This window comes from Capricornis sumatraensis, chromosome 1, assembly GCF_032405125.1.
Source record: "Capricornis sumatraensis isolate serow.1 chromosome 1, serow.2, whole genome shotgun sequence".
NCBI lineage: Eukaryota > Metazoa > Chordata > Mammalia > Artiodactyla > Bovidae > Capricornis > Capricornis sumatraensis.
Window position 1 is genome coordinate 37,625,493 of NC_091069.1, and position 261,953 is coordinate 37,887,445.

The 261,953-nt window shown below is 48.3% G+C and overlaps 1 protein-coding gene across 1 annotated transcript; it reads right to left on the minus strand.

Moving 5' to 3' along the window:
• Positions 1-15,014: 15,014 nt before the first annotated feature.
• GALNT14 (polypeptide N-acetylgalactosaminyltransferase 14) lies at positions 15,015-233,375 on the minus strand. Its single transcript, XM_068974553.1, has 15 exons — positions 233,247-233,375; positions 90,086-90,255; positions 67,817-67,915; positions 59,188-59,255; positions 56,768-56,833; positions 56,520-56,641; positions 48,873-48,960; positions 48,065-48,149; positions 44,823-44,926; positions 34,042-34,168; positions 31,850-31,942; positions 26,938-27,021; positions 26,316-26,460; positions 16,367-16,486; positions 15,015-15,173 (listed from the first exon to the last, which is right to left on the minus strand). Exons 1-15 carry the CDS (start codon positions 233,373-233,375, stop codon positions 15,015-15,017), a joined length of 1,659 nt encoding a protein of 552 aa, XP_068830654.1.
• Between the last annotated feature and the right edge of the window lie 28,578 nt (positions 233,376-261,953).

Genomic DNA, 261,953 nt, shown 5'->3' on the forward strand with positions numbered 1-261,953 from the left:
CTTCAAAATTCGGAAGGAAAATAATTTTCATCTTAGGTTTGCATACAAAACCAAAGTAGAAAACAACTGTGAAGTAGAATAAAGACTTTTTACAACTAAAAAGTATGCCTGTACAAATTCAAAATTAAAAAATACAATGCATCCATTCTTATGAATGTACTCTATGATGCTGTTCAGTAAAAAAAAATGGAGAAAATTAAGAAATTAGAAGATATATGAGTCAGAAAAGAGGGGATGCAAAATTAGAGGCTGGAGAAAAAGGTTCTGCTAAGCAGCATGCAATGAAATCAATGTTGGAACATTTGAACAGAGGGCTTCTAAGCGAAGACTCTTAAGGAAAACAAAGCAAAAGAAAACAAAAAAGCAAACAAGGAAATGAGGATTTGTTTGAAATTATGGAAAGTATTATGACATATAGAAAAAATTGAGGAAAGGGTGAAAAATTCACAGAAAACCAGGTAAACTGACAACAAATGAAGCAATTATTAATTGTAGGCAAACAAGAGATTGTATGAGAAATGAGTTTGGTTGCATTTCACCATTTGGCTCAGTGTGTCAGGGCTGATTATTGATCTTTGCCAAAAATTATTTTATAAAATATGTCACAGGGATAAAAGGAGAGAAATGTAGGCAGCGGTGTGGAAAAATGAAATCCTTATCTACCATGGCCCAATCAATCAGTTCAGTTCAGTTCAGTTCAGTAGCTCAGTGCAACTCCATGAATCGCAGCATGCCAGGCCTTCCTGTCCATCACCATCTCCTGGAGTTCACTCAGACTCACGTCCATTGAGTCGGTGATGCCATCCAGCCATCTCATCCTCCGTCATCCCCTTTTCCTCCTGCCCTCTATCTCTCCCAGCATCAGAGTCTTTTCCAATGAGTCAACTCTTTGCATGAGGTGGCCAAAGTATTGGAGTTTCAGCTTTAGCATCATTCCTTCCAAAGAACACCCAGGACTGATCTCCTTCAGAATGGACTGGTTGGATCTCCTTGCAGTCCAAGGGACTCTCAAGAGTCTTCTCCAACACCACAGTTCAAAAGCATCAATTCTTCGGCGCTCAGCCTTCTTCACAGTCCAACTCTCACATCCATACATGACCACAGGAAAAACCATAGTCTTGACTAGATGGACCTTTGTTGGCAAAGTAACGTCTCTGCTTTTGAATATGCTATCTAGGTTGGTCATAACTTTTCTTCCAAGGAGTAAGTGTCTTTTAATTTCATGGCTGCAGTCACCATCTGCAGTGATTTTAGAGCCCAAAAAAATAAAGTCTGCCACTGTTTCCCCATCTATTTCCCATGAAGTGATGGGACCAGATGCCATGATCTTAGTTTTCTGAATGTTGAGATTTAAGCCAACTTTTTCACTCGCCTCTTTCACTTTCATCAAGAGGCTTTTTAGTTCCTCTTCACTTTCTGCCATATCTGAGGTTATTATCTGCACATATCTGCATATCTGAGGTTATTGGTATTTCTTCTGGCAATCTTGATTCCAGCTTGTGCTTCTTCCAGACCAGCATTTCTCATGATGTACTCTGCATAGGAGTCAAATAAGCAGGGTGACAACACACAGCCTTGACGTACTCCTTTTCCTATTTGGAACCAGTCTGTTGTTCCATGTCCAGTTCTAACTGTTGCTTCCTGACCTGCATATAGGTTTCTCAAGAGGCAGGCCAGGTGGTCTGGTATTCCCATCTCTCTCAGAATTTTCCACAGTTTATTGTGATCCACACAGTCAAAGGCTTTGGCGTAGTCAATAAAGCAGAAATAGATGTTCTTCTGGAACTCTCTTGCTTTTTCCATGATCCAGCGGATGCTGGCAATTTGATCTCTGGTTCCTCTGCCTTTTTTAAAACCAGCTTGAACATCAGGAAGTTCACGGTTCACATATTGCTGAAGCCTGGCTTGGAGAATTTTGAGCATTACTTTACTAGCGTGTGAGATGAGTGCAATTGTGTGGTAGTTTGAGCATTCTTTGGCAGTGCTTTTCTTTGGGATTGGAATGAAAACTGACCTTTTCCAGTCCTGTGGTCACTGCTGAGTTTTCCAAATTTGCTAGCATATTGAGTGCAGCACTTTCACAGCATCATCTTTTAGGATTTGAAATAGCTCAACTGGAATTCCATCTCCTCCACTAGCTTTGTTCATAGTGATGCTTTCTAAGGCCCACTTGACTTCATGTTCCAGGATGTCTGGCTCTGGGTGAGTGATCACACCATCGTGATTATCTTGGTCTTGAAGATCTTTTTTGTACAGTTCTTCTGTGTATTCTTGCCACCTCTTCTTAATACCTTCTGCTTCTGTTAGGTCCATAACATCTCTGTCCTTTATCGAGCCCATCTTTGCATGAAATGTTCGCTTGGTATCTCTAATTTTCTTGAAGAGATCTCTCGTCTTTCCCATTCTGTTGTTTTCCTCTATTTCTTTGCATTGATTGCTGAGGAAGGCTTTCTTATCTCTTCTTGCTATTCTCTGGAACTCTGCATTCAGATGCTTATATCTTTCCTTTTCTCATTTGCTTTTCGCTTCTCTTCTTTTCACAGCTATTTGTAAGGCCTCCCCAGACAGCCATTTTACTTTTCTTTTCCATGGGGATGGTCTTGATCCCTGTCTCCTGTACAATGTCATGAACCTCCAAACCTCCATCCATAGTTCATCAGGCAATAGATAATGTCTAAAACTGGTATTTCAAGAAGTAGCAGGATGATTTCAAATGACAGAGGTAAATGCCAGGGGGAACCGCTGGAAATGTGAGGGATGGTTTCTCTGAGGGGAGGAAGTGTGTATAGAATGGGGAGTTTCTTTATGTAAACATTACTTAAAGTATTACTTTGATAAAAATTAAATTTGAGTTTTACAAAATGACATAGACAGCTGGCCCAGCCTTTCAGTGGGCTGGATCTTTTTTCAGCCCAACTAGTCATCACATCTCAGCTTTCTTCATCATGAACAAAAATGACAATTTTTAAAATGTGCTATATTTTGAACTCCTTAGTTATACTATATACAATATCATGTTGTGTCCAACTCTTTGAGACCTCATGGACTGTACAGTGCATGGAATTCTCCAGGGCAGAATACTTTCCCTTCTCCAGGGGATCTTCCCAACCCAGGGATCGAACCCAGGTCTCCTGCATTGTAAGCAGATTCTTTACCAGCTGAGCCTCAAGGGAAGCCCATATACAATATCAGTTTCATGTTTTTCTTGATTAGATTTTAAAGTCAGACTTTCTTGGAAAAAAAAAGGAAAGCGAACAGGGGCCTGGGATCTGGAGTTGAAAGATCCAGCCTTGCCTGTCCACCCCACCCTCCTTACTTGCTGTGTGTCCTTGGGGAAGGTACTGCACTGCTCTGAAACATATTTTCCTGCTCTGCAAACAGAGGCAAACATCGCCCTCCTCACAAGGTGGTTACAGGCGTGCCTAGGTAAGTACTAAGTCGCTTCAGTTGTGTCCGACTCTGTGCAACACTACGGACCATAGCCCCCTAGGCTACCATGTCCATGGGGATTCTCCAGGCAAGAATACTGCAGTGGGTTGCCATGCTCTCCTCCAGGGGATCTTCCCAACCCAGGGATCGAACCCGCGTCTCATGTCTTCTGCACTGGCAGGTGGGTTCTTTACCACTAGCGCCACCTGGGAAGCCTGGTTACAGGTGGGGAAGAACATTTCACTTCACCCTAGCCTCAGCAAACCCTGACTTCTTGCACAAAGTTGGCACCACTGAGTATTGATTTGATTTGAGCAAATTAAGAGTGGTTTCTGAAGGCATTTAAAAATAGAAGCAAATGGCTGCGATGATTTGGGGACAGGCCTGCCAAGAAGCTGGAGTTGGATTAGAAATGCTCTTTCAAAGTTCTTTTGTGCTCACTATGCTAGAATTTTCTTTCCTTCTGCCACGAGAATACACAATGCAAGGCAATGCAGTTGCAATTAGATTGGGTAGAGAAGAGGCACCAGTAATTGTACCTATTTCCCCACGAGTGACTTGGTTTCATACTGGAGAATTCAGGTTCGGCCTCACCAATTCCCAGCCGATGCTTCCACATGGGAGTTTCTGGTTCTAGAATCTGAACTATGTCCTGTGGTTGGAACATGACTGCTGGTGCCCACCTTGGTGTTCCTACAGGTTCCCCTTCTCAGGCATCACTTCACAGTCAGCCATTACCCTGAAGCTGAGTCAGTCTGGATGTCCCAAAGCCACCTGCATGGGGGAGGGAGGTCAGTAGTCACCCCTCTAGGCTCTTGGCCGACTGCCCTGCCATTCTAGAAGGGCCAGTCCTGCTCAAGGCTGAATAGTCCTCGAAGACCTCGGAGCTCCTCGAGACAGTTCTGAGTGTTCCAAAGCCCCTGCTGAGTCTGTATTGTCAGTCCACAGGGCCTCAGTGCAGAGGCCCCCGACTATCCCTCAGAGGTTTCCATTTGCCTTATGATCCAGCTAGGGCCTGTCAGTGCTGCTGATGTTGCAAGGGCCTGTTCTGGATAGAAAGATGTCTGTGATGCTGGCCTGACTGGTGGGATATGGGACTAACCCAGGGAGCAGCTTCACCTGGAAGGTCTAGTTTGGTCCATGCAGGTGGTTCAATTCAACACATACCCTGGGAGGAACATCTGAACAAATGGGAGTGAGGGGCCAGGTACCCGTGCAGGCCATGGAGTAAGTGTTGCATCAGCTGTGCAGAGGGTGCTGTTCCCACAGGAGGACCTGGAGACAAAGCCTTCCATGGGGACAAAAGGTATCATGGGGATGCAGAGGGGATATCTAGTCTCCCCGAGTTCTTCCTGCTGGATGCCCCAGAAAGGGGTTCCTAGGAGATGCCTCAGCCTTCCTGCCATCCCATGTTGTCTTCCAACTTCTCAATGACGTTCATAAGGGTAATGCCCTGCCTTCCATGACTGCTGGGGCTGAGCCAGGGGCTCCGAGACAGTGTGGAGATGCAAACTTGGGTTCCTGGGTCTGCAATCCCGCTTCTCTTCCTCTAGTCCCATTGGCCTCACAGCTCAGCCATCCCAGCCTCTGAAGCCTTCCCATCCCTTCCTCTGTGCCCCTTGCCTTCAAGGGATCTCTTACAGCCATAGTCACACTGAGCTGTACACCCTTCCCGACCCTCCCCCCACTCTCTACCCCTGCATCCTTCACTCTCTCTGAACTAAAGCTCTGTTCTATCCTTCACTTGTTGTCCTTGAGGGCAAGGTCAGTGGCCAGCTCTTGGCATAGCACCTGTCTTATGACAGGTGCCCAGTAAATATTTATTGCTTAGTGATTATCACAGGCATTTGGGGGCTGAATTGCTGTGCTTTGAAGGCAGCATGGTCACTGAGAAGAGGCAGACAGCTTTGCCACGTAACAGTTGGGCAACCTTCACTTGTTATTTCATTTCTGAGACTCAAGTTCCCCATCTGTAAAATCGAAGAATAACCTACTTCATGGGATGCCGTCAGCATTCCACAAAATAGTGACTACAGAGCCCATAAGCATATAGTTGGCACATAACTATAGCTTCTTAAGGACTTCCCTGGTAGTCAGTAGCTAAGACTCTGTGCTTTCAGTTCAGGGGGCCTGGGTTTGATCCTTGGTCAGGGAGCTAGCTCCCACATGCCACAGCTAAAAAAAGATCACCCGTGCCACAACAAAGATAAAAAATCCTGCATGCTGTAACTACGACCCGGGGTAGCCAAATAAATAAATAAAAATAATTATAACTCCCTTAACACTAATTCCCTTCACCCATCCGACCTCACGGAGGATGACTGATGGCTGCATGAATCCGAGGGTCAACATGGCTCACCAGGTGTTAAAGATGCAGAACTACTTAGTTTGAAAACAAGTGAGCCCACTAGGGAGTCGCGCACGAGGGACTTCCCTGCATCTGTAGCCCGTTCTTTCTGGTAAGGAAAGGAACGTCTGCTATTCTGTCCCTTTAGTGAGAAGCAGCATAGTCCTGTGGTTGGAAACCCCAAACCCTGGAGTGGATTTCTTGGACTTGAATCTCACTTCCCCTGCTTATTAACCTTCTTGGCTCTCAAGTCACTCACTTGTAAGATGGAGATAGTAATAGCTGTTATTATATTATGTCACTGCTATTAGGAGGATTAACTAAGTTAAATTCTTTAAAGCTCTTAGAACAATGCCAAGCACAGAGGAAATCGCTATGTAAGCAGTTGCTATGCTACCAGGCTTTTGTATCTGCAATGTTTTATAATTAAATAATTAAGCCTGGTTATCAGATACTCAATTAAACGTGGGCCCACGAAGGCACTTGCTCAGCAGGCAGGGCAGAATCGATCTGACATGAAGGCCCTTCTCCCGCCTTGCTCCGTCTCCTCTTCCTCCTTCTCCTCCCCTCCCACGCCCACTGCTAGCATCTCCCATAACCGTTGTCTGCTTTCCTCTCTGACCGAGAGTGACATAGCTCAGGCCTCATACTCTCTAGAGGCTACTTCTGGAATCTCCATCAGGCTCCTCTTCACAGAATCTCATCCCCAAACCATCTTACCCCAGCTCTGCCATCCGGCTTCCTCCTCCTCTTCCACCCTGGCCAATGTTACCTCCTTGCTCCAACACCTTCAGTAGCTCACAAGTACTTACCCAGTTAAGTTTAGCATCTTCTGCCTGGCACTGGAAGCCCCCTCTCTGGCCTTAACTGACGCCCCCCTCCCCTGGCTCTCTGCTCTTTTCCGTGTCTTCTATACCAGCAGCTAGCTGACCTGCCCCATACTCTCTGAAAAAAGCCCCATCCTTTCCTGCTCCTGCGCTTCGTTCAGGCTGTTACCACCCCCTGAGTCCACCAGTTTGAAGTCTCAGGTATGTTTCAAGTTCTTATCACATGGGCTCTTCTCTTCCTTTGAACCTCATGGCTCTTTACTGGAACCTTTTTTCAGATGCGGCATTCTGTCTGAACTGCTTTGGGCCCTTGACATCCTGCCCCTTGCTCAGAACTGAGTGTCCCACGAAGCCGGTGTGGTGAGATAGATCAGACCCCACTGCTGGAGCAGGGGACCCCACCGGAAGGCAGGTGGAAGCCTGGGGGAGTGAGCACCGGCAGCCACTCTGGACACAGCGTCCAACAGCGTCTGGGGTAACACTAAAACCGAAGGTCACTCCAGGGCCACGCAGACAAGGGAACAGGGGCAGAGTTCAGGCATGACAGCTGAACTCTTAGGGTAGAATGAAGATTCAAACAGAGGCTTGGAAGCCAAGCTGGAGACATTCCTGGGTGTTGGGGGTGTGGCATGACCACCCCGCGGGGGTGGAGGGGGCTTCAGGGGGTGTGGGCCAGGCTGTGCTTCTTCTACCACGCCTGACTCACATGCCTGTCCCCTGTCCTTGTCTGTGACACTACGGGTACTCTGCACAGCCTGGCCTCCCGCAGAAGCCATGGCACACGTGGGGCCTAGCACACGGGTGACAGAGTCATCAGTGTGCACGTGTGAACAGTGAACACACAGGCTGAGGCAGCACCGGGAAAGGCAAATGGTGAACTGCAGGCAACGAACGGCCAAGACCAGCGAGGGTGGGGGAAGCGGGGCGGGGACTGGCCGCTCCTCTCGGCTTCCTCCCCTCCTGGCCCATCACCAATTCGGCACCAAAGAGCAAGGTTGTCAAAGGGTTCTCCTGACAACCCCATAGCGGGTCTCAGACCCCAGTTTGACTTCTAAGTGACCTCTCGAGGACTGAGAGTCAGCCCTCCCCACTCCCAGGCTCTGCTCTGGAAGCTAGCTCTCACAATTAGACCTATGACGACGACCGACACTTTTCGATATAACATGTGCCTGACACCATGCTGAGAGCATCCCACGAGTGACTTCATCTAACCTCACAATAAACATGTACGATAGACCCAACTATTAGCCCGATGTAGAGAGGGGAAAATTGAGTTCAGAGAAGTTAAGTCATTTGCCTCTAGTCACATAGCTGGGAACTGGAAGAACCAGGATCTGAACCCAAGTCCATGGAACCAGCTACCGTGTTTTAGAGGAGCATGTTGGACAAAGAAAAAGGGGAGACCAGGGTCAAGGGAAGGCTTTTTTCTTTACATCAGGGTAGGAGAAACCAGGACACTATTCAGTGAATGGGGAGCGGGTGGCAGAGGTGAAGTCTTAATTGTAGGAGCGAGAAGAGAGGAGGGTCAAGGCACAATGAGGGGTCGACAAAGACGAGGGGGAGGAGAAGCAAGGGGAGGCGGTGAGCCCTGGGGGAAAGAGGGGGACCTCAAACCCCTCCACTAGCTGAGGAGAAAGTTATGGAAAGTAACTGAAAAGTGCAAGGCAGGGCAGGAACTCGGCCCTGGATGGATGGATTCAGTCTCTTGGCTGTGGGGCCAGGCACTGCCTCAAGCCCGGGCCAGGTCTGCAGGATGGAATAAAAGGCCCAGAGGAGCCAGCTGCCTCCCCTGCTCTTACACCTCAAGTGTGGTAAACGAGCACAGCTTTGGCAAGAGCTTGGTCTCTCCAGTGATGCCTGTTTAGCCCCTGGCTTTCGGCTCATACAGGGAAGGGAGGGGCCTATTCTTTCCTCCATACTGGAGACGAATGAAGCCCCCCGTTGGTGCTGCCACTTTCTCTTCCAGAAGGAAGGGAGGTACAGGGCATGCCAACGCCTCAACACCTTGCCTGGCCATCACCAGCAGCAGCCCTTCACCCCAGCACTGTGGCTGGCCTGGGAGGGCTGTGCTCTTGGAGGCTGGAATTTCTCAGGCCATCAAGCGAGCCTTTTGCAGGGGTACTCCAGGCTCCTCGCTGAGCTGGGCAGTGACTTATTGCAGCCTGTTATCTTCAGCAGCAGGTGGAACATCCTGGGCTGTGCTCCTTCCTGCGAGCGAAGCCAGGTAATATCTACTGCTGCCAATGAATAAGGTAACCAGCCCTTTCATAGCACAAAGGGTGCAGCTCTCACCCAAGGTTTTTTTCCTTTTTCTTTCTCCTTTCTTTCTTCATTATGTTTGTAATTTTGTTTTATTATTTCCCATTGGAAAGCTGTGAAATGAAAATGATGCAATCTACCGCTGTGAAATAATGTCGTGCTCGAGTCCTTTTCCAATAAGCCCTGAGGTTTGCTCTGTGACGGCTTCATTAAATTAGTCAGCTCCATGGCAAATGGAAAAGCGCTCGGAGCTGGGGATTTTGCTAATCTGAGCCGGGCTGCCTGAGACCTTAGACCACCGGGGAGCTCAGGAGGTTGGCTCTGTGTGCTCGGGGGTGGAGGCTCCTGCCCACTGCGGGGGGTGTCCCAGAGGCCGCCACGTGTGCGCGGCTGCCAGACCTCTCCTGCAGCACTTCTCTGTACTCCTCTGTGTGCCAGGCACTGCCCAGGTGCCATCACGTGCCAAGGGAACGGATAAGTCATGGCCCTGTCTCCAGGAGCAATGTAGGGGGTGGGGAAAGGGAGGAGGCTTATCTCCCATGCAGGTAGGCTAGGGTGGAGCGCAGGTAAAAGCTGAGCCTCTCCTTGAAGGCCAGAGGGACCCAGGTTACCAGATGCCAGGTGAATATACCTGAGATGCTTGCAGGGGAGATGTGAGTGCACCCCGCTTACCCTCCCACCACCATCCCCCAGAGTTTATGAGAACAGTGTCTCTCATGCCAGGCTCTACCGCAGTATTAAAGATTTCCATTACTGATAGTTCTTTCCAGTTAGGACTTTCAGTATTAAACTCTGTCATTATGAAGTAAAATATGCACGATCCCTAAATCTATGTGTATTATAACGAGATTTCATTGTTATAAATTTGTCTTCGCAGTCCTCGGTCTCTGCCTTTGCTGTCTTTTTAAAACTCTAATGTCTGGTAGCTATAGCCAGGAGGTAATTGGGAAGTGGTACTAAAGAATCACTGGCTTATTCTTTCACTCACTCACAGAAATTTATGGAGTGTCTACACTAAGATATGGTCCCAGAGCCAGTGGGAAAGACAGTGTTGACGGCTAATTACAGCACTAAGGAATTTTGGTCTGAGCTGACACAGGAAGCTCCCTGCCACAAACACACATAAATATTGGATAAAATACAATAAAACAATTTGAAATCACAGCTGCATTTGAGAGGAAGAAAGGAGAAATTCCAGACTCTGAAAATGAGTGGGAATTCAAAGTCAGCATGTTGAATGAGAGCTAAAAGGGAATTGAAGCCAGATATCTGTTATAACCAGGGCTCGGGTTTCAACACCCAAGTGCAGGCACATAGGAAGCTTCATGAGTGGCTGGGGCCAGAGACAAGACTTAGGTACCTGCTTTAGAAAGTAAAAGTGTTAGTCACTTAGTCATGTCTGACTCTTTGTGACCCTATGGACTGTAGCCTGCCAGGCTCCTGGGTCCATGGGATTTCCCAGGCAAGAATGCTGGAGTGGGTTGCCATTTCCTTCTGCAAGGGATCTTCCCGACCCAGGGATTAAAGCCAGGTCTCCTGCATTGCAGGCAGATTCTTTACCATCTGAGCCACCAGGGAAGCTTTAGAAGAGCTAAACAAACCCCACCTACCTACTAGTTGGCAGGGAAGCAAGACAACAATCTGGGTAAAGAAAAGATAATCTGCAAAGAATCAAAATCCAAGCCTGTGACAAGCTTAGATTTGGGGTTCCACATCTTTCAGTGGAAACCACAACAGGAAAAATAAGTGTACAAACTGGTTTGAATTCAATGGAAACCAACAGAGGCAAACTTGACCCTTCCCCGAGGCGTACTTCCACAGCCCAGAGGAAACGACGCCCGCTGAGATGAGCTTACACAGAGCAGTCACACAGCACATAAGAAAAGAAATTGCTAAGAGAGTGAGCCTCAGATTCAATATGGCACCCAGCTTGGCCACCTATGCTGACCCCAGAACTACTGAAAAACTTCCATTTCTGCCCATCTACTCAACACCGTCATCCCTCCAACTCTAAACCAGGTACTAGAGAGTTCCTGAAGCCCCTGCCTCTCTCAGGTTCATAAATGTATAAAATGCATGCATGAATTTCCTTTCATTCAATTCACACACCACATCATTTACTTAGCAGCCCATATTGCTCACATCTGTCTGCATTAGCCAGATGTGATCCCTGGTGAGGGGTTTCTGCCACACCCAGTCACCTCCTCACCTGGCAGCATAATGAGACTGTTCCAGAACAGTGACTCTTCAAGCTCAGTTTCAGGTCTCAATCTTGCAAGCCTGGAAAATGTGAAGAGTAGGGGTCTCTTCTGTTTTCATACACTTGTATCATTAACGAATATTCACCCACAACCACCAGTGACCCACAAAGTGAACTCTCCAGGTTCCTGAAATCTGACATTCAAGCTCAATAATCGGGTTGACCGAGGCCTCTAACTCAGCACCTACCTAAAGACCTGGTCTCTGGGTAAAGCTTGGCCACACATGCTCTGCCGTATAATTGCAGGATGCAGGCATCTCAGACTGGGGCAGGTTGCTGTCCTATCTGGGTTTCATCAGCTTTGCCTTGAATTGGTGGAGCTTTGGAACTGCTGCTATTCTTGCTTTTAAATCACAAATTACTCTTACTTTGGCTTCATCAGTATCAACCTAGTGAAGAGAGGCTGTTTGGTTAACCCTACACAGTCACAGTGATATAGCTATTTATAAGCAGCTATTTGCATCAGTTTTTAAATTCTGCTTTCCACTAAGGAGGCCTTATGATGCGCACCCTGCAGCTCAAATGTGAATCTTTGGTATCTCCATTAGCATAAACTGCCCAGCTCCTTCACAGTCTTTGTTATCATCCTGGAGTCTTTCACTAGAAAGAGGAAGGTAACCCAGAGACTAAGCTTTTCTGCTACATCAAAGCAGCTGCGATTTGAAAAAAATGTTTGCTCCTCTGGGATTCAGTTCAGTTCAGTTCAGCCACTCAGTCATGTCCGACTCTTTGCAATCCCATGGACTGCAGCACACCAGGTTTCCCTGTCCATCACCAATTCCCGGAGCTTACTCAAACTCATGTCCATTGAATCAGTGATGCCATCCAACCATCTCAGCCTCTGTCATCCCTGTCTCCTTCCGCCTTCAGTCTTTTCCAGCATAAGGATCTTTTCCAATGAGTCAGCTCTTCGCATCAGGTGGCCAAAGTATTGGAGCTGCAGCCAGGACTGTTTTTCCTTAGGACGGACTGGCTGGATCTCCTTGCAGTCCAAGGGACTCTCAAGAGTCTTCTCCAACACCACAGTTCAAAAGCATCAATTCTTCAGTGCCCAGCCTTCTTTATAGTCCAACTCTCACATCCATACATGACCACTGGAAAAACCATAGCTTTGACTAGATGGACCTTTGTTGACAAAGTAATGTCTCTGCTTTTTAACATGCTGTCTAGGTTGGTCAAAACTTTTCTTCCAAGAAGCAAGTGTCTTTTAATTTCATGGCTGCAGTCACCATCTGCAGTGATTTTGGAGCCCCCCAAAATAAAATCTGTCCCTGTTTCCACTGTTTCCCCATCTATTTGCCATGAAGTGATGGGACCAGATGCCATGATCTTCGTTTACTGAATGTTGAGTTTTAAGTCAACTTTTTCACTCTCCTCTTTCACTTTCATCAAGTAGCTCTTTAGTTCTTCGTTTTCTGCCATAAGTGTGGTGTCATCTGCATATCTGAGGTTATTGATATTTCTGACAATCTTGATTCCAGCTTGTGCTTCATCCAGCCCAGCATTTCTCATGATGTACTCTGCATATAAGTTCAATAAGCAGGGTGACAATATACAGCCTTAATGTACTCCTTTCCTGATTTGGAACCAGTCTGTTGTTCCATGTCCAGTTCTAACTGTTGCTTCTTGACCCTTATACAGATTTCTCAGGAGGCAGGTCAGGTGGTCTGATATTCCCACCTCTTGAAGAATTTTCCACAGGTTTTCGTGATCTACACAGTCAAAGGCTTTGGCATAGTCAATAAAGCAGATGTTTTTCTGGAACTCTCTTGCTTTTCGATGATCCAATGGATGTTGGCAATCCTCTGGGATAGAGGCCTCCATTTCTGTTTCCCTACATCCTTGGGTGTTTGAGAAAGACCTATGGTCACCTACACTGTGACTTCACAGGGCGAGTAAAAAAGTAATGCCACTTTATCTTGGACAAGAAATAATGTTTCCAGTCACCATTTAGGAAGACCTTCACAGAGAGTGTCATGTGTCAGGCCCAGTGCTGGAGCTGAAGCAAGGCACGGGTCAGCTTTCCTGGCACCAGGGAAGTCCCAGATAGGTACAGGTATGGAGGGAGACAAGGACTCAGATGAGGACAGCAGCAGCTCCCTTAGCTATCCTAGTGTAGAATCTGCTCCCCTGACTTAGGGGAGAGGGCACTGGTGAAACTATCTGTTCTTCTCTGCAAGCCTGGTTTAAACCCCATGGACACGTAGCTTAAGGAGCCAAGAGAACACGTCTGCTATAGGTGTCTTTACTGTGGGCTTGTCTCCTTTCCACAGTGGGAAGTGACACAGCCCCATAAAACAGCCAAATTGTAACTAAACATGGCAACAGGCGACAAAGCGTAAACAAATCCGGTCACCAGCGGAGATGCTGGGTATGCAGTTTCAGCCCTTTACTTTCCACAGTAACAGATTTTATAATGAGCAGCTTGAACAGCATCGCCGAAGGCTTTCTGGATGAAGGGGAGACAGACACCTGTTCAGTGTATAAGATGGGAGATGGATTCTAGAACAGATCCCAGTGACCCCCACCTCCTGGCACCAGCTCTCTTGTGAAATCCTCTCCCCTTGACTGTGGCTGGGCCTATGACTTGCTTCTCTCAAACAGAATGTGGCACAAGTGATGGAAGGTAACTTGTGAAATGAGGCTGGAAAGGGTAGTCACTTCCGTCTTGCCGGCACCCTTGCCTTCCTGGCTTGCTTGCCTCCGTTGCTGGGCTGGAGAGGCCTATATGGCAGGGAACTGAGGGCAGCTTTGGGCCAACAGTGAGGAACCAACAACCACTGCAACACCTTGATTGCAACCTTTGAAGTCAGCCTGAAGCAGGAGACCCAGTGAGGCCGCACCTCATAGAAACTGTCTGATCAGAGATGCGCTTTGCTTTAAGCTGCTAAGTTTCGCGGTCATTTGTTACTTGGTGATAGACAGCTAAGACCATTACAAATTGACATGCAGTGAAGTTATCTTGACTGAGTTTCTTTTCTTAAACCCTAGTTACTAAGAATGGACAACCACAGAACCAATTCCCAGACCACACTGGGGGTTTGTTAGCGGAAGAAACTCCTGAACCAATGGCCACAGACCATAAAGTCATCAGGGCCCACAGAGATGCCTAGGGCAGTGATTCCAGCCAGGGAGGAGCCTGGATCCTGCCCTGGATCCACTGCAGCAGGGTCTCCCCAGGCAGAGCCTGGGGTCCCTAAATAGTTGCAGCACCCCTGGGTGAGAGAGACTGTGCCTGCCCTGGGAGGAAACACTGCAACTCCCCTACTTGACATCATAGGAAATGAAGGGCCAGAGAAGTTCTATCTCTTTTCAAGGTTGCACAGGCTGTCGGTGGTGCAGGGTTCCATCTCCCTGTCCTCCTCTTCAGCCACGAGTCCCCATCAGCCCCACGCCCCAATTCAAAGGAGAACTTAACCTAGCTCCGAGCTAACGTAAGTGGAAACAAAATAAGAGACACACAGACAAAACTTCAAAAAGGTTCTTTATTTGTTTTGAAAACAACCTCCACTCTTGATCTTTCACTGGAATCCTGGCCTAGTGACAAGGAAAGCTGTTCTTCTCTGGCCTCTTTTGTTAAGACAGGGGATAAACATCAACACTTGCCATCAGATCTCTGTCTCCAGACACCATTCCGGGGCACACCTGGCCAGGACTGGAACTTAATGGCATTGAGAACACGGGGATCTGTCTGAGTTCCTCTTGGCTTGCATCTTTGCTTGCATCCTCCCTGAGACAACCGCTCCCGTCCTGGGGGGTGGGGGGGAGCTCTGCGTCCGTCTCCCCATTCAGGGCTTCTGCTAAGCATACGGCCACGTGCAGCCTGGTCTCCAGTCTGTGTCTCACCCAGGGAAGCACCGCCCCATGGCCCCTGCTCGTTCCGAACGCTTCCTCAAGAGCTCACCAGGTCCCAGTGCTGGCTCATGAGTGAGGACTCACACGGATTGATGACGACTTCCCTGCTAGTTTCAGTGCCGTCGCCAAACATGTCTGTGTCCAGGCAGAGGTGGGACGCCATGTGCTCAATGCGGGAGCCAGTCTTGGTCCATTGCTGGAGAGTTGGAGAGGGGAGAGGATTAAGTGGGATTCTCCGACTAAGGCCCTAGGTCCTAGCAACAGTATCACGAGTTCCAGTGTTATCAAAAATGTTGACACCACAGGGCTAGTGTCATCCGGAGACTTGACTTCATGGTCTCAAGGAGGAAGAAAGCTGCAACTAATTGCCTTACCAGGTATTGTTGCTGGCTTTTTAAAAAAATGAATTAGAAAAAGTAAAAGCAAAATCAATATGTTTGCTAGGAAAACTCATTAGAAGGCAATAACTTTCCAAGCACTAGGCCAGAAAATGTGAAGCAAATTAGTCACAGAAGCAATGAAAGAAATGATCCACACTCGCTATCCACACTGTCATGAAGGAGTGGGAGAGAGTGACTGAGGGGAGGGGGGCAGCTGGTGAAGCAGGAGGGATGGAAGGGCAGCTCCCTGTGCCTGAATCTCTGCTCCTCCAAAGAGCTTCAGCACACGACGGCCCAAGCAGAGAGAAGGTCTTGTGTGGCTGCATCCCACACCTCACCACACACGACAAGGAGGGAGGGGATGGCCAGGTATGGGGGAACCACCGCTGACCGGGTGTCATGGATGGATGACTTGGTGAACTGCTTTAAATGGCAGCCCTGTATGATGTACATCACCAGCCTCATTGCACAGAGGAGGAAACTGAGGCTCAGAGATGTCCACGAAGCTGCCAAGGCTCACAAAGCTGGTGAGCCATAAAAATGGGCATTCCCACCTAACAAGACCCAGTTGGTGGGAACTGGGTGATGCCAACAACTTTGCCCCCACAGGAACCAAGCACGCCATGCACCCAGAGTGCTATGAACTTTGTGGGAAGTTCTGCCAGAGCCCTAGCAAGGCCCCTGAAGGCAGAGGTTCGAGTCTTGCTCATCCTAGTGGCCCTGCAGCCTCTGTCCCAGCATGCTCTGGGATCCTGGTGGGCGTTTGAGCAGGACTGGGCAGTACAGGACACACGTGCAAGCAGAGGTCCAACGCGATCAACAGGCTTTCACATGGCAGCTGATGGCTGCCTGGGCACCACAGATGGGACCAGAGTTCCCCTCCTTTCTCCTAGCCAGAAGAATGTCTTCTTTATCAACTCTCCCTCCTCTCTAGCTTCTTTCTTTCCTGCACACAGAGTCAGACCTACACAGGCGGCCACCTTCCAGGGCGGACGCACTGAGCACTTACCTGTCTTTTATCTCCATTCTTGCAAAGGACAAGAACCACTGGGGCACCAGGGAACAAGGTGATAACTGACAGGCACAGCTCCTCCTGCAGGATCTGCTGGGTGTAGGTGAAGGCCCAGATCTGGAGAGAAGAGGCCAGGCAGGGTCAGCTCAAGGTGCTTGGAAGCCACCCTGGTGGGACACTACTGTGCCCACGTGTGACAATTAGCACAGCTTGGTACAAAGCACGGGGGTGGGGGTCCTAGGAGGACCCCACTGTCAACAGATCACCTGGGAAAATGCCACTCAAGAGTCAGAGACTCTCAGGTCACACCTCCAGGGAAGTCCTCGCCCCTACTCCAATGAAGGGCACCAGCCTGGGGCAGGCAGGTCACCTCTGGGAGGCAAGGGACAATTCTGGGCTTGGGCAGGAAACTGAGCAACACCCCAGCTAAGCGTCACAGCCTCCAGTTTCTCTGATTCGACGCTGTCCCTTCCCTACACTTGACATTTAAAGCAGCCACCTGGCAGGTGACCAGGGATCCCCCCACCCCCTGCAGTTGTGTTTAGAACACCTCTTCTTTGAAAAGATGTCCAAATCGGTGCCCTGAGAACATGAGATCTCTGACAACAGGAAGACAGAGGGACAAAGGGAACGAGGAGGTGTTCCGACGGAGGGGTGGGAGAAGAGCAGGATGGAAAGAAGGAAGTCACAAGAAATAAAACTGTTCCAAGAGGGCGCACGCACACCAGTGCTCCAGGGGAGCCCAGCACTCAGCCCTGGGGCTCCTGCAGCTGGAGGAGCTAAGGAACTGGAAGGACGAGCAGAGATCTGGCGGCTCATTATGAGAAAAGAGTTCCAGGTGCCACAGACCAGACAGCAACCAGCAGCTCAGGCCACTACCTAGCTCTTAAATCAGGGGCAGGAATGCTAGCATAATAGTTGTCAAACTCGAACCTTCAAGAGGTTTTTCCCCAGGTTGTAAAACAGGGATAGCATCTGTCCTTTGCCTTCATCACGGGATAGAGATTTGTGAATTGGATGCCCCGAGGGGAGCTGCAGAGAGGACCCCAGTAAGCGCTGTACCCTTCCTCTTCCATGACACCCCCACTGTCCAGCTGATGCTCTGTTGCCATAGCAGGCCACCGGTGCCAGGAAAAGACCTAGCCCAGAAAGTCCTCCTGGGGAGTAGGATGGACATAGAGACGGATGAAGACTGGCTGTGAACTGAAAATTCCTGAAGGCTGGCATGGGTCCACGGGGGTTCTTCATACTCCTCCAAACGAGTCCTATATCTATTCAAAACTGTTTTATACTAAAAACATTAGGAAATGCATAATACTCCTCTGGCCTTGTGAACATCACCATCTTATGCGTACCATTTGCCTTCCTCCACATGCACGGAGGTGACCAGAACCATGACGATACGGCTAATACCAGCTCGCATTTCTTGAGCACTTACTGTGTACCAGGAGCTGTTCTGGGAGCTTTACACATGTTAACTTAATCTGCGACTCCAGTTAGGTAGGTACTGTTATCATCCCCCTTTTATAGACGAGGAAGGTAAAGTCAGAGAGGTCACCCTAAGTCAGTTACAGGAAGTGGCCCTGCATCCACTCTCCCCAACCTCTCTGCTGTTGTTGCTGCTGCTGCTGGAATCATGTCTGGTTCCAGGGCTCTTTTATTCAACTTAATCTCTGGAGAAGATGTCTGTCTCTGAGAGTCCCTCCTCCAGGTTGTAAATATTGAAACTAGAGATCAGTTCCTCCTTGAAAGGAGACAGCTGGTTCTTCCTCTTGGCCAGCTTCCAACAGTGGCCCCTATGAGAAGGGAAACCAAGGTCACACCCCATGTTGGGGGCTGGGGAGGAGGGAGACCTGACATTGATGGGAATTGAGCAAGAATATGAGTGGAGGCCTCCTCTCCGCAGACCCAACAACAGACCAGGGAACCTACGCAGCTCTGGCTCCCAGCCTGGGCTGCCCACTTTTACTTCCTACCTTGCCTCTGTCCCCACCATGAACTCACAGCCTGCACCTCTTCACATGGTCACTCCCCTCTAAGGGGTCCCCTCGGGCCTGGATGTGGGTACTAAGGACACAGTCCATCCTCTGCAAAGGACCCAGGGAGAGAGATCCACATGGGTCCTGAATCAGGCTCAGCGGGGGGCTCTAGGGTCCGAAACATTTGGGGAGAGTAATGAAGAAAGTGGACAACAGGTCCTGGGTGTGAGCCCAGACAGTCCCCTGGCCAGTGGAGAGGGGAGAGAAGGGCCGTTGTTTATGGGCAGGGCTGCCCAGGGGCCATTTGCCTAGGTCCACGGTACAACTGGCCTCAGTGTTAGACTTCCGCATTGTCGGGAAATGAGGCTAAACACACAGTTAGCGATGCAGAAAGATGAAGCTCATCGCTCTGTCCTGTTACCCGACCACACAGCTTGCAGTGAACCATGAATTAGCATTTTAAAAATAAACCCTGTAATTATCTTATGATTACTATAATACACCGGCTTTGTGTTTTTTTATATTAAAAAAGTTAACTGATTAAACACAAAAACTTAACATATACCACAATTTCTGGAAACCCATTTTGGCATTTCTTTTTAAGTATCTTAGGGGCTTCAAAACCCAGAAATGCTGGGGATGGCAGGTGGGAGGGTGGGGAGAGGTGGCCCTTGTGCCCCGAGACACCTCCCATCCACAAATGCCTTTTGGGAAGGAACACACATGGTACACTGTGGTGCTGGGGGCTGAGCCGACCAACCCCCAGGGAGGTCAGACAAGGATCGAAGCCCTCACACCACGTGGACTTTCCATTAGCTGGTGCTTTACTGGCATCAGAATAATCCATTCTTGCATTTCCCCAGAGGAGCGCAGAGGAGAGGAGAGAGCTTAACGGGAAGCACAACACAGGAGCAGGCAGGGCAGGAAGTGAGGAGAGGGTTTCCAATTCCCATTCTGCAGCCTGTCTAGCTTCCCAGAATGGCCGGTGATGAATGGGCTTATTAAATGAATCTCAGAGTCAGAAATGAATTCAAGAAGGCAGCACTGGTGGCTCAGGCTGGCCTGGCCTTGATCGCCAAGCACTGACAGCGCCTTCTGGGGGACTGGAGAAGTCCCAGCCCCTAACCCAGTGCACACAGACAGCCATATCCATGGGAAGACCCCAGAGGCCATCCTGGAGGCGGTGTGGGCCGCCTTGCCCCACTCCAGGACAGACTGATGAGGAGCTGGAGGAGGACATCTCCTCCTGGCCGTTGACCTGCTTTGCTCCTGCCCTGAAAGATGGGGACTGATGATGGTAAGGGTATGGTCCAGGTTGGACCACCTGCCAGCCTTCCATGCTCAGAGGACATCGCTGGAGCTGCCAGTGTGAGTGGAGATGGTAGTGCCAATCAGTGGGGAGCAGACCTCTCTCTAGTAAATGCCCATCTGGCCACAGCGCTCAGCCTGGGGCTCACCATCCTGCATTGGATGGAGAAGCAGAGAGGAAAGAAGTTCTCATGAGGAGATACCTGAAGGAGCAAAGTTCTGAAGGAAGCAGGCAAGAAGCTAAGTCAGGGGCTCAGCGCAGGGTTTGACTCTAGAATGGTCCAGAGTCACCTCTAGCAGGTAAGAAGCAATAAGTCTAGGGTAGTATTTCTCAGCTCAGGTGCTTTTGCCCCCAGCCACCTACCCAGGAAACATTGGGCGGTGTCTCAAGGCATTTTTTTACTACTATGACTAGGTTGGGGATATTACTGGCTAGTAGGTGGGGCCAGGAATGCTGTTAAACATTCTACGATGCACAGATAGTCCCTACAATGAAGAATCATCTAATACCAATGCCAATAGTGCTGTGGTTGAGAAACCCTAGCCTGGTCTAAGAGCTTGGTCTCTGGAGGCAGGTGGCCCATGTCCTGCTTTAGCAAGACTCTCATATGACCTGGGTAGCCTTGGTCAGTCTATCTAAGCCTTGCTTACACCATCTGTGAAATGGGGGTACTGACATGGTTCAGACGGTTGTTGTGCAGGTGACGTAAGAAGATGCACGTGGAACACCGAGCTACGGGCCTGGCCCCTGGAGCAGAATCTCTGTGAACAATATTTTCCCGACACGTGGGAAGGAGGAGTGGTTGGGTGAGGACAGAAAAAGATTGCCAAGTTGACAGAAGTTAGGGGGCTGTGTTTTCCTTTAGGCAGAAGTGCACCTCATTTTCTGCTGGTGGTAAGTTTCCATTTCAAAAATTCCCCCATGTAGGGAAGAATAAACAATGGAGAAGAAACAGAGGATGGGAGCCAGCCTTGCTGGCCGTTCTGTGATTCGGCAGCCACAATTACGTAATGCCGAGGGGTGCTCCTGTCCTAGCTCTTCCACTTTCATTGTCTACAAGACCCTCACGGCCACTCTGGGAGGCAGGTACGATTTGATGGGAGGGGGACTGAGGTCAACGGTTGCCCTGGGCAATGCCAGGGGACCCCCTCAGTGAGATGGGATCCAAACCCAGCACACTCGGGGCCATAGGCTGGCCTTGAACCTCTTAGGCCACACCGGGCATCATACTGGTCCATCAAACATGCCCTGGAAGCCCACTTCAGACAAGATGTTGGGCATGAACAGGTGGATTCAAGTGAACATTCAGTTTAGCTGACCTCTTGATACACCTGTATAGCTGCGGGATCCCCCAAATGCACTGATCAGCTGTGCTGGGACTCTTCACCACCCGCAAGGACAGAGCTCAGCCACACCCAGGTTGGGGCCCTCTGACCAGGGGATGCTCTGGGACACACTCCCCTCCTTTAGTGAAGTTGGGATCTTCACTAGACTCACTCTGGAGTCTTCGTTTCCGATCCATCCTGTCCTTTCCTCCCTCGCTGTGAGAATACACCCAGTACATACTGTGTTGGGTCCTGGAGTGACTGCCGGGGCAGGGATCCTGGCTCACCTGTTTATGAACCCCCAAATCTGGATGAGCTACTTCACTCTGCGCCTTAGTCTCATCTGTGAAATGAAGGTAACAGCAGCCCCTTACATGGAGGGTGATGCGCAGACATGTCCAGACGGTGCTGGCCATGGACCAAGAGCTCAGTTACTGCCTGTTGGTTGTGCTGGTGCAGGATGCCAACGGGAGAGACGGCCCTGGAGGTCTCCCTTTGGAAAACTGCCTTTGCTTTACCTCCCAGGAGTGACATTTGAGAGGCAGTCATGCTGGGGCAAGCACAAGGGTGTGCTGAGAAAGCTGGGGAGGAAGGGTGGTGTCAGGTGGGGAAGTGACTGCTGGCAGCCTGTCCCATGTGTAGACTGATGGAGAGGTGCCAGTGCAAGTGTGGGTTTGGGGGGAAGGGCTCTGATCTTCATCTCCAGGCCACCCAGCTACCTGCCTGAATCCTTCACAAGCCGGTAGCTTGAACTATTGGGCTTCCAGGTAGAAGGACACACTGCAAAGTTTTATGTTTTTCCCATTTCTTTAAATTGAGATATGACTAGATTGGTACATCTGTCTTTTCCTATCCTTCACAAATGTTTTTCTAGGGAATCCAATAAAATTGACACGAAACTTATTACCCAGGAGGCTCCTGGGGCTTCACATATTTACAAACTGATGGTGTATTTCTCTCACTCTCTACCCAAGGTACCAGGCTGCCACCATCTTGAAAACACACTCAGGTTAGCTATTTTGTTCCCAAGGTTGACAAACAAGCGAAGAAAGGAAGGTAAGGCCGGGTGAGGGATGGATGGGGCTGGGGGTAGAGCAGGGTGGTAAGCCGGTGTTGGAGCCAGAAAACAGCCATGGTCATATGGACTTCTCTCAACATCACGGACACCCACGTGCCCGGGGACACGCCACCTGTGGAGTGAGTGGCCAACTGGAAGCAGAGTTCAAGGCCCCAGACCCCCATGCTCTGCTCACAAGTCAAGGACCCCAGAACCCACCACCCAAATGACGCGAGCCCAATTCAGGACCTGCATGGATCTCTCTCCCTGGGTCCATTCCAGAGGATTGACTGAGTTCCTAGTACCCACACCCAGGCCCTAAGGGGACTGTTTGGAGGAGAGTGACCACATGGTGAGATGCAGGCTGGGAGTTCACAGTGGGGACAGAGGTGAGGTGGGAAGAAAAGGGGCCAGCCGAGGCTGGAAGGCAGAGCCGTGTGCGTCCCCTGGGCTAGCGTGGAGTCTGAGGAGAGCGGGCCTCCATTCACATTCTTGCTCAGTTCCCGTTGATATCGGGTCTGCCCGCTCCCAGGTCCCTGACGTGGGGTGTGACCTTGGTTTCCTTCTCATAGGGGCTGCCACTGGAAACCAGCCAAGAGGAAGAACCTCATGCTGGCTATCTCCTGTCAAGGAGGAGCTGATCTCTAGTTTTAATATTTACAACCGGGAGGAGGGGCCTCAGAGACGGACAACTTCTCCAGAGATTCAGTGGAATAAAAGGGCCCTGGAACCAGTTATGACTCGAGCCGCAGCAGCAGCAACAGCTGATGTAGTATGGCGGCCAGATTTTCAAATCCTGCCTTCCTCACTTCCTAGCGTCTGACCTGGGATCATCTCTCCAGACCTCAGTCTCATTATCCGTAAAATGAGGATAACATCTACTTAACTGGGTTTTTATATCGCTTCCTTGACGTGGTCTCTCAGAGACAGAGAGGTGGGGGCAGGAGGGAAGGTGAGAGAGTCCGGGTCTGAGGGGCAGTGCGACATCTCTGAACGGCCAAGGGATAGGAGAAGCCAGAGATGTGGGAAGGGAGAGGAGGAAAGGAGGGCGAGTGCATTAGCAGGAGGGGTCGGGAAACGGGAGGACAGCTCAGGGAGTCTACGCAGGAAGGAGCAGCAGACACTGAAAGGAAGAGAAAGGTAACCTAAGTCAATCCCACAAGGGTGTACCCTCCATGCACACTCGGGCTTGAACACGCACACACCCAGAAACACATGCATGCACCCCCAGGCACACGCCTGGGGGACCCGTCTGGCTGAAATAACTATGTGGATTTCTCTTCATGGGTTCAACACCTTCAGAATACTTGGACAGGCACCCCAGGCCTGCTGTTGGCTGTGGGCCCTACTAGGAGAGAGCTGTGTCTAACCTGCGCTTAGTCCCACCCTGTACCCCAGCATGCAGCCTGGTGCCCAGGGCACCACACACACTCAGTAGGTGTTATCAGTTGATGAAAACTGAACATCTTCCTAACTCGTGTATTCTTTCCATATCCTGAATTCGAACTGCTGCCACACACACCCAACTGTTCTCTCTGAAGCAGAGAGGAGTGACAGCTTGGCAAGATCCTCTAGAAAAGAACTCTTTGCTCACTTGAAGACGGTTTCCGTGATAAGCCGTAGTTTCCAACAATGACAGCTCTTTCCTCTCCCCTTCCTCACTCCACCATAATGTCAGCCAGAAGAGGGACCTTTCCTTTCCAGTTAAATGAAGGCCTGGCAGCATCTTCCTTAGCCAGGTTACAGGGGTTGCGGGGACTCCTTCCTGAGACCCAGAGAGCCAGTGGCTACCCGCTGCCATTTCTTATGCAACCAAAGACAGAAGAACCCCTACTCTGCTACAAACAGACAAGACAAACTTCTGTTCCAGGGAAAGGGGGGCAATGACATTCTGGCTGTTTGCAATCCCCCACAAGCAGGGCCCACACACAGAAGAGAGCGATGTGTGTTATCTCCTCACACATTTTATAAAACGGCACTGACAAGCGGTATCATTCTCAGCCATGCTGCCACACTTCAAGCACAGTTGACACCTCTGTCTCCTTCCCCCTTTCCTGTCTGACTCAGGCAGCCCCCTCCCATGTCCTGCTGGAGCAGAGATGATTTTTGGAAAAATCTTGGCAATCTGGAGGCTGGGGGTGGGGGTGTGATGCCTGAAGTGCCAGGCCAAGGCAGACACTGGGGAGCCACTGAAGGCTGCATGGGGATGGGGAACTATGGTGTGGTGACCACAGGTTACTTGAGGCAGTGGCCATAATCTAACACAGTGGTTCCCAAGCAGAGTGGTCTTGTCTCCCAGGGGCCTTTGGTAAAGCCTGGAGACAGCTTTGATTGGCATGACTGGTGTGTGTGTGTGGGGGGGATGCTACTGACATCCAGTGCGCAGGGACCAGGGGAGCCGCTAGACAGCCTACAGCACACAGGATGGTCCCCACCACAGACTGACCCAGCCCCAGCTGTCAATAGTGCCTGAGGGCTGCTGATCTGGCATGAAGAAGTGAATGCCTGGGCCAAGAACAGCTATTCTGAGGGGAGGAGGGCTTGCAGGAATGGGGGGTGCAGGAAAAACAGGAGCCACAGGAGATGATGCACAGGACTGGGAGCTCAGCGCCTGGGAAAGGTGACCACTCAGAGAGAATCAGGGGATGGTGCATTGGCTGGGGAGCCTGATAGGTGCTTGGAGCCATCTGTTGGCTTGAGTTTCAGAGGGGTTTGTCATGGCCGTGGACTGACTCGATCGCCCAGTGTTTGAGAGGGAGAGTCTGGGAGGGTCAACTAAGTGTAAACCCGCCAGCCTCTACCCATCTCCTAGGCTTGCACAGCTCCTACTCCTGAGGATAAAACTCAACCTCTTCAGCTGGGAAAAGAGGCTGTGATGTGCCTCTTCCTCTCCGGCCTCACCTTCGTAGCTCCCTCACATTCCACCCCTCTGACTATGTCTTGAAAGGCACCCTGCCTCCCAGGCCTAGGGCGTGGTACACACTGGACTTCCCCACCTGCCCTTTCTCCCCTTCCTGACTCGTGTGTTTCTACTCATCTCTGAGGACACCACTCCTGCTCAGGTCCTCTGGGAAGACTTCCCAACCCTCATGCAGAGCTTGGACGCCCTCGCTCTGCACTTCTACAGCATCACGGACCAATCTCTCTCCAGGGCAGAGATTAGATCACAGTGGCTGCTGACTTGTTCCTTTCTGTGTTAGATCCCTCGAGGGGCCACTGATGCCCACAACATGGCCTTTTGTCTGTCCATCTCCACAATCAGCAGAGAATGTACATGTTTGTTGAGTGAATGAATGAATGAGTAAATTCACGGATGGGTGAAGACACTGAATTTGTGAATCAGTAAGACAGAGGAGGTTACTAAAGCTGAAAGCATGAATAAAATTTCCAAGAAACCACTCACAGAGAAAAGAACAGTGAATTGAGAACCTTGGTGAATATTCACCGTAAGGGTCTGAGAGCTGGGGAGAGGAGCCAGCAGTAAAGACAAGTGGTGGAAAGAATAGAAATTCAGGACAATCGGGATCATGCAGTGTCCCCAGAGCCAGGAGGGAAGTTAAGAGATGGACAAGCTCTAATGCATCCAGCAGGCCAAGTGTTACAGAGGTTGAGACAGGCTGTGAATGTGCCAGTGACTTTTAAAAGAGCTCGATCCTCAGAGGGCAGAACACTCACAGAGTGTTGATGAATCAGCTAAGGCACAAGGAAACCTTTCTGAGAAGGGGCGACCGAGGTCCCCCTGGACCTGGGGGACACAGGAGAGAGCAGAGGTGGAGCCACAGGCCTGCAGAGGGCAGAAGAGCGATGATCAAGGGACCTGCCCAGAGACGGGAATGGTGGACGATGGGGAAGGCCGTACCGCCACTGATGTGACTGCCTGGAAGACAGGGTGAGATCAGCAGGGAGACTCATAGAGCAGGTATTCCATCCTGGAGGCAGTGGCTTTTCTGGTGGCTGTGCTGCCCACCCTGCCTGATCCAGCCCAGGTTTACCAGCAGCAGCTTGGACATTTTCATTCAACTCCTGCTAATTTAATGGTTAATTCCTAGAGGTGCTAAGTTGTCCGGGGAGGCATCGTTAAGAGAAAGCCCATGCATTTGGAAACCTAGCGGAGTGAACCCAGTCCCAGAGTGAGGGGCACTGTGCTTCTCCCGTTCTGATGCAGAGCTCCAGGTATAGCTAGACACCTGGGTCGTGCAAAAGCAGGAAGCAGAGGCCAAGCACATTCATATGTTCAAGTATCCCCAGCCATTCAAGTAGTCCCAGCTTACTTTACCTGGGACTTGGCATCCTTGCCTTCGGTCTTGACACAGGGGCTTAACTTGAGGCTGGAGATCTCTTGGTCTTTCTGCTTCTGAGCCTCCAGGCACTTCTGCCTCTGTCGGATACTGCCCTTATGGATGGAAGAGTCCTTGGGCACCCTAAAGGAAGGCCATGGAGGGATGAGAATCCGCGGTTCTTAGGATTAACAGTAACACTAGCTGTCGGAGAGGTCGGGCAGTGTCTGGAAAATGGCAGGGGCATGTCGCCCTGGCTGTGTTACAATGACTTGTAACAGGGCCTGAGGATGGGAGAGGTGCCACTAGGAATGAGGCAGCAAGGAATGACTCAGGAGTCTGGAGCCTGGAATCAGTGAGTCCACGCCCTGAGGTCACACTCCAGAGCTCAAATCCCAGCAGCTGAGAAATACTACCAGAAGCCAACCTTAATCCCTCATGCCACCAATGAATAAAATTCTCTCTCTGGTTTCTGGGATAAGCAGAGCCAACTGGTCTTTTCAGAACTCCACCTAGTTAAAACCCCTCATACAGATGGCCACGGGCAGTCCCTTCTCCAAACCAAGTTAGCAGAGTGTCTCTCTCTGCAGGCAGCAAAGGCTCAAAGCACTGGGCGGATACCTGAGTTCTGGGTAGACATTCTCCAGGTACCACTTGAAGCTCTGGCATTGCAGGTTCTTCCTCAGGCTCAGTCTGCTCTCGATGCTGGGGCGGCAGAGGCGGGGAGACACGGAGACAAAACACAGCTGGTTGGAGACAGGCACCAGCCACATGGCCCAGGGGCACCCACCCTCCAGGCTGGGAGGTGCCCCGTGCAGCCCGCGCCCACTCTCTGCACCCACGAATCTCTGGAGGGTGCTGGAGCAATTAACTAAGAGAGATGTTGGGAGCCCCAGAGAGAGCTATGGAAACACTTGGCAATACCTCACAGTGGAGCGGTGAAGACACCAAAGATTTGTGCTTTTACTTGGAAATAGAATTTGGGGCTATTTTTACTTTTCATTAAAAACAAAGCTATAAGAATATTTGGCGTGTTGTTAATAATTCACTGTCAGGGCTCTGGGTCTACTTACTCACAAATCCCTCTTTGGATTCTGCTCTTAAAATACCACCCGTATTCCCCCACCTGCTAACCCCCATCCCGGCCAAGCCAGCCTCAAAGAATTCTCTTTAGCTGGTTCTGGGTTTTGGCCATCACATATTTCATTTTAGTTCAGTTCAGTTGCTCAATTGTGTCTGACTCTGCGACCCCATGAATTGCAGCACGCCAGGCCTCCCTGTTCATCACCAACTCCCAGAGTTCACTCAAACTCACGTCCATCAAGTTGGTGATGCCATCCAGCCATCTCATCCTCTGTCATTTACTGAGTACCTAGTATGTGCCAGGCATTGTGCCCAAGAGGGACCTGATGGTGAGCTTTCAAGCAAGAGAGACAGGTAATGAACCAGGTGCTCACAGCCTAGGGTGGATGTGGGGTGGGTGTGCAGGGGCTGTGGGAGCACCTCAGGGGTGGCCCCTTGCTTATCAGGTTGGTGGTGGTTGGGTGGTGATGTGGAAGCTGGAAGGCAAGTGGACATTTTCTAGACAAACCACTTTGTCTAGACAATGAGGGTAAAGCGGGGGCACCTGGCAGTGGCAGGGGAACAGCAGAGAGAGATTAGTGCATGTGAAGAGGGAAGGGGTCTATTGGCAGTAGCAGTGGTGCAGGTTAGAGTGTGTGTGTGTGTTGGGGGAGGTGGGAGAGGGGAGGTGAGCGAGAAGAGAGGTGAACGTGCAGTCATAAAGGTCCTGTGAAATACCGAGGAGGAGCTTGGCCTTTATTTTCAGGGCAATGGGCTGCCACAGATGCGTTTGAAACAGAGTACAATGTGGTAGTATTATTCCTCTAAGAGCATCTACTGATGGTGCCAAAGAATTGATGTTTTCAAACTGTAGTGCTGAAAAAGACCCTTGAGAGTCCCTTGGACTGCAAGGAGATCAAACCAGCCAATCCTAAAGGAAATCAGCCCTGCATGTTCATTGGAAGGACTGATGCTGAAGCTCCAATACTTTGGTCACCTGATGCGAAGAAATGACTCACTGAAGACCCTGGTGCTGGGAAAGATTGAGGGCAGGAGGAGAAGGGGACGACAGGATGAGATGGTTGGATGGTATCACCAACTCAACAGACATGAGTTTGAGTGAACTCTGGGAGATAGTGAAGGACAGGGAATCTGGGTCTGTGGGGTCTCAAAGAGTTGGACACGACTGAGCGACTGAACAAAATAGCAACTGAAGGTAAATGAGTTTGGTGCCCAAAGCTGGGAGAGCAGTTAGGAGATCACTGTCGAAACCCAGAGCTGACCATGCTTTCTGGCAGGGGAGTAGGGTGGCGATGGGAGAGAAGGGACAGGTTTCATTCTCTCTACTCTTCCACCAGTACACCTGATTTCCACATACACCCTGTTCTTCCTCGGCAGCCACACAGAACCAGCCCTGGTTTCTCAAGCCTCACCTCCTTCCACCCCAAAGACTGGACTGGGCGCCCTCATGATACTGGAACTTCTTATACAGCATTAACCGCATCTCCTCACCAGACGCTAAGCAACATGAGAACAGGAATGACATCATTTGAAAAAGGCTAAATGTTCAGTATTTGCAAGAATCCAGACGATCAGTTTACGAGTGAGGCAGGATCTCTGGGACTTGGTAATTGTTGAGGTGTGGGAAGACGGGGAGGGAGAAGTCAAGGTTGACACTCAAGATTTCTGGTTTGACAACAGGATTCATGGAAGAGCTAAGGTGGGGAATATGGGGAAAGGAGCGAGTTTAGGAGCAAACAGGAAGAGTTCAGTTAGAACTTGTTGAGTCAGAGGAGCCTGGGGGGCATCCAGGCAGAGATGTCCAGTTGCTATTTGGACATAAGGACTGGAGCTCAGGAGAGGTGCAGGATGTGTTTAATCGCTCTGTTGCGTCCAACTCTGCAGTCTCATGGACTGTAGCCCACCAGGCTCCTCTGTCCACGGGACATTTTTAGGCAAGAATACTGGTTGGATTGCCATTTCCTTCTCTAAGGGCTGGAGCTCAGAGGAGAGGCACAGGAGAGGGATAGAAACGTGCTTATCAGCAGCACAGAGGTGGCTGATGGCAGGGAAAACCTGGAGTAAAACAAGGGTTTATGACAGGTTCTCAGAGAAGACCAACACACAAGGGTGGGCAGAGAGGGTGCAGCTTGCATCTCAGGATGAGAGCCAAGACTTCAGTTCTAGAAACCAAGATCAGAGGGGTGCCTGAAGGGGTTTGGGTGGGAGAAGACTCATATCAATGGAGTAATCGAGGAAGGTAAGGGTCCCAGGGGGCCATGGGTGGGCCAGGTGGGAGTGATTGTAGGGGATGGAGGCCATGGGCTCAGCTCACAGTCAGAAGCAGGGAAATGGGAGCCACAGACAGCAATGTGGCAGCTCTTTCATGAAGCTTGGCTCTGAAGGAGCAGAAGACAAGGTAGGTGATGAGCAGCGCTGGATTGAGGGAGAGTTCTTATAGTTTGTTTTCTTTCCTTCTCTGTCTTATTTTTTAAAACATATGTAAGATACAGAATAAATTTAAATACTAATGGGAGCCATGCAATAGAGATGAGAGTGGGGTGATCAGGGAGCGTGAAGGCACAGGGTGGGCAAAGTCCCCTGGAACAGGGGCTCCCACACTGTCTGCAGGTTAGAGTCACCTAGTTGGGGGGGGGGCGCGCATCTTTTACAAATTCTACAGCCCAGGACACAGTCTACTCTCTGAGGCTGAAACAGAGGCAGCAGCAGTTTTTGAAGCTCCCCGGGTGACTGAGACATGCAGAGAGTCTGGAAACCATCACCCTGGGATTCTGCTCCTTGAGTTGAGGTCCTCAGACCAGCAGCACAGCACCACCTGGGGCTCGCAGAAATGCACGCCTACTGAACCAACATCCACACTGTAACAAGATCCCCGGGACATCTGTGTGCACATGAAAGTTTGAGAAGCTGAGAGGCAGGGGGAGATGAATCCAGGCAGTGGGAACTTGATCAGTGCTGATTTATGAATGAATGCAGGAGAGAAGGGTGCATCTGGGGAACAGGTAGAGGGCTGGCCTGCCACAGCGGGAGGCACCCCTTATTCTTCCAGATAAAAGAGACAGGAGGATAGCACAGGCACAGGGTGGTCAGGCTCAGGAAGCTGGTGCTGTCTATTTCATCTATAAAACAGAGGTGTCACGTGCTGAGAGGAAGCAGGGTGGACTCCGCAGCTGGGGAAAATGGAAAAGGTACAAATGGAGGTTGAGGGAGAATGTCGGCCGGCAAGGGGGCAGGATTAAGGAGCCCCACGGAGGGAGGGCCTCCCTGAGCCGGATGGCCACAGAGGTTTAGCAGCACCAGCCAATACTCCTAGAGCTGTTCAGCAGCCTGCCCACAGGGGGAAACGGCACAAAGTCAGGTTCACCCAAGGTCAGGAGGGAGGCCTGGGAGGGCGGGTAGATGCCCAACATGGCAAGAGATTCAAGGACAACGTCTTTTAAGCACTCTGCTTATGCAAGAAAGTAGAACCCAAGCTGGAGAGGGAAGGCAGTGAAGAAAGGAGGGGTGGATGGACACGGCCAATGAACCGGAGGTAAGCTGAGGACTCAGAATAAACACTGTGGGAGGCTCTGAGGAGAAGCGGAGACCAGCGTGGGTTTTCAGTTTCAGAAATGCAAACACTTTGGCAGGCTCGTGATTTAATCTACCTGGGAGTGATGGGCTCGATCGATGGCATGTAGGCTGCAAACATGCCATCTGCTCCACAGCCTTAGTACAACTGAGGGACATCAGATGACAAAAGCCACCAGTTGCCCCCTCTCAAAAAAGATGAATATAACATCAATCAAGTTGCCATTTTTCTCTACTCAAACCAGCCCTGAGTTGGGGGATGAAACATCATAAAGTCTGGGGATCAGACAGGTGTGATTTGGGCTCCTCCTCCTATAATGGTGAGATCCATGGCAAGCACCTGAAGCTGTAGAAGCCTCAGGCTCCTCATCTGTCAGACAGGGGCTATCACACCCATTTCTCAGTTTGCAGACGACTAATGAGGCGTCTCAGGAAATGGCATCTGGCCCTTAACTCCCCTCCCTGTCCTCTTCCGCCCCCGTGAAGCTGGAGCCCTGCTCTAGAGGAGACTACACAGTACTGCTCCTCCTAAAAAGAGGAGGGTTAAGGACCCAGTAGCTGAGGAGGAGGAGGAGGGAACTCTAATCTAGAGGGAGCAGGGCTGCTTAGCCCAGCATCCCACCTTTCTGTGAAACCTGGAAACACCAGTCCACTGCGCAGGGCATGGCTCTACCCACTGAGTGGATGGTCCAGGCTGCCAGGGTCTCCCACAGGCGTGGCCCGGGGCCCTGTGCCCAGCAGGAGCAAGAAGACATAGGAGGGGAGATCAGGCCCAGCCCCGGCCCTGGAGGGGCTTGGCGGCCTGGGAGACCCTCTCGCCTTGGGCCAGTGAGCTGGGGCTCCGGGCTGTCTGCACAAACCAACTAGGGGAGACACTTACTTGCCAAAGGGCCTCTCCAGGGCAAATGGCCGGGAAGCATAATAGTACTGCTTGTATTCATCCATCCACACTTCAGCTGTCCGCTTGGTGTTCCTGGGGAGACAAAGAGTGTCAGGGACAGGCTATTTGAGAGGACCGGGGACATATCTAGGTAAAATACACACATGTGACAAGTGGGCAGTGTCACCCCTATGGGAGCCACCACAGTCCAGTAACTTTATTCTCCCCAGGGTGCTGAGCCCACCAGTCTCCAAAGGGGCCTCTCCCCCAAGACACAGGATTTTAGTAGTCATGACATACCCTCCTCCCAAAAGGCACAGACCAGAGAAATTATACCAGAAATTGAACTTCCCATGGCTCTCAGAAAAAGAGAAAAAAAGCCAGGAGGAATCTCATGTGCTCCTTTGGTGCCAATACAAGAGGGGCGAGTGTTGACCATCTCATCTCCGGTCATCTGTGGGCTCCTGTTCTAGAACTCTCCCTATCAGCAAAGGGCGCAGCTCTCCAAGGGGGAAGCCAGTCACGCATGAGATTTGCACAGGCATGTGATTAGCTTGGCACAGGTGTAAAGAATGAAGTAACCAAGCCATCTTGGTCAAATGTTTGCCAGGACTCTGAAGTTGTTTTTTTTTTTTTTAAATTAGCTATCTGCAGTGAGTCTGACCCCAAAGGTCACAGAAAAAGAGACAGACATGGAGGATGTTGTCACTCAGCTATCCACGACACCAGGGTACCCGGAAGAGAAGACATGGGAACACAATCAGAAGCCTGAGCAGCACCTCCCAAGGCTTGAGTGCATGGACTTGGGGGTGTCACCAAGAGGGCATGGCCTGTCCTTCAAGCCCGTGGACCTGAAGGAGTTTTGCACACACAGTCCAGCTCTTGGTGCACTGAAGACAGCTCCTTGCCAGCTCCCTCCACTGGCCTAACCATCAGCACACTGGACGCTGCTGAGACCACACTGCCCCAAGTTTCCCCTCAACTCCACTGGTGGCAGGCAGGGCCCAGTCTCAAATGCAAAGAACTTTCTAGAGCTCGAGGCTCTGCCCCGCACTCCCCGGCTGGCCCCCACTCCACATCATAGCCCCTTGACTTTCCTGCACCAGGCATCCCAGCTCATCTTTCCCTGTCAAGACCCCAGGCAGCCCTGCCTTTGTTCCAGTCCCTGTTAAGGGGGTTCTCATGACCCTAACCTGCCCAGCATGAGGTCAGCTTTCTCACTGGTCAAGCCTACAGCTCCCCTACAACTGTCCACACCCACACGTGTCCACACGTGCAAGTAACTGAGGAGGAGAGAACCCAGAAGAAAACACTGCAGGGGAAGAAAAACCCTCAAAGAGGCGCTCTGCTCCCCCTCCCCAAAATGGACCAAATGAGGGGGCAAAGGAGGAATAAATGGGGAGTGAGGGGGTCAAGTGACAAGAGGACTGGAGAGGAGAGGAGAAGAAGCTGGAGGAGAAGACGAGCAGCAGGAGAAAAGGAGGCGCAGAGGCATTTCTAAAGAAGAGGAAAAAAGCTGAAGAAATCATGAAAAGGAGACGGGTGTATGGAGGGAGCGAGGAAGCAAGAATAGGCAAGTGGGCATCACTGGGTCACTGAGACCCTATGACCTTCGTCCTGTCCCTGGGCAGCAAGTGGCGAGCCCCAGGAAAGGAGCCCAGGGCCTCAGGGACTACGCCAGCCTGGCCGTTTCTGTGCCCCCGCGAGGCCCTGGAGCGGTCATCTGGGCTGTATCTACTCGTGCTTCCCCATTCCCGAATCTTCCCCAAGCGCCTTTCCCCTGGTGACCCAGCCTGAAGGTGATCCCTGCAGGGGATCTTCTAGAACTCAGGGGCAAAAATGGCTGCCCTCCCCTGCCCCAAAGAACACAAAATACCCAGAGCCCTGAGCTCTGCAGGAGGGTGCTGCCCAGTGACTCGAAGCCCCCAAGGCCACAGGCAGGACCTTGCCAAGCCTGGGAGAAGTCAAGGGTGGAGAAAGGCCTCAAAGCCTCCAGCCTGGACCTGGATGGGCAGGCCTGACCTCTCTCGCCCAGACTGTGGCCCAGCAAGCATAACACGCAACCCCTGTCCATTCTCGACACCCGGGCAGCCGAACCTACCAGAGAACCTGGGAGAGCAACAGCCTATCACCAGAAAAGCCCATGGCCATGCCACCCCCGGGGAACCCGAACCCCCGCAACACACACTCACTTTATATACGTGTTGGCGTTGCCATCTGGGAAAACATACGGATGCTTCTTCCGGAAGACATGGCCCACTCGGCTGCAGGGGATGATCTCCAGGCTGCCCCCGCACATCCACACCCTGAAGGAGATTTCTGCAAGACAGTGACGCCCCCTTCACTGCTCTGCCTCCTAGACTGAGCAGCACAGGCCGGCAGCACCGAGACACCAGGTGCCGGGGCATCCCAGGTCCCAGGGCGAGGGCAGGGCTGCCAGCAGCCTGCCTGGGGCGCCGACTCCATAGCCAGACTGTGTGCTCCACGGGCCTGCTACCTCGGTTTCCCTGCCCACCACGAGGATGCTAATAACTCACACCTGGGAGGGTGGTTTGCCTTAACAAGGAAACTGGCAGACACAGGGGAACACATGGAGGGCTGTGCTTGCGCCTTTGGAACACTCTCAGGGGCCAGCAGGGTAGGGGCCTCTGTGTGATGCTTTGGCCTGGAACAGAGGAGCCCAGGGACTATGAGAGAACTGCTTTTGAGTATATGGAAGGTTTCAGGGTGGAAGATGGATTAGACTAGCTCCTATGACCCTAGAAGGTCAGAACCAGGACCAAGGAGAAAGACTTTTCCATTAGAGACTCTGGGAGAATTTTCTGCTGGTCAAGGTGCAGATAGAAGGGGTTGTCATGGAGTTAGTGCATTTCCCACTCTGACAGGCTGGCAAGCCACATGGCCAGGATGGGACAGACAAAACCAGTTCCCAGGAGGCACCTGGACAAGGTGTCAATGCTGAGAGGCCATTCTATCTCCTGCAAGGACATCTGAATCATAGCCCGGAGAAGGAAGTCTGAGCCATAGCCAAGAGCTGTGAACAACCATAGAAAGTGCTGGAAGCCTTGAAGCTGTTGCTGGGGTGCTTGCCTGGGTAGGGCTTTGCACACAAACCCATTTTCCCGGTTGGCTGCTGAGGCAGGGACCTCGGGGAGGGGGTGAGGCAGAGTCAGCAGAGGTGGGTGGGCTGAGACCACGCTGGCCGGTGCCCTTCTCCCTCCAAGCTGCTTCCCGCAGGCTTAGGGCAGCGGTCCTGCCCGAGAAGGAGGCGGTGCTATACCAGGGTGGTGGGGGCGGACCCCCTCACTGCCATTGTTCGAATGCTGTGAGGGCGTTCCATTACTGCTTGTAACTTTTCTACAGATGGGGGCACCCCTTTACTGACTGCAGCCAGTGCAGCTGCCCCCTGCACCCCGCTGGATATGCCACGAGTGGGAAGAGCCAGTTTCACATCTGGAATGCCTGCCTGGGCCATGCTTCTATAGTCAAGCTGAAGAAAGAGGAGTTTGCTTCAGGAAGCACTCAGGCTGGTGGGCGACTGCCTCCGGAAACAGACTGGTGTCCACGAGCAGGGACCAAGGATGTGGGTATTCTACCACTGCCCACCACATCTGATGGGCCCTGCCCCTCCGCACCTTGGGCCCCACCTTCCTGGGTTTCCTTACCACGGGGTCCTCTCCCTCAGCCTCTGTCCCTCCCACATCCTGCTGTCTTTCTCCCTTCTTTTCAACCCTGCAAGCAAGGGCTTGGACACAAACTCTTCATCCTGGTCCTCACCTGCTCTCTCACCCTCTCCCTGTCCCCTCCTGACTCCGGCCTTGTGTCCCTGGGAAAGTTGCAGGCCACGCTTCCTTGATAGCTGTCTCTACCTGCCCAGCAGGATAGAGCTCATTCCCAGCTTGCTCAGATTTCCCTCAGAGCGGGGGCAACGTGGACACGAGGGTGAGGAAGGGACTTCTCAAGACTGCTGACAAATGATGGCAAGAACATATGGTGGGGAGAGACAGGAATAACTTGGCCCTGAGTCTGCAGAAATCCACTAGCCCCGTCCCTGGGGAAACCTACCTGACCTAGTTGAGGCTGGGCTTCTTCACCTGTCAAATGAAGATCATCAAAGTACACCACAGGATTGCTGTTGGTATCACTGAAGTAGAACTTCGAGAGTAAATGTGAAAACTCTTAAGTGCGATGGAAAGCTCAGTGACACAAAACACTCCTCTAAAGCCAGTCTCTTTAAGACATGGATGCCAATGACATCACCTGCCTGTGTCCACTTTCAACTTCCTAGACAGTTTACAGCTTCCTGCTTCTGCCACAGGAGATGCTTGAAATCTGTGGACCTAACACTGGAGATTTTGACTCCCCACAAAAGTCAATGATATATGGTAACCTGGCGTTTGGCTGGGGCACTGGTGGAATCGTGGGCCCCAACCTAGTGTTTGCGGGAGATGATGAGTGAGCTTAGCTGATGGCCAACATCCAGCTCTCCACCTTGTAGTGATGCTCGGAGGGGCGGGAGGGCTCAGTGCAGCGAACTATGATGGTATGTGTGTGAATTTAGTCCCCAGGGCTAAGATCTACTGGACTCCAATCAACTCCTCTCCAGGATCTCAAAACAGGGTTCGCTCTAGCTCCCAGAAAGGAAAACCCTCACACCCCTCAGAAGTTGCGATAGAGGCCTTGCTTATGGATATAACCTGTGAATTTTGTGCAAGCTTTCTTCCAAAAATATGCATACGTTTCTGTGGTTGCTTCCTTACTTGCATTCAAATGAAACATATGTCCCTCCTCATTTGCAAAATGAATCCCTCCAACCTATGCAGTCTCCACACCCTCAGCTCCCACTAAACCTGTTTCCCTGTGCTTCCTTCACCCACCATTTTGCTTTGCTCTGAATCTATTGCCCCACCCCCCTTCTCCTCTGCCACCATCATGCAGATGTCCCCATCTCAGAAAGTACTGACCCCTGACCCTGGTCCTTCTCTACCTTCCATCTGGGCTCCTGGCATTCTCCACCCCAAGGCTCTGGGTCTGAGTGCCTTGCTGTCCCTGCTTCCTCATCTGGCCCAACCTTCCCTTGATGCTGAGGACTCATTCCCATTCTGCCAGCCCAGCTCTCCTCCGCCCTCCAGGACCAACTCCCATGGCTGCCTGTGGCTCTCTCCAGATGCACTGGATGCCCTGAGATGCAGTACATCTTCTACCCATCAGCTTCCTCTCATAGCCCCCTGCAGCCTGCCTCCTCTCCTCCACCTCTAAAACCATCATCCCTGCTTGTTTTCCTGTGTCTGTGCTTGAAAACATCTCAGTTCTGCAGACACAAGCCACGGGAGGAAAGGACCCCTTCATTTACTCCTGGGCTGGGCTTTGCTGGGTCCTCTTCCAGGTAGTAACTTATGAGCTGTCCCAACAAGCCCACTCGTGGTTGTGGATGTTATTTTTCAAAGCAGAAGCAGTCCTGATGGGCAGCTAGCATTCAAAGCGCATCTCCCCAGGTTCAAAACTCCTGCCCCTGCCCTCATCCCACCTCCCTCAGTGTGAACACCCACCATCAGCCAATATTGCTGTAGGCACAAAGATACTGACTTCAGGGCACTCACAGATGAACGAGAGAGGCCAATCTATAACCAGCTGTCCCATTTCTACCTCATCTACTCCTTCATCCACTCCTGACAGTTGCCTGTCTCAACTCTCCTTCTGGTTAACTGATGTCCCCAGAGCCTGCAGCCTGAGATGCAGTAAGATCGTTTCTGCTCTGGAGTCCAGAATGTCGTAACCAAGATGACCTGAGCAGCGTGCCTTGCTGTACTGCGGCCAGAGTCAAGGCAGTCTGAGTGAGGAAGCTTGAAGTGTTCAGAGAGGTGTGAGGATGCTTGGGTACCACAATGTGAAGTGTTTAAGACCTAGGACATCCCTCTAGTTATCCTACGAATATCTACACCACAACTGCAGGATAACGCTGTGCATCCTCCCAGGACTGGGAGCCAGGCCCAGTGACTCACAGGTTTATGCCGAAGCCTCTGGGAAAGCCTTGTAATTCCAAAGCCCCAGGCAGTGGGGGCCATAGACCGAGGCATAAAGCAGCGGGCTCCCCAGGTACAGCCCTGATCCTCCACTTGTCAGCAGCTCCTGCAAAGTCATCACTTTCTCATGTGAAGGAGCAAAAAGACAATGTAGGGAGTTTGGGGGAGGAGGTGGTTCTTGCTGAGTCAGCACCCGCATACCCCAATGACAAATGTCATGCAGACCTAAATCCGCTCCGAATTCCAGGCGGGGAGGTGTGTAGTTATTCCATCCACACTGGGGGTGCAGTTACCTTATTTTCTTTAAACTTCAGATTAATACTTGGGAAGAAACTGCCCTCCTCACCCTCTCTCTGTTCTCAGCTCTTCCCTTCTATCTCCACATCGACCGATCAGTAGCTTTATCAGTACTCATAGAACCCCAACCCTTGGCCAGAACCAACGTCCACCTGACAAGCCGTGATGGTGGACAGGAGTTCAGGCGAGAGGAGACAGCTCCCTCCCCCAGAATCACACCAAATCCTCTGCCACTTGTCAGCCATACAGGTCAAGGCTGGAATTTCCTCTGATAGCCTGGTTTCTGGACAAAAGCAAAGGGAGCATTAGACCCGGCTCTCTATATTGAGTGGAGCCTCACGGACTGTACACAGATATCTTTTAATCTAACAGCATCAGCCACTTAGCACTGGACAAGGTGAAATCTTGTGAGGACAAAGGGATTGGGGTGGATAGTGATGAGCAGAAGGAGACAGTCGCTCATAAGTCCACAGAGACAAATGCGATGACAAAGATTTTCCTTTCAAAAAATCTTTACGTTCTTTGGGCCACTTGGCCAGAAACCTCTGTTTTAATTTTTAATGAGTCCACAGACTTGAGTAGAAGCAATCTTATTGAGCCACAAAGGATAGGCTTGAACCTGAGAGCAAAACTGTGCTTCACGTCACCGGGGACAGCCAGGGCTGCAGCCAGGCTCCCAGCTTCTGAGGTGTAAGCACAGGCTCACCACGGTCACCACGGGCCGTCCAGCGAATGTCACGGCACACACCCTTTACGTCTCCACCATGCCTCTGGAAATGGGTGGTCTTAAGGGACCGCACCTGGGCCTGGGGCTTGGCAAGCAGCCCCACCTGGGGGGGAAGATGACTTTTCATCAGACCTGGATGCTCGTCTCAGGTGAGGCCACTTCTCTTCTCTTGAGCCCCTGAACCTGGAAAGGGTGAGGCTGAAGAGAAAGCGGGAGGGATCCGCTGTCGCTGCGGGTCTGACAGGGCGCTCCTTTGACAAGCCTGCTCACTCAGCCCAGAGAGGAGGCGGGCGGCCCTGGGAGCTTAACGGTTTCCACTGCTGCCCTAACAAATTACCATACTAGCCTGGGGGGGCGGGGAGGGCAGGGGTTGGGCGGGCCCTCTGCTGAGGGTCTCTCAAGGCCAAAATCAGCAGGATCGGGCTCCTGTCTGGGGGCTCTGAGGTTTTTCAGTTCACTCAGCTTGTTTGCAGAACCCAGCTGCTCACAGTTGTAGGACTGAGGTCCTCTCTTCCTCCCTGGCTGTAGGTCAGGAGCCCCCTTCTTCCTTCCACGTGGTCCCTTCCTCGTCATACCTGGACAATCCTTCCCAGGCTGTGAATCTCTCAACTGCTTCTGCTCCATCTCCTCTCTCTCCAGGCAAAGAAAGTTCTCTGCATTAAATGGCCCACCTGATTAGACTGGGTGCCCCCTGGATAATCCGGGCTGCTGTCCTAGCTTAGGACGCAGTAGACATCTGCAGACTCAGTGAGGGAAAGTAACTTTCCCAGGGATACGCAGCCAGAGATGACCACAGGATTCACAAGTAGGCCTGTCTGACTGCACAGCCCATGTTGACACACACGTGACCCTCCAAGCCTGACACAGCCTAACGTCCCTGAGTACATTCTGGGGATGGGGGAGGTGGTGGCAGCGGCTCCTCTCTGGGACCCAGCTCATCTCTCTTTCCTCGGTATTGTCTGTTGTATCTGCTACGCTTTGGAAGCCACCCACTTCCATTTCAAATCCAGAAATCCCATATTCTCCCCTCATATATGTACCAAGGCCTCCACTTTGTAAATGTACACCTTTTCCCACCATGCACGCGCACACACACACACACACATATACACAGAGACACACACATATACACACATGCATGTGCATACACACACACACACACACACACACATATTTCTACTGGGCAATAGGTTCCTTTCATCTCTAAAGACCAAAAGCTAAAGTGGGTAGATGTATTAGATATTTTTCATGCATCCTGTGTTACGCAAATTAGAGTTTAAACATCCAATATTAATGCAAAACAACTTCTGGGGGAAAAAAAGGCTAAAAGCCACATTTCCCTAAAGCCTGCTTCTATGTTGAACTGCAGATGTAATTATCAACACTCTTCAGTTCCTCTTAGACACGCTTTGTGGGAATAATGGCACCAGGGTCACGCTGCTTGAGTGCATAGCAGGGTTGGCATTCAAGTGGCTGCTGAGGTCGCTCCCAAACGATGAAAGTGAGATGGGCGGGTGAGGCAGCACGCCACTGAGGATGGTCCCAGTCACCGTGGCCGGAGCCTTGTCCAGTGATCTCATGGGCCTTTGTGCTGTGAAATCAAATCAATGCAACAAAAGCAACCACACCTGGAACACACAGAAATTTCATGTCTTGGGAAAGAAGAGATATCTCTTCCTGCTATTATTCCCCACAAAACGAGATATATGGATCAAAGGAACAGAATGGAGAGCCCAGAAATAAACCCACACACCTATGGTCAATTAATCCTCAACAAAGGAGGCAAGAATATACAATGGAGAAAAGATAGTTTCTTCAGTAAGTGGTGTTGGGAAAGCTTCACAGCTGCATGCAGATCAATGAAGTTTGAACACATCATACACAAAAATAAACTCAAAATGGCTTAAGGACTTAAGTATAACATATAGCACCATAAAACTCCTAGAAGAGAACACAGGCAAAACATTCTCTGCTATAAATAGTACCAATGTTTTCTTAGGTCAGTCTCCCAAGGCAAAAGAAATAAAAGCAAATATAAACAAATGGAACCTAAGCAAACTTATAAGCTTTTGCACAGCAAAGGAAATCACAAACAAAATGAAAATACAACCTGTGAACTGAAAGTATTTGCAAACAATGTAACCAACAAGGGCTTAATTTCCAAAATATACAAAAAGCTCATATAACTTGATATATTAAAAAAAAAACTCAATCAAAAAAGGGGCAGAAGACCTAAACAGACATTTCTCCAAAGAAGGCATACAGATGGCCAACAGGCACATGAAAAGATGCTCAATATCACTAATAATTAGAGAAATGCAAATCAGAACTACAGTGAGGTACCACCTCACACTGGTCAGAAAGGTTATCATCAAAAAGTCTATAAATAAAAATGCTGAAGAAGGTGTGGGGAAAAGGGAACCCTCCTACACTGCTGGTAGGATTGCAAGTAGGTGTAGCCACTATGGAAAACAGTACGGAGACTTCTTAAAAAACTAATAATAGAGCTACTATATGATCTAGCAATCCCACTTCTGGACATATATCCAGAAAAGATGGAAGACTCTAATTTGAAAAGACCCATGCACTCCATGTTCACAGCAGCACTATTCACAACATTCAAGACATGAAAACAACGTAAATGCCATCAATAGACAAATGGATAAAGAAGACGTGGCGCATATATGTACATACATCTATACATAGATAGAGAGATATGTATGTATATATATATATATATATATATATATATACATAATGGAATATTACTAAGCCATAAAAATAGAATGAAATAATGCCATTTTTGCAGCATGGATGGATCTACCGATTAACATACTAAATGAAATGTCAGACAGCAAAAGACAAATATCATATGACCACATATCATAGATGTGGAATCTAAGAAAATTATACAAATGAACTTATTTACAAAACAGAAACTGATTCACAAACATAGAAAACAAACTTATGGTTAACAAAGGGGAAAGTGGAGGGTGGGGGAAGGATAAATTAGGAATTTGAGATTAATATCTATACATGACCATATATGAAATAAATAGCCAAAAAGGACCTACCATATAACACAGGGAACTATATTCAATATCTTACAGTAAGCTATAATGGAAAAGAATCTGAAAAAGAATCTATAGGTATACATATAACTGAACCACTTTGCTGTATACCTAAAACTAACACAGTATTGTAAATGAACTATACTTCAATTTTTCTTAAAAAAAAAAAAAAGCATTGCTTTTTCTGGCATGTAAAATGCTATAAAAAAAAAATGTCCAGAAATGACTTTTAAAGTGCTAGGAGCTGGCTCTAACAAATGGAATGTTGGAATTGGAGAAAACAGTATTTCCTGTGATAGCTGTCTGCAGGGTTCTTTTTTTGTGTGTGTGGTTTAAAACATTTTGTGATGATTATAAAATGTCTCTCCCACATCTCCCCTGAAGTCTCTCTCTACTTTCCTGTTCCAATCAACACTTGTTAATGCCAGGCCACTGGGAAGCCAACTAGAGGGGATCACCCTGGATGTGAGTAGATGTGTGCCAACATTGCTATGAAGAGATGGTACTGGTGGCTGGGGCTTCCCAGGTGGCACTAGTAGTAAAGAATCTGTCTGCGAGGGCAGGAGACATAAGGGATGCGGGTTCCATCCCTGGGTTGAGAAGATCCCCTGGAGGAGGGCATGGCAATCCACTCCAGAATTCTTGCCTGGAGATTCCCATGGACAGAAGAGTCTGGTGGGCTACAGTCCATAGCGTCACACAGAGTCAAACATGGCTGAAGCGACTTAGCGCAGACACACTGGTAGGTTGGACCAGAATGTGACATCATTGAAAATAACATGCCGCCTGCATCTACACGTGGCTGCCGTGGTAAGGAAGGACCACACACACTTTGTGAGGGTCCACAGGGCAGAACAAGGCCCAACAGATGGAAGCGGGGCTTTGGTTTGACCTAGAAGATTTACTAATAATTCAACACAAACATTCTCAATGACAGAACTTGCCAGATTATGAAGCAGCAAACACATCATCATAAATAGCATTCAAGCGGACACTGGATGACTGCTATCTATCAAAAGAGCTGTAGAAAGGATTCCATGAATGGGAAGAAAGGCTAGAGCACACCACGAAGAATCATGAGAGGTACTGTGAACATCAGGACATTTGATGGGCTCTGTTCAGAGAGAGAGAGATCTCGTCCCCTTTGAGAACACCAAGGGTGTACCTGGCTCCAAGTTCTCCCGGGCTGATGCAGGGAGATCCCACCTCAAACTCTACTCCAAAGACCCTCATGGGACCTCAGGACTGAGTCCCAGCCAGTATATTTGGTTTGTAGGAGCTGGGGTTTTCTTCTTTGTTTGCGGAGTTTCCAATCTGGCCCCCATATGGCAGAAGACGGATTTTTCTGATGGATTTCTCTACACGGCCCGGTTTGGGAGAACAGATGCCATTGGTCAGGCCAACAGCCATAAATTTCCGGGAAATAACTCTTGGTGACTGAGGAAGAAAGCCATAAAGCAGCCTGGAGGCAGGGACGGGAGAAAACAATGGCAGAGGACAATGCCTGGCATTACCACTGAATGCCAGGACGAGCCCCATGGATCATCCTCCTGGCTCGCACCACTGGCCGGGGGGTGACTGTGCCAAACATGCTCCCCGGTGTCCAGAGAGGGGGAAGCAGCCCTGATATCCCAGACTCTTCCTCTTCCTCTCCTCTGGTTTATTCATCAAATAGTTACTGAAACCTCCTTCGCAGAAGGCACCGTACGGAGCTTGCCAAGAACAAACAGACCAAGTCCCTGCCTTGTACAGCTTACATACTGGTCATCTCTTAGATCCCACCTGCTGGAGGGAAGGAACAGTAACTAACACGGACAGTGTCCATATGGTGCCCAGAGCTTTTACAGACGTACCTGCATGGATTTCCACAACAACCCCCACGCACCCGTGTGTTACACTTCTAACACATGAGGAAACTGGAGGGTCAGTCAGTGTCATCAGCAAGACGGAATGGGCCTCTGACTACTTTCTCCTGTATCTGTATATGGCAGCCCTATGCCACTGTGGCCACAGCTGGCCATCAGTTTGCACAGTTCTAGAGCCTGGAACCCCGCTCCTCCATCCCCTTCACTTTGCATCACTTTGCAAGAAAAGGTAAGGGCAAGTCGCCTCCAGAGTTTCTGTAGCAGTCACCCAGTTCTTATTGTTCAGTCGCTCAGTCCTGTCCGATGCTTTGTGACCCCATGGACTGCAGCACGTCAGGCTTCCCTGTCCTTCACTATCCCCTGGAACTTGCTCAAACTCATGTCCATTGAATAAGTGATGCCAACCATCTCATCCTCTGTTGCCTTCTCACCCTCAATCTTTCCCAGCATCTGGGTCTTTTCCAATGTGTTGGCTCTTCGCATCAGATGGCCAAAGTATTGGAGCTTTAGCTTCTGCATCAGTCCGTCTAATGACTATTCAGGCCCTCCTCATTAACCCAGGCTATACCCCTAGAGCAGCCAACAGATGTGATCCAGATGTTAGTGGCAGTGCTTTCAATCTTCCTCATACTTTTATCCCCAGTCTCCTTCCAACTCTAAATTTCCAAAGTTCAGCACTCCTAGCTCAGGTCTGCCCTCAGCCCACCCTCGGACTTGGCGCTCTTCCTTGGTCCTTCTGGCGTTTGCATCTCAACTTCTCCCTAAGGGTCCCCTGGGCATGTTTCCCTGGTCCTCAGCATCCATGTGGCCCCATGGAAAAACAATCTCCTTTCCTCCCCACTTCCAGCAACCACTCCTCTGATGCCCCACCTGGTCTTCCCCCAAAGGAGTGACCTGCTGTCCCTCTCCCTGGCCCTCATCACAGGCCCAGGTGATCCAAGGACACGGAGACCCCTGGCCAGGCCCCAAGATGCAGAACCAGAGACTCACCAAAGTTCTCCCCGCCCCAGATGTCCATGTCTGTGTCGTATTTCCCCAGGTAGTAGAACCAGGATTTGTCCATCACAAAGAGCCCTCCAGCTATGATGGGAGTCCTATGCAGTTGGAAGGAAAAGAGAGAGGGTCAGTCAAGGGAGGGGGACCACGGTCATGTTCTTCTGCCCTTTCTGTCCTGACGCTGAGGCCATATTCTTCCTGTTTCTGCTCCTCTTCAGAAAGACCCACACATGGTCCACTTACCCCAAACAAGAACACGCTCTGGGACTTTTCCCATTGACTATAAATCTATTGATCCTGCAGACAGGCTAATTCGCTCATCTGCACACCTCCTGTGGGGGGTTTCCGATTTGCTCAGTCCAGCCTTCCCTGCCTCTCTCACAGGCCCTGCCCAGCGGGGATCTCCTGAGAGCCCCACAACAGAGGGCAGGGACTGTGGGCCACTGACTGGGCACAGAAGACGGGCTGGAGCAACAGTGTGAACGGCACATCTGTTTCTTGAGACTGGTCTCTCTCCCCTCCCACCTCTTTCCCCTTCTGCTACAGGTTGAATTATGTGCCCTGAAAAATGTGTTGGGATCTTAACCCCCAGTGGGCTTCCCACTTAGCGAAAGTGGTAAAGAACTCGCCTGCCAATGCAGGAGATGCAGGTTCAATCCCTGGGTCAGGAAGATCCCCCTGGACCCCAGGAGGAAAGCATGGCAACCCACTCCAGTATTCTTGCCTGGAGAATCCCATGGACAGAGGAACCTGGTGGGCTATACAGTCCACAGGGTCGCAAAGAGTCAGACACGCCTGGAGCGACTTGGCGTGGACGCAACCCCTAATACCTCAGAATGTGACCTTATTTGGAGAAAAGGTCTTCACAGAAGTGATAAAGCTAAAATGAGGTCATGGGGCTGGTCCCAATCCAATAGGACTGGTGTCCTTAAAACAGGAGATACTCAGCTGCAGAGACAGACATGCACAGAAAGAAGATGAGGTGAGGAGACACAGAGAGAAAGTGGCCCTCTGCAAGGCCAGGATGGGGTCTGGCACGGCCCTCAGGAGAACGTCACCCTGCTGACACCTCAAACTTGGACTTCTGGTCTCCAGAACTCAAGACAGCACATTTCTATGGTTTAAGCCACGCAGCCTGTGGCGCCCTGCTGCAGCAGCCTTCATCTTCATTCTCTTTCCTTGGGGGGCCCTCCCCACCTCCGCTTTCCTTGACTGCTGAGAGAGATTCCAAAGAAGCTACTTGGAAAGGAAAGGGCTGCAGAATCCAGTCAAACAACCCAATGAGCACAAGGACGGGTATCTGGGCTGGGGGTGGAGGGCGAGCCCCTGGGACTAGGCCCCTCATTCAGCGGGCCCAGACAGAGAAGGGAGCTTCATGTCAAACAGTCAGTTGATATGGAGCAGGTCAGAAGCTCGGTCTCCCGATGCCATGACATCCTACTGTCCTCTGACGACTGGAAACACTTGTCCTCTGATGAGCAGAGGCATTCCCACGGGAAGAGAACCGGCCCCAAGAACCCCACCCCGGGGACAGAGAAGGGAAACCAGGGCCACCCTGTCCTTGCCTCAGCCTACTGCTACATCAGGTGACTCTGGGAGTGTGGCGAGTCCCCGGGGCACTGCTGCGCTGCATGGCCCTCAGGATGATCAGAAGGCTCTGCTCTTCCTCGAGGAACAAAGGCTCTACCTGCTGTGCCACGTAGCTCCCATCTCCCTCTCAGCATCACTCCAGATCGTGAAGGCTGGAGGAGGGAGTAGGGGCCGGCTGGTGCTTGCGACAGAGGTTCCACTGCAGGGTTCTCCCAATCTCCACTGTCCATCTGTCACCACTCAGTTCTTCATAGCCCTTTAGGTCTCTATTTGACTTTAGTTAGTTCATTGAGAGGGCTTCCCTGGTGGCTCAGATGGTAAATAATCCGCCTGCAATGCGGATGACCCAGGTTCGATCCTTGGGTTGGAAAGATCCCCTGGAGAAGGGAATGACAACCCACTCCAGTATTTTTGCCTGGAGAATTCCTTGGACAGAAAAGTCTAGCAGGCTACAGTCCATGGGGTGGCATAGAGTCGGACACGACTGAGCAACTTACACACACACAGTTCAATGAGAATGATCAGACATTTATTCAATGCAGGCCCCGAGATGCAGAGGTGTCCCCGAGGAGCCCAGGGCATCTCTGCATTTCTCCAGAAGGAGCAATTCTAGTTCCCTGGTCTTCTCACCACATCCTCAAGCACTTGCTGGCCTCCTGAGGCCCCACTGGAGACAGATAAGTTTGGGCTTGGAGGTTCCCAACAGGCCTGGGACACGCGTACCCTCCAGTCTTAGGAATATCAAGGCCACACACATGATGCTGAGACCATTACATGGACGGCCAAGCCCTCAGATGAGCCCGAACCCCAGGCAGCCATCCGGCCACTGTGCTGTGTGTCACAGTGGGGGCTGGAGGTTAGAATGTAGATCAGGACAGGGCCATCTACAGCACCACACAAGCAGCCCAGAGCTGACACCCCTGTGGTGTTCTCACACGGGACACAGCAGTCATGTGTGTGAGCACGCAGCAGTGGCCACGCCGTGACAGCAGCCCCTACCCACAGCAATGGCTGATGACCAACTCATCGACCCTCCTGGGCTGAATCCTGACATCCAGGACCTGGAGGCTGAGGAACCTTCTTTCCCCTTGCCAGAGGCTCAAATGCGACCACGTGGAACGCTCCAACATTTAGCAGCAAGTGTAAGTACATCAAGGCTTGCCAGGTGGCGCCAGTGGTAAAGAGCCCACCTTAGGAGTTCATAAGAGACTTAAGAAACACGGGTTTGATCCCTGGATTGGAAAGATCCCCTGGAGGAGGGCATGGTAACCCACTCCAGTATTCTTGCCTGGAGAATCCGATGGACAGAGGAGTCTGACGGGTTATGGTCCATAGTGTGGCAAAGAGTCAGACACGACTGAAGCAACTTAGCGCACATGCACGTAAGCACACCATGGCAGATGTGAACGATGCTGAGTCAGTCCTCAGCACAGGTCTCCACCAGCCCCCATCCCTCCAGCAGAAATCTCCACGAGGACAGAAACCTCCCAAAATAAAGGCAAAAGTGGTGCTAGCCTGGCAAAAGGTCCTCTTGGTTTCCGGCCAATCTTATGAGCCTCTCTTGTGGACAGCTTCCCTAGAGCACGTGACAGAGGGAAGGGCCAAGTGGTAATGAATCTTCCCACCCCACCCTTGCCCTGACTCACCTAATGGGCTCAGTGGGGTCCAGGCGTCGAGCCTTCTGCTCTGGTGTGAGCTGCTCCCACTGGAAGTGCAGGCTCCAGTCGAACCCTGAAACACAGCATCCACGTGGTTGACTCAGTCTCTCTGATGCACCTGCAAAGCTTGTTCATTCGGGCTCATGAACATATCCAGTTTCCGAGGTGGTCCTGGGATAAGAGGTCTCACCCAGGTTGGTTGGCAACAGAGCTGCCTGATTTCTCTTCCATGGCTTCTTCTCTTTCTCCAGCCCCTCCTGCCTCTCTGAGCCTTCTCTGCTGGGTGGACTTAGGGAAGAAGGGCAGAGGATACAGAGTGGGAGTTGAGAGACCCCAACAGTGGTACCCACGGGGGACATGATAGACAGTTCCAGAGTGCGGCCCTTGGCCATGAGTCTTGGGAGAGGGAGGTGTAAGCAGGAGGTCTGTGAGGGGTTGAATCACCCCCAATCGGTCTTTGGGAGCCAGCTGTCAGCCTTGGGCACAACTGTGTTGGGCCTGAAGGAGAGAGAGGCACCCAGCGCTGAGGTGTCAGAACAATGCAGGCCCTACAAGGCGGGGCAGAGGGGGGCCCTGTTTCCCTCCCATCCTCAGGCCCTGGGGTGACCTGCCCCTTCTCCGATCCTTCCATGCACAGTCCCCATGGTCAGGGCCACCCTGCAGCTACTGACATTACAGGATGCAGGACTGGCGGCTCCAGAAAAACCACTAGGAGACCTTTCCTCTCTCTCCCTTGGCAGCAATGACTAGCAGAAAAAAGTCCCTCTGGGCGAGGGCATTGGCTGGCCCCACTCACCCCCTCTGAGCTCTGAGGCCGACTCAATGTAGTTGAAGGTGTCCAGGTGAATAATGTCAATCACGGGGCACACCACCCGCGTGTAGTCCTGGAAAACAGAAGGCCCTCACTCAGATGGTGGCATCAGGGAGGCAGGCCTGGGATGGGGGGGTGGGTAGGGTTGGGGAGGGCCGGAGACTGGTTTAAGGGCCTTGACCAAGCACTTCCCTCTCTGCATTTCAACATTTCTCATGTATAAAGTGGGCCATCAGACACTTTCCTTTACTCCTGAGCACCTTCTCGTGGCCATATAGGCATGGTGGGGACACGGGGAGGCTGGCTGGAGTGTGCTGCTCACTGAGGGAAGGGACATCAGGAAGAAGGGGGCCCTTCGGTGTCACGGGGCTCTCGGGAGGCAGTGGACACAGTCAGCTGGAAAGGTGACCTCAACAGCTCCCCTCACAGTGGGAATTTCCCAGTACTTAACTTTCTATGCCTATGGTTCATGGGCAAGTTGAGAATAGCGTCTCCAGAGATTCTTAACTTCACTTGTCACCTGTGATACTCGAATCTGTAACTTCAGCCCCGATATTGCTCCTCATTTCCCGACTCAGCACATCTAGTACTCCAGCCGCCCCTCCGTGCAGATTCACAAAGCACCGCAGGGGCGCCTTCACCAGCCTCCCCGCACACGTTCCCTCCCTTGGTTCCCTACTTCTGTCAACACGTCCCCCTTCCTCTCCAGCACTAACTTAAGAAGCCCCACCTCTGCCCATCAACTGGATCAACCTTGCTGACTGTAATTCTAAAACTGCTCTTCTGAATGGAACCTCTCTCTTTATCCCCTCACCCCTGGAGTATAGGCAATGGCAATGAACTCCTGGCCCTCCCCCACCCCCTTCTCACCCCTTCCCCTGTCATTCTACAGGTGGCTGACACACTTGACTTTCAAATCTCACTCTGCAGCTCAACAGCTAAAAACCTGAACTGCCTTGAAAATAAGGTTCAAACTCCTTAGCCCAGCATCCAAGACCATCAATAATAGGCCGAATCTAGTTTCTGCTGGGTTACCCAGGTGGCTCAGTGGTAAAGAATTCACCTGCCACACTGTAGGAGATGCGGGTTCAATCTCTGGGTCTCGAAGATCCCCTGGAGAAGGAAATGGCAACGCACTCCAGTATTCTTGCCTGGGAAATCCCATGGACAGAGGAGCTTGGCGGGCTACAGTCCATGGGGTTACAAAAGAGTCTACCACAATTTAGCAACTAAACAACAGTCTAGCTTTCCAGCCTCAGCACTTGCTCTTTCCCCCAGGCTACCCTGCTGATAAGCATCAAAGTCATCAAGGGGATAGTTTCAAAATCTGCAAGACAAATCTATTGGTTCTCAGGGGCCATCAAGGCATTACATGTAGTTTTAAAAGGCTCCTTACTGCTGGGTGAACACTCCAGTACTGATGTGGAGGAGGGGAAACTGGGCCCCAAGGGCAGGATGAATGAGAGTCCAGGAGCTGGGAGGAGCCGGGCCTGGACCAGTCAGGCAGTACCACTTTTCCAGTCCTCTGCCCCTCCCTGTCCTGGTCAGCATGGGCAGGCACTTCTGTTTCTCTTGCAGCGATTTAATTTCCTGGTTCAATCTCTCCCCTAAATGAGGCTGTCTTCTTATTTTAAGCTCAGAATCACTGAGTACCTGCCTTGATGTTCACGGACTTAATCTAGCCTCGGTCTCCATACAGGACTCATTCTGACGGTGACAAGGTGCCTTTGAAGCCAACTGGCTCCCGTGGAAGGAAATGCTCATTTTCAGCGCATCGCATCCCCGTCTGCGCACAGATGCTTCCAGCACAGTCAATGCCGTATCTGACTGGCTGCCACACTGCTCTGGGGCCACTGCCATCGTGTGTCCAGGTGTGTATACACACTGCATGCACACACAGCCACCCCCACTCACACCACTCTCTACACAGAGACACAACCCACTCCTGACTTGAAATCTGAAATGTTCTCAGAAGTTCAGAGACTGACTTTCTTCTGTGGGTCTGACAAAGTCCTCTTTTTGCCTTTGTCTGCTGAGTTTGGCCTCTGCAGCTTCACCAAATCCTTAGGTAGGCCCTGGTGCAGCAATGGACTGACCTAGAGATATGCTTAGCCCTTGCCTTAGGCCTTACCCAACCCCTGAGAGGCATCTTCTAAGCCCTTGACTTGTTCTGCTTAAAAGAGTCTCTCTTTACCTGGGAGCCCTGGGCTATATCAGACTCTGCTGACAAGGAGATGTGCGGTGAGAGCCTTGGGCCATGTGGTACCAACTCAATTTAACCTCTGCAGGGGTATGGAGACCGTGGCAGTGATCAGTCACGTCTACACGGCTGACCGCCAGTAAAAACCCTGGACAACAAGGCTGAGGTGGGCTTCGCTGTGTGGCAGTTCTCCATGCGTGCTGACACACGTGCTGGCGGCAGGAAGCAAGTGCTGCCCACACACCAGCTCTAGGATGATCACGCCTGGAACTGCCCCTATGCGCCTTTTCCTGCTGCTGATTTTAATCCATACCCTCCTGTGGCAACACAGAGCAACCATGCGTGCCTAGTGGATTATCGAACGTGAGGGCGGTCTTAGAAACCCCAAACTGAAATCCTGTTTTGTTTTTTTAAAACTTTCTCCTCAATATCTGGAAAGTGAAATGCAAAATAAAATGCTGGTTTTATATGCTCTGGCCACAGACTTCCCCAGAAGCCACCCACGGGCACAGCCTCTGGGGCTACGAGAGGCTCTTGGGTACTCTCCTTTGAGTTCTAAGGGTTTCTGCTTGCGTGCGTGCCAAGTCGCTTCAGTCATGTCCGACTCTTTGTGACCCTATGAACTGTAACCTGTTAGGTTCCTCTGTCCACGGGGTTCTCCAGGCAAGAAGACTGGAGTAAGCCGCCAGGCCCACCTTCAGGGAATCTTCCAACCCAGGGACCAAACTTGCGTCTCTTACATCTCCTGCACTGGCAGGCAGGTTCTTTACCACTAGCGCCACCTGGGAAGCTCTCTCAGAGCATTTCTATCCATTATCCCCATCACAACTTAGCTGGGGCAACTTCTTGGTTCAGACACAATGGAGGGCCAGTTAGGCAGAGAGGGATGTTTGGGGCTAAGTGATGTGTGGAGCCAAGACCTTAAGAGGGGGCTGCAGGGCATGTTAGACATGACCTCTTAAAGCCAGGACACAAGCTTCTTGAATGACCTCGGGGGTCTCATCTGCTCCATTTTTGCATTCCTCAGCAGCCCCTGCCCACCCCCCAGTCCAGAGCCTGCTGGGCAGCAGGTGTTCAGTTGGCACTGGGTGAAAGAGGGCAGCTATGAACTCCCTCTGAGGACACTGTCAGTGGCTGGAGACAGAGCAGGTGGGCCAATTATGGCTGAGCAACATGGCCTTGCCTTCTGTAGGCTCAGAGATGGATGCTGCTGCTGCTGCCAAGTCACTTCAGTGTGGGGTCCCACACTGTGCGACCCCATAGACAGCAGCCCATCAGGCTCCCCCGTCCCTGAGATTCTCCAGGTAAGAACACTGGAGTGGGTTGCCATTTCCTTCTCCAATGCATGAAAGTGAAAAGTGAAAGTAAAGTCGCTCAGTCGTGTCCGACTCTTCACGACCCCATGGACCACAGCCTACCAGGCTCCTCTGTCCATGGGATATTCCAGGCAAGAGTACTGGAGTGGGGTGCCATTGCCTTCTCCAGAGATGGATGTACTCTCCATAAAGATGCCCAGATCCCCACAGGCTCCCGCCTCTGTGCCTAGGTGGCTGTATCTTCAAGGCTAGGTCCGCAGGTAAGCTCCAGCAGCATCTGGTGGAATGCCTGACAGATCCAGAACAGGGCCCTGCCCTCTCCCCGACACAAATCCAAGCCCACCTCCCACCCCCACTGAGAGCCGATGGCCATCAATCACCCCTATAGTTATGTCTCCTCTTTCTCCACCATAATTAAAACCACATTGTGAATGGGCAGTCAAGAGACTTCCAGAGATGACCGTTCACTCATTGCATCCACCAGCATTACTAGAGCACCTATGGGTTAGGGACTGTGGTTGGCACAAAGATGATTAAGTCTCTGCTGTCTGGGGAAGGTGGTGCACAGGAGAGCAGAGGATGACAGTGTGGGGTCTCTGTTAGCCTGGAGGGAGGGATGGGGGAGCAGGAGCAGGGCCAGAGACCTGGGTTCCTATTCTGGTTCTGCCATGCAGAATACATTTGACCTTAAAGCAAAGCAGCAACTCTGAGGAGCTCTGCTTCTTCATCTATGAAGCAAAAACAATCTATAATTTGCAAAACTATCCTGCCATCCTCACAGGGCTTTTGGAAGAAAACAAGAGAGGAAAGCATGGGAAAGGGCTTTGAAGCTTATGTAAGCCATTATTTATATCAACTTGCCAAATGCTATTGGGATGGAAATTTCTTAAAAGCTTTTTTTTCCTACTAAAGGAATATGTAGATAAGGAGAAGAGGGAAGAAGACTCTGTTTAAAGAAACCCAACAACGTGGTGCTTGCTTCAAGTATCATCAAGTAATTGAAGAGAAGGAAGGGAAATCAAGGAGATTTTCCATGTGGAAAACACCAGCTGAGGACAGCTTCTGACAGCTCAAGCCCAGCCTCTCTCTTATCTCTATTTTCGAAAATCCCAAACTCCAATTACAGCTGAAAATTTCCACTTGCACTCACAAGATCAAATCATGTCTTACTCTGAGACGAGACACATCCAAAGACATGGAAACAGAGGCTGACACACACCCACACTCCCCATCCAGAAAGGGGTGTCTCAGCAGAATCGTTTCATCATCAAAAGTCGGGGTCTGCAGGGGCAGGGCGGGACCACAGTCAGGGTTTGTCTGAGCAGTCCTCCACTATGGAAGCGTTAGGTCAGACAGCGATGGGGACTGGGAGCTCGGCCCTGGGAGCTGAGCTCACTCTTGGGCTGTATGACTTCTACAGGAGGACAGCTGTGCAGGTGAAGCTGGCCAGGGATGCACAAGAGGACATTTTTCAAAGAGGGCTTCTGAGGTGGACTCAGAGCCACAGGGAAGGGAAGGGCCTCCAGGTTCATTAAGGCTGCCTGAGGATGGCATCCGGCAGGGACACATCAGCTTGGAGGTCCCTACAGATCCCACGCTGAATCACCACCAACCCAGGAATTCCACTCCTTGGTATGTCCCCTAAAGAACTGAAAGCAGGTGCTCAGGGGAAACCTTGCACATGAATGTTTGCAGCAGCGTTATTCACAATAGTGAGAAGGCAGAAACAACCCAAATGTCCATTAGTAGATAAGTGGATAAATAAAATGCAATATACACTGTGCTGTGATATAATAAGAAATATATTTGGCCTTTGTTCCTCTTAAAACTCTTGGAAGTTCTTAACTAATTGGGGTGACAGGAGGGACTTCCCTGGTGACTCAGAAGTTAAAGAATCTGCCTGCAGGAGACCTGGATTTGATCCTTGGGTTGGGAATATCCCCTGGAGAAGGGAATGGCAACCCCCTCAGTATTCTTGCCTGAGGAATTTCAGCAAGCTACAGAAATCCAGACAGAAGCTACAGTTCATGGGGTCGCAAACAGTCGGACTGAGCAGCTAACACTTTCACTTTCACTTGGGGTGACAGGAACATCTTTTCTTCTCATAATGAGCCTCTTTCATTATATCTAAGTTTATACTAATGAGGTGACTCTCTGAAGACGGAGGCTGGTTTCTAGAGGAACCAGCCCTGTGATTAAAGGGCTGGAAACTTCAGCCCCACCCCCAGCCCTCTCACATTTCTTTTCCCATTGACCTCCCTTCTTTCCACCCCCAAGGAGAGGAGAGACTGAGCTCAACTACATAAAGAAGTCTCCATAACAACCCTAAACAACATGGTTTGAAGAGCTTCTGGATTGGGGAACTTAAGCAGGATGTGGATTCCTTTTAAGTGCTCCACCCCCAATTCTTCCTCAAAACCCTGCCCAAAACAAGTGTTCAATAAATACCCGTTCATTAATTTACAGTCAGGAACCAAGCACATTTTCCTCCTGTTCCAAGTGTATCACTTCCCACTGCATGTAGTTTCTTGTTATCATTCCAAACACTGAGCACCTTACTCTAGGACCACCAGGAGGTGACTGGTGCCCTCTTTGGGTTTGCAATCTGTTAGAAGAGACAGAGAGCTAAACCCAGAAAAGGAAATTGTGGGGCCAAATGGACAATTCTTTCTGGGAGTGATCCTAGCTGGCCACACAGTCAGAAAAGGCTTCCTGGAGGAGAGGAGACATGGATGAGGCCCTGGAGAGCAAGGGGGGGTGAAAAGGAAGGGAAGGGCATCCGGGACAGGAAGGACTTGGTGGGAGATGAAGCACTGGAAATGTCGGGGCACAGTCAGCGGGAGAGAACAGCCCAACTTTGGAAGAGTATTAGACCCGGGAGGCTGGCTGCATTTACACATGGAGCACAAGGGAGGGAGAGCTCGGAAGGGCCTCCAGTGCCTGGTGAGGCCCCTCGACAGACTGGTCTGCTCATAACCTACCGTGTCTCCATCCAGACCTCTTCACCATCACACACGTATATGAGCCCTCCCAACTTTAAGGAAAGTGGCCATGGGATGGGTTGTAACATCCAGGCTCATGTGTAAGAACTCTGTACATCCAGCTAGGTTCTCTCATCGGATGAACAAAGTTGGAAGGGATTTCTTAGCAGTTCACGTGTCTCAGTTCTTCCATTGCCTGACACTGTCACTTTGCAGGTAGGAGTCAATGGGTCACCTCGAAGAGCGAGAAGGGAAATAACCACAGCACAAAGCACAAAGGAGATGCTGTTGAGGCGACACTGAAGGTCTCAGGGCTGGTGGTACCAGCTAGGGAATATCAGTCCAAGTTATATCATTGTCCCTGAAGCCGTACCCTCATCTGTGAAATGTATATGTTAAAAAATACCTGGCTTCCCACTTCACAGAGCAGCTGCAGAGTCAGTAACTCAGGGGGAAAATGAGCAGCATGAATGCCAGTCACAGACACTGGCATCTAAAAATGCAGGGCCTTCTGTAGATAGGGGTGGAGGGTGGATAGATTTCGGGGGATATAAAATATTGATGGGAGAATTAAAAAAAATTTTTTTTCACTTTCAAGAGGAATAAGAGACACACAGAGAGGAAGCAGACAGAATTCTAGAATAACATAACAGCAGGCAGAGGCAAGGAATTCAGGTCTCTTGGCATCTAGCCCTCTGTGTCTTGGTCTTTGGGTGAAAGTGACATGGCTGGAGGTACAATGGGGGCCTCAGGAACTGGGTAACAAGGCCCTGTTAATTCTTCTGCCTCCTTTTCACAAATGGCACGCATCAGGGCTCCCTTCCTGGAACCTTCTAACATCTGGGAAAAATTGATTCGGGCCATTCTCTTGCCCAGGAAGCTGTGTGCGTCATTTTCCAGCTGTTGGTGCCCCACCTGCAGGCCTGCGGTAGGTGACACTGTGAGGTAAAGAAGACATCCTGGGCTTTGTTCCATCACTGTCTGCTGCGTGACCCCAGGCAGGCCGCTCTCCCTCAATCTCTTCATCTATAAAATGGGCACTGCAATCTGCTCCCCGCTCCACTTCCCAAGGGACTGTGGGTACATATGAAGTGCTGAGCTGGAGAAAGGGGGACACGGAGCACGCCTCTCTCACCTCTTTGACCCTGTGCAGCAGGGGCTGGAGCCAGTCCCTGTTCACTTCACAGTGACTGTCGAGGAAAGTCAGGGTGGTGCCCTGGGCGATGTCAGCACCTCGGATCCGGGACCGCACCAAACCTGCAGGAGGGACAGTCAGCCAAGGAAGTGCCCCCGTCGCTCCATCATCCAAGGAGACCACCCTGAACACATACCCAAACATGTCCCCACTCCCTGCCCCGGGCCCACTCAACAGTGCAGACCTACCTTGCCGCTCATTATTGCGTAAGCACTTCACCTTGGGCAGTTTGATGAGCTGTTTGCAGTCCTCGGCTACAAAGACAAGAGGTCATGTGACTGAGCGCCCGGGGCTAGGGGTGAACCAGCGGAGTAGGTGAGGCACCCTGCCTCTCGTCCTTACCCCTAACCACACTGCCCTGTCCTGACTCCAGGGTGCTGTGGGCTTTGGAAGGTGCTGACTGACCACGGCTAACCACATACAGTATGGCCCGGTCTCTGCAAAGTGGCTGTAAGGGACCTCTGGAGAAGGTAGTCACACATTGGCACTTGCGTACTTGCTAGAACACTGCCAGATGGTCACCTGGGGACAGTTCTCCTTTTCTATAGCTTATCTGAAGCATGAGGTGGGAGTCTTGTTCACTTTGGTAGGGTTTAGGAAAAAGATGCTGAGCTGCCAGAGAATGGATGAGACAAACTATGGCGTTTCCTTTCAGCTCACGGACTCAATACAGGAGACCCTATTTATCAGAGTATCTCTCCAGTATATCCGTCATGCAGAGCTGGTTCAACTCTCCACGTGGGGGAAGTGTGTGGGGCTGAGCAAGAGACCCATCCTGGGCACTCAGCCTGGGTTGTCCTGGCTTGCCTGCCTGCCCCAGCACACTTTTGCCTTACCAATTCTTGGCTCTGAACTCCGTTATCATAAGTTGTGGTTTTGCGTCACTGGTTTTACCAACCTTTAGCGTCTCTGCTTGGTTCTGGACTCTACAGAGTGACCACAAAGACTTACAGGGGCTTCCTCAGAGTCAGGTACTGCTCTAAGCACGTACATGTATCAACACATTTATATCCTCATATAAACCATACACATGTTATTATTATCTCCATTTTATATGGAAGCCAATGCACGTAGAAGCCAATAAGTTGCCCAAGGAACATAGCTAGTAAGTGAGCCAGTGACAGGTCTAGAATTTGAAGCCAGGCAGCTGGCTCCAGAGGTGATGCTCTAACCACTGAAGCTGTTCTGCTTCTAAGCAAATTCAGCAGTGTTTCCAATCTCCAGCCTGAGTACCAGCTACCTCCAGACACGGTGAGTGGTTCCCTGCCTCCAACCCCTTCCACACTGGGGAAGGGAGATCAGATCACCAAGTTTCAGAACTCAAGTCCGATATGATCGCCCTGAATCAGGTGCATGAGCCACTTGTGCAGAACTCCCAAGCTCCTAAGGCTATGTTAGGTGCGTGGCTTTCCAGCCTTCTGACAGTAGACCCCTGTGTGGTAGTGGCTCCTACTCAAACTTTCAGCCTCAGGGCTGGTGTGGAAAGACTCCACTCCCTTGGGACTCAGAGCTGTCCCCAGAGGCCATCACCTGCTTCCCCTGGTTCATCACTAAGAGGCAGTTCTGCCTGGATGTGGCTGACTGCCTGCAGTGGCACCCAGGCTGTGACGCCAGCTCTTGGGCAGGAATCAGCACTGCTTGATTCCTACACACCTAAGCACTACATACCTGAAGGGTCACAACACTTCTGCAATGATTGTACCTGTCAAACTGAACACACAGGCATCTGAAAACTCCCGCACGCTTTTCTCGGGGAAAGTGGACTTGGACTGTGAATTTGGGTGGGACCCAGGTGCTTGGGCAGGATAGCTAGGAGGTGGGTAATGACCAGCGGTTGGAAAGTTGGAAGGCAGCTGCTCACTGTGTCATGGCCAAGTGATGGGATGTCCCAAAAACAGAGCCCCCTCTACCCCACAAGTCCTGCTATGAGAATGAGAGGAAGAGGGTAGGTGACCTTGCTCATGCTGGTGGATTATCAGAGCACAGGAGTTGGGAACCTCTATTCACGGGTATTGCTTTAGGGCTTGGGGGCTCTTTGAAGGTGCAGTGTCTCTTCAAATCCAGGAATGCATCAACAGGTTGGGGGCAGCGAGACACATGCATACACATACCAATCCCTTATACACAACCAAGTGTGTATAAGTTGCTTCCATCGTGTCTGACTCTTTGTGACAGTATGAACTGTAGCCCACCAATCTCCTTTGTCCATGGGATTCTCCAAGAAAGAATGTTGGAGTGGATTGCCGTACCTTCCTCCAGGGGATCTTCCCAACCCAGGGATAGAACACACATCTTTTATGTCTCCTGCATTGGCAGGCGGGTTCTTTATCACTAGTGCCACCTGGGAACCCCACCAACCCCATTAAGAACATACAATTCAGATCCGGTTAGGTCCTCAAAGACTCATAGCAGAGGACCTGAGACACTGTTTCCCAAATGTAAGGTTCATGGACTCCTTGACCCGCAGGGATGCTCAATGTCCTCCACACCTACTACAAACCCAGGCTTTCCTCCATCCCCAGGGAACCTGCAGGTTCACCTTCGCCCACGACGCAGAGCCTGGAAACAGACACTTGTGTCCATAGTCCAGGACAACAGTAGTACTTACGGTCATTGCTGAAGTCATCCACTAATATGATTTCCTGGATGAGATTCATAGGGGTGCGGTTTAATATGCTGTGAGATGGAAAGAGGAAAGATCACTGTGACTTCTAGAGTCAAATCTACGTATCAACCTGAGCTTTAAGTAGATGCCATTGTATCTGAAGAATAAAGGCTTCAAGCAACCCAAAAACTTGTCTAGTCACATGCTCACCTTTGAGCCACTGGGATATAACTGCGTTGTCTTGGTGAATATCACCAGCACCCACCTAGCACCCAGAGCTCCAGAGCCACCCTCAATAACCCTCCCTCTCCCCGAAATCCTGAATCACACCAATGACCAAGAATGTGCTGGTTCTCCTTGAAAATATCACTCAGATCACCTTCACCTCTTATGCCTCCATTCTGGCCCAGCCTCTTTTGCCTGTTTTTTTTAAACACATATTTTAAAAAAAAAATTATTTCTTGATTTTTGGCTGTGCTGGGTCTCCTTTGCTGCAGGCAGGCATTCTCTAGTTGTGAGGATCAGGGACTACTTTTCCTTGTGGTGCACAGCCTCACGTTACGCTGGCTCCTCTTGTGGAACACGAGCTCTAGAGTGCAGCAGGCTCAGTAGTTGCAGCGCGTGGGCTTAGTTGCTCAGTAGAATGTGGGATTCTCCTGGACCAGGAATTCGAACCCGCGTCCTCTGCACTGGCAGCCAGATTCTTAACAAGTGGACCACCAGGGAACAGACCACTGCCTGTTTATTCTGCAGTAGCCTGACCTGCTGCCAGGCCATCCTCCTGTGACCTTCAGAGTGAGCTGTCTGAAGCACAGATCTGTTCTTCAATCGTGTGACTTCCCTCACTAACGCAAATAGAGAAGTTGGCAAAAAGGCTCCCCACGAACTACACCCCAAATCCTCAGCACGCTCTTCAAGGCCTTTCCCAGTCTGGATCCAGCCCCACTTCCAGCCTCCTTACGCCCAGTGCCTTTGTCTGGAGACATCCTGCGTCTTACAACTGAGGCCCGTTCCCCTACTGCTGTCACAGCATGAGATGCCCCTCGTATGTCACAAGGACCCATTCAAATGTCACTTCCTCTCTAACAGCTTTCCAGTCCACTTAGTGAGAATGAATTGCTTCCTCCTCCAGGATCCCTCAGCCGTTTGTATCTGAAGCTTCCTGCATCTCTCACGGCAGCCTGACTCTGAGGGCTGGTTTCCTGGCCCCTCCAGATGGTTACCTCCCAGGGGCAGTGGCCTCGTCAAGCTACTCTCTGTATTGCCAGAGTGCAGCTGCACCTTAGCCCATGACCGTTCCCTCCAAGGATGTTTAGTGCACACCTACTTTGTGCTAGGCACTGCGTACGTGATGCGGATCGAGGGAGACGTGAACCCGGCCCTCAGCAGCTGTGGTCTAGGAGCTACTTACTACAAGCTGTGTGAACTTGGCTAGGTTACTTTCCTGCTCTGTGCAGTAAAGTGTTCCTATCCGTGAAACGGGGATAATAAGAGTAGTATCCATCATTCATAGGGCTGTAGGAAGAATTAAAGGGAACGTTTCTAAAGCATTCAGCACAGGATATGCTGATAACAGTGATAAAAAGCTGTAACAGTTATTACTGTTTTCTGGATCAGCGGTGATTTTTGAACTGACTTCATCTCCCTTCCTGAGCTGGGAATCTGTTGCCTCCAGGCAAGACTAGGTTTCCGTGTTTATTCTGAGTCTCAGTCCTGACTGAGATGGCTGCATCCTGCTTCTCTAAACACACCAAACCGTGCGGTTCCTCAGAAACACTCCTGGGCCATGCCACCTACCACAGGGCACCCAGAGCCCCATGTGTAGTGGGGAGGGGTTCAGATAGGCCTGGCAGAAGCACTCACCAAGCCCTGTTTCTGGTGAGCCCTCCTTTCAAAGCAAGATGCAGAGACTTCCCAGGAGGAGAACTTCCCCTGGAGCTACCTTTATTTATGGAGCCTTAATTCTCACCATGGCAACTAGAGTGAGGTGGAGAGAGGAACCCCAGCCCCAGCCCCTGAGCCCACTGTTGCTGGGAGGTGAACACCCGGAGAGCAGGAGGTGGTGCGAGGGGAACCTCACCACCATCATCGAAAGCAAACATGCCAAACTCAACAACCAGCCCTCCAATCAGAGGGTAAGGGGAGAGGGAGGCAGAGAGAGAAGGAAAACTTGCCGGAAGAATACCCTCTAATGAGGTTTGATTACGGCTGTAGCTTCTCATGCGATTTGCGTCCCCCTCCCCCTGAATCCCTGCCCACTCTTTGAAATTCAAGAGTTCTCTTCTGTGAACATCAAAAGGTAAATCGCGTGTAGCTCTGCGCTGGTTGAACTGAGAGATGATTAGCAAATAAAAAATGTCCAGAGTGTAAAAAAGGAAAAAAAAAAAAAAAAGAACGAAATCGTCAGCAGTAAGTGCTAATTAGACTATTTCCTGGTAACACCTGGCTGGTTTTTGCTCCTCTAAACAGAGCAATTGGAGTGATGGTGGGGTGGGGGGGGGGGGGGGCGGGGTGGGTATTGAAAAAGTGGCTCCGGGCTGGGAGGAACTGAGATGGGCAGGGGCTTTGGGCGCCTGGGGTGGCTGGAGAAGGAGAAAGGTCAAATCCAGCCCCGGGGACCTGACTCAGGTCCCCAGATGGTCCCCCTGGGTCCTCTCTTCTGCACACCCTACCCTCATCCCTGCCACCCAGACCCTGGGGGCTTACACCTCCCTCCCTCCTTTGGTCTTACCAGTTCTCTGCCAGGACACCTCACCAGCCCCTCTGCAGCCAAGCCAGCCCTCCCTTCTCTCCAGGGCCCAGTTTTTCCCTTGCTTCAACCCCACTCTCTGGCTGTTCTGTGCCTCTTCCTTTCACAATCTCTCAGGGAAGTGGGTGCTCGTCTCACAGGCACATCCCGGTCACGCTGGAGCCTGGGAATTATCCAGGAAATGAGTTTCCTATCCACAGCTCACTCTCTGCCAGAAGGTAGCTGCCTGCAGGGTCTATACCTCTGCCCACTGCACCCTAACCACAGCTTCCCCCGCCCTAGACCCCCGAGAGGTGGCTGGTTACGGCAGTGTGGGAGGCCATGAGGCCTCCACTATCTACGACTGTGTGATCCTGAGTGGGACGCCAGGCAGCTCCCAGCCTTCATTTCCATCTGTAATTACATTTTCCTTGTAAAGGCAGGCGATATTAATACTTGACCTACTTCACAGGCTTTTGTGTGTATGAAATGAGGAAATGTATTTGAAATTGCTTTCTGAACTGCACGGGGCTCTATTGCAGGCAGCGTTTATCAGACGCTCCATAAATGCCAGCTGAATGAAGACCTGAGGCTGGTTGACAGTTGAGTTTAGTCATTCTGGAGTCAGGCCATCTTGGGTTCAAGTGCTATGTCTGGGTTCAAGTGCAGTGTCTGTGTATCTGCCATTCACTAGCTGGAGACCTTCAGGAAGTATGGAACCACCAGCATAAGTGCCTCAGCCGCAGGAAACACAGGAAACGAGCTTAGCACACTGCCTGGCACGCAGCAGCCGCTCTTGGAATCTGGGGCTTGATAATTGTGACGATACTGTCTCCCTGGTGGCTCAGATGGTAAAGAATCTCCCTGCAGTGCAGGAGATCCAAGTCCAATCCCTGGGTCAGGAAGATCCTCTGGAGTAGGAAATAGTAACCCACCCCAGTATTCTTACCTGGAGAATCCCAATGGACAGAGGAGCCTGGCGGGATACAGTTCGTGGGGTCGCAAAGAGTCAAATGCACCTGAGCAACCAAAACTTCACACTTCACTTCTGGTTCTCAGCGTGTGATCCTGGAGCTAGCACAGCCCCAGTGTCACCTGGGGACTTGTTAGAAATGCAAATTCCTACTCTAGATGTATTCAGTTGTAATGTCTGGGGGTGGGGCCCAGGAAACTGCGTTTTGACAAGCCCTCCAGGGGATTCTGATGTCCACTCAAGCTTGGGAGCCGTGGCATTGGAACCCTACTGTCTCCCTGGGCTGGAGGTGCCTCATGGCACACGCTGTCGCCTGAGGCTCACTCTGTGCCAGGCATTGTTCCAAGGCCTTTAACCACCTGCACTCCTTCACTCCTCACCACAATCCTCTGAGGCTGTTATTAACAGTATTCCTGTTGTGCAGAAAAGGAAACTGAGGCAGAGAGGTGAAGAGGTGCCCAGATGTCACACAGCTGGTAAGGACAGAGTGGGAATATCTGACCCCAGCATCCAATTTCTTCACCACTTTAATCTGAGAGACTGCTCCTCTAAATCTAGATTATTACGAAAAGCCACAGCGAGGAGAATCAAGATATAAACTGGCCATGTTCCAGAGCTCCCATGGGAGGCAGGGGGCAGGAGGATGCTCCAAAAGGAAAGAGGAGGCCCTAAGTCTCAAATATACACAAGGACTCGTGGCAGCAGCAGTCAAGAGAAACTGCTGTTCAGGGCTTTTCTCTGTCCTTAAGTGAGAAAAGTGCCCTAACTCATCAAGACCGTGACTCTCTCCCTCCCCCCATCGCCCACCCCAACGTGCCTCTGCCTGGCTCTGAGTGCCCCCGTGTGCACCTTCCCAGCCCCCTCCCCTGGCTAATGCAGGAACTTGGGCAGGGATGGGCAGAGGGACCAAGGCCTGGCCAGGTGCTGGGTGGGAGGAACCAGAGGGCAGCTCAGTCCTTCCCCACCCAGTTCCTCAAGCATCTTTCCCTTGCCAGAGCCTGGCAGCAAAGCCATCCACATTCTAGAGAACTAAAGATGAAAAATGGTCTTCCCTGGTGGCTCAGATGGTAAAGAATCTGCCTGCAATGCGGGAGACCCAGGTTCGATCCCTGGGATTTGGAAGATCTCCTGGAGAAGGGAATGCCTACCTACACCAGGTTCTTGCCTGGAGAATTCCAGGGACAGAGGAACCTGGTGGGCTACAGTCCACGGGGTTGCATGACTGAGCAAATCACTCACTCGAAGATGAAAAACACCTTAGAAAAGATTCTTCCATCAATGACAGAAGTCAGACAAGAAGTGCTCTTCATTCAGTTCCCTCCCAGTGGCTAGTGATTTATCTGTGCGACAGAACAGGGAATACAAGGGAAGTTTGGGTTCCCAAGGCAAGTGACACCTGGCCGTGGAAGTTCCCAGAAGTAATCTTCCTCGCCTCTACCCCTAAAAGTCACTTCCACTCTGCCCACTGATGATAAGACCATCTGTTCACACCTGGCTCTTGGGTCCCCATTCTGCAGTTTTCATGGACCACAGGGTCTGAGCGGGGAGACTGGCTCACACTGAAGTTCCGGAGAGGCAGAAAAGAGGTCCTGGGCTCAGCCAGCAAGGCACCCAGCAGAGTGTGGGGTAGCGTCTGGCAGGTCATGGGGCCTTCTGAAAAGTATGCCCTCCCCATCCAGAGTGCAGGGCACCAGGGCCTCTGGAGAGGCTCTCCTTCAAGCTGGTGGACAGAGACACTGGGGCAGATCCCTACTCCCCGGATTCCCCCCAGGAAGCCAGAAACCTGAGTCCTGGCTCTTTCACTTCCCAGCTCTGTGGCCTTGGCCTCCATTCACTATGTGCACCCTGACTTCACAGACCCTGATGGGGCTCCAAATGAAGTGCGAGATGGAATGTGTTCTGTGGACCATAAAACTCAGCATTAATATTAATATTAACATATTAATATTGTTATCATAAAGTATCATTATTACTATTATAAAGAGCTGGAGGAACAGCGGGAAGAAAAAGAGAAATATGTCTTAGAGCTAAAAGAGATGAGTCTGGGGGCAGTGCCTGAAGTGCCCCCGAGAACTTAAACACAGTGTAAGGAAACATAGGGGGTCGGGGTCCTCACATTATAACAGCCTCCAAATGTTCCAGGGTAATGTCTTCTTGTGGGAAATGTGACAGAACTTGAAACATGAACAGTATTTTTATCATCATCAATACCAGTGTAGCTAACAACATGCCCAAGGTCACAAAGCTAGGAAATGGTAGGGTAGGGACTGGACACAGGTCTTCAGATCCCAGGTGGTGTGCCCCTTTAAAAGCACTCCAGAGCCATACAGACCCAGGAATGGCTGCTCTCGGCCAGCACAGTTCTCAGTCTTTTATCCCAATTAATCAGGGCAGCTCTAAGCTGTAGGATCGATCCAGATGCAACAGGGAGGGTAGGTAAGACATGAATAGGATACAGGCCTTCAGCAACAGTTCACTGAGGATTACGTCTGGGAAAATGCATTAAGTGTAAGAGTTGAGATATGCAGAGAAGGAGCCCAGAAGAGATCCCTGAGGGAGTGTGTGTGTGTGTGTGTGTGTGTGTGTGTACTTAGCGGGATGGGGGTGCGTGGCCAGCCTAGAAGGTAGGGAGCCTCTCTCGGATGTTCTGGTGTCCTCATGGAAACATCCAGCAGACATGCCCAGATGCGACCTTGCATGGTGGGGCAGGGTGTGGTCTGGCACTGTGGAATCACTTCCCTCTGCTCCCCATGGACCTGTTTTTTCTGCAAGGTTCAGAAACTCCATTCTCCCTTCAGCAGAAGCTGCTGCTAAGTTGCTTCAGTTGTGTCCGACTCTGTGCGACCCCATAGACGGTAGCCCACCAGGCTCCCGCGTCCCTGGGATTCTCCAGGCAAGAACACTGGAGTGGGTTACCATTTCCTTCTCCAATGCATGAAAGTGAAAAGTGAAAGTGAAGTCGCTCAGTCGTGTCCAACTCTTTGAGACCCCATGGACTGCAGCCTACCAGGCTCCTCCATCCATGGGATTTTCCAGGCAAGAGTACTGGAGTGGGGTGCCATCACCTTCTCCCTTCAGCAGAAGAGACTACGTAAATCATCAATTGAACCACCACTGAGCCCTGTGCCCCCACACAACTGCACCAGCTCACAGATCACAAAGGCAGTTTATTAATCTACGTCCAGACTCACGGTGACACCTGACAGTGACTTGGGACATTTTCTTGTCAAGAGCTGAAGCCTTGCTGGGAAATCAAACTTGAATCAGGCAGTGGCTTGTGGGGTGAATGCAGAACCAGGGCAGATGGGACAAGCAGCTGGCAGGAGGAACCAGTCAGTCTGTGGCCAAGGATAGCTGGGCACGGACAGCTGCCCCCAGAGATGTGGGACGCGCCAGGTTGAAGACAGCACATTTGGGCTGTGCGCTCTTGAGTTTCCAAGGGACACCGTGGCCCTGCATGGTGGACATGCATCATGAGTGACAGGTGGCGCTGAAGACACTGCCCACCATCAGAGTCAGCCTGTTACTGACACCCTCCCAACACCCGGACCGCCCTGCCTGCCCACAGCCATGCCCGTACAGGAAGGAGAGCAGAAGGTGTGGCTTGGTGATGAAAATGGCAACAGTTTGGCTGTGCTTGATTGTACTCTTGGCTCACATTTAATCTCACCTCCTTCTCTCTGGGATCAGCTGACCATGTGATGGGCTAGCAGATCAGGACGGGCTGCAAGGGGCTGTGTCCCAGGGACGTGGGGCACTTTACCCCAGGGCCAGCCCCCTGCTCTGCTGGAAGTGTGACTGGGGGCATCCCGGGGCCAACTCCTCCCCCAGAGAAGCTGAACGCCACCTCTGGGACTAGCCTTGTCCTGTCAGGCTGCTGAGAACTCTGAGGTCAGAGTGCAAGGGTCGAAACTCTGCCTCACTGTCGTCAGCTGAGCAGCAGTAGGCCTTAATTTAGTGTCTCTGAGTCTCAGTGTCCTTCGCTGTGAAGTGGGCACAGCAGTGGCCAGTCCCTGAGAGCATGAGCTCAGGCGCGTCTGTCCTCCAGGGGACTCAGTGACAGTGGTGCTACCTAAGGGGCCAGTGGTGCTGAGGACCTGAGTGAGGGGGGCGGGCCAGGTGATGCTGGAGGGAGGGCGGCCATGGGAGGGGCTCCAGAGGAGAGGACGGGGTGCAGCATGGGGAAGGGGAGCTGACACAACCCGGGTCTTCTGAGAGGCAGAGAGGCGAGGCTTTCCCGGCCAAGTCTCCAGGGCCCCACTGAGTTCTAAGGGGAGTTCTCCTGAGAGCGGGTGCTACATACTGAAAATCCATGGGGGCCACACACAGCGAGAAAAACCGATCAGAGCAAGGGCCTGGCCCTGATGAGGAGCCGAGGGTGGACGGAGAGGCCTGAGGGGGACCGGGGCTGGAATACAAGGTGACGGGCAAGAAAGCGGACATCAGCTGTTCCCTTCGGGCTGATCTGACCTGCACCACGGTCCCTGGTGGGGGTGCGGGAGGCAGTGGAGGGGCAGGGGCTGGGCTGGGCACACCTCGCAGACCAGAGTTCTAACCCCAGCTGAATGCTGGGGGCGGAGGATGTACTCAGCCTCTCGGGGCCCCAGCTTCCTCGCTGGCTGTGAAAATGTGAACTTCTGTCCTAGAGGCAACCTGTGCAGTGGTTAAGGGCAAGTGCCCTGGGGTCAAGTCCTCTGACTGTCAGTGACCTTCCATAAGTAGCCTAATGCCTCGGCCTCTGTCTTTCCTCCCATATAACAGGATAAAGGCCACCCTCATAGGAGTGTGAGGAGTGACCACCCTAGTGGACACACGTGGAGTGCGCTGAGCAGCACCTGGCGGGTGCTTGGAAACACTTGGACCAGTCCCCAGTAAGCAGACACACCTTACCGAGGGCCGACCCGGAGGCCGACAGACAGGAAGGGTCTTACCTGCGGATGGTTCTGAGCAGAGTGGAGCGGGCCTCGTTGTGGAAGGCGATGATGATGCTGGTGGGAGGGAGGTCTGTGCAGTACACCAGCAGGGTGCATCTGGAGAAGGAAAGACAGCAGGGCAGGAAGGACCTTAGAGACAGAGCAGACATAAAGGGCTGGAACCGTGGGCATCAATGGAGTGGACAGATGCCTGGTGTCTGGTGGGGCCACCGCAGCTGCACAGCACCATGTAAGACCCCAGAGCCTCACCTGGTCCTACTGCATGGAAAGGAAGCTCTGAGAATGATTACAGCAGGATCTCCTACCAACCTTGGGGAACTTGGATCGAATTAAGTGGATATACAGGCCATTTTGGGGCTTCCCTGGTGGCTCATATGGTAAAGAATCCGACTGCAATGCAGGAAATCTGGGTTCGATCCTTGAGCTGGGAAGATCCTCTGGAGAAGGGAATGGCTACCCATTCCAGTATCCTTGCCTGAAGAATTCCATGGATCGAGGAGCCTGGCGGGCTATATTCAATGGGAATGCAAAGAGTCAGAGACGACTGGGCGACTAACACACAGACCCTAAAGAGGGCTGAGCCCCGAAGAATGGATGCTTTCCAACTGCGGTGCTAGAGAAGACTCTTGAGAGTTCCTGGGACAGCAAGGAGATCAAACCAGTCAATCCTAAAGGAAATCAGTTCTGAATATTCACTGGGAGGACTGATGCTGCAGCTGAAGTTCCAATACTTTGGCCACCTGATGCAAACAGCTGACTCAGTAGAAAAAACCTGATGTGGGGAAAGATGGAGGGCAGGAGGAGAAGGGGGTGACAGAGGATGAGATGGTTGGATGGCCGACTCAATGGACATGAGTTTGAGCAAACTCCAGGAGATACTGAAGGACAGGGGAGTCTGGCACGCTGCAGCCCCCGGGGTCGCAAACAGTCAGATATGACTGAGCAACTGAACAACAACAGGACATCAGTGTGGGACTTCCCGCTTCCCTGAGGCATTGCACAGTGGTTTCTGGCAGCCGCACAAGCCCACGCTCAAACTCAGGCTCCGCAGCCCAGTCTGTGCCGATCAAGATCTCACCATGTTCTGGGCAAGCAGCTCCAGCCCACCACACCGTGCTGATTCCCGACCTACTGCTGCCCCAGTACCTACACCAAAATCTGGCATGTTTAAAGAGGCTGAGCCCTAAAACTCGGCATATGCAATAAACCTGTGTCTTGAAAAGACATTCATTTCCCCGTGTCCAGGATGGTTTTGTATGACAATTATATCTAGGATAATTTCAATTTAATACCTCACTGCAAGTGAAAATTGTAGCCCGCAGCCTGAAAATTACTATAATAATGGAAATAAACCCACATAGTGAGGCCGGAGCCACCAGGGGCAATCTCTGGGTAATGCCGCCTCTCTTTTCTCACTGTTCCAGGGGTAGTAAATGAGGATGTAAATAAGAGATGTTTGGCGAGTCAAACATGTCCTTTGCCTGTTTTTCCATTTCTTTCCAAGTGTGGGGCTTTTGGGGTCCAGAGACCCAAGAATGGACTTCAAGGGGACTGTGAGCCCTCTGAAATAATCTGCAAACTTGTATATGAATATGTGTTTGTTTTTTCCCTGGGAAGATGGTCCATAGCATTCTGCAGGTTCTCAAAGAAGCCTGTGCACTGAAACACTGAACCTCAATCCTAGGACAATGGGCCTGACACCCATTTGGCCTCCCTGATAATTCTGAACATTTTTTCCTGTAAGAGCAAACCTTGAATACAGAGGCTCTAAGCAAGGCTAGACTGGCCCCTTTTCCTGCCTTGAAGGCACCCAGCTGGGAGAGAATGTGGCCCCACAGGTGCTGGGGGAGCAGAGGGAGGCAGGCCCCCAAATGGGGAGTAAAGAAGGCTTCATAGAGGAGGAGGTGCTGTGTCTCAGGGCGACATAGGGATGGATGGAGAGATATGGGGTACAGCATCCCCATCACAGCACAGTTTTTGGACCTGCATGCCAGATGCCCAGGGAAGCAGCTCACAGAATACTGGCCCCAGGGGTCTGGATACCACTGAGCCGCTGTGAGATGGTGGGTCAACCACTCACCTCTCCAGGCTGCTGTCTGCTCATCTGTAAAACAGGGCTTGGGCCCACAGCTCTTCTGCTCAAGTTTCTCCAAGCATCAGTAATCAGAAGCTTTGATTGTAGCTGACATTCAATAAGTGTGGTTGATTCGAATGAAATGCAGCAAAAATCATTCGGCAGCTGAGGCTCCACTGTGTGGCTGGACGTTCACATTTTTTAATACTTTTCTAAGACTCATCTGGAATTTGGAAATAATTTTTAAGTTGTAGATTTTCCCCCCTAGATTGTGACAATGTTAGGTACTTAGCTCGACAAATAATAACTATCATGATGATGAACATCACACTGAAGCCTGCAGTCTCCTCCTCCTGTCGGGTGGAGCCAAGTCTTGCATTGGCTGGAAAGGCACCTTCGGTGAGTGGCTCTGCCCTGTCCCGCAGTGGGTGGGGGCACTGGGAGGCAAGAGGCAGAGAAGAGAGCAAAGAACGTAGCATCTGTGTTAGAGAAAGAAACCTGGGCTGTGACACTGATGCAAAGCCTGGATCTGCTGAAAAACTGGCTATGTGCCCTTGGACACATCCTTTCTCTTCTCTGACCTTCAATGTTATCACCTGTGAGAAGAGGTGAAGACTGCAGAGAATGCAGGCAAAACGTGGTATTTCACAGCTGCTGAATAAATGGTGGTGAGAACTATTACTGTTATGACTACACAGTGGCTGAACTGTCCCTCCAGGCTACGTTCAATGCTTATGGGCTAGAACTGCAAACTCAAGAGTTCAGCCAAGGAAGGGGCTTGGAGACAACCTAGTCCAGCCTCCTAAGCTGGGCTGAACTTGGTAGCGTAACAGGCCTCCGTGGGCACCTGTGCCACTGTGCTTCCGGGCCTCAGCCCCCTCCAGCCTCCTGCGTCTCCAGGATAAAGGACAGAGGCTCTTTCTGGAGGCAGGGCAGAAGCCCCATGCGCGCCTCCTGTGTGCACAGGCCCAGGGAAGGTGAGCTCTAGGAGGGAGGTGCCTTACAGCTCCTGGCACAGGGTAGTATCTTCCTCCCACCCCTGCTCACAGCTCAAGTGCCTGGACTCATCCTTCGTCTCTGACCCTCACAACAGCCTCTGAGAACCTCCACTCCACAGAGGACAACCGAGGCTCGGGATCTCGCTCAAAGTCCCACATCTGGTGAGTGGCTGAGATGGGCTGCACCCAGGTTCCAAGACTTCTAACGTGATATGTGTCCCTAGCATCCCTCTGTGACCTCACCCAGGTAAAGGCGCAGGAGCCCGAGGAGCTGATGCTGGGCAGGGCCCCCCTTCCCAAGCCCTGTGCACAAGCCACCTGCCTGCCCTCCAAGGTCCAGGAGGAGCTGCAGAACCACTTAGGGATGGGCCCCGGGCACTGGCAGCAACAAGGCTGAGGTGCCTGGAAAAGTCCTTAAAACTGGTTGCTGTGAGGAGAGTCAGATGGTGCCTGGGCTTTCTGTGAGAGGATCTGAAAGATTAATCAAACAGCGAGATCTATTAGGGGCACCAGGGGAATGGAGACAGCTGCCAACACTGAGATCTGGCGCCGACAGACGGACGAGAAAGCATGTTTATAATTTATTAAAGATTCAGGGGTTTTGCTCGAGAGAAGAGCTGTGAGCAAAAAAGATTGGGGGTGGGGTGGAATCGGGAGAGGAAGGGCGGCACCACTGCTGTGTGTGCAGACAGATGCCAGCCCAGAGCTGCCGTCCTGACTGCCACAGCAGCTCCTGAATAATGCACACTCCTCTGAGCTGATTTTCCATGGGGTAGTTTCTTTTTTTTTTTTTTTTAAAGAGTCAACTGACTTCATTTCTGCAAGCTCAGGTGGGTCTCCCAGTGCATCCTAACCATCCATTCCTTGAGTGTTCACCATCAGTTATCCACTGAGGATGCTTCCAGAGAGGTGCTCTGAGATGCTAACCCCTGGCATGGGGTCAGAGCTTCTTCTTCCAACTCTTCCCACCTCTCCACCAGCCAATCACTGCTCTGATGCCTACCCCGCCTCGTCTCTGCACCTGAACAGGTACCAAAGCGGGGATGTTAGAAACACACCAAGCGAGGATGGCTGTCAGTTAACCCAGAAATATAATGTGTGCACATGCCTTTTATTTTATTGCACAAGCTCATTAAACTGACAGTGGCCCGTAAACAGAGTGTTCTGATGATCTTCATCCCCATTTTATCATCAGGCAGGAGGGCTCCTGCCGGGCCTGCCCATGGTGTGCCTGCCGGGGCTACAACCATGGTCCTCTGCTTCTTGGACACACAGTCTTCCCCTGCAGGATGCCACCCTTATGGAAGAAAAGAAGTGGTCATCAATTATAAACATTCAGGATTTTATTCTCGAGTGTAAAAGCAGGAGGGACTGACGGAGAGGCAAACTCAGTAACTCTGAAGCAGAGAGGACAGCATAATTACTGTTACTGATATGTCCAGAACTGACAATCCTCTGTGTCCAGAAGGCAAAATCTAGTGTCCCAGAGGGGAGGCTGAGAGCAGTTAGAGAAAGGGGAAAGGTCACGCAAGGACACAGTGTAACACAGTGGAAATCAAACAGGCCTAGGGTGGGACACACTGGGCCAAGCCCTCATCACTTGGGAGCTGGAAAGCCACTGCTGTGATGAAATGATCCGCCTCAGGGAAGGTCTTTAAATGACCATTTAGTGATCCCTGCTCAGGTGCTGTCCTGAGCACCTGCATGTTTAATGCTCACAACAGCCCTACAAGGGTAGGGGTGGAGGGTGGAGCGGCACTGTATGGATTCGCTCAGGAGGAGACTGAGACGCAGAGAGATCAGGTAACTCACTGCAGCTGGTGAGCCCAGGCCTGCCGCACGTCCATGTCGCCAAGCCACCACCTCTCTGTGCCGCTGGCCGCCAGCTCTCCCTGCAGTGTACTCTGTGCCCTGTACACTGTGTGGACTGCTGGGCCCACATGCCATCATCACCCCAAGGCGCACTTTCGACCGAGCTCTAGAACCCCGCAGGGAGGGCCAGGTTGCCTGCCATTTCTGGGTAGCCACAGGAAGACCGGGAACTGAGACCTGCCAACTGAGCCGCCATAGGAACATCCTAACAGAGGCTCCCTAACACCAAGATGGAGCCTGAAAAGGCAGGGGCAGGGAGACTTCAACGAGGCCCTGGGAGGCATGTGAACCTGAAACTCATGTACACCCGTGGAGGATTCACGTCAATGTATGGCAAAACCAATACAGCATTGTAAAGTTAAAAAAAATAAAATAAAATAAAATAAAATAAATAAATGAATAAAAATAAAAATTACTAAAAAAAAAAAATAAACAGAAAGCTATGGTTTGTCCCTCCAGTTTCCGAAGGCCCAGTACTCACACCACAGACCAGATCAGGCATGTAAAACAACTAGGTTCTCATCTCCACATTGGCCACTTGCCTGAACTCTAAGGTCACAAAGGCCAAGGGAACCAGGCATAAGATGGAAAGCAGGGGTGGGGCTAGTTTCCGGTCCCCAAGGGAGTGATGATCTAGATTCCCATGCAGCTGGTTGCAGCACAGCCTTCCCTTGCTCCCCACTTTCATCTCTGTCCCCCGTGTCCTCCACATGAGCCCAGAAGAGGCCCCACGGGGACCACATCTCCTCCCCATTCCCCTGCCTCCAACACTTCCCCAAAACTGATGTGTGTGACAAAGCAAGGACAAAAGGGGAAGAGCTTTTGGCCCAATGACTGTTCCAGAAAGTCAGCTTCCTCTGCACCGAGACCAAGAACACCTACTCCATCCCCAGCTCAGTTCTATGCAAGAAAGTCCACTCTCAGCTAGGAGGAAAAGGAAGATGACCTAAACCTATGAAATGCCAAATCTGTGACTGGCCTCTAGGTTCCAACTTGACTCTTCGGAAGAGAAAAACACAAGCAGTCTAAAAAGTACGACAGCTGTAAAACCAGAAATTCCTTTTAATCTCATTTCATGGGCAACACTGATACACTGTAAGGCATGAAATTTTTATTTCATGTCAATTTCACTGGGATTTCACATGCAGATTAATTTGTTCATCCACATAAACATATACTGCTCTGACTCCTTGCCGCCACAGCCACTCTCACTTAGTGTTACAGAAATCCTGCATCTCATAAAAGACACTTAAGACAACAGTAAGATCTGCAATTCCCTGACCCTGCCATGTTTTGAATTGCTGAGCACATAATTAAATTCTAGTGTCCTAGGAGGAGCAGGCAATGGCAACCCACTCCAGTACTCTTGCCTGGAAAATCCCATGGACGGAGGAGCCTGGTAGGCTGCAGTCCATGGGGTTGCTAAGAGTCAGATGCAACTGAGCGACTTCACTTTCACTTTTCACTTTCATGCATTGGAAAAGGAAATGGCAACCCACTCCAGTGTTCTTGCCTGGAGAATCCCAGGGATGGGGGAGCCTGGTGGGTTGCTGTCTATGGGGTTGCACAGAGTCAGACACGACTGAAGCGACTTAGAAGCAGCAGCAGCAGTGTCCTGGGAAGGAGGTAAATGGGCCAGGGCAGGAAGTGAACTGCTTAGGAACTGGGCTGGGCTCTGGGCTGGGCAGCTGAAGGCCCCCAGCCCCTACCTCCTTGTGGATGGAACCTGGTGTCTTGCTTTTAAGGGACAGACTACAGTTAAAGTGATGGGATGTCACTTTTGTGATTAGGTTTCAAAAGATGGTGACTTCCCTTTTTGGGCTAGTATGCTTTGCTGAAGCACGCTGCCATGATGAGGAGCCTCAAGCGGCAAGGAACTGAGAGTGGGCTTCTGGTCCATAGCCTGTGATGAAACGAATTCTGCCAACAACCATGTCAGTGAACTTGGAAAAGGGCCCTGCAACCCGAAACGTGCCCTGAGATGTGCTTTGAGATACCTGCAGCCCCAGATGACACCTTGAACACTGCCTATTGAGAGACCCACCTTGGCCATGCCTGAATTCCTGAGCCACAGAAACTCTGAAATGATAAGCATTATTATTACTGTTTTTTTTTTGGCTGCACCTTATTTTTTTGGTGGCATGTGGGATCTTAGTTCCCTGACCAGGGATCAAACCTACGTCCCCTGCAGTGGAAGTGCAGAGTCTTAACCATTGGATCACCAGGGAAATCCCAATAAACATTATTTTAAGGCACTAAATTGTGTGGTAATTTGTTATGTAGCAACAGACAATTAATATGGGTACCCTTGGCTCCTGAAAAACCAACTTCACCAGGGTTTCTCACTCCCTGAGGAGTCAAAGGTAAATCCCCTGGGGTACTTAGTGGAAGAGCTATGCAAAGGCATCACAATTCTCCCAGCATGGAACTCCAGAACCTCCACTGGACCCTTCATTCATGCTCTGCTGGCATCAGGACGTTGTTAGGTATGGATTCCTAGGGCCCCCGTATAGAGAGGGACGTTCTTAAGGGGAACCTGCGGGGCTGTTCCAATACTCATAGTTCTTTTGCTGTTGTTCAGTCGCTCAGTCGTGTCTGACTCTTTGCGACCCCATGCACTGAAGCACACCAGGCTTCCCTGTCCTTTACCATCTCCTGGAGCTTGCTCAAGCTGATGTCCATTGAGTCAGTGATGCCATCCAACCATCTCATCCTCTGTCGTCCCCTTCTCCTCCTGCCTTCAATATTTCCCAGCATCAGGGTCTTTTCTAATGAGGCGGCTCTTGGCATCAGTTGGCCAATGTATTACAGCTTCAGCATCAGTCCTCCCAATGAATATTCAGGATTGATTTCCTTTAGGATTGATTGGTTTGATCTCCTTGCAGACCAAAGGACTCTCAAGAGTCTTCTCCAGCACCACAGTTCAAAAGCATTGATTCTTCACTGCTCAGCTTTCTTTGTGGTCCAACTCTCACATCCATACATGGGTATTGGAAAAACTATAGCTTTGACTATACAGACCTTTGTCAGCAAAGTAATGTCTCTGCTTTTAAATACACTCTCTAGGTTTGTCATAGCTTTTCTTCCAAGGAGCAAGCATCTTTTAATTTCATGGCTGCAGTCTAATTTCAGCTCTTGAGGACTTCTTAATATGAATCACAATCCATGGAAAAATTGTTGCAGTGTCTCTCTTCTCAGTTCTCCCATGGATGGTGCATAACTAGTAAGTACCCTTCCATGCAAAGAGAAGTTAATGCATTTCCTACAATGATGTCAGAGGGCTTAAAGGCCTGATTCACTTGCAGAATTTCAGTTAAGAAAGATTGACCTAGTTGGCATCACAGACATCCCTCCATTCCAAGAACACAAGGCCATTTGGCAGAGCACTTGTTCTCAGGGTGGGCCTATTTAGGCCAATAAAAACATTCCCTTGTACCAACCATCACCTTGTTCTTGGTTGAATCTATCTGTCAGGCCAGTTCGAGGTCTGCAGTTCAATTCCCGCTCCTCAGAGGACCCTCTAGATTTCTTAGCCACCTACTTCCATTAGCATCAGGTTTATAAGAAAAACCTACATCTTGATAATTCTAGAGCACTTCCACTATCATTATTAACTGCATGCTGTAAATCAAACTGGTGATCTCCTAAGTCAATTCTGCATTTTCCTGGTGATGTACTATAAGAATGCCCCAAAGGGTCTTTGCTGACAACCTGGGAAGCTAACTGGGGCAGGGAGTCACCAGGATATAAAGGGCCACATTGTCTGGAGGCCCCCAAAGGCTCGGTCTCTGCCTCCATTTTGCAGCCCAGAGTAGATGGAAGATCTTTCCCTCTTTGGCTCCATACAACCTCTGGACCACTGCCGTATAGGATGGGAAAGGACCACAGAGCTCCTCTGGTGGTCAGTTCCTACACTGTGAGCTTCTGGACTGTATTTCTAAGAGAAGACTATTCCTGCTCTGTGAATAAAGTCTGTAAGAGTTGGGACTTCTCTGGTGGTCCAGCGGTTAAGAATCTGTCTTCCATGCAGGGGATGCAGGTTCTATCCCTGGTCAGGGAACCAAGATCCCACATGTCTTTGGGCAACTAAGCCTGCAAGCCACAACTACTGAACCTGTGCACTCTGGAGCCCACACTCCGCAAATAAAACCCGACACAGCCAAATAAATAAATATATATATTTTTAGAAAGTCTACAAGAGTCAGAGAAGTTTGGTGCATGAGAAATACTGGAAAACTATTCAAATACTTTTTTGGTGATTCATCCTTGTACACTGAGACTTCCACTAGGCCCTGTTTACCAAGCTTTGACCTTGCCCTGTAATCCTTCACATATAATGGGAACTCCATATTTAAGGGATATACTGAACCACCTAACATCCTACCACACAGAATTTTGTAGGACACAGATTTTAAAACACACTGCTTCCAGCTCTCTTTTTTTTAAGATGTGTAAACTGAGGCCCAGAACAGTGAATGAGTTGACCCGCCAAGATCACGCTACTAGGTAGTGGCCAAGCTAAGATCTCCTAGTTCTTGTCTATTGAACTTACTGTTTCCTTAAAGCACTTAGGCTTGATTGGGGGTGGGGGAGGGGTGGGTGGGTCACAGGCGTGCTTTCAGATGGTTTACAGCAGCGCCAGTCCATACAGGGTTACTGGCCACTGCTTTCCAGTGCCCTTTATCAGCCTCTCCCCTCGAAACATTCCCACCAAACTCCCTATTATTTCTCTGTGTCACTCAATCTACACTTGATCTTAGCCAAAAGGCCAAGAAGCGATCCATGTTGCTAAATCTAACAGAAACTTTTCAGTCTTTATCTTGCTTGTCAACTCTGTAGTAGTTAATATTGAAGGTCACACATATCATTAAATGTTTGGTTCTTTGCCCTTGGCTTTGGTGAAATCACCCTAGCATGGCTCTCCCCCTCTTAAACTATTTCTTGGTTTGGTTTTCCTTTTCTTTCTCCCCTCTGAAATTCTGGTGTTCCCCTCCAAAATTCTCTCTTAAGCCATCCTCTTCTCAATCTTCCTTTTCTTTAGATTATTTTACTTGTTTCTAAGCCTTCAGTTTCCCATCTGTTTGCTAATGATCCCAACCCTAACCTTAACCTGATGAACATCTTCTTTTGAATGTTCCCATGTGATGACCTTTTCAGCTGCCCTCTGCCTCTCTCACCTTGTCCAAGTCTGCTGACCCTTCCATGTTTCCCAACTCACCACCTACCATGTGCCCAAATCCAAGAGATATTCTCAAATCCTGCCTCCACCTCCCCGACATCCAATCTCACCAAACCTAGTCCTGTCAATCCTTCTTACTTATCTCCTGACCTGGCGGTTTCTCTCTATTCCCCTCATGTCTTTGCTGGATTATTGCAGCCACTTCCTAGCTGACTTTATCCCTATCCAATCTCTCCTGCATGCTGCAGCTAGAAGGATCATTCCAAACTGTACATCTTTAACATGTTTCAACACTGCCCAAGTGCTCACAAAATAAAGTTGAAACTCCAAATCACCGCTTACCATCCTTGGTGACCTGGCACCACCTATGACTCCTCCCATCACATCCTCCAATCTTCAGCCACGTTCTGTCTGACCTGCTCTTTCTCCCTTTGGACCTCTGAAGGTGCTGCCCCCCCCCCCCCATATGTCTGGAATGCATTCTGCTCTTTTCCCAGGCCTGGCTATTTTCTCCTCTTCTAATCCTGGCTTGGAAGGTACTTCCCCCGGAAGCCTTTCTTGACATCTAAGGCTTTTCTAATGTGCTCCCCTAGGACTCTGCACTCCCCCCATTGGTGCAGTTTATGATCAGGCATTGGGAACTACTTCTCTGTCTCCTTTGCAGATTGTTAGCTGCAGTGAAACCCAGGGCTCATTTGTAGTTCTAACTTCAGTACCTGGCACGGTGACTAAACACAGTAGACATATATAACAAACGTCTGAATAATGAATGAGTGGGTGGATGAGTGGGGGAGGAAGCAGGTGAAGCTTTCATGGGGTCAAAGCCAGAGGAAAAAATGTCCCTTGCCAAGTGACAGGTTACACCAGCTCAAGGAAGTTGCAGAACTGAAAGTTGGGTGAAGTGCCAAGGTGAGTCATGCAGAGGAGACCAAACAAGTCACCCAAACTGAGGATGGTACCATGTGGGGAAAACAGGGAGCCTCTGGCTCAGGCTGTCCAGGCAGACCTCTGGGATAGTCATCTTGTGTCTGTGGAGGTTCTGAGGCATTCTCTGTTACAGTGAAAATACTTAGCTGTTTTTAAAACGCTGGGATGTTCCCCTTGTTCAGTGAGTCCTGGGGATGAACAATGCTTCGTTACATGGGAGGGAAGAGACTGAATTCTATCCAGTAGGGCTGCCAGACGTTAGCTCGGATGCTCTCTTCTCCCAGACCTGCACTGTCCAATATGGTAGCCACCAGCCACATGTGGCTATTGAGCACTTGAGATAAATCAGAATGGAGATACACTGTAAGTGTGCAATACACACAAGATTTCCAATGCTGATACAGAACATAAGATATTTCATCAGTAATTTTTTGACATTGATTATATGTCAAAATGATACCCATGAATGGTGGTAATGCTGGTGGTTTAGCGGCTGTCGTATCTGACTCTTTGCAACCTCATGGACTGTAGACCTTCAGGCTCCTCTGTCCATGGGATTTTCCAGGCAAGAACACTGGAGAGGGTTGCCATTTTCTTCTCCAGGTGATCAGGTTAAAATAATACATATTATTAAAACTAATTTCACTTAAAATTTTACTTTTTAAAATGTGACTATTAGAAAATTTTAAATTACCTACATGGCTTACATATATTTCTATTAGACAACATTGTCCTAGGTCATTACTAAAGCTTGTACATAATGCAAGTTAAAATTTCAACATTAGTGTCAGACAATAGTTTCTAGATACTGGGTTCTTTCATGTGAGCAAAATAAAATTTTTAAAAATTATCAAGGCCATTATTAGGTTTGCACCATTTTCTTTTGCAGCAAAAATATATTTTAAAACTCTCATCATCTAGCATCATTGTTATTTCATCAAAGAAAGGGAGTTTAAATACTCAAAAGGCCACAACCTCAGAATAATTAAAAGCACTATAAACTGTAAAACTAAATTTTGAGAAAATCTTCCTCAGCATCTCCTCCTTTCCCCAACTCTACAGATCAGATCTGAAGAGATATATCAAATGGCATCTGAAAGCATAGTTCCAGTATTTGTCCCGCTAAACAACAATGCCCTCCATTGACCCTCCAATGCCCAACAATGACCCTCCACAGACAGTGTGGACACTAAACACAGGAGACACGACATCACCACACTTGCTCTGGAACCAACAGCCCCAGCTCTGTTTTTGGCGCTGCTGATATGAATGAGTTGGTATGGTTTTTCCAATCGCTAGCCCCAATTTGGGCTTCCCTGGTAGCTCAGCTGGTAAAGAATCTGCCTGCAATGCAGGAAATCCTGGTTCAATTCCTGAGTCCAGAAGATCCCCTGGAGACGGGATAGGCTATGCACACCAGTATTCTTGGGCTTCCCTGATGGCTCAGATGGTAAAGAATTCACCTGCAATGCGGGAGACCTGGGTTCAATCCCTGAGTCGGGAAGATTCCCTGGAGGAGGGCATGGTAACCCACTCCAGTATTCTTGCCTGGAGAATTCCCATGGACAAAAGAGCCCGTGGGGTTGCAAAGAGTGGGACATGACTGAATGACTGAGCACAGCACAGCACAGCCGCACTTTATCTCCTCATGCACTGCTGCCACCCCAGCAATCACGTGCTACCTGGGCTCAAGACACACACCTGAGCTGCAGAACACGGACACCTCTGGTCGCATTTAGACCTCCTAGAAATGACCACGGCTCCACTCTGCACCACTGTGTTTTCCTAGATAACTAATTTTGGTCTTTTGTTGAACAGCCCCTTTGAAGGGAGTGGAACACTGAGGTCTGGTGGAAACCACAGGGAAGTAGCTGCGCCTTTTTTCCAAGAAGATCGGCTGTTCTCAGGAAGCTGCAAAGAGGCTTCTCTTGGGATGCTGCCAGGCCCCATGTCAGTTGGTACCAAGCACCACCCAGATGGTAACCGGGTGCCTGCATATGTGCATGTGTGTGTGCAGGGGAGCATGTTCTCAAAAGACAAATGCAGAGTCTAGCCAGGACCCGGAAGTGTGGAGGTGGGCCAAGGCTTATTTTTGAAATGTTTCCTGAAAAAGATTCCTCAGTGTCTGAGACTAGGGCTTCTCCAAGTCTTATTTTAGTCCTGCTTGAATCACATTACACAGTAGTAATAATAGATAACAGTGACAGAACCCTGCGTCTCAGGTATTCTTCCAAGAGCTTTAAATCTGCACAATCATTCCCTGAGGAAGTGCTCTGAGACCATCATGGAGAAGACTGTGAGGTCAGAGTCAGTAAGCAGCCACATCTCAATGTCACACCAGATGGCCTGGCTCCCAACTCTGAGCTCTCACGCTCCACTAGAATGCCCCTTGATGGTCAGCCAGCTCACTCACTTGAAAACCTTTGGTTCATAATGACCTTTCTCTCTGTCTTTACTCTTGAAGTCTGCATGCTGGAAGGTACTGAAAAGATGGAAAATCACAAGTCTGGCTGTCCAGAAGGAAGGATGCCCCCCCTTGATCTTCTGAGCTATTTCCTGGTATTTATCAGACTTTCCCGCTAAAGGATCAGAGAAGAGTCATTCCTTCCCTTTACCTGAAGGGGTAAATGTTCCTCTCACTGAAGCAGCTGAGGTAAGATAGCCTAGCGAAGACCCAGCACACAGAGATCTGGAATGATCTGCTTGAAGGCCAAGCATCCAACATCTCTTATTCTCCAGGAACTCACAGTGGTGGCCTTGTGGAAGGTCTGAGCTGAGGAGGTAAAAAGCCAAGACTTCTCATGCCTGCCCACACCCTTCTAGACGGTTGGTCCATCCCCAAGTTAGTCATGCACCAAATTTTACTTCCATCCCTTTATTCTCACTTCCATCTGCCTGAGCCTGGCCCACCCTCATGGTCTGTGGGACTGCAACAGCCTTCTGACTGCACCTCATCTCATTCCTTCCCCCCAACCTTCCACATTAATCTTCCTAACATTCTGCTTCACATATCTAAGTCTCCCTACCTTTGGTAGTTACCTAAGCTAAACCTTGGCTGCATCCAAAAGCCCCCACCATTGTGTTAGCCCTGCCCAATAGCTCCCTCACCTGAGCCTTCTAGCCCGATAACCCAGTCCACTCCTTCTTGGTCATAACTGCACCATGATCTCCACATGCCTCCCCATCCAGCCATCATCCTTTCTACAGCTGCCTCAGTATAACATTTGTGCAATGCTCACCCTAGGTTAGCGCCTCCATTGCACTTTTCATGGACTCCCTGGCCTCCCTCCCACTCCTGCACAGCTGTACCATCTTCTCCATGGGTAGTGGCCATGTTTCTACTGCTTGATGTTCCCATGGGCCAGATAGTCAACTGACTGCAGTCACTTTCCTCCTCTCTAAACCCCGGATCATGGCAAAGTTGTTGTGAGGCTTAACTGAAAGAACATATATAAGGTTCCTACCATGTGTCAGGGGAATAGTTTGATCAATAAATGTTGGCTGATTATGGTCCTGGATTTATGTGCTAACACGGAGAATTCTTTGTTGAGTGAAGGTGGTTTTAAATTTCCCGTGATTTGATTTTCTCCCTCTGCTCTGAGGATTCATTCCCACGCCTGCACTTGCAAACCCTGATGTTTTCAGATCGTTTGAGAATGAATCCAGTGGGGTGTTCTTTGAATCCATCAGTCATCAGTTGAGACTGATGAAGCATCTGAGTGCCAGGTACTCTGGGGCTCTGGAGGAGGGTGCAAAGATAAGCCAGCATGCCTGCCCAGGTCGTTCAAGGAGGGGAGAAACTGGGGTAACGGGTGCTGCTCAGAGGTGAGCACGGGAGTGGGAGGTGCCGTCCTACTTGGCCTGAGGGGGCACAATGTCTCCCTGGAGAGGGGACCCCACCCACCCGGGTTCCTGAAAGGTGAGAGAGCATCCCGAGCAGAGAGGGCTGTGAAGATGAGAAGGTGAGAAGGCATGAACCCTCCTGCACAGTCAGGCAGCTGCAAGCCTGGGCCTGGCTGTGGTGGGCGTGGCTTCAGGGGCGGGGTGAGCTGGCAGCAGGGCAGGGCTTTGCATGGGGCTGGATGCATCCGCCTCTGGGACGCTGTTGGTGGCGGAGGCATGGACGGGTATGGGACCACAGCCCAGTGGGAGGGCAGCTGGAGGCTGCTGCTGTCACCCAGGTAGAGGGGGCAGCAGTGAGCAGGGAGCAAAGTCAGAAGCCAAGAGGTATCCAGGAGGCAGACTCAACAAATCAAGGGTGGGCGAGGAGGGCAGACACCAAAGGATTTGGCTTGAGTCACAGGGTGGGCAGTGGGCTTGCCCTGAGACATGAAAGCAGGCTGGGTACTTGATGTCTTGAGAGGCAGGCTCAGCAAGGTTTGCAGCAAGGGGAAAAAAGGAAGTGTCTACATAATCAATCAAGGAGGGACAGGGAGAAGTGGGAAAACCAGAGAACAGAGGGAAGGAGGCCTGATGGGGTTGGCTTCAGGGTCACTGGGAAGGTGAGGTGAGCGCAGGAGGTGAGAGCTGTTGGATATAATCCGCTTCAACCCAACGTAAGTGGCTCCTCTTACTGCGTCCAGGACACCCAGGACTCCGCAAGGGGCCTCTGCTGACTGTGCCCCTCGCCAGCCCAGATGGAAGCCCGGCTGCTACATGATTCCACAGGTCCCCCAGCAGAGCCCTTCCTCCGTCACATCACACATTCCTCAGTGAGTTTTCCTGGCACCGTGGGGCCTGGGGCTCATGTCACTTCATCCCACTGTCTGTCACCAGGACCACATGTGTGGCCTCCTTCCCACAGCTTCTCCCACCCACAGCTGTCATCTCCTCTCTGCTCTTTTCAGCTCTTGTCAAACACATTTTGTACTTCCTGGCCCCCAGCCCTGAAATCACTCCCTCTGCTGGCCTTGGCATCTATCCCTAGGATCTGAAGAGTGCAAATTTTATCAGACGCGGCATTGCGATTGCCTCATGGCTTGTCTCACGTTCTCATTTTCAAAGTAAGTCTGACATTCAGGCAAGTGAAGTGTTGGGCGCTGAGAGCCAAGGCTGAGGCAGGACGCTCTCTGCACAACTTCCCTGCCCCCGTCCCCTCCACCCCTGCCTACCTAGCTCTCAGAGAACAACATGGGGGGCAGGTGCCAAGCCAGGACCTCTTCAAACTTACCCACGTCACCCCTTTCTCCTGGTTTCAGTCACCCTCTCTACACCCACCTCCTGGGCCTGCTTTTGCCTACAGCTGTGGAGCAGTGAAAAGACCCCAGCGTCTGAGTGCTAATGCTGGTCCTCAGACTAATACCAGTTTGACTGCTCATGACCGCAGCTAACAGTCACCGCATGCTTACAAGGAGTTAAAGACCAGGCTCTGCGTTTGACAGGGATGGATTTGCTTACCCCCACAGCAACCCTGGGTACCATTATTATTCCCATTTTAAAGATGAGGAAACTGAGGCTTAGGAGTTGAGTAACTCACACCAGGATCAGCTGGTAAGTGGCAAAGATGCTCTTTCTGCAAGTTCATATGGTGAGGAAACCTACCTGCCACTTAGCCAACCAGTAGCCTTTCCCAGGCCTCTGTTTCATCCACTGAGAAATGACAATGGACCCTTCACCCAGAGGGTACTGAGGACATCAAGGGCAGGAGATGTGAGAGGGCTTAGGAAAGTCTCCTATAAGATGTGATGATCCTTATCTGAGGGACTCACCACAAGGTTCAGCTGATCACTGAGAAATTGCGGCAGGTGTCCTGAGATCCCCTGGGCCTCATCGAGCCAGTCCTGCCAGCCTTGTTTCTCTCTGCATTAGGGGCATCACACCACAAGTGTTCTTCAAAGTATTAGTGGGTAATGGTAACTGCACATGCCAGCATCCTGGGTCTTAAAGGGAAAGAAGCCACATGTTCCAACTTCCTATACTTAGACTGAAAAACGTGGGCAAGACAGTTCGCAGTTTGCAGTCAAGTTGCCATCCACGTGACATGTCAACTCCAGGGGCAAACAGTTTTGTTGTCTTTGTGTTTAAGAGATCCTGAGATGTTCAGATAAGTGCAAAGAAGGTGTTAAACCAGCTTACATTTGGATCTCCAGATGGAAGGGAGTCTGGTCACCTCCACTGCGGGGAAGGCATGAGAGGGAGGGGGAGGCCATGCAAGGAAATGGCCATGGCAGCAAGTAAAAAGGACAGTTCTACGGATTCTGTGGGACCCTTGCCTCCTGCGTGTGAGAAGAAGGATTAATCCAGGGCTTTGAGGAGCAGGGAGGTGCTGCTGAGTCAGAGGGAGCCCTGCATCTGGAAATTGCCTCCAACCTGAGCCACTTTCTAGGTCACTTCTGGCATGTACTGGCAGAGTATATTCCACCAGCAGCAGGGCTAGAGGTCACCTTATTCATAATCTCTGAGCTACTTCTCACTTCTTGCGTGTGTGTGTGTGTTTGCACTCGGTTGTTCAGTCGTGTCCAACTCTTTGCAACCCCATGGACTGTAGCCCGCCAGGCTCCTCTGTCCATGGGATTTCCCAGGCAAGAATACTGGAGTGGGTTGCCATTTCCTTCTCCAGGGGATCTTCCTGATCCAGGGATCAAACCCATGTCTCCTACATCAACAGGCAGATTCACACTGCATCACCTGGGAAGCTCTCTTAGTTCTTACAGGTGAAGAAACATACCCAGAGAGCTGAGGAGTTGGGAAGTAACTTAGACAAAACTCAGCTCTTCTCATGCTCAGTCCAGCTGTTTCCCCCATTTTATCACGCTGCCCAGATACAGGACAAAATGCCAGAAACTCATCAGAAGAGGAGGAGATGACTAAGGAAGGACTAAGAGTCAGGCTTCGTGTTTGGTTCCTGGGCAAAGAGTATAGCAAGATGAACAGGGGAGGGGCAAGACCCTTGATCAGGTATGCAAGTAGCTAATATGCTTAGGAAAAGGTACTCCACTTCACTGATTAGCAGGGAAAGGCAGACTTAAACCACAGTGATATACCACTGCTCAGGCTCTAGAAAGGCTAACATGAACGCTTCCTTAGATGTTTGATAATATCTAGAAAAGCTGCCAGGGACACACCCTACAGGAACCTATATGCCTGTTCGCCAGGAGATAAATACAAGGTTACTCATAGGCGCTCTATTAGAATCTCACACTGGAAAATTCTAAATAAACATTAACAGTAGACTAGATATACAAATTGTAACACTTTCCTCCAAAGGAATACAATACAGCAATGAGAATGAACAAACTGTCTTGCAAAATGTGACTGGAATTCACACATCTCTTCCACCTCACCTCCAAGTAAACTCCTGGTCTAAGACCCAACACCCTACCCTGAGGATGTCAGAGCCTCAGAGCCAAGATCCCACACTGCACTCCACCCCCTTGGGCGCACTTCTGATTCAGACTGAGCTTGGTCCCCCCACCAGCAGAGGCTCTCAGAATATTGTGCTGCCCAGGGATATGTTGCCTAGGGCATCTCTCAGGGTTGCTAGGATGATAAGGTAGGGCCAGTGTGATAGTAAAAGTGGACCAATGTTTACCGAATCAACTAAATTAAGGGAATTAACTAAATCAACTGAATTAAGGGAAATCTGTCTGAAACTCACAGAGCAGGCCAGGATTGGGGGTAGAGGGTGAGGGAAGAGCCTGCAGGGGCAGCAGGCAAGAGACGTGGGACCAGAGTGGAAGGAATCCTGGCCCAGAGACGCCTGCTGTCTCAGCCTCTGTGGTCTTTCTTCCCCCGGACCCTGGCGAGAACCCCTTCCCGACCCTGTAGGTGGTCCTCAGGGCAGCAGACACAGTTCTCCTGCTGAGATTCCAGGCTGTTGGGAAACTCCTCCCACTATTTCCTTCAAAGCTCTTTGAACCTCTGAAGTGCTCTGGAGTGAAGCGCTCTCAGAACTACTGTCACCAGGCTCACAAACTCCTGTGCTGAAAAATGGTGCATAGGAGCGACCAGAATGCAGTGGATGGGCAGGCCTATTTGCAAAGCTAAGTGTCTGTGATGGGTTTCCCCTCCCCTCCCTCCACCTTGATACGGAATCACCAACTCTGTGCTGAGCTAGTGGAATCGCCTTGACTCTGAGGGAATATGAACATTTTTTATGCTTAGCCATTCCAACCATAAAAATTTTTATCCTATTACCACTAAGTGACGAGTACAAGGAGAGAAATGATGATCATCTTCGACAGCCATTCCAACCGAGTAAATACAAGGAAGGAGAAATGCAATCCTACACGGAGCCACAGCCCCTTCATTTCCCAGGATGGAAAAGAGCAAAGGAAAAATGTCTTCCCGGTGAGATGTGTCGAAGTATGGAATTTTCCCTCCAGGCAAGCGATGGGCATCCCACTGTTTGAACCATTTAGCACCACACTGGACAGAGCCCAGGAGGATATCCTGAGCAGAACACTCAGACCCAGCCTGGCCAGGGGGAGGTGAACTAACAAGGCTTCCCAGCTCTCACCAACAACACCCCCCACCAGCCCATAGCTTCTGGGTGCATCCACCCTGCCACCTGCTCCCCTGCAATCAAAGCAACCCCATAATAAGCATTGCCAGGCAACAGCAAAAATATACATGTGCTTTATCAAAATATTTCTCTCCTTCTCAAGAGGTGTGCCTTCACTTAATGGTTTCCTGTCTGCCAGACATTTTATGTGCTACTTGGATGATGGCAAATCCAGCTGTTGTCACCAGAATGTGCTGACGGGTGGGGGCAGCAGGCCTGGGAAATAGGGACTATTTGCTGGACCAGTCAATGCTTTATAAATAGTGGAACTCCCCTGGGAAATCTTCTCAGATTCACTCCAGTTAGACACTGTGTCTTCCTCACGTTGAAATATTTATGGCGCTCCACCCCTACCCTACCCCCAAAACAGGCAGCCACATCTATTCATCCTTGTGACCACTAGAAATTAAGGCTCTCATCCACATTAACAGAACTATGAGCCTTAGGGGAAATTTTGGATGCTCTGATGAAGCACCCATGTAGTCTTCACATGAGACCAAGGCGGGTGGGAGAGCAGAGTGTATGTATGTATTTACATCTGAAAAAGAGAAGGTCAACCATGGAAGAAGGAACCCATCACGATTGTGCGGCACTCGGGGAGTGAGAAAGCTTCAAGATTACCTAGTTCAAGTGCAGATAAGAAGACAAACCTAAGACAGGGGCAGGGACGGGTGGAAGGCCATTGGTGGGCACCTTGCTCAACTCCTCTCACTGGGCTTGAATCGGGGATGGGGAGGTGGAGCGGCAGCAAAGACATGACTGAAGACCCAGGACAGCAGCTTTCTGTCTCAAGACTGTGAAAATGTCAAGTGTTACCTAAGGAGTGGGGTGGGCAGGGAAAGGTTAATAACCTCATAGGGTGAATGAACAGATTCACTGGAAGCTGTAGTCACTCATTTCTAAACTATCCTCACCACCTACCCCAGGGACCCTAAGACTCCCATAAACCCTGGGATGGGGAGCTTAAAACCTGCCCCAGCCTTATCTCTTACTCTTCAACTCAGTCATTCCAGGCTACAGGTAAACCCCACTGCCTCCCATAAAATACCATGGACTCCATGGGAAAAAGGCCCAGGAGAAAGATGGTGAGCCTGTTCAGTTTCACACAGAGGATCAAGCCCCCCGCCCCTCCGAGGCGTCTATCACATGATGCCCCAATATGACTGGTCTGTCAGGGGTTCCATGCCCCCAGTGCACTGGCCTTTCAACCAGTGGGCTATTGGTGAAACCCTCACAGCCTTCCTCCTTTCTCCCCTCCTCACTCCACCTGTGCAACTGTGGATTCCTAGGCCATGCCCCCCAGTGCCCGCCCTCTCAGCAGCACCTGCTGTAAAGCTCAGCTAATAGTTCTGGGTCTCAGGCACTGTCCTAATGCATCCTATAACTCACAATGCAATTACCGTGGTAGGGAAATTGGAAGCAAATTTAATAAGCTCAGCCCCCTCCCACATGCTGTTTCTTCACTCTTCTCTTTTCAGTAATGAGAAGTCTTTAAGGGAAAAGGCCTTTTTCCCTTTAACGGAGGCTATTCTCCTGATTCCTTATCTGAAGCCCATGAGGATGGGAGAGTATGGAGAAGGGGACTTCCTCTAGCTCCTTTTGTCCTGTTTACTCGTATGGCAGACGGGAAGAGAGCAGTCAGTTGTCTTTCCAGGCTTACTCTCCCTTTCATCTGCTCAGCTAACATTTATTGAATTCCTATCACACATCACAGATTTCTCCCCCTAGAGGGCAACTGGTGTCATAGCTAGTTGAACCTTAGCTGCAAGGCATGATGGGAAAAGGGAGAGGTTAACCTGTGTCTATGGAGTCGGGTCCCCAGGGTGGGCCAAGAGCTATAGTAGGAGCTTCTTGGTAAAGGTGATGCCAGTTGCCAACAGGATGGCAGCATATTGACCCTTGTGGTTGAAGAAACTGAGAGGAGGGGGCAGGAAGGAACCAGAGAAGCCAGAGGTCTCCAAAGGAACTGAGACACAGCCTATCTCCTGGGCAGAGGCAGAGGGCTGCAGCGTGTAGGCAGGTAGGCATCTTTATTCCAGGGCCTACTGTCTACTCAAACCCAGGGACTCTAAGCTGGACCCACCCACCACCCATGGACTTTATCTGATCCACAAAAGGAAGCCGCAGCGCCAGCTGATGCTCTGTGGTTTACAAATTTAAGCAGGCATCAGAATCACTGGTGGTCCATGTTGAGACACAGGTCACCAGGCCCCACCCCAGAGCACCTCACTCAGTAGTTCTGGGGGGAAGCTTAGAATCTGCAGTTCTAACTGGTGATGCCGATACTGGTCTCCTGGTCTGGGAAACCACACTTTGAGAACTATCGTTCTAAGCCTTTGCTATTTGATGTGAGCCCTGGACCATCCATCAGCAGAACCTGGGAGTTTGACAGGAATGCAGACTCTCAGGCCCCATCGCAGACCTGCTGAATCAGTGTAACAAGAACCTCAGATGATTTAAGTTCAAGAAACACCTGTGGTGGCAATTCTCAATCCTGGCTGCTTAATAGGATCACTTGGGGAGCTCAGAAAAGAGACGCTTCAGCTGGTTGGAGGCTGGGATCAGCATTTTTTTTAAAGTTCCCCAAGTAATTCTTAGGAGATGCCTGGATTGAGAACCGCTGGGACTCCCACTCATGACTAACACTCCACACCCATTTTTCCAGCACTGAACTTGCCCCTCATGACTGTGGGGAGGGGTCGGGAGGAAGTACCTGAAAAGACGAGTGTCTGGGACCACCCGGTTGCTGGCAATCCGCTCACTCTCCCGCTGGTTGAAAGCATACAGCTTATAAGGATCGTCGCCGACACGCCACTTCTTGGCATTCAGATACCGCCGCTCATCAAACTGGTCCCATAGGTCATCCCAGTCACCATCCGAAATCTATGGGACATAAAGGGGAAGTTGGTGAGGATGGCCCCAGACCCTCTCAGCTCCCTCTGTCTATCAGTGCGCAGAGACCAAGCATGTGCCGGCAAGGTTCAGTGCAAAGATGGGGCAGATGTAGGACATTAATAAAACCATCAGCAGTAATAATAGATGATGATGATGACAATGGCAGCTACCATTTAATGAGTGCTGTACTTATATACCAGGCACTGGGTTAGGACCTATACACACTTATCTCGTGTGATTCTCATAATTTTAGGCAATGGATGTTGCTTGTATCCCCACTACGCAGACAAGGAAGCTGTCTCAACAGCCCAAGCACCTTGCTCAAGATACCACAATTAGAAAGCAACAGGGCTGGAACTTGGATTCTAGAATACTAACCCCAGAGGCCACCTCTCTGGGGTAATTTGAGACACGTGCTGGAAAGTGCCGGCACAATGGCTAACACATAGTAGGTACACAATGACTGCCATTCCCTGCTCTGCCAAAGGAGGGCAGCAATGGGAAGCAAGCAATCCATCTATAACGGGGGTGTTACCTGCTGAAGAGACACCTTGTGTGTTCCTTCCTTCCTCCAACCCAGGCTGCTGCTGCTGCTGCTGCTGCTAAGTCACTTCAGTCGTGTCCGACTCTGTGTGACCCCATAGACGGCCGCCCACCAGGCTCTTCCGTCCCTGGGATTCTCCAGGCAAGAACACTGGAGTCGGTTGCCATTTCCTTCTCCAATGCATGCATGCTAAGTCGCTTTAGTCATGCCTGATTCTATGCGACCCTATGAACAGCAGCCAGCCAGGCTCCTCTGTCCACAGGATTCTCCAGGCAAGAATACTGGAGTGCGTTGCCATTTCCTTCTCCAACCCAGAAATCTATAGTTATTTTTAAGAAACCTCCAAGGGGGAGCAAGTAACAACCCTCATCATATGAGGAGACAGCACTTTAGAATGTGTAAAGTGATTTCTGCATTCATCATCTCGATTCATTCTCACGAAGACCCTCTGCAGAGTAGAGAAGACAAAGTTTCAGAAAGATTACTGGCTTATCTGAGGTCCCCAGGTGGATGGTGGCAGAGCAAGCCCAAGCAGAACTCTGTCTCTTGGACCCTCCAGTGCAGAGGAGGCAAGGGGATTCACACAGGGGGAGGCCGGTTCCTGCCCAGACCCCGGGCTGCCGCCTCTGCCCTGCCCACCCAGCTCTGCAGCCACCAGAGATTCCTCACAGCCAGTAGGGGGTGCGGGCTTCAGGGCCTCTGCAAGTTGGGTGCTTCCCTTGATAGTCACTGCCCAGTGGATGCTAGCACTGCCCCCACTAGGGGAGAGGCAGTCTGTATCAGCAAACCTCAGACCTTTTAGGTTCATCAAAGCCAAAAGAACACTGCATCTGGAAAAACCTATTGACCAGGCCCTGACCTGGACTGTGAGGGCTGGAGCCCCGGGGCTGGCATAGTCACTGAGGATGAGATGTTCATTCATGTGCTACTGACCCTTGGCCCTGTGCAGGTATCTGAAGCTGCCTGGGTACCACCCATCCCATCACTACCAGGATGCCCTTCTGTCCTCCAGGCACCTAACAGGAGAGCCCAGCAGGCACCGCAGACAGCAGTGCAGGCGCTTAGCCCGCACTTGGCAGGTAAGGGGGGCCACTCGTGCCCATGTGCACATTCATCTCAGGCACTCCTCCAGCTTATCAGGCAATCAATCTCTCCTTTTCACATGCTCTCTGTTATCTTCTTTTGAAACAGCATTCTCCTGCTAATAGCACAAAATGAAGCATTGGAAACCAGTGATTTTTATCCAATAATTGATTTTATTAATGTCCTGTGATATTGCTGCTACATGGAGACAATGGGGGAGGGGGTTTGAAACCCCAGCCTGGGCTGTGCCATGCCATAGCCTGACAGCTGTCATCCGTGCTTGGAACATGACCTCAGGGCTACCCTGACATCCCACTCTTGCAGGAAGGGCCATGCAGCTGGCTTATGCCCAACTGAATTTACTGCAAATCTCCAAATAATTTGTGGGCCCCTACAGTGCAGAAAGTGAAGAGGAACTAAAAAGCCTCTTGATGCAAGTGAAAGTGGAGAGTGGAAAAGTTGGCTTAAAATTCAACATTCAGAAAACGAAGATCATGGCATCTGGTCCCATCACTTCATGGGAAATAGATGGGGAAACAGTGGAAACAGTGTCAGACTTTATTTCTGGGGGCTCCAAAATCACTGCCGATGGTGACTGCAGCCATGAAATTAAAAGATGCTTACTCCTTGGAAGAAAAGTTATGACCAACCTAGATAGCATATTCAAAAGCAGAGATATTTGCCGACTAAGGTCCATCTAGTCAAGGCTATGGTTTTTCCTGTGGTCATGTATGGATGTGAGAGTTGGACTGTGAAGAAGGTTGAGCGCCGAAGAATTGATGCTTTTGAACTGTGGTGTTGGAGAAGACTCTTGAGAGTCCCCTGGACTGCAAGGAGATCCAGCCAGTCCATTCTGAAGGAGATCAGCCCTGGGTGTTCATTGGAAGGAATGATGCTGAAGCTGAAACTCCAGTACTTTGGCCACCTCATGCAAAGAGTTGACTCATTGGAAAAGACTCTGATGCTGGGAGGGATTGGGGGCAGGAGGAGACGGGGATGACAGAGGATGAGATGGCTGGATGGCATCACTGACTCGATGGACGTGAGTCTGAGTGAACTTCGGGGGTTGGTGATGGACAGGGAGGCCCAATGTGCTGCGATTCATGGGGTCACAAGGAGTTGGACACGACTGAGTGACTGAACTGAACTGACAGTGCAGTGTGCCAGGAAGGAGACGCGGAGATGGCGGTCCCCTGCCCTCCAGCGGGTTGCAACATTGCATGAAGATGTCTATAACAGAGGAGGGATAGGAATAGGAACAGCCTCCCAGAAGAAACATCAGATGAGTTAGGGCTTGAAGGATGAGCTGAGATTTTGCTTTGCTGAAGGGGAGACGGGAAGGGAAGTGTGTGCAGTGAAAATCCAGATGAGAGACACGACGGCTTAGAGCTATCAGGGAATGGCTAGTTCAGGACTGGGGAAGCCAGAGCTGAGAATGCAAAGAGAGCACGAGTGAAAGAACATTCTGGAACATAGAAGGTCCTGTATGAAGCAGGTCGGGGGAAAGTGTCTGGCTACATGTTTGGGCGGGGGGGTGGGGGGTGGGGCGGGAAGAGAGCTCCACAAGGAGACCAGCTGAGAGGTGACCTTAGCCCTTGAGCCTGGTGGGAAGGGAAGCCTGCTGGGGTCCAGGTGGATGGTTCCACCCATTGGCTGGAGAAGCTGGTGGTGGGGCAGGCTCTGTGGGGAGGCACGGGGGCTGGAGAGATGACACTCGACCTGCAGAGACAGCACTCGACCAACCTTGGCTTCATACCCACCCCCACTCTCTACTCACACCAGAACAGGCTCAAGGCCAAGAGGGCACAAGGCCGGGGGTGTTGCTCAGCAATCGCCACCCTAGGGCAGCTAAGCACCCTTGGCATCCTTCGAGATGGTGCCACGAGAACTAAGCTGGCTTCCAGAAATCCTAGAACCAGAGCAGCAGCCAGGCTGGCAAGAGAAACTGAACAGTCAGTCGAGGTGGCCTTGCAGGGGACCACTCCCTCAGATAGTCACGGGCATGGAGCAGGTTCACACTGCCCCACACTGGATCCACTGTGGGGATCTCCCTGTCCTGGGAGCTTGGTATTCCTATAATGAAGCCTGGATGCATTAAGTAATGGTGAGGCTGTGTTTAAGACAATGCTACCAGTTGAGTAGCAATTTCTGTTTTACAAAGTACCTTGCAGGTGCATGGCAGAATCCCCCATTTGGATGAAGAGGGGTCAGCTTAGAGAGGTAAGGTGGTTCATCCATGCTTGACAGCTGATAAGTGAAGGGACCGACAGAGTCTCCTCAGAGCGTCCCAGCACCATGGACAGAACAAAGGTGGTCCTCTCTACTGAGGGTGAGTGAGCATAGAAAGACCCCCTCTGAGGAGTGGGGTGGAGGACATGCCCAGAGGAAGGACCCCAGCCCCTCTTGCCCTACTTGTCCTCAGAATAGAGTGACCACCATCCTCCAAGTACCAGTGACTTCATAGGCTGGTTTAGGGGCTGATTTCCAAGCTCTTCAATCCATAAGTTCCACATCTGGTGTCTAAGGGCCCAGAGCATGTACATTGTACCCATTCATTGGGCTCCTTGCTTCCTGGGCTCATGTGAATGCCCAGAAAGCTTCCAAACATGCATTTTCACCTTAATAAGCCTTCCCAGCCCAGGAAGTAGAATGCTGCTGCTCCAAACAAGGACACAGGAGCCCCCAGAGGGCCCATCCCAGAACTGCACCCCCTTCCATGTGGCTCCCCCGAGGCTGCCCTCACTCGACTTTCTGACCAAAATTTATTCAGTCCAGAGTGGGCGTGTTTCCAAAGAGGGGTATAAAGCCACAAACAGAAACAAAGATCATCTTTTAAACAGAAAATTTCTGACTAAGCCAGCCAACCCCCTGGCCAAGACCAGTGCTTAAATAACTTCGCACCAAAATCAAAAGCTCAAAAGCACATCTGTTAAGCTGCTTCATGTCTTTCCTCCCACCAGGCTTCTGTGAGAAATCTGGAACCCCTTCCCTCCATCCTTCCCTGGCCTATTTTCTCTTGCTTTGCTTTCCAGCTGATTATCTGGCTCAGGAATCACGGGGGTAGCCTTCCCTTCTGTTAGGTTCTGAGGCTGCCTCTATGTTCCACAAACGGTTTTGCCTCCTTCCCTTGTTCCCCCAGCTTGGCACTGCTAGTTTTCTCTTATTGCTCTAATTCTCTTCTTCTTCAAATGGGAAAATCTGTAGCGCTTGCTAAGGCTTCCATCCTACTCTGAACTGTACCTGATCCTCAAGGAACATCTCAGTCACCCTGTAACAGCTAACACCTTGAGGGGCTTCCCCCACCTGTCCTAAACATTTACATTTGACCCTCACTGTGTTGTGTGCATTGTTTTAGTCCTGCCCGACTCTGCGACCCCATGGACTGTAGCCGCCAGGCTCCTCTGTCCATGGGATTCTCCAGGCAAGGACACTGGATTGGCTTGCCATGCCCTTCTCCAGGAGTATCCCTGACCCAGGGATTGAATCCATGTCTCTTAAGTCTCCTGCATTGGCAGGCAGGTTCTTTACCACTACGCCACCCGGGAAGCCCACAATCCTTACTACAATAGATATCAATAGGACTGTCCCCATCTTGTACCTGGGAAAACTGAGGCACAGAGAGATTGAGTAACTTACCCAGTGTCACACAGATAGGAAGTGTTAGAGCCAAGACTGAACCCCAGGTAGCCTGGCTTCAGTTCCATGTGTTCAGCCATTAGGTGACTGTGCCTGGCTTCATCTTCACTGACATTTTCTTGGCTCTTCAAAGACGGTCTATGTGTTTCCCACTATTTTTCTAGGTCCAGTTCTTTATTTTCTTAGAGATCTTCCTCCAAGCAAAGACATCTGCACACCCTTCTTAACATCCCCCTGCCTGCTCTTTGCTCCCCGATCTGGGCAGCTGTTCTCCTCCCAACAGTGGCCTTGGTCCTGACAGCCCTGGGCAAGAAAAGGGGGAGGGCTGCAGGCAGATTCCTGGGAAGATGGGAATGTGATAGAGCAGCACAGAGAAGGTCATCATTGAAAAAAATGATAGAACTGATCATTTAAAGACAGTACAGGGACTTCCCTAGTGGTCCAGTGGTTAAGGGTTCATGTTCCAGTCAAGGGATGTGGGTTGATCCCTGGTCCAGACACTAAGATCCCATATGCCTCATGGCCAAAAATCCAAAACATAAAACAGAAGCAATAGTGTAACAAACTCAATAAAGCCTTTAAAAATGGTCTACATTAAAAAAAAATAATTCATCTATCCAACCAATGTGTGAAACTCCAGTGTAACATTCCGCTGGATCCAATGCACATTCATCCAGTTAGGAACACAGAGGCTCCAAGATGCCCACTCCAAGCTTCAAAGGACTATATATAACTTCTAGACGTTTTCTTCTAATTTTGAACCAGAATTTGTCTCCTTGTAATATCTCCCTCTGGGAGCTGGTTTTTATCCCTAGGGATATTTGATGCAAATCTGACCTTCCTTCCTCATGTCCTTGAGATACTGAATGGCAACTGTTGTGTCCAGGCCCCCATTATGTGACTTGTATCTCAGAAAAAATGACCCAGAGGAGTGCAAAGATTTACCAAAGGATCAAGAGAACACGACTAAGTGAAGTCGGGTGGGATTCATCACGGAATTCAAATATCCTGGAAAGCCTTCCATATGTGTGGAACAAGGAGAGAGGCATTGCTCACTGCAGAGTCTAACTTTCATATGCAGATGGAAGCTGCTCTGTTAAAGTGCTGTTACTCTGATAATGCCCACTACTTACTGGACACATAAAACTACCCATCCCAGCTCCCCTGTCAGAACCCTAGAGGGAGGGGTCCCCCAAATGAGGTCTAATCCTTACAAGCCCAATATTCAACAGAAAATTGCATCCCCAGTCTCCCAGTGAGGAAACAGGCACAGGGAAGATGAGTAAGTTGCTCAAGACGATACAACTGAGAGCTGTGTCTCAAAGCCTACAGACCCAGCTTCTCGGCCAGCCATGCAGTCTGGAGTTCCCGTACTTCCAGAACCACAGCCTCTGCTTCCTAGCACCACCCCGGGCACTGCCCCTGCCTTTCACCCACTGGAGCTGTCTGCTTCCAGCACCATGGCAGACTGGATGCCAGGACTTCCATGCTAAACTACAGCCGCATCTTGCATAATTAAAAACAAATGTGGTTTTTAATGCATTGCTGGACTTTCTAGAAGGAAAATCTTCACCATGAGATGAGGGATAAGGCCAGGGATAATATAGGGTGGTGAAGCCAGAGGTAGGATAGATGATGGTAAGCAAAGATAACATGTGAGGCTGCCCCAGGGGTAATGGTCACTGAGAAAGTAAAGCCCACCTCCTAAAAGATGGAGACACTGAACCGGAGTCTTCCAAAATTAAGGCTTAGTCATTCAGTCACGTCTGACTCTGTGATCCCACCAGGCTACTCTGTGGAATTATAGGCAAGAATACTCGGTGGGTTGCCACTTCCTCTTCCAGGGGATTTTCCTGACCCAGGGATCAAATCTGCATCTCCTGTGCCTCCTGCACTGCGGGCAGATTCTCTACCTGATGAGCCATCAGGGAAGCCCAGTTAAGGACAAGAACAGGGACTAAATGGTCCCAGGTCAGCTGTGAGCTGGCTCGCAGCAAAGACAAACATAAACCTTATCTGGAGGAAAGCAGTCCCAAGGCAGGCTCCCAGGATTCCCACGTAGCTCACCAAAAGATGAATTCACAGTAAAAAATGATCATACACACAAGGAAACAAGTCACTAGAAGGGACAGTCAGCGGAAACTATAAAGAACATATTCTGATCCGCCAAGAAATTCAGACACAGAAATCACAGTAACAGAATAAAGCATATGTGGCTTGAAATGTGGAATGAAAAACTAGCAAAGAACAAAAGTTCTTGGAAAAAGAATCCAACAGACATTCTAGAAACATATATATATATATATATATATATATTAATGATTGAAAGTCAAACAAATGCTTACAATCTTCATAGCATTTTCACAAGAACATCTCATTTATATTATCCCTACTTAGTCAGCAGGCCAGTTAGGTTTGTTCCCATTTTGCAGGTTGGAAAACTGAGACTCACCATAGCAAAAGAACTTTCTTGAGACTACATAGATAGAGAGCTCACAACTGAGACTCTAACCCAAGACTGCTGACCTCAAAACTGGTGTTCCTTCCCCATTACCAGATGTGCCACACATTCACGGGGCCATTTTGCTCCCCCTGCTAGGCAGTCACAAGAATACAGGAGAATCTGTCCACCTCTGTACTATTCTGCTGTCAGTCATTCAGGGAGTGACCTTGTTTTTCCAGAGGGCCGGTCAAGAGAGGATAGCATGATCCCACATCAGACCAACACTGCTAGGTAAGTCCTACTTAGCAAGGGTGGTCTGTGAGAGGAGTGACTGCCAGTAACAGACGCCCCACAGTGAGCAGGATCAGCTCAAACAAAGAGGGAGGGACAAGCCAGCCCTCGTTCACCCCACCTGGGTTCACAACACAGGGAGGAGCTGCAAAATCCTTCCCCCTCATCTGGGGACAGCACATCAATTATGGATTATTAGATAAGATCTCCATTTTAATATTTCCACCATGTATTATCACCTCTCCCTCTCACTGGAATTCTGTCTGGGGAGTTATTTAACTGATGTGCAGAAATCTAAATTTAATTTATTATGATCTAACTCACTTTAGAAGCCAAATTACCCTGCACTGGAGAAGGATCAAGTCAATATCCCACTTGGCTTTCTATTTATCTTCTGCACGGTTTTCTCTTCTCTTTAGAATTCATTTTATCTCGGGTGCTGGTAATAAATTTAAATTTTCCTCAGAATTAGGCAATTGCTCCTTCAATGTTGTAGTTTAATGGTTAGTATTAATTATACGAAAGTCACCCTTAGAGAATTTGGTAGATGGAATGGACGTATAATAGAGGAGGAAAGGGCAATTTCTCAGACCAAATGAGGTAGCAGATCATTCAGAAGAGGAGTTTACTTTTCTATTCTACCGCCTTCTGTCTCTTCTCCCCACTTTCTTTCTTACCCCCACTCCCTCAAGAGCCAGGTGCCAAGGAATGGGGTCTGCTGTGGCTTCTATGAGTTGCTGGGAGGTCTGATGGCCTGGCCCCACATCAAGCCCCCTCTCTATTGCTGGATTCAGTCTCATTTGGTCTCTGACCAGAGCCACCAGCGCCTAGATCTCTCCTCCCCACCACTGCCCCAAAATACACACTCACCACATCACAGCTTTGGGAGGTGCTATGAGCCTTCTGGAAGAAGACAAGTTCTGATAATTATTATAATTGCCTGAAAACTCCAACTGTGAAATATAATGTGATTAACAGAATGGACAGAAGCCCAACTTTTGTTTCTGGAATAGGAAAAAAAGAGAATCTCATGCAATTTGAGCCTTATATGGAGATTCACTTGCTTGCTAATTAGCGTGAAAGGGAGATGCCAGGGAAGTATAAATCAGCGTGACTGGGCAAGAAGGTCTGGTCCCCCTGCACGTGCCAGGGTGGGTGAGCTCTAATGCTATGTGTCTGCTTGCTACCCCACATCTTATGTATACATCTACCGCCAAAGACCAAACCCAGAGCTCCTTTATGGATATGGGTATCTCAGGTCACTTGTTGTTTGCTTGAAGAACACCTCCCAGTTGCTGGTCGGCAGGAAGACAGAGAGAGAGAGCTGGTCTTAACCGCAGCGTTGATTCCTGCGTCTTCTTTGAGTTCTAAGGTGGAACAGTAAACAGACACGGGAACACAAGAAGCCTCGGTCCCTTCCAGCTCTGGAACCCAGGGAGCAAGAGATCAAGTGCAGAGGGAGCCAAGTAACCACCCGCGGCTCGGGAGGAAGAGGATTTGGTGGACTGCATAGTGGTGCAAAGCAGGTGGTTGTGCCCCATCACCAGGAAGCTGGCACTGGAGGAAAGCAGGCATGAAGAGATGGAACCAGTGTTCAGGAGGGACCAAGGAGAGGGCCTACACCTGGGAGAGAGGACCGGAAGTAGGCTCAGGCAGGGAGGCCCCCAGCGGAACAGAACCAGACGATGAAACTCGTTGTCTCTGGAGTGGACAGCTGAGTCGTCGTGGGATCTCAAAAGACTGAGGTCTGACAGGTGACTGACACTGCAGCCATGTCCCAGGGCAGGGGTGCGAGGGAAGAGGAGGCCACTTCTCCTGGGGGAGCCCAACAGCGTGGCCATAGCAGGACAGAGATAGAGCCTCATGGTCACTAGAAGCAGGAAAAAAACCAAAATGTTAAAAACAAGATTTGCATTTCCCCAGTGACAGAAGAGGTCTCCCTCTTCACGTGTACAGGGCCGGGAAATATCTTGAGGCACCATCAGAAGGCTCATTAGCCTCAAGGAGTAGCTTTGGAAGCAAGCAGTTTTCAAGGGGCTGGACTGAACCACAGTGTGTGGCAAGGGTCACATGTGAACATGCCTTCAGGGACACAGGAAACAGAAATGTGAGCAAAGACTTTCCAGGAGCCACACAACACCCGCCTAGTGACGCTGCCTTAAAGCTCCCCTTTGGGTGAAACAGGGCTTCCCTGGTGGCTCAGATGGTAAAGAGCCTGTCTGCAATGAGGGAGACCCAGGTTCAATCCCTGGAGATCCCTGGAGAAGGAAATGGCAACCCACTCCCGTATTCTTGCCTGGAAAATCCTATGGATGGAGGAGCCATCCTCCATTATTGGTGACAATATACGCCCATGGGTTGAGTTTGCAGGTTACCAAATTGTGACCCAGGGACAATCATGGAATAAAAGGAAGGGGGTAAAGAAAGATAAAGGAGGGAAGAATGAAATAAAGGGAAAGGTGCTCACTCTACATGCTAGGCTTTTGTGACATCTCTCTCCTTCAAGGGGCCCCTTGTACATTTCAACCCAATTTCACCCAGACAGAAATGCAGCAGAGTTCTAAGGTGTGGGAAGGCGGAAGTGGGCAAAGAAAGGGATGCACAGCACCAGAGAAGATCCTGCAATTCCCCTCAATGGTCCTGAAGATGCCGTAAGAGAACAGGAGTCAGGCGAGCCGGCCCCGAGCCTGGCTCTGCTACCACGTCCCTTCAACGTCTTATAGTAGGTTTCTCCCTCCACCCCAGGGGCAAGATGAACCTTTACCCCACACGATTTACAGATCTGAGTTAAGTCTCAGGAATAAGACAGGAAAAATTGCTGGGCAAAATGTAAGGCGAAAGTAACCCATTATTATTGTCAGCATTGCTGTGGTTACTATTATTCCTTTTGGGGACAGAATGCTAATGAGGAGAAAATTCACAATTTTACAATTTACACTCAGCTAATTTACGTTCAGCTTCTTCCTTCCCTGTGGCAGAAATGGGGTCTCTGACTACACCTCCTTCCTGTCTGCCTGTGATGAAACAGACAGGTTGCTGTTGTTGCCTGGGGCTTGGGAGGGCTCATCCACCCAAAAGCCCCATCTCAGACATGGGTCTGAACACAGAACCATGCAAACAACACAGCCAGGAAACGACTTTTAATCAAGGCATCACCAGCTTGGAAGGCTAGAAATCTAGCTCTGCGAGGCCTCCGTGCAAACTCCCTTTATTATGTGGCTGGAGGTGGGACCTGGGGCAGGCAAGGAAGCCATGCTGGGTGATTCTGGGTAGAGATCCCGGGATCTCAGAGGTGAGGTCAGAGACCAGGACCTGCTTGAGACGCCGAGGCTCCCATCAGGCCGAGGAGCCTGGGCGTCAGGGCTCCCTGCTCGAGGGCTGGCCCCTCTCCCTCTCCGACGCAGCGGCCCCGGAGGGTCTCCTGGGTGCCTCCTGGGACTTGGCTTCCAAGAGCTGGGATGGCCAGCCCTACAGTCACCCTTGCAAGGAGTGTGTTCACCAGGGTTTGCAGCTTCCCCAAATCTCCCTCTGGGTTCTTCTCAGGCGAAGGTGACCTTGGGGGAGCCAAGATGGAAATGGCTGTGGGAAGCCGGGGAAAGGGACCGGCTTGAAGAGGTGACCAATTCACACAACCGGACAGAGCCGCTCAGAACAGCAGCCACAGTTGTGTAGCATTTACCGTGCCAGGCTCTGTCCTAAAAACGCCACTCACTGAGTACTCAGGACAACCTGAAGCAGGTGATACCACCAACCTACTTTAACTGAAGGTGAAACTGAGGTTAGAGGAACTAAAGGGACTCAGTCAAGGTGACTGAAACCAGGGCAGGTAGGCTCTGTCGTGCCCTTTACCAGGACCTACAATGGCAGAGGGTTGTTCGTGGAATGAAGCTTCGAAACCCAGCTCTGTCTAGAGAAGGATGGAGGAAGGAGAGGGGAGGAGGCGCCCGCCAGAAGCCTGCCATACACTTTCCACCAAGGCTATCCTACAAACACCTCCCCTAATGAACAGGTCAAAAGGTGCTAAGCTGGATTTTCTGGCTAGAAATAGTTTCAGAGTTGCGTCCCTTAAGCCCTGTCATTCATCCCCCAAAGGTGACACTAGCAAGAAGCCTCGAGCGCTTGGCGGAGAAGAATTTGTTCCTCTCTCGTTGCCTCCGAGGTGCCGGCTAGATCTCCCCAGATACTGTGTGCAGGCAGGCCCCAGAGCTTAGCGCATTTTCTATCCTCTCTGTAAAGAAGGTGACACCCAGATACCCTCCAGCTCTCTCAAAACTAGGTCAGCTGCTGAATATGTAGGTATAGGGTTGGAGTAAATAACTTTAAAGGACTTTTATCTCCCAGGACTCCATGGGGGCTGCTGGCTGACTTTCAATGAAAGAGGCTCTTTTATGTCAAAAGCAGACCCAGATTACCCGACGTCATGCCCACTGAACTAGGTGGGGGCAGGATGCCCGCCTCCGCCAAGGGCAAATTTAGTGCTGCAGGCAACACAGGGAGTGATGATGGTGGTGGGTTGAAAAACTGGGAGAAATCCTTACAAGCCTGACCTAAATGGTGACCATCTTTACAGCCTGGCAGGAATCTCATCTATGATATCTTACATGAAACTATAAAGAAGGGGTTTATAAAGCACTTGCTTATGTAAATAAGACCCACGGGGGCATTTCCCCCACCCCAGGAAGCACAAATAATCACTCCCTCAACGACATGCTTGTCCCTGACCATTCTTGTCCATTCATTCAAGCGCCTGTGGCACAGTCCTTTCTGCAGGTTAATCCTGAGCTGAGAGGGATGTCAAGTGCCAGAGTGACATTTGAAACATCTTCTACCCTCACACGTCATATTTTAGATTCCACGTGTAAGTGATGTCGTATGTGATGTCTTTATCTTTCCTATTTGCTTCACGCAGTTAGGATAATCTCTAGCTGCAGCCACGTTGCTGCAAGTGGCATGACTGCATTCTTTTTTTCTGGCTGAGCAGAGTTCCACTGCAGATTTGTGCCACGTCTTCTTCATCAGTTCCTCTATCAGTGGACATTTAGGCTGCTTCCACGTGTTGGCTGTTGTGAACAGCGCTGCCATGAACACTGGGGTGCACGTATGTTTTTGAATTATAGTTGTGATACAAACAAACAGAAATAGACTAAAAGACCCAGAAAGCAGAGGGGTGGTTGCCAAGGGGGATGGGGTTGGGGGAGGGATGGAGTGGGAGGGTAGGGTTAGCATATATAAGCTTTTATATATAGAATGGATAAACAAGGTCCTCCTGTATAGCACAGAGAACTATATTCAATATCACATGATAAACTATAAAGGAAGAGAATATACATATTTTAAAAGAATAGATATACCTACGCATCACTGAATCACTTTGCTGCACAGCAGTAATTAACACAACATTATAAATCAACTATACTTCAATAAAAATAAAACACCTCCTATCCTCTAATTCAAAATTTTAAACCCAGAGTGGTCTTCTCTTTCGCTTCTTCGGAATAAAGCTGACTCTGACTTTAACTACAAATGGGACTCTCTGGGAATCCAGATTTGCAATTCAGATACATCAGGAAGAGATTAATCACTTGGCCAGAGCTGCTTTGGTTTATGTTTTACTGCATAAGAGCACTCACTACAAGATTCTTTTAAGTAATCCATTTCCTCGGTGCATGAAAATTAGACTCCAGTGACAAAAGTCAGTATCTCAACTTCTCCAGAGCGCTATTCTGGGAATGAGGTAAAAACCATTAAAGCCCTATTGCCCTGTGCCTCTCCACTCCCTTGCATTCTCAGCTTGGACTCACTGTGGCCCAAGGCCCTGGGCAGGACGCTTTCCTCCTACATGCCTTTCGCTAAGTCTCATTCAATCTCTTCCCCAAAAGAAGGAGTCAAAGCCAATGGCACAGATCTGACTCTCCTGTCTTTCAACACCATCCTCAGTTTTCCAGGGACCAGATTCTCTCTGCAGTGGCTCAGCAGTAAAGAATCCGCCCGCGACGCAGGAGCTACAGGAGACGCGAGTTCAATCCCTGGGTCAGAAAGATCCCCTGGAGGAGGGCATGGCAACCCACTTCAGTATTCTTGCCTGGAGACTCCCATAGACAAAGCAGCCTGGCGGGCTACAGCCCACGGGGTCACAAAGGGTCCGACATGACTGAAGCAACTTAGCACAGCACACAGATCCTCTCAGCAGGTTCTTCCATCATCAGGATCTTACATGGGGCGGGGGTGGGGAGGGGTGGGGTTGGGGGGGGGAGCAGGGGTGGGGAAGGTGGGGAAGGTGAGAGGGTGGGGTTGGTTGTTGGGATCCTCTTATCTCATTTGCTAAGCGGCTCAGCGCCAGGTTCCCCCTGGCCTGCCATCTTTGGACCCATCAAAGAGCCTCTCCAAGCACATTAAACATTAAGGCTTACCAGGCAGCAGACAGGACTGTACCTTCTGGTCTGCGTCTGAAAGTGAGGCTGGGGAAAGCGGCAGCTGAGTCGGGGTGGTGGGAAAGCGGGGTATGTAGAGAAAGTAGGTCATTAGTGGTAAAGACTACAATTTTCAAGTGGTTGTTAATGCTTTGTTTATATGGATTTCTCCAAATGTGACATTTTAATGGCATCATAATTGTGTGATTACAGTGCAGTCGACACCGCTCAGGGAGGAAAGGCAACCAGGACTTTGGCGACCTGCTGGGGGAGGCGGCTCCCTGCACCCGCAGCCAGGGGGACTGTCTCAGTCCTGCTCAGGCCAGGATGCCTGACGAGCATGGCAAGTGGCTCCTGGAGGGTCCTCTGCTGGACAGGAGTCATCGGTATATAGGAGACTTGCGCCCAGCCTCGCCCTTGGACAAAATCGATGCCCAGAGATGCAGGAGAGGAGACGAGGGGAGTTACGCCTCACCCTGGGGACCACCCACCTCACTGCCCTTGTCATTCACTTCTTCATTCAGTCATTATTTCTTGGGCTCTTACTGTCCTCTGAGGGAAAAGGCGATAGATGTTCAGACTTCTAAAAACCAGTCAAGATAGAGAGGGGGTAAGGAAAAGAAGCCCATGTCAATCGGGTACCCACTGGGTGCCCACCATGGAGCCAGGATTTGGCTCCTTCCTCTTCCTTGAATCCTCAGCTGCATCTGCCCCAACCAAAGGCATCCCCTTCTGGTGCTATTACCTCTTGGCTCCCAGGAGCCCTTTCTCTTGGGCTTTTCCTCATCCTCTGCCCTCTTCCCCATCTTCTTTGCTGGCTTCTCCTTCTCCCTGGTTTCTAAACATTGGAACTGCCTGTGGATTTAATCCTGCTTCCCCCTCCCACCTTCATTATATGCTCCTCACAGGTGACTTTTTCCATTCCTATGTCTTTCAAGCCTTCTACAGGTGGATAATTCTCACTACATCTTTCCAGCCCAGATCTCTTCTGAGCTCACATCTAGATTAAACAGATGCCTACTTGCCATGCCCACTTGATGTCTCACAAGTGTCTCACCCTGAGTAGGTCCCATATGGAACTCCTGCTCTTCCCATCACAACCGGCGCCTCCTCCAGCCTGTCCCCACTAAGGAAACAGCACCACCATCTGTAAAGCTGCTCAGCCAGGAATCTGAGTCACCCTTCACACTCCTCTCTCAACATCATCTTTACTCTGATCACTTGTTCCCTCCCCAACACAGAGCTAACCCATCTCCATGTACTATGGATCCTACCTTCTCCATCCTTCCCCTCACCATCTCCGTCTCTACAACAATGCTCACCACCACTGACTCCTTTGTGAAATACTGACCGCAATAGGCCCGAACTCCATATTCTACTTCCAGCTCCAACAATTCATTTTTAGGAGTCACCTTTGTAAAATGACACTCAATCCCCTCTCTCCCATTCTGGCTCAAAATCCCTCCAGGGACTCCCGCTACACTCAGAACACCATCTGCAATCTGCACCATGGCCCTCCAGGCCCTTCCTGATTTGGCCCTGCAAATTCTCCAGCCTCACCCACTTCTCCCTTCCCCTCTTTATTACACTTCAGTCACACTGGCCTGTCTTCAGCTTATAAAACAAGTCAAGCTCTTCCCCATCTGAATTCTGGCTCTCCCGGATTCATCTGTTGAAGTCTCCAATACCTCAGAGCATAACTATGTTTGGAGACAAACCTAGACAGCACATTAAAAAGCAGAGACATTACTTTGCTGACAAAGGTCTGTCTAGTCAAAGCTATGGTTTTTCCAGTAGTCATGTACAGATGTGGGAATTGGACTGTGAAGAAGGTTAAGCACTGAAGAATCGACGCTTTCAAACTGTGGTGCTGGAGAAGACTTTTGAGAGCCCTCCCTGGAAGGAAAGTTATGACCAACCTAGATAGCATATTCAAAAGCAGAGACATTACTTTGTCAACAAAGGTCCGTCTAATCAAGGCTATGGTTTTTCCAGTAGTTATGTATGGATGTGAGAGTTGGACTATAAAGAAAGCTGAGCGCAGAAGAACTGATGCTTTTGAACTGTGGTGTTGAAGAAGACTCTTGAGAGTCCCTAGGATCACAAGGAGATCCAACCAGTCCATCTTAAAGGAGATCAGTCCTGGGTGTTCATTGGAAGCAGTGATGTTGAAGCTGAAACTCCAGTAATTTGGCCACCTGATGCAAAGAGCTGACTCATTAGAAAAGACCCTGATGCTGGGAAAGATTGAGGGCAGGAGGAGAAGGGGACGACAGAGGATGAGATGGTTGGATGGCATCACCGACTCAGTGGACATGGGTTTCGGTAGACTCTGGCAGTTGGTGATGGGCAGGGAGGCCTGGCATGCTGTGGTTCATGGGGTCGCAAACAGTCAGACATGACTGAGCTAGTGAACTGAACTGAACTGAACAGCAAGGAAATCAAATCAATCAATCCTAAAGGAAATCGCCTTTCTCAGTGATCATTGCAAAGAAATGGAGGAAAACAACAGAATCGGAAAGACTAGAGATCTCTTTAAGAAAATTAGAGATACCAAGGGAACATTTCATGCAAAGATGGGCTCGATAAAGGACAGAAATGGAATGAACCTAACAGAAGCAGAAGATATTAAGAAGAGGTGGCAAGAATATACGGAAGAACTGTACAAAAAAGATCTTCAAGATCAAGATAATCACAAAGGTGTGATCACTCACCTAGAGCCAGACATCCTGGAACGTGAAGTCAAGTGGGCCTCAGAAAGCATCACTACGAACAAAGCTAGTGGAGGTGATGGAATTCCAGTTGAGCTATTTCAAATCCTGAGAGATGATGCTGTGAAAGTGCTGCACTCAATATGCCAGCAAATTGGGAAAACTCAGCAGTGACCACAGGACTGGAAAAGGTCAGTTTTTATTCCAGTCCCAAAAAAAGGCAATGCCAAAGAATGCTCAAACTACCACACAATTACACTCATCTCACATGCTAGTAAAGTAATGCTCAAAATTCTCCAAGTCAGGCTTCAGTAATACGTCAACCGTGAACTCCCTGATGTTCAAGCTGGTTTTAGAAAAGGCAGAGGAACAAGAGGTCAAATTGCCAACATCTGCTGGATCATCGAAAAAGCAAGAGAATTCCAGAAAAACATCTATTTCTGCTTTATTGACTATGCCAAAGCCTTTGACTGTGTGGGTCACAATAAACTGTGGAAAATTCTGAAAGAGATGGGAATACCAGACCACCTGACCTGCCTCTTGAGAAACCTATATACAGGTCAGGAAGCAACAGTTAGAACTGGACATGGAACAACAGACTGGTTCCAAATAGGAAAAGGAGTACGTCAAGGCTGTATATTGTCACCCTGCTTATTTAACTTTTATGCAGAGTACATTATGAGAAACGCTGGACTGAAAGAAGCACAAGCTGGAATCAAGATTGCTGGAAGAAATACCAATAACCTCAGATATGCAGATGACACCACCCTTATGGCAGAAGGTGAAGAGGAACTAAAAAGCCTCTTGATGCAAGTGAGAGTGGAAAAGTTGGCTTCAAGCTCAACATTCAGAAAACGAAGATCATGGCATCTAGTCCCGTTACTTCATGGGAAATAGATGGGGAAACAGTGGAAACAGTGGCTGACTTTATGTTTTGCGGCTCCAAAATCACTGCAGATGGTGACTGCAGCCATGAAATTAAAAGATGCTTACTCCTGGGAAGAAAAGTTATGACCAACCTAGATAGCATATTCAAAAGCAGAGACATTACTTTGCCAACAAAGGTCCATCTAGTCAAGGCCATGGTTTTTCCTGTGGTCATGTATGGATGTGAGAGTTGGACTGTGAAGAAAGCTGAGCGCCGAAGAATTGATGCTTTTGAACTGTGGTGTTGGAGAAGACTCTTGAGAGTCCCTTGGACTGCAAGGAGATCCAATCAGTCCATTCTGAAGGAGATCAGCCCTGGGATTTCTTTGGAAGGAATGATGCTCAAGCTGAAACTCCAGTACTTTGGCCACCTCATGCGAAGAGTTGACTCATTGGAAAAGACTCTGATGCTGGGAGGGATTGGGGGCAGGAGGAGAAGGGGACGACATAGGATGAGATGGCTGGATGGCATCACTGACTCGATGGACATGAGTCTGAGTGAACTCTGGGAGTTGGTGATGGACAGGGAGGTCTGGCGTGCTGCGATTCATGGGGTCGCAAACAGTCAGACACGACTGAGCGACTGCACTGAGTGACTGAAAGGAAATCAACCCCAAATATTCATTGGAAGGACTGATGCTGAAGCTCTAATATTTTGGCTACTTGATGCAAAGAGTGACTCATTGGAAAAGACCCTTATGCTGGGAAAGATTAAAGGCAAAAGGAGAAGAGGGGAGCAGAAGATGAGGCAGTTAGATAGCATCACTGACTCAATAGACATGAATTTGAGCTAACTCCAAGAGATGGTGAAAGACAGGGAAGCCTGGTGTGCTGCAGTCCATGGGTTTGCAAAGGGTCAGATAAGACTGAGCAGCTGAACACACATACAGGGCCTTTAGAGGTAATTATGGTTAGATGAGGTTATTTGGGTGCGCTCTGCTCCATGTGACTGCATTTGGAGATAGGTCCTTCAAAGAGATGATTAGGTTATAAAAGGCCATCAGAGTGGAGCCCTAATCCCATATGACTTGTGTCCGTATAAAAGGAGGTAGAGGGATTCCTTGGTGGTCCAATGGTTAAGCATCTGCCTTGCAGTGCAGGGGACACTGGTTTGATCCCTGGTCCGGAAGATCGCACATGCTGTGGAGCAATTGAGCCTGTGAGCCGCAAGTACTGAAGCCCGCATGCCCTGGAGCCTGTGCTCTATCAAGGGAAGCCACCACAGCGAGAAGCCTGTGCACCACCACAGAGAGTACGCTGTTCCCCACCGCAACTAGGGAACGCCCATGCGCAACAGTGAAGACCCACCACGGCCAAAAAATTAAATAAAAAATAAATCTTAAAAAAAAAAAGAGTTAGAGATGCCAGGTAAATCTGCCCTCCTACAGAGAAAAGACCACAATGAGAAGGCAGCTGTCTACAAGCCAAGGAGAGAGGCCTCAGGAAAAGCCAGCATTGTCAACCCCTTGATCTTAGACCTCAGGCCTCCAGAAGTTTGAGAAAACAAACTTCTGCAATTTAAGCCTCCCAGTCTTATGCAATCTGCCTCCCAATTTGTTATGGCAGTTCTTGCAAAAAATACATCATCTCAGACCTCCATACCTGCCATGCTCTCTGCCTGGGATATTCTTCATCTCATCAATTCCTCTTCATCCACTGGTTCTCAAACCAAGTGTTATATTTTTAAAGAGGGCTTCTATGAATCCTGAGGTTGAAAAAAATCCCGCCTATATTCTCCTAAAACCTTATACGTCTCTTTCATAAAATTCGGAAGTCACAGCCTATATTAGGCAAAATTGTCTCATTATAACATATATCTCATGCCTGTCTCTCCGACTTGGCCACGCCCTTCTTTGAGCAGGAACTGTTTCTGTTTTGTTCACCACTGTTGGCATAGTGCATGGTACACGGTGCACATGTGTGCTCAGTCCTGTCTGACTCTGCGACGCCATGGACTGTAGCCCACCAAGCTCCTCTGTCCGCAGAATTTTCCAGGCAAGAATACTGGAGTGGGTTGCCATTTCTTCTTCCAGGGTGTCTTCCCGACCCAGAGATCAAACCCACAGCTCTTGCATCTCCTGCATTGGCAGGTGGATTCTCTACCACTGTGCCACCTGGGAAACCCGATACATGGTAGGTTCTCCAATATTTGTTGAATAAATGACTCAATGGATGTTAATTATCTCATTTAATCCTCTTAAAATCCCCAATATTTGGATATTACTATTCCCATGTCACACACAAGCAGAGCTAGGAGAGAAGTAAATATGCCCAAGGGCAGTCACCAAGGAAGTAGCAGGACCAAGAGCTGAACCAAAATCATTTACCTACGAAGAACCTGCAGTGGCCCTGTCTTCCCAGAGACGAGGAAGACCAGCAAGGGCTGGGGCCATCAGAGAACGCTGCAGAGAGGGGGAAGCTCTGGTTTGGCCCAGAGAGAAAGAGCAGACTGAGACAGGAGTCCAAAGAGAGGGGAGGTGGGGGTGGGTAGAATGGATGCCCCAAAGGGTTGAGTGTGCCCTCTCTGTCCTCCAGTTACTGTTTCTGACCTCGGGCAAGCGATTAGCCTTTCCCTCTCCACTGGGAGAGCCTTGGCTGCCTAGTCTGTAAAATCATGATTCTGTTTTGTGAACAAATAGACTAAGTAAAGCACTGGGCACTGTGCTGTGTACACACGAGCACTCAGTAAATGGAAGTTACAACTTCATTTGTTAGTAAAGTGAAGACAATATGGTGACCTGTGCACCAGGAAGTGATTGACCAGAGAGGCATCGAGAACTCCCGGAAGGAGCCCCGAGATCTGGCTTTTAGATCTGCCTTGGCCACTCCCTTGCATCCTTACATAAACTGCTTCTACTCCCTGGGTCTCTGGTGAGTTTTCCTCACCTGTCAAGTGTAGGAGTTAGATAGAGCAGGCATTCCTAACTATTCTGAGGATACACAGCCCCCTTTTCAATGCGATGGAAGCCCTTTTCCCCAGAGAAATGTCTTTACAGACACAGATACAAACTTCTGCTTATAGTATCAAGGACCCAGGGCCACCCTGGAGCTCCAGGAGGCAGCTGGCTCTCAAGACTAGTACAGAGGTGTGAGCACCTCCCTGAAGATGAGCTCACATGGGCAGACCTGCGTGGCAGAGGAGGAATCAATGATTTTCTCCTCCCCTCACCAAGCCAGCTAAATTCCCCAGCTCTGCCTGCCTCTGCCCATCCATGCTGAGCACAGTAATGAGGCCTGCTGTGCAGAGGAACCCCATAATTGGTCCCTGCTCTGTGCAGTGCTGGGAAAACACAACAACCTTGAGATCTATTATCCAGATGTGTAGCCCCTGGCCCTGGCTGCCATCTGGACAGCTCTAGAAACCATCTCCAGAAGTCCACAAGAGAACAGCAGTGGGAGGAGAAGCTGGGTGTTCTTCAGCTGCCCTCAGAAGCTAAGGGTGTCTGCAGTGGGCAGGGATAAGGAAGGGGAGCGGGTGTCAGCCTGTTTCAGAAACTGCTCTACTGCACAGCGCCCCAGCTATGAGTACAAAAGATATTCCCCTGGCCTTTTTGCTGCAGTTCACGGGGTCACAAAGAGTCGGACACGACTTAGTGACTAAACAACAACATGGCCTCTTTGCAGAGCTGACCAACAGATACGCTTTGGAGATGTGTTTAATTTTCACACTGCTGCTGGAGAGACTTTTCTAAAATATAGTTGGATCCTACTGCCAGACTGGGGCTTCCCAGATGGCGCTAGTGGTAAAGAATCTGCCTGCCAATGCAGGAGACATTAGCGATTCAGATTCAATCCCTGGGTAGGGAAGACCCCCTGGAGGAGGACATGGCAACCCACTCCAGTATTCTTGCCTGGAGAGTCCCATGAAGAGAGGAGCCTGGCGGGCTACAGTCCACAGGGTAGCAAAGAGTCGAACACGACTGAAGCAACTTAGCACCTTTGGGTGAGTCACAGAGCTCAGAGGAGGAACGCTCTACTTACTGAAGCAACTAGAAGAGCGAAAATAAAATACCCTGAAACAGCAAAGGTAACCCAACATCAGAAAATCAGCGACCCTGAAGCCGGGGGAACACACAAAAAGGTATTCATTCTTGTTTTTTTTTTTTTTTTTAAGCCCCTGATAAGAATAAAGGGAGGCCTGGCGTGCTGCGGTTCATGGGGTCTCAAAGAGTCAGATGCGACTGAGTGACTGAACTGAACTGAACTGAAGAATAAAGAATGGAATGTGTACGACCCAAGAGTACACCATGTTCCACGAAAAACTGATGCCGAACAGCTGCCCCAGAGATGCTTCTTGGTTTAGGGATTGAACATAGTCGATTGAGAGAGAAATCAGCAAGAACCCAGGCAGAACTAAGTCATCTTCCCATCTACAAAAGGGAAAGCACTTGCTGACCTCAAGCCTCCCCAGAGCAACATTCATCGACAGTGAAGGAACAGACACAGAGGCTGACTCCGGGTGTGACTGACAGCTCCACCTGTTCAAGCACGGAAGGGAGACTGACATTCCCACCATCAAGGACCTAGGGGATCACAGCACCTCTGAGTCCATTTTGAACAATCTGCTGAATCAGGGGTCCCCAACCCTGGACCGGTAACGGCCTGTGGGCTGTTGGGAGCTGGGCTGCACAGCAGGAGGTGAGCGGCGGGGGAAACTTAAAGCATTCTCCCTCACCACACCCCCCACCCAGGTCCATGGAAAGACTGACTTCCATAAAATGGCCCCTGGTGCCCAAAAGCCTGGGGACTGTACTAAATGATAACATGTAGCCAATGAAGAGACGGTTCAGAATGAAAAGCCCAGGAATGGTGCATAAGAACCAGGATCACACTGAATCTATTTAACAATGAAATTAAAAAGAAACAGCTATGGGAATGGTCATATAAAACTGTGAAAATGTTATAGACTCTGACAATCTGAAAATAATAATAATGTGGATAATGGCTTTAGGCTTCTATCTCTATAAGCGATCATAAAAGCTGCTAATAAGGAACAAAAATAGACCTACATTTTTTCAAGACCTGGACTCTGATGCTAGCTCAAACACTCACTATCTGTGCAGTTTGGAGGAATCTGCTTAACTTATTTGAGCCTCAGTTCCTTTACCTGCCAAATGGGGAGACTCATGTCTATCTCACAGAGTTTAAGGATTCAATGAAAATGCATAAAAAGCAGTGACTTGCACATAATAACTGTTCCCTAAGAGGTGAAGGACCAGATGCCATGATCTTCATTTGCTGAATGTTGAGCTTGAAGCCAACTTTTCAATATCCTCTTTTACTTTCATCAAGAGGCTTTTTAGTTCCTCTTCCCTTTCTGCCATAAGGGTGGTGTCATCTGCATATCTGAGGTTATTGATATTTCTCCTGGCAATCTTGATTCCAGCTTGTGCTTCTTCCAGCCCAGCGTTTCTCATGATGTACTCTGCATAGAAGTTAAATAAGCAGGGTGACAATATACAGCCTTGACGTACTCCTTTTCCTATTTGGAACCAGTCTGTTGTTCCATGTCCAGTTCTAACTGTTGCTTTCTGACCTGCATATAGGTTTCTCAAGAGGCAGGTCAGGTGGTCTGGTATTCCCATCTCTTTCAGAATTTTCCACAGTTTATTGTGAGCCACACAGTCAAAGGCTTTGGCATAGTCAATAAAGCAGAAATAGATGTTTTTCTGGAATGCGCTTGCTTTTTCGATGATCCAGCAGATGTTGGCAATTTGATCTCTTGCTCCTCTGCCTTTTCTAAAACCAGCTTGAATATCTGGAAGTTCGTGGTTCACGTATTGCTGAAGCCTGGCTTGGAGAATTTTGAGCATTACTTTACTAGCATGTGAGAGGAGTGCAATTGTACGGTAGTTTGAGCATTCTTTGGCATTGCCTTTCTTTGGGATTGGAATGAAAACTGACCTTTTCCAGTCCTGTGGCCACTGCTGAGTTTTCCAAATTATTAAAAAGCAGAGACATTACTTTGCCAAAAAAGGTCCGTCTAGTCAAGGCTATGGTTTTTCCTATGGTCATGTATGGATATGAGAGTTGGACTGTGAAGAAAGCTGAGTGCCGAAGAATTGATGCTTTTGAACTGTGGTGTTGGAGAAGACTCTTGAGAGTCCCTTGGACTGCAAGGAGATCCTACCAGTCCATTCTAAAGGAGATCAGTCCTAGGTGTTCTTTGGAAGGACTGATGTTGAAGCTGAAACTCCAGTACTTTGGCCACCTCATGCGAAGAGTTGACTCATTGGAAAAGACTCTGATGTTGGAAGGAATTGGAGGCAGGAGGAAAAGGGGATGACAGAGGATGAGATGGCTGGATGGCATCACTGACTCGATGGACGTGAGTTTGAGTGAACTCTGGGAGTTGGTGATGGACAGGGAGGCCTGGCGTGCTGCAGTTCATGGGGTTGCAAACAGTCGGACACAACTGAGGGACTGAACTGAACTGAACTGAACTGAACTGAAGAGGTGAAGGAGACCAAAGATGAGGTCGAAGCTGGGAATGAAGGTGAGCACCCCCACCCCAACCTGGTCCTCAAGAGGCAAGAGGAGGAACCACCACTCTTGGTCTGGATACTGGCAAGAGACTCTGCATTTTCTGTCCGGTACCCCAAGACACAGCAGAGGGAAGCCTTCCCCACAGCCAGACGTGGAGCCCCTAGTTTACAGGCAGAGACAGCAGTCCCCTTTCTCAGGACTGAGGACGAGAAGCCAGGACAGGAAGCCAGACTTCCCCACAGGTGAGGAGCAGGGTAAGAGGTGATGAGGTTCCAGGCAGCCAGTCAGCAGGGACCTCCTCCTGATCTCTGCAGGATCAGCCCCGAGGGAGGGGGCACCCTGGGGAACAGATAGCACGGAGGTCAGGAAACTCAGTTCTAGACCCAGCTGTGGCATTCACTTATTTCTCTCCACACCTCTCTGTCTTTCCTCACCCGTGAAGGATGAGGGTGGGAGTAGGTGATCTTGACCTTCTCTGGTTTACTGTAAGTGTAGTCTGCAGAGTTCTGAGCAGACTGCAGGCCCCACAGGGAGTCTTTGTGGCCACAATTGATTCAACAAGCAAACCAAAGGAAGGAGGGGGAAAGGCCAGGAAACACGGGGACTGAAGTATAAATGAACCGGGGAGGGGATGAGGAAAGGAAGCAGGAAAGGCTAATAATGTTTCCGTGACAGAACCAACCATGACTAACAGCCAGAAAGGGCTGTCAGCTGGCTGCCTGGAGGGAGGACTGGGAAGCACTGCTTTCAACCTGCACAGAGCCCCCTAAATTCCACTCCTGATCAGAGAACTGCTGAAAGAAGTCAACTCTACCTTATTAAAAGAGTCCAGGAAATAGCATAAAAACTGCATCCGTCTATCCTAAAACTAGAGTCAAATCAGGATATTTGACTCAATATATATATATACTGAAAGTATATCCCTTTAAGATTTTTATTAATTACAAAAGGGGAAAATGGTTAATTTCACAATGGAGAAAATGGGCAGGTGCCACCTTATCCAAGGGGACAAGGTTAACGCCACACTAATAAGACATATTGACAGCAGGTACCCCCGAAATGATGCACCAAGAGTGGCCTCTGTAGCATCCTCACCAAAAGCACAGAACCTCAATCCAGTCAGGAGAAAACATCAGACAAACTCATTTGAGACATTTTACAAAATTACTGACTGATACTCTTCAAAGTTGTCATGGGCACTGAAGACACAGAAAGAGAGAAACTGTCACAGACTGGAGGGGACCAAGGAGACAAGACAATCAAAGGCAAAGTGGGATCTAGAATCAGATCCCAGAAGAGACAAAGGACATTAGTGGAAAAACGGGGGAAGCTTTTAAACTGCAGCCTAGTTTATACTAGGTCTGTAGCTTGGCTAACTGTATTATACCAGTGTTAATTCCCTGGTTTTGATAATTATACTATGGTTATATAAGACGCTAATATTAGGAGAAGCTGAGTGAAGGGTATAGGAGGATTCTTTTACTATTTTGCAACTTTTCTATAAATCTAAAATCATTTCAAAATAAAAAGTTGTTTTTTAAAAAGCCTTCATCTGTCCAAATCCATGGGCCACTGAACTCTGAAATTAATAGCCTTCCTACCTCATTACTTAAGTCTACTCTACTAATGCCAGACACTCCTGCCCCTGCTGTGCCCAGTGTGTGTGTGTGTGTGTGTGTGTGAGAGAGAGAGAGAGAGAGGGAGAGAGAGAGAGAGAGAGATGCAGGCCTTGGTCTGGCAGCCTGGAAAGCAGTGAAGCATGACAATGATGTACATAGTCCCAAATTCAAAGAATGGAGAGTGTGGGTTCAAAGCCCAGCCTGGACACTTACTTGCTAGATGACCCCTGAAATACTACCCAATCTCTTTGTGCCCCAGTTTCCTCACTGGTAAAATGAGATTTGAACAGCAGGTCCATAGAGAGGATCCCAGGTGCCTTTAGATGCATTAGTGTCCCACCCTGAGCCTCTTCCTGGGCTCAGGATGCTCATCCTTCAGCTGGCTCTTGGCTGCTGATAGCCTAATGACTCAAAGCTGTCTCCTTCTCCATAGAATTCACCCCAGTGAGTAGGAGTCCGGCAGGGTCCTTTTCTGGGAGGAACCCAGAAGTCAGTGACCAACAGGCACAGGGCACCCCAGGCCAGTCCTCTTGCATGAAAGTGGGACCAACTCTGAAGCAACTCCTAATCCAGAGCTCCCTGCAGGACCAGGCTAAAGTGAGGTTTCCAGGGAGTACATCCCTGCCCTGTTCTGCTTCCCCGAGGCCCCTCCCCCGGGAAGCCCATCCCAAGCACATCACTTTCACAAGGGCCCCTGTCTCGGGCTCTGCCTCCAGGGTCAGACTCTAAGGAGATGGATAACATACTGGCTAGATAGCAACAGGACCCCAACACTGACTGCAGACGGAAGAAACTGTGTTGTCTAACATCTGTATGGTGGACCAGACAGGACACAGGTGAAAAGGTGTGTCCCAGCAGGTGGAATCAGGTGGAGAGAAAAGTTATTCCTCTTTCAAAAGGGTAACCATAGCCAGGTCTTTTGAGGACTATAAATTTCAGGGTCTAATTTGTTACCCAAAGTGCCATCACAGTCCCTCTGCTGGACTAGGGGCAGAGAGGAGTCAGCTAAGAAATGGAGGCCTGGCCCAATCCACAGGCCTACCTGGTGGTCATTTCTCTGATTCTTCAATATAAAACTGGAAAGGACATATGTACAACAGATAGCAGAAACACCACATTGCTTCTTGGACCTATAGTCTAAGAGCCACTGTGACAGGAAAGGACAAGTGGAAGATTCCAAAATCCTGTTTCCCCTGGGAAATAAGCACTACTCACAAAGCTTTAAAAATGACAAGGCAGTGATGCCTATCTGAAGTGAAGTCGCTCAGTCGTGTTCAACTCTTTCCGACAACCCCATAGACTGGAGCGTACCAGGCTCCTCTATCCATGGGATTTTCCAGGCAACAGTACTGGAGCGGATTGCCATTTCCTTCTCCAGGGGATCTTCCCAACCCAGGGCTCGAACCCAGGTCTCCCACATTGTAGACAGACGCTTTACCGTCTGAGCCACCAGGGAAGTCTGATGCCTATCAATGCTTATTTAAATCACCATCTTACCCTGGCCAAAGCTAAAACCAGATGGATTATGGCAGATGATAATAAACAACCACAGATCTAACCAGATAGTGGACACAAGAGAAGGAGCTATGCCAGAGGTGGTGTCTTCACCAGAACAGACTGACACAGCCTTGGGTCACGGCTACTGATCTGGTGATGCTTTTATTCACACCCTTCAAGAAGGACTTCCCTGGTGGCTCAGATGGGAAAGCGTCTGCCTAAAATGCGGGAGACCTGGGTTCAGTCTCTGGGTCAGGAAGATCCCCTGGAGAAGGAAATGGCAACCCACTGCAGTACTCATGGACCGAGGAGCCTGGTAGGCTACAATCCATGGGTTCGCACAGAGTCTGGAGACTGAGCAACTTCACTTTCCCTTTTCTAGAAGGAAGACCAGAAGTTTATTTTCATATGGAAAGGACAACAGCCATACATTGAGAGGCTAGCTCCAGGGCCATGTTAATTCTCTGTCACAATATCATCCAAAGGACCCCAGACTATCTGGACACACTTCAGAACATCACATTGGTCCATTGCACTAAGGGCATTGTGTTAATTAAGCTAGAAGAGGAGAATTAGCCAGGATCTTGGAAGTCTTGGTGAAACACATGTGCTGCACAGTGTGGGAGATATACCCTACAAAGATGCAATGCCTTGACCAATGGCTAAGGTTCTAGGGATCCCAGGACCTGGGGACTGTCAGGACATCCCCTCCAAAGTGAAAGACACAGGCTCACACCTTGCACCTTCCCACTGAAACAGAAGCACAGCACTTGCTAGGTGTCTACAGGTTTGCAATCAGTGTATTCCATACTTGGGTATATTGTTCCTATACATTTTTCGGGTAACTTCAAAGTTTACTGGTTTTAAAAAAGACCCAGAACAAAAACGGGCTCCACAGAAGATCAAAGCTACATGTCAAGCAGTTCTGACACTCAGGGCGTATAACCTGGAAGAGCCCATGATACGAGAGGTATTGGGGTAGAGAAAAACACTGCATTAGCTTCTGGAAGGAACCAAAAGGGGAGCTGCAACATAGAACCATAGGACTTGGTAGCAATGTTACATACACCACTGAGGCATGGAGCTATATGCCAGGAAACAATTCTGGGGTCTAGCAGAAACAGAATATTAAAACACACACACACACACACACACACACACTCCTAACCCTGGGAAAAGCATAGAAAAATCTAACCATGAGACATGAAGCAGCCACAGAGCCCAAACTACTCACAGTGAACTGGAGAGCATGGGACCTAGCAAGTGACAAGGTTGAGTAGGCCCCAGAGAGGCCACCACAAAATGGAGCTGGAACACCCAGAACTAGGCTAAAGCACATCCAGAAAGAAGGCTGCACAAGCAAGTGGCCCAGACCCCTCCTCCTTGTCATCACTTACAATGGCTCCACCCACACTGCTCACTCAGCTCGCCAATCTGGCCTCATGGGGAAAGGGTCAGCCTTCCCACGACAGATAAGAGGGAAACTTTCAGTCTTATTCACAGGTTAGTTGGATCCATAGATGGATGCAAACCACAAACAGATTGTGGTTGCATTAGCCACACCCTGATGTGGCCTTGGAACGATGCCAAGGGAAATCCTCCCAGTGGGTAAAGCTGCAGACGAGGCGCCCAGTTCTCACCTGTGTGGAGTGGCCCAAGGAAAGGACATCCATGGCCTGATGAGCAGTGGTGAACGGCTGAGCTGGTTGGTCAAGGGCTTGGAAGGAGCAAGATTAAAAGACTGGAGACAAGGAGGTCTGGGGTAGAAGCATGTGATGGCGTTATAGACGCTGGCACGTGTGAGGAACTCTCACATGCTCATGTCTACCAAGAACATCCATAGCAGAACAGGCAGTGGCCCTGACAACTCCTCAGAAGCCAGCCAGCCTCTGTCCTCAGCCACCCTAGTGCGTTCCCAACTGGCTCAGGAATGAAGCAGTAGTCATGGGGACAAAGACAGAGGCTATGTGTGGGTTTAGCAGCTTGGGCTCTCTCTCACCAAGTCTGAGCCAGCCACAGCCACAGCTGCATAGTCAACCTGCTGACAATGGGGGCCCAATGCTGAGCCCAGTATAGCACCATTCATTGGCTGCTGGAGACCAACCAACCACTGGGTGCAAGTTAATTACAGTTGATCCTTAAACAATGTGCATTTGAACTGTAGAGGTCCATTCATACATGAGTATTTTTCAATAGTAAATAAAATAGTACTACATGATCTGTGGGTGGGATCTTTGGACACAGAGGAACTATGGATACGGAAGGCCAACCATAAGTTATATTCAAATCATCCCCTGTGTTGTTCAAGGGTGTACACTGCACCCCTCCACGATGGAAAAGGCAGCCAGAGATTCATCCTTTCCAGAGGAACACACATTCCAGGTATGTGTTTGAATCTCCTGTCCACAAAGCCTCGACTAGTACCACTGCTGAGGCTCACAGAAAGTCTGACCTACCAGCAGCGGATTCCCCACAGTGATATCATCCTATACCAAGGGACTTGCTTTATCTCAAAGGGGAAAAGCAGTGTATACAAGACTACAGATCCACGGATCCTAAAACATACTATGCCATCGAAAAGTCATGAGCCCTCGAGAGCATAGCTGAGGCACCAGCATGGTCATGGTGCCCTGAGAAGACAGGACGCCAGTCCTCAGGGTGCTGCCGTGCACCTGTGGCCAGAATACAGCTCTACAGCCAACACTCAGAGTTCACGGATGAATCTGGAAACCGAGAAGTAGGAGTGGGCCAACATGTGCACCACTCCATACAGTTATGGCTGAGCACCTGTGTGCCAATGGATGCTTCCACCCTTCAGTCCCACCTAAGTGAACAGAGCTCCTTACACTTAAAGCTACGGCTGCCACCCCTTCAGGTTTCATTCTTCTTATCAAGAGACCATCAGGCACAGAAAATAGTTAAATAATCTGACCAGAAGGGTCACTGAGGTAAGGTGAGGGGACGGAGCAGCTACATACCAGGGGAGGGAAGGAATAGGCTTGGCATGCAGGGTGACTCCCTGGAGCATCTCCTGGTACCCAGGTGCTCAGCCATAACTGTACAGAGTACAATCACTGACTGACAGGGTCCTAACAATACAAACATGTCTCTTTCTATTACATCTTTGCTTAGTCTCTCAGTCGTGTCCAACTCTTTGCGACCCCATGGCTGTAGGCTACCAGGCTCCTCTGTCTATGGAATTTTCCAGGCCAGAATACTGGAGTGGGTAACCATTCCCTTCTCCAGGAGGGGGTCTTCCCAACCCAGGGATCGAACCCAGGTCTCCCGCTTTGCAGGCATATTCTTTACCATCTCAGCCACCAGGGAAGGCCATTACATCTTCAATGACATTCGAATTTACTGCAAGTAATATATATATATATATATATATATATATATATACATGCACATATACAGGTCTTCCCAGGTGGCACTAGTGGTAAAGAACCTGCCTGCCAATGAAGAAGACATAAGAGACAGGTTCCATTCCTGAGTTGGGAAGAGCCCCTGGAGGAGGGCATGGCAACCCACTCCAGTATTCTTGCCTGGAGAATCCCATGGACAGAGGAACCTGGTGGGCTACAGTCCATGGGGTTGCAGAGTTGGACATGACTAAAGCAACTTTGCACGCAGACATATATATATATATACTGTCCATTTTTATGACTACCTAAATTTCCTCCTAAAAAAAAACACAAGATTTTAACTTTTACCTACAGGGGATCCAGGTTCTTAGACAGACTGATGAAGGTCTAAAGACTGGAATCATCTGCCTCAGGTACTGAGTCAGATATGGGTGAGAGGAGAGTAAAGCTCATAACCCTTTCACGGTACCCAGTTTTCACGGGGACCATTCTGCAGGGAAAGGGAGCCGGCTAGCCTCTGCCCCATGGCCTTGCAGTCCACAGAGCCCACTGGGGGAAGACCCAGAAAGCCCAGCAGCCCCTCTCACCTAGGGACATGGCAGCCCGGGTGATGAAACGGTTGAGAGAGAGGGCACTTGATGAAATTAAAAGGCAACCAATTTAAAAGAGATTAAGCAGGGAAAAGGGGATTTAATGATCAGCTTTTGCCACTGTGAACTAACTGAACCCACTGGCACGGAGACTAATGGTTTAATATGTTGTTAAACAAGGGTGAGACGTGTGTGTGAGTAATAAGGGCGTCTGTAGTTATAGCGACAAGGGTGAAATTACCCTCCCGCAGGCCCTGGACCCTGGGGGTGGCTCTCTGCTTGCATCCTGACTCAGGTCAGGACCAACAATTCAGCGGCCTCCCAGCTCCAGGAAAAGCAATTTTCCTGAGAAGAAAGGTGCCTGGGGATGTGTGAAAGGGAGAAACTCTTAAAGAGCAGGAGGGCAGGCTAGAGCTCTAGGGCTTCACTCCAGCAGGGCAGCAAGGCCTCTGGGCAGGCCTGGATGATGGAAGGAGGTCACTCATCTCAGACACCCCGCAGCATCAGCTTCGAAGGGCTTTGGAGGAATAATCGCCACTTATCACTCATTTCTGCTGAACAGTCTAGAGGAGTGGACTATTTTCATTCTTCCTTTTTTTTTTAAGGTATTGGAGACAAATGATCTCCAATATTGGGCTTCCCTTGTGGTATTGGGAAGGTATTGGGCTTCCCTTGTGGCTCAGCTGGTAAAGAATCAGCCTACAATGTGGGAGACCGGGGTCCGATCCCTGGGTTGGGAAGATCCCCTGGAGAAGGGAAAGGCTACCCACTCCAGTATTCTGACCTGGAGAATTCCATGGGCTGTATAGGCTGTGGGGTCGCAAAGAGTTGGACACGACTCAGTGACTTTCTCTTTCACTTTTCACTTTCATTGGAGACAAATGATATCTGGAACAGTGAAGGCTTTCGGGGAGGGACAGAGTGAGGAGTAAGGAAATGTGTGCAGGTTCTTGGGGATGCGAGAGCATGAGGTCAGGGGTGGTGATGATAAAACACACAATTTTACTCAGCATGTCACCCTCAGGACCACATGGCCTTTCACCGTGGCCTGCAGGCCCAAGGTTGTGTGTGGACCCCTCGGCCGTCTGCCCGGCCCAGGCCTGGCAGGGCAGATGGATTCAAAGCAACTGGTCATTAAACGGGTGAATGAACAGTGACCCTGGGCCCCACAAGTAATCGTGTGACAGGACTGGTGATGGACGAGCTAGGCATCTGCAGGCATGACACTTAGTGCTTTCTTGGGCATCATCTTATATCATCCTCAGAACAATGCCACGAGGTAGGAAAGATTAAGTCACGGACCCAAGGCCACAAGCTGGCAGAAGGCAGTCAGACATTCTAAATCACCACCCTATGTGCCTCCAGGGTGGGAGGGATGGAAGCCCCAAGGATGGGACCTTCTCAGGGTGGAGGCGGCCACACCTCCACTGGGCCCCCCAACTAAAACTCCGTTGTTATTGTTGTTCAGTCCGCTAAGACGTGTCTGACCCTTTGTGACCCCATGGACTGCAGCACTCCAGGCTCCTCTGTCCTCCAAAATCTCCCAGACAGTGGAGTTTGCTCAACTTCATGTTGACGGAGTCAGTGATGCTATCTAACCATCTCACCCTCTGTTGTCCCCTTCTCCTTTCGCCCTCAGTCTTTCCCAGCATCAGGGTCTTTTCCAATGTGTCAGCTGTTCACATCACGTGGCCAAAGTATTGGAGCTTCTGCTTCAGCATAAGTCCTTCCAATGAATATTTAGGATTGGTTTTCTTTAGGATTAACTAATTGATCTCCTTGTAGTCCAGGGACTTTCAACAGTCTTCTTCAGCAGCACAATTCAAAAGCATCAATTCTTCAGCACTCAACTTTCTTTATAGTCCAACTTTCACATCCATACATGACTAGTGGAAAAAACATAGCTTTGACTAGACAGACCTTTGTCGGCAAAGCAATGTCTCTGCTTTTTAATATGCTGTCTAGGTTTGTCATAGCATTCCTTCCAAGGACCAAGCATCTTCTAATTTCACGGCTACAGAAACTCTAGGTCAACACGAATCAATGCAGACTTAATTTAGAATCAGACAGGTTGAGAATTTGTTGACATCAGAGCTTACTTTGAGTGGATGTTGCTTTAATTTTCATTTGTAAAGAATTCTTCCTTTTGGAATTACAGTTTGACACCTGATGTGTCACTTAGGAAGAACCCAGGGTCACTTGTCCATTCACCCATTTAATGACCACTCATTGATAATCTATCTGTGCCCTGCAGGGCCTGGGCTAGGCAGCAGGCCACACACACACACAAACACACCATCTGAGTCAGGAGACAGTAGGCCGCACGAAAGGTCATGAAGGTTATGACAGGGCTGGCCTGGCAGATGCAAGCATTTATCCTTGATATTAACCAGCTTTGTCCCTTCCCAGAGGCCAGCACTTGGTCCCTGTGTGACCTCAAAAGTCCAAGCTTGGAGCCTCCATTAGCCCTTCTGTAGAAATCATGATACCGGAGCTACCTAAGCCACAGGGTCACTGTGGGAACAAAGTCAAAAGGTGCATATTCAAGTGCCTTGACAAACTAAGAGCTCTCTACAAGGGTAAGAGAGTATTACTGTGCCAGAATCTAGCATACAGTTGTACTAGAATACAAGTGAGAGGTCCTCAAACCATCTGCCCTACAAACAGCATCCCTGCTGGAGGGGCCAGTGCTGATTGATCAGGGACTGGGAAACAAACACGCTAGACAGACATGTTTCATTGCTAAAACACGCAAAGCAGTGCAGGATCATTAGCCGGGACGTGAACACAGATTCATGCTATAGATGTTACATTTTAATTGTGTTCGTTAAAGGGGGATTAAACTAAAGACAACCTACAGTGAAAGCTGTTTTTTGTAAAAACAGTTTCATTTAAAAAAAAAAAAAAATGGCTGCAGTTGTTAGTACCTTCATGTGGGTCAGTGACACCCAGAAAACAGAGAGGCTTAGAGGGAAGCAGGGGACCTCCTACATCCCTTGCTCTCCCCACCATCAAATATTGTCAGAGATCCACCCCCCGGGCAGCATATAGAATTCCTACCTTTGCCTGGAGTTCACGGTGGCCTTGGGGGTCAGGCAAAGATGGTCTATTTTACAGACCCCCAAGGGACTCAGCACCCTGGGGGAGCTACTTAATTCTCTTCTCCTTAACAGTCATGCTGGATCTGGGAATGGTCCTCCCAGACCCACTTCTCCTGCCCCATGCTGGGGGGATGTTGCTGCTATGAACAACTTACCTTCTGTCTTTTCCTAACCTGCCTCTCGGGTCCCAAGCATCATACAGCCTACAAGATGAGGACAAAGTAGCCCCCACCTGCTGACCCAGAATTCATCTAGCTCATCCCTCCTCTGGGTGAGCCAGCCCCCCCGCTCAGAAGAGAACATGGTGTGGGACAGACAGGCTTCTCCAGTAGCCTGCATGATTCTGAAAAGCCAATTACATGCTTATTACTCCTCTCCAGGAACGAAACCCTCGTCCCCTGTGGCCGGCCCCCTTCCCCAGCACACACTCGCTTATCTCAGCCATGCGGTCCCTCCTGCCAGCCACTGCTGTCAGAAATGTAGAGTTGGGCTCTTAATCACCTGCCAATGGGCCTAGAGGGAAGGCAGGGGTGGAAAATGCCCATACTAGAGCTAAGAGAGATGCACGCAGGAGCTGGAAAAGCCAGTAGGCGTTGCAGGCATGGGCCCGTTTGTAGATAAGGAAGGAACCCCGCAAGAGCCTCGTGAAGCTGGGGTCACAGAAGAGCATGAAGGGAGAAGACACTTTGAAGGAGGTCTGGGCTGGGGTCCTCTCTCTCAGCCCTTTGGACCAAATCCAGCTGCCACCTCCACTGATAAAGTTTTATGGAAACCCAGTCACACCCACTCATTTATACCATGTGCTGCGGGACGGGGGAGCCTGGTGGGCTGCCGTCTATGGAGTCACACAGAGTCGGACACGACTGAAGTGACTTAGCAGCAGCAGCAGCCTTCTCACTACAGCAGCAGAGCTGAGGTCATATGGCCTGCAAAGCTTAAAATATCTACTATCTGGGCCTTTATAGGAAACATTTCCGACCCCTGGTGTAGTAGAAAGAGCACTGGCCTGGATCCTCGAAGCCAGGAGACTGGAGGTTAGCGTGCGCTCTGTCCTGTTCTGGCTGAGCTCCCTGCATAGGTCTCTTCACTTCTCTATGGATCGGTTTTTCTCATCTATAGAATGGGGATGTAACATCCACTTTAAAGGGCGTTGTCCTAATTCGTAAAAATGGGATAATCTGTGTGCACAGTGAAGCCTGGAAGGCAGATGCATCAATAGAAGAGATGAACCTTTCTTTCTCTGTGGCTCTGAAATATACCTCTGCAGACTATTCTCCGTGGGCTAGAATATTTTCAGAGACCCTGACTGTGTTTTGTGAATATGTGTATGGATGGATGACAGATGTGGGGCAGAAAGGAAAGGAAGAGAAGGGAGAGAGGAGAGCTGTTCTTTGACATCCACTTGATCTTCTCAGGAGAAATATGGATGAGCACTCTAATCAAAGCCCTTTTTCTCGTTTAATGTGGACACCAGCACACTCGAAATATGGCCACAAAGCCCCCAGGGGGTCTCCTCGGAGGCAGATGCTGGGATGTGGGGTCCATCGTAACACCTGGCTTTGGTCAGCCTCCCCTTGGGCTGAGTCTATGGATCATGACCCCAGTCTCATTCCTGCAGTCCTGCTCTCCCCACGTTCTGCAGTATGACCATCCATCACCACCACCCTATCCTTCTCAAAGTCAGAATACCATCCCACACGGGGTCTCCAGTTGCCATATTAACACTTCTGCTAAATAGTGTTTTCACACTGAGCAAATGTATCTTTAGGAGCTAAGGAGATGCCTCACGGCCCCCGGACAGGTGGGCTGCAATGCATCCTCAAGGCACTCACAGCCTCCTGAGGGAGGAAGGGGGTGTGAGGGTGATCTGATGAGGATCTTTAGGGGTCCTAAGGCCAGAAGAAATCGTGACGCCTCCCATGTATAATTCTAAATAAACACAACATGCCACAGTAAAGCTTACAAGTATATTTACAAGGATATTGAAATGGACAGTAGCTTTGTGGCTCTTCCAATACCAAAATGCTGGGTAAGCTGATGGGAGCTGAATTCCCCCCCTCACTCCCCACCCACAGTGGTCCTGCTATGCTCTTGCCCTCAGCATGAACTTCATCTGCTTAGTGAAGTCAGCACTGATGATAAAAGTGCTCGGAAAGCCCAGGCAGACAGCACAGACGGCCAAGAGGGACCACTTCCAGGACAGGCCTTGTGGGAATGCTACTTGCCTGCCCTCTTGCCTCCTCAAGGAGTTCCTTCCTGTAATTGCATCCGCTCGGTCTTATCTTACATCATCACAGTTTCCCTCTCCCCTGGATCAGCTCACTAGCACACACACCTAGTAACATATTTGCCATTTTAAAAACACTCCCTTGACCCCTAGATCGCTCTCCAGCAATAATACCCTTGTATGAAAAAAGATCCCATATTTATGGTCTCTTTTCCTCTTCTCTTGAGCTACACCTCATCAGGCTCTCAGCTCTGCTCTCTACTGAAATGGCCCTTATGGAGGTCAGCTATGATTTATGAGTGAGGTCATCACTCATATATGGAGGTCATCCTTCCACAGAGGTTAAATCCTATAGACAAGTCCTAATTCTCAGCATGCTTCATTCAACAGCATCACTGCACAGCAGCTCCAGCCCTCCCACTGGGGTGCCTTCCTCCTTCACCTCTGCAACACCGCTCTCTCCAGGTTCCCTCCCACCTCTCTGACCACCGCTTCTCAGCCTCATCCTCCCAGCTAAGCACTGAAGTGCCCCATTCTGTAGCCAGTCACCCTCTCTTCTGCATCCACACACACTCCCTGCATGATCTCATCAAGTCCCAGGATTTCAATATAGAAATGACTCCTGAATTTATATCTTTACCTCCAACCTCTCTCCCTCTTCATTTCCAACTGCTTACCCAGCATCTCCACTCTAAGGTCTGAAATATATCCTGAACATGCGTCCCCGGCCCAAGACCTGATTTCCTCTCTGAACATTCTCCTCTAAGCCTTCCCCGTCTCAGTATGAGGCAAACCCATCCTCCTCGATTCTCCAGCCTTCAATGTATCTGTCATTCTTGACTCCGCTCACTGACAGGAAACTTGAAGTACCTCCCAGGTGACCTCTCAGCAACCCCACTATCACCAGAGCCCGAGCCAAAGTCCCCCTCATCTGAACTCTTCACTGGCCTCCCTATTTCTCCCCTTTCTCCCTAGAGGTTATTCTCCACACATAAGTCATCAATACTTATCCTTCAAACATGTAAGTCAAATCGTGACACACTTCTTCACCAAACCGTCTCCTGGCTGAACAGCTCTCTCAGTACCAAAGACCTTACAATGGCTCAAAGACCCCACACATTCTCATCTCCCGCTCCTCCTCCTCAGTCACCCCACTCCAATCATACTGGGGTCCTGGTTATTCCTCCAGCACCCCTGCCAAGCACGCCACACGGCCTTTGCACGTGCTATTACTTCCACCTGAAAGTCTTTCCCTGAGATAGCTACGTGTCTCACCTCCTCCTGCTTACATCTCAGCTCGCCTTTCCAGAGGACTTCTCTGGGCTACCCTTCTCTTTATTCTGGTCTATTTCTCTTCACAGCATTCATTAGCACCATGGAGATTTTTATACACCTATTTGCCGTCTCTCTCCTCTCACTAGAATATAACCCCCATGAGGACAGGAACTCAGTGGGTATCCTTAATACCCAGTGCAAGCCTTAGCATATAATCCTACTCAACAAATATTTGCCAAATAAGTGCCAGGTCCCAAAGTATCGATTTTATTTGGAGAAGCAGTGGGGAGCCACTGAAAACTTTGGAGGAGAGCAATTCCACACAGCTGGCTCCAGGACAGCCTTCCCGGCAGTGGTAGTGAGCTGTTGGAACAGGAGAGAAAGAGCCCGCAACTAGAAGTCAGAATATCTGACAGGTGTCTCCACTACACCACAGACTCTTCAGCAGGCCAGTCACTTCATCCCCATTTGGGTCAGGTTTTTTTTCTTTTCTTTTTTTTCCTGTGATAACAATGAAACTAACATTGATCTGAGTATTTATATTGGGTTAAACACTTCAAGTGGCTCACCTAACTTAATCCTTCTTATAACTCCAAGATGTAGGTGTTACTATTGTACCTACTTCAGAGATGGAAAAACTGAGACAAAAAGATTTTTGGTATTGTGAGGGAGTTGACAAGCCTGGATCCCAACGCAGGAGGTCTGATTCCAGAACCGATGAGCTGTATCTCATGATCGGCAAGCCACCCTCCCACCACTAATAGTCTCTGATATGGAGAGGTGGAGAAAGAGTGCACGAGACAGCTACAGAGGCTACCGCAATCGCCCTGATGCGCGAAGCTAAACAGGACCAACCAGAGAATGCTAAGGCAGGGCTGGATGTGAGACGGGCAGTACCAAACGACAGTCCCACAGTTGTGGGAAAACATCACAGACTTGTGGGCCACTGGATGTGGGTGGAGAGAAGAGGAGGCCAGAGATGAGGTCAGCTCTGACAGCTCTAACCTGGGTGGGGAGGAGGGTGCAGGGACCCAGGACAGGAGAAGATCTGGCGATAAGCCAAGGAAAGTAATCGTCAGGCTTCTCCAGAGAAACAGACCCAACAGGAGAGAGGGAGGAATGTTAAGTAATTGGCTCAAACAAGAGTGGATTCTCGAGTCCAAAGCCTGGAAACTTTGGCAGGCTTTCTAGGATAGCATCTCGAGGAGAATTCCTTCTTCAGGAAACCTCACTTGAAGTTTTCAAAAGATTGGATGGGGCCCACCCACACTCCAAAGGGTCAGCGGCTTGACTCCAAGTCTACTGATTTAAATGATAATCATATGTCTATAATACCTTCACAGCAATATCTAGACCAGTTGCTTCCAAACAACTGGGCCCCATAGCCTTGCCCAGCTGACACCTGGCATTTAACCATGGCAGTGGGCTTGTCCTCAGACATGCTAAGGGTACAGAGCCGGCCGGAGATCCAAGGGCACCTCCAGGAGGTCATTTCTCCCCAGTGAAGGGCTGGGACACTGGCTTTTCTCCAGATTTGCAAAGGTCAGACTGTCCATCTTGATTCCCCCTCTCCTCTTCTTAGTTTGCCAGGTCCCTGAGGCCTTGTAGAAGCTTCTTCTTTCCCACTATTACGGCTGCTGTTATTATCCTTCTTAATCTTGGCACAAGGATGCCCTGGCTGGCTTCCAAGAAGGAGAATTACTTTCTGTCTCCCTTACACTCTCCTGTTGCTTTTAATTGGATGCAGAATATCTTGTCTTCTCTTCCCAGACAGACTCTGGAGTGTGGACTGTAATGGTGTAAGAGGCCGCCCTGCCTTGGCTCAGAGATGAATGAGGCCGAGGATGGGGTGACTCGGGGTTATCCTGGCCATTCCATGGAGATGTTTGCTTCTAAGAAGATTCCTAATGCCGTGTGTCTATGGCTTCTCAGAAGGGGGGCTGGGCAAGGATCACAGAGGGTTCCAGCCCTGCCTTGGTCACTAATGTGTCAGATGACGGTGGACCAGCCTTTCCCAATCTCTGGCCTTGAGTTTCCACCTGTGGTACGTGCTAAGTCGCTTCAGTTGTGTCCGACTCTGTGCAACCCTATGGACTGTAGCCCACCAGGCTCCTCTGTCCATGGGATTCTCCAGGCAAGAATACTGGAGCAGGGAGCCAGGCCCACGACACGCTGAGGCCAGTTCACCCACACAGCACACACACCTGCAAACACAGCAAAAGCTAACATTTTATGAATGCAACTCTCCCTTTCTGCTTGTACTGCTTTCTTATTCAATCCTCCATGCATTTAAAAGAAAAAAAATACAGTTCAGGGATGTGTCAAAATCCATGTTAAACCAACTCTCTGGGCCACCTCCCACTAAACGGGACACCCACATGCTCTCACCAAGAGCTAGAGACAAGCTCTGCTCTCAGCATTCTCCTACATTGAGGCATCACAGGGCCCAATCAAGAGAGCAAACCTGAAAACTCAGTGGTCCTAGGCCAGTGCACAAGGAGTCTAGACCAAAGGGGTCCTGGGTGAGATCAGCCGACCGTGGCTACTTTAAGAAGAAACCTGGTACGTGGATAACGGTGGCTTAACAGTGTGTCCCCAGCCTTCCTTGCGGGACTGGTATAGAGTATCTATTGCCCATTACCTGTGTGTCACCACAACTTCATGTGCCCACACTTTGTGGTTAAAATAGGAACCGAAATGAAATTCACACCCACCATTGCATACCTGTGTACACTGCACACCTCCATAAATAATAGTCTTTGCCTCTAGAAGGCTTTAGGCAACAAATGCTAAGAGGGTTACAGTGTGCGTGTGTGCATGTGCACGTGTGTGTGTGTGAATGTGTGGGTGTACATGGGGGTAGGGTGTTGCATGGTGACACCCTTCTCAGATAACAGAGGTCTGCTGAGTCCATCACTCAAACGTATGCAGTGAGGCATGGAACCCACATGAACATGCCTATAAGCCAGATCCTCTTCAGTGTCTATTCTCATCCTCACTGTTACCTGCGTAAACTTTTTCTCACCTTCCTCCTGCTCCCCACTGTGGAAGTCTGACCTCCTCACCCATGAGACTGCCGAGGGAGATAGGCATGAGGGTGCCTGGCCTCTGTGAGGAGCCTTCACGACCAGCACTTAGCTGCCACGGGCTCCCCCACACTACAGTCACTTCCTTCTCCAAGATGCTGGTCCTCTACCCCCAGGACAGGACGGGCTGAAGCTGCCATTCGGCCCAGGTCTCTGTCCTCCTCTGCCATCAGCTGGAGCCAGAGCGGGTCTGGCTCCGGGGCCCAACGTGACACAGCCCTTCACCCAGCCATGCTGGAGGGTGATGTCAACACCCCAGGGCTGTAGGACTGCTGCCTGCAGCCAGGCCCGGTGACTGGGCCTCCACTGTCTGCCCTTCTCCCCCACGTCTCCCACACATAATAGGCTGTGTCAGAAATACTGCCCCTGTATTATAAATATGCAAAGCTTGGGAGGCAGCAGGCGACGGGGATAAAACACTAGGGATTATTTACGAGCCTCTGGCTCAAACGCTGGGGCTTTATTTGCTTAATGAATGGCCGGGGCCAGCCATCAGCCCGGGGATTTATTTGTCACTGGGAGCAGAAGACACTAGGATGTGGAGATGTAAAAATGACAAATTCCCCGACTCTGCCAAGGTGGTATTTCATTGCCACGATGTCTAGCGGGGAAAGGAAGGTGAGGAGCGGGAAAGGACAGCTCACATGCTAAGTAGCAGAGGGATCAGCTGTGTTAGGGGAAAAAAAAAAACCAAAAGCACTGCTTTTCAGAAGGCAGGTGGGGAGCCAGGAATGAGGGTGTCTGCGGCAAGTCTCATGTGTTCCTACAACCCTCAGCGTCCCGGGTGCTCCCTGTGTGCCCACGCATCAAATTGTCCCACCCAAGAAAACTCTAACCTACGTGAAGGGAAGAATATTGGCCCAGAAGAGCAATGGCCCTGCTCTGAGTTTCTCTTCAGCAACTCAAGAGTGGTGTGACCTTGAGCAAGTCACTTCAACTCTCTGGATCTGTTTTCTCATTTGCAAAATGAAGTGTTGGATAAGCTCCGTGACTCTCACACAAAGAACCAAAGTCAGGAACAGCCAGGCTGCCTGTTCACACATATTCTGCCCCGTGACCCCCATCACATTCACTGCCACAGGTGCCTCTGCCACCTCCATCACCCCCAGTGCCTCCACCACCATCATCCCCAAATGCCTCCTTGTGGCCACCAGCATCCGACCACCCGGTCTTCCAGTAGCACCTGCGTCCTCTGGCAGTGAAGTCATTCGGGCAAAGACTGGTCTTTGTCTCCTTGAGTCTCTCTCCACTTCATTCATTTGGAAACACAAAGTGAAAGTGAAAGTCCCTCAGCCGTGTCTGACTCTTTGCAACCCCATGGACTGTAGCCCACCAGGCTCCTCTATTCATGGAATTCTCAAGGCAAGAATACTGGAGTGGATAGCAGTTCTCTTCTCCTGGGATCTTCCCAATCCAGGGATCAAACCCAGGTCTCCTGCATTGCAGGCAGATTCTTTACCATCTGAGCCACTAGGGATGCCAGAGAATGCTAGAGTGGGTAGGTAGCCTACCCCTTCTCCAGCGGATCTTCCCGACCCAGGAATCGAACCAGGGTCTCCTGCATTGCAGGCTGATTCTTTACCAACTGAGCTACCAAGGAACAGAACCTCTGACTTTCAGCTGGTCATGCTCACCCAGCTAACGATTGTATTTCCCAGCCTGCCTTAGAGTTAGATGGAACCACCTAATGAATAGAAGATGAGTGGATATTACGTGTATAACGTACAGATCACACTCTTTATAAAGGAAATGGGCTGTCCCTGCTCCTCTCCTTCCCTCTTCCCCTGCACTGGGACATGGATGGGATGGTGGTGGCCAGTCTCAGCCGTGGGGACAAGGACGACATACTAAGACATGGAGAAGCAACACAGCAGCCGGGCTCTCCATGTGAGCATACTGTGGCTCAGGGCCCACCTTGGACCACCTCTGGACTGTTCAGAGAGAGAAGAAGCAGCGTCCATCTCGATGGGACCACTGTCACTTTTGGTGTCTTTATTACAGCAGCTCAGCCCATATCCTAATAGATACACTTACTGTTCTTCCTGGAAGAGAGTCCTTCTCTGCTCGGGGCAGCCACAGCGCACCCACTCTCTGACAAGCACTCTATAAGGGTGCAACATACAGACTGTAACATTTGCATCTTCCAAACAGTGAGCAGCTGGAGCACATGGCTGTGTCCTCTTCATTCTCAAACCGTCCCAGCTTTTTGGCACCCCTCTCAAAATCACAATGCATCCAAACACGGTGGTAAGTAGTAAAAGGAAGTCTTCACATGCCCTGCCTGAGCCTTGAAAAGAGCCGCCACCCTTCGAGTCTCATAAGGAAATGGGGCTTTGGGTGCAGGATCTTGGCTGTATATCCTGACTTGTAAGAAGGGGCAGAGGCTCCCTTCCTCTCCCCATCAGGGGAAGGAGCAGCGTGGGGGTGGGACATACCCTGGGTAACGTGTTCTGGCTCCAGTAAGTGTCCTCCGGTTGGGACCTGCTGTCCCTGGCATTGCCCAGCTGTGCCCTGCCCCCTCCGCCTCTTGAGAGGAACTCCTTGGAGCTGCCATACTACCTGCTGGGGAACATCCTGCCTTTAGAAGGAGTCTTCTTAGTCCTTCAGGAAGGCCATGCTGAAGCCATGATGGGCTTGGAGAGGGATGGATGCTCAGGGCCAGACTCATGAATACAAAGAAACCCTTCAGGTCTATGATGTTGAGACCAGCTCCCTAAAGTGGGTGACTAGTCAAGGGCTCAGGCCCAGAGCCCTTCTCAGAAAGCCTTCTGTACCCACAGTCCCTGGGGAACTTGTGGGGCTGGCTGGTTGGGGGTTCACCCACTCGAGATGCCTCCAGCCACTGACACCCCAGAACTTTCATTCCTACCTGAGCCCAGGTTGGGGAAGAGGAAGTCAGGGTGTGGGGATCAGGTAGGGAGACTACCGTGCTGGGTTCCAGGATGTCTTGAACAGCAACCAAAGGAGAGGCAATGTTCATTTCCAGGCTTCAGGAAATAGATGATGCTGGCAGCTCAGGGTAGCTGAGCTTGACTTTTGCTGCTTTTACTTTTCTGGTGCCTTCTGAGGTCCAGCATATTAAGAAGCATCCTGAGATGGGAGGGGAGTTTGGAGGAAAATGGAGACATATCCATGTGTGGCTGAGTCTCTTCACTGTTCACTTGAAACCATCACAACATTGTTAATCAGCTATACCCCAATACAAAATAGGGCTTCCCTGGTGGCTCAGATGATTAAGAATCTGCCTACAATGCAGGAGACCTGGGTTCTATCCCTGAGTTAGGAAGATCCCCTGGAGAAGGGTATGGCAACCCATTCCAGTAATCTTGCCTGAAGAATTCCACAGACAGAAGAGCCTGACAGGCTACACAGTCCATGGGGTCCCAAAGAGTTGGAGGGGACTGAGAGACTAAACTTTCACTTCACTTTCAATAGAAAATAAAAAGTTTAAAAAAAAAAAAAAGCATCCTGATACACAGGAATAAACAACTTCTTCATCCTGGGAGCTGACTCAATTTTGAAAAATATTTTAAATCTTTCTAACAGATAGCAAATAATTTTCAGTATCTGCTTATTGCATGTCTACTTATCTTTGCACCTGATGTGAAGAGCCAGCTCATTGGAAAAGACTCTGGTGCTGGGAAAGACTGAGGGCAGGAGGAGAAGGGGACGACAGAGAATGAGATGGCTGGATGGCATCACCGACTCAAGCAACATGAGTTTGAGCAAGCTCCAGCAGATGGTGAGGGACAGGGAAGGCTGGTGTGCTGCAGTCCATGGGGTCGCAGAGAGTCGGACACGACTGAGCGACTGAACTGAACTGGACTGAACTTGAATTGTCATCTAGTAAGCAAATAAGTAGAATAAATAAGTTAAAAAGTAAATGAGTAGATTGTTGTTGTTCAGTCGCTCAGTCGTGTCCCACTCTCTGCGACCCCATGGACTGCAGCACGCCAGCCTTCCCTGTCGTTCACCATCTGTTGGAGCTTGCTCAAACTCCTTTCCATTGAGTCAGTGATGCCATCTAACCATCTCATTCTCTGTCCTCCCCTTCTCCTCCCACCTTCCATCTTTCCCAGCATCAGGGTCTTTTACAATGAGTCAGTTCTTTGCATCAGGTGGCCAAAGTATTGGAGCTTCAGCTTTAGCATCAATCCTTCCAATGAATATTGAGGACTGATCTCCTTCAGAATGGACTGGTTGGATCTCCTTGCAGCCCAAGGGACTCTCAAAAGTCTTCTCCAACACCACAGTTCAAAAGCATCAATTCTTTGGCACTCAGTTTTCTTTATAGTCCAACTCTCATGTCCATACATGACTACTGGGAAAACCATAGCTTTGACTAGATGGACCTTTGTTGGCAAAGTAATGTCTCTGCTTTTTTTTTTTTTTTCAAAAAGCAGAGACACTTCAAGCTCCTCCCATATAGAAACAAAGAGATGCAAAATTATTTTTTTTAAAAAAAGCACCCTGGGACTGTGAAATTACAGAAGCAGCCCAGAGGTCCACAGAAGCACAGTCACAACTTGCTTCTGTGATCTTCCAGCCAGGGGAGCTGTTGAGAATGTTCCTCCCTGCATCCCCACCTCCACCCTCCAACTCTTTCTGGCCCAGGAAGCCCCTGCTCAGCACAAGCCAGCAGCAGCGCTGAGCCATTGAGGTCAGATCAACCTCCCATGGATCTGCCTTGAAGAGCAGAAGATGAGTCCTGCACTTCAGAGCCAGGAAGCCCTGCCTCAGGCAGCACTGCTTCATGCTGAAAAAACAGCTGGGCTCTGCCAGGCTCTGGGAGAGACGGAGCCAGGAAAGGCCGCCTCCCACACCCTAAGGGCATCACTGAATCGGTTAGCTCCCAAAGAGGCCCTGGGCTGGGAGGGACATGGAGTCACACCCACCCCAGGGTTAGCTCTATACTGTGATCAGCAACAGTTAGCTTGGGGAATGGACTGGCAGCAGAGGAGGGGACAGATGGCAGTCAAGGCATCAAGTCACCAAAATGAGCACTGCTGGCTTGCGGTGAGGGTGAGTGGGTGGGGGGCTGCTTCTCCAGGTGCTCACACAGGCCCTGAAACTTGGCTTTAGGGTGTCTCTAATTTGTGAGCGTTTCCCTCCTGCGCCTGTGGATGGAGGTCCCCACCTCTATGTGATGTGTGGCATGGCTCCTCTTGCAAACCCGCATGCCCCTGTCCAAGCTGGTGGCTCCCTCATGACCCCGACACTTCACACAGCAGAACCACAACAGAGTTTCTATTTCAAAATAAAGAGCAATGACACCTCAATGCAAGACTCTGAGACTGTCCCAATTCTCTCATCCAAAGCCAGTCATTTAAACGAACACTCTCTCCCGTGATCTATCTTTCCTTACCCTTGATGCTTCAGCTCAAATCAGATAAGGCTGCCTTTGCTTCCATCACTTTCCACAGAAACTCCTGTGTGTAGTTCAGATACCCCATCATCCCCAAACCTGTTGCCTTCTCCCTCTCCCAACTCAGAGCTGAGGCTCTGGGAAATCCTGTCCCCAAGTGAGTTCCCACTCCCTTCCCACCCTGGGCTACCTCTGGCCCTAAGGAGATCCATCTCCCAGGTGGCAGAGTCCTTGTCCACCCCACCACCACCCAACTCCTCTCCCTGAGATAGGCAATAGCAAGTCAGACACAAACGGTTCTGACACCAACTTCTCTCCAGAATTCCTCTCACATTTCCAGCCATTAGCTCAGCCACTTGGGTGGTCTCACTACTGGAAAAAAACATCAGAAACAGAACTCATGATAACCACAAACTCTCATACTGGTCAAGAGTTTGAACGTTCACAAGAGGCTGTTACACCTCTTTTATGTCCATTATTCCATTTCAATCACACACAAAAATCCTAGAATGTAGGCCAGGTGGGCACTGCTAGTCTCGTTTCATAGATGAGGGGCCTAGGGGCTCAGAAGAATTGCCTAAAATAAAATAGCAAGTCCATGATGGAGCCAAGACTGAACTCAGTCTTGCTCGTTTCTTTACTTCTCGAAGCAAAGATCCAGACAGCTATCAAATCCTATGAAGTCTTCCTTCTGTACGAATCCATTTTATAGTAAATCTGTCCTTCCACTGCCGTGGCTTGACCCTGGTTCTGTCCCTGCTGCCTGGACTACTGCAGTAGTCTCTAGCTTCACGTTACTGATTTCATTCCTTGGCCTTCAAAATGCACTGAACTCCCCAAATAATGAACACTGACTCCAGATAATCCTTTAGCATACTTATCTCATTTTTGTTACTCTTCCAGGAAAAAAGTTTCAAGGACTTTTCCCAGCCCACACTTCAAAACAGGGTGCTTAGTCCAGCACCAGGACCTTCCACAAAATGGTACCCATCCTTGGCAGCCCTGCCTGGAGTGTTCCCCTGAGCCTTCTAAGGCTGGGTACTCCAGTCACTGACTTGAGATCTTTTTCTAGTCTTTTGATTGCTTGTCTATTCTCTATTTGACTTATTTCTTTTTTAATCCTTATTCATTTCCGTCCATCTCTTTGATCTGCTTTTTTCTAATTTCTCAAGGTGGAAGTGTAGCTTATTGATTTGAGATCTTTCTTCTTTTTAAATATAGGCATTTGCAGCCATCAATTTCCCTCTAAGCACACTGATTTATCAGCATCCCACAGGTTTTGGTATGTTGTGTTTTCATTTTCACGCTTCTCCAAGTATTTTCTAATTTCTCTGTGATTTCTTCTTTAATTCATTGGTTATTTAGAAGTATGTAGCTTAAATTCCAACATATTTGCTCATTTTCCAAATTTCCTTCCGTAATTGCTTTCCAATTTGTCTCCACCATGGTTGGGGAAATATTTTGCATGATTTCAATCTTTTTAAATTTATTGAGTTGTTGCATGGCCTGATACATGGTTTACCCTGGAGAATGTCCCACGTGCCCTTGAGAAGAATGTCTATTCTGTTATTGTTGGGTGAAGTGTTCCATAGATATCTGTTAAGCCTAGTTGGTCTCTAGTGCCCAAGCCATTTTTCTTGTAGGCCATCTGCTGAGTTTTCAGTTCTGTTAATTTATATATTTTGGGGTTCTGCTGTTAAGTGATTATGCTTATATTTGCTATGTCTCCCTAATCAATTGACCCTTTTATCATTATAAAATGTTCTTGGTCTCCAATAAAAATTTGAAATCAAATTTTTCTATTTCTATTATGTCTGATATTAGTATAGCTCCATTTGGTTACTGCTTGCCTGTTATAGCTTTAACTCTCCTTTCACTTCTAACTGATTTGTGTCTTTGACTAGAAAATATATCTCTTGTAGACAGGATCGTGTGTTTTTTTAAATCCATTTTGCCAATGTCTGCCTTTGGATTAAAGTGTTGAGTCTATTTAAATACAATGTAATTAGTGATAAGGTAGGATTTATGTCTGCCATTTTGCTATTTGTTTTCTCTATGGATGTCTCTATTTCCTTTATTTCTCATTACTGACTTCTTTACATTATATGGATGCTTTCTGGTGTACCATTTTATTACCCACTGTTTCTTCTTCTTCTTTTTTTGGAACTATTTTTTTAATGAGTTCCCTGGAAATTACAATTAACATCTTAATTTATAACAATCTAGTTTGGATTAATGCCAATTTATTTTCAATAGTATATAAAAACTTTGCTCCAACATAGCTTCATTCTCTCCCCTACTTCATGCTATTACTGCCAAACAAATCATATATTTATGCATTATAAGCCTATCAACACAGCTTTATAATTATTGCTCTGTACAGTTGTCTTTTAAATCAGATAGGAAAATAAAATAATAACAAATAAAAAATACATTTACACTGTAAAGTAACTTTTCCTACTGCTCTTTATTTCTTTGCATGGATTCGAGTTACAGCTCGTGCTTTTTTACTTTTGCCTGAAAGACTCTCCTTAGTATTTCTTGTACAGCAGGTCTTCTAATGACAAATTCTCTGTTTTGTTTATCTGAGAATGTCTTAATTTCTCCTTTACTTATTTTGTAATGAATATAAAGTGCTTGGTTGACAATCCTTCTCTTTCAGCATTTTGAATATTCCAAACCACTGACTTCTGGCCTCCAAGCTTTCTGATGAGAAGTCAATTGTAAATCTTATTGACATCCCTCGTACATGACACATCTCTCCTTCTGCTTTAAAAATTCTCTCTCTGTCTTTGACTTCCTATGTTTTGCGGTGTACCTAAGTGTGGATTTCGTTGACTTACTCTACTTATAATTCATTGAGCTTCTAGGATGTGTTGATGAATGTATTTCATAAATTTGAGAAGCTTTTGCACATTATTTCTTCAAATATTCTTCATGTCACTTTCTATCCTCTTCTTCTGGGACCCCATTACCCACATGCTGGTATGCTTTATGGCATCCCACAAGTCTCTTATATTTTGTCTATTCTTCATCATTCTTTTTTCATTCTGTTCCTCAGACTGGATAATCTCAATTGACTTATTTTTAAGTTCACTGATTCTTTCTTCTGCCAACTCAACTATACTGCTGAATTTCTCCAGTGAACTTTTCATTTTAGTTATTATACTTTTTAGCTCCAAAATGCCTATCTGGTTCTCATATATATATGTGTGTGTGTGTGTGTACATATATAGTGATATATGTATCACTATATATATATAAAATATCCTTTTACTGATATTCTCTATTTAATGAGACAATGTTCCTATACTTTCATTTAATTCTCCTATGTCTCTTAAATCCATGACAGATCCTCAGACCTATTTCATTAGACCTGTCAAGTATGAGGTGGAAAAAGGTCCACCTTGGAGGAACTCTCTCCACATTATTTCTGAAACCCTGGAGGGTAACTTAAAAGATGATGCTACAGATATGAAATAGAGGGAAAAAAAACAAAGCATATGAATTCACAGTGATTCCATCAGCACCTGTTCAAAACCAGGCATCATGAGAGACATGGGTGATTCAATGATGAAGGTAAGAGTCCCATCTCTGATGCTCAAAGAGATTTCAGCAGGAGAAAAAACTGGCCAAGAGCGATCAATAACCAAAGGCAATATCAGGAGCAGAATCTGCCTGTGCAGACTAGACATAGATTTGGGTTTACTTAGGTCATGATCTTTCAGTTCAGTTCAATCACTCAGTCGTGTCCGACTCTTTGCGACCCCATGAATCACAGCACGCCAGGCCTCCCTGTCCATCACCAACTCCCGGAGTTCGCTCAGACTCACGTCCATCGAGTCAGTGATGCCATCCAGCCATCTCATCCTATGTCGTCTCCTTCTCCTCCTGCCCCCAATCCCTCCCAGCATCAGTCTTTTCCAATGAGTCAACTCTTCACATGAGGTGGCCAAAGTATTGGAGTTTCAGCTTTAGGATCAGTCCTTCCAAAGAAATCCCAGGGCTGATCTCCTTTAGAATGAACTGGTTGGATCTCCTTGCAGTCCAAGGGACTCTCAAGAGTCTTCTCCAACACCACAGTTCAAAAGCATCAATTCTTTGGCGCTCAGCTTTCTTCACAGTCCAACTCTCACATCCATACATGACCACTGGAAAAACCATAGCCTTGACTAGACGGACCTTTGTTGGCAAAGCAATGTCTCTGCTTTTCAATATACTGTCTCGGTTGGTCATAACTTTTCTTCCAAGGAGTAAGCGTCTTTTAATTTCATGGCTGCAGTCACCATCTGCAATGATTTTGGAGCCCCCAAAAATAAAGTCTGACACTGTTTCCACTGTTTCCCCTGTTTCCCCATCTATTTCCTATGAAGTGATGGGGCCAGATGCCATGATCTTCGTTTTCTGAATGTTGAGCTTGAAGCCAACTTTTCCACTCTCCACTTTCACTTTCATCAAGAGGCTTTTTAGTTCCTCTTCCCTTTCTGCCATAAGGGTGGTGTTATCTGCATATCTGAGGTTATTGATATTTCTCCCGGCAATCTTGATTCCAGCTTGTACTTCTTCCAGCCCAGTGTTTCTAATGATGTACTCTGCATAGAAGTTAAATAAGCAGGGAGACAATATACAGCCTTGACATACTCCTTTTCCTATTTGGAAGCAGTCTGTTGTTCCATGTCCAGTTCTAACTGGTGCTTCCTGACCTGCATACAGATTTCTCAAGAGGCAGGTGAGGTGGTCTGGTATTCCCATCTCTTTCAGAATTTTCCACAGTTTATTGTGACCCACACAGTCAAAGGCTTTGGCATAGTCAATAAAGCAGAAATAGATGTTTTTCTGGAATTCTCTTGCTTTTTCCATGATCCAGCGGATGTTGGCAATTTGATCTCTCGCTCCTCTGCCTTTTCTAAAACCAGCTTGAACATCTGGAAGTTCACGGTTCACGTATTGCTGAAGCCTGGCTCGGAGAATTTTGAGCATTACTTTACTAGCGTGTGAGATGAGTGCAATTGTGTGGTCGTTTGATCATTCTTTGGCATTGCCTTTCTTTGGGATTGGAATGAAAACTGACCTTTTCCAGTCCTGTGGTCACTGCTGAGTTTTCCCAATTTGCTGGCATATTGAGTGCAGCACTTTCACAGCATCATCTTTTAGGATTTGAAAGAGCTCCACTGGAATTCCATTACCTCCACTAGCTTTGTTCGTAGTGATGCTTTCTAAGGCCCACTTGACTTCACGTTCCAGGATGTCTGGCTCTAGGTGAGTGATCACACCATTGTAATTATCTTGGTCTTGAAGATCTTTTTTGTACAGTTCTTCTGTGTATTCTTGCCACCTCTTCTTAATATATCCTGCTTCTGTTAGGTCCATACCATTTCTATCCTTTATCAAGCCCATCTTTGCATGAAATGTTCCCTTGGTATCTCTAATTTTCTTGAAGAGATCTCTAGTCTTTCCCATTCTGTTGTTTTCCTCTATTTCTTTGCATTGATTGCTGAAGAAGGCTTTCTTATCTCTTCTTGCTATTCTTTGGAACTCTGCATTCAGATGCTTGTATCTTTCCTTTTCTCCTTTGCTTTTCGCCTCTCTTCTTTTCACAGCTATTTGTAAGGCCTCCCCAGACAGCCATTTTGCCTTTTTGCATTTCTTTTCCATGGGGATGGTCTTGATCCCTGTCTCCTGTACAATGTCACGAACCTCATTCCATAGTTCATCATGATCTTTAGTAGATGTTTATTTCCACCTTTGTTCCACTTAGACTGTGGTGTGGTGATGATATCAATAATATCTGGCCATACTTAGACATGTGAATGGAAGATAAAGGTAGCAAAAGAAGGAGCCAACGTCGGTGCTCAATGCTCCCATGTGTAGGGCGCTGGGCACACTTGCACTCACAGGTGGTTAACAACAGGCACAAGTGACAGTAATGGGACCTGCATGGGAGGTCTCAGAGGCTTAGCTTCATGTCCCCTCTAATCACAAGAGAAATTTAGTTTAGAATCAAGTAACAGAAAAATCTTTGTGTCTCTTGAAAGACTGGTTGTTTCTCCCTTTCTAGTAATAGAGTTATGATTCTTCCTTTCTGATAACAATGTTATGAAGCCACATCTTGCTTTTCACTTGAACAACAGAAAGTTTAGAGTCAAATGTGAAGCTTAACTATAGCAATTAGAGCTACTGGGACTTTGAGTTCTTTTCCTGGTCCAAATTTGTTATTTCTGTGTCTATACTGTCACAAAGTTATAACATGTGTGCTGAGCATAAGTCAGTTTATTGATATGTATGACAGAAAAATCACTCTGGTATCGATTTTAGGAAGGTAATACTGAAATAGGCTAAAAAGAACAAGAGGTTATTTTTGCTCTCTCATGTTGAGGAATTTTTGAGAATATCCCCTGGAGTGATAGAGCCTGGTTTCTGGAGAAATCTTGAGTGGTAGAGGCTAGGGTTCGGCTCCTCATAGTGCTGGGGGTACCTGACGCTTCCAGCCTGAGCCCTTCCCTGCAGATCATGTGAGCTAGGATGTGACCAGTATGGACCCCAAACAAAAGGGTCCTTCCTCAGCTCCTTGGAACTAGTGAGAACCCTGAGGCTTTTATACAATCCTCAAAGGGAGGGTGGGAGCGGGGCCTCTCAAAAGATAGATTGAATTTCCTGCCAGCTCAGCAGGTGGAAGCTTGGCACTGATTAAATTTGATTTAGAGAAATAAAGAAATGTGACATTTCTTGCACCCTACTGTTGTGGCCTGAAATTTGTACCTTCCACGTGGGATATAAATAAATGAATGAATGAATAAACAAACCAGAGGCCAGAGTGCCTGGGATGAATTGCCAATTTGCTGTATTTCTACCATTAGGGCTGTACAACCTTGAAACAGAAGGGCTAATGGAAAATTCAGCACTTAGCATAATAAACACCATCTATGGGGACTGTCCCTCATAGCTCAGTTGGTAAAGAATCTGCCTGCAATGCAGGAGACCTGGGTTCGATTCCTGGGTCAGGAAGATCCCCTGGAGAAGGAAATGGCAATGCACTCCAGTATTCTAACCTGGAGAATCCCATGGACAGAGGAGCCTGGCAGGCTACAGTCCATGGGGTCACAAGCATTGGACACAACTTAGCAACTAAAGAGAGAGAGTGAGAGAGATGAGGACTATAGGCTTCCCTGGTGGCTCAGTGGTAAAGAACCTGCCTGTCAATGCAAGAGACGCAGGTTTGATCCCTAGGTCAGGAAGATCCTCTGGAGAAGGGAATGGCTACCCACTCTGGTATTCTTGCCTGGGAAATCCCATGAACAGATGAACTGGTGGGGCTATAGTCCATGGGGTCACAAAGAACTAGACACAGCTTAGTAACTGAACATGCATGCAATGGGGATTGTACGGTAAGGATGGATGTAAAAAGCCAAAGGCAGTTACAGACTTTACAAAACTTATAATTTAATGGGGGCAGCACACGTCAACAGTAAAACGTGAATCAGAAAAAGGAAAAGGACAGCTGTACAGTCCTATAGCACATCTTTATTAAGCACTCACTTCACATAAGACATGAAAGAGAAAGGTGAGGATGAAGACAGCTCCCAGCAGGCAGCAAGCATACAGGTTGGGGAGGAAGATTAGGAGAAGCAGAGTAAGGACACACTAGGAGGATACTGGCTAAGAAAATAATTTGCATAAAGTGTTGTGGAAAGAGAGGTCATTTCTGTCTGAAGAACAGACTTCTTCCAGTAGGAAAGGACGCTAGGGAGGTCTCTGAAAATGGAAAGGATTTGAGCAGAATAAGGCAGGCCACGGGGTACTCCAGGCCAGGGGTGATGAAGGTGCATGCAGGCTGGTAAAGGCAGGGGTTTGGATGACACACTCAGGTATTTAGTTGCAAGCTAGAGGCAAGGTGATGGGGAGATTACAGATCTTTGAGCAGAGAAGGATCATGATAAGAGTGATGCTTTTGGCAGTTCGCTCGCATGGCTGAATGGGAAATGATGCATTAGAGAACAAGCTAGAATTGTTACAGGGAGAAGAGTTAAGAAGTCCATGTACCTGAACTATAATAGAGGCAGAGGGTCAAGGAGAGAATGCAGGAGACGCAAGAGAGAGAGTTCACAGGCGTGAAGTGACAAGCCGGGCGACGAGGGACAGACAGAAGGGCAAGGACAGACATCAAGAGATGACTCTGAGGTTTCAGGCCTGAGTGAAGCAGGGAGTACAGAGGGACACGGCTTGAGGAAGAAAATGATGCGCTCAGGTGAGAATGCACTGAGTCTGAGGTCCCAGTGAGCCCTGGAATGAGATGCCTAGCAGGTGCCTCATGTATGGAGACATATCATATAAGCGTGCAATCAGTATTATACATCTTCAACCTGATCTTTCAAAACTGATAAATTACTGGAGATCCATAGTCTTCCAACAAAAGGATTCTCCACCTTACAAAAGCATTAATAATAGAGCACTTTAAGTAGTTCATTCCCCTGGTGAACATAAGACAGGCTTTAATGTTTTTTTTAAAGGTGACTTACACCTCTCTTTTTAAAAACTCTCCCGTTAAGTAAAACATATCTCTGTGTGAATATGGAGTGAACTGGGAGACTTCAGCCAGTTAAAATTAATCAAGGTAGATGTCATAAAGGAGGGGATGAATCTTGAAGAGGGTACTGAACAGGCAGCATTTGAACTGGTGAAGAAAAAAAGACTGAGGGTTCAAAACAGAAGGGGGGACTGTCATCTCACCAGGATGGGTGGTCTTCCACATTCTCCCCACTCCTCCTCCTTCCCAGGAAGGGAACCAGTGCAGCGGGTGGAGGAGGGGCACCCAGCTCCACCCACAGCCCTTCCATCACCTAGATGGCAATTCCATCCCTCCATCTGCTAAGAGGAAAACCTTGGGTTCCCCAGTAACCAGTCCATCACGAAGCCCTCCTGGCCCTCCCTCTGAAACACACTCAGTATCTGACTCTTCTCTCCACCTCTACTGTGGCTACCATCTTGATCCAAGCCACCAGCATCTTGGGCCTGGATCATTCAGTAGTCTCCTAAAAGGTCTCAGGCTTCCCCGGTGGGTCAGGGGACAGCTTGCATTCTTGCCCTCCTAATGTCTGTTTTCAACACAATAGTCAGTTCCCTTTAAAAAACAAGTCAGATCATGTCATTCCTTTCTTTGAAACCCTTTGAAGTCTCTTCATGCGTGCTTCATTGCTCAGTCGTGTCCAACTCTTTGTGACCCCACGGACTGTAGCCCGCCAGGCTCCTCTGTTCACGGGGATTCTCTAGGCAAGAATACTGGAGTGGGTTGCCATGCCCTCCTCCAGGGGATCTTCCCAAGGGAATGAACCCAGGTCTCCCACATTGCAGGTGGAGTCTTTACCATCTGACCCACCAGGTAAGCCCCCGACATCTCTCCATTTCCTTCCAAATCTAAGCCAAACTCCTATTTACAGCTTGATATGGCTCTGGTTATCCCATCTCCTGCACCTCCTGCTACACTCATCCAGTCCACTCCTGTCTGCCAGCTCCTGGCTTTGACTACTCCAACCACACTCTTACCTTACAGCCTTTGCTTTAGTTCTTTTCTCAGCCAGAAACACATTTCTCCAGAGAGCAGGAGATGCAGTCCCTCACCTCCTTTAAGTCTTTGCTCAAATCTCACTTTCTCACTCTCATCCCATGAAACGCTGTAACCTATTGCCAGCTTCCACCTCAGTATTTCCAAGCCCGCTTCTTGTTCTCCTGTTTCTTTCTTTAAAAAAAAGAAACACCTCACATTTATTGACTACCTAGTATTGAACAGGCACTGGGGAAAGTGCTTACACATTTTTTGGGGGTGCTGTGTGGCATATGGGATCTTAGTTCCTCGATCAGGGCTTGAACCTGTATCCCCTGCATGAGAAGCACAGCATCCCAACCAGGGCACTGCCAGGGAAATCCCTCTCCTGTTTCTTTTTTGCATAGCATGACTTCCTTCTGACACACAATATACTTTCCTTATTAATTATGCTTATTTATTGGCTATCTTCCTCTGCTAAAACGGAAGCTCCATTAGCATTCTTTGTCTGTTCTGTACCTAGCCCACTGTAGCTGTCCAATAAACAACATAAGAATGAATCAATGAACGAAAGTATAAAGAAGAAAAAGCAGTATAATCAAACAAGAAGCGGAAAAACTACAACTTGACAATTCCAGCCAAAAATGCTGCAGTTGAACACAAAGCTAAAGACCCAGTCTGTATGGGCCACATTCTGGATCTAGGGCTTTGGACAAGGTTTTAAAACTCTCTGGGATCCTTCGCCTTACCAGAAGGGATGGACCAGGTGGTTATTTTTTACTGTTTCTCCAAAATTAATGTATTCAAAAAATATATACTGAGGGCCTCCTCATGCTAGGTCTTGTGCATGTGAAGATTAATACAACATCACACCGCACTGGTCCCTCTGCACATTCCAGAGAGATCAACATGTAAACAAAGAATTATAATGCAATACAATATTGACATCTATACGAATCACAGGTGCAACCGGTGAAACCAGTACTGGAGTGGACAGGGGTAAAGGATGACCAGCGAAAGGGCCAGCCAGGCTACTGGGTGCCTTCCTGCATCGCAGACATCAGTACCAGAAAGACCCACCATCTGGGAACAGTGTTGAGTTTCCTGACTGCCCGTTTCATGTACTACACCCTAAAGCAGCATAGCAAAGGACCAACAACCTTTTACAAGGTCCTTTGGTTCAGATGGCAAAGAATCTGCCTGCAACGCAGGAGACCCGGCTTCGATCCCTGGATTGGGAAGATCCCCTGGAGAAGGGTATGGCAACCCACTCCAGTATTCTTGTCTGGAGAATCCCATGGACAGAGGAGCCTGGTGGGCTACAGTCCATGAGGCTGCAAAGAGTCAGACACTGCTGAGCGACTAACACTTTTACTTCACTTTAATTATTCAAAAATCAATTTTTTTCAATAATTGCTTCTTCATGTTCCATTAGTAAGACTTTTAAGGACATGCATTGTTGTAAAAAGAAGGCCTTTTGTCCTGACACATCAGAGTTCCCAAAAACATTTGGAAGGACTCAGCAATAGAATAATGCACTGCTCATTTCATCCAGCAGTGGTTTGCAAAGTCAACACACTGCCCTCTTAAAATAAATACATTGCACAGAGCTTGCTTTCCTCTGAAAACTCATGGTTTGCATTTAAATCAGGTATTATTTTCTTCTTGTGCTGCCCCAATTATTATCATTTACTGACACTACCCCCATCTTCATCAGGACATTGCTTTAAGTATCCTTCTGTGCATAGAATACAAATCAGAGTAAGATAAACAGATGTGTGGTCTGTGTACTCTAGAAAGCTGTACTTCAAAGTTCCATATTAACAGTGCACAAACCAGAAAGGAGTCTTCTAGAAATTACATACTAGTGACATTCTCTCCTAGGAACGTTTGGGTAGTCAGAAGTATGGGGTGTCAGAGCTAACAAAGGCATTGGGAACCCAAGTCAGTATGCTCACAGGAAGTCACCACCCAGAAAACCTTCAGAAAAGGCCTCAAAGGCTTCCCTGGTGGCTCAGTGGTAAAGAATCCACCTGTCAGCACAAGAGAGATGGTTTTGATCTCTGATCCAGGAAGATTCCACATGCCAAGGGGCAACTAAGGCCACGCACCACAACTACTGATCCTGTGCCCTGGAGCCCAGGAGCCACAGCTGCTGAAGCCTGTGCACCCTGGAGCCCATGCTCCTCGACAAGAGAAGCCAGTGTAAGGAGAAGCCCGCACACTGCAACCAGAGAGGGACCCCTGCGCAGCATCAGAGACCCAGTGTGGCCCAAACTAATACATAACTTCGTTAACTTAAAATTTTCAATTTATTTCCAAAAAAGAAATAAAGGGCTTCAAGATGGGAGGAGAGAAGGCAGATGTCAGAGCTGTTGGCATGTCGGCAAGAGAAGAATGACCACTTTGCTGCAGGAGAGGGTTAGGTAAAAGGTGCAGACAAGGATAGACCCACTGAAATATCTGAGCAGCGCCCGTGATCCGGCACATTCAGGAAGATGAGAACACTGGACCAAATCCTAAACTTTGAGGCACTAGCCATGAGGGGACAATTTCCAGGTCCCGGTGTCTGGGGACCACTGAGGTTTAAAAACAACCAAGGTATCACACTGGGCTCAGACCTGCCAATGAGGAAAAACTAGTCTCCAAACTCCACACACCTATTATTCAGGTACATTCACAGTCATTTCAACCAAGGACGAAAGTGTTTTCCACTTTTTTTCTTGAACAAAAGATAAGGGTGGATCCAGAAGGAGCTTCCATGATCCCTCTTCCATTTTGATAAGAAGCTTATAACTGGCCATTTCTCCCTGGGCTCTCTGGTTAACAGGAAGCTCAAAGTAAAATACAAACTTTCCAAAGGAACCACATGAGACCTCTGGGGTCACCCTTGTCTGCTCTTAAGTTCTGACTCTTCTTTACCACTCTCTCTTATCCTGTGTTACCATTGTTACTACTGCGTATGGCCCTCCAATCCTTTGTGCAACAAAGCAGAAAAAAAATAACAATAACACCACAACAACCATCATACTGGATTTTTACTTAGAAAGTTATGGGCACTCATTAGGCTAAGCTTTTTATGGATTGTCTCATTTAATCCACACAGGATTCTAACGATGTAGGTGCTGTTATTATCCACATTTTGCACACACACACATACACACAAATGAGAGTAGGAAAAATAGAAACAACATAATGACATGTCTAAGCACCAGAGGTGAGATGGCTTGCCCTGGGTTCAGGGTAGTTCTCACGAGGACAGGTGCAGCTGTTTCATCCCATCCCATCACTTCAATGGCAAATAGATGGGGAAACAATGGACAGACTTTATTTTCTTGGGCTCCAAAATCACGGCAAATGGTGACTACAGCCATGAAATTAAAAGACTCTTGCTCCTTGGAAAAAAAGCTATGACAAACCTAGAGAGCATAGTAAAAAGCAGAGATATCACTTTGCCGACAAAGGTCCATCCAGTCAAAGCTATGGTTTTTCCAGTAGTCATGTATGAATGTGAGAGTTGGACCATAAAGAAAACTGAGCACCAAAGAACTGATGCTTTTGAACTGTGGTGTTGGAGAAGACTCTTGAGAGTCCCTTGGACTGCAAGGAGATCCAACCATTCAACCTGAAGGAAATGAGTCCTGAATATTCACTGGAAGGACTGATGCTGAAACTGAAGCTTCAATACTTCAGCCATCTGATGCAAAGAACTGACTCATTGGAAAAGACCCTGATGCTGGGAAAGACTGGAGGCAGGAGGAGAAGGGGACGACAGAGGATGAAATGGTTGGATGGCATCACTGACCCAATGAACATGAGTTTGAGTGAGTTCTGGGAGGTGGTGAAGGACAGGGAACCCTGACATGCTGAAGTCCATGGGGTCACAAAGAGTCAGACACGACTGAGCAAACTAAACTGAACTGAACTGAAGCACCAGAGACCAGATCTGAGTCTAAACAGGCTGACTCTGGAGCTCATCTCTTAGAGCCTCTACACACACACACACACACACACACACACACACACATATAAACATATGGGGTTTCCCAGATGGTGCCAGTGGAGACGCAGGAGACCTGGGTTCGATCTCTGGGTCAGGAAGACCCCCTGGAGTAGGAAATGGCACCTACTCCAGTATTCTTGCCTGGAAAATTCCATGGGCAGAGGAGCCTGGCAGGCTACAGTCCACAGGGCTGCAAAGAGTTGGACATGACTGAGCAACTGAGCTCAGCACAGCACATTATATATATATAAGTCCAGGCATAAAATACTTTGCAGGGCATTGTTTGCAATGCTACTATATCATAGCTGATGGACATGGTATGGAAATCTATGACAGCTGCCTGACTTTAGAATAACACTTGACAGTAAAGGTGAACTGCTGGCCTGCAAAGCCAAATTTAGGTCCCATCTATGAGCTATTCAGAGCCCATAGTATTGACTTTGTCTAATTGAATCCAGTTTTGTTGCCCAGTTCCCTGCAGCTCCCGCCATTCCTCACTGCCCAGCTCACTCATTTAGTCCCATATAGTGAGTTCATGGACTTGCTTCAGGAATTTCAAGATATTCTCCCATCTCTCAACTCATGTGGTCTTTGAAATGTTTCTACAGAGGAGGCAAGACAGAAATCAAACCCCGGTCCCTCTTCGAGCCCTCACCTGGGCATAGATGCTAGGAAGTGATGAGACTGGAAATAGACTCCATCCAGGCCTCCTGCTTCCTTTTGAGGAGCTAAATCTCCCAGGACAGACTGCCCTCCCCAGTGGAACCCCAAAGCGCAGAGGGAGCACAGCACCAGCCACCAACCGGGCTGGAGCACCCCTCCAGGAGAGCACAGAGCAGAGTCCATCCGGCAGGAGGCTGAGAATGGGCCGCACGTAGCTGAGAGAAGCAGCGAGGAGACCCCCCAGCAGCCCTTCCTCCCCCACCACTGGCAAGAGCCAGTCATCCTCCTTATGTTGCTCCCTACCTCATCCCTTCACTATGAGACAGGGTGTCTCTGGGGCCCAGGCTCCATTCATGCTACTTCCTGGGGCTCTGAATAGCTTCAGAATCAGGTCTTCCCAAGGACTCTCTATTCTGAAGTCTAGTGGGCACTACAGTAACATTTCCTCCCTCTGTATAACTAAAATCAAATTGGTGAAAGGCCCCAGGGTGTTTCCCAGTCTCTTTCCCACATCCAAATCTATGACAGCCTGGGCTACTGACCTTGAAGGGAGTCTTTCTAGGAGGGTGGACTCGAGCAAGTTTTCCCAAATCTGGCGTCAGGCATGTCAGGACCACCCAGGAGATCTTTGTCAAAATGCAGGCCATGCCCCAGACACACTGAAACACAAACTTGGCAAGAAGTCCCTGGACTCTGCATGTCAACCTTCTGCAGATGGGACTCCCTCCCTAAGAGGACAAAGCTGGGGTGCAGTCTTCTCAGCAGCCAGGACCAGAAGGAGGACCCACCCAGCTTTGTCTCCATGCTCATTTTCAGTGCCAATGTCTAACCTATTTGGAGGAGCGCTGGCTCGATTTGGAGGAGCACTGGCTCGCAGCCAAGTGCCAGCCCCTTGGGGCTCCAGCTTATGGTCCATAATAGGCGGATTTAGAACATTTTAATCCAAAGCTGCTGAGCATGTGGGATGACTCCAAATGCTGGTGAGCCAGCTCCCAGCTCTCTGGGAGAGATGGCCCAGATGCAAAGACCATGAACCCAGTGGGTGTGGGCCCAGATGGGGTGATGTTCAGAGTCAGGGATACTCATCTGCACTCATCTTTCTTCCTGCTTTCTGTTAGGAACTACAGACTTGATGCGTTGCTGGCTCAATGGCTTTTGGCTAAGGGGTATAGGAATGCCCAGATGTACCTTGGACCAGCCCCTTCTCCTCCTGGAGACTCTGATGAGGGAGAATGGCAGAGGGAGGAGAGGGCTTGACTTCATTTGCTGATTAGCTGACAGCCCTCATGGAAGCTGGACTGCAAGGCCCGGACTGGGAGCTCCAGCCTGGAATGGGCCTTACCCCACCTTCATCCAGTTTTCAAACTCACCACTTGCCAGCCTCTGAAGGCTAAAGCAATGAATGGCCAGGTTCTTAGCAGAAAACGTGAAAGAGAGGGAGACAGAATGCTAGAGATGACCAGGCCTGGGGACAGCCTCCCCACCCTGACACCTGTCTCACCTGCCTCCCCGCCTTGCTCCCCCACGCTGAGCCCCCAATGTGAGCCACGGTCTCACCCTCTCTCCCTCGATGTGCCAAGAGCTCTGTGCTGACTCCTTCACTTTATGCTGCTGCTACCACTCTCTTGCAGGCTTCCCCGGTGGCTCAGCAGTAAAGAACCCACCTGCCAAGGCAGCAGATGTGGGTTCGATCCCTGATCCCCTGGAGAAGGAATGGCAGCCCACTTCAGTATTCTTGCCTAGAAAACTTCATGGACACAGGAGTCTGGTGGGCTACAGTCCATGGGGTTGCAAAAGAGTCGGATATGACTTAGCGACTAAACAACAAGAATATCACTCTCTTGACCTTGGGCCAGGTCAGCTCTCTCCCCCAGACCCCAGACAAGCCCCTCAGTCCCTGTGATGAGGACTGAACTCCCCCACGACCAGGATCCAGGGCCCTTCCCCTGACCTGCTCATTCCTACCAGGACCCCTTCATTGGACTGATGCCCCGTCCAGCCCACAGACCCCTCTTCCTTCCTTTTCCTCCCTTCCCCTCACCCTGCCTGGCCAGTCTTCCTGCACGAATGAGGAGGGAGCGTCCGGGCCATGACAAGTCTCCTCTGCTATCCTCAAACACCCTGCAGGTTCCCGCAATATGTATTTCATGCAGCTACTTCTCTGCACTGTAACAGACCCGTTCCCTGGCTCACTTGTTTGCTATACTCAGGGTGCAGCTGTCTGTCTGTCCACTTCAGCGCCATCTGTCGTGGGTCCCCACTTCTTAGGCTCTCAGCTTGCTCTCAGATATCACATGCAAATGTGTACTGGTGAAATGCTCAAAGCGGGAATGACTATCACTCAAGACAACTAAGAAAGAGGACCCAGGATCCTCGTAAATCCCCAAAATCCAGTCGGAGGCTCCTGAGTGCTCCAAGCCAGAGCCGCGCTGATCAAAGATCCCCAGGAACAGTGGGCCGGTGCCGGAACGAGGCGCCGAGGAACCAGCAGGTGGCTGACGCCCTCAGCCATGGAGGACCCGGAACTGGGTGTACACATGCCGGGGTCAGGAGGACAAATGGGGGTACAGGAGGGGTGCGCAATGGGGTGCCAGCTGAGTAAAGGAAGCAGAAGCCACGGGGCAGAGCAGGGTGGACCAGGAGGCCAGCGCTCTCCTTAGAGTGACAAGCCAGCAGGGGACGAAACTGCAAACCTGAGGATCTGTAAGATCCGTTTCTCCTTCATTCGCGATTCCACTCAGACCTCCTTCACTGATTCCCTTGTGACTTCACATTAAACTTTACTATGAGGCACAGCTTGTAAACGGCATCCAAACAATTTACTACAGCCTTTATGTGCCCTGGTTTAAATAATAAATATTTTTATTTCACTCGCCTGTGAAATGAAACTCCTGGGGGGCCAAGTACAGAAAAATAGAGGTGGGAGAGGAGGTAGGGGTGGGGGGCAGGAGCAAGAAATACGGCAGTTTTGGGCAATGAGGGACTCCCAGACCCAGCCAGAGGAGAAGCCCTTTCCACTCTGTCTCTGGGCTGCATATTAAGCGCCATCCTTCTCGTTCCAGACAAGAAAGCCAGGTCCACAGGGAAGGAGCCGTGTTGATGGGACAGCTCATCGGGGTCCCTGTAGGGCTCAGACACAATAGGCTCGGGATGACACCCCCAAGGGTACAGGCTGGGAGTCGGGCTGGGGAGGAGGAGGCCACAGGGAGAACTTTGGAGGAATGAGGTTTGGGGCAGGGGAGACATTCTGGGACAGAATTGAGCAGGAACCTGGCCAGGTCCCTAGTGAGTCTGAGGCTGCGGGGACCCTGGCTCCTAGGTCCTGCAGCAATCAGAGCCCTGTCCCAAGACGCAGCAGAAGCCAGTCACTTCGGGGACGCTCGAGCGGCAGGCCGGCACTAAAGCTTCTTAAAGTAAAAATCATTCAAGCTCCCAGGTCTCTCGCTAAACCTGAAGTGTCAGCAACCAGCCAGCTTGTTACTGTCTTTAACGAATGCCTTTCTATTTCCTGCAGAGTAAACAACTTGATTCCATTAGATGTTGTAAAATATTTACCAAGTGGCCAGAGTGGCTTCCTTCCTCCCAGCGTGAACGAGGGAAGAAAGCTCCAGGTTAGGCCTCTGCAGAAAGATCAACAGACATGGCCATGAGCTCTGGTCAGTGGCACACATCTGCCGGGGGAGCGGGGGAGACCTGGAAAAGGTGTGGTGAGAAGAAGCAAGACACCAACAGACCCAACCCACCTGGAAAGTGGGGGAGCGCTGAGCACAACAGGGCCCCTGGACGGGCTCCTGAACAGAACCAGTGACGCCCACACAAAGACCAGAGTTAATGCACCCATGTGGTTTCTTATGCTGACAAAGGTTCCACATGATGTCAGAGGATAACATTTGTGGGGAACTGGGTGAAGGTATGCAGGAATGCTGTCCTATCTCTGCAACTTTCCTATGAGTTGAAAATTATTCTAAACTAAAAGTTTAGTTAAAAAAAAAAAAAAAACTGAATGTGCTACCTTCCTGGAGGTGAGGAGTCTCCATCATGGGTGGTGAGTGCGATTTGGGAGCAGCCCACAGTGAAGGGGCCTTCCCTGTGTGCTACCTCACCCCAGGTCCCAGTGACACCCCTCTGTGAGTCTGGAGATGGTGACACCCCTTCACTGGTGCTCCCCAGCTTCATCATTCCCTCACTGAAATAAACAGCTCATATTGATCTCCTTAAGAGAATGCCTTTCCCCATACTCAAAAGGGATAGGAAGTGGCAAACATTTCAGACATAGCTGAGTGGACATCCCACCCGCCTCTCGTTTTCAACTCAAAAATAACAGCCCATCACTCAGCTACCCACAGCCATGTGCGCCTGGGCTGACGGAACTCCCCCGGGGAGGAGAACAAACATGCCAGCTGCCAAGGAGATACCCTCACTGGGGCACCAGTTAGTGTGGCACAGAGTGGAACCAGCCACTGGGGCGGGCTGCTTTCCTTCTCTCAGCGTCAAGGAAACCAGTAACCTCCACGGAGCTGCCAGGAGTCGCAGGTCAGGGTGATGATGTCCCCAGCACCCCACACGGTGCACAGTCACTCATCTCCCGTGAGCCCGGCCCTCCCCACCCACGTAGTTGGGTGGATGACATCCTTGAGGTCACATCCTAGGTGTCACTGGAGGACACACTCAAGGACAAAGTGGGACATTTTCACTTTGGACAGTTTTTAGGAAGGAGAGCAAGGAGCAGCAGCCTGGGGCCCGCCGGGCATCCTCCTCCACTCGGCCCGGACACTCTTTCCCTCTGCCTCAGCTAGGCCACTCGGGCGCTTTCTTCAGGCCGGCAGCTGACCCAGGGGCACGCGTGCTCAGGAGCTAGAGAGGCACAGGCTCCAGCAGCCTCGACAGCCAGGCAGCTGATGTGCCAGAAATCGGTGGTTTCTTTGGGAGTGTCTGTCTTTTGCCTTCAAATCAGGGTTGCCAGATTGAGCAAATAAAAATACAGGATGCCCAGTTAAATGTGAGTTTCAGATCAACTACAAATACACTTCGTGTGACATCTGGGATACACTTATAATGAAAAAATTATTTGTTGTTTCTCTGAAATTCAAATATAACTGGGCATTCTGTATCTTATCTGACAGCCCTACTTCCAGCACAGGAGAGCCGGGGCCAGTGGCGGGGTGGGGAGGGGGCTGACAGTGTCGGGCCCTGCTGGTCCCCAGCCTCCATGCCTCTCATCCCATTTCCTCACAGCTGGGCCCACCCCTCAGCTGAGACAGAAAGGGTTTAAGTAGGTCCAGACACAGCAAAGCATAGCCCCAGTGCTCCCAACAGACCTTCCCTTGGCCCCAGGCCTTAGTCTTGTGATCCCCTTCTTAAGCCTGTGCTGAGGTCCAGTTCAGCCCCTCTTTGAGGCCTGGTGAAGTGAAAGTCTCTCGGTTGTGTCCGACTCTTTGCGACCCCATAGACTATACAGTCTATGGAATTCTCCAGGCCAAAATACTGGAGTGGGTAGCCTTTCCCTTCTCCAGCAGATCTTCCCGACCCAGGAATTGAACCTGGGTCTCCTGCACTGCAGGCAGATTCTTCACCAACTGAGCTATCATGGGCACCTGCCTAAAACACAGGCCCTTTGCCTGAGCTTGGATCGAGGGCCTAAAGCCGGCATACTGTGTGGAAGGCCACTTCCTCTTGGGTACCCCATCCTCCCTGACTGAAGACAGCTACAGCCCCCACACCCTACGCTGCCTGCAGGTGTACACTCACCCCCTCTACCTGCAGCGGGGTGAGCTCCCCATGCAAGGTGAGGGGAACTCTTCTCAGCCTGTTCTCCCCACCTGCCCTGCCCTCCCCTCCGGCCCATCTCCAGCTCTGATGCCCGCAGATCAGATCTTAAGCAGGTGTGGTGCCGAGCAGGACTGCCTTTGACAGTAAGACCCACAAAAATGCCCCAGGAATCACGAAACCCAGACATCTTGTCGCATCCCCTGAGGCCTCTGCTACACTTGCAGCCTGAAGCCCAGGACTGTCCTCTGCTCCCATTCCTAGCCTTCCCTATAGACACGGCTGCTTCCAGGCAGCTCAAAAGTCTGATCAGATTGGCTTCTTAGCTGGCATCCATGCTTTCTTAACAAGGAGCATTAATATTTCACTAAAGACCTTTCATTTGCCTGCAGTCTTCAGACCACACTCTTCAAGGGACTAGCAAATCAGTCCCTTGAAGAAGGCTGGGAAGACCCTTCCTGACTCCACTTAACAGTCCCCACCCATCTTTGAGCCTCTGTCACTACTTGGCAAGAATGTGCCATCACAAAGCCTGAGCAGAGTGAAAATCAACACTGCCTCCCTCCCTCCCTTCCTCCCTTCCTTCCCCAACCCGCTGAATTTACTGCAGGCCTCCCCTGAGTTAGGCACAGCACCAGGCTCTGTGGCTACAGGGAAGAGCAAGTCAGGGTCCCCGTCTTCAAAGGGGTCACACATTATTTAAGGAGGGAGACAAGGAGACAGACACTTCACAGAAATGTGACAAGTGCTTCAAGCCCCTGGGGTGAGCTGTCTACTTTATCGCTGTTTGGACCTTTTGGAAAAAAAAAAATGCTTGGCAATAAGACTGAAGTCACATTTACACATGTGTAGACTTACCAGGCCACTCTGTCAACGTGGCCAAAGATAACCTTGGCGTGGCTGGCTCCTTCTTGTCCTTCTTGTCTCACCTTAAATGTCTCCTCCCTCAGAGACCACCCCCAACTGCCTGATCTAAAGTGGCCCCATCACTTTCCCTCCCAGCCTCCTGTCCTGTCATTATGATGGCATTTCTCAGGGCCTGGCCTCCCTGGTCACTGGTTCCTCCTGCATTCTTGCCTGTCCCCTTTGAAGCTACACCCTCAGCACCAGCAAGTGCTGCCTCCATTGAAGTGTACTGCCCAAACAAAGAACAAATAAACGAACAGAAAGAACAACCACCCAGAAGTTTCCAACCTCCAGGACTCCTGTGAGTTCATTTCCTATATTCCAAAGCCTAACAGGCTTCATCTGTTTGCTCACCCTTGATAAAGCCCCACAAGAGAAATAAGATGTCACCTTTTCTTTGCCTTTGACTACAAGGATCTCAACTTGGTTAGTATTACTGGGTCCCTTGCTAATCAGACACTCTAATTAGTGAATATGTTTTGACTATTAAAGGTGGGAAAACAAAAGCATTATAACATCAAAGCTGTTTATTAAGTGGAAAACATCTTTCAAGACAGGAAACCTCAGAGCAAGATTTAAAAGTATGAAAAGATTCTTGCAGTGGACGAGAGACTAGGAATAGCTGTCCATTTTCTGGATGGCAAGACTGAGGCCCAAGCCTTATTGAGAGCAAGAAACCTGGGCCGGAGGTCTGCCCAGTAAACCATCAGAGCAAAAGAGGCTGAGACTTGGCCATGAAAATAATGCACATAAAAGAAATCCCGTTCTAGAAAAGAGAGTAATTTACATGAAAGCTGAAATTATTTGCAGCACAGATACTATGAATCTTCAGGCTTCCTGTTGTCAAGCGGCTCATCCATATAACACTGGCAATCCTCAGAAGGGCTAATGAAAATTTGGAAAGTATGCACCCATTAGCAAGGTGCCAGTAAACTGCTTTTCATTTTCCCATTTAAAAGGCCTAAATGACATGGGCACTAACTCCTCGGAAGCTGACCTTTGAACAGCTCTTTAAATGCTGGGATTAAAGATGCTGGATAAACCACTGCCTTGTCATTTCACTTGATCCACTGACTGGCCATTGCAATGCAAAACTTTTAAGAGTAGAAAGAGAACAGCCCAGGTCAGCTGCGATTCCAGCTGTTGGAGCCAAAGGGGCCATTAGACCATCACCTGCTCTCTGACGTGCCCCTGACACCCTAATGTCTGTTCCACCCACCTGCAGTGTACTGGGTGCTGTGAGTGGCCTCCTGTTGTAATGAGAAGCTTTGAATAGGCTCACTACAAAGGGCAGATACTCCCTACTGGCCAGTCCCTGGCTATGATGGCCTAAAGGACTTGAAGGTCTCTACCTGCAGGACGGTCCAGTGGATCTGTTTCTTCTCGTGGCTTCCAGAGCAGAGGAGATGAGACCCTGTTAGTGCAGTCACTGGTTGCCTTATTTCTCTTATGAAAAGTGGTCCAGCCAGAGAGGAGCTGGAGCCACAGTTGAACCTGGTAAGAAGACTACGCTGGACAGGAGCCAGACAGACCAGCACAATATGAGAAGCCATGAATCTCTTCCCATGCACACTTCCTTCCAACTGGACTGGAACTTCGTTTAGAAGTTAGATGTGTTCTTGAAGACCCAGCTAAAACCTTGAACTTTAGGTCAAATTAAAAGCCCCAGGGCACAGCCAATCAAAGCAGCAGTTCTGGGTCTCAAATATCAGCATGCCTTCAAACCACATAAAAACCCCAAGAAATGTAGATTCCCAGGTTCCACTCCTGAGATTCTGATTCAGGAGGTCTGGAGTGGGAATCTACATGTTAATAAGCTTCCCAAGTGATCCTGAGGAAGGCAGGGGATGAACAGACCATACACTGAGGAAACTCTTGAGTTGAAGGTGATGAGCTGGTTTACCCTTGTCTGCTTGGTAGGTTAAGGCTTATCCATTCCCACTTTCCCTCCTCAGGACACTTGTCTCAGAATTGTGATCCTGAGAAAGGATCGGTGTTTGCATCAGTAAATCCAGAGGCAGAAAGAGCCAGAACCATCTCAGAACACTCCTGATTCTTGGCCCAGGGCTCTCAGCCTCTGGACCTGGGGAGCCCCTTGCTGGGTCCTATGACCTAAACCTTAGAAGCATCACCACAATCCAGTTGCAAGACCTATTGCTGCAACAGCTCATGTAGGGTCCAGACCATCCAGAGGTTCTGAGCCTTTGGATGGGGCTACACGCTGTGGGGAAGCCCTTCTCAGAAAAAGGCTTATACATGCACAAAATCAAATGCATAGTGTTACAGAGGAAACATTCTATTCAAATATGGTTTTTCAACAAATCTTAAGTTGATATAGCATATATGTGTTTCTTTATTAATGCATTCAATAAAACCTAGCAGTGGTTTAAGAACTATTATAATTTCAAGGCAGTAACATGATGGAAAAGGGCTTCCCAGGTGGCTCAGATGGTGAAGAATCCACCTGCAATGCAGGAGACCTGGGTTCAATCCCTGGGATGGGAAGAGCACCTGGAGAAGGGAACAGCAATGCACTCCAGTATCCTTGCCTGGAAAATTCCATGGAGACTGGTGGGCTATAGTCCATGGGGTTGCAGAGTTGGACACAACTGAGCAACTAATCTTTCAACAAGATGGAAAAAAAGTTCAAAAGAGCTGTAGCAGCTGCATCGTGTAAGTGTAAAGCTAGGGCCAAGTTAAGAAGCCCCGTTCAGGCACTAAGGCACCAGGTCTGGCTCCAGGAGCAAAGGACAGGTAACAGCCCTCTTTACAATTGTCAGGAAGGACAGTCACCAGGAGCTTCACTTTTGTGTCATCGCATGACAACTACAGGCTACCTGAGAGCACATGTAACACTTAGCTGAGCTGAGTGACATGGTAACGAGGCCCGATTTTGATGCCTGGGAATCAGGTTGGCATCCTGTTATTCTCCATCTGCCCTCAGATAAATACTCTCTGACCATTCCCACCCTGCTCTGCACCATAGGAGCTGACCCCTGCAGACCCATCCTGTACCTGGGCACCTGCTACAGTAATACCACCCTCTCCTGCCCCTCCAGCCCTAGAGAGTAACTGCTTCCTGCTGGTGCTGGCCCCTGGGGGGTTCTCTGTCCCCTGCTGGCTTCTTTACCCTTGCCTACAGCTCTTTACAATGAAACAGTACTCAGTCAGAAAAGAACGAATTTGAGTCAGTTGAACTGAGATGAATGAACCTAGAGCCTGTAATACAGAGTGAATTAAGTCAGAAACAGAAAACAAATATCATATAGTAACACATAAATATGGAATGCAGAAAGATGGTACTGATGAACCTATTTGCAGGGCAGGAATAGAGACTCAGACTTAGAGAAGAGAATCGACTTGTGAACACAGTGGGGGAAGTTCAGTTCAGTCACTCAGTTGTGTCTGACTCTTTGCGACCCCAAGAACTGCAGCACACCAGGCCTCCTTGTCCATCACCAACTCCCGGAGTTTACTCAAACTCATGTCCATTGAGTCGGTGATGCCATCCAACCATCTCATCCTCTGTCGTCCCCTTCTCCTCCTGCCCTCAATCATTCCCAGCATCGGGGTCTTTTCAAATGAGTCAACTCTTTGCATCAGGTGGCCAAAGTATTGGAGTTTCAGCTTCAACATCAGTCCTTCCAATGAACGCCCAGGACTGATCTCCTTTAGGATGGACTGGTTGGATCTCCTTGCAGTCCTAGGGACTCTCAAGAGTCTTCTCCAACATCACAGTTCAAAAGCATCAATTCTTCAGCGCTTAGCTTTCTTTATAGTCCAACTCTCACATCCATACATGACTACTGGAAAAACCATAGCCTTGACTAGATGGACCTTTGTTGACAAAGTAATATCTCTGCCTTTTAATATGCTGTCTAGGTTGGTCATAGCTTTTCTTCCAAGGAGCAAGCGTCTTTTAATTTCATGGCTGCAATCACCATCTGAAGTGTTTTGGAGCCCCAAAAAATAGTCAGCCACTGTTTCCACATCTATTTGCCATGAAGTGATAGGACTAGATGCCATGATCTTCGTTTTCTGAATGTTAAGCTTGAAGCCAACCTTTCCGCTCTCCTCTTTCACTTTCATCAAGAGGCTCTTTAGTTCCTCTTCACTTTCTACCATAAGGGTGGTGTCATCTGCATATCTGAGGTTATTGATATTTCTCCCGGCAATCTTGATTCCAGCTTGTGCTTCTTCCAGTCCAGCATTTCTCATGATGTACTCTGCATAGAAGTTAAATAAGCAGGGTGACAATATACAGCCTTGACGTACTCCTTTTCCTATTTGGAACCAGTCTGTTGTTCCATGTCCAGTTCTAACTGGTGCTTCCTGACCTGCATATAGGTTTCTCAAGAGGCAGGTCAGGTGGTCTGGGATTCCCATCTCTTTCAGAATTTTCCACAGTTTATTGTGATCCACACAGTCAAAGGCTTTGGCATAGTCAATAAAGAAGAAATAGATGTTTTTCTGGAACTCTCTTGCCTTTTCGATGATTCAGCAGATGTTGGCAATTTGATCTCTGGCTCCTCTGCCTTTTCTAAAACCAGCTTGAACATCTGGAAGTTGTAAAATAGATAGCTAGCAGAAGTCACTACATAGCACAGAGAGCTCAGCCCGGTGCTCTGTGATGACCCAGAGAGGTGGGATTGGGGAGGGCGTAGGAGGGAGGATCAGGAGGAAAGGGATATATACATACCTATAGCTTATTCATGTTGTTGTATGGCAGAAACCAACACAACATTGTAAAGCAATTATCCTCCAATTAAAAACTTTTAAAAGTTTTTTAAAACCTCTTCACTAAGATCCCCTGAGCCACAGTGTGTGACAGCTGTTTCTTGCCAGCTGGTACATCCCTGCCCTGCTCCATGACCTTAAACAAGGCACCCAATCAATATGAGCCTCTTAATCCATGGAAGGGGAACTGCAGCACCCACTCCTACGGGGGGCTGTGTGGATGAAGCAGGATGGTGTGTATGGAGGGCCTAGCAGGGTGCTGGCTGGAGAAGCTCCTGGCAAGTCATCTTCATATTAGAGCCAGCAAGGTGCTCCAAGGAGAGGTGACCCTGCTGCTTGTTCCAGGTAAACAGACCTACAGGATCTCCAGTCCAGAATGGTCAGAAGCACTCTGGGAGAGGTCTCCTGGAGACACACAGGGCTCAGAGGCCTCTTGCTCCTCAGAGCACTCAGCAACCAGGGGACCATTCCCCTGGGAGGAAGAGGAGGAGGGCAGGCTGGGTGCCAGGGAGCCATCTGGCTTAGGGGGTGACACCACTGGATTTCCTCTTCATTTCCCCTCTTCTTCCCACTTCAGTAATACATCCCCACACCTGACAGGTGCACAGAGCTTTCAGAGATGATGCCCATTGGATCTTTACAATATTATAGTGAACCTTACTACCCTACATATTTGGGAGTTGAGACAAAGGTCAGGGATATGGAAGACTTGTCCAGCATCATACATCCTCCTGAGAACCAAAACCAGACCTCATCCTTAGACTTTCTTTACCAATGTCTCAATTGCTTTCCCAGCAGAAAGAGCTCAGATAGACTCAACAAAACCCCCACCCTCAGTAAGTCTTTGGGCTGGAAAAATAGCCGCTTGCACTGAGAAACATAAATGCATCAAAGAGACAAGGCTGTCTGTCTACTAGTCATTGAGTGTTTATGGTTTGATTGTGTAATTTAGTGAAAATAATGTCAGGAAAAAGCAGAGAGATAAAAGAAGCATCTTGGTGGTAGGATGGTTTAGTCACTCAATCGGGTTCAACTCTTTGAGACCCTGTGGACTGCAGCCCACCAGGTTCCTCTGTACTGGAGTAAGTTGCCATTCCCTTCTCCAGGGGATCTTCCTGACCCAGGGATCGAAGCTGGGTCTCCTGCATTGCAGGCAGTCTCTTTACTGACTGAGCCACCAGGAAAGTCCTCAAAGGAAGTATCTTATGTTTAAGTAAAAGTTGGAGAGTTTAAAGCCCTAATATTTTTTTTTTTTCATTTCCCAAGGGACAACAGTTTCTTAACCTTTGTTTTAAGGGCGAGTGAGCCTGCCTGGAGTCTCTCCCTTCTTCCTCACCCATCCAGCACTAAGGAGAAAACAGTGGTAGTTTTCTTGGGTTAAAAGCAGACATTGCAGCCCATTCCTTCCTGAATAGAAACAATCCAGTGCTTTCTGTACCTCTCCTAAAATGTGACTTGGTCTGAATAAATATTACCAGAAATTCAATTTAATGTATGATGTATTGGTGACGCCAAATTATATTCCACCCCCTCACCCCCACCCCCGGCTTTCAACAGGAATTCCCAGCACTCCTTGAACACTTAGCAAGGACGCCACCCCCAGCCCTCTCCCCTCCCCAGTGTTTGAGATGCTTCATGGTCATTAATCCCTACAGCACACCCGAGAGGGCGAGAGGTGTTATTAGCTGTACTTCACAGATGAGGAGAGCAGAGGCAGAGAGAAGCTAAATGGCTCCACCAAGAGTGATGAGGAAACTAGCCTTGCAGCTGGGACTGGAAGCAGGAAGGGCCCAGGTTAGGGGTTTTTCTGTCAGGCTGGGGAGATGCTGTTAATGATCGTGCAGTTGTTCCAGCAGCCCCTCTCTGCCCAGCATCAATCAGTCCCTCGAGCCTCTGCTTTGCCAACAATCCACATGAGACCTGCAGAAACACCTGCCTCCCACCCAGGGCCTCCTACTGAACTTGGACACGACCAGTGCTAAAGAGGCTTCCCTGGTGGCTCAGAGACTAAAGCGTCTGCCTGCAATGCGGGAGACCTGGGTTCCATCCCTGGATCAGGAAGATCCCCTGGAGAAGGAAATGGCAACCCATTCCAGTATTCTTGCCTGGAGAATCCCATGGACAGAGGAGCCTGGTAGGCTACAGTCCACAGGGTCGCAAAGAGTTGGACACGACTGGGCGATTTTACTTCACTTCACTTCAGGGCTAAAGAGGCCCCATCTCTGCAAGGGAGAAAGCCCTTCGGTGGAGGGAAGGAGCTGACTACAGACTCTGGAGCTTAACAGGGGAAAGCAAATCCATTCTGAATAAATTGAATCCGCCTTCACAGAGCATGAGGAATCTGTTCATAAAACATTTGCTAACCATTAACTAGTCTGGCTATTAAACGCTGTTCATAGCAGTGCCTCAGAGGGGTGCCTCCCCAGTCTCAATGCACCTTTAACAGGCCCACGGCTGTCAGCGTGGTTCCTGGGGCCCAGCTGCACATCCCACGGCTGGGGTTGGGTGATGCGTCTAAGTTAAAGAGCTCTCACAGTGAGTCTTGGCATTGGGGCCCAGGGGGGTCACCTCTCTCCAAGGGAAGCTGGTATGGCCCAGGAGACACTCAGTTCTGCAGAACCAGCTGACTCTTCCCAGAGTCTGATTCCACCCCACCTCCCCAGCCAGGACTCCCACGGGGAAGCCCAGGACACGATGGGCCCCAGGACAGATCTGCGACGAACAGGCTGCAGGAATCACAGATTTCTTCCCAGTAGGCTTTTAAGAGCAGACAGGTCTTCTGGCTCTTCGCCCTGCATTTCTTCTCATCTTCCTTTCCATTTCCTTAAGTGTTGGTGTTTCTCTTCCCAGCTTTCAAGTGAATGCCCCCCTCCAGTGGCCATCCACACTCAAGCAGTCAGCCATCACACGAATGCCAGACACCACCAGGGCTCTTTCCTGAGCTGCAGACTCCCTACCCGGGGTCCTGCTTGGACATCCCATCAATCCTGCAAACCCAGCCTGGTTCCAGCCTTATCTCCACCTCCCAAGCCCAATGTGTTCTTTCTCCACCCAGCTCCAAACTCAGCTGCAAGTTCCTTCCTCCATTCAGTTTCTCAAACCAGACGTTTGGTCTCTTCCTTAATTTCTCTTCCTCAACCCTCACAAGCAGGTTTATTAATTCTACTTCCAAAGATGTCCAGCATCTGCCTCCTTCCTCGCTCTCATTTCAAATAAAATCATCCCATCCAAGTCTGGACTCCCATCATCCCTCCTTAGGACAACTGAGTGCCTCTTGCTCCTCACTCCAATTCGCTTCCTCGAAAATGTCACCAGGGTGGTTTCCCCAAAACTAAGGAATGACCATAAATTTCCCCTTCTGGAAACAAACTCTTCAAACTTTCCCCCTTGGCACCCAAACCCTCTGGCCAGTCTCACCTCTAAAGACCCTCCCCACTTACTCCAGAGTACTGTGTGACCTTGAGAGCTCCAGCATCGTGATACATGAAGGGTTCACTCATGCTATTTCCCCTGCCTGGACTGTTCTTTCCTTCATCGCTCATACTTTCAGTCCAGTTTCCTGGCCCTTTCAGAATAAAGTCTTACAACCGACTCTAAACCTGCTTCTTTTCTGAGTATTCATCACTACATCTTATAAACCTGCCCCCATGTACCTACTATCCCCACTCACACTGAACAGTCCTTGAAGAAAGATCTAAGTTTAAGTTCATTCCTACTCCTAACATTTCATACAGTGCCTGAACCAAACAGGTTCAATAAAATCTTAAAAATGAACTGAATTCCTCCCCGGTAGCACTTGAGAATACTCTTGCCTGGAAGCAAAAGATTTGAAAAGACAGGAAGGGACTTCCAAGATGAGAATTTCATTCTTGTTTCAACCCTACTGGGCAGAGTCCTCTTTCACAGATGGCAAGAGAGGAAAACGGCAAGTCTCCTAGCCAGGTCCACCAGAACATGGAACAGATGTCAGTCACATCTACACTGGTGCAGAGTGGCTCTCTCCTCTGAAGAACCTGCTGCAAACCCTTGATTCCAGTGGCAACAGAGATTGAGACTCCAGTGGGCACAAATCTGTTTTTGTGCTCCTACTGTGTGTACAAATCAAATGGAAGGTAGTGTCTGCCTGCATGACTTTCAGGCTCTGTGGAGCCAACCAAGACACAACCAAGCGAGTAGGATAATGTAAGTTAATTTCTAGATTATCAGAGCTGGAGACAACCTTCGGGGCCAACTCCTCCAGTGCTTTCCCCTACTGCCCTCAGAGACCCGGATTCTATAGGAGCATGGAGGGGAAACTGGGGCTGTAGAGTCTGTCCCAAACCCTGGTCCCCTAAAACCAAAGCTACACTTTAATCTGGTTCCTATCTGTGACATGGCAGACATCAATGAGACGAAAAGGATTCACCAAGGGTAACGTGAAAATTAACATCTATTCTAATTCCCTAGATCATTCGATTAGCTTATAGAGTAGTCAAGACTGTATGTTTACATGTGAGAATACATGGCTCAGGGGAAACTGATTTCTATTGGACTGGCAGATTTCAGATCATCCAGCTGGATCTTGTCAGACACCTCTGCCCCTTCAGATCTGAAGCCAAGAGGGTACTTATGTCTCACTCCCCACCCAGCAGGGGTCCTCTGCCTTTGCAGCGCTTTCCCACCAAGGCTCTGGCTCAGGAAGTGAACGTCTCTGTCTTAAGGGAGAGCTGTGCTCCTTGTGCGGGGTATCCCTCAGACCTAGGCTCCCGGGTCCTCCGCTGGCCCTGCAAGGCCCAGGCCGCAGCAGTCAGAGCTCTCAGATTCCGCACCGTACCCAGTGCTGCTTCTCAGAAATGGCTCTGCTCTGAATAAACGCGGTGGGGGAAGGCAAGCAGGACCAGGAAAGAAGGACTGAGGATATTTTTGAAAACTACACAGCCAGGTCCTCTCCGGGGAATAACTTTTCCTTTGTCTGTATTGATCTCCAGAATAAACAGAGAGGAGAAGGAAGAGAGCGGTGAAAAACTGTTAGCACGGTTAGAGAGATTCATCTCCTCCTTCATTCCCGGCAGATTAAGCGCTCACAGGCTCAGGCTGGCCGTGCTTCTCCTAGGGGACGAAAAGTGGGGGCAATGGGGGAACAGCTGGAAGCAAGCCCCAAACCAAATTCTTCCTTTCCGGATCAGCCCTGAAGAGCCCCTCTGGGCTCCCACTGAGTTAGAAATCTATGCATCCATCTACATACTTTATCACTCACTCTTTTTTTATTTTAACTGTTATTTGGATGCTTGAAGTCTGCCTGGAGGGCAGAGACAATGCCTGATTTTTGTTTGCTTTCTATGTTTTTGTTACTTTATATTGGAGCATAGTTGCTTTACAATGTTGTGTTAATTTTTTTCTGTACAGCAAAGTGAATCAGCTGTATGTGTGTGTGTGTGTGTGTGTGTGTGTGTGTGTGTCCCCTTTTGTGGATTTCCTTCTATTTAGGTCACCACAGAGCACTGAGTAGAATTCCCTGTGCTATACAGTAGGTTCTCATTAGTTAGACATCGTTATACACATATCTATTTTATACATAGTAGTGTATATACGTCAATCTCCCGACTCACCCCACCCTCCCTTCCCCCCTTGGTAAGGTCACTTTGTTCTGTATATTGGTGTCTCTATTTCTGCTTTGTCAGTAAGTTCATCTGTTTTACAGTTCTGTCTCTAAGCCTCCCCCTTCCTCTCCCCTCCCTCCACAAAAGGCTGAGATGACCCGGGAAGAGTGTTGCTATGAGTTAGTTAGTCCCGATGCCTCCCTTCTATTACAAGGTTGCGGGAACTTAGGCAAGTCCACTGACTCTCTCTGGCTCCATTTTCTGCACAGGAAAAGTAGGGGAATAATTTTCAAGAGTGATTAGAATTAAGGCCAAGTCTAGTTCAATGTCTGATAAATCTCAGTGGACAAGACTGGAAGGGTGCTGGGTGGGGTCACCAGCATCCCACCAGTAAGGGGCCAGGAGGAAGGCCTGGGATGGCCCGATGCTGCCATGCACCTTTCAGACCCATCAACTTGGTAATGGCCCTTCCTGAGTCTCATAGGTTTCTAGGTTCTGCTCACCATCATCAGATTTAAAAAACGATGTGTGAGTCGAAGCATTGTGAAAGGACTCACATTCAAATTGCATGGGAACCTTCTGCTCTGAGAAAGACCACAATCAGTCATTTCAGACATCCTCCCCAGGTGCCCAAAAAATCCTGGGTGTCCAACAAATTTGCCCTGGGCGCCTAAGGGGAGCAGGACAGCAGAGCGGAGGGAGGAGGTGGGCCTGGGTCTGGATTCTAGCTTTGATACACTCATGCCAAATAGCCCCACCAACTGCCCCAAAAGGCAGCAGACTGCGATGCCCAGAGTGTATGTCTTCAGCTCAGGATTCAAATCCCTGCCCAGCCTCTCCCTAGCTGCGTGACTTAGGGCAAGTGGCTCAACTTCTCTGAGCCTCCTGTTCCTCAGCTTGCTCCCAGGGCTGCTATGTGAGAGAGACGAGATCCTAGGTAAGGTACCTCCCCCAGAGCAGGACATCACATGGCAGATGCCCCCTTCCTGGGACCCCGATTACCCCCTTCCCAACAACCCAAATGTTCCACTCTGTGTGCCCACTGTAAGATGCTTTTCACCAACAGACTCCTCAGCTGCACCACTCTTAGGCCACCCCAGGGGCCAGTGCATCACTGTCAGAAGCAGAGGGAAGCATTTATAACACCCTTCCCTGCTGTAAAGCACTCAAGAGCCTGTCAGAAGCTAGAAGAGTGAGGCTGAGGCTGGGCCAGTGGCCCAGTTACTCACGGACTCTGACCAGGACTCACAGTGGCCACCAGGGGGTGGAGCTGGGGGAGAGGGTATCCAGCCACCTGTTAAGGGTCTCGTTTTGCTGGTGCAAGAGAAATAAGCGGCTTCTTTATGTGCTCGGGCTGAGCAAGCAGGGAAGGATCTGTGCAGGGAAGGCTTTAATTAGAGCTCTTCCCCTCAGAAATGCTGACACGGGCTGGACAGGAACTACCTCTTGGCCAAAACATCCTCATCCTAAAGATCTCGCTGTAAAGATAAAATCAGCTGCAGATACTGGTTTCTGTGCTGAGCAGAAAGGCCAAGAAGGGGGAGGCTGGGAAGGCACTGGCTGCAGGCCCACCTCACCCACGTGCGGGGATGCTCAGGACTCCAACCCCAATCCCCTCCAGCAAGGGGTGCCCACACCCACCAACACCAGTGATGCCGCTGGATGGTGCCCACTTCCGGCTCAGCCAAGGACTTCTTTCTGCCCCCAGCAGCCACGGCATCGTCCTTCCCTCAGGGACTACTTTATCCACTCAGAATCCCTCCCTCCGGTTCCGGGGGAGCAGAGGCACCCTGTCCTTCTCACCCAGCCACTAGACCTCCCTGGCCATCAGTTCTCAGTTCAGTCGCTCAGTCGTGTCAGACTCTTTGCAGTCCCATGGACTGCAGCTCGCCAGGCTTCCCTGTCCATCACCAACTCCTGGAGCTTGCTCAAACTCATGTCCATTGAGTTAGTGATGCCATCTAACCATCTCATCCTCTTATCGTCCCCTTCTCCTCCTGCCTTCAATCTTTCCCAGCATCAGGGTCTTTTCCAATGAATCAGTTCTTTGCACTAGGTGGCCAAAGTATGAGCTTCAGCTTCAGCATCAGTGAATGTCAGCTTCACCATTCAGTGAATATTTAGGACTGATTTCCTTTAGGATGGCCTGGTTGGATCTCCTTGCAGTCCAAGGGACTCTCCAGAGTCCTCTCCAACACTACAGTTCAAAAGCATCAATTCTTCGGTGCTTAAGCATTCTTTCTGGTCCAACTCTCACATCCATACATGGCTACTTGTGGACAAGGGCAAGGTAGGCTAGCAGGAAGATCCCCTCCAGCCCGGATGATCCAAGCAAAGATGAGGAAGAGAACTGGGGGCCCAGCCTGGCACCCAGATAGGGAGTCCAGAGACTGGAGCAGCAGCCCCCTCTCCAAGCCAAAGACAAGGGTCAGAGGCCCATGAGCTGGTGAGCGCAGAGGTGCAGAATCACTGAGGCCTGGGGTGTCTCCACCACATCCTGAGGACTTAACAGAATACCGAGCTTCTCCCCGAGAGTCCTGTGACAGGCAGACACATTTGCTCAGGAAAGTGGGGCATATGCAGGTTAGTGGATCTATTGTGAATCGGGGCAGGATCCCTAGCTCAGCCCCGAGGGGCACTAAGACTGAGGTCACCTCCCATGCCACAGTTTACCCAGCATCAAGGGTAGGGGAGCCTGTCCTATTGCAAAGCGAGGATACAGGTACAGATCCCACTCATGCAGTAAAAATGACCCTCTGTTATAGACGCCGCATTCACCTTCCTCTCTCATCAGCTCACTGAATTTTTATCTACATTTTAGAAAGTGGGTGTGACTCACTCCACTTTTTAGACAAGGACTGGGGCTCAGAGGTGCTCAGTGACCAGCTCAATGCCCCCTGTGGCTTAGCCACCTCCAGGCAATCTGGACACATTCAGCAGTAATGTTCCCATGAGTCACATTCTGGGGGAGATGCGAGCAGAAAGGCTGGAGCCATGGCACCTCGTCCCTGAGTCTGCTCTGCCTTCCTGAAGGTGTAGATTCTCCCCGTCTAGACAGCAACAAACTTTAGGAGCCTCCACTCCCCATCCCGCCCCCAGCTCTACCCAGAAAGGGGATCCAAGTCATTCCCCAAACTGGAGCCTCTGGTCATGACTGTGGGGCCCATCCCTGCAGGTACCTGGGTTCTGGCTGACTTTGAAGGAGAATAAAGGGCTGCACCCCAAGAAAGGCCCCTCACTAACAGGACAGTCACTTTAAGCGAGCCCCCTTCTCCTCCCAACCCCAGAGGATCCAAACCAGATGCTGAGTCACCCTGGGGGTAGCACACAGCCACTCACCACCAGCCCCTGGCAGCCCAGGACAGCAGTGGAGCCCTTGGGTGTTTAAGAGGATGCTGGGTTATTCACAACACAATGGAAACAACCCAGGTGCCCACCGACTGAGGAACGGGTGAATAAAATGAGATACATCTATACGAGGAAATACTATTCCCAATTATTTATGCTACCATGTGGATGAACCTTGAAAACAAGTGAAAGAAGCCAGTCCCAAAGGACCACACATGGTATGCGCTCATTTGTATCCACGGTCCAGAGCAGGAGAATCCACACAGACAGAAAGCAGACTAGTGTGCATCAGGGGCTGGCGGGGCGGGGGCGGTGGGATGAAGATGCTCTAAGAGTACGATGGTTGTACGGACAGTGATGGCTGTACGCCCTGTGGATACACTAAAATACTGAATGTATACTTTCTATGAGTGGGCTTTATGGTGTATAAACTATATCTCAAGAAAGCTATTTAAAAAATACGAAGATGCGGGGTCATGCCCTTTATCTTCCTTTCTGGAGAGGGGTAGGGAGCAAATCAGTATCTCAGAAATAGCATCAAACATCCTCATGATTGTTTACCCCCAGGCCACATCAGGAAGGCCAGAGGGTCTGTGTTCATTGGAGTGTATTTGTCCATGGACAGGTTAGATGCCGGCACCTACCCTACAATCATGCTTATCATTGCCTGCATCCTGGTTCCATCCTAAGCACTCTGCTTGTATCCCCTCATTTATCCTTCACGATTGCCCTGTAAAGGAAATGCTTTTATTACCCACACTGGACAAATGAGGAAATGGACTTCCGAGAGGTTAAATGTGCTGTCTTGCCCGAGGACAGGCAGACCCAATGTGAACCGGGAGGTGCATCTCCGGAGCCCTCCCTCTTCCCCCTGACCCTGGGAGAGCTCGCCGCAGGAGCTGGCCCGCCCACAATAAAAACCAAACTCGCGATAGGAAGATGTCTTTTTCTTCCCGAGAGGCCTCGGGCAACAACGAGATGGATCTCCTTGTAAATGACTGTCCACTGTTGTGTGTAATAGCTCCTTGGTTTTATCTAATCCTCCTCAGCTCACGTTACTGCTGTCATTTGTCTCCCCCACCCCGACGGGCTGATGAACAGCCTTGCTCGGTGAGAAGCCGGCACTGTGACAGGGAGGAGAGAGATCCATCAACACTGGCCCAGACCCGGTGAAGGAACAAACAGCTTAATCACTCAGCCCACAGCCAAGCCACACTCTCCTCCATCCACCTACACCTCTCCCCGGAGTTCCACAAAGCATCCTCCAAGAGCCTCTGGGAGGAAAGAGACAAACCACCTGAGCAGAGTCCCAGGACGTTCAATGCAATCGTGCATTCAAGCCTGCTTCCCATGTTCTCACCCACTTGCCAAGTACCAGTTGGAAATCCAGCCAGTGTTTGTCTACCATCCCAAAAGGAGCCCAGAAACAAACCTAGGATGTCAGTTTGAGGGCTATAAAGGGGACACTCTAGGTCCTAACATTCTTCTAAACACAAAAGGATTGTAGAAATCTTGCCCAGGAGGTCCTGTCCTCAGACATAGAGGTGTTTCTGTCCCCCTGTTGGGGCCCTGACTCACAGGCTGTCTACTTCCACCTGCCATTTCACACTGAACTTACACAAGCTTGCAGTTAGGCTCCACAAGCCCTGGGATTCATACATTTTCTACCAGCCCAAAAACTGCTCAGCAGCAATTTATCAGTGTGCCCAAGGGGAGGCGGCTGACAGCCATGAGCCGGTGCAGCCGAAACAAGCAATGCTGTGAACCATGCTTCTAATTTTAATTTGAAATCCTATATCCTGGAGCTTGAATTTTTTTCAGGTGCATCCAAATTCCAGTGTGTAGCAAATGCCCAAACCACTGAGTGGGTGGAACAATCCAAGATCCTTTGGCCAATTGCAAAACTGCAGGTTTGGAAGTGTGGGTTCAATGTTTGCAGGACAGAGGGAGGCGGCCCTACCTGGGCTTGGGCACATGCTTGCAGGAGCAAGTAAGGGCCGTCTTTACTGGTAGAGAGATGCCAAGGCCTTCCTTGAACCTGGAGAAAAGTAGAACCAGGGTCAACCAAGGATGCTTATCATGAACCTGAGTCCTTCTCGGACTTGTGCTTCCGCAGCTGTTTCTTGAACAATGTCCAAAGGACAGCGGAGCATAACGGAGAGCCAGAGGCTTCAAGGACAGTCACTTGGATCTAAAACCAAAGGTGGACGGAGAAGCTTCATTCAGAAACTGGTGAAGAGTGACATCTTCTTCCTCATCGCAGCTGTTCCAGGTTCTTTCATTGCCCAGCCACACAGAGTCAGGGCCCAGGAGCTTCTGACTCTGAGTGTCCCTACTGGCCTGTCCATTCTTACAGAATTGCTGGGCTCACCTGGCCCCAGGAACTTGCCCCACAGCTTCTGAGCTGCTCCCAGGCCTGCCTCCTCACCTGGCCTGGTGTGTCTGGGCCTCCCTTGCTCGCACCTCTATCTTTCTCTCAGTTCTGGTGTCTCTCCCATCCTTCAGATCCCTCGGTGGGCTTCTAGTCTCTGAGGCTGGACTGGCTTCATTACTGGTAGGTCCCAGTGCAAACAAAAGTGCAGTTTGTTCTGCTCCTTGTTCAAAAAATCATTAAGAATTTCAAAAGCAGACTTGAAGCCAAGCACAGAGCCATGTGCGGCTGCATGAACCACAGCCCAGAAAGCTGGCCATGCTCTGGGAGCTGCCTTGAATCAGACATCTGGACTGGAGGTGCTAAGCACCCCCAGAGAGGAGCTGTCACCCTGGAACAGTGTGGACTGTGGGGTATAGACTTCATTATGTGTGAGCAAAGAGGGAATCGGGAGGAGCAGAAAGGGAGGTGACAGAGACACGCAGAAGAAGAGACAAACCTGGGGAAAGAGAAGCAGGATGGGAGGACGGAATGGAGGGCATGATCACCTTGTGCTGGGTGGACGGGGTGTGGGGGGACCCTAGGGTGGCCCCGGTTCAGGGGTGCTCACTCCCCTACCCTGCTCTAGTTTGCCTGGACAGTTCTGCCTTCCTCGGCTTCCCCCTTAGTGGACCCAGTGACCCACAGACTCCTGCAGTTGAAGGAGACCTGGAGGACATCCTGTCCCACAACAGACGATGTCCCTACAGGACTCCTCACAGTGTGTGGGGACCAGCAGACTTCCCCTCCCCTTGCAGATGGAGCCAGAGGGTGAGGGAAGCCATTCACACTAGGAGCCCAGGCAGAAGTGTGCCGAATGGGGTGGCCTGGCCACCAGACTCCAACCTTGTGCTCCTGCGCCTTGCGCTGGCCTTGCTAACTGTCTGTGTATCTTAAGCCCTACTTTCTCAACATATGATGATAAACTGTCTTGTGCACTTAAACACCTGAGTGTGGGATACATGGAAGAAGATGTGGGTAAGGAAAATACCCAGATTTAGAGGAAACACCAGGAATCAAAGAGACCAGGCAATCTCTGCTGGGAAAATCACCTCTTCTTGGTGATGGAGCTAGCGATCACCTGGGAATAGCAACTTAGGGGCTCTAACTGGAGTCCAACAGTCTGGGCCCAACACTCAGCAGCTCTAGGATCTCGGACAAAAGATGTAACTATTCTATGCAGAGTGTGATTCAGAACAAGGCTTCCACCATCCCCATGCATCTTTCACATGCAAATCTGGCTCAAGCATCCTTGAGCCTCCTCCCCCTCCCCCGGCCCCTGCCAAGAAGTGGCTCCAAAAAGACCACTTGACTGATCCTGCAGACAATCGGAAACAATCTCAGGGTGGTAGAGACACAGGTTGGAAAAGTGTTTCTTGACTGGTACAGGATGCATGTCACAGCTGGTTCTCACAGCGCTTCCGAGAAATAGAGACAAACATTAGAGAGAGGTCTGGCTGGACTGCGCCCAAGCCCAAGAGTGACAGCATGTTTACAAGAGCTATTAGGGGCTGCTGCTCTTCGTATGCTTACGGAGTGATTTACTCCACTGGGGCTGGCAGGCTGCTCCTTTGCCTTTCACTGTTGAATTGATTATTGAATCACAAATATCCCATTTGCATAACATGAATGAACTTCAAGGCAAGCAGGAAGTACCAAGCCCATGGTAGGAAGACCTCTCCCCAACACTGGGCTCTGAGACTCTGGCGGGTTCCACACATGGGTTCATGAATCTGGGAGAGAACTCTCTAAAGTACCCCAGAACTCCGACAGCCATGTGAACTGACCTGTTTGTCAATCTGGCCAGAAACTGTCTTCTCACAAGCAGACCCAGGTCACCCATGGACCAGAAACCACAATATAGAAGGAACAGCTGGGAGAAATGGAGGAAAGACTGGGAAGTAGCAGGCAGGGACATGATGCTGCCCATGTGTATTTAGAGGGCTGTCCTGCTCAGGGTTCCCATTTATTGAGCATCCACTACAGTCAGGCACCATGCAATGCAATCCTTCCAATAAACCTTCCAGGCTACTCACTCTTCTTTATGAGCAAATGGAGACTTGAAGAAGTTCAGTGACTGACCCAGGAGAAGTTGAGAGTGCAAACCCACGGTCAGTCCACAGTTCATTTAGAACCAACTCTGCTTCCCTTGTTGGAGAAGGCAATGGCACCCCACTCCAGTACTCTTGCCTGGAAAATCCCATGGATGGAAGAGCCTAGTAGGTTGCAGTCCACGGGGTCGCCAAGAGTCAGACACGACTGAGTGACTTCACTTTCCCTTTTTACTTTCATGCATTGGAGAAGGAAATGGCAACCCACTCCAGTGTTCTTGCCTGGAGAATCCCAGGGACAGGGGAGCCTGGTGGGCTGCTATCTATGGGGTCGCACAGAGTCGGACACGACTGAAGCAACTTAGCAGCAGCAGCAGCTGCTTCCCTTGTAGCTCAGATGGCAAAGAATCCTACAAGGCAGGAGACCTGGGTTCGATCCCTGGGTCGGGAAGATCCCCTAGAGAGGGGAATGGCAACCCACTACAGTGTTCTTGCCTAGAGAATTCCATGGACAGACCATGGGGTTGCAAAGAGTTGGACATGACTGAGCAACTAACCTTGCTCCTATGAACACTGTCTCCACATCTCCTCATACCCGATGACCTCTGATGACTCCCTCTGAGCAATGAGGGAGGGGCTCATAAAGCAGTAACAGTGGGAGGGGAGGGTCTCAGAGAGATGACCACTTAGAATGAGGGCGCTGCCTCTCTGTCTGATGAGCACTGTTGAAGCACTGATGCAAATACAGAAGAAGTGCTAGATCGTGTGTGCGTGTACCTGTGTGGATATACACACACACTTACACGTACGCATATAGAGAGTGGCCTCAAGAAACTCATAATCCATTTAAGAAAAGAGGAACCAATGAATAATATAATAACACTGTCTAACTGATTCAGAGAGTAAGAACCGCATGTAGGATAACTGTATGACTTGTCATCTACACTGGAATGCTCTCAAGAATGAAAGGCGATGCTGCTAATAATTGCACTGGGAAAAAGACATAAATGGAACTGGCCAAGGTGAACCAGGATGCAAGGTCACCTCAGGTAGCTAGATGGTCATAAACCCCAGCCAGACCTACACAGAGTGCACTTGCAAGGGTCCTATACAAGGGCTGAGTTCTGCACAGTACCACCCCATCACAGCCTTGTCCCTGTGACAACAGCACTGAATCCTCTGTTATTATTTATAGTATTATAGTAACAATCCTTTTAATAAATGCAGTTTTGCTGATTAGATATGCCTGACACTGTGCTAAGCCATTAGACATCAGTTTGTTTGATTCTCACAATAAGAGAGGAGCATTATTTAGACCCATTTTACAGATAGTAAAACAGGGAACAAAGAGTTTTGGTTAAGTGACATGTCCAGTGGCCACAACAGTGAGTACTCCAGCACTGCCTGAATATAAAAGGCATTGTCTTAATTACAAACTGTAGGTTCTGACCTGTATTCCTCAAGGAGGTTATGAAATCCAATACACACATCCATCTTTCACCACCCACAGCTCAGCTCCTGCCATTTCAGGCAGTTTTCTTCTCTCCATTATAACATCTGTTTCCCTACTTAACATCTGTCCTTGCTTTCCCTTCAGTTATCTCAGGAAATAATACTTTTTCCTTCTCTCTAAATATCACTTTCTCCATTTCCATTCCTGTTACAAATCCCCAAAGATGCTCACTAATCTTGTTTGATAAGCTTGAGTTCCTTCATGAAGGCAAATGAAAGTCTAAGTTGTAAAATAAAATTTAAAATAATAAACAGTTATATCATCCAATAATGACACTGAAAGTGCCCAGAAGTTTCCTTGTACAATTCCCAGAAATCTCTATTTACCTCTTCATCTGTCTTTAATTAAACTGACTTTTCCCTAGGTACCAGCAAAATATACTCATTTCTCACTCAGTTTCATCACCTTTGGGTTTCATCCCCTGATGAGCTGGGCAGCCACAGCACTGCCTATTTTCCATTGCACATGCATCGCATTTCAGTGTAGGTCTACACTGAAAGGCTATGGTGGACGGGCCGAGGAATGTAAGATTCATCGTGTTGTATCCACGGGGAAGTGTGTACCGGGTCACAGATGGAGTTGGTTCAGTACCACCCTGGGGACAAGAGCAACCAGGGGAGGCCACAAGGCTCAGGTTGGGAGCTAAGGACATTGCTATGTCATGCCAGAAGTGACAGCGCAGGAGCAAAAGTGCAGAGATACAGGCAATCTTAAGAAAAGACTGGCTCCAGCAGAGACTGTGCTGGGTCTGAAACGAGTAGGCTGGAAAAAAGGCCACGACCAATTATGTTCATTAGTCAGTAGGGACAACCATCAAAAGTATCAGGTTCTGCTACGGCAGAAAAGTTCAGGCTTGTTAAGGAGGAGAAAACTTGAATGGTAATGATCCTGCTCAACAACTTGCGCGTTTCAGCCAGGCTTTGAAGATGGTAATTAGGTTTGATAACATTAGATACATAAGTTCACCAGGTTTGCCCCTCCATTCCTGTCTTAATCAGCCCTTCCCTTATTAAAGGAACACAGATTAATAAGAAAACCCTATTGTTTTAAAGGTTACCAGAAAATTGCATCCAGAGTTAAAGCCAACTAAATGACTTTAGAAGAAAGGGTCAAGATTGGAATTTCTCATCAAAGCAATCCTGGGAGAATTTGGCCTACTAAAGGTTTCTCTTTCCATTCCCTGGACCCGGGTCAAACCAGCCCACTTACCCTGCTGACGTGAGCTGTCTTGGGGCCAGCCTTGCTGCAGTGCCAGGACCAGGGAGCCCCCAGGCTCTGGCTCCTGCCCACTCTGGACAGTGTTCACTCATGGCAAAGATTCAGAAGCTGGGCAGCCTGGTGAGGCCACCAAGACGATCAACAGAGAAGAGACAGGTAAGTGAGGTCAAGGCACGGGACAAGATACAGGCTGGGAGAAAGCGGGTGCCAGAGAGCAAGGCAAAGCAGGGTTAGTGCATAGATCAGAAGAGCACAGGGCTGCGGACGCAGGCACTTCAGGTCCACTGGAGCAGGAAGCTGCATGGGCAGGTCTTCCACTGTGCACGCCCATCCCCGGCCCTTGGAGGGAGAGCAAGGGAGCTTCATAGTGGGCCCAGGGTTGGATTCAGAGATGAGGGGCCCAGATCCTCAGCTGTAGGCCATTTTTAATTCATAAAAACATCAAGAAACAAGAAACAGAAATGCATGCTTTGATATTTGGCTCAAGTGACCACATCTTTGGGAAACCAGCTTGTCTGAACCAAGAGCCATAGCCCAGGTGCCACATCCAGAGGGAAGATGATGGCCAGGAAGAGCTGCTCCTGCAAACAGTCACACGTGCTCGTGCTTGTGCTTAGAAATAGCATGGGAAACCAAATAAAATATATTACCCTGAATAATAGGGAGAATAGGATTGCCAGGTAAAATATAGGAGCCCAGTTAAGTTTTGGTATAAATAAAACTTATATTGCCCCATGCAATATCTGGGACATACTTACACTAAAAAAGTATTCATTGTTTATCTGAACTCCAAATTTAACTGGCATCCCCTAGCTTCATTTGCTAAATCTGGCATCCAGAAAACCATGTAATATCCATTCTATACCTAGACTCTAAGTGCACTTCTGTGAAAGTCCAGCAAAGGACAGCTATAAATAAACAAACGTTAGATGTTTGTATATGGAAATTAGTTTTTAAAAACCATTACTTTCCAGAAGAGGGAGACTAAGAGGAGAAATTACTCAAACCCAAGCATGAATTATTATAAGAAACACCATGGTAAGAGACTCAGAGGACACGGTTTCTCGTCCCAGGCTTGTGACCTACGCAAGCCACATACAATAATTTTACATTAAAGAATTAGTTTGAGGATGGACTAGGAAATGGCAACCCACTCCAGTGTTCTTGCCTGGAGGATCCCAGGGATGCGGGAGCCTGGTGGGCTCAGTCGAACACTACTGAAATGACTTAGCAGCAGCAGCAGCAGGAAATATGTATTTTCTTTCCAATCCTAAAATGTTATGATTCAATTCAATTAGAAGTATATGAACAGGGTGAAACAAATGTATTTATGTTCCAAGTCCTAGAAAAACAAAACTTAGAGGGCACCCGTTTCAGCTTAAAAGATGCGGGTTCTTTCTTTGCAGGTCTCTTCTTTCTTTTTTAACATATCCATCACCTCACATAGTTACTTTGGGGGAAGAAGGCAATGGCACCCCACTCCAGTACTCTTGCCTGGAAAATCCCATGGATGGGGGAGCCTGGAAGGCTGCAGTCCATGGGGTCATAAGAGTCGGACACGACTGAGCAACTTCACCTTCACTTTTCACTTTCATGCATTGGAAAAGGAAATGGCAACCCACTCCAGTGTTCTTGCCTGGAGAATCCCAGGGACAGGGGAGCCTGGTGGGCTGCCATCTATGGGATCACACAGAGTCAGACACGACTGAAGCGACTTAGCAGCAGCAGCAGCAGCAGCAAGAACAATTAAGTTTACCCTCTTAGTAAATTCCAAGTATATAATCTAATTAACTAGTCATCATGCTATATATCAGATCTCCAGAATTTCAGCTTTCATAATTAAAACTTTGTACCCTTTGCCCAACATCTCCCCATTCCCACCCTTCCGTAACCACCATTCCACTCTCTGCTCCTATGAGTATGTAACTGTTTTAGACTCCACATATAAATAAGATCATGCTGTGTTGCTCTTTCTGTGTCTGGCTTATTTCACTTAGCATAATGTCCTCCAGGTTCATCCACGTTCTCACAGATGATAGGATTTCCAACTTTCTTATGGTTGAATAACATTCCATTGCATATGTAAGCCACATTTTCTTTATCCATTCATCTGCTGGTAGACACTTGATTTCCCAGCAGGCACAGAATTCATGAGGTCCTGCCCTAAGAGAAAATGTCATGAGTTGAGGACAGAAATAGGATCAGAAAAGATGAACCCAAGGAAGTTACCTGGACCTCTACTACTGTATGGGGGTCCATCCCAAAACCTTCCCAGGCTGATAAAAGGAAAGAGAATAGCCCTTCCATAAACAGCCCTATTAAGACTGTATCCAATTCCAAAGGTATGTCTTAAAAGGTTTTGTTGTTGTGAAAATACTTTCTGAAAATAAAATCCACTGACCCTCAGGACGACAATTTGTTTCAGACAGGGTAAAGCTCAATTAATCACGAAAGATGCTGACAAAGCTTCATGAAGGTCGTACCAAAGGCTGGCAGAAGTCAAGCACTGGATTCTCAACAACGATTAGGACAAATATCAAGTTTGTGTGATCACAGCTATTTCTTCTCTACAGGTTCAAGTTCAGTTCAGTCGCTCAGTCATGTCTGACTCTTTACGACCCCATGGAGTGTAGCACGCCAGGCTTCCCAGTCCATAACCAACTCCCAGAGCTTGCTCAAACTCATGTTAATCAAGTCAGTGATGCCATCCAACCATTTCATCCTCTGTCATCCCCTTCCCCTCCTGCCTTCAAATCTTTCCCAGCATCAGGGTCTTTTTCAATGAGTCAATTCTTCGAATCAGGTGGCCAAAATATTGGAGCTTCAGCTTCACATCAGTCCTTCCAATGAACATTCAGGACTGATTTCCTTTAGGACTGACAGGTTCAAGAGGGTCTCCCAAAGAAGACAAATTCAGTCTAAACTTTAAAATCACTTGGGAACTACAAAAGTAGAAAAACTTACCCTTTCTTTCCTAATATGCACGTAAGCAGAAAGGAAAGGTAAAGCCTGAGTTAACTCCAACTATAAAAAGTGTTTTGGGGTTGGATCTGCCCAAAACAGCCTAATTTCATCTCAGCAAAGACACATTTTTACATTTACAGAAAAAAATAAACATTCAAAAGTGCACATGCTTATTTTGTTGGGAAAATTATACACATTTGTTTGATTAGCTTTGGTAAATAAAATAACCAAGTCATCACTCAAGACTCAGACGTGGCTGCAAAATTGATTCAACGAAATGTCAAAATAAATCACAGCTTAAAAATGCATGGTATGTAACTTCTAAAAATGAAAACCACATCTATCTCTGTCAGAGTTGTGAAGGCTGTGCATTAAAATTATATCAAAAACGAATGCATTTTTGAAGGGAAAATATTGATTTAATCGACTCTTCCTGACTAGTGATTCAAATCATGATTTGAATCAATTTGATTTTAATCAAGCCCACCCTTTCCAAAAGTCATTTATACATGCCTTTGGAGTGCATGATGTTATTTCCAGTGGTCTATTTGTCTCTCTAGTTATAGGATGTTCAGAGTGATATGAAAAGGGCTGTGCTCCCCACGCCTTGCCAACACAGCAACAGTGCAGCCTTCTGCAAGCCCAGACCAGTTGCAGATAATTCCAGGAAGGCCAACCAAGCACCAACGATAATCACTAAGTGACGAGCAGGCAGCCACATGGGATCCAAGTGCAGGTATAAAGGCCAAGCCTCAGCGGTAGAAGTTCAAGTGTGACAATTCAGGCTTTTGTTCAATTCCAGGATGGAAGTCAGGAACAAGGCTGACCTTGGTCCTGGGGGACTGCAGTATTCAGCAGATGTCAGCCATAGCAGGGGCTGAGAGCCAGAGACTGGGACCAGGCAGGATTTTAGGGGGAACCAGAGGATTAAAGAAGCCCCTGCAGGAGGCTGACCTGCTGCTAAGAACGTGAATTAGGGGTTCGGGGAAAGAAAGTCATGCAGAAACTGACCAGGTAAATTAACTGTCACCTCTGTCTCCACTTCCTGAAGGGGATTATCGACTTTCTAAAGATTTAGAATGTGTGGCACAGGTCAACTTGGTACATGGGAAGTGCTCAGTGTTAGTAATTGCTGATGAGGAGGTGGATGAAATAGTCCCTGCTAGTGTAACCAACTGTCCAGTGTGCCCAGAACTGATCATTTCCCAAGATGTGGTTCATCCAGTACTAAACCAGGCAAACCAGGATGGCTGGTCCTTCTCGCCCTTCAAACTGATCACAGAGCCTGGGATGGAGCAGAAGCTGCAGGTGGGCTTAAATGCCTTCAGCTGTGGCCATCAGAGGCCACCAGGGTCAGGGAGCCAGGTACTGCATCTTCCTGGGGGGAAAACTGAGTTTTCTTATTTGCAGATCATGGTCTGGCCTTTCCCGTCACAGCACCTGGTGAAGTGAACGTGGTGAATCAATGATCGTTAACGAGCTGCCCAGTCTAATCATTTCCTCCCGTCGGTTCCAGTTAAAGAAAACAGAACAAGAGGACGGGAGGGAATGGTAGGAAGCCGGGTCTGGCTGCTCCTGGATCATAGAGTTTCAGCTGGTCTCCCCGCCCTTCACTGGGTACCTACAGAGCCTCACTCACTGCAGGAACCTGGAGGGTGGTGGGCACTCAGCGTCATGCATGGCATCCGAGTAAGTGGTGTAAGCCCAGAGTTCTGATCTGCTGCCTCCTGGGATGTGTCTCTGCAGAGAGGCCTAGGCTCTCGGCTGGGATTACTATCAGGGAGCCCTGGTTCAGCATGCAGGCCCTGGTCTCCTGGGTCAGGGGCCAAGGCCTAAGGCCTTCCCTATAATCCATCACCAGACCTTAAATGCAACCCAACAAGAGGGCAGTTATACAACCTCAGAGGGTTCCCTGGTGGTTCAAACAGTAAAGAATCTCCTTGCAATGCAGGGGACACGACTTTGATCCTTGGGTCAAGAAGATGCCCTGGAGAACAGAATGGCTACCTACTCTAGTATTCTTGCCTGGAGAATTCCATGGACAGAGGAGCCTGGTGGGCTGCAGTCCATGGGGTGGCAAAGCGTAGGACATGACTGAGCAACGGAGTTCTATTCCCTGTCCTGCCACTGGCGAATCCCACAACAAGGGAAACAAGTCTCGCCTGGAGGACGCTTGGTGAGAGGTTGTTGGTGGGAGAAGCTGCCAGGGACCCCTCGGTTCCCTGAGGTTTTAGGGATGGGCTTAGAAACATGATTTCTAGAGGCTGCTGCTATATAGTAAATTCGGAGAAAGCACCCTTGACCGACAGAACTGCACGTTTGCTGCTGTGCTCTGCCATGTCCGACTCTTTGTGACCCCACGGACCGTAGCCTGCCAGGCTGCTCTGTCCATAGAATTCTCCAGGCAAGAATACTGGACTGGGTTCCACTTAATTCTCTAGGAGATCTTCCTGAGCCAGGAATCGAACCCACATCTCTTGCGTCTTCAGCACTGGCAGGCAGTTTCTTCGCCACTGTGCCACCTGGGAAGCCCGAACCGCATGTTTATCACCCTCCAAATTCAGCCTGAGCTAACACACGCCAGACAAGCACTGAGAGCAGCCACCGCACAAGGCTATTTTGCAAATTTTACCCTCATTTAATTCTCAGCATAAGACTCCAAAATAAGCATTACTATGTCTCTTTTCTTTTTTGGATGAGGAAGCAATCTCAGCGAGGTGGAATTCGAGGCTAAGAGAAGTGAGCTGTTCATGCAACGAAGCTACTGAGGAGCTGGGTGTGCTGGGTGAAGCAAAACCAGTTGATTCTGGAACTTTAAAGATGTGGGTGGGAATGGGGATTAGGAACACGCTCCCAACTGATGGTGGCTGATGTGAGGACCCAGGGACCTGGGGCCAGAGGAAGTCTTCCCTGGGCCAGCCATCCCATGTGGTGTTTGAAGCCTGGTTGATGTATCCAGCTCCTCTATGTTTATTAAGCTCTTTGACACCCTGACCTGATGCTCAGCTTGACTGGGTCCTGGGGGGTGGGATGGACAGGGGGCTCCTCTTTGGAAACACTGCTGTGGTGCCTACTGAAGGAGAAGCATGGCTTCATACACCCCACAGGCTAGGCCTGGAATCATGGCTCTGCCCCTTGGTAACTATGCAGCCTTCAGCAAGTCATTTAACCTCCCTGAACCTCAGTCTCTTCATCTATAACCTGGCTCACCCATAGCTGGTGTGACTATTAAAAAATAGCACGTTTGACATGCTTAGCACTGCATGTGGTACAGGGTAGCCCTCCATACATAGGGAAGATTATTTTGAGCAACATTTGCTAACCCACCCGGGTGCCAGCTCATTAAGCCAAACAGAGTCGATGGGCGTCCCCCTATCAACAGCTTTTAACCATGCCAGACTGACCTGTCTAGCTAGGAGCCTGACTTGAAGCCTCCATTCCTCACTCCTGGTCTTGCAGTCATCCCAAAAGGCAAACCAGGATCAGAACAACAAGAAGGGCTTCCAGAGAGAGAGAAGGGAGCCAGTGCTCAGACATAAACTTCAGAGTCTCTAAAAGATGCTCCCCAGCACAGCCGCAGAGTCTGGCTCTGCAGTCCCGGGCCTGAGCACTGGTGGCCCCACCAGGGAAACCCAAGCTGCACCCTGACTTCCGCCACCTCCGTCACACTTTCTCCATCTCCCTGTCATTGCTCCCCCACCGCCTTCTAATGGGATCATTGGAAGTCACTCCACTTCCTCTCTGTGCACCGCTGTGGCCCCTCGGCTCGCTTGTGCCTTCTCATCGCTTCTCACTGAAATGCTCAGTTCCTGCCCGTGGGCGACACTCGCTCTGTCACATCCCACCCTGGCCATCAGGCCTTCACTATGTTCCGAGACCTCTGGACACACCACACGATTCCAGGCTAAAGTGTGATTTCTAGGCACATAGAGCTATCACCTCTTCAACCCTTTCACTTGCTACCACCCTCCAAGTCATTGCCTTTTAGTCTCATACGTCAGCTCAGGCTTACGGGCCCGCCGCCTGCCTGCAGAAGCAGATCCCTCCAGAGCATCTGCTCGCAGCATGCTCTTAATCAGCAGGCTGCATGGCTCCCCAGGCCCCTGACCTTTACTTCCCATCCCCCTCCAGACCTTCCTGCTGCTGCAGAATGTGACCTTGAGAAAGTAACTTCAACCCTCTGGAGCTGGGTTTGCAGCTCTAAGGACAGAGTTCTATGAATTATGTTAGAAGGTAAGATAAAAAGACCCTGTGAATGTAGTAATACCTTCAAATGAATGTGTACCTTATTCATTACAATACCATCGTTTGAAAAACAGTAGTACATAGATGAGTGAGGTCTATTATTACTGGCACACTGTGGCTTCCTGGACCCAGGGTAATAATTCCATAATCCCCCGGGGGTCCACAGCCTGTAGGTTGGCAAACAGAGGACTAGATAATCTCCGAGGTCCTTTCAAGGTCATTAATTCAACAAATACTTACTGAGTGCCTGCCAGGAAGTATACATTCTAGTTAGAGTGACAGAAAAAAATCCAAGAGAACAAATGAGTTCGAAAGAATGACTAAATTATGGTAACTGGTAGGAAACACAGGACATAAAGAATGAGCAGTGTGAGGGGAGTGGCCTCCTTTAGAGAGAACAGTTAAGGAAGGCTTCTTGGAGGTAGTAACACTGGACCATATGGTCTGGACAATGGCAAGACACCAGCCAGGGGAAGGGGTGGGGTGGGGAGAAGGCTTTCCAGGAAGAAGAAACAGCCCTTCCCAAGGCTCTGAGGCAGGTGCCAATGCAGTCTGTTTAGGATCTTTATGGCTGCAGATGGGGACATTAAAGGGGCACATTATAGGAAAAAACAATTCCATCTGGATGAACTGACTTCAAGGGTTGTGCATGGCATCCCAACAGCACCATCAAGACAGCTGAATACAGAGGAGGCGAACACCCAATCCCTGAGCCAGACACCCACCTCCAGGAGTCGTCAGCACAGAGATAGCACCTCAAACTCTGTGAACAGTGATGGAGTTTAGAGAAAGAAAACAAGAGTGGCTTCAGATCAATCCTGAGAAACACTACCACTGAGCTGGTGGAGAGAAGAGGGAGATGAGGAGGGGCAGTCTGGAGGGAGAGTAAAACCAGGACCCAGTGGAGCCATGAAATCCCAAAGAGAAAGGAATTCTGGAAGGAGGGAGCAGCTTCCTGGGTGGAATGCTGCTGAGCAATGGAGAAAGTAAGATGAGGATGGAAAACATCACTGACTTTGACAATGTGGACGGTGTTGGTGACCTTGACCAGAGGGCCCTTGACCAGAGTGGAGTGGTTGTGGCAGGAGCCACTGGAAGAGATGGAGGCAGAACAGGAGGTGAGGAACCGGGGACACCCATGTGCAGGCAAACCCCTTCCGGAGGTCTGGCTATCAGTAGGAACAGAACAAAGGCACTGACGATGAAAGAGCACGGTAGATTATCGCTTATCAAGCACTCGCTCCCTCTCCCACCACCCACAGGAGAGGAGGTGTTTCCCACCCCGCTAATGTTGGACGTGGACACCTGACCTGATCTGGCCAATGAGATGTGCAGACATGCCCTGAACAAGGGCTTGAAATGCGCTTGCCTGATTGGGCCCACTCTCTGCGGCTCCCGCCTTTCTCAACAAGAAGAAGAACACACCTTGGGCAGCTTCTGGATGAAGGCGGGTGAAGGACATGTGGAACAGGCTAGGACACAACCCACAGCTTGAAACCCAGCTTAGATCTGTGGACTCCTAGGCAACACAAAGGCCAACGAGCAAAAGACAAACACTTCTTATATGAATGCCTGAGACACTGTGTTTATTTGTTATGCACATGATTACGGATATGACTGACTGATACAAGGGGAAGTATGTGTTCCAATAGCTTTATTTTTTTTTAAGATAGGTGATACTAGAGTATGTTTGTATACTAATGGGAAAATGGTCTACTGACATGAAAGAGGATTTTGCTGCCTGGGAGATGTGAGACAGCTTTGGAAGGGCATCATCCATGAGAAAGCAAGAAGGAAGGAGGTCCTGAGGACAAATGGGGGTATTGGCCTAAGGTAAGTGGAGGGTGATATAGCCTCCATTATAATAATAGAGAAAAAATGCGTACAGACATCAGAAGATTTAAAAGTCTGGTCAAGGGATGAGGAGGAGCTCAGATTGGATGGACTCGAACTTCTCAAGGAATAAAGATGCAAGGTCATTTGTAGGACGTGTCCTTGGTGGTGGTGAGGGGGGCCTTTTTGCCTGCTATATGCCTTTCCTTAAATGTCTAATTTTTGCCACTGATTTAGATTCTAATAAGCCCTGCTCTCCCCTTGAAACATTTTCCCAACTACCCTAGATTACCATGACACCTCACTTGTCCTACAGCATCTGTAATCTCAACCCCCGTCCAATACCGATTAGCTTTCTCAATGTTTCCTGCAGGACTAACGCCTCCCCTTTGCTCTGCTGCACCTGAGCCTGATAAGATATGTGGGCCATGCCGTCTGCTTACCAATGACATAGTGATGGTCATGCTGAGGAGGCTTAATAATTACATGTTAACTGGCTTAAGAAGAGAAAGTATTTGTCTGTCACTGTTTCATCTTCTAGAATAGCTGACTTGGACCAAAACAAATCAGGCAAGACTAACTGTTCATGAGTTAGCCACTAGAACTATTGTTTTTGGAGACAGACACATTTTCTGGTTTGGGGTTATTTTATTTCTCACTTCTTATGCCAACTTCCCTGAAGCCTGATCCGTCTTTTTTTTTTTTTTTTTCCTGGACTGCTTCAAAAATTCCTTCATCAATCCTGCCTCGGACGTAATGACATCTTCCCTGGGAAAGCAGAAGGGTTATTTTCCAGATGTGCTTTAATGCCATTGCTTAGAGGGCTTTCTGTTTTATTTTTAATGAAACAAAAGGCAGCAGGTCTGACAGGTGATGCTCGGGAGCCTGTATTTCATACAAGGGGTCCCAGAAATAACAAGCAGCTGGACTGCTTCCTGCATCCCAGTTATGCAGATCTTATTTATACCTGGGAGAGATCAGAGGGAGCTAGCTCTCGAGGGCCTTCCCAGCCTGAGCCAGGGCAGCCGAGTGTGCCTTGAAGTCTCGGTTCAAGGAATCTGACAGTTTCACAAGGTCCTTCAGCACCCACCAGTTATGTGTGGAGGAAACAGGACTGGTCCAGAGAACACCCCAGGCTGCAGGGCTACCACAGCAAACATGTAAAGCTGGGGAGGCCGCTCACCTTCCATCCCCTGGAGGGGCTCAATCTACCCTCCCAAGTTCCCCTCGTTTCCAGACTCCAGAATCATCAAGCCAGCCCACCTTCCCTTCTCTACTGGAGCAAAGCATCCCTCAAGAAGGCTTCCCAGATGGCTCTCTCTAGTAATGAAGAATCCACCTGCAGGGCAGCAGACAGAAGAGATGTGGCTTGAGCCCTGGGTCAGGAAGATCCTCTGGAGGAGGAAATGGCAGCCCACTCCAGTATTCTTGCCTGGAGAATTCCATGGACAGAGGAGCCTGGCGGGTTACAGTTCATGGGGTCGCAGAGTCAGACACGACTGAAGCGACTTAGCATGAACACATGCATGTCCCTCAAGAAGCCCTCCAGTCTATGGCTGGGCTAGGTGAAGGTCCCCTCTCCTGAGATTCCAGAAGCACCCTACTCTTACCTTCTAGCCAAACAATGACAATAACATTAGGTATCTAAAGACCTAAGATACCTGAGCCTGAGTATTTAAGGGTCTAATCTCTCTGGGTCTGGGGCTGGGTCTTACCCACCTGTATTTCCCTCTCTAGCAGTGTGCTAGGCACAGGTGGCTGCTGAATAAATGTTTTGCTATAGCCTAACAGTGGAGGCAGCAGAGAATTCAACCTGCCTGGACTAAGCCTCAGCTCTGCCTGAACCATGGAGCCGGAGGCAGTCACTTCATCTTTAAGGGACTTCCGCCTCTACTGTGAAGCTAGATATTTTAATATACACCTCATAGTTTCCGCGAGGATAGAATTAAATAATGTGTGTTCATGAACTGGCTACGCATTTTACAAGGTAAGTCATTAATAGTGATTCATACTAAAGACTGTAAAGATTGGATTCCCTCACCCCAAAATATTTTCCCTTTTAAACAGACCCTCTGACCTCCCTTCCCTTTTGCATGGAGGGCAATATTTCCATCTTCATCAATGGTGGTATTTCCAGCATGGATGAAATACCATGAATTGCATTTTTTTTTTTTTTGACTGAAGGAGATCCTCAGATCTTAAATACAGACATAGACCAGAGGTCAGCAAGCTATGGCCCACTGCCCAAATCTGACCCACCACCTATTTTTGTATGAAAGATGAGCTAAAAACAGTTTTTACATTTTTAAAACAGTTGGAAAAACAAGTCAAAAGAAGAGTATTTTGTATATGAAATTCAAGTTAGTGTCCATAAATAAAGATTTATTGAAATACAGCCATGCTCTCTTGTTTATATATTATCTGCGGCTGCCTTCAAGCTACACCAGCAGAGCAGAGTAGCTGCAACAGAGACCATATGGCCTGTAAAGCCAAATTATTTACTAACTCGTTCTTCAGTGGAAAAGTCTGCCAACTTCTGATATAGACTGCTTTCTACTTACCCCAAGGCTACTCCAGAAAAAGATCTAGAATGAGTCTCAATTTGACTCAGAGAATTCTACTTTAATAGAGGTATGGGCAAAATGGATCACATTCAGGCAGTCAACAGGGAACTCAGACACATGTCACAGGAAAAATGGCTAGAGACATAATTAAAGGGGACGCTTCAATTATCCAACGCGCTATTAGGAAGAAGGAAGATAAGGATCTTTCTCCATGGCTGTAAGAAGTAAGTGAAAGACTGAAGACCTATTTCAGCTCAACCTAAAGAAGCATCCTGGCTATCGGTGCTGCCTCAAGCAATGAGTTCCCCATCATGACATATTCTCCAAGTAGTGAATATACAATGTCGTGAATATAAAATGCAGTGATCAGTGACCAGCACCTGTTCATCTTTTAGAAGACTACTCATCTTACAGAGGTTTCCTTAATTACACCACAAGCATCCGCAGGGTAGAATATTTCCAGAGGCCATGTTTGTACAAGAGAGAAGGCCATGCCACTTCTGGAAGCAGTGCCTGGGAACTCCGGGCTGCACATCCTGAGCAGGGCCCAAAGACATGGTATGTTGATTCCACACACCAGGCCTCTGTCTCTCCTCTTTAGGAGGAAGATAACGCGAATCTATCGTACCACACTGCTGCAAAGAATAATGAATAGCAGTGTTAACAAATGACAAGTGCTACATTTCTTCTTATTATCTATCATGTATACATCACTTTATTTCTGTAGCATCCAGCAGGTGTTGAATGCAAATGGACTTTTGCAGACTTGCAACCTCTTATAAAGAAAAACAGCCAGGAACATAACAGTAAGGCTGCCAGGTTATTTCAAGACCTATGCTGAGCAGGACTTGAGAAGTCCCTCCCAAGCATGTTGATGGGATGGAAGCCCACTGAATTCAGGTCATTCACATTTGTTTATGGTGCAATAAGATCTACCCCGGCTGCAAGCTTTAACTTGGTCCCTTCAGAGACCAAAGCTATTTGTGAAAGTGTCCGTGGGCAACATGTGGCCAGAAGCACTTGAGCACTCTCTTTGCAATAAGATGTCCTTGAGCTTCCCTTGATTCACTTTCATTGCACATGCCAGACTTTACCACTCCCCAGGTATCTCTCAGCTTCTCTGCTCTCTCCATTTTGCTTATGGAGAATGGAGGTTTATGATTAAGTAATTTTCCCATAGAACATGAGGCTGGTATTGAGACTGGAAGGCACAGGCTGCCTCTGATCCAGCAATGATGTCCCCACAGACACTGTGGGCAACATGCTGGTGAGGTGCAAAGACTGGAGCAGAGGCAAGTGGGCTCTGGTTCCTCTGCCCCAATAACACGGGACCCCACGTGGGTCATTTCTCCTCTCTGCCCTTAGTAGCTCATCTGACCAAGGAACGGATTGGACCAGAAGTCAGGTTAGAGGCACGGAGGAGGAGTATCAAGGTCACAATGAGAAAGAGGGTTGGACACTGATACAAAAGAACTACCTGGTAAACGTCAAGTCTCACGTGGAATCAATGAGCATATTCTGGCTGAGTCACTGAGCGTACAAATAATGTGCTGAGCTAAAGAGGGATGAACAGCAGAACAGCCATGGCTGGGGAGGGAGGTGGGGAGGGGCGGTCTAGGAGGGAGGGAACATGTATGCCTATGGCCAAGTCATGTTGACATATGGCAAAACCCATCACAATAATGTATTTATCCTCCAATTTAAATAAATAAATTTTTTTAACTCAAAAAGTATTTGAAAATAAGTTTAATTATATTATTATAAATCAAGCTGTCATAAAATGTTTGAATAAACCAAGAAAACTACTACAAAAGTAAAAAGAACAATCATGGAAACAACTGGGAGTGGAAAAAGCAAGGTGGCAAAACCAGAGATGACTGCATCTTGGCAGACATCTGTCACTGCAATAGCTTAACGTCATCAACACAAAACAAGGCAGGGTAACCACTTGGATCCCACCCAGAACTCAGTGTCCTTGCTCCAGGTGTGCTAACAAAGATGCCTCAGCTTGGACAACAGAACAACCGCAAGCTGAGTATCTGCCACAGCACGGGCCCTGCATTAAGCTACTCCTTTCCTGCATGCATGCTCAGTGGCTTCAGTCGTGTCCGACTCTTTGTGACCCCATGGACTGTAGCCCACCTGGCTCCTCTTTCCATGGGGATTCTCCAGGCAAGAACACTGGAATGGGTTGTCATACCCTCCTCCAGGGGATCTTCCCGACCCAGGGATTGAACCCGCATATCCTACCTCTCCTGCATTGGCAGGCGGGTTCTTTACCACAAGCGCCACCTGGGAAGCCCACTCCTTTCCTACCTAGGCTAACTGAACACAGGGTAAATCATCCTAAAAAAAAAAAAATGCATATGCCAAAGTCCCCACTTCCACTTATACAAAAATGGTTTCTGCCTCAACTTCCTACGTTTTACCTTTCACCAAGATGTTCTTTGGTCGTGAGAAGGTCAACCTGCCAGCTCATCAGGACAAGCAATGATTACATCAGGTCACTGACAAATTTTACAGCTCTTGACCCTCCATAGAGGGAATGCAAGCTAGCTAAAAAGAGAGGAAATTTTATTTCTGAGACTAGTTATTTAATATCCTAATCTTTCCCAGGCTATCTCCCATAGTATTTATGGAATATTTTCAGCATGGCAACTCCTTTATCTAAAACAAGTTCCCAAAGTAGCTGACACTTATGACCTAGAAAAAGTCCCTCTTCCTTTCTGTGCCTAGTTAAATGTGAGGGATGGGACCTGTATTCCTTCTCTATGGCTGCCGTAACAAATTGCCATAAATTAGTGGCTTAAAACAATGTTTAATTTATTCTCCTGCAGTTCTCTAGGTTAGAAAGCTAACACAAGTCAGTGAGCTAAAATCAAGGTGTCTGCAATGGTGTGGTCCCTCCAGAGGCCCTAGGGGAGAATGGGTTCCCTTCTCTTCTCCAGGTTACAGAGACCACCTGTATTTCTTAACTTTGTCTTCTATCTCAGCCGTCCCCAACCTTCTTGACACCAGGGACCAATTTTGTAGAAGACAATTGTTCCATGGACTGGGGGGTGAGGGGTGGTTTCAGGATGATTCAAGGGCATTACATTTATTGTGCACTTGCTTTCTAAGCGAATGCCACTGCTGATCTGACAGGAGGTACTGGTCTGCAGCCTGGAGGTTGGGGACCCCTGCCAAAGCCAGCCACACTGGATTAGTCCTTCTCACACTGTCACTCTGACCTCTCCTGCCTCCTTCTTCCCCTTTAAGGACTCTTGTATTGATATTTACATTGGACTCACCTAGATAGTTTCCCTGGTAGCTCAGATGGTAAAGCGTCTGCCTCCAATGTGGGAGACCCAGGTGCGATCCCTGGGTCGGGAAGACCCCCTAGAGAAGGAAATGGCACCCCACTCCAGTATTCTTGCCTGAAAAATCCCATGGACTGAGGATTCTGGTAGGCTACAGTCCATGGCTTTTCTTGCAAAGAGTCAGACAGGACTGAGCAACTTCACTTTCACTTTCACCTAGAAAACCCAGGATAATCTCCTTATTTTAAGGTCAACTGATCAGCAATTTAACTCCCCTTTGTAACCTAATACACATATTAGTATGTAACCTAACATACTCACAGCTTCTAGGAATCAAGACGTCTTTGGATTTCAGTGCTCTGCCTGGCTGTGTCCCACTGGAAGTTTCCTCCTAAAACCATACTCCTCTTTTCTTGCTGTTAGACTCCACACCATCAAGTTAGTCCTGGGTCTAGATCAAGGAGAAGCAGTCAGGATCCTCTAGCTGGGGAAGGACTGGGGAGAGTCCCACTGTGCAGTGGGAGTAGTAAGCAGTGTGCGAGGTGCCTACCACCATTATGGAAGCTTCTCCCCAACCTCTTGAGTCAAATCCAACAAAAGGGAAAACATGTTTTCCTTGTGCCCTAAGAAGACATTTTTTAGGGCACAAGGAAGGAGAAGAGAACTAAAGATTACCTGAAAGTCTTTGAGGCACGGTGGACATTTGTTATGTTTCAGTGGACATTTGTTATATTTTGGCCTCATGCCAAAATTTATTATATTTTGGCATCTATTTGTCACTTCTCAATGTGTTTTGGGGACCATTCCTCTCCGCACACTTAGACCACATGTTTGCTCCATCCTCCATCCTCTACCCCAAGGGCAGAGAACTAACTCCTCCTATGAGTGATTATTGAGCACCTGGGATTTGTTCTTGGCATCAGAGGTACAGGAGCAGACAAGCCGGATGAGGGCTCTTCAGTCACAGAACTAAAAAATAAACAAATGAACAACAACAACAATCCAGCAAGATCTTTCTGAGAGTGTTATGGGCTATGAGAAAATAAAATAGGGATTTTGTTACAGAGAGAGATCAAGGGTATTATCTGGACTTTGAGCTTCAGTTCAGTTCAGTCGCTCAGTCGTGTCCGACTCTTTGCGACCCCATGAATTGCAGCACGCCAGGCCTCCCTGTCCATCACCAACTCCCAGAGTTCACTCAAACTCACGTCCATCGAGTTGGCGCTTAATTCTTCTGTTTCCTGTTGTCCACGTGCCAAGTGTCCTAACACAGGGGCATTCATCCTCCAGTACTAGGCCTCCTTCATCCTGTCCACAGAGACACACTGTACTGACCCGGCCAAGACCTGTGTGATCATGGGGAAGGGGGAGATAGGAAAGAACCCAGAACTGGCAGGTTCCAGCTCAGAACCTCAAGGCTTTTGTTCTAGCTCAGCACTGACTAGCCGAGTGCCTTCCACGAGGACCAGTGAATTCAATGATCCATTCCACGCCTGCCAGTTTATATCCTAGGCTGCCTTATGGTCAAGACTGGTATTAGTCATATTGTACATCTCTATTAAAAAGCTGCAAAACAAGCATCTAACACTTGATCCACATCCACACCAAACCGTCAAGGGAGATGCAAACCGCACACTCAGCAACTGCACTGCCTTCTGCAAACAAACACTCCAGTGCCTCATAAAAGTCAGTGACTCGAGATGATGCTGACGTTACCTGAAAAGCTCACAGTGGACTCAGAGATGCTCTGCCTCTACCTTCACGACTTATTAAGGGGGGAAACGTTTAGGCAAATTACATCTTGTTGGAGTAGAAGCAGATGTAACTGCTCTGTAGGTAGGGGATAAGAGGATGTGCATTTTGTGATATAAATCTATCAGTGAATATGTCATAATCCTATTAGTAAAATAATCCCTTTAAAAATGAATGCATTTACATGTTGGGGGAAAAAAGGCACACAATGAAAAGTTTCCCTCCACCCCCGTCCACCCTTAGTTCACATCAGCATCCCTAAATGCAAACCACTGTTAGCCTGTTACATATCCTCCCAGAATTTTCCATGCATATAGAAGCAAATGTAAATACATATCGAGTTATATCAGATTTTTCTTCTACAGCTTCTGGGTTTAAATCTTGGTTAGAAAAGCCTTCTCTGTGTTTTCTTTTGACGTCTTTATAGTTTTGTTTTTACATTTAAATCTTTTTTTTGTTTTGAATTTTATCCTGGCATATCTACGGTGTTCCAATTTTATTCTTCTCCCATAGGGATCTCTTTAAACTTTTAAACTTTTCTCCAGTGACTTGATATGCTACCTTTATCAAACACTGAATAATCACACATATTTGAGTCTATTCCTAAACTATCATTCTGTTTCGCTATCTGTGCATGTGCCTACAACACTGTTCCATGAATGAGTGCAAGTGTGCAGTGTGCGCTTGGTTGTGTCCAACCCTTTGAGACTCGCCAGGCTGTAGCCTGCCAGGCTCCTTGGTCCATGGGATCTCCCAGGCAAGAATACTGGAGTGGGTTGCCATTTCCTCTTTCAGGGGATATTCCCGACCCAGGGATCGAAACTTCATCTCCTGAGTCTCCTGCATTGGCAGGCAGATTCTTTACGACTGAGGCACCAGGGAAGTCCCTCAATAAATGAGGCATGTGATAAATCCTAATATCCGGTAGAGCCAGTCTTCCCACACTGTTTTTCTTTTTCAGAATTTTCCTGACTGTTCTTATTCATTTTTTATGTGAATTTTAAAATAAACTCACCTATTTTTTTAAAAAAAGGGATCTACTGGTACTTTTATTTAGATTGTATTAAATTTATAAGGAGAATGACATCTACTGTTTTTCCATCAGTGAACATGAGCTATCTCTCCATTTGCTCAAGGTTCCTTTTGTAACTTTCTGTAATATTTTAAAACCTTTTTGTATACCCTGTATATCTTCCTGCTAAGTTTTATTACCATTTTATGTTTTTTGTTGTTATTACAACTGAGGGCTTTTCCAATGTACATTCTGTTTGACATCTGTATATATGCAAGGTATTGATTTCTATTTACCAATTTTTGTATGTTGCCATTTCATGGGATTCTTGTACTGTCTGAAATAGTTTTACAGTGATTTCTTGCATGTTCTCCAGTCATGCAGCCACATTATCTCACATAGTGACTATTGCCTCCTCCCCATTTCTCTCTTCTAATTGTTTTCTCTTAACTAGTTGCACAGGAAAGTATCACCAGCTCAGTGATGAATAACAGTACTAATAGTAGAGATCCTTGTTCTTTTCTTTAGTAAGAATTCCTGTAGCATTTCCCCATTAAGAATGAGGCTGGCATTTAGTCTGAAATAAAAGTATTTTTAGCATGTTAAGAAAGTACCCAGTTGTTCCTGTTTTCTTATATATATATATTTTTATAAAACATGATGAATGAACTTTCTCAAAGGCTTTTCAACATCTATGAAGATAACCATATCTTTTTTATTGGAATATAATGCTTTACAAAGTTGTGTTAGTTTCTGCTGTACAATGTGAATCAGCTATATGTATTCATATCATTCCTCCCTCTACAGCCTCCCTCCCACCACTTCCACCCCATCTAGGTCATCACAGAGCACAGAGCTGAGCTCCCTAAGCTATACAGCAGCTTCCCACCAGCTATCTATTTTACACATGGTAATGTATATATGGAAGGAAAGTTATGACCAACCTAGATAGCATATTCAAAAGCAGAGATATTACTTTGCCAACAAAGGTCCATCTAGTCAAGGCTATGGTTTTTCCAGTAGTCATATATGGATGGGAGAGTTGGACTGGGAAGAAAGCTGAGCGCCGAAGAATTGATGCTTTTGAACTGTGGTGTTGGAGAAGACCCTTGAGAGTCCCTTGGACTGCAAGGAGATCCAACCAGTCCATTCTAAAGGAGATCAGTCCTGGGTGTTCTTTGGAAGGAATGATGCTAAAGCTGAAACTCCAGTACTTTGGCCACCTCATGCCAAGAGTTGACTCACTGGAAAAGACTCTGATGCTGGGAGGGATTGGGGGCAGGAGGAGAAGGGGATGACAGGGGATGGCTGTATGGCATTACCAACTCGATGGACATGAGTCTGAGTGAACTCCGGGAGTCGGTGATGGACAGGGAGGCCTGGCGTGCTGCAATTCATGGGGTCGCAAAGAGTCAGACATGACTGAGCGACTGAACTGAACTGAACTGAACTGAATGTATATATGTATGTCAATGCTACTCTCTCAAGATAACCATATCATTTTTCTGCTAATGTTCACTCGTGTAAAACTATATCTTCATTCTAAGACTAAAACTCGCTTGATTATGATTTATTAGTCTTCAACTGTATTGCTGAAATTGCTTTGCCATTTTTCCCAGGATTTTTGAATTGATATCATAAGTGGGATTAGTCTTTGTCTTTCTATTTTTGCTTTCTTTGTTAGATTTTGGTAACTATTTATCTTGCTTGCTTATGCTCTGGGATGTACTGGAATTGCCTGTTTCTTCAAGGTTTGATAAAATTTCCTCTGTAAAACCATCTGCATTGTTTTTTTCTTTGGGGTGGAGTATCCCCATTTGAAAAGGAATTTTTGTTTTTTGTGTTCTGCCTTAGACATTTTGGATTCTTCTCTGAGGTCAGTTTGGTGAATTTTATTTTCTTGGAAAATAATACAGTACACTCAGACTTTCAGATACATCTACATAAATCTGAGCAAAGAAGCATTTGTGGTTCCTTTAACTTTCTCTTTTTGTCACTATTTCCCACATGTCATTTCTCCCACATATCTCTACACTTGTTCCCACAAACTAGCAATTTATCTATTTCATGGTTTTTTCCCCAAAACCAGGTATGAAATTTATTCCAACTGCTTTGTTTTCTAACTCCTTAATTTTTACTTTTATCTACTTCTTCCTTCTGCTTTCTCTCTACTATAATCTTTTTATTCTGTTATAACTCCTTATACTTAGATGACTTAATTCATGTGTTTTCATTCTTTTGTGTAAATATTTAAAGTCATTATTTTCCCTCTGAGTACTGCTTTAGCTTTATCACATCTGTCCTGATTTTTAGTGTTTATATCAGTTGCTATTTTCCAGAAAATCTGAAATTTCCGTTTCCATTTTGCTCTTTGAGCCATACATTGAAGCGGTCTTTTTGTTCTGATTTGATTTTACTTTTAATGGAATGGCCTTTTGATTTTCTGAGTTAGCATTATTTTCTAGCTTAATTCTGCTTAATCAGAGAATACCGTTTGCATTTTTTCTTTAACTGGGGGGATTTATTGAGGTTAACTCTGCCTGCTAATATATGGTCAATATCTGTGACTGTTTCATGGGCCCTTGAAAGGTGCATTCTCTTCACTTAATCTCCTGGGTCTGCTATTTATCAATCAGATCTGCTTTATTACTTATGTTAAGCAGGTCTTCAATATTGACTTTCATTCTTGTCCAGCTATCTGGAGACTAAAGCATGCAAATTAAAGTGATCTGTTACTACTGTGCATTGATGTATTTCTCCTTACATCTCCTGACATTTCTTTTTTCTCTATATTGCTGTTTTTTTATTGTGAAATGCACAATTTAGCATAATGAAATTCCTTTATTTCATTTAATGCATTTTAACTTGGGCTTCCCTGATGGCTCAGGCGGTAAAGAATCTGCCGGCAATGCAGGAGACCCTGGTTCGATTCCTAGGTTGGGAAGATCCCCTGGAGAAGAGACAGGTTACCCACTCCAGTATTCTTAGGCTTCCCTGGTGGCTCAGATGATAAAGAATCTGCCTGCAATGCGGGAGACCTGGGTATGATCCCTGGGTTGGGAAGATCCCCAGAGGAGGGCATGGCAACCCCTTCCAGTATCTTGCCTGGAGAATTCCATGGACAGAGGAGCCTGGCAGGCTACAGTCCATAGGGTCACAAAGAGTCGGACACAACTGAGCAACTAAGCACAGCACACACTTTTTCTGATGTAAGCCTGTGATTATTACTTTAGTTTTATGCTTACTTTTTATTACCCACTTTAAGCATTTTCCTGGTGCTCCTTTATACATTCTTCCTGTAGTTTCAGCCTTTCTATATCACATTCCTTAGGGGTATTGCTCTAAACAACACAGAGGTGGGTTGTGATTTGTTATCCTATCTGAAAATCTTTTTTAAAATGTGAGTTAAATTCATTTATATTTAGCAATATGACAAATGGGTTTGTTCCTCATTCTCATTTTATATCATGTTTCTTGGCTTCTTGGCATTATTTTTAGTCTTTCTGTGACTGTTTATCCTGTAGGATTCTTCTGGGAAGGTTCATGTTTTTATTCTAGTGGTTATATTTCATAACTATAACATTATACAATAATCTTAATCTATGTCTTTAGATGTGATTTATGAGTCCTATAGTACAAGCAAAGATAAAATTGGTGTATTTCCTCCTTTCCCTTTCACTTCCCTTTCCACAGAGGCAGAATAGCAAAGACATGGTTGGGGTGGGAAGAGAAAAAGACACATATCCCTGGATGCCGGTTATAAAAATTCACTGAGATTTAACACAGTGGCAGCTGCACACAGGGAGGGAGATGACAAACACGTTACAGAGCCCCTTGGGCACCATTTGCTCTGGCTGGGCTATGTTTCTCTTCCATCACCTGATTTTAGTCAGTAATATTATCGCTCATAATGTTTTCCATTTATTGTTAAATATAATTATGCTTATATTACTTCATTTGTCAGCTCTAAATTTTATTATTTGACTCCCTGCTAGTATTGAATGAGGCAGACAACTAACTTTCACCCCTTCCCCTTCCAGTATTTGTTGGCTGTATTATTTCTGCATTATCAGGGCACAGAACATTTACATTCTCCTCTGTCGCTCTAATCCTTATATTTGTTTTAGTTTTAGATTGACGGTTGGAACTACTCATTGTTCACCTTCTGTCTTCTCTTTGTTGGCTGAAGTTCATTCTCCACTAGTTTGCTCAGGAAGCGCTCATGGGAACAATATTCCCTGAGTTATCACATGCTCAAAACTGTCTTTATATGTAAAAGACAGCTAGGATGGATGTAAATTTTGGCTCATATCCTCTTCCCTTGCTTATCTTGTAGACGTTTCACTGACTTCCAGGAGTTTAATCCTTCTGCAGAGGAAGCTGGGGCCAATCTGCTATTTTTCTCCTCCTAAGCGACTTGATTTCTTTGCCCAGATCCTCCATGAATTCCTTTTTCCTATCTTTTTTCCCTTGTCTTTCTTTCCTTTCTACCTTTCTTTTCTTTTATTTCTTCCTTTCTTCTCTCCTTCCTTCTTTGCAACTGTCTTTTTCATGGTCCTTTTAGTAATTCTGAAGTAATCTCAAACCTTGGGCATTCCTGGTGGCTCAGATAGTAAAGAATCTGCCTGCAATGCAGGAGACCCAGGTTCCTGGGGGTCAGGAAGATCCCCTGGAGATGGGAATGGCTGCCCACTCCAGTATTCTTGCCTAGAGAATTCCACGGACAGAGGAGTCTGGCAAGCTATAGTCCATGGGATCATAAAGACCCAACTGAGTGACTGGCACTTTCACTTTTAACTTTTTCAAACTTAAAAAAAAAAAAAAGAAAACTACAAGAACAATACAAACTCTTAGACCCTCCCCACACAAATTATCTAAATGAGGACATTTTATTGTACTTTTCCCATCTGTGGAAGGATATTTTTCTTTTGACATGGTGTCTATCACCTCTAAATACATGTATGCATCCCAAAGATAAGGATCCTTCTCCTAAGTATAACCACCATACAAACCCTTCCAGTAAAAAATTCAACACTGATATGAAACAGCCTGATCCACAGGCCCAATCAAATTTCTCCAGCTGTCCTAACAAAGCCTCCTTTCCCGTCCCAGTCTAGGATTCCATCCATCAACATGTATTCCACTTAGTTGTCAAGTCTTTTCAGTTTCCTCCAAGCTGGAACAATCCCTCAGTCTTTCTTTGTTTCTCAAGTCCTTCAAAGCTTCAGTTTCAGGCCTTTCGTTCTGAAGGGCGACGGTACAGTCAGTGCTTCCCCATGACCATGCATTCTTGGCAGGAATACAAGAGAAATGATGCCGTGTTCTCAGCGCATCACATCCAGGGTGCCCTAGGCCAACCCACTCCACCACTAGTAACACTAACTTTGATTATCTGGCCTAGGCAGTGTCTGCCAGGTTTTGCCACTGACAATTTACCACGTTTCCACTGTATTTGATTACAGTTTGGGGGGAAGCTATTCTCGTTTGCCAGAAACACTGAGTCTTATGAAATCTCCATCCACAAGACTTAGCATCCATTGACAACTCCTGCCTGTTTAAACTATCATTATGATAGCTGTCAAGTGATGAATACCTATTTCCATCATTCCTTCTATGTTTCTCAGTTGGCATTCTGCTATAAGGAAAATTTTCCCCCTCCCCCCTCACTTATCTCTTTATCTATATATTGACTGATCCATCCATCCATCCATCTATTCGTTCATTTATAACATGGATTCCTATCTTATATAATAGGTTGTAATCTGATACTCATTATTTACTTTGATGCTCATACTGTCCTCAATTTGGCCCGTAGATACTCCAAACTGGTTTCTGTGTCCTTCTGACATGTTACAATCTTTTCCAGACTTTCTGAAAAACAATATTTCAGGTTCATTTTACACTTTCTCTGCCCCATCCCTTAAATCAGCCATTTCTCTGAGGAGCTCCAGTAATTCCTAGTGGAAAATAGTACTTAGAGACCAGGATCTGAGTGTTCAGCGTGCAGTCACTGCTGCTGCAGCTCTACTGCCTCCAGACCATCTCAGCAGAATGAGCTCGGGAATATATGTATGTATGTACACACATGTATACACATACACATGGATACTTCTAATTCCATCCCAGCACCCCAGGTTCTTTCTAGCTCTCCCTCATTACTTGTTTATAAATCTTCTCCCAAACAGTGAAAAACATGGGTCCAATTAGCCTCTCTCTATATATTCACTTGCTCAATAAATTAATTCACTTGCCCCATAACTAATCTCCCAATCATCTGGCCAGCTTCTGTGCCTGCCAGCTCCACACCTACTCTCTACTCTGCTGTGAAGGGGAGGAGAGGACACGGAAGAAGAGGGGGAGGAGAGAAACAAGGAAAGAAGGGACTGGTCTCCTTTCTTTAACGCCTATAACTTTCAAAGGCTATTTCTTGGTGTTAACTTTTCTGGGTAATTTTCCCCCAAAAGCCCAAATTTGTGTTCTTTCAACATTTAGATATTAAATCGCCTTGTATATCATGAAAGCTTTCTTAATCTATATTTTAAATATGTATTCTATTCAATTGTTTGTGTTTTCCTTTAGGAACTTAAATGATGCTTCTGTTGGATTTCCTACATGTCTTCTACTTTTACCATTTTTTTTTCGAATCTTTATGAGCACTTCCCTTATTTCAGTTGCGTTATTCACTGTCCTCATTTCTATTATCTGTGTTCTGCACTGAATTTTCTAGTGTCTATTTTCCCTTGAGGTCCTTCCCACTTTATCTTCATTTCTGAGATAGATTTGCCTTTTTTCTCCTATTTCCTCCTTGAGTTCTGACAGTTCATGTTTCACCACCTCTTGCCATCTTGTCATCCTTTCCAGAATTCTTGTTTCTGCTTTGTAGTTTTTTGTTTTTTTTTTCATAGAAATGATTGCTTCATTGGGTTCTTTAAATTCATGGTGAAATACTTCACTGCAATTATTTTCATCTCCTCCTTACATTTACCTTGGAATGTTCCTTATTTGGGGTACTTTTTACGGCTACTGTTGATATTTTTTCACTGTAGAATCTTTGCTTCTATTCTACCAATACTCTCAATTTCTTATTTCTCTTTTACTACTTACTGTTGTATGAGTGGACTTTCTCTGACCAGCTTTTTTGCAGGAAGTCCTTGAGGGGCAGACAGAAGAACCAGGGTAACCCTTCACTATTTTTAAAAAACAAACAAACAAACAGCTCTTTGTGGGAAGGGATAATGACTGGATGACTGGGGAGAAATACAAGGAGATTTCTCAGGTGCTGAAAATGCCTAGATTGTGAACTGGGAGATGGTCACACAGTGTACACATATATAGAATTTCATCAAGCTAAAAAATAGTTCCATGCTTTAGTGCATGTATGTTAGATCTCAAGAAAAATGTAGGTAAGAAGGAAGGGAGGGAGGAAGAGAGGGAGGGAGAAATGATGTTTTTCTGGTGCAACAGATATTACTTTCTGCAAATAGAAAGTACTTTCTGGAGGATCCTTTGTATCAATCCACCTCCTCTGCTTTTCTAAAGCAAAACAGAGGACCAAGAGTCACCTTCCTTCAGTTCGGCTCATGACAGTTCCTGCCCAATATTTGCAAATAAGGGATACAGCTGGGGCTCTTTGGGATGCTCTTGCACCTCCAGGACACATATCTTGCTGACACTCTCTGCCATCTGCTGCTCTGAGGCCCTCCCGTTGCTCTTCTAAACCTCTTCAGATCTGCCAGTGGCCTCTCCCGAACCCAGCTGCCTGGATAGCCCTTGCACATATTTCAGATTTCACAGATTTCAGACTATCCCTATTCTCTAATTCCACCTGAAATGACACTTAGCATTTTTAAGTTATTCTCTATGTTGCTTTTGTACAATATCCAAGAATGGAAAGCAAAAGAGGGTGTCTTGCACAATCATATGCTGGAAGTTTCACTTGCCTGTTCTACTGGGTCACCACAACATCTCAAACCTGTCACCCCATGAGCCTCAGTGTCCCCATCAGCAGAATGGGCAGAAGGAACAGCTGTCCTCCCAGCTCCTTCCGAAGATGATGAAAGCAGAGTATGGGAGGTGCAAATGTGAGGCAAGTTTCCCTGCGGTTAGGAAGGGTGCTCTCCATGGTGCTGATCATCTTACCTCCCATCCTACTTCCCTTTCAGCACCAGCTCTTCTGTAGACCACCAGCCAGGGAATAGCTGGTTCTTTAGACTCCAGACTCTCACCACCTCCCCAACACCACCCACACTCACACCCACAGACATAGCAGGTTCTTCAAAATACCAATTTGCCGGCTGCCCTGTCTCATCTCCCTGGCTGGCTGCAAAAGGAGCAGTAGGAATGTGCCACTACTTGGCACCATCCTCCTGGCTGTGAGCAAACACGGGCTCCCTCAGCCAGGTGGTGTGATTCAAGAAATACCAAACTCATGACCCCACATGAACCCCAGAGTTTCAACTACAGATGAGCAATGTCAAATCACCAAGGCCCCAGGACTCTGCCGTCACCGTATCAGTCACAAACATCACCCTTAGTAATAGAAGTGGCAGATGGGAACATAAATTCTTCAAAAGCAATTTGCTTGCCAAGGACTAGAGAACATATGAATGAAGTGTGAACAGTAAATTTTTTCAAGTTGGGAGGCTGGACACGTCACCCGCTCAGCTATACAAACAGGCTCTAGAAGACCCGACCCAGTTTTCCATCCAGCTGAAAATCTTCCTCACTGATTTCAAGGCAGATATAAAGGTTTGTTCTCTCTTCTTTCTGCTCCCCTTCAAGGAAGGCTCAAAACTACAAGCGTGAAACGAAAGCAAGGCAACATGGGGAGGAACACTGGGCATACCATTTCTCCAAAAGAAGGAGGATAAAAACAATCCTTTGATAAAACAATCCTTTGAAATCATATGCCCTCATTCAGAAGGCTCTGTGGAATGGGAAGAGCTTCCTTGGGGAACGAGAACTATACAAGTGTTCACTGTCTGCATGCTCCATGATGGTTTTCATGGCTGGAGGGTGCAGCGGGCCCCCCAACATCTCCCTCAGCTGCTCCCACCTCCCCCCTGAGCTCTACACTGGATGAAGGCCAATGTACCCAGCTTCAAACAGGCAGCATGCAAAGAGCTTGGACTCAGTGCCAAGAGGCCAGGTTCCAGGTAAGTTCCACCACCAACTAGTGAGTACTCTTGTGCTGTGCTTAGCTGCTCAGTCATGTCTGACTCTTTGTGACCCCACTGACTGTAGCCCACCAGGCTCCTCGTCCATGGGGATTCTCCAGGCAAGAATACTGGAGTGGGTTGCCCTGCCCTCCTTCAGGGGAACTTCCCAACCCAGGGATCGAACCCAGGTCTCCCACATTGCAGGTGGATTCTTTACCAGCTGAGCCACCAGGGAAGCCCAAGAACACTGGAGTGGATAGCCAATCCCTTCTCCAGGAGATCTTCCCAACCCAGGAATCAAATCCAGGTCTCCTGCATTGCAGGTGGATTCTTTACCAACTGAGTTACCAGGGAAGCCCCGAGTACTATTGCGAGGGTACCATTTCCCTAGTTCCGACACCTTCAGATGTAAGATGAGCAACTGGGTCTGATAAACCCAAAGGCTCCCTGCTTCAACATGTGAGAATTCCAGTTTACTCCCCAGAGCCTGTCTGTTATGTCATTCCCAGCTCTGATCCCCCTAACCCCACACTGCAAGGGAAGGCCTTATGCTTTCTGAACCAGCCACGACTTCTCCCAGGCCTGGAATGCAGCTGTCACTGTGGCAATATGCAGTCATTACTTCAAAACCGACAGAGATGGCAAATGGCAGAGAAAATAAAATTCAGCAAACTCTTACTGCAAAACCAAACCCACAGATGAAAGAGTGGAGGAAGTGACTGCCTAAGTAGCATTTCTCTAAATTGCCCACCTTTTGCTTCACCACGAGAAACAGATAACAGAAGAAAACCACCCATGGAGTCGGAAAACACATCACCCCTTGTTCTCAGATGAATTCAGGCAGCTAATAGCGCCATACTTTTAGAAAACCGAAGACAAGGAATCTCAGGCTTAAAAGGAGCCTGTCAGAATGTGAAATGATGCCCTTTCTCCCTCCTTGAAAGTGTAAACTGGTTTGGCCCGAATTATGTCCAATTAGGGCACAGTGAAAATGAAATACACATAAGTACACGTACACAGAGATGCTTGCGCCCTGGCCTGGCCCCTCCGTCCTCTGGCAGTGAGGACAGATTGGAATGGACATGATGCGGTACAATCATTAAACATCTCTCCAGCTTATTTGTGTGCAGTGTGTCTCAATAATGTGTTATGAGGTGTGTTTGTAATTGGCTACTGCTGATAGCGGTCCTTGAGAGGGAAATGGAGTGTGTCTAAATGCAGACAAAGCTACTTAGCACACCAGGACAAGATGGGACGCTCCTCACAAGGTCCAAATGGGATACTCAGGGTTTCTTCCACCCATAGCTGGGGAGAGAAAAGAAGGAATAATCTGTCTCAATTTTCTCAGCTCCAGAAACAATATTTATAAAATAGAAGGTGATTTCAGAGCTCATTTATTTTCCTGGTTCACAGTCCCCACTCTCTGCTGACATCATTTTCTAACCAATTTTATTTCCAACAATTGCAGGAACAGCCTCAATTCTACTTGAAATCGTTAAAAACAAATCCATTCTTTCCTTGTCTTTGAGCCCCATCTCTTTAAAAAAAAAAAAAAGAAAAAGAAAAAAGGTTTAATTTCTGCACTGCCTGTCTTTGAAACAATAATCCAGGTGTCTGAATTGCCAGACTCAATCTTTCTTTCTCCCCTTCTTACTTCCTCAATCTCTTTATTCACTATAGATACAAAGAAGCACACAAATATCTCCTCCTGGCCCCCATTTTCAGATACTCCATTCATCAGGTCAAAGGCTGTCTACCTGCACTGACCCCAAAGAACACGCCTTCCTAAACAGGCCAAGGATTTAAAAAGTCACGCAAAGAAAGAAAGAACCCTGTGTCTTACCCAGAAGGCAGTCTTTAATGAGCAAAACAAAAGCAGAACGGGAGATACCAAGCCTGGCGCTGGCTTCCATGAATACTGTGGCTGTGTGCTGGCAGAGGGGACCGTTAGCACTGTCTCCCCTGGGCTGAGTGCTGGGAAGGAGTGACTGCATAGGGGCTAGATGCTGGCCCTCCCTCGCTGTGTCTTTGCCTCGACCCCCTGCAGAACGGCCATGGAAGGAAGACATGCTCTGTCCTGAGAAGAGCCATGTTAGCCCTGGCAACCATCACATTTTTTTTCTTAAGTGTTCAGAAAACCATCTGCTTGAAAATCTGGGGGGATTAATGTCAAGCTGATTAGTCTTTTTCTCTGAATGAGAAAACTGACTCACATCAACTCTCCCGTAGGCGCTCGATTCATAAGGGGGAAAAAAATCTCCAAGTCAGATTTTCAAAGATGTGACTCAACCCGACTCATGTGGCTTAAGGGAACTTGGACTGTAACTCCAAACCCCTGAATGACTTGGAGTCAAGGACTTTAGTCCTCCCTGGTGTATGCAGGCCATTTGTAAGACACATCTAGACAAACCATCCCCTCTCCCAGTAAAGCAAGAGAACTGAAACCCGTGGGTGCTCCAAAGTCTCAAAGGAACAAGCTGGGGTGAGGCAGAAAACACAAGCAGGCCCCCTGCTTCCTTTCTGAAGCCCCAGGGAACCGTCTAGGCTGCAGATGTGGAAATGCTATCACTGAGCTGCCCAGAAGGCAGACCCCAGGACTCTGCAGAAGCGACCCCCAAGGACATGCGGACCTCCCAGGGCAGCTACCCTGCAAGACTTCACAAGTCTCCAGGGATAAGGACCAGGGCTAAATTTTTACTCCCACAAGGCTGAGTTCCTCCCTGGACACACAGCAGATGTTCATCTAAACGTTTGTAGAATTTAATCTGTTCACTTAATCAATGGCAAGAAAGCCCCTCTCTGCTGGCTTCCAGGCTGGTTTGACTGGGACAGCTTTCCTGTCCACCCCTTGTGTGGCTTTCATCCAGGACTTCAAATCACAGCCCATCACACTGAAAATAAACTATCATAGACTACCCAAAGCTCACCCTTAAACCTAGCCCTCTGGAGACTCCTGAAGTGTACCTTGAGAGCTTCTGTTTCTTTTTAAAATGAGGTGAGTTGAGGCAGGTAAGTTGATATTTGCTTTAAGAGGGAGTTTCAATTTGATATTCTCTTCCTTTGACTACATCTGTTTTGCTTCTTTCTTCTATCTTATTTGCTTTTTATTTTTAAACTAGGCCACCAGAAGCACCATTAGCAACAGGACAGTCCCCCACACAGCTGTTGCCTCTACCAATGAAGCTGGGCACCTTCTCTCTTTACAGCTCTGTGTGTTTTCTTCATCTTTTCTTCTTTGTATGCCTCCTTGTTCCACAGGGGACCTGAGCTACGATTTCGAGCCAATTCTGTAAAAGGCTATCCTTGGGGAGACCACCAGTGGTCACACTCCTGCCTATTCAGCAGAAGGTCCTTGAAACATTCCTCACAGAGGGCCAGCACAGGGCACAGGGTAACCAATGTACCGCAGTTGCTTTCTTATTCCGACCACCATTTGAGTAAATTCTGGGCAAAACCTATGCTTTTCAACCACACTATCACATGGGAGTTGGGCCTCCTGCCCAGCAAATAAATCCTGCTGGGCATTTATTGACCTGTGACCTTGAACTAGTCACTTCACTTTTCATTCTTGCTCTTTAGGTAAACTGGGGAAACACTGCTTAACATAGATCATTGGGTGAAGAGTAAACCAGATGGGTGGGAGGGCACTAGGCACACTTTTTTGTATGGAACCAACGTTTAATAAATTCTGAAAAACACGAGGATCTCTTGAATTCTTCGTAAGGTAGGCTTTGTGACAGGTCATGGTCTTCAAGAGAAAATGGCCAACATTCATGACCTAGGTCACATTCCAGTTCTCCAAACCTAAAAGGACATCTGATAACATCTTGACCAAAGAATTTTCCAGTGATCCAGGGTCCACTTGGTATCCTGTCCACTCTATGGAGCAAGATCCCATGTCATTCTCATTGTCTACAACACCATTGAGTCTGGCCCTGAATCTACTTCAAACCTTCTACTTCCTGCCAGCCCCAATTACTCCTCTTTGATCCTCAGGCTACACCAAGTCCTCCTTCCTCTGAGAATCCCACGTCCATATGCTTCTGGAACTCTTACTTTGTGGTGGACTAAATGACCCCATAAGGAAGTAATTTTGGTCTAGATAAATTCAGCCAATCCAGTGGTATGATATGCAGCTACTGTAAAGTCACAGTAACATTTTCCAATGCATAGAAATTCTTTCAAAACTAAAGTAAAACCCCATCTCCTTGAAGGTGTGGGTGTGGGGCAAGGGCAGTGTTCAGTCATGTCCAACTCTCTGTGACCCTACGGACTGTAGGCACCTCTGTCCATGGAATTTTCCAGGCAAGAATACTTTAAGAGTACCTGTACTGCTTTACTCTGTCTTACACTTAAATAGGGGGGACCTTTACAAGATTTTTACTCACCCCCTCCCCACCGCCACTAATTTCTAGGTTTTGCTAAGATAATTTAGAGTCAACTGTGTAAATTACACAGTTCATCACTCACCACTGTTTTCTCTTCATCTCATTCATCTTGAGATTTCTGTTTGAATTCATTCATTTTCTGACCTGAGTATCGTCCTGAGATGGGGTATGTCGGTTATATTTTCTATGAGTGCTTGCATATCCACATACATCCTCCCAGTCAGACAGGCGGGATAACCTCTGGCTTAGCTGTCTGGCCATATGTGGATGGTTTCCCACTGTCTTCTAGGTTCCCATTTTGCAGATGGCAGGTAATTAATAGCTCTAAATTTAGAGCAGGGTTGCCATTTCCTCCTTGAGGGGATCTTTCCAACCCAGAGATCGAACCTGAGTCTTTTGCATTGGCAAGCAAATTCTTTACCCCTGAGCCACCAGGGAAGCCCCTCCTTGAAGATGGCAAGATACAAAAGTCGAGTCAAAGACTCTGTCTTCTCATCTTCCTCCTAGAACTCAACTGCTTCACAAAAAGACCTAAATTTCAAAACAATGTGCTGGAAAGTTTCTGAAAACTCACTGCTGAAAATTCAGGAGTTGATGAAGCAATTTTAGACGATGGTCTTGAACATGCCCCTGCTGACAGCTGGAGTTGTCTCTCTCAATGCCAATCCGAATAACTGCAGGCTGCTGTCATGAGCCTGCCAGTCGCTGAGGCCAGCACGCAGGTGTGGTCTGGAGTCTATGATGACAGAGACCTCAGGTCCTGCAGAGCTGGATGGAAAAAGTGATGCAGGGTTGAAAGAGAGCCTGGAGAGCAGCAGAAGAGAGGCCAGAGTGAGCTCAGAGCTCCCAAAATCCTGTGGGCAGCCTAGCCCAGAGTGGGATGGACCCCAGGAGCAAGGCAGCTCAGTTGGTGTGAGTGTTCAGAGAGGACCTCCTGCTCTGTGGCCCAGAGGAAGGGCTCTAAGCTGAACAGTCCTGCTAAGTCCCCTCTAGCCTGGAGCCAGAGCAGCTCAGGAGTTCCTTCTGGTGTCTCAGGAAACTGGCTATCTGTCAGGTGGAACCACTCCAAAATACAGGAGCCAAGACTGTGATCCCATCACCGCTCTCTGCTGCTCTCACCTGAAGGCAGCGACTCATCCAACAGACAAAGGAAAAGCGTTGCCCACAGAGGGGACCTGAAGCCAGAGAGATGAATGAGCGGAACACAGAAGGGGAAGTCTGCTGATGAAACAGAGATGCTGGAGAAGGCAAGTGAAAGTTGCTCCGTTGTGTCCGACTCTTTACAACCCCATGGACTGTAGCCTGCCAGACTCTTCTGTCCATGGAGTTCTCCAGGCAAGAATACTAGAGTTGGTAGCCATTCCCTTTTCCAGGGGATCGTCCCAACCCAGGGATCAAACTCTGGCCTCCTGCATCACAGGCAGATTCTTTACCAACTGAGCCACCAAAGCCAAAGAACAACACAAACAAAAATAACACCACTTATTGATGTTCCAACAGCACCAAAAAGAGAAGACTTTTTAGAACAAAAAAATCATGATTTTCAAAGTAAAAATCTCATCAGATGAATGCGTAAGGGAATGGTTACAGTACTGACCAGAACTGGGGGCTCAGAAGATCAAATAGAAAAAATAAAAAAATAAATAAGAGAAACATACAAAGAAACAATAATTAGGGAAAAGAAAAATTTGGATAGCAGATCTACTCTGAAGACCTAATTTGTGAATAAGAGTAATCCCAGAAGGAGAAAAAGGAACAAATAAAAGAACAGACAAGAATTAAACAAATGAAAGAACAGGGTTTCCCTTGATGTCTGCAAATGGAACTGAGCTTCTTGCAGGAGTCTTGGGAAAAGACTTAACCCAAAGTATGTTAAGTTCTGAAGGTAAGAAGGAAATCTTACAGGCTGCCAGACAGAAGGAATAAGTAACTTACAAAGGAAATGAAATTAGCAATTAATTACCTGCCATCTGCAAAATGGGAACCTAGAAGACAGTGGGAAACCATCCACAGATGGCCAGACAGCTAAGCCAGAGGTTATCCCGCCTGTCTGACTGGGAGGATGTATGTGGATATGCAAGCACTCATAGAAAATATAACCGACATACCCCATCTCAGGACGATATTCAGGTCAGAAAATGAATGAATTCAAACAGAAATCTCAAGATGAATGAGATGAAGAGAAAACAGTGGTGAGTGATGAACTGTGTAATTTGCACAGTTGACTCTAAACAGATAATATAAAGTAACAAAACTGACAGAATACTTGAAAAAGAGACACTCTGCAAAGAGAAAATTGACATTTAGTTCTAGAAATGTTAAATTATCTTAGCAAAACCTAGAAATTAGTGGCGGTGGGGAGGGGGTGAGTAAAAATCTTGTAAAGGTCCCCCCTATTTAAGTGTAAGACAGAGTAAAGCAGTACAAGTACTCTTAAAAGGCCTGATGTATTAGATTGATAATAAATGAGTGAAATATTTTTTGTGGGGAAAACTCGTCTGTATCTTGTTTTTATAGAAGTACTTATTTGAATGTCCTGAAAAAGAAGGTAACAGTCAGTGTCGATGGTAAAGTAAGATGTCCAGATTCAAAAAGGAAACAGAAATTGAAATAACAACTGGCTAGAATAGTGACAATAATAAAAAGGAGAAAGAAAAATAAGAAGTAAATATTCAATATATCAATTATTTCACTAATTATGATATGTTGAATATTCCTATTAAGATACTAACATTTTCAGATTGGATTGAAAAATGAAAATAGGTATTCAAGGGAATCAAGGGCTACCACTTAAGAAGTTAACAGCTTCAGAGCTGAGTTTTCACGTATCCATTAAAGTACAGATATGTCAAAGTTATTTAAACTATTATGTTAATTATTTAACATTTAAAAAGACACAAATCTCTCTAATCAACTTTATGGAAGCAGTAGTCTCTTAAATTTGAAACCTGATAGAGTACCAGAAAAACTATAAATCAATCTAATTCATGAACATAGCTGTTAAACTTCCAAATAAATGCCAACAAATAAAATCCAGTAGCATAAATACAAATAAACTATAACTATGAAGGGTTTATTCCAGGAAAGCAAGGATGGTTCAAAAATAAAGAAGTCAAAACAATTCACTGCATCAATAAAACAGAAAAATTATATGATTCAATCAAAATATAATTAAAAATCCAAAAATATTTCTAATAAAAACCTTAAGTAATGCAGGAAATGAAAGGAAACTACTATAGTATGATAAAGAATATTTCATAAATGTGAAGTAGTAAATAATAAATACTATAGCCATGTGCATCAAAATCAAGAGTCTTATATTGCCTTGGTATTTCATTTTGAATGTCCTCATGAATGTGACAAAGCAAAATGAAATAATCAGATCAATATTCAAAAAGAAGAGATAAATTTAATTCATTTTGATAATGATATGACTTTATGCCTAGAAAATCTAATGGAACTAATTAACACGTAACCTCTAGGCTTACTAAGAAAATTCTGGTAAAAAGTATGATATTGGTATAGTAAGATAAATAGATCAATAGAGCAGAGTAGAGTTCCTGGAGTTAAAACTCAATGTTTAGTGGAGAAAATGATGACATTTAATTAATGATACAGACACAAATAACTATCCATTTGGAAGAAAATGGAGTTAAATCCCTACCTCAAACTAGAAATTAAAATAAAATCCAGATGCACTTAAGATTCAAAAGTGTTTTTTTGAAATTCATATAGAAGAGGAAATTTAGGATGTTCTATATATAACTTAGTAGTTAGGAAGATCTTTCTAATAAAAAAATAAGACAGAACACTCATTAACTACTTTTAAAGACATATTTAAATATCTAAAAACAGGCAAAAAATTATATGGTAATATATACTATAAACAAAGTCAAAAGTTTAACAATTAACTAGAAACAAATCTGCACTACATATGACCAATAAATAGCTATCTGTAACTTTCATGCATTGGAGAAGGAAATGGCAACCAACTCCAGTGTTCTTGCCTGGAGAGTCTCAGGGACAGGGGAGCCTGGTGAGCTGCCGTCTATGGGGTCGCACAGAGTCGGACACAACTGAAGCGACTTAGCAGCAGCAGCAGTAACTTACAAAGGACTCATTACTGACAACAAAAGATAAACAGCTCAGTGGAAAATGGGCAGAGGATATGAAAAAACACTTCACAAAATAACAGATCCTTAAGAGCAATAAACATGTGAGAATGTACTCAACCTCTCTAGTAGTCAGAGGAATATAAAATTACAATAGGATTGAATTTTACACCCAAAATGGGCAAAAGGAAAATGACAACATTCATGCTAAAGGGGCTACTGGGGAAAGAACACACACTTTGCTAGTGGAAAAGTGAATTATTACACTGTTTTTAAAAGCAATCTTAATATATCTATTAATATAAAAATTAGATTCCCTTTGACTCAGAATTCCCACTCTTCCAAAGCTATCCCATAGAAGTAAGAGCACCAGTATGTAAGAATAAGTACGCATAGATATTTACTGCAGCACTGTGTGTAGCGACAAGAGATAACAGACAAGACAGATACCCATTACATGGAAGGGTTGACTAGAATAAGCCACTACCATGCCACAGAACACTATTCAGTTATTAAAAATAATGACCTGAGGATTTCTAAGATACATGGTCAATGAAGGATAAGATACTAAGAAGTATGTATAATATGACCACTCTCTTTCTCTCCTTAATAATGATCAGAATAGATCAATAAATGTTTATATATGTTTACATACTGACTAGAAGGTGCACAGAGAAAGATATGGAAGTTTACACATCCAGGTTGTTCAGTTCAGTTCAGTTGCTCAGTCATGTCCGACTCTTTGCAACCCCATGAACCACAGCACACTAGGCCTCCCTGTCCATCACCAACTCCCAGAATTCACCCAAACCCATGTCCATTGAGTCGGTGATGCCATCCAACTATCTCATCCTCTGTCATCCCCTTCTTCTCCTGCCCTCAATCTTTCCCAGCATCAGGGTCTTTTCAAATGAGTCAGCTCTTCACATCAGGTGGCCAAAGTATTGGAGCTTCAGCTTCAACATCAGTCCTTCCAATGAACGCCCAGGACTGATCTCCTTTAGGGTGGACTGGTTGGATCTCCTTGCAGTCCAAGGGACTCTCAAGAGTCTTCTCCAACACCATAGTTCAAAAGCATCAATTCTTCGGCACTCAGCTTTCTTTATAGTCCAACTCTCACATCCATACATGACTACTGGAAAAACCATAGCCTTGACTAGATGGACCTTTGTTGGCAAAGTAATGTCTCTGCTTTTTAATATGTTGTCTATGTTGGTCACCATCTTTTAATTTCATGGCTGCAATCACCATCTGCAGTGATTTTGGAGCCCAGAAAAACAAAGTCAGCCACTGTGTCCACTGTTTCCCCATCTATCTGTCATGAAGTGATGGGACCAGATGCCATGATCTTAGTTTTCTGAACGTTGAACCTTAAGCCAACCTTTTCACTCTCCTCTTTCACTTTCATCAAGAGGCTCTTTAGTTCTTTTCTTTCTGCCATAAGGGTGGTGTCATCTGCATATCTGAGGTTATTGATATTTCTCCCGGCAATCTTGATTCCAGCTTGTGCTTCCTCCAGCCCAGCGTTTCTCATGATATACTCTGCATATAAGTTAAATAAACAGGGTGACAATATACAACCTTGATGTACTCCTTTTCCTATTTGGAACCAGTCTGTCCAGTTCTAACTGTTGCTTCCTGACCTGCATACAGGTTTCTCTCTCTAAGAGGCAGGTCAGGTGATCTGATATTCCCATCTCTCAGAATTTTCCACAGTTCATTGTGATCCACACAGTCAAAGGCTTTGGCATATCAATAAAGCAGAAATAGATGTTTTTCTGGAACTCTCTTGTATCCAAGTTGTTTGTTTGCTTATTTTAAAGTGGACGGGAGATGAGTAGAGGGCATTAGGGAGAAGATAAAACTAAATCAATCAATCAATTAATAGACAGCAATGAGAAATACGTGGGCCCCCCTAGTGGCTCAGATGGTAAAGAATTCACCTGCAACACAGGAGACCCAGGTTCAGTCCCTGGGTGGGAAGGTCCCCTGGGGAAGGAAACAGCAACCCACTCCAGCATTCTTGCCTGGAGAACCAAGGACAGAGGAGCCTGGCAGGCTACAGTCCATGGGGTCACAAAGAGTTGGACATGACTGAGTGACTAACACTTTCACAATGAGAAATACAACATAGACAATACCCACTTATGTAAATCACCCACTTTGATGTTTTAACATTTTTTCAATAGATTTCTTGCTTTTGAACTGTGCTGTTGGAGAAGACTCTTGAGAGTGCCTTGGACTGCAAGGAGATCAAACCAGTCTATACAAAGGAAATCAGTCCTGAATATTCATTGGAAGGACTGATGCTGAAGCTGAAACTCCAATTCTTTGGCCACCTGATGAGAACTGACTCACTGGAAAAGACCCTGATGCTGGGAAAGATTGAGGGCAGGAGGAGAAGGGGACAACAAAGGGTGAGATGGTTGGATGGCATCACTGACTCAATGGACATGAGTTTGAGCAAGCTCTGGGCATTGGTGGTGGACAGGGAAGCCTGGCATGCTGCAGTCCATGGGGTCACAAAGAGTCGGACACGACTGAGTTACTGGACTGAACTGATCTTGCTTTTAACAAAATAGGATGCTACTATGGACAAAAGTTTGAATCCTTTTTTCAAAATTTGGCACATCACATGTCCACTGGGTAGGTCCTCCCCTAGTCTAGTTTCCCAAGAAGATAATCTGGAGAGAGTTACAGTGGACTAGCCATACATTTCATCAAATGCCAGCAGGGAAGGCATCAGCCTTTGGGTTACCTGGTATATATAAGAAGAATGAAATCTCCCTGGCCTTGATCTCAATCCATCCTCCTGGTAACACCAGCTAGGATACCTTCACTCCTTGATCCATCAATGAATACATATAGACTCAGGTCTTCTGAACTCAGAAGACTTCACTATTCTAGGCAACTTTTGGCCATGGCCCTGCCAAGACCTCATTCAAGATGGAAAAGATGACGGCTCCATGAGGCGTTTCTCTAAGAGCAGCTACGTGAACTAAAGATGAAAATAGGTGGTCAAGAAAAACCAGAATCAGCCTTGACGAGAAATACAGAGCACAGCAGCTCTCATTTAGGCCAGGGAGTAAGAGAAAGGGAATGCCATGTTCAAGTTTCACGGAATTGCCCCTTTAAGAGCAATTGATATACTCCAAGCAGTTAAAAATTCTTAAATTAAAAACATTTCTTGAACAAAGTCCCCAGTGAGTAGACTATAACATTCCCAACTGAAGAGATCCATTTCCTTTCATACACATTCACATCTGAGAACAAAAATAAGCAAATGGCTTTATTTTCAGACTCCTCCACCATCTGGGCTGCTCCTGGTTTGCGTGGACCTCTGGCCACTCTTGCTGTGTCCCACTAACTTAGGAAGAACTTCTCCACTTCTGCCACCCACACAATCGCCCTTTCTCTAAATTCCTTCAGAATTTCTTCTTGTTCTGCAGGAAGATATCCTAGGTTTGCCACTGCGTTGTGCTGGTCATGTCCCCCACCTGCACCCTAATACACTACGGTGGTGGAGTAATGTACCAGGATCCTCATTTGTATCCGTCCTCACTGCATTCCACCCACTCACTCTCACCCCAGCCCCTACCAGCCCCCAACCTCAGCATATAACCCGGACAGGACACTCCCTCCCTCTCAGGGAAATGGTACATAAAAGCTTAGGTATGTTGAAAGAATGAGTAGCCCAGAAGGTGATGGAAAAAGGGGATTCCTCCAGCTTGGCAAGATAACAAAGGTAGCCAGTCCTGAAAGTGGTGGGTACCCCAGGGACAGCAACGTCCAAGAGGAATGGCTGTGTGATGCCCCAAGGGAGGCTGGGCCTGGGGTTCCAGGCTCCTTGCATCACAAGGAACCCACCAGCCCGAGAGCATTAAAATGATGATGTTACAGACATGACTAGGATGCTAAAAGGGTCCAGGCTCTCCCCATGTCACCAGGCAATGAGGAAGCCTTCTCGACCCTTGTGAACCTGTGATAGATGTGGAATCCCCACTTCAACCCAGGGGAATGGGAGGTCAGAATCAGGCTGAATTCAATAAATAGGGAAATGTGGCACCGATTCCAGACCCCAGTCCCTGAAGTATGATTCACACTAGCTTTTTGTGAGCAAGAGTGTTGTCATCTGATACAGGGCTTCTCAAAGGCTAATCGCCCAGATACCACCTGAGCATCTTGTTAAGATGCAGATTTTCAATCAGTAGCTGTGGAGTGGCCCGAGAAACTGCATTTCTACCAAACTACCACCAAAACACACTTTGAGAAGCAAAGGTCTAAGGCAGGGATTAGCAAACTTTTCCTAAAAAGACAGTAAAAATTTCAGCTTCGTGGCCCACCTAGTCTCCATCTCAGCTATCATCTCTGCCACCCACAGGCGGGTGAGAGCAGCCGCAGACAACACATAATTGAGGGTGATGGTTCCCATAAGACTATATTTATGGACACTGACATTTGAATTTCAGATAATGTTCATGTGTCACAAAATATTTTTCTTTCTAGTTTTTTTTTTTTCCAACCACTAAAAATATTTTTTAAAAAACATTCTTACCCCACAGACTAAGCAGAGGAGGAGGTGGGGTCTGAATTTGGCCCATGGGCCAACCCTGGTCTACAGTATCCAAAACAGTATAAAAGCCACAATAGGCATCCTTGACTAAATTAAAGTGGGTTGCTCAGTTAGCCTATTTTTCTATCCTGAGACTGGTTTTCCTTTTCCATTATCCTTCCACTAGTGCTGTGCTTTTCAAAAACCAGACACGTTGGGGACAAGTGGGTCCTGCCAAATGGACTTCTTCAAAACTCACTGACCTGACTTTAAAAGGCCGCCCTAAATCCTTCTACTTCTAATAAGAGGCCCTGTGGAATAACAGGTTCCTGTTTTAGTGAAAGAGCTTTAAGGAGGAGATTAAACTTCAACCACAGTTTTCTGAGCTAACAGCAGACTGACATGATCAGGGGAAGAAATTCAACCTTGCAGAACAACTGCTAGTAAATTCAAAAGCAATTGTCTCAAACTTCTATCTGGCGAACCCGTGGAAAGATTCTCTCCATTTCCCTCGGCCTTACATCCCATTTTAACTCAAAAGACAGAAAAGACTTCCAGCCATCTTGCAGCCCCTTTCACCATTAAACAGCCATCCCAGGGCCACAGTTCTATCTTTCCAGGAATAAAGCAACACTCCTTAAAGTCCAAGAAGGAGTCAGGGCTCAAGAGACAGAAATAGCCAGGCACCAGCTGGGGGCCACAGGGCCGCACTCTACTATTCTCTAAGAATTCATCCAGGGCAAGGCAGGCAGAACCAGGCTCAGTTATCTCCCACACCCTGCACAGCACTTCACACCCAGCAATGCCCATATAGGTTTGCTGGATGAACAGATGAGCTTGACCCCATGGCCTGGTGCAGGGGAACTGGCCCACTCTGTCTCCCCCTGTTTGACAAGCCTCTCTCCCCACGCTGAATGGGTGCTCAAAGGGAGATACTCCTTCACGGAGATCATTGTCTTTCTCACTTGCTGACTCCTTCACTGGCACCCCTGCATCAACCAGACCTGTCTTGGCTCCAACACTTACGAGCTCTGTAGACTTAGGCAAGTTCCCACTGGATGCTATAAAACCTCAAGTTCTTCATTGGTAAAATAAGAGTAATCAATACATCATCCAGAGAAAATATTCAAAAGAGAACATCTGAACAATCTCTATGGCTCAGACACTGTTTAATCAGAAAAGTGCCAGTCTTAAACATCAAGTATGACTGTACTGGGAAGTACCAGCTAAATCTCGCCTGCCTGTCTTGTGGTAGGCCTTGGAAAGAACAAACACTTAACACAGATAGAGCAACTTGCATTTCTCCTGATAGGCAGCTGTTCACCCTCTCCCCAAGCAAGCTTCTCCCTCCTAGCTTGTAATGGTGGTCACAAACAAGTTCCATCACTAGCACTTCCTGCAGGACCCCTGACAGTCACTTTCACCACTTATTGAGGGCGTGGCCAGAGCTGCCCTCTGACTCCTACCATAGCCAGCTGCTCCCTGCAGACATCCCAGGGCACTCCCGAGGGCTCCTCCCACATGGTCCTACCCACAGAACACACATCTGCCCTGGGCACAAGATAGCTAGCATCTCATTCTACTGGGAATGCATTGTCAACCTACTTGTAGGAAGATGGCTTACTTGCTGGGGAGGGTGGGAGTAGACACTCAAAGCACCCAAATGCCCATCCCATTTCCTCAGATCGGGAAGACAAGGACCAAACCTCAAAGTGCCAAAAAAAAGCAACTGGGTCATTTCTTTGGCAATTAACTCCAGCACATATTTGACAGGAAAAAACGTACAATCCACTGTGAAAAGAAAGTGTGAAAGTAAAGTCGCTCAGTCGTGTCTGACTCTTTGTGACCCCGTGGACTGTAGCCCACCAGGCTCTCTGTCCATGGAGTTCTTCAGGCAAGAATACTGGAGTGTGTAGCCATTCCTTTCTCCAGGGATCTTCTCAACCCAGGGATCAAGCTCAGGTCTCCCACATTGCAGGCAGATTCTTTACCATCTGAGCCACTAGGGAAGCCCGTACATCCCCTTACCCCTTATAAAGACGTTGTGCCCCTTGGGAAAGACCTGGATCCTGCTCTGGAATAACCCTGACTTCTCCCCTGAAAACACCTAACATGTCTCACATAGGGTCTGATATGTGACACTCAATTTGTCAGCATTCTCGACCCCTTTTGAGACTGGAAGGAAACAAGAAAACCACTTGGTCACAGCTGAACAGACAACGATGCTTATTATGACTGGGGAAAATGGGAAGTCTTGGCACAGAAAGAGAAGAAAGGAAATTGCACATTATAAAAAGGAATATATATTTAAAAGTAGGAAATATCATAAATGTGGCTTATTCATGGTTAATAGCAGGTATTTGTTTTTCGTGCTAATAATCTAATTAGTAGTCAATCCAGAGTATCCTTTACTATCAGCTGATCCATAATTACTGCTCCATGCTGAGTATTTTCCCGGCACATGATAGCTTTCAACTCCTCAGTACAAACAACCAAATAATTGGTGCTATTATGCTGAATACAGGACTATTCCTCTCTGAGGGGTGCTGTGGGGGAGGGGTTGTTTTCCGTTCACGACAGCCTTTGCATTTTCAGCATCTGTTGATTAAGTCCAAGCCATCCCCTCTTTAATCAGTCTGGAGGCATACCAAAAGCTCCTTCACACTCTCAAGAATGTGACAGCTTGAAGACATCCTTTTTTAAAGTTTAACCCTTGGACCAGAAACACCTCCAGTCCTCTATAGGTTGGACATGTTCACAGGGGATAGCAAACAAAGCTGAAAGCACAGTATATTTCTCTTTGAAAGTGTTGTAAAGTTTCTCCTTACCTGTTGTTTTAAAATGACTTGTCCTGGAAGAGATAGCTTCTGATATACACTATTTCATTCAATAGCTTCTGGTCTCAACAAGATGTGTGTAATTCTAGGAAGCAGAACAAAGGCCAGCTATAATGACAGGTTGCTAAGGGGAAAATATATTCAGCATCTCTTTCAGGAGACCAGATTTGGTGTGACTGTGAGGGGAGAGAAAGAAGCCGGGGTGAGCATGGTGAAGTGGGAAGAGGTGGTTCTGGAGCCAGACAGATCTGGGTTGGAATCCACTTCCTTCACTGGTAAGTGGCATGACCTTGGGAAAGTCACTTAACTTCCCTAAGCCTTGATGTTGCTCACCTGAAGAACAAAACTACCGACGCCTACTGTATAGGGCTGTCAGGAGGACAGATGTCTGACACAGGAAGCACCTGGCACGCACAGGAGCTCGGGTTCTTAGCACTCTGCTCTTTTGCTGGGTGGGGGGTGGGGGGGAAAGCTGGTTTTCTACAGGCCAGTAGCTTATGCCATATAATTCCATCACTGTAAGTAGGGCTTCCCTGGTGGTTCGATAGTAAAGAATCCACCTCCCAATGCGGGAGACACGGGTTCAATCCCTGGGTCAGGCAGATCCTGGCCACTCCCGTATTCTTGCCTGGGAAATCACATGGACAGAGAAGCCCAGCGGGCTGCTAGGTTGTCCATGGGGTCGCAAAGAGTTGGACAGGACTGAGCAACTAACCAACAACAAATATAACTAAGCCTCCACATCTTAACCATAAAAAGGTAGATTTCAGCCCAGATTCACTATGGAGCAGCTCCAACAGCCGAATTCCTACTGGCAGTCCCCATTGCCTGGGTCTCCTTTAGAATTCCCCTCCCTTATCCATCTTCCTATGATTCAGCAACTAAAAGGTTAACTCTTCCAGGTATGGTATTTCGGGTGACTGGTACCTGTACCACACTAGCTGTGAAACATCTCCCTGTATGTAAAAGGGAGTAGGAATTGGGAAATTGGGAAGATCTATCAAGACAGTTCTCTGTTCAGAAACAGAAGCCAGTGGCTACAAGAAGAATGAAAACTTCTGCACTCTGACCTCAAAGGAGGTGCTAATACCCAGAGTCAGAAGCCACCCACTCAGTTCATTCTTTTCTTTTCGAAGGCCTTATTGAGGTGGCATATGCAAACAGAAAAGAGCAAGCATTCAGTGAATTTCCACAAAGCGAACATACTCAAGTTACAAGCACCCAGATCAAGAAACTAACAGGGCACCAATTCCCCAAACGCGCCCTCCCCGCTCCCCCGCCCCACAGATTCCCTTCTGGTCACTGAGGCCAACCAAGGGTCACCATGAAGCTGACTTCAAACACCACAGATTAGTTTGGCCTGTTCTTGTGCTCTAAGTAGAATTCCACAGCCAATTCATCAGTCGGGAAGATCCCCTGGAGAAGGGAAAGGCTACCGTCTCCAGTATTCTGGCCTGGAGAATTCCATGGACTGTACAGTCCATGAGGCCGCAAAGAGTCGGACACAACTGAGCACTTTCACTTTCTTTCCACAGCCTGAAGGCCAAATCTGGCCTGCCACCTGTCTTAGGACACCCTGCAAACTAAGAATGGCTTTTACATTTGTAAATCTTTGACAATCACACCAAAAGAGATGTATTTCATGAGATGGGAAAACTACATGAAACTCAAATTTCAGGGCCCATAAATAAAGTTTTACTGGAACACAGCCACACTCATTTCATTTACATAATGTCTTTCACTCCACAATATCAGAGTCGAATAGTTACAACAGAAACCATACAATCTAAAAAAAAAAAAAAAAAAGATTGAGTACACCTCCAACATATGAACCTTCAAATTGCAAACTTTCAAAGATGCAAACGTGCATTCCATCAATGTCAGGCATGAGTGAAATGACAGCTTGCCCTCTGTCTCCTATTGCTGACGGTCCTTCAGCTCTACCTTCTCTCACTTCCTCTCCCTCCTTCAGCCAGTAAATCTTCTTGCCTGTTCATTCGATGCCAGCCTCTGTATGCCAGTTGCTGTATACTGTGCTTTTCAAAGTACTGTACTGTAAGATTCTCTGTCTCTTTGGTCGCTAAGTTGTGTCTGATTCCTGTGACCCCAGAGGACCCCTGCCAGGCTCCTCTGTCCATGGGATCCTCCAGGCAAGAATAGTGGAGTGGGTTGTCATTTCCTTCTCCAAATTAAAAATGTTTTATTTTTTTGTTTTTTATGTATTATTTATGTGAAAACTATTATAAGCCTATTATAGTACAATACTATATAGCTGATTATGTTAGTTGGGTACCTAGGCCAACTTTGTTGGACTTAGCAATCAAACTGGACTTAGGAATGTGCTCTCAGAATGGAACTTGTTTGTATATAGGGGACTTACTGTATCTGACCCTTTACAGAAAAAAGTGCTGACTTTAATTGGAATGCAAGGCGTTCGTTTTAGCAGAAAAGCTAAAACCTGAAGCAAAAGCCATAATCTCAGTGTTAAGAGAGGCAGAGAAAATTACAGAGAGTTTATCTGATCCAGAATTAAACAAATGATTAGAAAACCATCAGGACTTTTGAGCAAAGAGGGAAAATACCAGAGTTCTCTAGGTTTATGTTTCCTTTCATTCTTACTCCAAGCATATCCTTAAAAAATATTGTCCCCATTAATGTTGCCATGCGCTGCAGAAATGCACAAGAGTGGAAAAGTCATGTTTCTGCTCAGGATCCTGCAATACAGACTGTGACATTCAGGCCACATCACAAAAGCATTACCATGAGCTCTCTAGTAGCTCACCAGAATTGCAGACAAAAATACCAGGATGTCATAACTTTAAGCATATACATGGGCAGCAAATCCCTTACTCACACCCAATCCCCAAAGCAGCCACCAAATGGCTGAACCGTGGCCCTTCAAGGCTGAAGAGCAGGACGCAGGCAGGGCGCCCTCTATCTTTGAGCCGTGAGGCTCTCTCCGGTGATGCTGGGTACCTTCCAAAGTCACTTCCCTGGAGTCACTCCCCCATTTACATACCTCACATTTCAAATAGGATGTATGTCTTAGATTCTTTCAAATGACATTTTTCCTCTTAGAGGAGAATTGCTTCTGATTGTTTAAGAACCACATTCATCACGAAACGGATACAGATCAACAGTTTCCATCTTAATTGCAGGATCCCATTGACTTCTGAGTTGAGCAGCCTCCTGAATGACAGCAGAGCTTCATTTCCTGCTGTCAAACCTTGCCCATCTTGGGTGGGGGTTTGGGGTGGGGGGTGGTCACTAATAGAAAGACAGAGCCAGTACCGACAACAGGACTGAAGGGGCACGAAAGCCTCTCTCCACTTCTCCCAGGATCATGAGTCTGCCAGTCCAGCCCAGGATCTTCCCCAAATCACCTGCAGCATGTTTCTGTTGGGTCTGAGACTGAGTTAAACTTGGCCTGTCCTGGGAGAAAACACAAAGTCCTGGTAGCCCTTCAGAGACAGGTTGTAGAGTTCCCTTAACCTGACCCACCATTCCCCTTTACGTGCAGAAAGGCAATGCTGGTGTTTTATCAGAGGTAGAGATCATTTTTCAGCAAGAGCATGAGCTTTTTGTCCAGATGAAAATATACACAAAGCACATACACATATAAAAGAACTGCCACTTCCCCTGGAAAAGGAAGCTAGCCGGACATTGAGCATAGCCATGATAGAAACAGCACAGGCTTTACAGTCAGAAGAGTGAGTTCAAGGCCACGCAATGGTTGGGCGAGCTTGCCTGTCTCCTCCCTATTGTAACCTCAGTTTTCATCCTACTTCAGAGAACGAGGGTAACAATAACACCCACCACATGTGGTTGCAGGAAGAATCAAAAGAGGCATTTGTGAATAAAAATGCTCTGTAAACTCTGTAACATCACACGAAAAGGAGGAGGGAGGAAGGTCTCTCTTAGCCTCCAGTTTCTGATTCACCTTTAATCATTCAGGACTTTGAGCAGTCCCTCTGCAGGTGAAGACCACCAGCCCACCACAATCAGGACCTGTCAATTCAGCACTCAGCTGGCAGCTATCAACTGCCCGTCTATTAACAGCCAATTATCTGGGTGGCTTAATTAATCCATGGACCACGTGGTCTGATCTCCCAGAGATCCTAGAAAACAATGAGCCTGAAACACGAATGCCAGCTAATTTCTCAATGACCATCAAGGAGTTTGGCCTCCACTATGCCTACACATTGCAGCTGCAAGTGATGGGAGCATAAATATTGATCGGCTCAGTTTCTCTGTGGCTAGGGGTGGGGGGAAATTAATGATTAGAGTGCTCTCAGAGGAACAACAGGAGCTACATAAATCCCCAGCCTGGGCCATTAGAGGGAAAAACATCCTAATTTCCAAACCTTAGTGATGACTGAGGCAAGGGACTGATTGCCTCTTGGGAAAGAGCGTGTCAAGATGGGCCAGTCCTACCCAGCCTGGAGATGTTCCTCATGCTCTCCTGGCTGTGAATGCGATGCAGACTGGGTTCAAACAACGTGATCGTTAGAAAGAAGCAGCTGGGTGGTGGCTGTCTTTGGCTGGGCACTCAGATCCAGTGGCAGGAACAAGTGCCTGTGCTGCTTGGCCCTGTATTTCCTTGAAAGATCTCTGTAGCGCTCACAGTTAAGAAGACAAGTGATATGAGGAGAATTTAATTATTTTTTTAAGTGCCTAATCTTGTTTCTGGGAAATGGTAGGCAGAAGAGACTCTGTACTTGAAATCGGCATTGTCTGGAGGCAGTGGTCCACTGGCCCCTTAATTCCAGCCAAGAGGGCTTGTGCTGATATAGGGCATCTGAGCAGAATGGCTCAGCGTGGATAGAGCAGCCACATCCCTCCTTTGGAAAGAACTGCCTTTGCGTCCAGACCAGCAGCTAGGCAAGCCGCTCCTGACCTTGGTCGGAGCCTGCAAGAGGTACTAGGCTCCCAGGCCTCCAGACTTCTTTCTGGGACTCCTGACCAAGTGCCCTGTGCCTCTCTGCTCCAGGGCCCTCTTGCTTCCCAGAAAATGTGAGTAAGAGAAGGAGAAAGAATGTGATGAAGGGAGGAGAGAAGTGATGGAAAGGAAAGCAGGAGGAAAGAGGACTCCCTGGGAGGCACATATACCTTCCTCTCACTGTAGACGTATCTTCCTTCCTCTTGCCATCAGCTTCCTAGTGTCCATTAGGTCCTGTGATGGCGGCAGCTGCTACCGAATGGAAAGGCTGCTGCCCCAGAAGGTCATTTCAGGCCATTTATCCTCAAATACCAAAATGCCAGAGCCAGCAAATTTCAGGAGCTTCTGCAGAATTCCCCAGGGTGCCAGTGTACACGTGAGTGTGCATGCGCGTGCTTGTCACTGTCCCAAAGGGGTTCTTTCTTAATCAGCTCAACATCTCAGGACTCAGAAACTGATTTAGTGTTTGGTTAATCTAGCGTTTCTGGTAAAATAATTAAAAGATAAGTAATAGACTCAGGGTATCCGTGGTATAATTATTTAAAGCCATGAGGTTTCACTTCAGAGTTATTCACAAGTAACGCAAAATGACTCAGACTGCTGGCAAGGCAAGTGGGAGATGGATAGATAGGGCTGTAGCGTGCTGCTCCCATTTCACAGATGATGAGACTGAGCCCAGAAAAGACTATCTGAGTGATGCCTGGCACCACCAACGGCAGAAAGAGACACCTGGGCTGCCAGGTGTATTAGAAAAACCAGAAGGCAAACCCACACTTGACTATGACATGATGGGAGCTGCCACGAGAGGGCTGGGGTCTCCATTTTCCAACCCTGGTGCACAGTTTGAGTCTCTGAGGTCCAGACAAGGAGGAAGGCCAACTACCCAGTTCCGGGTCCCTGCGGGCAAGTGGGAAGAGGCAGCAGCCAGCTGTAGAGACTCATTTCCCCAAACAGATGGCGGGTCTATAACACTGATCTCAAGTGGAATGTGTAAAAGTCATAGCAGGGTTCACAGACGCCCCCAGAGAGGGGAGCTGTGGGTTTGTCCCTACTTTCTAATTCAGATTCCTTTTCCGAAAAATACATCAGGGACTTCGAAATGCTCTGGAAGAATGACATAACTGTAAATGTTAGAAAGTAAACAGAGGCACAGAAAAACATTTCTTCAATTTCAAAATTTGTTCCTGGGTGCCTGATAATGCATAAAACTATTTTGGAAATTTGGGATGGTAGAGGTGTGGGAAAGGGTGCAGGCAGAGGAAGCAGATGAGATGGCATGTGAACCTGGCCCCGTAAAGATCCTGGGCCTTAGGCACCAGCCAAGGGCAACCTCATTCTGTCCCTGTTGAGCTAATAAATGACCTCTTATGAGTGGAGATTAGCACTTTTAAATGATACAAACAGATGAGCAACCTTGGAAAAGGGTAGTCTCTAGACAGGCTGAGGAAGCTTGTGACAGGGACATTAATTTCTCCTTCCTTTCTGGTTTTGTCCCTGTGTCTTCTCTGATTGCAGCAAGTATCATTCTGGGCCTCTGGGAAATCTTGAGACAGGGATTCCTGGTCTTTGTTTCCAAAAGCACCAGGCAACTTAGGAGAACAAGGGTTTAGGGACAGAGAGGGAGAGAGAGGTCCCCAGACTGACCCAAAGAGATTCCCTTAAAATAGATCTGTAGGTCCCTGGGATGCGGCCTGGGGGGAGAATACCAGCTGGGACAAGGATACAACCCCAGGCAGGCCAAAAATGACCCAGGGAAGAGAAATTCCCACCAGCGTGATGGGGCTGATCAAGGCAAGAGAGGAGTACAAGGGGAGCTCAGGGTTTGGTTTCTTTTTTGGGAGGTGGGGGGTAGGGGTGGTGGTTTGTTTTGTTTTGCTTTAAGCTTGTTAATTTCTAGAAAGCAAGGCATGCTATTTCTTGAATACCTGGAGTTCTAACCTACTAGTCTCATATTTCCCAACTTCTCACAGTAGCCACATCTGGGCCTCGAAGGCAGCATCATCCCCACCACCTTCTCCAGGAATTGCCTTAGATGGGAAATCAGCACAGTGCCCAGCGTGGGCACCAGCACACGCAGGCACAAATGTTCACGAAGGATGAAGGTTCATCTGAAAACGGGCTGTTTCTGGTTGTGCCAGAGCTGAAATTCCCTGAACAGAATCCAAAATATGCCCACGGAGCTTCAGCGGATTATTTGGGCCCCTCTCTCTAAAACTGATGAATTTTTGTGTGTGTGTGGAAGAAATTATCTAATAAATGAGGAATACAATAACAGTGCCATATACATAAGGCGTGTGCAGTATGCAAATATTACAGAAAACAAGCTCCTTTCTGACAGTGTTTGCCATATTTCTAGCACAGCACAAATACATTTACATGGCCTGAGGCACTTTACTCAAAGCCTTTACATTTCCAATACCTTCCTCCAAAAGTACCCTCAGGTCTCAAATTCTTCTTTTACTAAGCCCTAAGCCCCTGGCCTCGGAAAAGGCAATGGCACCCCACTCCACTGTTCTTGCCTGGAGAATCCAAAGGACAGGGGAGCCTGGTGGGCTGCCGTCTATGGGGTTGCACAGAGTCAGACACAACTGAAGTGACTTAGCAGCAGTAGCAGCAGCAGCAAGCCCCTGGCCTAAATTTAGTTTCTTGAAAATAAGAGAAAATTTTGCTGTTTAAAAAAAAAAAAAATTCTGTCAGTTATTGTATAATTCTCCAAATGGCAAACAAATGATAGAGGAGAGAAGAAATGGAAACATTTTTCTTTTTTTTTTTAGTGGTACAGTACTTATTGCTAAAATCCTGTTTAAATGAAAGCATCAAGCTTGTTACATGATTTTCAATTAGGAATTAGAGCTTTGCTGAATTTGGGGGTGGGAATCCCCATAAAAATCAAATAAAAACATTGAAAAGTCAAACTTAAAGAAATCTTTATTTGAGCTATTAATAAAACAGCCCTTCTTGAAACTAAGAAAAAAATCCAATTAATTTTCTTAAACCAAGGGTGCAGTCTGGCTTCTCCGTATCACTTGGATTGTGACGGGGCATAGGTTTTATTTTATTATCAGGCCCACTTTGGAGATCCCACTGCCAGGTGAGTGAGGATATGTCCTAACACTGAGGAAGAGAGTCAGGGCCTAGTCCCCAGCAAAGGCAACTGGCTGCATGGAATGGACAAGCTGGGAAGTCCCCAGCCAAGGAGCCCTGGCTGCAGCCCTCTCCTGTCCAATCCCTCCACCATTTCAACTTCTCTAAATATTTCAGAGGGAAGGGAGCCCACTGCTCTTGCTTTGGAAAATAAACTGACCCCTCTACCACACTGGGAAGAGCCCTAGGCAGAGTCCCCATGGCTTCAGACACATCCAAGGCAAGAGCTCTCTCTCCCCAGGACTGGGCAGAAGCATTGCCTAGAGAAACCTGGGATACTGAACTCACCCAACAACCAAATTTTTTGCCCTACAATAGACAACTGTCCTTGGATAATTCTTACTGTTGAGGGAACAATCTCTGCCCTGGCAAATGATTCCTAGACCAAGAGTGCTGCAACCACCCAATGACGCTGCAGCCTGCCAGCAGGGTTCACTCTGTCCAGCCAGAAGCGCTTCATCGGCCCCAGATGGCTTCCTCCATGGGCAGGGCAGGATTCCCTCTGAGATGGTTTCCCCACAGATTGCACCAACCTCCCTGGAGCTCCACAAAGACCAGCACCTAGAGATGAGTCATGAAGTGCTTGGAAAGTAGGTGGGCACCGTGCAGCTATAAACATCCCTGACCTCACCCCATCATCCCCTAGCAAAGACCCAGGCATCCAAGTGGCTTGTGGCAAGGAAGGAGCACAGGGTGCGGGTGGTTGCCAGGATGATCCAATTCCATTCTTGTGCTGATGATGCCACTTAATTATAGCCCTGCTATCTTGGGCCAATTGTTTAACCTCATTACTCAATCTCATGTGCATTAAAGTATGATCTGCCTTATTGTTTGTGGTCATTGTGAAGCTTAAATGAGCTAATACATGTGAAACGGACTTTGCGAATTTGTAAAATCCAGTGCAAATGCTAGCTATTGTTATTTCACATGAATGCACATGCTCACACAAGCTTGGACAACCAGGAACTCAAGAAGAATGAAATTATTTGGCCATATTTACACGGGGCCCACTGAACCACAAAAAAAAAACCCATAGACTTGCTATTCTTCATCTAACTTCCAAAACCATCCATCAGTAGGCTACTTCAGATTCACGTGGGGCCCTTGTAAAAATATATATATATATACTGATTCTAGGACCTTCTACCAAAACCCACAGAATCATAATCTCTGCAGTATATATAAAAACGTGTATATTAAACGAACTCTCTTAGGTGGTTCTGACATGGAGTCAGGTTTGGAATCCTACTGCACTCCTTGGGACCCAACATGCAAATTTCCTGATAGACCAGTGATGGAAACAACTGTTGTGGCCCTGAGAAGGACCTCTCTCTGTCTCTCCATCCCTCCCCTCAGATACATACGCACCAAGATACAGAGGGGTGCTCATCCACTAGACACAAAATACACCCACGAATATACACTACATATATAAGTAGACACACAAAGTCATAATACAGGTGAAAGAGAGAAAGAAGAAATAGACTAACAAGAAAGGGTGACCAACAATAAGAAGTATCAAGATTGTTAAAGTCTAAAGAATTCATGGTTATAAAGGAGACAGAAAATGGCGGGGGGTGGGGGAGAAGATGTTAAGACAAAGAGCAAGTGGTCAAAACTAGGAGACCCCTGTTCCATGACTGCACAGCACTATATCTGACATTAGACCACTGCCCCCACCCCAACCCACTACTCATTTGTTTGCAATTCTCAATTCCTCAGCCAGGAAGTTGTGAGAGCCACCCGCAGACGGCAGAGGCAGAGTGTGCTCCTCATAGCAATGCCCAAACCCAGCACAGAGCCTGGCCTGTGGCTGCACTGGATAAATGTGTGCTCAATGCACGGCGGGATGAGAAGAAGCAGGTAAGGAAAAGCAACAAAGCCCACAAAGGAAGAAACAGATCTCTGGTCTCAGCTCCCTGGAGTAAACTAGAATAAGCAAGCTTAAGGTAATGAAGTTCAACGCAAAACAGAGTTCATGTCCCCCAGGCATCATTAACTGCATCACAAGGAGCAGAACCACCCAGGGAAAAAGAGGAAAAGCTCCCTCTTTTTGGGAGGGCGGGTCTGAAGTGAGTGAGAAAATCGATCCAGTGTGATGAAGGCTATTGGAAGGCATCCATCTGACCTTGTCACTCCCCTGCTTAGTGCAGCCTCAAGGCCCCTTGGAACCCTCAACATGCTACCCAAAAGGACTCTTACACATTACCCCCAACTTCATCCCCGCCATCAGCCACATGCTTTGGCGATCAAATTGTGCCAAACTCACCCAGCATGCTGTGTCATTCCTCTCGGCCTGTTTGGTGCAATTAACCTCTACCAGGAATGCCCTCCCTACCTAGTGCCAAACCTACTGTTCTTCCCTCTCTACTCAGTTCCCTGTGCCCTCCTCCTCCTCCTCCATTAAGTCCCCAGGCCCCCATGACACCTAGTGTACACTGTATGGTCCTGGTCCATTCCTGAGCAAATCCCCTGCCCACAGAGAATAGGTTCTGCATCTCTGTACCCACAGCAGCTAGCACACTGCCTGGCACACAGCAGATCATCAATAAATGCTTGGGGAATTCAATCGAGCATTGGCAAGATTTCAGAATGTAAGTGCCCAAAGACAGTTAAAAGGCAATCTCAGAGGCAACTTGATATAGTGGAAAGATCCTGAATATCGGAGGTCTGAGTTCAAATCAGTAGCTCCTAAGGCAAGACTGAATCAGTTTCCTAATCTATGGAATAAGGAGAATCCCACCCAACTCCTACAACTATTTATGAAGCACCCACATGTACCTGGCACCTAGTCGGTCCTCTGCACTGTACTTACTCCCCTTTCTCCCCATTATTTTCAGTCTCCTGCTTGGGACCATAAGCTTCTCCAAGGGCTCTTTCACAGTTACTGGACGACCTCTCTGGACCCTGTTCATAAATGTTGCCTGACTGGTCAGGAAACCCCCCTGAGGCTCCCTTCTGTTGTCCCACGGCCAGGTCTGTGGAAGAAGAGACCGAGGAATGGAGGCTCTGAGTAAAGGTAAGACTGAGCCTGCAGGGAGAGCCCAGTGGCTCCGCTCAGATGAACCGCCTGGGCAGGAGTTGGAAAAGCCACTTAGACTCTCATTTTCCCAACTCCCCACAAATACCAAGGCGTCTGTTTTTACAGGCTCTTTAGTGATGTTCAGGGCACATTCATTTCAACTTCCAATGCAGCTGAAAAGATCGAGGACAATTATAAAGGAAGGGTTGCGACAGACTGGGTGGGCCCGGGCGGCAGCCGCCTGGGACGCTGCAGGGCGCTCGCCCGCGCCGCACACGCGCGCGCGGAGCACCCCCGGGCCTCCGGCCTCCCCTGCTCCGGCCTGGCAGCTGCGGGAAGGAAGGAGGTCAGCGCGGCCGCCAGACTTCTCTCGGGCGCCAAGCGCCGGCCGGCCCTGCCACCCGACCCCCACCACCTACTATCTCGCAGCGTCCACGGACCACCAACCCCCGGGCGGCTCAACCGCTGCGCCCCCGCCGCCCCGGGACCCAGGCCAGCTGTACCCAAGTTAAGAGCCCCGCTCCGCAAGCCAGCGCGCGCCCGCCACCCACACCCACTCCCACTTCCACACAGCGCGGGGCCGGGGATGCCCCCTGGGCTTTTGTAAAATCCAGAAATATCACACTGTAGCCGCATCCGGCGCCGGGTTACCTGCTCGCAGCACCCAGACCCCCGCCCTGGCTTCCCGGGAGCCCGCAAACCCCGCGCACGAGCTGCGCGCCCTCCTACCAGCCACTGCCCCGCGCTTGGCGCGCAGCCAAACCCCGTACCTTGGGGGTCTGCACTTCGGGTCCGGTCGGAACCTCCAACTTCTTTTTGGTTACCCAGAAGAACAGCAACACGGTGATCCAGAGCACCCCGAAGATCGGCAGCACCAGGCGGCGACTCAGGCGCCGCATGGTCCCGCTTGCCTTCCTCTTGGCGTCACTGCGCCCCGGGGGCACCCCCTGGCGGTCAGGGTCGGCGGGGCAGGTATCCTGGAGAGTACCCTGCTCCCGCGAGCGCTAGCCCCGGGATCCGGAGCGGAGGAGGTCCGGCGGGAGCCTGCCAGGCGCCGCGCCCGCTCGGGAGAGGAGCGAGCAGAAGCGGGGACCACGCGGTGCCCCGAGGCGCGGCAGGCGAGGGCCGAGGGGCCGCCAAGCTGGACAACCGCTCCAGCCGGAGAAGCGCGGTGGCCGCCGAGATGCTCCCCGCGCCGCCGCCGCCGCCGCCGCGAGGGAAACTGACTCGAGCTGCGGGGAGGGAGGAATCCGAGGCTGTGCCCGGCACCCCGCGAGGAGCTCCGGCGGGGAGTGGAGGGAGGGAGAGATGGGGAAGGGAGGACCGACAGACAGACCGACTCCGAAGGGGAATCCGGGCGGGAGTGAGCTGGGCTCTGAGAGCGGGCGCTACCGCCGCCCGCCCACCGAGACACCGCCGCGTGCTGTTCTGGGGCCGCCCGCGCCGAGCCCCGCGCGCAGCTCGAGGGCCATCCTGGGATGGGGCGGGGCGGGGCTGGAACGGTGCGTCCGCGAGACCCGCCGCCCCCAGCTGCACGCCGGGACCCAAAGGCCAGCCTGTGCCGGGAGGAGCGGTGCTTGGGAGGACTTTCCCGCTCGCCGCGGGGGTCTGCCCGTGGCGCTCGTAGCCTGGTCCCGCTCTCTGTGCACCCGCCCTAGGGGAGCTGGCGCTGGGACCTTAGGACGCTGGCAGGCCTGCTGCCTCACCCGGGGGTCACTCTCCTGGCTGTTCAGGGCCAAGGCCGAGTTCAGCCAACTCCCCAGGGTGTTTCTCTGCCTGCCTTCAGGTGCCTGGCAACTTTTTCTGCTTAATGGGAACACTGAGTTGTTCTAAATTTAACTTTAAAGAAATCCTTTTAAAAATTAAGGTGCAATTACCTCCCTTAAGAGTTTTCTCTCCCTAAGGATCAGGGCTCTGTGTTTGCAGAAAGGGAGTGGGGGTGGGGTCCAAAGTTGGGTCAACCATGTGGTTGACACTGAAAAGTCAACACTGCAAAGTGACTTGGGGGGAGGCGGGTAGTGGGTGCAGAGGGCTATCTTTCAAAAGCCCTTTTCCCCAAATGCCTTTTGGAAGTGCATCCTTCTTCCTCTTGAAGATTGAAACTACTTGGGTCCAGAGGCAGAGCACAGTCTGAACTGGATTCCTACATGGGCCTCAGCTAGGCTGGAATGATGCTGATAACACTGGATGAGGGGTTCCTGGCCCCAGTCAGCCGCAATAGCTGTGTGAATCATGGAGACCTCAGGAGGCTTAGATTCCTCATCTGTAAAATGGGGACGATTTACAAGTGAATGAATAGTTGTGAAAGCTAAGTGCAAGGTGCTGGTGTTACTTGATCATCTGATCCCTGAAAGAGGGGGAGAACCACACCTTGCTCTCCCTGGGGAACAGTGCCGTCTTATGTGTGAGCCTGACTTGGAAGAATGCTTATCTCATCAAGTTGTTAGTGAGGTGAAAGTGATGCACCTACTACTGTGGCCATCATCCTCTTTGCCTCTCCCCACAGGGCCCAGCATAGGAGGCAGGCCAGGTGTAAAGTAGGGCTCCTACTTTAGGAAGACAAAGCCAGCAAAAAGTGGAGTCAAAAATGGAGGCATCTGCCCCTGTATTTGGTACATTGTCTTTCAGTCACAGAACAGTCTTTCCTCCTAGCCCCATCGTGTTCTTGGCTAGGCTGTAGGTAAGAAGTTATGGGTGGGAACAAAGATAGAAAATAAAACAGCCCAGAAAAGCTGAGCACTCTTGCCAGCCCATCTCAAGATTCAGCTGAGCTCTCAGACCATCACACAGAACCATTTGCCTGTATCAGAACTCTGTACTCTGAAAGGTGGGGGTAGGCCCCTCAGCCACTGCTTTGGCTGGGCAAAGGTCCAGGTAGATCACGGTCTGGGAGCGCTGGGGGCAGCAGCAAGAGAACCCCTCTCTGCAGTATCATGAGCTTCCTGGATCCCTTCCAGCAGCCTTGCCCTGGACCTGCGGTGTGGGGCCTGCAAAGTGTTCTGCGGCAGGCTCTGCAGGGGACCCCCAGGCAAGTCGCTGAGATGCTGTCAGCTCCAGGCAGGAGCCGCAGCTCCGTAGTCCATTGCTCAGCGCTTTGTGGTGCTGCTTCTGAGTAACAGATGGCAAACAGTTACACAACACCACCGCCAAGCTTTAGAGATGGTTGCAGCAGCACACACCGCCTGCTGCTGAGGATGTAAGGTGCTTCGTGCTGTCTGGCATCTGGGGAAACTGAGGTCCTGGTTCTCCCATGGCAGCTCCATCCGGGGCCTGTGATACCTGGGAGTGCGGTTATCAACTTTCAAGGTGCTTGCTTCTTAATTACTACTTTGTCCTCCATTCAAGTGGAGGAGATTCCCTGGGCCTATGAAAGCTGTCAAGAGAATCCAGTTTTGCAAAGTGTCATTACCTGATCCAGCCAAAAGCCATATTAGTTTGGGTTATCAAGCCAGTCACTGTCATTAGGGTTGAAATTGATTTCAGATGGGACTTCAAACATCTGGAAGCCAGGTTGAGTCTCCATGCAGGGCCCAGCCCTTTAAGTCTCTCCCAGCCTATCCAGGGATTCCCTCAAATATTTAAAACTTTAATAACCAGCTTAAGTAATGCAGAGCACAGTTGATCCCAGTGGGGGATTAGCTATCATTGGTGATTAATCCAAGTGACTTTTTTCTCATCACAGTCTATATGGTGAAGAAAAGCTCCTAGCAAAAGATTTAACATGACAGGAAAATAAGGAAAATAAGTACATTCTGAATTAGGACTGTCCTATTGCCCTTTAATGGTCTACCCTCAGGTCTTGATAGTCTGGAGCAAATTCTTCATTTCCCAGGGTCTGTTTCCCATCCCTAAGGTCCTGCCCTCTCAAAGGCCTTCTAGCTCACACCTATGGAGTGGTAACCTTCCTCATCCCTGAATTGAAGCTCTTTTTTTTTTTTGCCACTGTCAATTGGCAAGTTCTCTCCTAGCAGCCGAAAACATTAGAGACTGAATTGGGTATTGGAGCAGATGTGAGTCATCCGCGTCCGTATAAAAACTATGGAATAAAACCCATTATGGCCCGGGAACACTATGTGAAGCAGCATATGGAGCCAGTGTAAGCTGGGAAGAGGAAGAAGCTGTGAAGTCCAGGGCATATGCTCCAGCGCCTTTGGCTGTGGGTTTCACACTTCGCTTCTGGTTGCCTTTAGCTGTCCTCCTGTCACTCTCACTCAGCTCACTGCAGAGACTGCAGCCTTTTGTTCCTTTCGGATCTGATTCCCCACACCCCTCCTCTCTGCCCACTGCGTGACTTCAGTGAGAGTGTGTGTGTGCGTGCGTGTCTTCCATCTGCATGCTTATTAGACCTGCCACCACCAGCGAGATGCCCTCTGTGCCCAGCCTAATGAGACTGCACCTACAGAGGCCCAGCAGCTTCCTGCTGAGAACTTTACCCCTTCTGGGCCACAGGGAAATGTAACCAAGAGCAGGGCAGAGGAGCACAGTGATGAGCTGACACACAGGCACGCCGGCCCAGCACTGACAGAGGTCTCCAGCAGCAAGAGGTACGGCAGTAAGAATTCAGAGGTGTCTGCCTTTATTCCACAGTCGTACAAACACGAGTCTTTGCGCCTGTTTTTGCATCCTGCTTTGTTCAAGTTCTCTACCTGTAAATAATACATCAGCTCCCTTTTTCTCTGTGTTCCTCTTCTTTTTCCTTGCCACTGTAGATTCTGTCAAACTGTACGTCCCGTGTCTCCTGCAACTCCTTTTTATAAAGTGAGTGATAGGATAGTTCAGGCTATGTGGTAAATGAGAATGAGCTGTTACCAACCCTCTTACTTCCTCTCTATGCCACATTGGTGAATCTTTGTCAAAAGAATAAAGCCAACCGGCTTTTCCTCTTATCTTCGCTGAGTAGATGGGTGGCTTTATCTGAGGGATCTGAGCCTCACCTTTCTGAATCTTTCTCTATCCATTAAACACCTCCTTTCACCACCCTACTCCCCTCAACCCCTCCTTTCCTTTTTTTTCCCTTCTGTTCCACTGTATAATTTGCCTCCTGGAAAGGGATTTATATCTTTGCATTTCAAAAGCCTGCTCCTTTCTTTCATTATTTGAAATGCCCCCAAACTTTCTTTGTTCCTCACCCAAATGCCAAGTATAAAACTCACTTTTGCTGCAATGATATGCCTTTGCTGGTTGTGAAAGTGGTGTGATCTTCAGAGCTGGTGTCCTGCAGGGACCTGAGCCAGGGACCACCCCTCCCCCCATGGAAAATGTAAAGTTCTAACAGCATGAATGGATGACCCAATTAGCTTAAAGAAAAGTAGAGGGAAATTCTTTAACCTGAATTACCTAGCAGGGTCTCTGAAAGAGGGGAACAGGAGCAGAAAAAGAAATGGAGAGATCCAAACAGAGATTTCATTCATTCCCCAGGACCCAAATTTCAGAGAGCCACATCTAATAGTCATGTGCATTATCTCTGAGAGTCAAAGACAATCTTGTTGTTTAGTTGCTAAGTTGTGTTTGACTCTTTGCGACCCCATGGAGTGCAGCACATCAGGCTTCCCTGTCCTTCACTATCTCCCTGAGTTTGCTCAAACTCATGTCCATTGAGTCAGTGATGCCATCTTAAGTTTAGAGCATCAGTGAAAGGTAGAAGTGGATAGGAGAGATCAATTCCTGGAAGAAATGGAAACAGGATGAGTCCTCTCCAATCTGGCAGGAATTTCAACAATGAGAGGAGCCATGCATGCCCCAGGGGTGGAAATGGGATGAATCTGGCTCCCAAGACAACCTGCTGTGGCCAACGGCAGCTTTTCGCAATCAAGTCATTAGGAAGTGTTGCACATTGAGCAGGGTGACCACACCCCCCAGTTTGTTTAGGGAAGTATTTTCCTGGCATAATTATTAATAGTGCCCCCTTTCACTTTTAAGAAATTCCTATTTTAGGCAATAAATTAGATGGCCACTCTAATGGACAGGGGGATTCCACTGATGTTGCTAAAAGAGGATTGATCATTTTAGGTGACCAAAGGGTCTTTGCTGTTGGAATTCTTTTGTGTATGTGCTGAGCTTGGGGTAGCCTCAGTGTTCCTGTGGGGCACTGTTCTGAGTAAATGATATTCAAAACATTTGTTCAAAGGAGAGAGACAATGTGGACATACTGAGCTGGCTTTAAACGGGAAATCATTGTGCTACCCACATCAGTCAGTGGATGTCTGATCCTATCCACCCAACTGAAGGCACTTTATCCACCTAGAAACTCACACATCTCAGGAAACATCCTGACACGGATGTCTCTTCAAAGGACAGGAGGTTCCTGACATTGGATTCTAATTATTCCTCCAACTCTCCCTTCCTCTACCCACATGCCTCTGTGGGCCATGAATGAGTGAAGTGGGATGAGCTCGGGGACAGCATAAACACAATGAAAACAATGGGACTGACATTGAGCTTGTTGGAGACACAGTGGGAAGTGGTGGGGTCCATTTAGGACTCACAAGAAAGTAATCCTAATTGATCATTGCGCGTGAAGATGAAGCAGTACCAGAATTTGCCAACATCTCAACAGAAACACAAGTCCAACTTCAGGATATATCTTGGATTTTAACTGTTGTAAACTAATTCAATTCCCACCCTTCCTCCAAAATAATATTAGGTAGGCTAAACTAAACAGATCTGCAGACTGGATCCAGGCTGCTGCTTGCCAGTTTACAATCCGTACTCAGGCAGAAATGTTTCAATAAGCACTGAGATTTCCTGTGTACCATCAGTCCACTAACTTAGAACAGACACACCCAGTGAACACAAAGGAGAAATAGTGGATCAAACTATGTTAGAACCAGAAGGGGTCTTGGAGACCATCTACTTCAATGCTTCTTCTTTTGTAATTGAGGAAAGTGGAGCTTAGAGAAGCTACCTGATCTATTTCCAGCAAGACAAGTTCTTCAGTAGAGCTTGTATTATAACACCTCTACCCCAAACCCCTAATTCTCCCAAGTGACACCCCTCATTAGGTTCAACAGACCAAATGAAACAGGGAGCTGAGATGTTTCAGGGACTAATAAGCCCAGAAGTTTCAGGTAATCAGCCAAGCAATCAACAAAGATATTGTACACATAGATTCTGGGCAATTTGCTGTAAGGAATACCAATAAATACCAGCCTGTTCTCATCTCCTCAAGAAAGTGTAAGCTGGTGATTAGGATGCGGGCTTGAGTGCTGAAAGATCTAGTCCATCCTCTCAGTTTCCACTGAGTTCCCACTGAGTAATGATAGGAACTCCAGGTAGAGGTGCTTCAGTCTGCCTGAGAATGAGCTAACGTTGCAACAGGAAAATCGTTTTTGTAGCCATACTCTGCACCTGTCTTCAGATACCCTTGCTAAGTTCTGTACAAATATTAATTAAACATAGATTATTTGAAAAGTGCTTTTAACATTTGAACTCAACAGGGCTGCCTCAGAGGATGATATTAAAACTAACCCCCTGTTGGCAGGATGCTGTTTATAAAAAAAATAAAAACTCTTTCCTTTTTGCAGTTTTCCCCAACATAGACAATTTATTTTGCCCATCCTCTGGCTAGCTCACCTTTTGTGTCATCATTTTCATGAGACAAGTGAAAATAATATTTCCCTTGTGCTCCTTAGAGCCAAATCCCTTTTTTTTTCTGGCTTGATCCAAAGAAGGTGGGTTTGAGCAGTAACAGATGCCTGATGTACAGGCCAAGCACAAATTCTCAGGGAGAAATAATGCATCTCTTGGGAAAAAAAAATAGCTTATACTTATGAGGTAGGAGATTTTCAATTTATAATGGTTTTCTATTTCCTTCAGTTGCTGGGATAACTGCATAACAGAAAGGTTAGGTTTTCCATATATAAGGCAGACCTGCCTCTTGGATCTGGAAGGTAGATTCAAAAATGATGAGTGATAAGCATCCCTCTGCCTCCCCCTGGACCACTGTCCCAGGGATTTTGATGCAATGCAGATCAAAGGGTTAAAATCCATTACCCAGAGAGATGGCAAAGTTCCTTTCAGTGACTTCTTCCCCCGTCACTGCTCTCAGGCCTGAATTCCAAATTGATTTCCTTAATAACTATTAAAGATCTTTTTAATTAAACCAGGCATCCTCTTCCTTGGCAAACTTTTCTCGATGACATCTCTGGTTAATTAAAGGTTTAAGCTGCAAAGACGTATTACATAAGAACACAGGAAGCTGCTTTGTGGCATGCCTGTAAAAGACCCTGCTGGTTCCTGCTGCAGAAACCAGGGCTGCAGGGAGGTTCCTGGCTTCTTTGAGGGTGGTGTAAGGCGTCCCAGGAAGTGTTCATAAGACAGGTAGTTGGGTGAGGGGGGAGTGTTCTTTTTTTTTTTTTTTTTGGTTTCCCAAGTTTCAATTTCTCCTTTTAGGCTTGCATGTAAGTGTCCATCAAATGTTTTTCATTAAAAGCATGGTTCATTTGGATCATAGTTCACTGATACTAACAGGAGATTTTTTTACCTTTTCATCCAAAATTCTTGAGGTAGGAATATACTTGGTAATCAGAGAACAACAAATAAAGCCTCTTTTCTCACCAACAAAACACAGCCACCTCTATGATAGACTGAATCAGGTTCTAGTAAGAAGGGGAATAAATTATGTATGTGTTTACAATAGTACATTGCTCTGATCCACTCACCTTCTTTGTCCTGTTTCTTTTTTATTTTTCACTTTTTCTCACCAGGACCCCTATTTTAAAAATGATAGAATAGAGTGAGATGTGCAGGATATCATTAAGGAACACAACTCTGCTTCCTGCAAAATTAAATAGCGCTTCAGTTTGGAATCAAACCCATGAACTTGGCTTTAAGATCATTGTAGTCTAAAATATGGCTCTCAGATATAGATGTATCAGAATTACCACTGATGGCTGTTAAATCAGATGCCTGTGTCTCATCCTAAGCCTGCTGAAATTCTCTGGGTGGTGTTCCTCGGCACCTTGGTTTGGGAACCACTGTTCTAATCAATACCTTCAAGTTGAGTCAATGTCACCTCTTGGTCTGCCTGGAAATGTTAGAGATGGTTTGTCATTCCAGTGCTTTGGTCGGATAGATGACTCAGACAGGAGATACACAGCCATGGGAAATAGAACCTCACCAGTACTGCTGAGGAAAAGTGATTCCAATTTGACAAGACACCAAGCAGGGAATTAAAAAGATTTTTCCACTCACACATTGTCGTTGGTCAGTGGCTCACAGCTCCACATCAATGGGCTCAAACCATTAGAGAAGATCAGGATCACCTGGAAAACTTGTTTCACCAGTCATTTTATTAAAAAATACTCTCAAACGTATAGGAAGTTAGACTAAGAGTCTACTCAACAGCCAGGCACAGATCACACGTACCCCCAAGACTCAAATATTAACATTTGACCATATGTGTGTATACACACACAAGCCTGCAGCTATAATTGCTGAACCATTAAAAAGTAAATTACAGACATGATATGTAACACCTAAACAATAACTCAGAAACACTTTGTCACACAGTCCTCCAAATTAATGATATCTTGGCCGTAACCACAACATTACGATTACACCTAACTGAAATAAAGTTGTGTCACTGGAGAAGACCCTTGAGAGTCCCTTGGATGTCAAGGAGATCAAACTAGTCAGTCCTAAAGGAAACCAACCCTGAATATTCATTGGAAGGACTGATGCTGAAGCTCCAATACTTTGGCCACCTGATGTGAAGGGCAAACGCTTTGGAAAAGATCCCGATGCCGGAAAAGATTGAGGGCAGGAGAAGCAGGGGGCGACAGAGGATGAGATGGTGGGATGGTATCACCAGCTCAATGGACATGAGTTTGAGCAAACTCTGGGAGATAGTGCAAGACAGGGAAGCCTGGTATGCTGCAGTCCATGGGCTCACAAAGAGTCGGACCTGACTTAGGGACTGAACAACAACAACTGAATTAAAAATAATTTCCTAAGATCATACAACACTCAGTTCATAACCGTGTTTCTAGGAAATTAAAAACACAAAGCAAAACTGAAAAGCAAACCTTTCTGATCAGATTCCCAAAAAAGTTTATTCAGGTAGGTGATGATTTTTGATTGAATGATGAAGAGGTTTGTCTTGCCAATAGCCGAAATGCAGTTTACTTTTTGTACTTGAAAATTGCTTGGTGATTTGCAAGGCACCTAGTCATTATTTCATGATGTTCTTAGCAGTGGTTCTTATCTAAAGTAGATAGGAGTGATGAGGCAACTGGGACCAAGAATTGTCATGACGTGCCCAGGTCCTGCAGGTGGATCTCAGTGACAGCTTGGACTCTGACTTGGGGTAGTAGACACAGCACTGACCTAAGAGCCTGGAATTGGGAATCCTGGTTCTCCTACTGCTTCTAACCCTGCCTGTGGAACTTGGAGCGTTAGGCCAAACTTCCTCAGCCTTCAGTGTCTTCACCTGTAAAGTGAGGCACTAAGTTAATGGTCTCTAAGGTTCTTTCCACTTCAATCTCTCTTTGATTCAGTGCCCTTCTGGCCCCTCCTCCTAAACCTTTGGCTTATCTCCATTTGGTTCTGCAGCAGATGTGAAAAGGGGTAAATTGAGTCACAGGGAAATACTCATTAATAAAACACTGATGAGAAGAGATGTACTTGACTAAAGTCTTCCTGCTTGCTACGGCCAAGTAGGTCCAGGTCCTTCAAACTAAAGGAGGGTATGAGCCAATATCACAAAACTCCTTCAGTAAGTCAGATGGGACAGAGGATGTGTGAGGAAGATTCTCCTTCTCCTGTCTGAGCCGGGAAGGCAACTCCCTGGAGAGAAGCCATTGGGCCGAGATGCTGAGCAGTTGCCTCTGATGCTGACTGCCTTAAAGCAGCATGTGTTAGAGAAGAGAGTGAATCTCTATACAGGAGCAGGGGCCCACACATCCTCTTCCTCACTCCTTGAAAAGGAAACTGCAAAAACCTAAGAGAATATTCCTGGCAGAGTCCACAGCTTCTAAACAGAAAGGGTAGGTTCAGCTAGAGAACCCCCCATTTCATTAACAAGTGACCCCACCTTCCCCACCCTTCCCTGTATAACAAGGGCTCCATACTGCCTTAACCCCCTTCCTGGTTCTCCCAAACCCCCTGGAACTGGTCCACGGCAGACCTGTGGTCTGACAGGTGAGGACTAGAGCTATTTAAAATTCTTCACTTGGAGGAGACGTTAATTTTATATGTATCATGTGAATTTTTTACAACCAGAACATATTCATGCATTGCTTATGTAATTAAAAATAAATAATTAAAATCTTTGACGGCTGATGGGTTTTTCTCTCTGGCCTCTCAAAGACAAAGCAATCCCCAGGGTGCAGCAAATAGATCTGAGGTTTTCACGGGTGGTGTGTATGTATGTGTGTGTGAGAGAGAGAGATGAAAGGGGAGAAGGTGGTATAGGCTCACATTTACAGGAACTGAATAGAAATGATCAGTAATGCTCACACAACAACTATAAACATATTTAAGCACTTACATACAGACCATGGGTACATTAAGAGGCAAATGAAAACTAAGGCTACATCACTACAGTGGAAGCTGGACCAGTGATGGGAGGTGGGAGAGAAAGATGTAAAGAACCAACTTCTCTAATTCAGTCTGTTTTTCCCCCAACTTCTCTCAGAATATCCTCTCCTCTTTTGCCCTCAGTGTTCCCAGACCTGTCCAGTTGGGAGGCATGTCCTCATCATGTCACTCACAAAACATCTCCCACCAAGGCTCTGAGCATGCTCCTTCTGCAGGGTCCTTTTTCCTCATTAGGAAATTAATCACCACCAGCAGCCTGTCCTGGCCACCTCACCTCTGAAGATGCCCTCTCCACCGTGGGAGTCTGATCTGGTCCCATCCCGCTCGAGCATTCTGGCCACTAGCCCCAGATGTTGAATTGCCATCGATTTGCGATGACTTGTATACTTAAGCTTTACAATTTGTGTGTATATGTTAATGGTTGGTATGAATACAGCAACTTTTTGTTTTTTAAAGAAAGCAGTCTGTCCCTGTCCTTTAGGGAAGGAGCTCACCGGCGGTCAGGGTGATTGCCCTCAGATGACAGCATCCTGCCGTCTCACAGAGGGGAGGTAATATCGAGAGCTTCTCTCCTGAAGGAGTCACACACTAGAGTGAGCCCTCCTGATGGAAACTCAGACAGGAAATGACCTCCATGCTTAGCTGCTCGATGTCCTGCTTCTCACTTAGCCTGTCCTCAGAGGGTCTCTGGTGATCTGGTTTTAATGACACACTGCATCTCCTGAAATCACCTGAGGTGGACAGCGTCCCTCAAAAACATGGGACTGGAAAGGACAAGTTCTAAACCTCGAGGCTGAATAAAAGGCCTTCAGAACAACAAATGCAAAGAGGGGGCAGGCAGGCCACCTACCACTTGACATGATGTCAAGCCAGTCTTAGCGGCTTGACTTAGCGGCTAAGCACACAGGGACCAGAGTCAGAGCCCTGGGTTCTAATCCCACCTCTGCCATCAGCTGCACACTTTTGTCAAGCTACTGAATCCTTCTGGCCCCCAGTATCCCCAGGCCAGAGTTGGTCAGACAGACCTCTGCTTATAGTCTAGGATTTGCTGCTTCTTAATTGTGTAATGTGGGCATGTTATGGAGCCTTTCTAAGCACCCGTGTCATCATCTGAAAAAAAATGGCATTACAAATAGCTCCTTGCAGGGTTGTTGTCAGGATTTAGAGACAACAGATCCAAAGCACCTGGTGCAGAAGGCAATCAATACACTAGTCATCCGTCATCACCACTCACCACCATGCCAGGATGACTCGACAAGCTATCACCCTGAGGGCAAGGACCGTGTCTTCTGACCTTGGCACCCCGCCCCCACCACTTAGTGACATGATGAAAATACTCAATGCTCCATTTGTTTGATGAATTTTTAAAAGCCAGCATCTCCTTTCATTGTATTGACAGAAAGAAGGACTCTGGAAAGAGATGCCAACTCCCCAGTGGCACCAGACATGATATATTGGCAGCTCTGGAGGGTACGTGACTCTGTTTGGCTACCTGCATCTGAACCCCGTTCTATTTAGGGGGAATTCTCTCCCTGATAAGGAACTGAAACAGCCTGTCTCAAAAGAGTTGAAAAATACCAGCACATCCTTTCCCAGCCTCCCTTGCAGCTAAAACCCAGATTTATGCTCTCCTGATCAGACCACTTGGCCAAATTTTCACATGGGAGCTGATGAGACAAAAGAGAAAGAACAAAGGGGTGTGGGTGTCATGGCGGCTGAAATGCTGAATTTCTGGCACAGAAGAGGCCTGGTACTCACAGCAACAGCAGAAGCTGAGTACCTGCACAAAAATGGCAGTGGTGTAAATCTGGTATCTAGTTGTGTGCTCATCAGACCAGAGCAACTGGAGGCAAACCTCTCAAAGCTTAGCCCTGGTTCTCTGCGAGCTTCCCAAATTCCTTTTAGTATTCTGCTTCTATCCGCCAGAGTAATCTTCTGGAGCTTGCAAGCCAGAATTTGACTGATCAGACAACATGCTTAATCTCAGGAGTTGCTTCCCCATCTTTATAATAAGGTTAATTCCTTAGGGATAGAAAAAGATGGCTTATGTTCAGTGCCTGGCATCAGAGAACTCAAGAAATACTGTTTCCCTTAAACACAAGTCCAACAGCAGTCAGAGCCTCAAGCTATACTGTGTTTTATGTTCCTTTTTGACACTAGGGTATCTGTGGTATCTTGGGGATCCACAGAGTTCTAGAGAGGTCCCATCTTGTTGGTTGATTCTCTGGCTAGACTGAGATCAAAAGGCCAGGAATGAACTGTACCCCAGGTTTACATGTAGAATCACTCAGAGCCATCCAGAGTGATGGGACCAGACGCCAAGGCAGGACTAGCTATTGCCCTCAGTTCAAAGAAATCACAACTAATATCTCTAAGTTCCCTGGAATCCTTCAGATGAAACGGGTGGATCCCAGCATGAATAAATTCCCTTTTAATGCTTTCAAGATTTTAATTTCTTCCATTTTCAAAATTTGCTAAAATTGGGATAAGAAACAGTTACATTTATTATCTCTTATGCTCACAGACTGGTTTCTGTTCCTTTGTTAAGGCGCCTGCACCTCAAGGGAACCGGCACCAGGTGGAGATAGAGAGCCGTGTGTTCTGACTAAGGCGCCTGGACAGAAATTCTAGGGTGACTTGTAACTGCTTTAGACTCACCTTGTGGATTTGTAGATGACTTTGAAATCCGATAACTGCAAGAAAATGAAAGCCACTCAACCTGGCTTAAGCAAGAAGGGGTGATTCACTAGATGTACAGCAGGGCATCTCACAGAACCCAAGGACAGTAAGGACAGCCAGATCTCAGAAGAATCCCTCCTTTTCTGTGGCCAGAGGAACCTTGTCCCTAATCCTCCCAGCCACCCCCTTCACTCTTTCCTCCTAGCTCGCTACCTTCATTGTTTCCTCGTCTCACCTCTTCTGTCCTCTTTACCTAAAATAGCAGCCTCTCGATTCCATCTATCTCTCTGGTCCTGGTGACTTTTCTTTTTCTTCATAGTGTTTACTACTGCCAGAGCATAGAGTGCATGTTTATTTATTTTATGTTTCCCTTTTGCCCCACTAGAATGTAGACTCTACGAGGAAATGGACTGTGGTTTACTTATTGCTGCACCACCTGTGTCCTGAGGAGGGTGCAGTGCATAGAAGTAACTCAGTGAATAGCTCTGAATGGGTGGGTGGACGAAAGAATGAATGAATAACCCTTGCCTCCGCTGCTGCCCGAGTGCTGTTCTGGGTGCTCGTGCAGACACGGCTGCCTAGCACAGGTGTCCGTGTCCTGCCCTCCCCACTCAGGCTCCTGACTAGCAACTAATTCAGTTTCTTAGTGCAATTCTTGAAGATAGAATCTGATTGACTGTCCCCAACCTATAAATGAGTTCCTTAGGAGTCCACCCGAATTCCAAAGACCTTGGGTTGCATAATGGGGTTCAGAGCACCAAAAGGCAGCGAGGACTATGGGCAGAAATGATTTGTATTCCTATGTTAAAAACCATTATGGGCATGTGCTAAGTTGTGTCCGACTCTTTGTGACCCCATGGGCTGTAGCCTGCCAGGCTCCTCTGTCCATGGGATTCTCCAGGCAAGAATACTGGAGTGGGATACCATGCCCTCCTCCCCGGGGATCTTCCTGACTCAGGGATAGAACCCCCATCTCTTATGTCTCCTGCATTGCAGGCAGGTTCTTTACCACTAGCACCACCTGGGAAGCCCATTATGGACACAGTCTTTGTTTAAGAGAGTGTGTGTGTGTGTGTGTGCGTGCATGCGTGTGTGCGTGCGTGTGCATGTGTGTGTGTGTTCACAAAAACCAAAGAGTGATTGCCCCAAATAATCCATGAGGAACTTGAACAGTCACTCCTTGTTTTCTGTGATGACATGCATACACACAAAATTAAACAAAATCCACACGGTTGTGTCTTTCTTCATGAATTCCCAACTGTTTCTACAAAAGCCCTTCTAAGTGATCTTCTCAGGAGCCCTGATTGGAAGGCTAAACTTTGCATGAAACCTGGACCCCAACTCAACCCCGAAGCAATTAAGCTTTTCCCTTGACAGACCCTTCGTGCTGTGGTTTCCTTCTGTCCTAAGAAACCCTCAACCATTTCTCTGCTGAACATCCACTTGATTATGAGCTGAACTCCTTTCGTCTGTAACTCCCCGCATCATCAGTTCTCTCCGTGTCTGGTCCCAGTTGGCCTTAAACTGAGACAAAGCCTCTACTGTGAAACTCCTTGTTTCTCTCTCTCCCACACTTCACAGAGGAAGAAAACACCCCAGCCAGCTTCCTATTCTCTAGAAGCTAGAATAGGGTACAATCACTGCAATGTTAATTAACTAACAGACTCTTGGTCTGGTTGCCCTGGCAATGCTCGCCGAAGTGTCAGAACCCTTCCAGAACAGCACGTCCAGCAGGCAATTAACAGTTTTCTTCACACATATAAGCCAAATGCAAGAGCGCCTGGTACAGAGATGGGCACCCAGGGACTCTCCATAAGCACCTGCTGACTAGGTGACAGTGCCTTGGCCAACGGTGACGGTGCCTTAGCCAACAAGGACAGTGCAGGGTCTGCTGGCTCAAACATCTGAAGGCATTTAGAGCTGGTGGCTGAGACACCATCCAAGGGGACTAGCAGCCAGTGTGATTTTACAAGAGCATCAGCATGGTGCTAACACCTTAGAAATAACCTAGAAGAACAGGGGAAATTCTGTATAAGCCCTTTGCCAGGCCAGGCTGCCCTTGGACTGGAAGAGGGAAGAGCTAGGTTGATTCCTTCTGTGCCTGTCAATGCCACGACCATCTCCCAAGGCAGCAGCAAAGACTTTTCCACATTGAACCTCAGCCTCAGCAGTTCCCCCATAGCAGGCTATGAGCCCAAGTCGTGCTGGGTCAGATAGCCAGTCAGGAAAGTCTCCCTCACCCAACTGTGAGTAACAGAGAATGCTGACTTTATACATAAAGACAGGAACTGGCTTTCAGTTTAGCTAGACAAGCATGATATTTCCAGCCTGCTTCTTCTGAAGCTGTGTTTGTGGCTCCCATCTTTAAGAAAGGTGAGTACACCCAGGTTCATCTCAAATTCAAATGTAAACTGTTTGCTCCATGACATGCCCAGTTGCTTCTCACATTTCTTTTTGAAGATAAAGAATGAATGAGACCCACTCAAGCTGGCCTACTTAAAGGAGAGTTTATTGAAAAGATATAGAACTCACAGTCACCCGACTCAGGCAAAGAAGCAGCTAATGTCATAAACACCAGCAGGATGATGGAGCTGGGGCTGAGCCAACTGTGCTCCAGATGGAAAAAGGGGGTGGGTTTGGAAACCACTGAGAGCGTGCGGTTGGCTGAGAGAGACAATGAATGTACATAACCTGTGTGAGTTAACTTATTTTACATGATATACAGGAGCTGGCTGGAGAGAAGGGCAATGTGAACTCTATGCAGAGAGGGAGTCACAGAGAACATGGCTTGGAGCTGGGGCTGATTAGAAGGTGGATAGATGTAGACCTGCAGGAATGGAGGGGAATGGACACTCAAATGTTGCCTGGGGTATGTTTCAGGCTGGAGGACGAGTTGTCACACTAGTGTACTTTATACATAGCCTTCTGATTGCCCAGCGAGGAGTCAAACTTGAAAAAATAAATCAGGTAATATGGAAAGTGCGTGGAGGTACTCATTTCACTTTGACCAATGTGTGTCGGGTGTCTCTTCTGTGACAGGCACCGTGATTCACCACAAACCCACAGCGCACAGGCACTGCCCTGAGGGTGCTTAGGGTGCAAGCTCACCATCTTTACAGCCCGCGGAACAGTCTCCAAAAGCAGAGTCTGAAGAACACCTGGTCAGTGTCACCTGCTCAGCTTTGGGAGTCCAAACACAGATTCCCAGGCTTCTCCTGGGACAAACCAAATCGACTCTCTGAACTAGAACCCCCGAATCCTCCTTTAAAGCAAATCCACCAGAGAGTGTGTATGCATCTCAAGCACTAGAATGGAGTGAGGGGGCAGAGGAGAAAATAAGTATTTTACAAGCGACTGTACACCAGGCGTGGCAAGCATTTTTCATAGTAATTCCTGTAATCCTCCCAGTGACACTATAGTGTTTATATTACTACCTCCATTTTATAGATGGAGAGAGGTTAAATGTTTTAGCTAAGGATAAAACGTGTAGGTTAGAAAATAGAGGTTCCAAGAAAAAATTTTTAAGTTCAGTATAACAGTTAAAAAATTGAGGCGGACCACCACGTTTTAGCTCACCCACAGAATGCCATCAGTCGTTTTGATGAAAATGCCAGATGAAGATTTACAGATGATTTTCCCAACAGAGACAAGCAGGCATAGCTCCTATGGGCAGCTCCAGGACAGAGGACATAGTCAGGAAGGAAAAGGGAGAATCAGGAAAGAAGAACATCGACTGTAAATTGGAAAACTGAGTCAGGTAAATCCGAAGATCACCACGAAAGGGCCACTGGAGGACTTCACGTGCTATCACTTGGTAAAGTCATTGACTGGCAGATAAAACTGCCTCCCTAGCACTGAGACTCTGTGAGAATTCACTGGCCCAGAAGTACAGACCCTGCAGAGTCACTTCTAATAGGGAGAAACAGTAAGCAAAACTATCAACACCCTTTCTTTCCCCTCCACTGCCATTTCAATATAACTTCCTGGGTCGGGCAATCCCTGATCCTTTCTGGATTGCAGACCATATCCACCAAAGCAGACACAAACCCAGAGAACCAAATCTGCAATGAAGCCACTGAGAGTTATAAGGAGAGAATTGCCAGGTAGAATGAGCAGGCTTGAGACTGCCGTAGACAACAGCGGAGGTTTAATTTCATCATGCAGGGGAAGACTGGCAAGCATGTCCCAACAGGCACGGATTATTGCAGTGGAGGTGAAATATTTCATAGGATATTTTCAGACAGAGATGCATGCAGAGGAAACTGTTCCAAATATATATATTTTAAAATATCTTTGCAGTAACAAGCTAGGTAGGAGCATGTGGGTAATTGATACATATGCATGAGAGCATAATTAAGAACTATAAGACCTGGAAGATTTTCAAGCTCTATGGCAATTATAAACTATGAAAAAATACCCTTCCTTGGGGTGTAAGGCTATTATTCAAGCATCTCGCCTCATTATCGTCGCTGAAACTTACATAGCACTGCACAGAAACGGAATAAACAAGGGGTGAGTTGTCATAAACTAATAATGACTCCTGGCTTTGTGTTTTTCTGAGAGTCTTTCCACACAAGATCTTATTGGATCCCTACATGTATTAGTTTTCTATTGCTGCTGTAACAAATTACTACACATAGAGAGGCTTAAAATAACCTTTTTTTTCTCTTAAAACTCTGAAAGTCAGAAATTCAAAATGAATCTTGCAGGGCTACCTCAAAGTGTCAGAGGGGTTAGGGAGGGTTTACCTTATGAAAGCTCTGGGATAATCTGTTTCTTCCCTCTTCCAACTTGTAGTCCTTGGTCTGTGGCCCCTTCTTGCACCTTCAAGGCCAGTCACACAACATCTCCTGGTGTCTCCCTGCTTCTGTGACCACATCGTCTTCTGTCCCTCTGATCCCCTGCCTCTTCCTTACAAAGATCCCTGCAATTACACCAGACCCATCTGCATAATTCAAGATAATCTCCCCATCTCAAGGTTTAATTTAATTCAAATTACAAAATTTAATTACATCTGCAAAGTCCCCTTTGTCATATATGGTCACAGTTGCAGGTTCCAAGGGTGTGAAAATCTTGGGGAAGAGGGGGGCATTGCTCAGGTAACCACGCTCTAAAAATCCTATGAACCAGGCACGCTAAATCTCATGTTGCAGAGGAACAAACTGAGATCCAGAAGGCTTCTTGACTCGCCTTTGTTGGCTAAGCTCATTCATGTGTCCCACCAACATTTACTGAGTGTCTTCTGTGTGGCAGATGGTTATATACACAGAAGAGGAAAATCTACCTTGAGGAGCTGGTAGGAACAATAAACAGTTATTTAAAGACTCACATAGGTACAAATGGGCTTCCTAGGTGGCACTAGTGGTAAAGAAGCTGCCTGCCAATGCAGGAGGTGGCGAAGACATGGGTTCGATCCCTGGGTCGGGAAGATCTCCTGGAGGAGGGCATGGCAACCCACCCCAGTATTCTTGCCTGGAGAATCCCAGGGACAGAGGAGCCTGGCAGGCTTCAGTCCATAGGGTTGCAAAGAGTCAGACACAACTGAAGCAGCTTAACACACACACAGGCTCATAGATACAGATGTATTGTGTTGTAAAGGAATGGGAAGGTAGGAAAGAAAAGCGGCAGAGGGATCATCATTTAGATTTGTGGGGAGTAGGGACAGGGGAAGCCTCCCTGAGAAAACAGTGTTTATGCGAAGACCTGAAGATGTATGGGAGGAGATAGCCAAAAAGAGGGGGGGACAGCATTTAATTTTGAGGGAACAGAGAATGAAAATTCCCTGATGTTGGGAGAAATCTGTAACAGCAGGACAGACCAGCATAGTGAGAAAACGTCACCTCTGCCTAGAAGCATTTTCTGATCCTAGACTATGGATCCCTCCTGGATTGACATAACCGCTTGCACTGTCCCCTTACCAGAATACCATGCTGACTTCTCTTTAACCAGACTGTGAATGATGGAGAGCAAGACTGGGTCTGTTCATCTCTGAATACCTATCCTGGCACAGGTCTTAGCATGAAGTAGGTTCTCAATAAACACTCCTAGGATAAATGTATAAATAAGTAATGTATGGCATTTGGATCCTTCTCTGTCTCAGGACCTGCAAACTCAGGCCACAGGCCCACAAAGGCAGAGCCCCCCAGCCCTTCCAGATACACAGGCTCCCGCGGCAGCTGGAGGCCTCCCCCAAATGGAGAAGGTGGTAGGAAAGCTGATTTGTCCATAAGTAAATAACTGTTGTAATTATGGAACATTATTCTCAACAGACCAGCAGACGGAAACCAATTTGCATAACAGACACAGTTATTCATGGAAATGTTTGTGATTTATCTACCAAAGCAGATGAAGACCCTAAAATGAACGTGTATATGCCAGCACCAAGAAGCTAAATGCTCACTTCATCCTCTTCTCAGAAAGGTACCCACGCACTGCCAACAGGTCACATTAGGCATCTTCAGATCTCTTTACAATGGGGAGCTCTGGAGAAAGTGGAGATCTAAGAGGGAGAAGAGGATGGATGCAGAAATGTACACTGACCAGCATTCTCCTTTATGCCAAGAGGTGAGGGATACCAGTGCCCAACTGATGGGTACCTTATATGACTCTGGTGTGTTTTGGAAACCTATCTCTGGAGTGCATCTTGGAAAGAAGCAGGGAACAAATGAAATCTGGCAAAGCAAAGTCAGTTCTTAATAACATCAGAACTTTGCATACATCAGAATCATTTTAGTGATTTTTTGTGTGTGTGAAAACTTGGACTTTCATGTCTTGGCCCCAGAATTTCAGATTTACGTGGTGAATAAAGGTGCCTCCCTGCATTCCCTGAGAATCAGCCATTCTGAAGTTCAACCAACAGAAAATCGTCTATAAGCTGGGAGAACATGCCATGCCCTGAAAGTGCCACATGTTAAAATGAAGAGGGTGATCTATGGGCCCCTGAAAGCTGTGCAGTTAAAAGCCCCAGGCAATCTGATATAAGGTCACACTGGTCGCACACACTGAGGAGGTAACCAGGTCCTCTGAAAATGAAAGGGAAAGTTGCCCAGTCACGTCCAACTCTTTGGGACCCCATGGACTATATAGCCTGCCAGGCTCCTCTGTCTGTTGAATTTTCCAGGCAAGAATTCTGGAGTGGGTTGCCATTTCCTTCTCCACAGCATGTCAATTACCCAAATCCCAGAGTCCACTTGTCTAAACCAAGTAAACAATCAAGAACCTCAGCTCTGAAGCAAAACTGAGCTCCTTTAAAGACCACTTCCCTTATGAATGGGAGTGAATAGTGAGAGCTCTTACAAACCATTAGGAAACTAAGCTGCAGGGGACAAGTAGATACTCCCCAAATGGAACTTCAAAAATGTGGGAGTCTGAGGGAGAAATTCACACTTGAAGATAAAGACCTGGGGTTGACCTTTAAGGTCTTCATTTCTTCTAGAAAATTAATTTCTAAATGCCTATTCACTGAGTGCTGAAGAACTGATGCTTTTGAACTGCGGTGTTGGAGAAGACTCTTGAGAGTCCCTTGGACTGCAAGGAGATCCAACCAGTCCATTCTGAAGGAGATCAGCCCTGGGATTTCTTTGGAAGGAATGATGCTAAAGCTGAAACTCCAGTACGCTGGCCACCTCATGCAAAGAGTTGACTCATTGGAGAAGACTCTGATGCTGGGAGGGATTGGGGGCAGGAGGAGAAGGGGATGACAGAGGATGAGATGGCTGGATGGCATCACTGACTCGATGGACATGAGTCTGAGTGAACTCTGGGAGCTGGTGATGGACAGGGAGGCCTGGTGTGCTGCGATTCATGGGGTTGCAAAGAGTCAGACATGACTGAGCGACTGAACTGATTCACAACATTTAATTGCTTGACTTATTAAAAAAAGAATTATTTTTGAGGAGTGGAAAAGCTTTCTGTTTCAAAATCCCAAACTTAACTCAAAGGCTGGCCTTCCTTAAGGCCCCTGCACACTTTCTATTGTTTTTGGCTTAAAGGATATTTATGTAAGCTCCCACGGGCTGCCAGCAACATTAAAGGCAGCAGTTATTAGTGAAATAAACCAACACACATGGTGCTTTAAGGGTAGGACAGATCACAGAGAATCTCTTTGATCAAAACTAACGGGAATCTACACTCCTGATGGGGATTAACTGTCTAAAAGGAAATATTTCCTGGAGTAAGTCAGGCTGGGGCAGTGACTGAGTTTGCCCTGGTGAATTACAGGCCCTCCCCACAGGCTCAGGGAAGCAGCCACTCAAAAACGCAATCAACGTATAATGATCTGTAAACTTAGCGCAGCCTGCGACAGACGCTCCATGTGTTCAGATGGAGATGATGTCATACAAGCGCCAGCAGATGGATGGAAGTAACTGACAGCTGATGGGGGCACAGCGGGAAAGCAGAGCCCACCGCGGTTGTGGAGCGCTGTCCAGGGAGACGATGGGAGTGCACATCTGGCAGTGCAAATATTTAATCACTCAGAAGGCCTGTGCAGCAGGGGCACAGGCTTGTCTCACTCCCTGGGCTTTAAGTCTGTTTAGCCATTTAATGACCTGTTTGCTTTTCCAGGTTCCCAGAGGTGGTGCTTCTTGGAGGGTGGACATGAGCATTTGGTCACCCTAAAGGAGCCTCTTCTGGGTGGATGCATTTCCAGAATGCATTACAAGGACATGAACAGGCACTGGGGACCCAGTTGTCCAGAGACTGGTCACTTCCAGGTGACCCGGGGTTTCTGACCTGAAGCATCTTGAGCTGTGAAAGTCACATTACCGTACAGCCCCTCGGAGGCCCAGACAGGAGCTGATCTCTTCTCTTCCTCAACCTCCCACTACTTCTTAATAAAGGGACTTCAATCATGGCTCACACAGTAAAGAAACTTCCTGCCATGCAAGAGACACAGGTTTGATCTCTGGGTTAGGAAGATTCCCTGGGAGACGGAAATGGCAACCCACTCCAGTATTCTTGCCTGGAGAATCCCACGGACAGAGGAGGCTAGCAGGCTACAGCCCATGGGGTCGCAGGACAGGACTGGCGCTACTTAGCATGCTCAGAGGGCTGGTCTTGTGTAGTGTGAGTCAGAGGGGTTGGCAGCGGGGTAGGGACCTCGCTTGTTCACCGAATGCCCCCATTTGCTCCTGAAACCAAATGCCTTCTGGTTGAGGGAGCGACACTGAGGAGTGAGGGGCAGCTTCCTTCTCCTCCTCTGCCTCCTGTAGGAAACCCCTGAGGAGGGCTGGCTGGGCAGGGCACAGGTTCTGGGGAGGCTGCCGCCCCTCCCTTGCCTGTCCCAGAGCCACACTGTCCCTGCCACACCCTCAGCATGGCCCTTGTCTGCGTGTCTGACGACATGATGTGGGACAGGGCAGCCTTCTTGCTGCTCTCCCTCCAGAACAGCTTGATCCGCAGCTGCCAGGACGGGGCTGACAGCAACTTGTCTGGAAAGCCACCAACCTGGGGTCAGGCCCTGCTGGGAGTCTAAGAAACCTGAGGAGAAGGCCCAGAGAGAGTTGAGTCACGAGGACCTGGCACTCCCTGCGGACCTTGAGTAGGCCACTTACAATCTCTAAACTCTTCCCATTTCTACCCCTGCCAACCCGTCCTCTGCTAAGCTGCTAGAACAATCTCTCCAAATCACCCTCTATCCTCTACACCACTTATCATAATAACACTTGTCCCTCTTCTGATGAATCCACTTTCTAATCTTCGGTCCTTTCCCATGCCATTCCTTCTACCCAGCTCAACCTCTACCACATCCTCCAGGAACTCTTCCAACACTCCCTGAGTAAACCTGAGCTCCCCAGGTGTGTTCTTACCCCACAACACTGAGCTACTCTCTAGTATTTTCCTCCAAGCAGACTGCAACCTCCTTAAGGAAAGGAGCTAAATTTTCATCTTCATATGTTAGGGTCTAGGCCAGCACCTGTATGTCTACTTTAAAAAAAAAAACAAAACCTAAATAAGAAAATAAATCAAGTAGAGTGAGTAAGGGGCTTCCCTGGTGACTCAGATGGTAAAGAATCCCCCTGCAATGCGGGAGACCTGGGTTCAATCCACGGGTTGAGAAGATCCCCAGGAGGAGGGCATGGCAACCCACTCCAGTATTACTGCCTGGAGAATCTCATGGACAGAGGAGCCTGGCAGGCTACAGTCCAAAGTGTAGCACAGAGATGGACACGACTGAAGCAACTCAGCAGCAGCAGCAGCACAGAAAGTAAAATAAAGTAAATAAATACCTGCCTTGTTTGTACCTGGGGTTACTGAATAAACATCAGCTATTATAAGCGCATGGCCAGGCATCATTTTACTAATGAGGAAACTGAGGCCCAGAATTTAGGTGACTCAGTACATCTCACAGCGAGTACATGACAGAGACGGGACACTGACCCAGGTTTCTTTGCTCTCTGACACGTAGCCTCTTCAGGATGATGTCCACAAGAGTCTGCAGGAAGGCGATGGTAAGAAAGTTGAAACACTGGTCAGGCCGATGAGGACAGCAAGAAATTCTGTCAGGTGGTTGCTGAAGTCACTTGACTTTCTGTCCTTTTAGGACAAGGGGAGAAGGGTGGCAGGATCCCTGGGATGCTGCCCACAGTGTATTCTTGGGCATCATTCAGCACTCTGCGTGCGAGCTGACCCACCTGGACCAGGGGTGCCGGGGAGCCCCGAGGGACCCCTCCATCCACCACACATGCAGACACAGCACCCACATCTCAGCAGCTGGGCTAGAGAGTTGGAAGCACGCAGTCCTCCTACCCCCAGCGCCCAGTCCCCGCTTCTGGCCCCAGGTGTCGTGGGGGGATTACCTTGCTGCAAGGATAGCGTCCAACTCCACTGCCCACAGATCACCAAGCCGAAGATCAAAGCAAGAGCCGCAGCTCACGTGGGTGACTGGATCAATTTAAAACACAGCGAACGCAAGCTGGGGAGAGACGCTCAGGATATTGTGAAAGGACCACACCACCGAACCCTGGGTGTCCTGTCTGTCTGCCATATCAGCCCTTCCTGCTGTTGGTGTGGTCACAAGCGACAGAGCTGAGGCTTTGAGTGAAAGACAGAAGGCTCTGGGCCCAGCCACACAGGTGCTCTATCAGTGAGCCTCAGGCAGGGACAGCGGGGCACAGCTGCAGATCATCAACTTAGTCAGCTGAAAGCCGAGGTGCTTATCTGCGTTTCCAGGGGTTAGAATGGGACCAGATGGGCGTCGCCAATGGGCAGCTGATTGAAGATCGAGTGTCTCATGGGTCTCGTGTATGTTTGGCGTAGCCTGAATATTTGATGCTTCACATGCCTCATGTATATTTAGTGCGAATCATGAATATTCAGAGCCCACTCTTCTCCATCCCTTCCTATCTGCGCTCACACTGTGGTTCACTCTCTTTATCTACTTCTAATTGGTCTTGCAAGCCATTTGCTTCTATACTAATTTTTATCTATCCTCCTTATTTGTTTGGTTCCCTTATTTTCTAGAGTAGAATCAATTATTCTCAAATAATCCAGCAAACACACATGACTCCAGGTCTACGCACTAGAATAGTAGCCCCCACTTTACAATTTGCAATTCTCTCTTACACTCACAATCTTACGTAATCTTTCCACCATCCAGGGAGGCGGAAGTCACCACCCCAAATCAGAAGATGACTATACCGATTCTCAGAGAGGTCAAATACTTTCCTAAGACTACCCAACCTCACCTCCAGTTGCTGGCAGAAGGGACGTAAGTTCACACAATCTGGCTTCTGGTCAGGCATGTTGCCCTTTTACTAGCCCACTCCTGAGTCATTCTTAATCCCTAAGGACCCAACTTTCACAGCAGAACTTGAAGGATTCAGAATTCCTTTCAGTTCCTGAGCCTCCAGCCCCACATAGCCTGATCTGAAGAAACCATTGAATCTGGGAGCCTGGGTGTCAGACACACATGCACCTGGGCAGCAATGAACAGCCCTGTGCGACAGTCTCTCAGTCCCCTTTCCAGTTATCACCTACAAACCAAACTGCAAACACACGACCTCCAGAGTCCCCAGGAGGGCTCTCTGTAGCTCCCTCCTCTAGACACCCTGCCCACACCCAGAACACCGTGGTCCTTCTGGCATGAAAGTCCTGGCCAAGGCCCTCTAACAATCTCTGACTCCTCTGATTCCTGGCCAAAGACCAGGAAAAGAATGTTCTATGTCCATCAACCATCCAAGCTGTACCCAGAGAACCCCAGACCATGCAGGAGTCAGCCCTGCTGTGGGGCCTGAACAAGTCCACTTCTCTGGGTGTGTGTGAAACCAAGGGTGAGAGAGCAGAGGGGCTGGCCCAGGGCTGCAGGCTGGTCTGCCCGTTCTGCCTGAGCAAGGCTGCTGCGGCCGCTGTGTGGCCTTGGCTGGGCTGCCTCTCCTGTTACTGCTCAAGAGCAATTTGGCCATTAACTGAGTGAGTGGACAGTCAAGCTCGATGATAGTCCCTCTTGGGGGTGACTTGATGTGAAGTCAATGGGAAGTCAAAACAAAGACAAAGATCATTTTGATCCTTTCATTCGGCCAAAAGGAAAATGAATCTGGGAAACATTCTTTGTATGAAAGCTCTGAAAGCCATATTTTCCAAGCAGAACTGAAGCTTGGGTTTCAGGCATCAGAGCCCTGAGGCCTCTGGTTTGCCCTGGTTCAGAAACCACTTGGCTTCATGCCTGGGGGAATCCTGGGGTCACTGCAGAGTGGAGACGGCCCCTCCTGTGGGTCCACGGTAAACCATAGCAGAGGCCTGGCTTGGTGCTAAGCAGTTCACCATCGTAACCGCACATGACATGTGATCCACACCATCCTGTGGACCACAGAAACATTGGCAACTCGCCAAAGGTAACTTACGCTAGTAAATGGTGGAGCCAGACTCAGGCAGCCTTTTTTTTTTTTTTTTTTTCAAGCCCAGCCTGTGCTCTTGGCAAATTTATCTCCAGCCAGAGGCAGATTTAGAAGTTACACAGTCCAGCCTCCTCCAACTGCACACATAACTTTTGTAAATAGTTGAATTGAGAAATTAGGAAATGCATCTAAGGCCCCTTGGAGAGCTTTCCAGAACAAAAAACACCCAGACTCCCCACCCAGGTGAGCCTTGCTCCTTCCACCTCCCCTCTCTGCCCATGTTGGGCTGCGCGACTGCTGGCCTCATATACTTCTGCCAACAGGGGGAGCTGTTGAGGCTTAGGCTGGAGATGTCTCAACAACCACGACCCGCCCCCTCCCACTGCCCACAGAGCGGCCACTGCGACCCTGAAAGCAAAAGTCTCTGGAACTTTCCCCAACTGGTTAATACCACTGAATTCTAAATGTGTAAGAGAAAATGATGCCAGAGTCCCCGGAATGTCAAGATGTGGAAAGTGTTTTCAGATAGAGCTTGATAACGCTTTTAACAGGCGGTCCGAATTGTCCCCTTGGTCAGCATCAGCATGCAACTAACCCTTATGCAACATCTGAGGGACCTTTCAGAGGAAAGTCGTTTGTCCCTAGGCAAACTTTATGTACTAATATTTTCAGCTAGAAACTTGAATAGATGCTGGCTTTTTAAATGACAGGATTCACTTGAATTGTTTCAAAAATCATCCATTCATTCAATAAAAACCAAACGTGAGTTAGGCGATAAGGCAGGCGCTGGGGTCCAAGGGTGAGAGAACTGGGTGCATCATCAGCGATGCATTTGAAACAAGGGCTTAGAAACACAGCCTGCTCTTCCCCCCCCCCCCCCAGAAACGAATAAGCTGTAAAATGTACTTCACTGTAAAATGAAGTACAGTGCAACAATTAGAACCTAAGTAGAAAAAGGAGGCAAGAAAAAGGGAGTGAACCCACGTGGGGCTGAAAGTGGCTTTTTGAGCTGAGTCAGGTATCAGGACTCTAAATCAGCCAGGGTGTCCCGGGCTAGGGGCTGAAGATGTTAGTGGCAGTCCAGCTCCCAGGAAGGAGCCCGAGCATGGGAACAGGGCGCCATCTAGTGTCTATACAGCCTCAGTACATGCCACAGATGGCTGAGCCACCACCACCACCACCGCCCCCACCCCTATCTGAGAAATCAGGTTGAGCTCACATCTTTTTTAGAAATTTTTTTATTTTGTATTGAGATACAGACAGCTAACAATGTTGTCATAGTTTCAGGTGAACAGCGAAGGGGCCCAGCCATACGTGTAGGGGGGACGGGGGGCGGGGGGCGGTGGTGTGTTCAGTTGCTGTCATGCCTGACTCTTTGTGACCCCAAGGACTGTAGCCCCTGCCAGTCTCCTCGGTCCACAGGATTTTTTCAAGGCAAAAATACTGGAGTGAGTTGCCATTTCCTCTTCCAGGGGATTTTCCTGACCCAGGGATCAAACCTGCATCTCCTGCATGGGCGGGTGAATTCTTTAACCCTGAGCCACCTGGGAAGCCAGCCATACATATACATGTATCGATTCTCCCCCAAACTCCCCTCTCATCTAGGCTGCCACATAGCATTGAGCAGAGTTTCATGTGCTGTACAGTAGGTCCTTGTTGGTTATCCGTTTTAAATATAGCAGTGTGTACACTTCCATTCCAAACTGCCTACCTATCCCTTCCCCCTCATCCTTCCCCTCGGCAACCGTAAGTCCGTTCCCTAAGTCTGTGAGCTTGTACTTTTCAAGTGCTGGAACAACTGCTAGTCAGCCTGGTCTCCAGAAACTGCTTGGTCTGTGGTCCAGAAAACCCCTCGCTGACAACCTGGGGTTCTGATGAGTAAACCTTCTCCTGCTTCCGAAGTTCAAGGGGAGCAGAAGGCATTGCCTGTGTCTGTTTGACTTGAGAGGAGCCTTCATTACAAGAGGGCCCCTTTCTCAGAGGTGCCTAGAGTTGGACCCCTGGCGTTGGAGACTGGGCTGGACCTCCTGGGACCACACTTCAAGGAAGGAGTAACACATTCAGGAGACGCAGGTTCGATCTCTGGGTTGAGAAGTTCCCTGGAGAAGGGAATGGCAACCCACTCCAGTATTCTTGCCTGGAGAATTCCATGAACAGAGGAGCCTGGTGGGCTACAAACAGTCCATGGGATCGCAAAGAGTCAGACACTACTGAGTGACTAACAGTCAAAATCATAATCACAATCAACACATTCAGAGAGGAGATGCAGAGGAAGAGGAAAGCGAGAATGGGGTGTGAAACCCTGGGCATTCCAGGAGAGTGGCTGTTATAAGGGACCATGTCTTAAAAACATAAGACATGTTTTTTTATGTTTTATATATTTTTTATATTTAATACATTATTTATTTTAAAAAATAAATAATA

Coding starts and splice junctions, on each gene's coding strand:
- GALNT14 (XM_068974553.1), bottom strand. CDS start 233,375: ATGCGGCGCCTGAGTCGCCGCCTGGTGCTGCCGATCTTCGGGGTGCTC. Junction 59,256..67,816: donor CTGCTCAGAACCATCCGCAG/GTAAGACCCTTC, acceptor TCCATCTCACAG/CATATTAAACCGCACCCCTA. Junction 56,642..56,767: donor ACGCAATAATGAGCGGCAAG/GTAGGTCTGCAC, acceptor TCCCTCCTGCAG/GTTTGGTGCGGTCCCGGATC.